The 277169-nt window shown below is 55.4% G+C and overlaps 7 protein-coding genes and 3 long non-coding RNA genes across 34 annotated transcripts in view; 6 read left to right on the top strand and 4 right to left on the bottom strand.

Annotated features, from left to right (window-relative positions):
* Positions 1-45258, top strand: part of MARK2 (microtubule affinity regulating kinase 2) — a 60484-nt gene extending 15226 nt beyond the window's left edge. The window contains exons 1-19 of one of the 14 annotated variants that reach the window (XM_025446463.3): positions 21256-21392; positions 28956-29135; positions 29358-29411; positions 32196-32244; positions 32559-32624; positions 32712-32782; positions 33003-33059; positions 33783-34019; positions 34715-34834; positions 34939-35038; positions 35116-35228; positions 36185-36317; positions 36621-36802; positions 37090-37187; positions 38194-38355; positions 39006-39263; positions 40293-40319; positions 42353-42397; positions 43040-45258. In XM_025446463.3, the coding sequence (XP_025302248.1) occupies positions 21285-21392; positions 28956-29135; positions 29358-29411; positions 32196-32244; positions 32559-32624; positions 32712-32782; positions 33003-33059; positions 33783-34019; positions 34715-34834; positions 34939-35038; positions 35116-35228; positions 36185-36317; positions 36621-36802; positions 37090-37187; positions 38194-38355; positions 39006-39263; positions 40293-40319; positions 42353-42397; positions 43040-43400 (2421 nt within the window). In that variant the 5' untranslated portion in view covers positions 21256-21284 and the 3' untranslated portion in view covers positions 43401-45258. Of the gene's footprint in view, positions 1-21255; positions 21393-23173; positions 23568-28955; positions 29136-29357; positions 29412-32195; positions 32245-32558; positions 32625-32711; positions 32783-33002; positions 33060-33782; positions 34020-34714; positions 34835-34938; positions 35039-35115; positions 35229-36184; positions 36318-36620; positions 36803-37089; positions 37188-38193; positions 38356-39005; positions 39264-40292; positions 40320-42352; positions 42398-43039 lie in introns of those variants that run through there. The other 13 variants (XM_025446464.3, XM_025446470.3, XM_025446468.3 and 10 more) reach the window with 13 other exon arrangements.
* Positions 7074-21239, bottom strand: LOC112659534 (uncharacterized). 2 transcript variants are annotated; one of them, XR_007403405.1, is made up of 4 exons: positions 19740-21231; positions 12183-12754; positions 10909-10998; positions 7074-10801 (listed from the first exon to the last, which is right to left on the bottom strand). It is a non-coding gene; the product is annotated as an uncharacterized LOC112659534 (long non-coding RNA). The 2 variants fall into 2 exon arrangements; XR_007403406.1 differs by having other exon boundaries at positions 7074-9870; positions 10660-12754; positions 19740-21239.
* Positions 45259-45465: 207 nt separating the features above from the next.
* RCOR2 (REST corepressor 2) lies at positions 45466-50355 on the bottom strand. Of its 3 annotated transcripts, XM_025446476.3 has the most exons (13): positions 49921-50332; positions 49754-49816; positions 49102-49158; positions 48714-48794; positions 48426-48478; positions 48178-48339; positions 47940-48064; positions 47778-47847; positions 47486-47701; positions 47063-47140; positions 46870-46927; positions 46501-46730; positions 45466-46399 (listed from the first exon to the last, which is right to left on the bottom strand). In XM_025446476.3, the coding sequence occupies exons 1-13, from the start codon at positions 50045-50047 to the stop codon at positions 46085-46087; spliced, it is 1635 nt and encodes a 544-aa protein (XP_025302261.1). In that variant the 5' UTR covers positions 50048-50332; the 3' UTR covers positions 45466-46084. The 3 variants fall into 3 exon arrangements, with proteins under 3 accessions (XP_025302261.1, XP_025302262.1, XP_025302263.3); XM_025446477.3 differs by lacking the exon at positions 49754-49816 and having other exon boundaries at positions 49921-50323; XM_025446478.3 differs by lacking the exons at positions 46501-46730; positions 49754-49816 and having other exon boundaries at positions 49921-50355.
* A 19227-nt stretch (positions 50356-69582) lies between these two features.
* On the top strand, positions 69583-91617 carry NAA40 (N-alpha-acetyltransferase 40, NatD catalytic subunit). 5 transcript variants are annotated; one of them, XM_049096419.1, is made up of 10 exons: positions 69583-69722; positions 77220-77315; positions 78625-78677; positions 82081-82176; positions 82257-82415; positions 82588-82671; positions 83129-83206; positions 83490-83602; positions 88346-88439; positions 90061-90278. In XM_049096419.1, exons 2-10 carry the CDS (start codon positions 77277-77279, stop codon positions 90224-90226), a joined length of 882 nt encoding a protein of 293 aa, XP_048952376.1. In that variant the 5' UTR covers positions 69583-69722; positions 77220-77276; the 3' UTR covers positions 90227-90278. The 5 variants fall into 5 exon arrangements, with proteins under 5 accessions (XP_048952376.1, XP_048952377.1, XP_025301842.1 ...); XM_025446057.3 differs by lacking the exons at positions 69583-69722; positions 90061-90278 and adding exons at positions 70208-70366; positions 91596-91617; XM_025446056.3 differs by lacking the exon at positions 69583-69722 and adding an exon at positions 70208-70366 and having other exon boundaries at positions 90061-90276.
* Positions 91618-95719: 4102 nt separating this feature from the next.
* On the top strand, positions 95720-97394 carry LOC112659430 (cytochrome c oxidase subunit 8A, mitochondrial). Its single transcript, XM_025446218.3, has 2 exons — positions 95720-95969; positions 97065-97394. Exons 1-2 carry the CDS (start codon positions 95856-95858, stop codon positions 97158-97160), a joined length of 210 nt encoding a protein of 69 aa, XP_025302003.1. The 5' UTR covers positions 95720-95855; the 3' UTR covers positions 97161-97394.
* A 7132-nt stretch (positions 97395-104526) lies between these two features.
* Positions 104527-112660, top strand: OTUB1 (OTU deubiquitinase, ubiquitin aldehyde binding 1). Of its 2 annotated transcripts, none has more exons than XM_025446102.3 (7): positions 104527-104680; positions 106335-106396; positions 106860-106958; positions 110722-110840; positions 111052-111136; positions 111253-111447; positions 111537-112660. In XM_025446102.3, exons 1-7 carry the CDS (start codon positions 104623-104625, stop codon positions 111732-111734), a joined length of 816 nt encoding a protein of 271 aa, XP_025301887.1. In that variant the 5' UTR covers positions 104527-104622; the 3' UTR covers positions 111735-112660. The 2 variants fall into 2 exon arrangements, with proteins under 2 accessions (XP_025301887.1, XP_025301889.1); XM_025446104.3 differs by lacking the exon at positions 104527-104680 and adding an exon at positions 105366-105565.
* A 132-nt stretch (positions 112661-112792) lies between these two features.
* On the bottom strand, positions 112793-262506 carry MACROD1 (mono-ADP ribosylhydrolase 1). Its single transcript, XM_035701724.2, is given in 12 exon segments — positions 112793-112930; positions 113196-113277; positions 113573-113646; positions 113826-113856; positions 113964-114085; positions 114480-114596; positions 126424-126453; positions 247590-247706; positions 248308-248409; positions 262047-262137; positions 262140-262220; positions 262222-262506. Coding segments are annotated over 12 exon segments (1014 nt in total). The 5' UTR covers positions 262351-262506; the 3' UTR covers positions 112793-112892.
* LOC118351374 (uncharacterized) lies at positions 140328-143288 on the top strand. Its single transcript, XR_004806732.2, has 2 exons — positions 140328-141126; positions 142441-143288. It is a non-coding gene; the product is annotated as an uncharacterized LOC118351374 (long non-coding RNA).
* Positions 145053-226336, top strand: FLRT1 (fibronectin leucine rich transmembrane protein 1). 4 transcript variants are annotated; one of them, XM_049096695.1, is made up of 4 exons: positions 145053-145211; positions 187753-187864; positions 206327-207250; positions 216163-226336. In XM_049096695.1, the coding sequence occupies exon 4, from the start codon at positions 216213-216215 to the stop codon at positions 218235-218237; it is 2025 nt and encodes a 674-aa protein (XP_048952652.1). In that variant the 5' UTR covers positions 145053-145211; positions 187753-187864; positions 206327-207250; positions 216163-216212; the 3' UTR covers positions 218238-226336. The 4 variants fall into 4 exon arrangements, with proteins under 4 accessions (XP_048952652.1, XP_048952654.1, XP_048952653.1 ...); XM_049096697.1 differs by lacking the exon at positions 206327-207250; XM_049096696.1 differs by lacking the exon at positions 187753-187864 and having other exon boundaries at positions 145058-145211.
* LOC118351375 (uncharacterized) lies at positions 167434-172603 on the bottom strand. The gene is made up of 2 exons (XR_004806734.2): positions 168743-172603; positions 167434-167737 (listed from the first exon to the last, which is right to left on the bottom strand). It is a non-coding gene; the product is annotated as an uncharacterized LOC118351375 (long non-coding RNA).
* Positions 262507-277169: the final 14663 nt, after the last annotated feature.

The following is a 277169-nucleotide window of genomic DNA, read 5'->3' as shown; positions in this document are numbered from 1 at the left end:
CACTCAGCCGGGAGTCTCCTTGAGATTCTCTCCTCCCTCTGCCCCCACCCAGGTGTGTGTGTGTGTGTGTGTGTGTGTGTACACACTCTCAAATAAATACGTCAGTCTTTTAAAAAAAAGTTAACACAGGTTTTAGTCTGATGCTATGTATTGAGTTAATGTTAGAAAATGTAATTATTAAAATGTGTAGTTGTAATGGCTTAGTAATATTTTAAATAAATTAATAGTTGAACATTTTCTCAGTTTTAATTATAATACAGTTGTTATAACCCACATAAACAAAAGCTATTTGAGGTCCTTAATAATTGGGTCGCCTGGGTGGCTCAGTGGTTGCGCGTCTCTGCCTTTGGCTCAGGGTGTGATCCTGGGATCTGGGATCAAGTCCCATATTGGGCTCCTTGCATGGAGCCTGCTTTTCCCTCTGCCAATGTCTCTGCCTCTCTCTCTGTGTCTCTCATGAATAAATAAATAAGATCTTTAAAAAAAGGCCCTTAATAATTAAGAGTGTAAAGGGTTTCCAGACAGAAGTGTGAGAATATCTTTTGTAGACAAGCTTGGGGTTGATCATCCCTGTCCTTGATTGGTTGGTTACTTGATATGACCTCATACTGAGCCTTTGTTTTGCAATTCCCAGGGTGCTGCCCAAGCTGCAGGAAGGTACTTGCTGCCTCCGTTTGCAGTCATTCTAGCTGAGGAAGCTGGTTCTCGGTGACCTGAGGGACTTTGACCAAAGTTGGCTTTTCTCCTCCTTCTAATACAAAGCATTGGCCTCCCCACCCCCCCGCCATTAAAAAGATCATTTGGCTTACTTGGATTTCATTATGACAGATTTTTTTTTAAGCTTATGTGTTGGCTATTGGTCAATTCCAAATTTGAAAACTGCAAAGCTTGCTTAGCCTCTATCCTTGAAGAACCTTGGTGCCTATAATAGCTGAAGGCCAGTCAGCTCCAGTCGCTTACTACGGCCAGAACACGCCAGAACACCCGACAGTCTGTTCCCTGGGTGGCTGCAGAGCTCACACATTTTGTTCCTATTTCTTCTGTGTTTAACTCTTTGTTGGCTCTGTTTCCTAATGAAACATGCCTGCCAAATCCCACACTTAACGGAGGTACGCTTTATTTTCTCCTGTAAGAGGTAAGCAGATTTGGTGTGTAACAGCGTGTGAATTTTATTTGCTTGATGAGTCTTTTTTTTCCTTAAGATTTTATTTATTTATTCACAAGAGACACAGGGAGGGAGGCAGAAACAAAGGCAGAGGGAAGAGAAGCAGACTCCGTGCAGGGAGCCCAATGTGGGACTTGATCCCAGGACTCCGGGATCATGCCCTGAGCCAAAGGCAGATGCTCAACCACTGAGCCACCCAGGCATCCCTGCTTTAAGGGACAGGTAAAATAGCCATAGATAACACTGTTTTTAAAGTGTTTTAGGATTCTCAGCCTCCTTCTTTTGTTTTTACTTATCTTCTAGTCTCTGTGGCCCCTCTGACTTTGGAAGGCTTCCCTTGGGGCAGCTAGTGGTAGACCTTGGGCCCCCCCCAGCAATAGTCACTTGTACCAGCTTGAAGCAGATCTTTTTAAAATTCATCTCATTTGCTCAGAATCACTTCTCATAGGGTCATTAAAAAACACTGTTTAATCAAGTGCTTAACTTATATCAATTTGAGTCTACATATAGACTTGGCGGGATTATAGCTCCATTTCCCATCACTCAGCAGTCCCATAATCCTCTGCTTTTTACACAAAGCTTATTTCTTTTCAGATTCACATGTGGCTTTCATTTCAATTCCAGAATTGAACTTGATGTGCTTTTCTCTCTCTCTTCTGCTGCTGGTCTCTATGGAAGATAGACTTTTGCTTTCAAAGGAGATTTGTTCACTCTATTAGCTAAGGCAATGACTCAGTAACGGTGCCTCCTGGATGGCCCTCTAGTACATTACTCTCCCAAGTGGTTGGGGAACTCTTGAAGAGAATGGACTGAGTACTTGAAGGGTCGATGACCCCTGCCCGTTCTCACTCCCAGGGCATCATTTGCACTGAAGCTATAGACATAATAATAGCCAATATGTATTGAACACTTAGTTTGTGCCAGACACTTGTTTAGCTGTCTTATATTGACTCATTTAATCTTTGTGAGATGGTAGATCTTACTCTTTTACAGATGAGGAAATAGAGATCCAGAAATGTTGAGTAACTTGAAGGTTACAAACCCAAGTGGTCCAGAGTGTTTGTCTGTGTCCGAACAAAATTTTCTTGACTGTTGGTGAACCCTTTGGTTCTGCTTCAGTTGTGTCTGGGCAGTGGGAGGTGAATCCCTTAGAATTCACTCCTAAACACTGTGGGGTAAAACCCATCTCCCAGGTTAGCTTTTTTGTTGTACATGGCCTCCTCTGCCCCAGATGGTTTCTTTCCACCCTTTGTGGCCCGAGGGTGCAGATGCAGCTCTCTGGGCTTACTTCCCTGGTCTTGACAGCTCCATCTAAGCTATGGGAAACTTTTTTTTAAACTTTACCTTTTTTTTTTTTTTTTTAAGATTTTATTTATTTATGAGAGATGCAGAGAGAGAGAGGCAGACACACAGGCAGAAGGAGAAGCAGGCTCCGTGCAAGGAGCTTGATGTGGAACTTGATGCTGGGACTCCAGGATCACACCCTGAGCCGAAGGCAGACGCTCAACCTCTGAGCCACCCAGGCGTCCCTTTTAGACTTTACTTAATCCTGGCTTCTGATTGTCCTCTCTCTATCTTCTCATCTTCTGGCATTTCAAAAACCTTTTGAGAAAAGTCAGTCCTGAGACCCAAAATCTGTAACCAGCAAGTAAGTACCTCATAGTATGAGACAGCTTAAATTCCTGGATTTGACTGTCCTCTGTAGCACCCACGAATTGCTGGGATTCTAGAACTCTCTTTGTATGCACTCTCCCACATTCCCACCCACCCATCCCCCACAAAGAAAAGAAAAAAGCTTTTTTTTTTTTTAAAAGAAAAAAAGCTTTTGTGTGTGGATCTTAACGTGTACATTTTATCATGAAAATAATGTTTTCCCTTTACAGCCCTCTACCTGCTACTTCCACAGAGGGCCAGAGCTGCTTGCTTTCAGCCTTACTGCCAAGGGCGCTGAGCACTGTAGCTGGTAGTGCCAGGCCGCTGTGTGCATTTGCGCCTTGCCAGTTCAGTCCTGGGAGCTGAGTTCTGGCTTCCTGCTGTGCCTCTTTTATCCCATTGCTTGTTTTATATGCCACTACTTCCTATTTGCTTTTGTCCGGTCTTTCTTTTGGTTCCTTCTCCTGACGCTCGGCCCTATAGCTATGCTTCTGGTTCTCCCAGACCTCTGCATTTGTGTCTTAGAGTCATTGTTCTGTGCCCCCAATGGAATTTTAATTAACTTGAGTTTATGATTTGATTTACTTGGTTGTCTCACCTGGGCAGTAGTGCCTTTTCTTTTATTAAAAGTTCTGAAATTTTTTTTTAAAGCTTTTATTTATTTATTAGAGGCAGAGACACAGGCAGAGGGAGAAGCAGGCTCCATGCGGGGAGCTCGACGCTGGACTCGACACCGGGTCTCCAGGATCACGCCCTGGGCTGAAGGCAGTGCTACACTGCTAAGCCACCAGGGCTGCCCGAAAAGTTCTGACTTTTTTTTTTTTTTTTTTTTTTTTTATGATAGTCACAGAGAGAGAGAGAGAGAGAGGCAGAGACACAGGCAGAGGGAGAAGCAGGCTCCATGCACCGGGAGCCTGACGTGGGATTCGATCCCGGGTCTCCAGGATCGTGCCCTGGGCCAAAGGCAGGCGCCAAACCGCTGCGCCACCCAGGGATCCCCAAGTTCTGACATTTTAAGGCTATTTTTAAGACACCAGCCTGGAGTGAGAGTAAACCGGTGATCTGTTGGCCTTAATGCAAGCATCATTGACCCACCCATGCCCCTCTTGCTGCCTTTACAGAGCAAAGAGAGGGAGTCCAACTAGAAGATTCAGATTTGTGTTTCAAATCTGATTTGGTTCTCCATGATAATGGTTATGTGCCATTTCTAAATTACTATAGAACCCATCTTTTTTGTTACAAGGGTAAAACCAAGGTCCACGTAAATTACGTGGAGAAGCACAGTCTTTAGGCCTGTTTATGAGTGATCTCCCCTCCCCACACCCACCTCCAACATATTTTTATCTCTTAGCAGAGGTAGCCACTGTTCACACACAGGTGTTCTCTAGTGATGCGGGCTACCGCTTCCTTGGAGAGTGCATGGCAGTGTTTTCTTGCTAATAAAAAGACTGCCATAATGGGTTAGGCCCATAGGGGCTCGGCCCTTCTGTACTTGTATTCCCAGGGAGAAAAATCTCTACCTTAATTACCACATCACACTGGCAGAGAGGTGTGGCTGCTAATTGATTAGATGACAGTCCTTTGCATTGATGCACAACTGTTGGGTGGTTTTGTTTCGTTTCATTTTTAAATAAACAAATAGATTTGAGCCAGGTAAATTTATGCTGAAGAGCTGAGTAGGGATTAATCTTCTGTTTTTAGGGGTTTTTCTGTGTTCTTATTTTCTACCGTGGTAGCAAGCACGAAGTTGGCTTTTCTTGCCATTTTGGTGCACATGGTGAATATGTCTTTTTCTTCCCTGCCCCCTCTGTGCTCCCTCTCTATTTGATAGAACCAAATTCCTTTATTTGGTTTGCTGTTCATTCCCTCCTATCTTGGAATGGTTGAACTCTATTCTGAAATATATTTCTAAGATAGTATTTAAAAGCAAACACTGCCTTTCTTGAAACCACAGAAACTGCTTGTGAAACAGCCGCCAGGGCAAGCTGCCAAACCTGCACTGTTAACCCACCCCAATGACAAATGTCAGACACTGACGGCACACTGTAGTCATGATTGTGGTGTGAGGATTTTCTCAGTAATGCATGTGTAGGTGCTGAGCTCCCGGTTTCACCACCAGAATGTCCACATTACAACATTCTTCATGGTAAACCATTCCTGAAGGGTCTTGTATAGCTAATCTGCTCTCTACTATGCAGGAAAGGTTTTAAACAAATCCAATTCCCATTCCCCCTCCCCTGCTTTTTTAATTTTAATTTTTAAATTTTTATTTATTTATTTAATTTCAGGAAGTGATTTTCTTTTGAGGTGAGTTAGACCAACTCTCTTACCAGCTTTTCCCATTTTTAAGTTAGAACTGGTTTGAAAAAAAAAAAAAAAAAAAGAACTGGTTTCAAAATTGTTTTTCCTCATGGTGGAGGAGGACTTGGGCCTTGATCTTTATCCTCAGGCCCTGGAATGACTTTATTTATTTATTTAGTAAGTAATGGCACAGAATTTTGTTTGTCTAGGGAATTTTATTTCTTCTCAGGTACTTTCAGGAGTGAGTATTTGTTCCTTTCTACTATCTTCTAAAAGAGCTCTGGCACTGCTGGTAGCCTGATAGGTAAAGCTACTATTTAAAAACTGGTATCGGGGGATCCCTGGGTGGTGCAGTGGTTTGGCGCTTGCCTTTGGCCCAGGGTGCGATCCTGGAGACCCAGGATCGAATCCCACATCAGGTTCCCTGCATGGAGCCTGCTTCTCCCTCTGCCTATGTCTCTGCCTCTCTCTCTCTGTGATGACTATCATAAATAAATAAAATTTAAAAAATAAAAAAAAAATAAAAACTGGTATCGGGATCCCTGGGTGGCTCAGCGGTTTGGCGCCTGCCTTTGGCCCAGGGCGTGATCCTGGAGACCCGGGATCGAATCCCACGTCGGGCTCCCGGCATGGAGCCTGCTTCTCCCTCTGCCTGTGTCTCTGCCTCTCTCTCTCTGTGGGACTATCATAAATAAATAAAAATTTAAAAAAAATAAAATAAAAATAAAAAAACTGGTATCAGTGTGCACTTAGCTATGGGACTGATTGAGTGGGAGTTAAGGAGGGAGACCAGGCTTGACAACCAACACTTGGGAAATAAAAGGAAAAACCTATAAAAGCCTCCCTATTCGTAGTCAACACTGTGATGGAGGTTGTAGATGCAGAGCTTTAGGAGTCCCTTCCAAATCTTCCCCAAGAGCACCGTCTTTTGTTCTCTTGCTAGGGGTTTATTCTGACTTCGTTTCCATGATCTGAGTCCTGAACAACTTTTTTGACTTTGTGTTTAAGCTCTTCCCATATCATCTTTGCTTGTCTGTTAGGCCTGTCCCTAGTTACCAGATGGGGAGGAGACCGGGAAGGCTAAATGATTGATTCTTTGGTGACCCTCCCTGGGTTGACTTCCCCTTATGCCAGCATCACATGACTCACCATGGTTGACCCAGTGGGTGGGCATCCCATTCACAGAAACCCCAGGGTTTAGATAGATCCCGGCAGAACTCAGAACTGTGGTCCTAGCTAGAAGTGAGACCTGCGACCTTCAGATCTCTGCCCATGGTACTTACAAAACCATAGACTTCTAGTAAACTGGGGGAATAGGCAGGCTGTGAATTTTATTTAATACCTGGATTTGGTCCCACATTGGACTGTATGATTTGTACTTATTTATCTCTCTTACTAAGTAATCAGCTCTTTTGACGTCTGGGCTGTTTTATCTTTTTCTGTATTCCTTCCTCCCCCAGAGTCTTTTGGAGTGCTTTATGCATGGTCATCTCTCAATTATTTGTAAAATAAAGAGCCAGAAAAATTATAAAATAGGCATTCTTTACTTACAGCCACTCTTGAGGGAGTGTGGCCATATTGATTTGTAAATCAGACACCTCTTTATCCAGTTTTTGGACATATAAGTCTTAATTTGTGTCTTAATAGGTGTAATAATGACTAAAGAGAACAACTTTTTCAGGATGAGAGGTTAAGGAGAAAAGTTAATGCTGTTACTGGGTTGTGTTAAGAACCCAGAGAGGAAACCATATGGGGAGAACACACTGCTGAGGAAGCCCTGTCTGGCTTCCTGAAGCAGGGACTAGAGCCAGAAAGCAAGCCCTCCTAATTTTGCTGAGTTCTTTTCTTGCCTTTGACATCTCTGGCTACATTGTTGCTTCTGGTTCAGTTGTCCTCATCCTTCTCTCTTTTGGATGGGTGAACAGAGGTACACACTGAGTGTTGGGGATTTTTTTTTTTTTTTAAGATTTATTTATTTATTCATGAGATACAGAGAGAGGCAGAGACATAGGCAGAGGGAGAAGCAGGCTCCATGTGGGGAGCCCGATGTGGGAATCAATCCTGGGACTCAGGCAGGCTCTAAACTGCCGAGCCACCCAGGGATCCCAAGTGTTGGGAATTTTGTCCAGAGTTGGAGAGATCATGTGGTCAGAAGGCTGGAGTTATTTATAGTGGGAGAAAAGCTCAGGAGCGTGGCACAGGAAGAACTGATTTCACACCACCTCAGTGCCTGATGATGACGAGAACCCAGATTTTTCTTTGAGCATCTTGGGGGGAGATCAGTTGCTTTTTGTGAATTGACCAAGAACTGTGAAATCAGGGACCATGTTCTCCAGGACCATTGTGTATAAGGCAAGAATGAGAAAGATGACCATTTTTTTTTCTTTCTTCTCAATTCGCTGATTTTTGTGACTCAGGGTGTGAAAGCTCTGACTTTTGAATCTCCTGTTTTGGAACTGGTGCTGAAGGCACTAGCTGTATAGGGTGGTAGCAAAAGGACCTGTTGGACTAGTCTGCTTGGACCCACTTCCCCCTCCCCTTACTCAGGGCAGGGAGACTGAAACTGCTGCTTGGGGCTCTGCCAAGCCAGTCTCTCCTCGTGGGTCACCTCCCCAGGGCAGTCAGGTGGGCAGCTCCCCACCCAGGAGCTCTCAGAGGAGCCAGGCTGCTGGAGAATCCTGCTGCGGATGGGCATAGGCACTAGGTGTGCCACGTACCCTACGAGGGGTGTGCCTCTTCAGCACTGCTCATGCTCAACATGCAGAGCCCTGGGGCCTGCTGGAAATAGACTCTGTCATGGTGCCTTTCCCTTGTGCCTTATAGCCACTCTCATAGTAGGCAGAGAAGCTGGGAGGGTTGAGGAGCTTATAAATTGTGGGTAAATGAAGTCTGGGGAGGGAGAGGATCTTTCCCTAGAGCACACTGAGTTCAATGTTATAATGTTTCTAAGTCTGGAGTAGTCACCTGGGTTAACTTTAATTTTTTTTCAGCCCTGGGCAGAGAAGATTTTCCAGTATATGAGCCCATTGTCCAAGGCATATTAGATGAGGTTTATATAGGCCAGACTTTTAGGCAGGTTGACCTGATGTAAACCAAGGTCAGGATGTGGTCTTCAGGATGTGCATACCATGCCCACTTCCTGCTATAGTCTCAGGGACAGGGCTGGAAGGCTTAAAAGTACAGAGGCACTGAAAACCCTCACACCCACACAAGACAGACCCTCATTTTGCAAGTGGGGAAACACAGGTCCCAAGAGGGTGAATGACTTGCTTAAGGTAATATGACTTGTTTGAATGGGGTTGGGTCTTGGGACGCCTGGGTGGCTCAGTAGTTGAGTGCCTTCAGCTCAGGGCGTGATCCTGGGTCTGGGAATCCAGTACCACATTGGGCTCCCCATGAGAGCCTGCTTCTCCCTCTGCGCATGTCTCTGCCTCTCTGTGTCCCTCATGAATAAATAAATAAAATCTTTTTTAAAAAATGGGGTGGGCCTAGAATCTCTTGGGGACCTTACCTTGGCACTATACCCCCATTGCTTCCATTTCAGAGGCAGTCCTGCTGCTGAGAAGGCCTGTAGGGGCTGACCTGCAGACCTCATGGCAGAAGAGAGGCTGGAAAAGGATAGGTAGAAAGGCAGCAGTCCCCCAGCTTCACATACCAGATGAGTTCTGAAATCCTGCCAGACACTCCATCCATAGCGGTGCCACAAGGCCTTAGGGAATGGATTGAAAGCAACGAGTACCAACATTCTAGCCCTGACCTAGGTTGGAGGGCTCACGTGGAGAAGGGTTGTGTGACAACTCTCAGGTGAGGAGACTCCGGAAAAAGCAGGAAGACCCTGACCCTGACTTTCCCTTGTGAATTAAGAAGGCATTTATGGAGAGCCTGTTAGGTGCCAGGTACTACACCTAGGCACTGAGGACAGAGGTGACCTGAGTCCTGGAAATTGCCCTCAGGCTGCTCTCAGTCTTGTGTAACTGTGAACAAGGCAGCCACCAAGAGTTGTGAAGTAGGTCCTTCAGCAAGCCACGAAGTCTTTGTACAGGAGACTTGAAGTGATTTGTGTCTGGTACCTTGTGAAGTCAGAGGGATGGAGCAGGGAAAAGCTTCCTGGAAGCCATGTCTGAGCAGAAGCTAACCAGGAAGAAGAATGGGAATGGATGATGGAGGAGAAATACTTGGGGCAGTGAGAGACTGTAGCAAAGGCCTTGAGGTCTGAGAGAACATTCTACATTTGAAGACAGTTGGCTGGAGCCCAGTGAGACTTGAGGAAGGGGCAGGGGCCAGGCTGGAGCTGCAGACAGGGAAAGGGAGCCAGCCAGCTCATTATGCAGCTGAAGGAAAAATCCAGAAGCCATGTGGGTCTAGTCTGAAAATCAGTTATACACACACACACACACCCTTACACACATGTATATACACATTTATATGAATCAGTCATGTGTGTTGAAGGGATACTTTGACTCTGAAGCCATTACTTCCTCTTGCCAGTGCTGAGTGCCCTGCTGTCATGACTGTTGGTGCCCTGACTCCATGTTGTAGGGTGACCGGGCTGGTTTTTTCCATGCTGGTTTGGGTGGAGAGGAAACAGAGGCCACAGTCCTGGTGGGGCAACTCTTTTGGAGCAGGCTGGCTAAAGACACTCTGGAGCTTCTTCAGACCCAGGGGTCAGGACCAATTTCCCTTTTCTCATGGAAGAGTGACTCACAGGCCATTGCTGCCACCTGAGCTTCTGCCAACTTTTCAGAGGCAGCCTGTGGAGGCCAGTAGTAGCATTTGGTGAGAAAGAGGAAGTACCTGGTGACTGTCCCTCCTGCCACTCCTGACAGACGTTTCTGTCGCTAAACAGCACCTCTCTGTGGCAGCCTTGGGATCTGCTCTGGCAAAGGTTCTGCCCTCCCCATGGGAGGGGCCATTACCTGTGGCATCTGCTCCACCCTTGGTCACAGATTGATTAGCTCGGACTACACAGCCAGTGAGAGTCTCCCTTCCCGCCCATCATCAAGTGCTGGAGTGGCAGATCTTAACTTACAAGGTTGTAGAAACGACTGTGCTCCAAACTGCAAGGTTCAGGGCAACCCGGGTGGCTCAGCCGTTTAGCGCCTGCCTTCAGCCCAGGGGTTGATCCTGGGGTCCCTGGATTGAGTCCCTCATCGGGCTCCCTGCATAGAGCCTGCTTCTCCCTCTGCCTATGTCTTTGCCTCTCTCTCTGTGTCTCTCATGAATAAATAAATAAAATCTTTAAAAAGAAAAAGAAAAAACAAAAAACAAACTGCAAGGTTCAGAGCAAAGCTGGCAAAGCGTGTAAAAATTGACCTAAGGTTAGAGCGTGGACTGTCCGCCTCAGCAAGGTGTATGGGACAGTCTTTCACTTCTGACCACATATGGATACTGTCCAGCAAACAGCTGGGTTGCCCCCTCTCCTGCCAGGGAGTGAGTTTTGTTCCCATGCTAGCCTGGCTTTTACGGTTTCCCTTTCTGCCTTTCCCCAGGGACCATAAACCTGCCCACCTCCTGTTATGTTCTAGTTCTGATAGGAGTACCATTCAGAGTTCTTGGCAGGAGACCAATTCACTTCTTCCTGGGTTGGCTTCCCCTCCTTTTCCCAGGGTGTTTGATGTGCATGTTCTCCAGAATTCCTTACACAGCTGGTTGGCTCTGTAGTGCCCAGAGATTGGAGCTCTCCTGCAATGGGGTACTCAGCTGCTTCCCTCCCTGGTTTTAGAGGCTGGGCTTGAAAATAGAGAATCATAATCTCCCTTCCTCCCCCTCTTCCCCCCACCTTGACCCACCTCCGAAACTGCCAAGCAAACTGGAGTGACCATCTCAGAAGCTCCCAGAGGGACTCAGCCTGCCTCACTGCCCTGCATGACAGCAGCTATCTGTAGGAAGATTAATGCCCACATGAGTATGTGAACTCCAGAGCACATTATTGTCTTGGGCTAGTTGTCTGTGGCAGATATGGACTCATTCTGATGTTAGGGAGACCAGGGCTCCTTAAAGGAGATGGTGACCCAGCCAGATGTGTGTCTGCCCAAGGCCACCCTCTTCTCTGATGCATGGGGAAATGGAAAGTGCTTCTAAACACCCCACTCTTCAGAAGAGCTTGGTGGGTGGTTTGGGGAGGTTATTCTTGGAATCCCTTGCAGCACAATATCCCTCTTTTTCCTAAGCCAGGTTCTTTAGTTCCTAAGCCAGACTGCTACCTTCTGTTTTTAAAGTGTAGGGGTTTATCTTCCCTGGCCTCAGCTAGACTGTGAGTAGAAGGTCAGGAAAATGGCAACTGCCCCCCCCCCCCCCTTTGCTAGAAGGGGGATATTGGGGAAGGGAGCACAGGTTGCCAGCAGATGTTTCACATTTCCCCTCTGGCTGGCCAGAGAAGGGGCACCACCCTAGCCCTCTTCTGCCCACCTCTCCAGCCAGCCAAGGGAACACCCAAATGGAAACATCATCTTGCTCCTAGGGCTCGAGTGCCTGATGCAGACACCTGACCAGAGTAGCTCAAGCTTGCTGAGAGAGGAGGATTGATTATTTAGGGGCTGTGACAAATGGCTTTGCAGAGGAGCAAAGTTTGAGAAAGAACCTCCTTTTGCAGAGCCAGGGGCCAGCTTCTCTGCAGCATCGCCATCAAGAGTTTAGACTGCCTGAAGCCACGGGCTCTGGTGCTAAACAGTCTCCCTCCTCCTTTCTGTGTCTTGTGGCTAGTGCTATCACTGTCAGGTTGACCCTCTGGTTAGAGAAGATGATCCTGATCTGGTCCCCAGACTCCTTGCTGCCTGAGCCCTTCTGCCGTGGAGGTATATCTAATTTGCCTCCCAATTCTGACTTTGAGTAGGGCAAGAAATGATTGTAGGAAGTTCTGTTTGGGTAGTTTGAGCCTATAGGCATCTGAGAATCAAGTACTTGCTTTATCCAAATATCCCCATGGAACGTCCCTTTTTGTATAAACCTTATACCTCAGACATTTCTTGGTGGGCCAGAGAGGCTGTTCTTGAGTATGAACTTAGATTCGGGCTCTTCAAGGAGTCCTATGTTGCCCATCCCTCCACCCCCAAAAGAAACTAACCTTTCATAAGAAGAACGTCAAAGGAATTGACGTGTCTCAAGGTCAGTGTCTCAAGGTCGCCGGATCATAAGTGCATTTGGCATGGTTAGCTGCTTTGGCGTTTGGTGAGAGATTTCAGCTTTATATTTGAGCAAAAGATTTCTTGGCGGGAGGCCTCTGTGCTGTGTTGCCAGTGTTTGCCCTGTGTACAGGGTTTGCCCCCTCCCTCCCCTGACAGGTTGTTTTAATCCTCTGGCCTATAAACAAGTGCAGCAGAACGTGTCAGGCCAGCTCATATGACCTCTCTTCATGGGGTAACCAGTATCAGCTTTAGATACCGCAGTCACTTGACGTGGCAGAGCTGTCAGGGGTAGAGAGGTGGAGATGCCAGGAGGAAGCCTGCATCTGCCAAGGTAGGTAGAGTGGTCCCCCCTTAGCCAGTTACGCTTTCCACAGCTTCAGTTGCCCATGGCCACCCAAGGTCCAGAAGCAGATGGTCCTGTTTCTGACACATTATCCAAAGGTCAGTCTGCAATGCCCACATCACTCATATCACTTCATCTCACAACATAGGCACGGTGTCATCTCACGTCCTGACAAGAAGAGGGAATACAGGACAGGAAGGTATTTTGAGAGAGAGAACACATTCACAAAACTTTTATTACAGTATACTGTTAAAATTGTTCCATTTTGGGAAGCCTGGGTGGCTCAGTGGTTAAGTGTCTGTCTGCCTTTGGCTCAGGGCGTGATCCTGTGGTCCCAAGATCGAGTCCCTCATCAGTTCCTGCATGGAGCCTGCTTCTCCCTCTGCCTATGTCTCTGCCCCCCTCCACCCCCGCTCTCATGAATGAATAAATAAAATCTTTTTAAAAAGTAAAATTGTTCCATTTTATTATTAGTTATTATTGTCAGCCTCTTCCTGTGCCTAATTTATAAATTAAACTTCATCATTGGTATGTATCTATCAGAAAACACAAGTTATATATAGTTGACCATTGAACAAGGGATTCGGAATGCTGACCCCCACACAGTTGAAAATCTGTGTATGACCTTTGACTCCCTCAAGACTTAACTACCCATAGCCTACTGTTGACCTTACTGATCATATGAACAGTTGATTAGCCCATATTTTGTATGTTATATGCATTAAATACTGTATTCTTAGAATAAGCTGGAGAAAAGAAAATGTTACTAAGAAAGTCCTAAGGAAGAGAAAATACATCTATAGTATTGTATCGAAAAAAACCCGTGTATATATGGACCCGCACAGTTCAAACTCGCATCATTCAAGGGTCAGGTGTATATAGGATTTGGTGCCATCTCTGGCTTCAGGCGTCCACCGGGGAGTACTGTGGAATATCTCCCATGGATAAGCAGGGACTGCTGTAAGGGGCGGTAGGGATGTGACTCCTTAATGGAGACCAGGTAGGGAAAGTCAGCACCCATGGGACAGGGGTGAGAAGAAGGCAGTTTCATTTCATCTTGCTTTCACTCTTCCCGAATTCCTACTTCTGGTGTCTCATTTCTCTTTCTCCTATATCTCAAATCCTGGCTGCAGGGGCCCAGGACATGCAGCTGTTTCGGGAAACTGCCCCTGAGACAGATGCATGCTAATTCATGGATATAAAACCCAACACCCAAAATCCTGTCTTCCCAAACAGTGATCTTGTGTTGTGTGAAGAACAGCTGGTGGTGGGAGCCTGGCTGCCGCTGAAGGCTGCTGAGTCTCTGAGCCAGAACCACCCCGGAGCTGGGAGTGCAGCTAAATTTCCACCACCACTCTCACCCCCTCCCCTCACACAGGCTTCCCTGTCTCACAGCTGAAGAGGCAGCACTCTTCAGGACACGCCAGAGACTCCAGCCACACTGTGTATGAGCTATGTGTGTCCATTTCTTAAATGCTAGTTACATGTTGCATTTCGACTACTGATTTGCAAGATTCCAGATCTGTATATCTAGGAAATATTGGCAATATTGCTGACAATTGTCTATCGTGGGAGCTGGGGGGATGTACTCCGGATTTTCCTAGGGTGGGATGTATGGGTTTAATGTGCTTTTTATCAAGGCACAGTAGAGTGGCCTTTTATGGAAGGTATAAAACAGTTGAGCTGCTGAAGCCTTTGCTGGCTCTGCCAGAAACCCAAGTCCAGGTCCCAGTCGTGCCAACAGATGAGCAGCACTTGATCTTCATCTCAATTGCTCTGCCAGGCCAGTTCAGAAAGATCCATCTCTTTCTGGAGATAGCATTTGTGATGAGCATTAGGTAAAGAAGTTAAAGCCAAAAATCCTGTCTTTTTTGGTAACCTACAGAAGAAGTTGGGAAAGCATATGGAATTATAGTAATAATAGCCAGCATGTCGTGAGCATTTAGGATGTGCCAGGCATTGTTCTAAGTATTTTGGACGGGGTTTGATATTTGGTAAATTCTGACTTGATACCTTTTGTATTCTCTTGGTAGGAACCCCTCTATGCCTGTGGGGTCTTTGTGGTGGTTGCATGGACTAGATAGAACAACAGAATGGGTAGCAGTGACTTCCTGCTGCCCAGCTAGAAGATCAGATCTTCTTCTGATCAGAAGCATCCGGGGTGGGTTTTTTTGTCTCAGTCTTCAGATCCTTATTTAAGCCACCATGCCTATTAGCAATTAGAGCTGCCCTTTGGGATTTGGTAGGAAGGGTCTGTTTGCCTCTGTAGGCACCCTTTCTTTCCTGCCCTCTCTAGGTGAATTTGAAGGTGATGAGCTAGAGACTTGGCTGCCTGCTTCCTTCAAAATACCCAGCATTCTCTTGTCTGCAGTCTGTTTAATAGTGCATTTAACAATACCCAACAGTAGCCTCTTTCTTCCCCAGCACCACCTGTGAATTGATGGTTCTAGTTCCAGATGGCTTCCACCACACTGAACTCTTTACTTATTACTCTTACTCTTTTGGTAATCCACACCAAAGATCCCTGCTCCCAGGTTCATATCAGAGGACAGAGGGCTCAGACCCTCAGGGACGCCTGTGGCTCAGTTGGTGGAGCATCCGACTCTTGGTTTCAGCTCATGTTGAGGTCTCAGGATCCTGAAATCGAGCTCCGAGTAGGCTCTGTGCTTTGTGTGTAGAGTCTGCTTGAGATTCTCTCTTCCTCCTCCTCCTCTGCTTGTGCGCTCTCTCTCTCAAATAAATAAACAAATCTTTAAAAAAGAAAAAAAGCTCAGACTCTCTTCCTAGGACTCTGTCTGAAAAGATGAATTAACTATAAAAAGTACTTGTTAAGAAGTCACTTAAAATGGATAATGGCTGTCTTCTCATTCTCCATATACTCTCTGCTCCCTAGGGCAGCTGCATGAACAACTAGTGTGCCCTGAGTAGAGCTGCCATTGCCACCAGTAAGTGAGCAATATTTGGCTTTAGGGGATACCAGGCCTACAAGCAGAAGCTGACATATATACAGTCTCACTGAGAAGCTTTCCAGTCTTCTCAACCTAACTTCTGACCATTGAGCCCTTTTCCAAATATCTGGCCAGCTAGCTGAGGCATCCGCCCAGTTCGTGGCCACTTAGTAACAGGGTCCAGTGGTCTCCGCCCTAAGTCCAGGGTTGAGGCCACAGTGATCCCAGTGAGGTAAATGGGAAGTACATCCCTGGCTTTAGGTGCCGAGTTGGGAGACCATTCTAAGGAGCATTTGCTCCTGATAGGTCAGGGGACTGTCCCAGGCTCCCTTTTCTTCTCTAGCTGGAAGAGAGAGCTCAAAAGGTGTTCCCTAATTAGCCTTTCTCTCCTGTAAGACAGTACCTACTCAAAATTCCTTTACAAACTCCAGCCTCATTTTTCAACTCAGCCTTGGTTCATTTCTCCTCAGACCCTCCCTCCCACCTGACCACCCCAAATGCTTTGAAGCCCCCTCCCCCAGCTCAAGAGCTCCTCACCCAAGGTTTGAAGGTTACAGAGCCTCAGTTACTGCTGTCCGTGCTGCTTAGGGAGCAAAGAGATGTTCCTAGGTCCGAAGGCAGAACTCTTGAGTTAATTTTCCCATTCTGGACTGTTTCTTAATCTTAAGTATGGGGGTGCCTGGGTGGCTCAGTCCATTAAGCGTCTGCCTTCGGCTCAGGTCATGATCCCAGATACCTGGGATCAAGCCCCACATTGAGCTCCTTGCTCAATGGGGAGCCTGCTTCTCCCTCTGCCCCTCCCCCCGCTTGTGCTGTCAAATAAATCAATTAAATCTTTTTTTTTTTGGGATCCCTGGGTGGCGCAGCGGTTTAGCACCTGCCTTAGGCCCAGGGCGCGATCCTGGAGACCTGGGATCGAATCCCACGTCGGGCTCCCGGTGCATGGAGCCTGCTTCTCCCTCTGCCTGTGTCTCTGCCTCTCTCTCTCTCTCTCTCTCTCACTGTGTGACTATCATAAAAAAAAAAAAAAAAAAAAAGTTTTTAATTTTTTTTTTTTAATTTTTATTTATTTATGATAGTCACACAGTGAGAGAGAGAGAGAGAGAGAGAGAGGCAGAGACACAGGCAGAGGGAGAAGCAGGCTCCATGCACCGGGAGCCCGACGTGGGATTCGATCCCAGGTCTCCAGGATCGCGCCCTGGGCCAAAGGCAGGCGCTAAACTGCTGCGCCACCCAGGGATCCCCCAATAAAATCTTTACAAAATCCTTAAGTATGGTTAACATACTACTCCAGATACAATGGTGGGCCCTCATGAGTTGGTCTAAGATACATTTGTTCCTTGTCCTAATTGAACTTTTGGTAAGTTGGAGATTTCTTGACCAGTGTGTCGCAGTATATTTGCATATGCTTTGTGGAAGTGTTCTTACTAGTTTGTAGTCATAGCATCTCTTACAAAAAATAAGTTGTCCTTCTAGATACCAAATGACAAAGACAAAAAGAAACACAAGCACTGCTTCCACCCCCCAGAAAGCTTGTCTGTGAGCTACACTCACTCCCTTGATCGCTCTAAGGGTTGAGTGAGACCAAATTCTCAATTTTAGCTGATTGGACTCCTTGTCAGGAGGTGCTAGAAACAGTCCCCCGACCCCTACCCCAGTGCCACTGCTCAGGTGCTGTCACCTGCTTGGGTTCCTATCAATCTGTTGTAGAAGGAAGATGACACCTCCACCTGTGAGTAAGGACAGCCTTGTGGGAGTTTGCTCCTGCACAGAGTGGCCAGTTGGATTTTTAATGGTCACATAAGTAGAGCAGCCACATTGCAGCCTGACCAGGTGGGGACCGTTCCAAGGCAAGAGTGGCAGGGATAACCTTAGGTGGTTTCCTTTACTTATTTCCTTGCTTGAGCTCTGACCTCTGGCCAGGGTGACTTTTGGGGCAGCAAGCACTGTCCCAGTGTTTTTTCTTATATTTACTCCTCCTCCTTCAACACCCTCTTTGAAGCTGGAGGAGTAAGGAGGCAGTCTTTTTTCCACTTCCAGAGGAAGATACAGTGGCAAGAGGCACATGTCTTATTCGGCACCTTCCAGTGTGGAGCTGGAACTGGGTAAGACCCAGAAGGCTGTTTCCCAGCCTGGAGCTGGGTCTGCTTCTCCAAGTGAAGGTGTTCTAAGGGAAACCATGTTGGAAGGGCAAATACAAAGGGTTAAACCTGCACTCAGGTGGAAAGGCTGTTGCATAAACGCTGAGAGAAGTTTTGTGTATGTGTGTGTATATTTTAGTATCTCGTGCTTCTTTTTTACTTTGTGTTGGCAAAAACCCCAGGAGAAGATGGGAGATTCTGGGAGGAGATGATTATGCTGGGTGAGTCAACTGAGCTCCCCAGCTGCCGTTTTTAGTTCCTTTGCTTTTCTGTAACAGGAGGCAGCTTGGGGAGGGGTCGGGGGCAGGGTGGGAATGCCGATTTGTGCAGCAGGACAGGAGGCAGGTGTGTATGGATGAAGTTTTTTGGCATTCTAAGGTTGACAGGGCTTTACAGTCATTACATTGGTTCCAGGAGGAAATATTAAAGCAGAGCTCATTGTGATTTACTGTGATCTCACAGTAAATGTCTCCTCCAAGTCACTCACTTCTCCAAATCAGTAGCTCTTAGAATGGCTCGAGCTGTATTGCATTGTTACAGCAAGACAGTGGTTTTGATAGCAGAGCAGTTGTGAGGTTGAAGGAATGTGGAGAGGCAGAGAGCGGTCTTGGGTGGGAGGGCTCAGTGGCATGAGAAAGTTCAGAGGAGGGCAGCCCGGGTGGCTCAGCGGTGTAGCACCGCCTTCAGCCCAGGGCCTGATCCTACAGACCCAGGATCAAGTCCCACATCAGGCTCCCTGCATGGAACCTGCTTCTCCCTCTGCCTGGGTCTCTGCCCCTCTCTGTGTGTCTCTCATGAATAAATAAAATCTTAAAAAAAAAAAAAAAGTTCAGAGGAGAGCCCCCCCCCACCCCGTGACAAAAGGAGGGGGCTCAGGTTTGAGGGGTGTCAGGGATGAGAGAGTGTGTTGGGGGGGTAGGCCTTCCTATCCCTTAGCTCTGCCTGTATTCCGTCTCCAGTCTACCTTGGGGACCACTTTCACCTCCAGCATTGTGTCAGGAGAGAGCACCAAAGGCCTTGTCATCACCTGCTCATGGAACTAATGCTCCATAGATGCCCTCCATTCTTGGGAGAGGGGGGATCTTGTGGTTCCCACCAGCTTGGATGTTGTCTTTGGAGGACCCAGACGTGGGTTATTGGTATGGGTCCCCGAGACCATCATGAAGATACCCCCACACCTTTTCTTATTTATTGCTTCATACACATTTATTCATCCAGTACCTACTGCATGCTTACACACTGTGCTAGAGGCATCTTTGTGGGGGCCATGAATAAGATGGACCCGGGTCCCTCTCTAAAGCACTGCCTAGTGGGAAGGCCATACAGGAACCAATGACTCCAAAGGGCAGCAGCTGTCTAGAAAGAGGAGAAATGGGTCTTGTGGCAAGAGGTTTCAATCTCTCCTCTGCCCTTGTCTTCCCTTCCAGGAGGGTGAGGTGACTGTAAGGATCAAAAACTTGTACCATTTTTATTCCTCAAGTATTTCAACATGGGCCAACTAGATGCGGGTAGTAAGCTTTAGGCACTAAAAGGCATAAAAAGGTGAGCCCAACACCGTCTCTGATTTTTCAGAGTTCCAGGAGGGGAAGGTGTGGTGACAACTGAGTCCAAAGAGATGAATGGATAGAGACAGGATCTCCTGTGAGATCCAGAGAAAGGAGAGATCACTCTATGCTAAGAAGATGTTTGGTAATTCCTTGAACAAAAGGATTTGTGATAAACTGGGGCTACGAGTGTTTACTGACCTGGATCCCTTAAAAGATGTTATGTGATGGCTGGAGACTCACTCTCAGGGGGTTTGTGTGCATCTGTGTATAACTCTCATACCACAGTTCTGAGCCATTCCCTACCTGGCAGGCAGAGTGGTGGAGCTAGGGTCCAGCTGCTGATCTGTGACCCCAGAGTGATGCGCTTTGCTACTGCACCATAGACAGCCAGACTGTGTGCTAAATAAAAACACAAACTAGAGGCATAGAAAAGGAAGGAAGAGGGAGGCCCAGGCACCTCAGCTGCACTGGTTAGTCTTCATCAATATCCCACAATCCTCTGTAAAGTGAGCCAAACCTTTTTGCTGCAGGCTGCCTTCTGCCTCCCCCAGAGCCCTGGGCTGCTGGCAGCCTCTCTCCTGTGATATGGAGGAACTTGTTGGTCTCCATGGTTACAGTAACCCACTGGTACGGGGCGGCGCCGAATGGAGTGTGAGGCTGGCAATGTGAGCTTCCCCCAGCCCTTGGCACCATGTGGTACTGGTATGTCGGCTATTTCTTAGACCTTTTCTGGGAGGAAGGAGTTAAGGAGCCCACGAGGAAGAGAAAAAGCAGGCACACCTTCCTCTTCCTCTGGGCTAAGAGGCCAGAGGCATGGCTGGTTTTAGGTTAGGGAAGAGGGTCCTTTTTGCCTGACAGCCCAGCCATGGTAGAAATTTGACTTTTCCCTGTACTAGCTTCACTCCACTGATGCTTTGAGTCAAGTTCTTAGAGATAATAGCTCTTCTCTGGGCTCAGAGGACCCCTTAATGGGAAGCAGGTTCCTATCTGAAAGAGAAGCAAGATCTTAGGAAACACTGTTGAGACCTTACTGCACGCCGGACACTGCGGTCCACACTGGGGTGCGTTTCTTCCTTTCGTCTTCATGCCGATCTTGTGAAGTGGGTACAGCTGGTGTCCACATATCCCAAATAACGAAACAGGCGCTAAAGAAGTCAAAGAATCTTGGTCGTGCTCAGTGAACTAGTAAGGAGCAAAGGCAAGGCTCTCACCCCAGGGCCGTCTGCTTCCAGAGCTCTGTCGTGCTATCCTGCCTCCCTTACTAAGTAAGCAGAGGTAACTGTGATGCGTCTAATATAATATACAGTTTCCTCCTCTGAGTTTCTAGAAGGCAGAAACCAGATCTCTCTGAACTTTGCAAACTGGCCCTGGCTCCAGAGGTAGGCCCTCAACAAAGGTTTGCTGAATTGGCAACAGTAATTGGGAATTGAGATAGAGACCAGACCCCAGTGAGCAGATTCTTAGGGATGAAATGGTACTAGAAGCTGGTAAAGCTCTGCTTGCTCAGTAGAATCTGTCCTGTTTGAGGAAGAGCCCAGCATTTCAAGTAGCTGCACAGGCCGGAGCTTTGAGAAGTACTTATTGCATTGTGGCTTCCATGCATGAAGGGGAGTGAGCTGGAGGTGCTGGATCGGTTCTGGTCTCACTCCAGGTCAGGTCTTGTCTGCTGGTCCCCCCAGACACATGCTGGCTTCTGCCTTCAGGTGAGGCTTGCAGCTCAAAGAGCTAGCGGGCAGTGAACTACCACTCTTGGGGCTTCAGTTGCCAGCTCTGCAGTTCTCCTCTGTCGGGGAGGAGCACCTGCCCCGGCTACAAAGAGAGAGCAGCGCTCTGACACTTTGACACAGTCCCACCTCCCTTCTGCACCAGGGTATTAAGGGAAGGTGGGTGGGGGGTCCCCCAGGCAGAGCCACCATGGCTAATTTTGAGTGCAGGGAGGTTGCACCCAAGCTCTCTACCAGTTAGTGCTTCCCACAGCCTTACAAGATCTCTCCTACCCACAATGCTCCTCTGGTTTGTTGACTCTTGGCAGTTGAGAGTGACAGTTGCTCAGGATTAAAGGATGCAAAAAGGTCTCCTGGATGCAGTGAAGGAGGAAGGGTTAAAGAACTTGCCACAGCCACATGACTTGTCAGCTCAGCCATACCCATTTCTCCCCAGCCTCTCGGAGGTCAGTGCTTAGTACTTCCTCAGTTTACAAAACCCCTTACTGATTCCCACAAACAGGATTGAGGAAACAATCCTTCTGTTACATTGCAAAACTCTAGGGACTGGAAAAATGAAGCCATTTGATCCTATTCTGGCCTCTGAGCGAAGGGGAAGGTGATCACAGACAGTCCTGAGCCCAGGGTCTGGAATAAGCTTTCAGCTCTTGCACTGAGATGGGGGCCCACTTTGGAGAGAGATAGAGGAGCAGGACGTGCTGTGGGACCTCCCGGTTATGTCCTCACAACAGCCCTACATGTAGGCCTGAGCCAGACACCAGGCATTCCTGTTGCCCTAGGCATCTCCCCACTCCCCCACCCTGCTCCCCTCTCCACTTCCTTATCTTCTTTGGGAGGGTGGGTACCAGCAAAGGAGGCCTCAAGGAACAGCAGAGTGCTGACCTGGACTTGAAAGCCCTGGGCTCCGATCCCAGTTCTGTGATTCAGTTTCTTATGTGTAATATTAGGGTGCTCCCTGCAGGTGTGGAGAACATAGGAAATACGGGGCTGCAGAAGGTAGTGTCAGGAACGTCCAATCTGTTGATCAGGGCTCCTGTGTAAGATGAATACTGAGTAGCATGGTCTCCCTAGTATCCGTGCTCAGGTGGTGGGAGGGCACACAGGACGTTTTGCCCTTCCCTAGATGGGTTGATGGCCTACCAACGTGAGACCTTTCAGGAGTTGCTTAGTGGTGGGACGCCTGGGTGGCTCAGCGGTTGAGCATCTGCCTTTGGCTCAGGGTGTGATCCCGGGGTTTGGGATTGAGTCCTGCATCAGGCTCCTTGCATGAGAGCCTGCTTCTGCCTATGTCTCTGCGTCTCTCTGTGTGTGTGTCTCATGAATAAGTGAATAAAATCTTAAAAAAAAAAAAAAAAAAAGGAGTTGCTTAGTGGGAAACATCGTAGCCTGGAGAAATAGGATGAAGTCAAAGTAAATCTGGGAGCCAGAAGAAAGGCATGACCGGCACACAGAACTCAGACGAGGGAGGGCTCCAGTAGCCCCAAATTAGCAGATGCCCAGACAAGAAAGCTTTGCAGGAGGAAGGCATGAGGACCAGCATCCCTGCTGGCCCCGGCCCTCAGAGTTCTTAAAGCAGTGATGTGGGAGGGGGAGTGATGGAGACTGCTTGGAGGTTGGACAAGAACCAAGGGTTGGCCTCCCAGAATCAGGACCGGAAGGGACTTAGAGGGACATTTGTTTGGTTTCCCATCTTTAGGGTGAGTTTTAGGATTAAATGTCTCATTCTGTGGTGACCAGAGTTTTTAGTCTAGAACCCATTGACCTCTAAAGGGTTCCTGACTTCCCTGAAGTTATGTCCCCAATATTTTGTGTATAAGTGGAATGTGCGTTTTTCTAAGTTAAACACTGCTTTTTGTGAGGCAGGAGGTCCATCTGCCACTGTTGGATTGCTGGTTTCTGTTTAACCCCTGCCTTGTTCTCAGGTGGTTTGCTGGTCTTTGGCAAGGGTTAGCAGGCCTGATTCACACATACTCCTCCCAGCCAATTGGAGCCCCTACCCAGGTCCCACCTGCTGCAGGTGAGATAAGGACTTTATGACAGCCCTGTCTCCTCACCCTCTCCCAGCTGTTACCCAGCAAAGCACCTTTGGGAGGGTGGGGCAGCCCACTTCCGGAGAGGGGGAGGGAAAAGGAAGTTGATCTAAACCCGCCTCTCTCTTTCTTTCTCTCTCTCCCTCTCTCTCTCCCTCTCCTTCTCCCTCTCCCCCCCTCCCCATTGCCTCCTGTCCCTTTCCTCCCACCTCACTCCTGTAGTGTCCTGGGACCGCATGCACTTTCTGGCCACCAGGCCCTGGCCTGTGGGAAGCCGTGGGGCTTTTTTGTCCCTGTCGGTCTCCTTGCCAAGCCTGGTCTCTCTCTGCTAGTGGTGGTTTCGGTTGCGACACAGTCCAGGTTCCCAGGCAGGAGCCTCTCGGGCCTGGCTGCTTCACTGTTTTTCACTGAGGAGGTGGTGGAAGGTGTCGCCTGCTTCGGCTGAGTAAGGGTGGCTGGCAGAGCCGGCAGCCCCCGCCCTGGGCCTGGCTCTTCCTGGCCTCTGTACTTTGCCCTCGCTGCCTGACAGGTTCTGCTGTGGGCTCTGCTGAATGGAAGTTGCTGGTAGTCCTTGCCCCTTTCTCCAGCCGGGTATGTTTTCCCCTTTTCTGCTGTGAGATTGCCCCTTCCTCTTAACCACCCAAACACAGGATCTTTAAAGAAGTGCTAAATGGAGCCAGGCGCTAGCACAGGTAGTAAAATTCATGGAAAGAGGCACTGGCTGGGAAAGAAAGAGGGGGCAAATACCGGAAGAAGAGTCTCCATAGGTTGAATCAGCAGTCACACCCAGAGTGGGGGCGGGGGGGACAAATGGAGGCCCAGGGAGGGCGTGCCAGTGCTCCAGTAAGGGGAGACTCGGATCTGGGGTGGCCGCCCGGAGCCAGCACCCGAGGGACCCTGTTCTTCCCACAGTGCCTGGGCTTACTGTGCCTCTGGCTGGGGAGTACCTGCCTGACTCCTCCCAACCCTGGGGAAGTCTCAGGACACTTAAGTCCAGGCCTGAATGCGGAGCCCCACCACACAAGCTTTTCTAGGGGAGAACTGTTAGTAGGAGCCCCCAGCGTTAGGGAAGGAGCCCTACCTACCTGAGTCAGCACTGGGCCTCTGGGGTGGAGGCTGTCTTCCAGGCAAACCTGGCAACACGCCTGAGGCTGAGTTTAGAGATCCTAGGTTGAAGGGCCTGCTGGATAGAAGGCTCTTTCTCTTCTCCCCGGGTCCTATGTTCCATCTCTCTGTTGAGCCTCCAAAGCTGTTCAGGTCCTGCTTCTGAGTCAGGCTTGCTAAGTCACCTGTGTAGTCTGCTGTTGGTTCCAAATACTGCCTCACAAGGCGACCCCCTGTTCTTTCTGAAGGCTGCCTGAGAGTCGGGCTGTCAACTTGCAACAGACTTCCTCAGGTTTTTAGGGCTAGCTTGTGGTGTGCTGTGGGCTTTGAGAATGTTTGGTGTTCCTGTCTTACTGTGAGCAGGGAGGACAGAGGTAGAGGGAAGAGTGTGACTACCCAGATCCTGTTTTGTTGGCCTCGAAGGGCAGCCAGTCCTCAGCCCCCCCAACTGGTGGTAAGATCTGGATTCAGGCTGAGTGGGCCTAGTCAGGACCACAGAAGAGACTGTCTCCATACCCTTGCCTCCACTTCAGCCTTCAGGGCAGCGACCTCGTGTGGGGCCATGGTCCAAGAAACATTTTCTACTGGACACTTTTTCCTTTCTCCACTCCCTCTCTCGGCTTCCTTCCCTGGGCTTTCCTCACCTTGGCCCACATCCTTGCTGTGGGAAATGTCTCAGAGAAGAGGTGAAGGGGAAGGAGAGGAGGGCTGTAGTCTTTGGTCTTTGAGTCCGGACAGTTGGGTGATTTTGGTCCTGAAAGGGGTATGGGGTGAATTTGGGAGCATGGACCAGTGTTCTCTGCTTCCCTGGGTCCTGGACAAGTGGAACCTTCTCTCTTTCTGTACCGGATGCCCTGCTTGGGACCAACCCTTCACAGCTACCCTGTCTGGTCACCTTCCACGAAGGCTAGGAGGGCTGGTGCAGGCTACCAACGTGGGTCAAATGGGACAGCATCCACAGCTCAGCCTAGACCCCTCTCCAGTGGGGAGGACCAGAGCATCTCTTGTGGCCTTGGTCTCTGCTGGGCAACTGCTGGCTTTAGAGGGCTCCACTCAGACGTGGAAGTCTCGTTGACAAAGAGACCTTTGACTTTGCAGTCGTATTTGGGAACTAAAAATAATAGCAAAAGTGGTTGTTCTTCACTGAGCACTGGATAGAGCATTTTACGTGTGTTCTCTCATCTAATGTGAAGTAGGGAATATTTTATCACCACTTTACAGATAAGGAAACTAATGCCAGTAAGCAGGGGAGCCAGGATGCGAACCTGGTTCTGCTTGACAGTGCTCCTTGGCACCCACTGGACCATCTCCTGACAACAAGTATGTGAAATCATCCTGCGCTGGTCCTCTTTTGGATGGTTTTCTTCCCCGTTTGTAATAATCTCCTCTCCCACTTAAGTTTAGTGTTAGTAATAATAAAGTTATCATGTGTTGAGTAATTGGCAGATTTAGGATTTGAATGCTGGCCGTTTGTCTCTGGCATTTACACTCTAACCACACCTCTCTCTGTGTGTGAGGGGGGAGGTGGATGGCAGAGCCCCTCTTGTGGTTATGGATGTGCTGAGGTCTGGTGTGCAGCAGAGCCTGGTGGGGAATGCTGTCCTGCTGCATGCACTGCATGGATGAGCCCCGAGGGCCAGAAACACCAGGAGGGAGGAGCAGAGCAGAGGTTAGGAAGCCCAGTAGGATTCCCAGGTTTGGCTTCAGAGGGGCGACGGGCCCAGATCTTCAAGTCAACACTAAATTTCTGTTACCAGTTTTGAAGACTTGGAGACGGCCAAGCTTCTGCCGCCTTTGGCTCATATCCTCAGAAAAGAGGGGAGTGACAAAAAACCTAGGGGGGGTGAATTGGAGGTTGCCAAGGACACTTTGCCCCCCATCTTCCTCTCATGAGAGCCGGGCAGAAGAAGGCTTTCCTTGTTCATGGAAACCCTGAGGTTGGCCAGGTAGGGTGGTAGGCAGTCTAGCAGCACTTGCCGGGAAGATGGGGCTGAGAAGAGGGAGGCCGTGGAGGCCAGGCTGTCAGGACCCTGATGGAGGGGGCTCAGGGTAACTGGTAGACTGTGCTGAAGGCAGGTACCAGCAGGGCCTAGGAATGCCCTCCTTTCAAGGGGTGTGACCCCAAGGGTTGCTTTGGAAAGGTAAAAAATGGGTGTTTGAAAATATACTGGTCTAGCAAACACTGTTTCAGGACCAACCAGACATAGGTAAGCAACAGGGTGTCTGAAACACTGAGGGCAAGAGAGTTGTGTGGGCTGCAGTGGGCAGACAGCAAAGACCCCAGGGACTTGGTGGAGATGGGAAGGTTGGTGAGGGCTCGCAGGAGAAAGAGAACACTCCCTAAAGGGTGTAAGAGGTTGAAAAGGACTCTGCTGAGATGTCAGGAAGCTCTCCCTTCAAAATCGACCATATGCATGGGATCTCTTCTTTTTTTTCCTCGAACGCCTAAATTCATGAGCTTTTGGGATCTGAGTCAGACAGTTTACCCCAAACCAGCCAGCAGCTACTATGCAAAGAGAAAGAAAGGCCCTCAGTTGACACAAGGAGGAAGGGGGGGGGAACGGCAGTGGCAGGGTATTTGTTTTCTGTTCTTGTTTTTCTGCCTGGAAGCATCTGGTTAGGGAAACAAGCTTCTTGCAAAGAACCCTGGACAGTTCCTTAGGTGGTGTAGCAAGTCCTTCTTGTTCCTGTGGTTGTGGAGGGCTTCGTGACAGCCCAAAGGGGCCATGAAAGGAAGACTTGGACTTATACTCTTCTGGTCACCCTGCTTTCCTCCACACGGTCTCCTTGAAGTTTCCAAGGTAGCTGTGGATGGTTCTGGGACGAGGCTCTGGCAGCACTCTGTTCCCAGTATGTGAGAGCAATGGCATTAGGTGCTCTTTGAGTGGTAAGTCAGGTCCCCAAACAAGACTTAGACCAGACTCTTATTCAAATATAATTCACATGCCACACAATTCATCTGTTTATTTTTTTTAAGATTTATTTATTTATTTATTCATGAGAAACACAGAGAGAGAGAGAGAGAGATAGGCAGAGACACAGGCAGATGGAGAAGCAGGCTCCATGCAAGGAGCCCAACGTGGGACTCAATCCCGGGTCTCTAGGATCACACCCTGGGCTGCAGGTGGCACTAAACCGCTCCGCCACCGGGGCTGCCCCAATTCCTCTGTTTAAAATGTACAGTTAGGGGCACCTGGGTGGCTCAGTTGGTTGGGCATCAGCCTTCGGCTCAGGTCATGGTCCTGGGGTCCTGGGATCCAGCCCCGCATTGTGTTCCCTGCTCAGTGGGAAGTCTGCTTTTTCCTCTGTGGCTCCCCCACTGTGTGTGCGCTTGCTCTCTCTCTCTCTCTCTCTCTCTCTCTCTCTCCCTCAAATAAATAAATAAAATCTTAAAATGTACAATTTTTTTTTTTAGGATTTTATTTATTTATTCATGGGAGACAGAGACACAGGCAGAGGGAGAACAGGCTCCCTGCAAGGAGCCCAATATGGGACTCGATCCCAGGACCCCCGGATCACAGCCTGAGCCAAAGGTAGATGCTCTACCACTGAGCCACCCAGATGTCCCAATAAAATGTACAATTAAGTGGCTTTGAGTAAGTTCACAGAGCCATGTAGCCATCACCACTGTCAGCACTTCATTAGAACACATGCGTCATCACAGAAACCCTACACCCCTTACTTGTCCCCCCTAAGTCCCCACCCTCAGCCAGCCCTAGATTAATCTTTCTCCGTGGATTTGCTCATTCTGAACATTTCAGATAAATGGAAACCATATAATGTGTGGTGCTTTGTGACCAGCTTTGTTCACTCAACGTCCTGCCTTCAAGGCTCCTCATGTGGTAGCAGGTGTCAGTACTCGCTGCTTTTCATTGCCGACCAGCATCCCGCTATGTGGCTTTCTCCACAGTGTGTTCTCCATCTGTCACTTAATGGCCATTCATGGTGTTTCCCTTCCGGGGCTCCCGTGAGCATAGGATGTTATGAACACACATTGGTATGGCTGTCCGTCACCTTCCTCTTAGATACTCACCAAGGGGCATAGCAGCTCTGTGTTTAGCCACCTGAGGAGCACACAGATTTTTTAGTAAATGGATGTTTTCCTCTGGGCCGTGCAGCTTTGGGGTTATGTGTATGTAGCTGTTCGGTGCCCTGGCCATCACTTCTGCTTTGTCACACCCTTTTTCGAGCAACAGGATATCTGAGGAGGGCAGACAGTCGCCTTGCTCCGACCCTGTCATTCAGTTTGTTCACAGCACAAGTTTCATTGAGCATGTACCATAACTCAGATTGTGTAGGTACTGGGATGTGTCAGGGAATAAATGAGGTATGCCTGCCTTCATGAGCTTCCATTCTCGTCGGGATTGACAACAAATGAATGTAAAGTGATAGATAATAAAAGTAAAGGTGAAGCATTGGGTGGTGATGAGTGCTTTGACGAAATTCTGACTGTTCGGCTCCTGGGGCTTTGGGGCTTTGCCGTGTAGCCTTGTCACAGTGTGAACAGGCAGCAGGACGGCCAGCAGGAGGCACTCGCCCACAGGGGGGAGGTGCGGAGATGCTGGTGGCTTATTGAGGGTGGAGCCAGCAGTGGCACAGCGGTGGGACAATGCCAGTCCTGAGCTCCCATGCCCATAGGTCCCACAGGTCCCACAGGATGTTGGCACTGGACCATATGCTCTACTCCCTTGGAGTGAAGACTGGCTCATTTCTCTTCCCCCTCCTGCGTTTGGATCCTTTCCCTGCCTGCCAGCCCCCTGCAGTCCATCCTGATTCCTCCAGCCTCTTAGGTTTTTTGCCGAGAGCTAAGGAAGGGCAAGGGTCTGGGGAACTGAGGGCAGCCTACGGAAAGGTGTGCATGTCTCCACCCTGCAGCCCACCTTGGGACACCTCGACCCCAAGCCCACCAGTAAGTCCAACATGCTGCGGGGCCGCAACTCAGCCGCCTCTGCTGACGAGCAGCCCCATATCGGCAACTACCGACTCCTTAAGACCATCGGCAAGGGCAACTTCGCCAAGGTGAAGCTGGCCCGGCACATCCTGACTGGGAAAGAGGTGAGCTCCGGGGGCGGGGCCGGCCGCACCTCCCAGCTGTTGGCACCCAGCAGGAAGCGGTGGCACCACTGCCGCAGCCACCTTCTGGTTTGTCAGGTGGAAGTGCTGAGAGGGATGGGGCACAGAAGAGGTGGAAATATAGAGGAAGAGGGAGAGGAGAGTTGAGTCCTGGGTTAAGCCTGCTCTAAAGAGGGAATCTGGGGCTTTTTGTCTCATGTGCAGGTAGCTGTGAAGATCATTGACAAGACTCAACTGAACTCCTCCAGTCTCCAGAAAGTAAGCATACAGCATTTCCTGTTGCTTTCTAAACCTCTCTTTAGGGGTCAGTGATCTACTGATCTCATGTGGGCCTCCCTTTGAATCCCCAATTTTAAAAATCTCTAGTCATTCACTGTCCTCACTGCTCCATGGCTCTGCTATCTCTGGGGCTCTGATTGGATCCATCACGTTAACCCCTCCTGGATAGGCTTCCTGACCACAGGCACTGGCTCCTTAGAAGTCTTTCTGCCCTTCCCTGCCATTTGGCCTATCTAGGTGACCTACTTCCTACATCTTGTTATCTTCTGGCCTGTGGCCAGCTCTATGCAAAAACACACTTTCGTAGCCATTACTAGAAACATGCCTTTGGGTAACTGCAAGATCGGGAATGATCCAGAGGAGTGGCTCTAGACATACAGGGACCCTGCCACCAGATTCTATGCCTGCTACATTTTAGGGGATGAGAATATGGAAGACTGGCACTGGGGTTTTTAGAAGCTAAACTCCAGGTCAAGCCTGTGACAGTTTGCAAGTGGAGGACAGGTACTCCCAGTTTGCCTCTTCACTCCTAAGTTCCTCTTGGCTAAAAGTCATGACATCATTTGCATGTAGTGTTCACTAGGTGAGGTTGAATTTTTCCTTCCCTCCTTAACTCAGGGTGGGAAACTGAGGTCTATGTTAGCTAGCTGGTCAGGGGACTCCTTTAGGTAGGAACACCTACCCCCTGGTTGGGAAACTGTGAAGAGTTCGTGGGGACATGAAAAGGAGGCTTTTATTTGCAGTATGGGACAGCTTGCTGGTGGTGACAGGTTGATGTAGAACTGGAGACTCTCTGCCCTCTCCCCTCATCTTGTGCTCCAAGCAGTTAGGGGGAAGGAGGAAATAGCCCATCTGGCTCCCCAAAAGCTGCCCCTGGTCAGTTGGGTCAGATTTCCTTGTGCCCTCACACTCCCCTGACCCTGGCTCAAATGTGCTAACCTTGATTCACCTTAGTTCTTTCTATCATGAGATAGACTGAATTTTTTTTTCATTAGCACATGTGTTATTTGAGTTAGGAGAGGTCATAACTTCATGCAGCAGTCAACTACAGTGAGGTTGGGAAGCTTAGGGCAGGGTTTAGGGGCTGGTGTTGAGAGAGGCACTAGCATCATGGAGGTTGAGGTGCCTTGACTCGCTGGCATCCAAAACCAAGGTGTTTCCTATTTTTTTGTTAGCCCTGGGATCCCCTCAAGGTTCTTTGGTTCAGAGGAAACACTGCTGTCATCACTAGGGCTTTCCTGCTTAGAGCTTTCCGGAAGGAAGGGAAAGAGGGCTACTCTTGATGTTTTGGCCCAGACCCTACAGGGTGGAAGCCAGTTTGGTGTGGGCCGTTTGGTCTTTGGTGCAGTCCAGCCTGCCATATGGTAATAGCCACAGTCAGTCAAGCCATCTTATCTCCCTTTTTTTCTCCTTGCCTCTTCCTGACTGGCTGGAAGGCAGCAATGCCAGACAAATGTAGCCATTTGAAAAGCCTATTAACACACTCTTACCAAGGCCAATCTGATTCTGGCCAAATCACTGTTTAAATTTGATCCCAGCAGTGATCCGTAAAAAGGACAATAGTGAAGAATCTGTCCCCCCTCAGGGTTCTCAGCTAAGCATAGAAAACTCCACATTATCCTAGGAGAATGCCCCTTCCAGGCCAGTGGGTGCTCTCAGGAAGAGAGCCCTGGCCCCCACCTCCGACCCCATCTCAGTGTTGCTTCCCACCCCTGTGGTAGTATCCGGGATTTTTTGCCTCCTTATCCAAGACAATTGCTGGACCAGGGAAGAAGGCACGAGAAACCTGGGCTCTAACAAGAAAAGGGAGCCAAATTCAGAATCAGACTCCTGAAGATTGGAAAGCTTGTCTCTTCTTTTCCTTTCCAGATTACAAAAGCTCTCAGACCTCATTAAGAGGAAAAACCATGTTCACTTGATTCCATAAACTATCCTGAATTAGGTCTCCAGACCTCACCTCCCCCCAGAAAAACCAAAACAAAATATAAACAACTAGTTCTGCTCTCTGTGCAAATGGTGAGGCCTGGGAGTTACCAAAACCCCACCTCCAGTTCTCTGGCCCCCGCAGAAAGAATGGAGTTCGTTTCTGTCATCTTTCTTTATGGAAATACATGGTTTGGAGTCCCTGATTTTGTTTCACAAAGAGAGCGTGAGTGTGTGGAGGTGGGTTTGATTAAAATTGGCATCAGCTATATATAGGAGCGGCTTCTTCTGTCACCGCCCCAGAGGCCCAGCAGAGGAGGGCCTGCTCACTAGTGCAGAGTCCTCTGACTTCTGTAAACCAGATGATGGGGACCCCCTTCCGACCACCCCCCAACATACACACACACACACACACACACACACACAGACCAAATGAGTCTGTTTTGTCACTGAACTTTAGCGGCAGCCCTGGTTCTGAATATTCATGTACATGGGCTCACACTCCCTCCTTCAGAGGCACCCAGCCAAACCTGTCTGCTGTTTGGGGGTTGGATTTGAGAAGACTGCAACAGAGGGCACGTGGTTGGTTTATCCAGATGCTGAACTCGAGGGTACAAGTCACTAGAGCCCGGCTTTCCTCTTGCTGACACTTCTGCTCTTGTTCCCCTTCACCTACTTCTCAGCCACTGGGGACAGGCCTGGCTGACCTGGACAGCTGTCCTATTTCTTTTCTCTGCCCCTTTTCTCTTTTGGGAGAAAAATCCTAGCAATGGCTCTGTTTGGAAGGGACCTGAAGGGAGCAAGTAAAGCAATCATGACCCTTGATGTTTTATTTTCCAGCTATTCCGCGAAGTAAGAATAATGAAGGTTTTGAATCATCCCAACATAGGTGAGAACCACCTGTCGTCGTCCTTCCTTCTTCCCCCACAGCACAACTCCACTCCCCAGCCTGTATTCTTCCTGAAGGCCCGCTGCTTTCTGAAGTTTGGAGTCCTTGAGGATGCCTCTGGGGAAGCCTAGCTCAAAATCCAGCTCTGCCTCTGGCACACCAGGCCATCCCTAGTAGTGTGGCTGCCATGCAAGGAACTTGCCCTCATGGCGGAAGGGAGGGCTTTCATCCCCAGGATGCCTCTGTTCACATTGGGGCTCAGAATGTGGCTCCTACTACTTCTCTGACTTGTGGCTTGCGATTTTCTTTTGTAGTTAAGTTATTTGAAGTGATTGAGACTGAGAAAACTCTATACCTTGTCATGGAGTATGCCAGTGGAGGTAGGTGTGGAACTGCCTCTTCCTGGGTTTCCCTGTGTCCCCCAGCCCCAGTAAGTTCCGACCTAGCCCCCACCCCGTGTCTTGCAGGAGAGGTGTTTGACTACCTGGTGGCTCATGGCAGGATGAAAGAAAAAGAGGCTCGAGCCAAATTCCGCCAGGTGGGTGTGGCTCCTTTTGCACGGAATGGGCCTGATCTCTGCCTTTTGGGGTTTGGCATACAAGAAGGAGCTGCCTCTCTCTCTGAGTGGCCTGTAGAGGGTCCTTTAGGCTTTGCCTATCCCTATCACAGAATAAGGCTGAGTCTTAGGATCACAGATTGGCCAGCCCCATGGCCCCCCCTCAGGTGCTACTGGACTAACCCTTCTTCCTTCCTTTCAGATAGTGTCTGCTGTGCAGTACTGCCACCAGAAGTTCATTGTTCATAGAGACTTAAAGGTAAGGCATGCTCCTGTCCCCTGTGTCCCTTGAGTCGGGGCTGGGTTGTTTACCCTCTGTCATTAATGACATAACCATTAGGCCCTGAGTGTTCAGAGAAACTCCAGCTTTTAAATTTTTGGAGATGATGAGAAAGCACCTAGGGCTGCTTCTGACACAAGCCTTATAATTGGACTTAGATCTCATCTCAACCAGTGAACAGAGAAGTTCTCTGTTGTCCCCTCGCTGGGCATGTCACCTTCCAGGGTTTACAGGGTGTGGTGGGAAACGATGTAGGCTCTGCCCGCTGTTCCGGCAGCCCAGCCGCTGACTGAGGACAGAGCATTGGCTGTCCCACAGCTGCCTCACAGCGGCTTTGCAGCAAAGCCGGCTTTGCTGTGACTAGCATTCACTCACCTCTTTCCCTGAGATGTTAGAGTGTGAACCACCTCGGAGGCTCCTGGCCCCGCGGTCCTGGCAGATATGACTGCAGTTAACCCGAGTGTGATGTGGTGCAGCCCCTAGACCCCCCACACTCCTGCCGCTGCCTATGTGAGGGGTGGCCTGCGCTGCCCTTCTCCAGCCCAGCCTCTGCACAGACTGAAGGCCTGCCCTGGAGTTGGTAGAGAAAGTTTGGAGACTGAGGATGGCTACCTGTTTGTGCTCCTGTTCCCCTCAGCTCCTTCCTGTTTGGTGCCTTACCATGGTCTGCTGGGTCCTGATATTTTCCATCTTACCTCCCAGGCAGAAAACCTGCTCTTGGATGCTGATATGAACATCAAGATAGCAGACTTTGGCTTCAGCAACGAATTCACCTTTGGGAACAAGCTGGATACCTTCTGTGGCAGTCCCCCTTATGCTGCCCCAGAGCTCTTCCAGGGCAAAAAATATGATGGACCTGAGGTAGATGTGTGGAGCCTGGGAGTTATCCTGTATACACTGGTCAGTGGATCCCTGCCTTTTGATGGACAGAACCTCAAGGTGGAGTGAAGCACAGGCTTTGATGTTTGTTTGTGGGGTTTTTTTTAAGATTTTATTTTTAAGTAATCTCTACACCGAACATGGGGCTCAAACTTACAACCCCAAGATGAAGAGTTGCATACTCCGCCGACTGAGGCAGCCAGGCCCCTGAGGCTAAGATCATTTTTATTGCTTCTTTCCAGTCTTGGCCTCTGGTCTTACCCCTGACCTCTCTCACCTTTGCCACCTCTACATTTTCCCCAAGCCAGAGCTTCAGAGAACTTGCTAAATTTTAGCAGCAGACACAGGGTCTTCTGTGCCCAGTGTAATGACCCATGTTCTTTCCTCAAGGGATGGGATAGATTATGTGTCCGTTCACCCCTCCAAGGCACTTGGGATGGCAGGCCTTGGGCTGGTCAAGCTAATGGGCATAGGGTATTTGATCTCAAGGCTTCTCTGGTGAGGTGCCTTGTCTGAGGCTCTCTGCTCCTACCATGTTTCATGTATGTCTGCCTGGTCGGTCTTTCTCAGGAGCCTGGATATTAGGTTTCTTCCCTTGGCCTTGGAGTGATTTAAATTTCCCTCCTATTGGGGCGCCTGGCTGGCTCAGTTGATAAAGCAGGCAAATCTTGATCTCGGAGTTGTGAGTTCAGGCCCATGTTGGGTGTAGAACTTACTTTTAAAAAGTAATAAAATAAATTTCTCTCCTACTACAGGAGCTACGGGAGCGGGTCCTGAGGGGCAAATACCGCATTCCGTTCTACATGTCCACGGACTGTGAAAACCTGCTTAAGAAATTTCTCATTCTCAACCCCAGCAAGAGAGGCACTTTAGAGGTGAGTATCCTGGAGCCTGGTGGGCTGGAAAGTTTAGGATTCTCAGGGACCCCTCCAAGCTGAATCTCCTTCCTCCCTGCCATACCCTTCCCTTTGCTCCCCAGCAAATCATGAAAGATCGATGGATGAATGTGGGTCATGAAGATGATGAATTAAAGCCTTATGTGGAGCCACTCCCTGACTACAAGGACCCCCGGCGGACAGGTGAGGGTCCGCTGAGCTATGAGGTTAAACTCCCTAGGACTTTGGACCAGCCTTAACTGTATGTCCCTCCTGTGCAGAATTGATGGTCTCCATGGGTTACACACGGGAAGAGATCCAAGACTCACTGGTGGGCCAGAGGTACAACGAGGTGATGGCTACTTACCTGCTCCTGGGCTACAAGAGCTCTGAGGTGTGTGCCCCCTGCTCTGTTCTTGCCAGCCAGCCAGCTTTGCTGTCATAGCACCCCTGTGCTTCCAGCAGAAGCTCTTTGAGTAGGTGTGCTCTCTCTCTGCTGACAAATGTTAAGCCTTAGCTCTAGTGGATAAGGATTTCTGGCCCTTGCTTTCACTGGTCTCCATCAGCGAATGAATAGGAAAGCTAGTGGTGTCTAGGCCTGGGTCTGGGTCTCCATGTGGGTGAGTAGCTCTGGCTCGGTCTGTGTTGGCTGGGCTGGGTCTAGGTCAGTCTGGCTGGATCAGCTCTTTCTTGATCTGGAAATCTTGGTGTCTGTTTCCATGTGTTTGTGTTCCTCTGCATCTGGAAGTGTCCATCTCTGGGTGTGTGGGTCTCCGTGCCTTTCTTGTAGGAGTCCTGAGTCTTTGTACTGCTTCTGCCAAGTGCTTCTGTCTGGCTCTGTGTCTGTGTGCATGTATATCCATCCTCCCGTCTATTCATCTGGAGGCTCCATGTTTGTTCTCCCCATCTGGGTAGCCATGGCTGTGTGTGAGTCTGTGGGTTTGTGTGGGAGTGGGGTCTTGTGTCCCCCCGTGCACTCCTGGCCTCCCTGTGCTCCCTCTGGTAGTGTTGGGCTCCTTCTCTTAGTTCTCACCTTAGGCTGCTCAGGAGGTATCTAGTTGGGGGCAAGAGGGCATACTCTCTGAGTCTGAATGTGTGTTCCTAGGGACATGTGTATCCCTTCTGGGGGCTGGAGGTCTTTTGTGTGCCAGGGGCAGGGGGCTCTTTGGCTCTGTTTGTCAGGACCTGTGTAGGGGCATATGTGTCTCCAGGAGTGTTTAGGAACACCTAGATCTTGCAGGGGTATATTTCATGTGAGTCTGGAGTGGCTTTGTGTCAGGCAGGGTGGTGTGTCAGTGGGTCCATCTGTACATATCTCCGATGACTTTTGGCCCCCTTCTCTGCTTGCAGTTGGAAGGCGACACCATCACCTTGAAGCCCCGGCCTTCAGCTGATCTGACCAATAGCAGTGCCCCTTCCCCCTCCCACAAGGTACAGCGTAGTGTCTCAGCCAACCCCAAGCAACGACGCTTCAGTGACCAGGGTGAGTGCTTTGGGGAGTTGCAGGTGGGGACTCAAACCTCTCCTGAAGGACACAGGTTCTGGGGGCTTGGGATGACACCGCTGAGTTTCAGCCCCAGTTCAGCCACTTGCTAGTAGCGTGGCCTTAGGCAAGCCACTTAACTTCCATCACCCTCTGTGACAAGGGGTTTGCCAAGTTGCTGGCAAGACTGTAGGAGAGCACTGTGTTTATGTATGTGTGGGGAGGGAGGGGTAGGTGGGTGTGGGTGGCAGGCACTCAGAGGGCCCCTCACCCTTACCCATTCCCATCATCCCTCTGGCCCAGCAGCTGGTCCTGCCATTCCCACATCTAATTCCTACTCTAAGAAGACGCAGAGTAACAACGCAGAAAATAAGCGGCCTGAGGAAGACCGGGAGTCAGGGCGGAAGGCCAGTAGCACAGCCAAAGTGCCTGCCAGCCCGCTGCCCGGCCTGGAGAGGAAGAAGACCACCCCTACCCCCTCCACGGTAAGTGTCCCTCCTGGTCCCCCACCAGCCGGCCCCCACTCCCTTCCCTGCAGCCCTCCTGCAGTGGGGCCTGGCCTCTCCCAGCAGCTCCCTCTGGCTGCCTACCTGATCTTGCCTCCCAGGCCACTTTTGCTTACTATAGAAAGCCTACCCCCAAGAGGAAGAGCAGAATTCTTTCTTTTCCCCACCCCTATCTGTGCCTGCTGGAAGGCAGAGGGAAGCCAGTCCTGTGAACAGAAGAAAATTTTAGTTTTCTGTGATACAGCTCTGCCCTTTATTCCCCACAGAACAGCGTCCTCTCCACCAGCACAAATCGAAGCAGGAATTCCCCACTTTTGGAGAGGGCCAGCCTTGGCCAGGCCTCCATCCAGAATGGCAAAGACAGGTGAGCAGACCCAGGCCCTGCCCACCATGCTGCCCCAGAGCCATCTCTCACAGCAGTGACGTCTGTCAACAGCCCCACCTCCCCTCCCTGCTCCTTGGAGCTCTGTCCTGGCTCTGTCCAGTCTAGCTTGTCCACACACCAGCACCTCCTCCCTGCTCTCACCTCCCCCCACCCAGTCTCCTCTCCCCTGTGCTTCCTGGGACTGCTCCTTGCAGCGGGCGTACCAAATAGGACTCCATGGTCATCTCGACTGCCTTCTTGCTTCCTTTTTTTTTTTTTTTTTTTTTAAGTTTAACGTATTTATTTATTTAAGCAATGTCTATACCCAGTGTGGGGCTCAAATCCACAACCCCGAGATCAAGAGTCACACCTCTTCTGACTGAGCCGGCCAGGAGCCCCTGCCTTCTTGCCTCCCTGACTGCAACCAGGGCATGGCAACCCTGTTCCCCTTGGCATCAGTGCCTGAGGCTTTGTTTTGGGGGCTCCAGCTCAGGGCAGAACCAAGAGATGCCCATCTGAGAGGTGTATATGTTGAGGGTGACCCCCCTGTGCCTATGAGAACATTCACTCCGCCGCCACCACCCCACAAGCTTTGACCATCAGCATCTCTTGCTGTGTTGCATCTCTGGCTCCTCCTCTTCTGAGCTTAATGAAAATTCCCCTAGCAACACCCTGCTCTTTCTATCGACAGAACATCCTTGTTCTTAGAATTCCTAGGAGACCAGCACAACCTGGAGGCAGTTAGTCACCTCCTGTTGGCTTTCCTGCACTTTTGGTTTCCTCCCCCAGGTTTTGGCCTGCTTGGCTTTCCTCACCCTGCCCCCTCCCCTTCCCAGCCCCACCTTCCACGTCTCTGACTGGAGTCCCATTGCTGCTCCCCGGACCTGATCTGCATCCTGCTGAGGCTCCCCAGCTCTGGTGCTTCTGCCCTGCCCTTGCTTCCTAACCTAGCCTCCTGCCCCCACCCACCCCTAACCCAGGCCTCTTCGCTGCTTTTGTCTCCTAGCCTAACCATGCCAGGGTCCCGGGCCTCCACGGCTTCTGCTTCTGCCGCAGTCTCTGCGGCCCGGCCCCGCCAGCACCAGAAATCCATGTCGGCCTCCGTGCACCCCAACAAGGCCACTGGGCTGCCCCCCACGGACAGTAACTGTGAGGTGCCGCGGCCCAGGCAAGTGTGCTGAGGCAGCTGGTGCACCTGGTGCCCTCAGCCTGCCCTACCCCCCACCCTCCACAAATTCTGCCCCCACCCCTGGGGGGGTCCTGCTCTATTCTTGGCATCTTAGCCACAAGAAATGGCTCTGTCCCCTGCAGTCAGGAAGTAGAGAGAACAAAAAAAAAATAGCTTAATGCCCCTCTTTCCCTCCAGTTCTCCCTCTCAGAACAGATATGCAAGAAGCCATCCTGAGGCTCCAGAAGGAAGCCTTTTTGTTCTGAACCTTCCTGGACTTCCTTAGGACCCCAAGGACAGTCAGCATCAAAGGGACTCAGTCCTTGAGGATTGGTCAACATTGTCCCCTTGAGGTGCCAGTGTCCCTAGCTCCCAAGGAGCCACTTCTCCGGCCTGTACAGCTCTCCACACACGTTACCTCCCTCGCCTCCCTCCCTCCCCCAAACCATCTACGTCCACCTCCACCCAGATGTCCTCCTCTCCGGTGTCCTCAGTGGTCACACCCCTTCCTTCTGTGTCCTCTGTGATGGCTGCCTCTGCCCTAGCATTCCCCCTTCCCTGTCCCCACCCCGGGGCACTTCAGGTGCTCGGTGGTGACAGTGAACCTGTGCCCTGATGCATTTCCTTCAACCCCACCTCTTCTCCCACAGCACAGCCCCTCAACGTGTCCCTGTCGCCTCCCCCTCCGCCCACAACATCAGCAGCAGCGGTGGAGCCCCCGACCGAACTAATTTCCCCCGGGGTGTGTCCAGTCGAAGCACCTTCCATGCTGGGCAGCTCCGGCAGGTGCGGGACCAGCAGAATTTGCCCTATGGTGTGACCCCAGCCTCTCCCTCTGGCAACAGCCAGGGCCGGCGGGGGGCCTCAGGGAGCATCTTCAGCAAATTTACTTCCAAGTTTGTACGCAGGTGAGTAGAGGGCTAAGAGTGGTAGAGAAAATGAGGCCAGGTCTTCCTACCTGCCTGGGAGTGGGATGAGGACTAGGCTTGGGTCCTGGGGTTAGAAGAGGCCTGGGGAAGCCTAAAGAATCCGGTCCTTGCTTCTCCTCATGATCCCAGACCTGTCCATCCCTCCCTGTCTCTCCCCAGCTCCTGTACATACCCCTCGTTCTCTGGCCCCAAGAGCAGATGGCCATTGCCGCCTCCTCTCTAGGAGAGTGTGAACTCAGATGCTAAAATAAAAGCCCCCCTCTTCTCTCCTGGGTTCCCATGGAAACTTATATTTGGTGACGCAGCTGCAAAGTCATAAGGCCTGAGACAGGCTGGGCCGGCAAAGAGAGTTTTTCCTGGTCCTCTGTCTCGCCCCCTCTGACCTCCTTTCCCCCACCTAGTTGGTTGGGTCCAGCTGTAGCCACTGTCTCTGCCTCAGCGCGTCCTCCTACCCTGGGCTTCTACCCGGGGCTCGTCAGGATGAAGGCTGTACATGAAATAGCTGGTGGGGGCGGGGTGGGGGGCGCCTCCCTCATAGCCCAGTGGGTTAATGCTCTCTGAAGTGGCAAGCAGGGTGGGGATTCTCTTCATGAGGTTTCTCACACCTGACCCCAGCCACCCCAAAGAGACAGCTTTGATTCTTAAGGTGCATCCAGCAAACCAGCCTGGTGGGATGCTCCCTGTCCCCATCCCACCGTTTCCTCTCCAACCTTGGCGTAGCTCAGGAAACAGCAGCGGGCTTGAGGAGAGCAGGCATGCTGCCCTTCCTGCTGCACTTCACTCAGCTGGAGTAGCCAAAAGCCATGCCCCTTTCCAGCCCTGGAATGCAGGGGTGGCGGCAGGTCACGATGTCTAGGACTCTAGTCTAGTCTCGCTGAGCGGCTCTTCCACAAATAGGGTGACCCTTGAACCTGTAAAGCCCACTCCCCACCTGCTTATCCACATACTGTCTTGTTGGGTTTTTTTTATTTCTTTTTTTATTTTGTCTTTTTTTGTTTGTTTTTTTAGAAATCTGTCTTTCAGGTTTGCCAGAAGGTAGGCGTTCAGCCCGCTGTGTGTGTGTGTGTTTGTGTGTGTGTCTGTGTGTCTGTGTCCTGTGTCCTGTGTCCTGTGTCCTGCCTCCATCATTAACTCCCCTTTTCTGGCTCTTGCTCCTGCCTCCATCTGCTAACCACGTCTGTGTGGCCCTCTCTCTGCCATCTTAAAGGGATGAAGACTGCCTCTGACTGGGCAGCCACTCAGGGCAGATGGCTTTGAAAATGAGGGGCCTGTCCCCAGGCATGGGGGACTTTCTCAGGGAGTTCTCCCTTTAAGATTGTCTCCTCACGCCCCCCTTCCCTGGGTTTGGGTGTTGGTCTCAAGCCCTGGATTCCTTCCCTGGCCCTTTCCCCTGTCTGTGCATGCGCTGTGAAGAAGCTCCATGGGGATTGCAAGAGCATCTGGGATGGGATCTCATTCTGGGTCTCTGGGTCTTTCCCTTTGCTGGTACCCTGGACACTTCAGAGCCTGTGTGACCTCTTGCCCCTGTCCTGTGGATAGCAGGACTTTGGAGGTACTACAGGGATGCCCGGGTCCCCAGGCTTCAGTATGATGCAGGGGAGCCTTTGCCTCATGAGTGGGCACAGCACCCCCTTCTGGCAGCTCCTGCAGAACTAGGCCCACCCCCACCCCCACCCCCACCCAGCACATCTCCTGCCTCCAGCGGTACCTGGAAGAATCAAGCCAAGTCTCTCCTCTGGGCCCTATTCTCTGGATAGGGTCTGTGGCTTCCAGAGAGCCAGGGGCCATCTACTCCTTAGCTCTGACAAAACAGTGGGGGATTCCACCCCTCCCCCCAGGCATCTCCCTTCCTGGGCTGAATCCTGGCTCTGCCACCCACTGGCCTTGTCCTCATTCTCTCGGAGGCCTCGGTGGGCCAAATACCAAGCTGAAGACCAAGGGCTGGGTTGGGAGCACCAGTTCCCCAAGGTTGGCAGCCCGGGCCCAGTGCTGGGGCTAGGACACCTGGCAGACACGTTGGTGACGCAGCTGACTAATGGCCAGGGTCTCTAGGCTTGCCCCTTTCGAACCACTGCTCCCCACCCAGCTCTTCACTGCATGGCTGGCTGTGGATTCACAGGCCCTGGTGGGGGCTTGCCCGGCAGGGCGCCTCCCCCAAGAGGGCAGGGACCAGGTGGGGCTGGGAGAGCAGCAGGCTCCTTCCCTGCTTGCCCTGCGCCTGTGTGCCTTCGTGTGTCTGTCGTGTCCTTGTGTTCCTTTTCCATGTGCTGCTGCTGCTCTATCTCATCCTCCTCTGCAGTCCCCAATTTCCCGGCTCCAGGCACCCATCTTCCAGCCAGGAGCTGGAGAAGCCGCTCAGCGGGGCCAGACCTCTTCCCCACCCACCCTCCCAAGGTGCTGGCCCTGCCCTGCCCTCTGTCCTCCCTTCTGTCCAAGCAGATGGCCTGGCAGCCTGGCAGGCAAGGGAGCTCTAAAAGAATGAGGGAGACAGGCTTGTCCATGGATGGCCTCAGGGCCAGGCACCCATCCCCAGGCCCACTCACAGTTCCAGCTCTTGGCCCTCTGAGCCTCCTGAGAGAGGCTTCTGTCCAGCTCCCCCAGCATGTCCCCCAGTGCAGCCCCTTCCCTTCAAAAGGACTGTACCTTCAGGACCCAGGTACACTGGCGTCGAAGACCCATTCACAGCGTGAGACCCTGGCTGTGGGCTGGTAGGGGAGCTGCCTCACGCTGTGGCTGCGTGCTCGATGCGTGTGCCTGTACATCCCTCCTCCTCCTCCTCCTCCCCCAGAGCAGAGGCTCCTTCTCCCCAGCACAGATGTCTGGGAGCGTGGGGAGGGACAGGCCCCACGTGCTGGGCTCCCTGCTGGAAAGGGACAGTTGAGCTGCCCGTGTGAGGTGCTGCAGAGCCATATAGGCCTGCCAGGCCAGGTGATGGGCAGGTGACCTTGGAGCTTGGGTCCTGCTCACCGTCCAGTGGCACCTCACCAGACCCACCCTCACCTGGGTCTGCGGCGGTGGAAGGAGCGAGAGGTCCCAGCACTAAACTCTCCCTCGCTCTGTTTTTTGAGGAACCTGAATGAACCTGAAAGCAAAGACCGAGTGGAGACGCTCAGGTGAGAGGGCTGGAGCCAGCACCAGCCCTGCCCAGGCCACCGGGCTTGCCACAAGCCTCCTGCTCCTCTCTTCCTTCTGCCACCTGGCTCTTCCTCCGGTGGTTCTGCCCTGTGCCCGCCCTCTTGGGGCCTCCCTTTCCTCAGAGAAACCCCAGCCCAGCTGCCGAAGGCATGGGTCCTTCTCCCATCTGGTGCATTCTGGAAGCAGGAGCCCTAGGCTGGGCGGTTGGGGCTACAGATTCCTACCGACCAACCAGCTCACCTTTCTGTACCTCAGCTGCTGCTTTCTGCCCGTCTGTGAACCGCTCAGGGCTGTTGAGCACGTGCTCCCTGTTTCTCTCTGACCCTCCCCTCGTCAAAGACAAGCATGGAACTGTTGCGCCCTCCCATTCCCGCAGGGGCCTGGCTTTTCCTCCCCTTCTCTGCCCTCCCTGAGAGATGGAAGTCACAGAACAGCCCACCCCTCTCACCCTCCCTCTGCTTCCCCCAACCAGGTCTGATGCTCCCTCCTCTGGCACTGTCGCCTCCCGGGCACCCTCCCGCTCTCCTCTCTGGTCTCGGGGGCTGTCTGCCCGGGTGGCTCTCCCGTGGGTGGGGTGCCTCAGCCCCCCACCCTGACCCCCACCTCTGCCCTCTCCGCAGACCTCACGTGGTGGGCGGTGGAGGCAACGACAAAGAAAAGGAAGAGTTTCGGGAGGCCAAACCGCGCTCACTACGCTTCACGTGGAGTATGAAGACCACCAGCTCCATGGAGCCCAATGAGATGATGCGGGAGATCCGCAAGGTGCTGGACGCGAACAGCTGCCAGAGTGAGCTGCACGAGAAGTACATGCTGCTGTGCATGCACGGCACGCCTGGCCACGAGAACTTCGTGCAGTGGGAGATGGAGGTGTGCAAACTGCCGCGGCTGTCTCTCAACGGTGTCCGATTTAAGCGGATATCGGGCACCTCCATGGCCTTCAAAAACATTGCCTCCAAAATAGCCAACGAGCTCAAGCTTTAACAGGCTGCCGGGAGTGGGGGGCGACGGAGGCGGGCCAGCTGGACTTAGCTGCTGGGGCCGGGCTCCAACCCACCTGGGCGAGACTGTGGAGATGGATCGGTGTGTCTCCCCCTGCTGGCACTTCTTCCCTTCCGCCCTTCTCGGTTCTTTCTTCCATGTTTGTTGGGTGGGGGGGGGACGGGAGATGGTTCTTCCCCTCCCCCAACATTTACCCCTGCCCAGAAAGTCCCCCTTCCCCCCTCTCCCCAACAGGAGGCAAAGGAAGGGGAGGGAGGTGGGGGGGCAGGGCTCCCCCTCGGTACTGCGGTTGCACAGAGTATTTCGCCTAAACCAAGAAATTTTTTATTACCAAAAAGAAAAAAGAAAAAAAAAAAAATCCCAGCGGCCACCTTTCCTCCCTGCCCCATTGGGACAGTTGAGACTGGATCTGTGGGGTTTCCCGGGAGGGTGGCTCAGGGCTGGAACACTCTCAGGCAAGAGTGGTGGAGTTCCCTGTCAGGCCCTCCGCCAGGCCCACTTTGGGCTTCTCCCCTCTCCTTCCCCCCTTCCCCTGCAAGCAAACCACCAGAGGTGGCCTTCCCCTGACCTCAGGCCACGGGGCTGGAGGCCTACCGGGCCGGGCTGGGGGCGGGGCGCTGCGCTGGGTGGGGGTGGGGGTGGGGGGCTGGCAGCTGCCCTGGGCTGACTGGTGAGGCCCGGGCCCTGGCCCCCTCCCTACTGTATCCTCTGCCCCTCCTTCCCCAGAGCTGGGCATTTCCTTCCACAAGCTGCTGTGGGGACTTTTGTTCCCCTCCTCAAAACTCTGTGCCATCTTCTCCCACCCCTCCTGGGTAGAAGGCGGGGCTGACCCCTGGGCCGGAGAGGGAGGGGACGGATGCAGGGCAGATTGGCTCCTCGGCCCCCAGGGGGCCGCCTGGGCTGCTAGTCTCTGAACAGGGATGCCAGGCACTCTCCGTTATGGGAGAGCCTTTGTCTGAAAGCACAGCCCCGTGCTGTTCCTCTCCCCTGCCCCCTTCATTGGCATTAATCTGGGCACCAGCTCGTTCCATAGCAGTGACTCCCCTCACCACTCATCTCCCGGCCTTGCCTTTTCTTCCTGACATTGTCGCCCCTCCTCTCAGGAGACACTGCCCAGGGCCTCCATGGCCACCTGGCAGGAGGCTGGACAGGGCAGCGGGGCCGGGAGCATCTGCCCTCCCAGGGGGTGGGGGGACAGATAGGCCCAGCGACTCCCAGCTTGCTAACCTCCTTGGCCAGTGTGGGAGTGGCTGGTTATGGGCGCTTGGCTGGTGGCGGCCGCTGCATCCCTTAATTTATTTCTTTGCTGTTTCTGTTCCTGAGAAATTGGGGGAGGGAGGTCCTGCACAGAGGCTGCCCCTGCCCTCACCTGAGTTGTACATTTTTTTGTGATGGGTTTTATTTTTTATTTTATTATTTTATTTTTTCTTTTTTTGATTTATGATGACTCCACCCCTACTCATCACCCCCCACTCCCAGCCCAGGCTCTGAGGCAAGTCGAGCCCTTGGGTTCCAGGAAGGGGCCTAGCCAACCTCAGCCCTCCTGCCCCAAGCCCCAACTGTGGACTCTGAGCTGAGCTCAGGCTCAGACCAAGGGCTCCTCCTCCCTCCCTCCTTCTCTCCCTTCCTCCCTCCCAACCCCTCCTGCCCAGTGGAACAGCCCGGGTGCTCTGAGGGGGCCAGGGGGCCAGGAGGGCATGGCTTGGCTCTCAGAGGGGGGTGGTGGCCCATGGGGGGGGGCTCCCAGGCAAGGTGGCCCCTCCCCACCAGCCCACCCCCCACCCGCACTTAGTTTCTCCTCTGGATCAAACACGTAATAAAGAGAATGTTTGGAATCTGAGCTGCCTCCTCCTGTTTCTTCTCCCAGCCAGGCAGGGACCCAGTCCCTGTGGGCAAGATGTGGCTCAGCCCGCCAGCCTTGCAGGAGAGAATGGATTCCAGTCTGGGGCCTGGGGGAGGCCGGTGCTGGGTGGCTGCTCCCTCCCATCCTCAGGGCAGACAGGAAGCAAAGCCCAGGGCCCTCAACACCAAAAGAGAGAGCACTCCGTGAGCGTGGAAGATTTTATTTTTTAAAAACATTGAAAAATAAACCCATGTCTGCATATGTTCCCAGCCCTCCTTTCTCTAAGCGTTTGGGCTGTGGGTATAGTGGGCACCCTCAGAGCTCCTCAGCACTTCTCAGCAGGCTCCAGAAGACAGGAGAGCTGCCCATCCAGTTCTGCCACACTTGGGCCCCAAAGGAACCTGTGCCCACCTCCCCCCTCCAGCCCCCTCCCCACCTCCTCCCAACTTATTGCTAAAAGAAAGAGAGCAGCCAAGGCTGTCCTCTCCCCCATGCCCCAAGCTAAGGTCACTAGCCCCTCTACACAAAGGGCCAGGCCCAAAGGCCAAGCCCCAGCAGACTAGGAGGCAGCCATTCCAGCCCCAGCCAGGAAGAGAAAGTACCCTCAGGTCAGCTCTGAAGGCTCCTGAGCCCCAGCTCCTGGCCAGGTGGGGGCAGAGAGGCTCAGCTGCCAGAAATTTGTGCAGAGCCCACAGGTCCAGACTGTGCCCACTGGCAGCTCTGGATCTTTGAAAAGGCCTGGCCAAAAGCTCTGTAGTCCCTTCTGTCCTTAGTGAAGCCAGCAACAGGGTTCTGGAGCTTGGTGGGTGGAGGGCCTCAGGGCTCACAGTGAGGGTGCTGGAGGCTCCAGAGGGGCTCCAATCAGGGTGGGTGGAGGCTGTGGGCCGGGGCGGGCACTGTGGCGGGAGGCAGCCAGAGCAGGGCGGATGAGAGGTGGGGGGGGCTGGTTGGGGGCCAGCCGGGGCTGGAGGAAACGACCCTGCTGGAGCGGGGGTGGCTGGCGGAGCAGGGTGGGAGCAGTAGGCAAAGGTGGCCTCAGCAGTGGGGGCGGCTGGGACAGGGAGGTGGGAGGTGGAGGGGGGGCAGGCACGGGGGGTAGCGATCGGGGCACAGAGGTCGAGACGGAGGTGATCTGCACCTGAGAAAAGGGAAACCAGACTCACACCCTCACCCCCATCTCAGGATGGAGGTGGTCCTCTCCCCACTTCCCCCAAAAGGCTTCCCCTCACCCCTTCTCACCTCATCATCTTCCTCTAGGGCCGAGGCTGGCAAGGAGGCCCCTCTCCTAGACTCCTCCATGGGGACTGGGGCTCCTGGGGCCCCATCCTGCTCAGCCTCCCACTCCTGCAGCACCTCCTCCAGATTGAAGCGGCGCCGGTAGCTCACAAAGAAGGTCTTCACTTGGGTCAGAGTTTTGTTCCCAATCACCTCTGCGATAGCCCCAAAGTCTTTGCCATACCTACGGATGGCTGCAAGGGTCAAAAGGGCAGCGAGGTGTGAATACCCCTTAGAAAACCATTTCCTTCCCTGATCCTTCCCCTCCGCCCAAGCTCCTTGGAAGGTGGGAAAAGCTACCAGAGGCTCTCCATGCTCCCCAGTCCAACCCACCTTGGACAGCCAAAAGCTGCTCATCCGTGGTCCAGCGGGAGTTGAACTTGGTGTTGGCCTGGACAGCAGTTAATTCATCCTTTAGACTCAAAAGTACGGAAACGGGAGGCCCTGCCCTCTGAGCAGAACTGCCCTTTCCGCTCCACTGTGGGAGGGGGTGCCCCTCCCGCACCCATACCTTAAGTCACCTTACCTCAGGAGGGCGCAATGGATCGATGCCACCCTCCAGCGCTTGGCGGAGGCTGCTGTTGGTCTGCTTCATGCTTTGCACCTGCAAAGGCCAAGCAATGACACATCAAACTCTCCTGCCAGAGCAGCCACCAATACCAACTCTCATCAGGGCTCTACTTCCCAACACAGCTCGTGGCCACCCACCATCCAGCTAGCTCCCACCTCACAACGGGCTTCTCCCCCTCTCATCACAGATCAGACCAGTTTCCTTAAAGGGCCCAGCAAAGAAGACCAAGTTACCCAGAAGCCTCAAGGATAGGGCAGAGGCAGTCCTAGCGCCTGCAACATCCTCTCCCCTTAACACCTCAACCGTCCCCAAAACGTAGCTCCCAGCTGCCCATTGTCCCCCCACCCCCACATGGCCCTTTCTTTTCTCAGGCCCCACCTGGCGCTTCAGGGAGATAAGCTGGGAATCAAGGCCTCGAAGCGTGAGGTTGGCGAGGTCTGGGCTTCCTGACACAGCCGTGAGGCCCTCGGGGCTCAGGTACATGCCCTTGGGTGGGCGACGCCGGGTTCGCAGCGGATGGTGGCGGTACTGAGAACCCTGGGCCTCCTTTTTCCCGGGGCCTGGGCGGGTATTCAGGGGCCGAGAGGGCAGAGGCTGCCAGGGAAAGGAGAGGAGTGGGTGGTATGGAGCCCAGGGACAAGGCAGGCGGGGAGGCAGAGCCAGACCTCACCTCTCTCTTGGGGTCTCCAGCATCTGGCTCTCCCTCACTCACAGCTCCTCGGCCCTCTTCTAGCTCATCACTGTGGACACAGGCACCAGGAAGGGCGTGACGCAGAGGCCAGGGCCCCCAGAGCTCAGTCTGCCCTGCCCCTGGACACCCTGGGCCCCCCACCTGTCTTCTTTGTCCTTCCGGCCCCCCAGTCGCCGAGCCTGTCTGTCCATCACACTGGTCCGACTGCGGGTCTTCTTCCATGAGTAGTAATACTTCACCAAGCTGGGGATCAGCTTGTCAGGCAGCTGAAAGGGCAAGGCCAGAGGCTGGGGCCCCCCCAAGACCCAGTGCCCCGGGGCAGGCACATCACAACGGGAGGAGCTAAGGAACGTTGGCAGGGGTAAGGAAGGGGCTTTACCATCTGCTGGATCCGCTGGAAGCATTTGCCATGGAAGCCAAAGGCCTGTTCAAACAGCACCTTGTCCTCCACGGTCCACTCATCTGGGAATGGGGTGAAGTTGGCCAAGTCGGCCAGTGACTTCTCCACATCGTGCTTATGCCACAAGAGCATGCCCAGTGCCTGGCCCAGAAGAGGAAAGAACTCGGGTTCAGCTGCCCCAGCACTGACCTGCACCCCCCCAAAATAGATGCGGGGCCAAGGCTCACCTGCTCAATGTTGTAGCCATGCTTCTCCTTGGCCATCGCAATGTACTTGTCAACTGTAGGGATGGGAGGGATCCGGTATGGAGAAGGGGTTACAACTCCCTGACCCAAGCCTGCCCAGACAGAGGTAGGCCCCTCGGAGGCTAAGCCTGAACCTGAGCCCCAGGGCAGGGGCTGACCTTGTACCCCTCAGCCTCTGCCCACTTCTGAGAAGAGATGGTCACCAACTGGCATGAACCCCAACCCCCAGCTCCCAGGGCTGTGAGTGAACCGGGATCCTGCCCCACTCACGCTTGGCATCAGACACACAGTGGTTGGGTGACCACACCAGCATCCCCTTCAGCTCCTTGTTACTGTAGCGTGCAGGGCTCTCTGAAAGACAGGAGCAGGAAGGGGAAGACATTCAGATCAACCTGGTGGCACCAGCCTGGACCCATGGCCAGAGGGTGGCAGAGAAGTGGGGCCTGTGAGGTGAGGCCCAGGAGGGAAGGAGGGGCAGAGTCCCAGACAGGAAGGCAGAGCAGGAAAACTAACCATGCCATGGGCCACCCACCCCCGCCTGCCTGCTCGCTGGCTTGTCCTTCTAGTGGGTGCCAGCCAAAGGCTCCCCCAGGTGGGGCTCAGGGCCAAGCCATGGGCCCTCCACTCCCCTCCCTTTGCAGCCTGTCCTGCCACTCACCAGGCTTGCACTCCGGAATTACGGCCTGGTAATTGGTTCCAACGCGGATCATGCTGTCTGTGGAGCCAGGGGAGGCAGTCAGGACTCCAGGGACGGAGGGAGGGAGGACAGGAAGATGTGGTGGTTGGGGGGGGGGGGAGGTGCCTGGCCTGGGGTTCTCCTTCCCGAACACCCGGGGCCCTCACCTTCCCAGAAAGCTCACTTTTCCCTGATCTCCCCTCTCAGTTACCCTCAGCCACAGAAGAAACTGGAAGATGAGAGACCCTGCCTAGTCATGGCCCATGGGGGGGGGGGGGGGGGGGCGGGCAGGGTGGTGGTGAGGACAACGGGGCCAGTTTAAAGCCCAGGCCAAGCAGAGCCCTTTGTTCTGGCTTGGGGGGGGGGAGGGTTGCTGCCCCTAGACCTGGACCATAGCCCTGCAGGGAATCCAAGGCTCCTCCCCACCACATGAGCCTCACAGCTCCGTGTGTAAGTGTCTCTCCAGCCCCTACCCCAGCCAGACCTCAGTCCCCTGCAAGGTGGCAAGGTATGTGGGGCCCCAACTGTGGAAAAGAGGGCCGCCCGAGTCCCTCCGAGACGCAGGGCAGGGCAGGGCGGCGCAGGGCAGGGCGGGGGTGGGTAGGACCGTCTCCTCCGCAGCCAGGGGCCCAACCTCCAGACTCCCTGTGTCGGCAGCCCCCAGGCCCGGGGAAGAAGCAAGCCGGAGGCTCCGGTCCTAGGAGGCAGGAACCACCAAGTCCAAAAGGCCCGCGGTCCGCAACTCTTCCCCCCGCCCCACTGGCGGCCGGTGCACCTTTAACCCTAGGCCGCCGGGCTCACCGTGCGAGTGCTCCTCCTCGCTGCTGTCATCCTCCGAGTGGGGCTGTCCACCGTTGGGCGCCGTCTTGGCCCGGCTGCGGGACAGGATCCCGGAGCCCGCGCTCGGCTTCTCCATCACCGAGGGCATTACCCCGCCCAGCTGCCCCGGGGGGCGCGGGAGCCTTCGGGGAGCCGCGGTGCTTGCCGCGCTCGCCTCGAGTGCCGTGCCCGGCCCGGCCTGGAGAGGTCGCCACTGAGGCTACGAGAGGCAGGAGGTCAGCGTGGCCAGGGTCCCGCGGGGCGGGAACCCTGCGGACGGCTCAGTGCTCTCCGCGACCCCCACGGGCGAGAGCGTCAGAAAAGTTTGTGCAGAAGTGGGGTACGCGGGGGACGAGCGCAAGGTCCGGTGCGGCTGGGGCGCGCTCGCTCCGAGCGCTCCACGGGATTGGGGCTCCCCGGAGCGGTCGGGGCACCCTGCCTTCGGGGCGCCCCGGAGCCCCACCACCCTCCCGGCCCACGCAGTTGAGAGAGCGGGCGCTGCGGCGCAAGTGGCGCCCCCCGCGGGCTGCACGCCCCTCGGTTGCACCGGGATGCCCCGGTCCCCGGGCGGGGACCCCTGTCCCGACCGGACCCCTGCCTGCGACGGCAGGCGGCGGGGCCCCGGCGGTAGCGGTGGCGGCGGCGGCGGCGGCGGGACGGCGCGCACGGCGCGGCGCGCCGAGCAGAGTTGCCGGGAGGCGGGCGGAGCGCAGCCGCGGGCGCCGCCTCGCACCCTCCCCGGCGCGCTCGCTCTCCCCGCCGCGCTCGGGCTGCTGCTCGCCCGCCCGCTCTCCGCCGCCGCTCGCTCCTCGCGCACACAATGAAGCTGCTGGCAGGGAAGTAGTGCCGGCTGCGGCCTCAGCACCCCTCCCCCAGCCGATGCCTCCGCCAGCTGAACATCTGGCCCTGGGGTGGGAGGGAGGGCCCGGGGGGCGGGGCCTGGGGCCGGGGCTAGACCTCCAGGGGGTGGGGTCAGGGCCCGGGCGGAGAGCGCGTCCCTCGGCGGGCCCCCGGGGGCTCCCTGACTTGCCCCCGGGAGACCCCTGAGGCCCCCCAGGAGGACCCTGGGGTCAGCTCCACCCACGCGCCCCCCAGCCCCGCACACCAGTGGGCTCGGGTTACCGCCGCCTGCCCCGGGGGCCCTGGGGCCGCCTGCCCGCCCGCCCGGGTGGAGCCCAGCTTTTCCTTCCATTTCCCTTCCTGCCAAGGAACTCCCCGCCCCCCCTTCCGCAAGGGGGACCCCCTCCCTCTTGCGCCCTTGGGGGCCGGAGCGGATGGGAGGCCGGACAGGCAAGGGATGAATTCCTCCAAGAGCTACTGGGCCCAAGCCTGGCTTCTGGTCCATCTGTGGGCTTCCAGGGGTCACCTCAATTCCCTTTGCTGCAGCATGCACCCCCAAAGCAGTGGCATAAGGGGCTGAGGGTTGGGGAGTGGGAGGTGTAGAGGAAGGTCTGGACCGCTGGGAGGGAGTGGGAGGAGCCGGGTCTCCTCCCCCCTGGGTTCACTGTCACCCCAGCTGGGAGCAGCATCCCCCTCCCCCAGGACGGGCGCGGGCAGAGTGACAGACCGGGAAGCGGGTAGAGCGGCACAGACGGAGATGGGGGAGGGGGTGGGCAGAGACTTTCAAAGCCAGACCCAGCCACCCTGCCAGGCACACAAAGAGCCAGCGCACACCCCGGCGGCGGCGGCTCTGAGCCTGCGAGCTGCGCCCGTGCCGGTCCCCGCCGCCCAGGGCACGTGCTGCGGCGCACACAGGCCGGAGCCCCCGCCTGCCGCCCCTCCCACCCGAGCCCCAGATTCCTAGACACACCTCCGCCCGGGCACACCCCGCTGTGCCCAGACCGAGCCGAGCCTGCGCTCGCACCCTCCTCTCCCTTCCCTTCCTCGGCCGCTCTGTAATCAGATTCCTAAATTTAGAAGCAACCCGGGACCCAGCCAGGGATCCCCGCCCCCACCCGCTGCCTGCGGCCAGCCGGCCGGGGTCCTGCGGTCGGGCCACGACCCGGCTGGGGCCCGCCTGGTCCTGGGGGCTCCTGGGGGCTCCTGGGGGCTCCTGTGGGCTCCTGTGGGCTCCTGTGGGCGGCCGGGCAAGTCGGCCACGACCCCACCCGGCTGCGGTGCTGTCGGGCCACATGGGGCCACCCAGCCCGCGGCCACGTTGCCCGCCACACCTCGGGCCAGACCTATGGAGCCTTTTTCCTTCTCTTAAATCATGGATTGGGCACCAAGCCCCAGGGTGGGGAGCTCTGGACAAAGGAGGAAAATAAATGGGCCCAGGGCAGGTCTGACCTAAGGGGTCGGCCTGGAGATGAAAAGAGAGTCTCCCGGCCTGACCCCTCCTGAGTGGCAAGGTGCCACCTCGTGGTGCCCAGCACATCCAATCCCCTCCTGGCTGGCAGGCAGCCATCACTGTGCACAGCCCTCTCATATGATGGAGTCTTCTTCCACCTTGCCCACGCGGCGCCCCCAGTCAGGCAGGCCCTCTTTTGCCGCCCCCCCACCACCACCTTTGCCTTCTTTCTGTCCTAATACCTCAGGTACAGGGCCCTGACCCTCACCCCTAGGCCTCAGCATCATACTTATTTGTGGCTCTTTCCTCTAGGGCTACCCCAGGTACCCCCAGCCACTGGAGTCCGTCCTTCTCAAGCCCTCCTTCTCTGCCCCCCACCCCCAGCCCTATAACAATCTATTTCTGCTCCCTGGAGCCTGGAGCTCGTAGCCAGAGAAAGATTCTGCTCTGAAGGTAGGAGCAAGGAGGGGAGGTTTATTCCTTGGAGTTGGGGGGGGGCATCCTCTGGCCCCTGGTGTGATGATGCTTCTTCCTAGGAGATGGGACATGACAAGGGAGGGGTATCCGAGGAGTTTGGGGGCAACTATGAGGACCAAAGTGTCGCGGAAGGAGGCGTATTCCTAGTGAGCAACCCCCTCCCCAAGGGGCAATGGTGCAGGGTTAGGAGGGGGAGGGGCCAGGCCCCACCCTCCCACCTGCTGCCTCTGCCCCCTCCCCAGCTGGCCCCCTCTTTTGTGCAAAGCCACACAAAGGACAAGGGGCCCTGGCCGGCCTGGCCATCTGCTCCCAGCAGCCTGAAGGCTCTTAAAGAGACAGCACCCCCTCCCTGCCGCCCCGGGGGCGGTGGGGCGGGGTAGAGCCTTGCTCCACAGGACCTGATCTCGGTAGAACCCCAAATCCCACCCACTTCCCCCTGCCCCCTGCCTCCAGGTCGGGAATCACACACCCTTCCCCAGGCCCAGGGCGCAGAGGTGCCACGTGGCCAGGAACATGGGGGTGTGGGAGGGGAGAGACAGAGAGGCAGCCCAGGGAGCAGCCCCTCCTCTCCTCCAGGCTTAGAATGGTGGGGCCTGCAAAGCTCCGAAGCACGGCACTAGGACTGGGGTCCCTGAACTCCCCAGGCCACCTCTGAGCTTTGTGAGAGCCTCTGGGCTCTGGGAATCACCTCCCCGCCATCTTCACTGCTGAGCTCCCACTCGCCCTTCCTCAGGGAGGCTGAGAGGCCCTTCCTTTTGAGGACCGGGGGCCAGGATGCAGCCCAGTGCCATGCAGCAACCCTGTGATCAGGGCACCTTTATTTTCTGCATTTCCCGGTTGAGAAAACCGAAGCTTTGCTGGGCCCTGGCCCCCCCACCCCACCCCACCCCACCCCACCCACGGGCCTCAGAAAAGACATCTGCCTGTCTGAAGCCTGCCTCTTCTCCTAGGCCAGATAAGAGTCGTCACTCCTGAGATCCCGGGAGAAGCCAGACTGAATCCCAGCTTGGTGCTTCTGCCACACAGCTTAGGAACACAAGTTTACATTATTTGTGTGATCGTTTATTTCCTGTCTGTCTCCCTGCTGGGCTGTGGGCAGGGGCTGTGTCCACCGTATTCTCAGTGCCTGGCATACAGCAGGCACTCAATATTTGCTGAGTGAGTAAATGCCAGGAGCCCCCCAAAAGCTTCCTCTTCCCTAGACTCCTCTGTCCCCTCTGTCTGCTGGGCATCTGGCCTCTCTCCTCCTCAATGGGAGGCAGAGGGGACAAAGGTTAAACAGGGATGCTGGGAGGAAAAAGAAGGGTGACCTTGAGAGAGCTACCGGCCTCCCCTCGCATCTCCCTCCTCCCAAAGGCGGGGGCAGCTCCAGCCAATCCTGAACCCGCAGCCCTGCCAGACAGACTGGGACTGTCCCGAGCCCTGGCCCAGCGAGGCTGGCCGCTGCGGTGTGGTGCCTGGGACCCTGGCCAGGCCCTCGGTGGCCACGGCCAAGGGGCGAAGCTCGGGGAAGGAGGAAGGCAGGCGGGCGGGCCCTGGGGTGAGGGAGGGAGGCTGGCAGAGTCTAAGCCCGCAACCTGGCTGAGCAGCTGGGGAGCTGGGGGGAGGTGCTCCCCTGGCCTGGAGGCCTCGGGGGAGATGCAGTGGGGGAGGTGGAAAAGATGCCCTTACCGTGTGGAAGGAGCCCAGGGAGCTCCCTCCGGGGCCCCCACCCCTCCATCCTGCCCAGACAGGAATCCAGTGCCCTGGCCCCAGGGGCTCACTGGAAGGCTGCGGGGTGGGGGGGGGGGTCCCAGTTCTGAGTTCCCTGCACTGGCCCACACCCCACCCAGGTGGTGAAGAGCTGAGAAGGTGACAGAGGTGCAGTCTGGTGCTTGGCACCGCCTCTGCCCTGCGGGCGGCGAGAGGAGGGAGCCGCGGGAGGCGAGGCTGGAGGCGAGGCTGGAGGCGAGGCGGCGCGTCTGTGAGCTGGGGCAGGGCGCAGCAGACGCCGGCAGCTCACCCGGGGGCCCCGGGCTTCCTCACAGCGACGCCGAGGAAATCGGACCCCCCAGGAAAGCAGGACCTGAGCAGGAAGGGTCAGCAAGCCCTTCATTGAGAGACTTGAGAAGGCAACACGGGCTCCCTGGACCCTCCAGGCGCAGCTTCCAGACCCAGGAGCCTGCTCCGTCGCTCCCGAGGCCCGGAAGGGGGCCCCCCCTTGCCCTCACCTGGGCAACAGCGGGCGCCCTCTGGCGGCAACAGTGTGGACGGGGCGCGGGGTGGGGAGCGGCTGGGGGTGGGGTCCCACCTCACACTGGCCACAAGTGTCCACCCAGGGAGGCTGAGCCTGAACCCTGAGGAACCCGTTCTTCTGGGGTAATGGGATCAAGGCTGCCACCCGCTCCCCACCCCTGGGCTTCCTGGAGTTCCAGAGCTTTAGACCCAATCTCCAGCAAGCCTCCTTGGCCTGGAGCCACCCAGAACCTCCCAGCACAAAGTCAGAGAGAGCGGAAACCCTCAGAGAAACGGCAGAGGAGAGAGCAGAGCAGGGAGGGTGCAGGAGTGTAGGAGAGTGTAGGCCGCCGAGCTCCGAGCTCCGATGCGCAGTGAGCTCCGGCTCTGCTCTCGCCGCTGTGTGGCCTGAGGGGAGATACTTGGCCTCTCTGAGCCTCAGCCAGTCCCTCTCTGTAAGAGGCCAATAATTCTGACGTCTGATTATTGGGAGGATCCAACATCATCTCACAGGGACTGTAACTAGGGCCTCCATTGATGCTGGTTTCCCTCCAAAGCAAGGGTTCTCTCGAGCACCTCCCACGGGACTGGAGATCCCCTCTCTGCTCTCTGAAGCAGCCCCTGCTCTGTGGACTGCCTGAGGTCATTGCCCCCTAGGGCCCTGGGTCTGACCTCTAGAGCCAGAGACTCTTCCCCTGTCACCTTTGCCACCTGACATCCTCCCTCCAGACTCATCCACCAACCACTCCAGATTCCTTCTTTGAGTCTGATTTAATTTATTATGCGTGCACAGCTAGATACAGATATTTTTTTAAGATTTTTATTTTTTGAAAGATTTTATTTATGTATTAATGACACACACACACACAGAGGCAGAGACACAGGCAGAGGGGGGAGTAAGCTCCATGCAGGGAGCCTGATGTGGGACTCGATCCTGGGTCTCCAGGATCACGCCCTCGGCTGAAGGTGGCGCTAAACCGCTGAGCCGCTGGGCTGCCCTAAGATTTTTATTTTTTTATTTTTTATTTTTTTAAAGATTTTATTTATGTATTCATGAGAGACACACAGAGAGAGGCAGAGACACAGGCAGAGGGAGAAGCAGGCTCCATGCAGGAGCCTGATGTGGGACTCGATCCTGGGTCCTCGGGATCACGCCCTGGGCCAAAGGCAGGCGCTAAACCGCTGAGCCACCCAGGGATCCCAAGATTTTTAAATTTAGAGAGTCCCTGGGTAGCTCAGTCAGTGAAGCCTCTGCCTTTGGCTCAGGTCAGAATATCAAGGTCCTGGGATGGAGCCACGTTTCAGCTCTCTGCTCAGTGGGGAGTCCCTCTGTGTTCTTTCTCTCAAATAAATAAAATCTTAAAAAAATATTTTTTTTAATTTTACTTTTATTTTTTTTTTGAGGAGGGGGAGAGAATCCTAAGCAGGCTCCATGCCCAGAGTGGAGCCTGATTTGGGGCTCCATCTCACAACCCCAAGATGATGACCCGAGCCAAAATCAAGAGTTGGATGCTTAACTGACTGAACCACCCATATGCCCCAAGATTTTCTTAAGATTTTATTTATTCCTGAGAGACACAGAGAGAGAGAGAGAGGCAGAGACACAGGCAGAGGGAGAAGCAGGCTCCATGTGGGGAACCTGATACAGGATTCAATCCCAGACCCCAGGATCACGCCCTGAGCTGAAGGAAAATGCTCACCCGCTGAGCCACCCAGGCATCTCAATTTTTTTTTTTTAAGTGATCTCTACATCCAACATGGAGGCTCGAACCTACAACCCCAAGATCAAGAGTCCCATGCTCTTCTTTATTTCTTGTTCTTTTTTTTTTTTTTTTTTTAAGATTTTATTATTCATGAGAGAGAGAGAGAAAGAGAAGGAGAGAGACAGGGAGGCAGACTCCATGCAGGAAGCCCAATGTGGGACTCGATCCCAGGACTCCAGGATTGTGCCCTGGGCCAAAGGCAGGCGCTCAACAGCTGAGCCACCCAGGCATCCCATGCTCTTCTAACTGAGCCATCCAGGCACCCCTCTAGACACAGATTCTTTTTTTTTTTTTTTTTTAAGATTTTATTTATTCATGAGAAACACAGAGACAGAGGCAGGCTCCATGCAGGGAGCTTGACGTGGGACTGGATTCCAGGACTCGACTCCAGGATCATGCCCTGAGCTGAAGGCAGGCGCTCAACCACTGAGCCACCCCGGCATCCCTGGATACAGATTCTTAAATACTCCTTGTATCATGGCCCATTCCTGCTCAATAACCTTTCATGGTTCCCTGTTGCCTTCCAGGCAAAGTTGGAACTTCTCTCCCAACCCAGGACCCAAGGGCCTTCTAACTTGTTTCTGATCCAGCCAAGCAGGTCTGCTCACCATCTGCTGAGCCCTACCTGGTGCCCCAGGTGCCCCATCTGCAAATGCTGGCCCAACCCACCTATTTGCATGCCCTATGCCCAGCCCCTCCCTTGAGACTGCTGGCTCCAGCAAGCAGCGCTGCTCCGACAGGGCTCCTGACCTGGTAGCCAGCACCCTGCTTGCCCTCATGCTCTTCCTCCACCACACCACCCGCTGCACCACTCTTAGCACATGCATGACCCTGCCTCCTACTTCCAGAAAGAATTGAGGCCACTTGGGAGGAACCCCCACACCCAGAGATTCAGCTCTTTCTGGCTCCCTTCCAATCGTACCTACAGCTTCTCTTTTCAAGGCCAACTCGGTCCCTGGCTCCCATGTACCCCTTTCCACTAATGTGCTTCCACACACTCCTGGGTCCTTGGTCCCCATGTACCTGTCCGCCCTCACTCCTAGGTCTGAACATCAATTTACTTGAGTCCCTCGTTCCTAAAACCTCCCACCCCCCACCTACATCCAGCACACGATCACACACGCACCCCTCCATCCCATGTTCACCTTCAGCTGTCCCTTTCAGTTAAGCTACTGCTGCCTTCCCTCCCTCCCTCTCTCTTTCTCTCTCTGAAAGCTGGACATCTTCAAAGAGTTGTTCACACCCTTTATCCTTGTCTTCACCTCCCACTCACTCCTCAGCCCAGTGCAGTGCCGAGTCTCTCTGCCACTCGGCAGAGACTGTCCTTGCCAAGGTCACCAGTGGCTTTTATCTCTAAACCTAAAGGACACTTGGTGGGTATGGTCTCCCTCGGTGTCTGAGCAGGACTGGACAGAGAGGCCATCCTGCTCTGGATGTGAGCTCCCTGCAGGCTCACCTCCCACCTGCTTCTTAACCCTCACTGTTGATACTTCATTCTCAGTCCCCGTCCTTAAGCCCTGGGCAATGGACTCTCCAGCCTCCATCCCTAGCCCAGACCCCCTTCCAGGCTCTAGACCCCTATATCCAACCAACTGCCTTTGGACATCTGCCCTCCGTTATCTCAGGCACCTTGTCCTCATCTTGTCCAAAACAGATCTCAGCCTCTTGACCACTCATTTGCATTGCCTGTCCCCCTCCCACCCCTACCCAAAGTAGAAACCCTGAAGTTGCCCTGCACACTTCTCTCTGCTTCACTTCCAAGTCCATTAGGCTCCCATTTCTGGCAATCCCCTCCCCCGCCCACTCCGTCACTGAACCAGCCTCACCAGCGGGTCTCCCTGCCTCCTTTCCTGCTCCCTTCTGATCTACTCTTTATTCATTTTTTTAAAAGATTGTATTCATTTATTCATGAGAGATACAGAGAGAGGTGTAGAGACATAGGCAGAGGGAGAAGCAGGCTCCCTGCAGGAAGCCGGATGTGTGGGATCAGATCCCTAGACTCCAGGATCATGCCCTGAGCCGAAGGCAGATGCTCAACCACTGATCCACCAGGCATCCCTCTACTCTTTATTCAGCAGCCAAGGTGATCTTTCTCAAATCCAATCTGATCAAGTCAGTCTTCTGCTTCTCATTACCCTTGGCTTAACTTCAAGCTCCTGGAACACCTGGGTGACTCAGTGGTTGAGCCTCTGCCTTTGGCCCAGGGCGTGATCCTGGAATCCTGGAATTGGGTCCCACATCGGGCTCCCTGCATGGAGCCTGCTTCTCCCTCTGCCTCTCTCTCTGTGTCTCTCATGAATAAGTAAATAAAATCTTAAAAAAAAAAAATCAAGCTCCTGAGCATGATGTATGTCCTTCAAAATCTGACTTCCTGGGGTAGCCTAGCTGGCTCAGTCGGTAGAGCATGCAACTCTTGATCTCCGGGTTATAGGTTCAAGTCCCATGTTGGGTGTAGAGATTACTTAAAAAGAAAACTTTTTTTTTTTAAGATTTATTTATTTATTTATTTATTTGTTTATTTATTTATAATAGACATAGAGAGAGAGAGAGGCAGAGACACAGGAGGAGGGAGAAGCAGGCTCCATGCCGGGAGCCCAAAGTGGGACTCGATCCCAGGACCCCAGGATCGTGCCCCAGGCCAAAAGCAGGCACTAAACTGCTGAGCCACCCAGGGATCCTTTTAAAAAGAAACCTTAAAGGGATGCCTGTGTGGCTCAGCGGTTGGCTGTCTGCCTTTGGATCAGGGCCTGATCCCAGAGTTCCGGGATCGAGTCCCACATCGGGCTCTCTGGATGGAGCCTCCTTCTCCCTCTGCCTGTGTCTCTGCCTCTCTGTGTCTCTCATTTAATAAGTAAAATCTGGGGATCCCTGGGTGGTGCAGCGGTTTAGTGCCTGCCTTTGGCCCAGGGCACGATCCTGGAGACCCGGGATCGAATCCCACATCAGGCTCCTGGTGCATGGAGCCTGCTTCTCCCTCTGCCTGTGTCTCTGCCTCTCTCTCTCTCTCTCTGTAACTATCATAAATAAAAAAATTTTAAATAAGTAAAATCTTAAAAAACGAAAAAAAATCTGACCTGCTGACATCCATTTGCCCTTTGACTTTCTCTTTTCAGGGTCCATATGGTGCTGTTGATCCCCAATGTTAGCCTTTCCTGAAGTCCTGGACACCATCATTGATTGAGAAAAGGGGACCAGCAGCCCAATAGCATGTTACAAATATGGGACAAAGGCCAGGAAGCTGAGCCAGGAGTGTTGGCTACCATCTTTGATCACCAAGGAAAGCTAACACTGTGGAGGGCACCACAGAGAGATGGAAAAAAACTGGTCTCTCGGTGACATGGTTGAGCTGCTCGATCAAGTCACCAGAAGCCACTGAACCTGTGAAGTTTGACTCATCCGAGTCAATACATTCCCGTGATTATTTGAGCCTGGTTGATTTTAGTGTTCTGTCACTTGCAACCAAGCCTCTGACACAGTACATCTCTCAACACTACCCCACTTGAACTATGCTTTAGTCACATTCAGCAACCTGCAATTCTTTTAGTCTTCATATGTGTGGTTCCTCATATCTGGAATGCTGCTCCTTTTCCTTGTTGACCAATTGTCATATGAGCAAAGTGAAGCTCAGATATCACCTTGTCTAGGATGCCTGCATCCTCCCCATCTCAATACTGATAGCTCGCTAAGGTAACCACCTACCTGTTTACCTGTCTGTCCTTTCCCTGAGGCTGTGAGCTCAGAGAGGACAGGCATCCCCAGTTCCTTGAACAGCTCCATGCCAGCCTGCATTCTGCAAACAGCTGTCCGGTGACCCAGCTCAGATCTCCCAAGCACTGCTTCCTCAGGGAGCCCTCCCGACTCCCCCAGCCCCTCGCACTCCACAGGTATCTACACTACCAGGTCCTGGGAAATCACTTCCACCAAATCTCCCCTGATTTTCTTTTTATTTTTTCTTTTTAAACTTTTATTTATTTATGATAGGCACACAGTGAGAGAGAGAAAGGCAGAGACACAGGCAGAGGGAGAAGCAGGCTCCATGCACCAGGAGCCCGACGTGGGATTCGATCCCAGATATCCAGGACCGTGCCCTGGGCCAAAGGCAGGCACCAAACCACTGCGCCACCCAGGGATCCCAATCTCCCCTGATTTTAACTGCTGTATCGGAAGCTCCCTGTAGGCAAAGACTTACAAAACAATAGGAAAAGCCCACTTCTTATAATAATAGGACAGCCAACTTACTTGAGCACCCGTTATTTGTTCACAGCTTTGTGCTCAGGCCCTAGATTAATGCAAGTTCACAGTAAATGCTCAATAACTCTTGAATAAACTAGTAAACGAATAAACAAATGAGTGCTTATAGGTACCAGCCACTGTGTGCAAAATGCCTCACCTAATTTCTCCCACGTTCCTCCACAGTAGCCCCAAGGGGTAGGTATTCTAGTAATCTTCACTTTACAGGTGAGGGACTGAGGCTTCAGAAGACACCCTGACTCAAATCCCACAACTCCAAAGTGCCAGAGCTGAGACCACCCTCAAATCAGAGGATGCCAGAGCCCTGTTTTCATATATATATGTCCACATCCCTTCCGTAATGATGCATTTGCCTGTTTCTCCTGTAAAGAAGGAATAGCCTTTTGATAGTGCTGTGGAGGTCAGTGGTCACCACTAACAGAGCTTCGTGTCACCAATGCCCCATATGCTTCTCATCTCTCAGCTCCACCTCTTCCATGCATCCAGTTTCCCCTCCTGATCACTAGGCAGCTGCAGTTGCTCTGAGAAGCCCACCCTTGGGGGACTATTTCCAGAGTAGGAGGGGAGGGTCATAGGGCCAGGGGTCTCTCCTTGGCATTTTGCAGGGAGAAAAACCTTTTCCAGGGATCCCTGAGCAGGCCCATGCTGCTGCTGCTGCTGCTTCTTTTGGATTTATTTATTTATTTATTTATTTATTTATTTATTTATTTATGCATTCATTCATTCATTCATTCATTCATTTATGAGGGAGAGAGAGAGAAAGAGAGAGCATAAAAAAAAGGGAGAGCATGAGCAGGGGGAAGGGCAGAGGGAGAAACAGACTCCTTGCTGAGCCAGGAGCCCCACACAGGGACTCAATTCCAGGACCTCAAGATCATACCTGAGCTGAAGGCAGCCACTTAACCAACTGAGCCACCCTGGTGCCCAGGTGCATGCTTCTTAAACCACTCCCTGGCAAAGGATTCCAACAAGTGCTCCAGCACACTTGTTATGACATTCAGGGGTCTCCACCCATTACCTGGGCAGAGCTGGGGCTCTGTTAGCCAGGAAGAAGGAGACATGACTATTGAGTAGAGAGGCAATTTCCACCCCATCCAATGCCTTCTGCCTACCCATCCTTCTAACGCAGCACCCTCTCTATTGCAGCATTCAGAAATACATTGGCTGAACTCTAAACAAAAGGAAGTGGGGGTGTGGAGTTTCTTTCCTGGCAGACATGGACTCTGGCCCCCAGGTACCCACCTTTCCTAATATGAGGACCACCAAAAAGGGCTGGGATCCTGATGGAAAATAGGCTCCTGGGGCCCAATGGTGATTCTGCAGGGACAGAGAACCTGGAAAGGTAAATGAACAGTGGCTTATGAACTGTTGTAGTTAGATGTACCCAGTCATTCATTCAACCAGTGTTTATTAGCCATTGTCTCCTCCTCCACGAAGTCTGTACTGGTGGGCAGGCCACCTGCAGATTGCTGATAAGGGGACTCTGAGTCTGCACTTTGCTTCAGCAGAAAGGATGCCAAGAGGGATTAGTAATGTCTGCTTTGAGCACAAAGTGGGTGGGGGGAGGCAAAGAGAAGGAAAGATGCCAGGAAACAGAGTGAATTATGAGCAGAAAGACCTTGGCCCTAAATACAGGGTCCTGGGGTGTTATAGGCTGAATTGTGCCTTCCCAAAAATTCATATGTTGAAGTCCTAACCCTTAGAAACTCAGAAAGGGATCTTATTTAGAAGATAGGGTCTTTCCAGAGGCAACCAAAGTAAAGTGCAATCATCAGGGTAGGTCTTAGTTCAATATGACTGATGTCCTTTGAAAAAAAAGGGGGGGACATTTGGGGCCCCTGGGTGGCTCAGTTGGTGAACTACCTGCCTTTGGCCCAGGTCATGATCCCAAGGTCCTGGGATGGAGCTCCACATCAGGTTCCCGGCTCAGTGGGGAGTCTGCTTCTCCCTCTGCCTGCAGCTACTCCTGCTTGTGCACATGTGCTCTCTCTCTCTCTCTCTCTCTCTCTGTCAAATAAATAAATAAAATCTTAAAAAGATAATAAGAAGGGTACATTAGGACACAAAAAGCCATATGAGGAGAATGCCGTGTAAACATAAAGAACACCAAAGCTCCTGTGAGTCAGAATCTCAGGAGTGATTTCATTGGGTGATTCTGCCTTGGGGTCTTCCATGGGGTTACCATCAAGATGTTGGCTGGAGCTTCAGTCATCTGAAGTCTTGACTAATGTGGGACAATCATCTTCCAAAGTGGCTCACTCACTTGGTTAGCAAGTTGGGGCCAACTGTTGGTGAAAAACCTCAGTTCTTCAGCAAAGGGACATGAACATGGTCCTGTTTGTGCATTCTGAAAGCATGGCAGCTGGCTTCCCACCCCCATCACCCTCTCCCACCCCTCCACCTCCATCCCTGGCCCGAGGGAGAAACCCCAGAGACTCAGGCAGAAGTTTGGTCTCAAGTTTTATCACCTAGTCTTGGGAATCCCACACCCTCACTCCTACAGTATTTTATCATCACATAAGTCAGCACTAGTCAGTGTGGGAGAGGACTGGATAAAGCATGAAGGCCAGGAGGTAAGGGTCACTGGGGCCATTTTGCTAGCTGGCTGCCATAGGCTGGACAAGAGCCCGATACTGTAGAGGGTTCTGGGGGCAAGAGTCATGAAAAGTCTGACAGATGAAGCTTGGGAAGGATGGAGCCTAAGGAGCATATTAGTTTTCCAGGACTGTTCTAACAAATACCCCAAACTGGATGGCTTAAAACAATAGCAATTAATTTTCTCACTGTTCTGGAGGCCAGAAGTCCAAAAACAAAGGTGTTGGCAGGGTTGATTCCTTTTAGAGGTTCTGTGAGAGAATCCTTTCCATGATGGCTCCTGGAAATCCTGGCCAGTCCTCCTTGGCTTGTAGCTGCTCATCACTCTGATCTCTGCCTAACTGTCTTCATATGGCCACCTTCCTTGTGTGTGTCTCAAAGCTCTCTCCTTTCTCATAGAAGGATACCAGTCATTGGATTTAGAGCGAACCCTAAATCCAGGATGACCTCATTCTGAGGTCCCTGACCTAATTACATCTGCAAAGACCCTATTTCCAAATAAGGTCATATGCACAGGTACCAGGGGTGGGAATTAAACATATCTTTGGGGGCACAGACACTACTCAACCCATTAAAGGAAGCATCTTTGTGGAGGGGCTGGTTAATGCCATGACCCTACTGTGTCCATCCGCTTTTGCTCAAGCATCAGCTCTAGGGAGCCTGCTACCTTCTCTTTGTACCCCTAAGCACCTGCGTCCACCACCATCACTGCTACCATATTCCTTCAGCTAACATTTATGGAGTACTTACTCCATGTCAGGCACCAAGCTGGGCTCCAGGGGTACAGCAGCTAGGGTTGCCAAATTGTAGTATACAAAAATACGGGAGTGGGGGACACCTGGGTGGCTCAGTGGTTAAGTGTCTGCCTTTGGCTCAGGGTGTGATCCTGGAGTCCCAGGATCGAGTCCCGCATCGGGCTCCCTGCATGAAGCCTGCTTCTCCCTCTGCCTGCGTCTCTGCCTCTCTCCCTCTCTGTGTGTCTCTCATGAATAAATAAATAAAGCCTTAAAAAAAAAGGGAGGGGAATGGGGAGTGGGATGAAGACAGAACATATAGGACACCTGGGGTACCTGGTGGCTCAGTTGGTTGGGCATTTGCCTTCAGCTCAGGTCATGATCCCAGAGTCCTGGGATCAAGCCCTGCATCGGGCTCCCGGCTCAGTGGGGAGTCTGCTTCTCCCTCTCCCTCTGCCTTTGCTTCTGGTCTCTCTCTTGCTAATGTACTCTCCCTCTCTCAAATAAAAATAATAAAAATCTTTAAAAACAATATATGGGACACCGAGGGAAATCTGAATTTCAGATAGTGAGTTTAAGTGTATCCCACATATTGTGTTTGGCCACCATAATGGCAGTGGAAGAGAGAACCACAGCTTCCAGCTACAGAAGGCCCCCGGTCTCATGGGAGACATGGTTATAGTGAGTAGGCTAGAAGCTATGCGAAGAACAGGCATGGGGAGCCCCCCAAGGAAGTGTACCCAGGCTGTGTCAGTGAGAGTGAAAGAAGGCTTCTACTATCTAAGCTGCGACCCCAGTGAGGAAGACCAAAGAGGATTTCTGGTGAAGAGAACAGCAGGGCCAAATTCTTGGCATGGAGAAAGAGCCCTGGCCAGGTGGGCAGGGGCCAAACATGTAGCCCCCAACCCCTAATGCAGGCTGGGACCTCAGTGCTTCACTGGCCTGACCAGATGTCATTTTAGGGAAAGGGGGACGCATGGTACCACCAAGGCCAAGGAAAGAACCGTGTTTCAAGGAAGAAGGAGTGAATAGCAGGCCAGATGTTGTAGAGAGGTCCAGAAAGATGAGGACCAAGTCCTGTCCATTGGAAAACTGCTGGAAACATCAGGGAGAAGCTTCTCTGGGGTGGCAGGAATAGAAGCCTGCCTTCTAATGAATAGCCTTGAGTGAGCAGCATAAGAAGCAAGAAGGTGGAGATAAGGTAGGCCACTTTTCCCAAAAGTTTTTGAGTAGGAAGAGAGGCCTGAAAGCAGGACAGAGCTGGGTTGAGGAAGGCCAGGGGAGAGAGGGAGGAGTGAAGGGAGGGTCTTTGAGAGGATGAGGCCCAGAGAGGTCTGGCCCTGGAGGAGGCTCAGCTCCCCAGGTGGCAGGAAGGGGAAGGTGGGGGCACAGTCCAATTCTTTTTTTTTTTTTTTTTAAGATTTTATGTATTTATTCATGAGACACAGAGTGAGAGGCAGAGATATAGGCAGAGGAAGAAGCAAGCTCCCCACAGGGATACCAAGACTCCAGAATCACACCCTGAGCTGAAGGGAGACGCTCAACCGCTGAGCCACCCAGGTGTGCACACATTCAGATTGTTGGGAAATCCAGGGACTCTCCTCTGCCAGGTGATGACACTATATCAATTCTACCTCTCACCAGCTGTGCTGTGACACTCCTATCTCCCAAGACTCTTCCCCGGTACAGAAGACAACACAGAACACCTGCAGCCTCCATGACTCCACTGGGCAGATGAATGAATGACTAGCTGGGAGCAGTTGAGGGCTGTAGAGCCAGGGGAGGACAAAGCACAGTGTTTAGGGGAGTGGGAGTCTTGGGAGGAGCTGGAGGAGGGAGGGTCCAGGAAGCAGGCTGGAGGGGTACAAGGCCTGGGAGAGAGGAGCAGACAGTGTCCCTGTCCAGAAGGGTGTGAGAGGAGAGCAGGAAAGTTGCCTGGGAGTGGCTAATGAGGCAGTGTAGACATCCTGGTCTAAACGGGCAGAGATTTGGCAGGGAGAGATGGGGTGGGGCGGGGTGATGAACTTTTGTACTTGGGAGGGAATTCCTTTCCTGCCCCAGGCCATGCCAGGTGCCTGCCTGCATCCCAGATCATTTTATCTCAAGTAATTCTCCCAACCTGTCTGGGAGAAGATGATGCCTTGAGGAAAATAATTGCTGTGGGTAGTCTCACTATAGAAATACGGAAACTGAGTCTCTGAAACTTGAGGCGCTTTGCCTAAGTCACAAATCTCCTAAGTAGTCAAGAGAGAGTTTGGGGACACCTGTGTGGCTCAGTGGTTGAGCCTGTGGCTTAGGCTCAGGCTCAGGGCTTGATCCTGAGAGACGTCTGCATAGGCCTCCCTGGAGGTGCCTGCTTCTCCCTCTGCCTATCTCTGCCTCTCTCTGTGTCTCTAATGAATAAATTTAAAAATCTTAAAAAAAAAAAAAAAAAAAAAGAGAGAGAGAGAGAGAGTTTAAACCCAAGCTGGGGATCCCTGGGTGGCGCAGTGGTTTAGCGCCTGCCTTTGGCCCAGGGCGCGATCCTGGAGACCCGGGATCAAATCCCACGTCGGGCTCCCGGTGCATGGAGCCTGCTTCTCCCTCTGCCTGTGTCTCTGCCTCTCTCTCTCTCTCTCTGTGACTATCATAAATAAATAAAAATTTAAAAAATAAATAAATAAACCCAAGCTGGTCTGACTCCAAAGTAGGCTCCTCCATCACCACAGGAGGCCAAGGAAGCCCAGAGCAGAGAAGAGCCCATCATGGGGGGAAGGATACTGATGTAGGGCAGGAACAGAGCACTGGACCTTCTCCGGCCTCTCAGGGGCCCAGATGTCACCTCCCCACTCCTGGGCTCACTTCCAGGGTTTGTCAGGTGTCCCGCAAATTCCAGCAGCCTGGGGGAAGGTGGACCCAAGAGGGAGGAGTAGCAGAAGAGAGACAGGGCACGAGGCAATCATGATGGCAGGTATCTGTTCTCCCAAACAGCTGACCTTGAAGTTCTAAGTGGGTGAGGAGACAAGGGAAGCCCAAACAGTGGGGACTGCTCTACGGTTTGAGCCAGATTCCCGCCTTGCCCCTCCTCCCTCTGTAAACAGCCTTGCCCACTCCTTCATGCTTCCCTGGCTCTGCAAATACTGTCCCCTCCCCCTGGAATCTCCTTGCCTCTTCCTCCTTCAAGGGCAAGTTCACACGTCCCCTCTTCCCACCTCGGCCACCCTCCTACCACCCTTAGCTCCCTCTTCTGGTCCCCAGAGTGCTAGCAAGCTTTTCTTCCCTCCCTCCCACCCTCTCTGTCCTTTCCTTCTTTCTTCCTTCTTTCCTTTCTTTTCTTTCTTGTTTTATTTTTAGTAATCTCACACCCGATGTGGGGCTGGAACTCATGACCCTGAGATCAAGAGTCACATGCTTTTCCGAGAGCCAGCGAGGTGCCCCTAGCAAGCCAATTTTTTGACGGCAGAATAGGGTGCAGGCTGAAAGATTCATTCATTCCAGTCTACCTACATTCCTCTGCAGTCCGTCCAGCTTGAAATACCATCACACGCTGGCTGTGCTGAAGTTTGTGTCTTCTGCCTGGACCTCTCCCCCTAGGTTCCAGACTCTGATCACTCCACATCTTCATGTGAACGTATATAAAAGACATCTCCAACCCGACATGGTCAAAACTGAATTCCTGATCTTCCCCAGGCCCGCCCTCATCTTGCTTCCTCCAGAGCTGCCGGCATCTCCATTGAAGCCGCTCCACTTTTCCAGTAGCACAAGCTAAAAACCTTGAAAGGTATCTTACTCTTCTCTTTCTCTCACACCCCACCACATTTGGTCTACTGGCAAGGACTGTTGGTTCTACCGGCAAGGCCTGTTGGTTCTACCTTCATACACACCAGACCCTGACTTCTTGCCCTACCTCCACTGCTGTCCAGCTGGTACAAGCATTGCTCTTGCCTTTATTGGAGCAGTGGCCTGTGCATAGGCCCTCCTGTGACCTTGTCCCTACACTCTCTTCCCAACCCCAGCAGCCAGGTGGTCCTATGAGAACAAAAGTCACTGCATGGCTCCTCCACTCAGACTCTCCAGTGGTGTCCCAGCCCCCTCTAGTCCCCAAGTATTTCAAAACCTACAAGCCCTAGGGCGCCTGGCTGGCAGAGTCAGCAGAGCATGTGACTCTTGATCTCAGGGTCCTGAGTTCAAGCTCCAAGCTGGGGGCAGAGCTTACTTAAAAAAACAAAACAAGGGGATCCCTGGTGCCCCTTTGGCCCAGGGCGCAATCCTGGAGTCCCGGGATCAAGTCCCGCGTCGGGCTCCTGGCATGGAGCCTGCTTCTCTCTCTGCCTCTCTCTCTCTATCATGAATAAATAAAAAACAAACAAAATGTACAAGCCCTATGAATGATCCTCTGCCTGTCTGTCTGATTTTACCCACTGGCCCACTCTGTTTCAGGCACACTGCACTTCTTGCAGCTCCTCAAACATTCCAGTCTTGTTCCTGCTTGGTGCTTTGTCACTAGCTGTACCCCATCCCCCAGCCTAGAATGCCCTCAGGGATCCATGACTTGTTCCTGTAGCTCCTTCAGATCTTGACACGAGGGTTACCTCATGTTGCCTTCCTTGAGTATCCTAGTGAAAATACTAAATCCTGACCTTTCCTATCCCCTTTCCCTGCTTTATTTTCCTCCACAGAATGGATATCATCTACCTTAGTATACATTTTACCTAGTTATTTAGTTTCTTTTTTTTTTAAGATTTTGTTTATTCATGAGACACAGAGAGAGAGAGAGAGAGAGAGAGAGAGAGAGAGGCACAGGCAGAGGGAGAGGGAGAAGCAGGCTCCATGCCAGGAGCCTGATGCAGGACTTGATCCCGGGTCTCCAGAGTCATGCCCTGGGCTGAAGGCGGCGCCAAACCACTGAGCCACCGGGGCTGCCCAGTTATTTAGCTTCTTATTTGCCTCCTTTTAGCATACCGGGTCTGTGTGGGCAGGACCTTTTCTGTTCCTTGCGGCTGTTCGCTGTGGGGAGGCAGTGCCTAGCCTATGGTGGGCACTCGCTGTTGCTTGAGCGCACGTGCACTGAGCACTGAAGATGGGATAATGAGCAAAACCTGACGAGGTCTATGAAGCTTAAGGCTTGGGCAGCGGTTGCCTCATTTTTACAAGCCTGACCCTACGTGGGAGGCCCTCAGGAGACCGGCCCCACCTCTGGGGATCCGGGGTAGGGCGCAGGGGCGTCCAGCGCACACAGCTCCCGCGGGGATGGGTGCACGGGGTCACACTGGTCTGCCGGGGCCGACTGCAGTGAGGACCGTGCAGGCCACCAGAGGGCTCAGGTCCGCAGCGCTGCCCACCCTCCGGTAAACAGAGGTTGCACGCCGATCTCTTTTTTTTTTTTTTTTTTAATTTTTTTTTTTGCACGCCGATCTCTAAACGGTGAAGTTTTGGCCGCTCCCGTCTGCGGCCCCCGGGCTCAGCGCGGCGTAGACGCTGGTGAGTGTTTACTTGGAGAGCGAGTGAATGGACGGTGAGTGAATAGTTGCGAGACGATGAATGAATAACGGGCTCTTATTAGAAAAGGAATTTCAAGGGTTCGAGGCCGAGAAGGTGGGAACGTTTCCAAGAAGTGCCCCCGTCCCCGGGGGTTGCCGGAAGGGCTGGGGCTTCTGAGGTCACGACGCGTTTTGTTCTCCGCGAAAGTGGCCTCGGAGGCCGAGCGCGCGAGCGGCGCCGCCACCCACCCGGCCGCCAGGCAGCGCGCTCCTCCCGGCCAGGCGCGGCCGTTGCCATAGCTACAGACACCGCGGGGCGAGGAGGAGGCGGGCCGGGCGTGACGTCATTCCCGGCGCGACGCTGCCCCGCGCCTCCCGCCTCTGCCGGGTGCGGGACCCTCGGCCCGCCCCCGCCCCCCCCCCGCTCTCCACCTGCGCGCTTCCCCCGTCGCGCCCTCCCCCGCTCTGCGCCGGCGCGGTGCCCGCCAGGGCGCGCAGGGGAGCCCGCGAGGCGCATGCGCGGTGCGGGACCCGCCGCCGCCGCTCTGGGGTTGCCGCCGCCGCCGTCCCTGCCGTTGCCGCCTCCCTGCCGGCGAGTGTGGGAAGGAGGAGCTGAGGGCCGCCGCCGCCGTTGCCGCCATGGGGGTGAGTGAGGCAGAAGGAGGAGACGCGAGGGTCGGGGGCGCTCCCTGGTCCCCGCGCCCCCCGCGCCCCCATTGTTCCTTGAACCCCCTCTCACGTGACCCTGACCCCCTCCGGCCTCACGTGACCTCCACCCCCCACATGACCCGACTCCCCCGCCCCCACTCCGAGCGTTCCCACCCTGGGCGCAGCTCGGGGATCCCGGGGAGCCCTCTTCTCCGGCCCTCACCCCCTTGGGTGTCCCCCGCCCCTCGCGTCGCGCCCGTGCTGTCTTCCCGGCTGACGACTTCTTATCTTCTTGGCCTCCCTCTAACCCCTGCGCGGGCCCTGGGGTACCCCGCGCCCCCAGGGGTCACCCATCACCTGGCTGTCACCGGCTCTGCGGCTTCCCACGTCCTAGGCGGCCTCTGGCTTGCAGGGAACCGAGGCCCAGAGAGGAGGCACGCAGCCAAGGTCACAGGCAGGGAGCGGGGCCAGACCCTAACTCGGACCCCCTCGACCGCCGGCTGCACTTCCCGCTGGCGAGATTCCCGGTGAAGTCGGTTTCCCTGCACTCTTTGCAGACCTGTCCTCCAGGTTCCTCCTGCTCCTGAAACGTTCTCTCCCCTTCCAGCGGAGGGGAGGGCCTGCTCGCGAGGCCTCCCAGACACAGGGTGGTTTTTAATCATTACTTGGGTGGTTGAGTGCTGCAGGTGGCTTTGCCTGGGGAAGCGGTCCGGAGATGAGCAGGGAGGGGACTGATGGGGGCGCCACTGATGGATGGCTCCAGCCGCGCAAGCTTAGTGACCACCTGTTCTGTGTGAGGCAGCCTGGAGGTGCGCCCTTCCCTGGCATGTGCCCACAGAGAGCTGGGCAGAAGTTATTAAACTATTTCTGTGAGTTCACCTCCCTAAGTTCCAGTTAGAATAGTATCAGTCACTCTCCTGAAAAAAAAAAAAAAAAATGGAACTGGTCCTCCCTGGTACGGTGTAGATTAGTTTTTCTTTTTTCCGTTTTCTTTTTTTTCTTTTTTTCAAAATCTGTACTTTTAAAAAAATTTTTATTTATTTATGATAGTCACACAGAGAGAGAGAGAGAGAGGCAGAGACATAGGCAGAGGGAGAAGCAGGCTCCATGCACCGGGAGCCCGACGTGGGATTCGATCCCGGGTCTCCAGGATCGCGCCCTGGGCCAAAGGCAGGCGCTAAACCGCTGCGCCACCCAGGGATCCCTGTACTTTTTTTTTTTTTTTTTAAAGGTTTTATTTACTTATTCATGAGAGACACAGAGAGAGAGAGGCACAGACATAGAGGGAGAAGCGGGCTTCATGCAGGGAGCCCGATGTGGGACTCGATCCTGGGTCTGCAGGATCACACCCCGGGCTGCAGGCGGCGCTAAACCGCTGCGCCACCGGGGCTGCCCTGTAGATTAGTTTCTACGTGGAGTTTTCACTGCCTTTAGGGAGCCCTGACTTTGGAGCCTGGGATATCTCAGTTCCAGTTCTATCTCCACTGGCTCGCAGCATGATACTGTACCAGTGAGGTGGCCTTTCTGAATTTGAATTTCCTCCTCTGTGTAATGTGGATGATGGTCCCCCCACCCCACCCAGTAGATTGGAGGATTAAACGAGATAGTAGATGCAAATAGCCACATGAAATCCTGGCTGTTGTTTTTGTTTGTATTCACCTTTTACTTTAGTTATCCAAAATAGATTTGTGCTACTTTTAACTCATTGGGCTTGTCCCTCCTGTTGTTAACCTAGATTTTTCTCTCAAGTTATTATTGACTGAACAAATCAACTTGTTGGACAAAAATAGTCATCTCACCCATGTCAAGCATTTTATGTAATCCACGTCAGAACACATTCATCTTGTTTCAGCAAGGAATTTGGGGTACTATGTACTTTTTTTTTTTTTTTTAAGATTTTATTTATTCATTCATGAGAACAGAGAGAGAGGCAGAGACAGAGGCAGAAGCAGGCTCCACGCAGGGAGCCCGACGTGGGACTCGATCCTGGGAACTACAGGATCACGCCCTGGGCCGAAGGCAGGCGCTAAACGGCTGAGCCACCCAGGGATCCCCCTGTACTTTGTATATAGGAAATCAAGTCTGGAGTCCTTAGGCAGAGTTAACCCAGATTTTGGTGAAAGGTCCCAGACCCCAGCTTTTGTTGGAATGAAGTAAAATCTGTGCCGTTGGTATCTCTCAGTGTCTACTCGGCATCAGCCACTACGGACTGAGTAGCAAACAAGGAACATAACATGCCCTTTGGGTTCAACACTTCCTCACTGGTTGAGTTGAAAGAGCAAGAGTCAGAGATACTGTGACCCTTGCTTCCTTTAGGGCCACTACATTATTACTCATACTTTACAGATGTGTTTCTCAGAATGTCCCCTGCCTAGTCTCTTCTGGCCTAAAAGTCACTGCAAAAAGAGAGACTTGAATCTTCCTTCTTGAAACAGAACTGGAACCCTCTTATTATCCTCAATTCTTCCCTGATAGGGGCTGTGGACTCCCCACCTCAGTGTCAGGAAGGTCGGTGTTTGTGGCGAGCACTGCCTCTTAGGGAGCCTTGCTCCATTTGACAGCCTGACCTTAGGCTGAGAGAGAATAGTATCAGATGGAACACCCTTCTCTTCAAAGTTCTTTCACCCTTGCTGCCCAAATGTGTTGTCTTTTAGACATTAGAATTCAATCTCTAGCTCCCTTCACCAAAAACGGAGGTTTTTTTCTGGATGGGGTGGGGTAAAGGTATTGACACTAAAAATCTATGAGATGCCAAATCTCTTTTCTGAAAGGTGCCTCCTGCCCCCATCTGTGTGCTTTTTGTTTTTTAATTTCTCCCTGTGACTCCTGGCAGTCTTAGAACTGCATGTGGAGATACTACTTCAATAGGAACAGTGAGGGATGCCTGGGTGGCTCAGTGGTTGAGCCTCTGCCTTTGGCTCAGGGCGTGATCCCAGGGTCCTGGGATCGAGTCCCAAATCGGGTTCCCCGCAGGGAGTCTGCTTCTCCCTCTGCCTATGTGCCTCTCTCTGTGTGTCTCTCATGAATAAATAAATAAAATCTTTAAAAAATAAAAATAGCAAGGGGAGGAGTTTCACGGCTGCATGTGAAAACACTTACATCACGCTTTATAACAAGTCCTGTATAAATGTAGTTGATGTTGTGAAAGAAGCATGGATTTTAGGGTTCAGACTTGGATTTGAATCTCGGATGATTCACTAGTACTTGCTGTCTGCTGAGCACTGGGTATACACTGACTAATAAAAGCCAGTGTGACCTCTACCTAATGGAGTGTACAGTCTGGTGTGAATGGAGGGAGAGGGTGATAGAGAGAGCTCTGAAAATTCTGTTCACCCTGAAAGCTCACAAACCTCTCTGTGCCTCAATTTTCTCATCAAAGAAGTTGGCACACATAACTTGTTATCATAAAGACTAAACTAAGTCCTCTTTATTTTTTTAAGATTTATTATTTATTCATGAGAATACACAGAGAGGAGAGAGAGGCTGGGGGAGAAGCAGGCTCCATGCAGGGAGCCCAACATGGGACTCTTTTTTTTTTTTAATTAATTTATTTATGATAGTCACAGAGAGAGGGAGAGAGAGAGAGAGAGAGAGAGAGAGGCAGAGACACAGGCAGAGGGAGAAGCAGGCTCCATGCACTGGGAGCCCGATGTGGGACTCGATCCCAGGTCTCCAGGATCACGCCCTGGGCTGAAGGTGGCGCTAAACCGCTGAGCCACCAGGGCTGCCCCTAAGTCCTCTTTATTAAAGCATTAGGAGAGTAGTGTGTGACACAAGTGGATCCCTGTAAACAGAATTCCTTATTTTTAAAAATTTAATACATTGTATCATTTTGTCCTCACAATAGTCCTGTGAGGTGTAGGCATTGTTAGCCCCTTTTTCACTGATGAGGAAATTGAGATCCAGAGAAACTAAGTAACTTGCTGAAAAGAGATTAAATAACTTGCCCAAAGTTACACAGCTATTATTTGGAAGAGCTGAGGATCAAATCCAAGTCTCTTGACTCAAAATCCCACACTCTTTTTATATAAAGCTCCCTTGGGAAAGACACTTAACCGCAATGAGCTTTACTGTTCACTGTGCTTATTTCCCATTTTAATTAGGAGAATTTTCCTGTGTCCCTGCAGGATAGCCTTACCTCCAAGAGGCAGGGCAAAGCTAATTGGAACAGTAGGGGACCATTTTTCCTAGTGTGTGTTAGGTTTGAGGGAGAGACCCTGCCTGTCCTGGCCTGCTGCAGCCTGCCATACCCTGTGTGCAGGCAGTGAAGCACTTAGGGGTCTTGGGCCATGGCAGCCCTGAGCTGCACTCAGGATTGTCTGGCTGGCCTGTTCCCTTGCATGAATGAGCCCATAAATCTCCTGGAGGCTTGGGGTTGGCCCCCTGCTGCTTGTGCTTAGGAATTACTTAGCGTGCTTAGAAATTAGATGCTGTGGAGGGAACCCACGTTTCAGTGCTTTCTGGGTCCTGAGAGTCACACTTTCCTTCCAGCACCTTTGATCTTTCAGCTCTGTGTCGTGCGAAGAGAGAACTAGTGTGCAGGGTGGAGGAGGGGAACTTCACTTGCTTCTACTGTAAAGGGGACTTCTGACCTGTCCTTTCAGCTTTTTGGTGAGGCCAGCATTCGTGTCCCCATTTTTCTGGAGATGGACTTGTTTTTACGGGTCATGCGGGGGTGGCAGAAGGAGAACCAGCGTGGCCTGAGTGATGCCAGAGCTCATGTTCTTTCCTGGAGGCCGACTGTCTCAGTTTTCCCTGTTCCTTACCCCTCCCTCGGTGTAGAGGTAGGGCCTAAGGCAGCACTTGTGCTGGTATGGTGTGTCAGCCATCACCAAGCCAGAAAGGTGATGAGAAATGAATTGCTGAGTAGCTACCTTAACAGTTCCTAAAGTCTGGGCTTTCTTTTGGCAGGACTGAGAAGGAAGGTCTTTTGACATTGGAATAGGCCTTCCCATTGCGAGACAGCGTGGCTGGTGGAATAAACACTGGATCTAGGGCCCAACCCCTGGGATTAAGTCCCCCTCTGCCACTTACTCTTGGGGTAACATAATCACACCATCCCTCTGAGCCTCACTCAGTTTCCTCACGTGTGAATGGAGATGCTGGGTTTTCCCTAAGAATCGAAGCAGGTGTTTGTGAAAGTACTTTGTGAGCCGAGTGTCTCTCAATGTTGTTTTGAAATTCAAATTCCCAGGGAAAAAGATGGATGCCCTGAAACCCGTGTGCAGTAGAAAGGAGCTGGTTTGCCCCTCCAGTCCTAGCATTATGAAGACAGTCTGTTCTCTTCTGTTCCTTCCTTTAGGGAAGTAGGAAATGGGATCTAGCCGAGCTTCCAGCATAAAATAGCTGTTGGGTGAGTTTACACCCAGAAGAGCAATCCCTGTGATTTCTTTGTATCAGAACTCTTGCCTGCTGGACCCTTGACATAAGAGTTAGGCAGTGTCATTCCTTGGAGAGCTGAGGGTAGAATTTATCCTGAGAAACTTTCCTAGTATCTGCTTTTTCAACTTCCCCTTTGCTGGTGCCAGTGTCAAGGCTAAGGTGCCATTGGAGGTAGTAAAGCGTCTCTGTGGTGGTGAGCCCGGGAAACCAAGAGGTTGGAGTCAGAAGAGGTAGTGAGGTTGGTAGAAAAGCAGAGCCATCCCACCAGTGTCTTTGGGTGCCTTTGGCATTTGGGCTGGGTGAGTGAGCAACTTTGGATGCAGGTGCTGCTCTGGTCTTCCTTGGGAATGAGAATGAGAGCCCTCGTTTGTTGAGCACGTGCCATATTAAGTCTCACTGGCCTTCTACCGCAGAGGAGGTCTCATGAGCCTCACTCACCCCATTCATCAAATGAGGGGAGGAGGTGCAGAGAAGGACTGGATGTTGCCCAAACACTACTCTGAAGAGCAGGAAGAGGCTTTGGGTAAGGTCTGTCAGACTCCAGGTGTGAGCTCTTTTTCCTGTGTTACTAGCTTTTTACAGGATGGTAAATAAGAGGATCTATGTAGGCCTGAGAGAACCCCATGTGAGCCATACAATAGGATTTGCTCTGTATGCAGTTATGGGTGATTTGCGCATTGGTGACTCTGTGCAAGGCCACTCTCCCTTTGCTCCCCCCACCCCCCTGCTGCCTGTGTGTCCTGCAACATGGCCTTGCTGACCATGTATCAGCATGGCCTCTGTCCCCAGGTGAACACCTTGAGGCCCTTCACTCTGCCCTTATTCATACTAGGTGTGCAGTGGGTGCCTGCTGCTCATTGGCCTTAGCTGAGCAGTGTTTCTGTGGAACAGTTCGGTCTTATTAAGCCAGAGTGCCCTGATCTTGCTTAAAAGGGGACCCCCCAAAAAGGAAAGGGGATCCAGCGCTCAGAAGGGCTCCCCCAGACCAGATCTTTGTCTTCTGAAGCTGAGAAGGCTTTGACTAAACTCATGTTTAGGAATAGGTGTCATTGGCTACCTCAGATACCATCTCCTCCCTGAAACCTGCCCTGAATATGTCTAAAATTAGTTGTTCCCTCCTTAGGAGGGAATGGATGAGTACATATTTATTAGGCACCTGCTGGGGGCCAGGCTCTACTGCAGGCATGGTCATGTGCTCTCACTGGGTTCTCACAGTGATCCAGCAGTCCTGATGGTCAGTACTTTTTCTGACAAGGAAGCTGAGAAGTCTAGTGATGCTCCCGAGCTCTCATGACTAGAAAACGCTTGCATCTTTCCCATCCCACTGAGTGTGCAGCAGCCAGGATTGGAAGTTCCCGCTGCTGAGGCCAGGCCTGTGGGCCCAGGGATTGACTGAAACGGTTCCTGAAACGGAAAGTCTCTGGTCGGCCACAGCCCTTCCAGCCAACTTTGCTTTTCTGTGTTGCAGAGGAAGTCAAGCAAAGCAAAGGAGAAGAAGCAGAAGCGGTTGGAGGAGCGAGCTGCCATGGATGCTGTCTGTGCCAAAGTGGACGCTGCCAACAGGGTGACTCCTCTTTCCTAAGTCCCTTCCTCCTAGAACTTCAGCTGGGTTTTCATTTGACTTCTTTTGGCGCCACCCTGTGGCAGAATTTTGTTATTTGCTAGCTGAGGAAAATGAGCCCAGCAGGGGAGTTGCCAGGAGGGCCAGAGGTTGGCCCAGGTGTGTAGGGACATGTGGACTCAAATGGAAATGGCTGCGGGTGCCTGGCTGACTTAGTGAAGCATGCATCGACTCAGTCTCAGGGTTGTGAGTTCCAGCCCCACACTGGGCATGCAGCCTACTTAAGAAAACAAATGGAAGTGGCTACTTCTCTCTGTGGGTCTTCTTCCGTACCAATAGAAGAGGGTCTGGAGAAATTTAGGATCTTGCATTTTGGAGAGGAAACCTCCCTGGTAAAATGTGTTATAGTTTCCTCACTCATTCCTTCAAAGTTTATTGACTGACCATGAAGTACCAAAGGTTGTGCTGACACCAGGAGCAGGAGGCAGCAGTCTGGTTCAGGGGGCACAGGCAAGGAAGGAGTAGCTGTGACGCTGAACACTCAGGTAGCCCCACTAGAAGCCATCTTGGCTTACAAATGGAACTGGAGAGATTCTGGTCATCTGTCTTGCAACCATTTCATATCCCATTTTTTGTTATTCTTTTAGCCCACCCAATAAACAGTCCACATTTATAAGGAGGTGGTTTAGGGACATGATTGCTCCGTTTTGGGTTTTGACTTGGGGTTAGTTGGGGGCCTCTTAGAAGTATGCAGGTGAGGAGCACCTGGATGGCTCAGTCCATTAAGCATCTGACTCTTGGTTTGGGCTCAGGTCATGATTTCAGGGTCCTGTGATCTAGCAAGGAGTCTGCTTGAGGTTCTTCCTCCACCCCACCTCCTGTGCATATGTGCACTTTTCTATCTCAAATAAATAAAATATTAAAAAAAAGAAAGATGCAGTTAAGTGGAGCACCTGGCTGGTCCAATTGGTAGAGCAGGCAACTCTTGATCTCAAGGCCGTGAGTTCAAGCCCCACACTGGGTATGGAGCCTACTTAAAATAAAAAGAAAAATAAAGAAGTATGCAGGTGGATCAAGTGGCCTCTCTTTTGGGTCAGGTGACCTATAGGCCAGTATTAATTAGTATTAGTCTAGTAGCGTCTCTTCTTTGTGAAGTGAAGCTGACTTAACTCTGTTGGGCCTCCTTACTAGAAGGGCTGCTCCTGGGCCAGGAACAGTCTCCTCATGTGGGTCTGTACACTGTCATATTTGAGGGCAGAGCCTGCAGCTGTGCCATGTATGTGTGCTACTTCTCATTTTTTTCCCTCCACAGCTTGGAGACCCTCTAGAGGCTTTCCCTGTGTTCAAGAAATATGATCGAAATGGGTAAGTGGGTTTTTTTGTTTGTTTGTTTGTTATATTTTATTTATTTATTTATTCATGAGAGAGAGAGAGAGAGAGAGGCAGAGACACAGGCAGAGGGAGAAGCAGGCTCCATGCAGGGAGCCTGATGTTGGACTCAATCCTGGGTCTCCAAGATCACACCCTTGGCTGAAGGTGGCGCTAAACCACTGAGCCACCCGGGCTGCCTGAAATGGGTAAGTGTTTAGCACTCCTGACTGTTATCACCTTGAGTGTCTGAAGGAATTCACCTTCCCACAGTATGCTTCCTCCCACCCAAATTCTCTCATTCTCTGTTATGAAAAAGGAGAAGCTATGGAGAGTGTCTTATTGATATAAAAGCCCCTGGTTAGAGCAACAGAGGAATCCATAAATGGACAAAGATTGTATAATCTAATTTTTATTTAAGATGTATTTATTTATTAATGAGAGAGAGACCGCTGAGCCACCTAGGCATCCCAAGATTGCATAATCTTAGACTGACATTTCTTTAGGATTTGATATTCTCTCTGGGTGAAGAATCATAGAACTGAAACAAACTTGAAACATTACCTAGGCTGACTTCTTCCTTTTATGCACGGGCGAATCAAGGCTAAGAAAAGCTAAATAAGATTTCTTTCTTTTTTTTTTTTTTTTTTAGATTTATTTATTTATTTATGATAGACATAGAGAGAGAGAGAGAGACGCAGAGACACAGGAGGAGGGAGAAGCAAGCTCCATGCAGGAGCCTGACGTGGAACTCGATCCCAGATCTCTAGGATCATGCCCTGGGCTGCAGGTGGCACTAAACCGCTGCGCCACCAGGGCTGTCCCTGAATAAGATTTCTGAGCCACAGGGTTTCTCCCTGGTTGCTGAGGGGGCTTTAATTCCCAATGTAGGGGTGCCTGGGTGGCTCAGTGGTTGAGCGTCTGCCTTTGGCTCAGGTCATGATCCTGGGGTCCTGGGATCTAGTCTTGCATCAGGCTCCCCACAGGAAGCCTGCTTCTCTCTTTGTCTGTGTCTCTACCTTTTTGTGTGTCTCATGAATAGATAAAGAAATTTAAAAATCTTAAAAAAAAACATTCCCAATCTAGGGCTCTTTCCTTGAGTGTATGATGTAATTAATTGTTAAAAGCCACTTATTAGCTGTGTGACCTTGGACCCTGGGCTTAACCTCTCTGTGCTATTTTCTTTTTTTTTTCTTTAATTTTTATTTATTTATGATAGTCACACAGAGAGAGAGAGGCAGAGACATAGGCAGAGGGAGAAGCAGGGTCCATGCACCGGGAGCCCGATGTGGGATTCGATCCCGGGTCTCCAGGATCGTGCCCTGGGCCAAAGGCAGGCATCAAACCGCTGCGCCACCCAGGGATCCCTGTGCTTCTATTTTCTAATCAGCAATGGGCCTAATAATAAAATGATTTCAGGATACCTGGGTGACTCAGCGGTTGAGCCTCTGCCTTTGGCTCAGGGCATGATCCCGGAGTCCAGGGATCGAGTCCCACGTCGGGCTCCCTGCATGGAACCTGCTTCTCCCTCTGCCTATGCCTCTGCCTCTCTCTCTGTGTGTCTCTCATGAATAAATAAATACATAAAATCTTTAATATATAAATAAAATGGTTTTGTCAGAAAGATTAGGTATAAAGTGCTAGTGCCTGGAGCGTACCAAAACCTAGATCAGTGTTAGCTGTTATTGTTACTAATCGAGTTTACTGCTGTGGAATCTGGGTTAAAGCCCCCTTCCCCTTTCTGTCTTTTTAGTTTATAAAACAGGAAGTATAATCTGTCCTATAAGAGCTGTTGTTAGCTTAAGGAAAAACAGGGATTATGGCTTTAGAGAATCACAACTGTGGGTTTGAATCAAAACTACACCTCTGATTAACTGTATTCGGAGAAGCCACACTCCTTAAGCTTCATTTTTTTGTCTGTTAAACTGAGTGATGATGCCAAACTTGCAAGGTTGTTTTAAGGAGGAAAGAGAATTATATCCAGTCCTGTAAGTAGCAGCTGGTATGAGTATTTTATTTTATTTTATTTTTTTTGGTATGACTATTTTAGTGAACAAGATAGACAGATGTAAATATGTGAATTATGAAGCAAACACTTTAGCAGGTAACACTATATCTGCTTTTTCTAGGTATGTCTGAATTTCATAGTATCACATTAACTTGTTCTTCCTGTCTGTGACCAGACATAATACAGTTCTTCCCATAGCCTTGCCATTCAATGTCTGGGAAGCCCTCTGATACAGTTTAGAGATCCCTTACTGTGATGTCTTCTCATGGTCCTTATTCCCCCTTCCCCTGAGTTTGAGAAAGACCAGAACAGTCCTGAATCAGGCATTGCCAGCTGACTCTGGGCTCCTTTGGTGCCTGAATTTTGTGTGATTTGTGTGGCTGTGATCCTGCTTTAACATACTTAACTCAAAAGAAGAAAACTCAGATTAGTGGAGAATTCATACCTGCAGACTGCCCTTCAGAAAGTATATGGCTGAGCCAGATGTAAGGCCGTGTTTGGGCATTTCTGACTACGACATGGTCAGTCAGTACTTACAAAGAAAGGCTCTTCAGAACCAAGAAGTTCCGAATTTATAAGGCTGAGTGCACGTGTAGCTCATATGGCAGACCAGATAGCAGAGGTGGTAGTGGCCTCCAGTGGGCACATCCTCTGTGGGGTCGTGTCACAGAACACTGGAAGGTCCTGACCCGGGGCCTCTCTAATAAGGACCTTAGTGTTGCTGACTTCAGTCCTGTCAGAATGCAGTACTGCCTGAGATTGAGGTTCCACAGTTTGGTCAAGGAACTGAACTGTGATTTACTAACATTCCACATAGAAGTAAATATAGTCCAAGACCTTAACATCTACAGCATTTGTTAATTTAGGAAAATAGCATGGGGTTGGACATTGCTCCACCCTGTTTGCTCAGCCAAGAACACCCACTGTGTCCTCAAAGGAAATGGCAGGCAGGACCCATCAGGAGGGTGATGGACCGTGGTCTTAAAGGCCCTAAGGTGCCATAGCGGCCCAATGAAGAGTCCGTTTAGAGACTGAATATCTAAGGGCAGGAACTAAAGGGACCAAGAAGACTGGGGCTTATAGCAAAGTATAGAAGAGAGGCTGGAGAAAGCAAAGAGGTCCCGAGAGCGACAGGAGTTCACAGAGTGCCCAGGCCGATAAGGGCCTCTCAGGGCAGTCAGGAAATGGGACTGTGGTCGGGGAGGTGGGCTTGTGATAACAGTTGTTCTTCTTGGCCAGAACGGCTTTGTTCCTTCAGTGGCACCTTCCATGGTCACGTCTTGGAAGGCAGGTGAGCCCAGACCAAGCATGCTGCACTGTGAGGCCATCAGGGCAGCAGGCAGTGCTTGGGCCTACCTCAGGCCCCACACGCTGCCTTTCCCTCTGCTTCAGGTTAAACGTCTCCATCGAGTGTAAGCGAGTGTCTGGACTGGAGCCAGCCACCGTGGCCTGGGCCTTCGACTTGACCAAAACCAACATGCAGACCATGTAAGCAAGCCCTGACAGGAGGGGAGCCTTGCTCCTCCCTTTGTGGGGTTCCCCACCCTGACTGCCCCCACATTTCCCAGGTACGAGCAAAGTGAGTGGGGCTGGAAGGACCGAGAGAAACGAGAGGAAATGACGGATGACCGAGCCTGGTACCTCATTGCTTGGGAAAGCAGTTCGGTCCCTGTTGCCTTTTCTCACTTCCGGTTTGACGTGGAGTGCGGGGATGAAGTCCTATACTGGTAGGAGCCCAGCTTGGGGTAGGGCGTGGGGAGGACACACTGGTGCTGCTCTGGGCACTCAGCTGGGTGGCAGAGTCCACTGTGCCGGTCTGGGACCAAGGGCTGCCAGGGCCCCAGGCTCCTCTGATGGTCCCTGCCTCTCCATGCTCACTTGGCTGCTTTCTTCACCCAGCTATGAGGTGCAGTTGGAAAGCAAGGTGCGGCGGAAAGGTCTGGGGAAGTTCCTCATACAGATTCTGCAGCTCATGGCCAATAGGTAAGGGCCCCTGTCCCCCAAACCCCATGTGTCACCCCTTTGGGCCATCCACTCTTCTTTGAGCCTTGTGGAGGACAAGACTCCTAGGAATGTCTTGGAAGAAAGGCATCTAGAACCCTCTCAGTAAAAGACTCCCTGCCTTACTGTGACCCCAGATTTTGTACACGCAGCTCTATGCAACAAGTGCTGCTGAGTGCCTGCTGTGCCTGAATAGTAGGGTGCAGAGAGGAAGTGGAGAAGAAGCCAGTCAGGTGGAGGCCTGATACCCGTGTAGTCTGGTCAGCCCTGGAACAGAGGACAGCACTGAGTGCTACGGGTGCCCAGCAGGGAGGCTAGAGTTGGGGCTCAGGGGAGTGCTTCTTGGGAGCAAATGGGCGACAATAGGAAGAGACACAAAAGAGGCGTGAGTTAGCATTGTTTCTCTTTCTGGAAGGTGTTTGCTCTGCTTTCTTTTCAGCACACAGATGAAGAAGGTTATGTTAACTGTATTTAAGCACAATCATGGCGCCTACCAGTTCTTCAGAGAAGCACTGCAGTAAGGAGCTGGGCCCTGGTGTGGGACGCTCTGGGTGGTAGGAGGTGCCTGCCCCAGGGCCTTTACCCTGGTCCTGGCCCTCATTCATCCTGAAGGCTGAACTCCCGGTCTAGTGATCCATGGGAATAACCTGGGCACTGATGAGATGGTGTGGGCATGCCCTCAGGCTGTGCCCTCACTCCTAGGGGTTTCATAAGTGTGGCTGGTGGAAAAGTTCCCAGGCTAGGGGGAGGAAGGCAGTCAGCTACCTGTAGTCAAGCCTTTCCTCTTGCCTGCCTTGCAGATTTGAAATCGATGACTCTTCCCCCAGCATGTCTGGTTGCTGTGGAGAGGATTGCTCCTACGAGATCCTGAGCCGGAGGACCAAGTTTGGGGACAGCCAGCACTCCCATGCGGGTGGGCACTGTGGTGGCTGCTGCCACTGAGCTCCCAAGCTAGAATGCTCTCTTCCAAGGTCTGTCCTCTCCCTGAGCTCACACCGCTGGCCAAGTGCCCTCAGAGCTGTGGCCTCCTCAGCCCTGCGTGTGCCAGGCTACAGCCTGAGAGCACAGAACCCCTGGGGTAGAGCAGTCCGAGCTGCCTGTCCTCTCTCCTAGAAGAACAGAGTGCTCTGAAGGAGCAGAGAGGAGAGGGTGCTAAGGGAAGAGCTGGCGGAGCCCGGGCATGACATGGACCCTCTCACAGCAACTGCCTTCTCGCTTGGCCCTTGTGCCCTTGTGCCCTTGTGCCCTTGAGCATGAGGTTCCCTGACTTCTCTGCAGATGGATTCCTGACAAGCCTTCCCCCTCCCCCCCGCCACACACACACTTGGACAAATGGAGTGTTTATAGCTACCTTTATAAAATCCTGGAACCATGGGTCAGGGTCTGGCTGGTCCCCAATGAGGAATGGACTGAGTGCAAGATCTGGACATAGAGATAGGCTTCAGAGAGAATCCTGTTTCATAGACAAATGCTCTGATGGAGACTGCGGGAAGGTCTTTCGTGCCACTACACTGGGAAGCAAGAGAGCTCTTTCTAGCTGTGCTTTGATGGGCCCACGGGTAGTGTGGAGGCATCCCAGGGGACCAGCCCGTTGGGAGGAAGGCTCCGTACCTCTCTGCATTGTTGTTGAGAGGATGAGAGGACCAGGAACAAGGTGTGGACAGGGGCCCCCTGGGAAGAGAGTTGCTTCTCTGGGCTTTTGTACTTTGCTGCATTCTAGCATAACCTCTTGATCTCCTGGCAGCAACTCACCTCGAGCTTTCCATTCACGGAAACGAGCCAGAGGTCCTGCCAGTTGTTCTCCACCGCCCCTCACCACTTCTCCCCTAACTCACCCTCACCTGATACCTCTGTTCTCACTCTCAAGGGGAAGAATTACATTAGGGAGCCCCTGATCTTCCCCCAGAAGGACCCCTTGTTCCTGGCATCTTCAGTGCTGTTGCCTCTCATATCTTGGTGCTGATCGCTCTCTGCAGGTAGAGCCTCCCTCCCTTTTCAGAGAGCCCCCAGCCAGCAGCAGGCCCTACTGCCTGCACTCCCCAGCCTTGACCCTTGCTGCCTCAGTGAGGCCTTGGTGCCACTGCCCTGGCTGACAGCTCTGGCTGCGGCAGGAATGCCTCTCAGTGGCCCAAACCGCTGCTTTTCTCTCTCTCCACTGTCACCCTGTGGCAGTGGACTGGAGCTGGGGGAGAAGGCCTTCCTCTTCTCTCACAAGATAGAGAGGCTGTGGTCAGAGCTTATATTTGCTCTGATCTCTGGGCTTTGGGCCCCTTCCAGGGACGAATATGACCAAATCCTCATCCAGGAAAAAGCACCTGCCGCCTCCCTTGGGCATCCTTGAACTCTGCTTCAGGAAGTGTCTTCAAGGTTCTAGCCTTTGTGAAGTTGCTCTCTTGGAGGTCTGTCTGTCCTGACCTCAGAGGCTGCTCACCCCCACCCTCTACCCTGACTCAGGTGGTCTCTGCTGGCGGGTCTCTTCTCTCCTTTCCTGCTGGTGCAGGGGCCTGTGCACATGGCCTCCTTCAGCTAGCCTGGCCCTCCTCGGAGTGCTTTGTGGCTCCTGACCCCGCCAGCAGTGGATGTGGCACTCCCTTGGAGAGGGCCTTGCAGCTTTACACTGGAGTAAGCCCATCTCTGCCTCTACCTCCTGGCTCCCAGGGGATTCTCTGGGGGAGTGGGAGGGAACATTGGTGGGCTCCTTCTAAGAATCATGGAATGACAGAAGCATGCTTAGGAATTTTTTCCTCTGATCCCTGTCTGTCGACACAGAACAGATATTTATTGTCTCATCGTGGATTTCTGATACCTCCCACTCAAGGGGATCAAAAGGAACCCCACTGTAAATTCCTCATAAGGTGAGTTTGGTGTATGTTGTCTCTTTCCACTCATTGAACACCTGCCACTGAAGCCCACTGGTAGATGAGGTGCTCGGTGCTGCACCCTGCTCTTGTGGCCCCTGCCGCCGCCGTCTCCTGGAGGGCTGCTCGGGGCCAGGGCTGGGGTAAGAGAGGCGCCACCTAGGACTAGCAGGTTCCTCTCTTTCGGTGTTGAGCCCATTCACTTCTCAAACATGAGTCTCTCCTTCCCCAGGTCTTGGTTTTGAGAAACAGCAGGTCTTTTGTTCCCAGCTTTTTTGTGTTTGTTTGGGGCATGTTAAAATATTTTAAGATTTTTTTTAATTGTATCCACCCTATTTCAGGTTAGTTTTGTTGATGTCAGATGTGTATATGACATGTATATGGTTGTTTTTAACCCTTTCTGGGTTTTTTTTAGAGGAAACAAGATAAACTCCTTGATACTTTTTTTTTTTTCTTTAGCAACTTGTTATCACTGGAATCAAAGGGAAAAGTGATCTCTTTTTGCATTGGTTGTATTTGTATGTCACAAATAAAAGACACTTTGTTCAGCTGCTGGGATTGTGTCCTAATGCTGGGGTACCATGGGCAGTGTGGTCTCACAGATACCTCTGACCTTCACACTGTCTTCAGTGTTTGCCCTGAGCCCTGGGAGGCACGAAGCTGTGAGGCTCCACACACCTTGCTGTGAAAGAAGCCTTGGCTTGAGAAAACTTTAGGGTGTCTGGGACAAGCAGCCAGCGGTGGGAACTGAGACAGAGTATGTGTGTTTGTGTCCCCTGGGGAGAGGTAAAAGGTCTTTCAAGGGATGCCTGCTTTGCATCTTGGACAGACTCCTAAGCCAGGCAGCATGATGTTTGACATCTTTGGCTAAACGTAAACTCCAATGTACTTGTGTGCGAGGAGTGGATTGAGAGTGTTGATACTTCTTTCTTCCCTTTTACTTTATTGGGTTAGTCAGAATATTCTTTGTCTCTTAAAAAGAGTCCAAAGCCCTCTTTTCTCCACACAAAAGACAAAGGCTCAAAGGAATGTAACTCATGTCAAGCCTGACAGGACAGGAAAGTTACAAGCTGGGAGAGACTCAGCCCCTGGTTTGTGACAGATGGAGCTATGCAGTTTCTCTTCCAGGCGGGGACTCCTGCCAGTCTCTGGCCCAGGGTAAGCTAGGAGGAGAGGCAGGAAGTGGGCTAGGAGCTGGGGTTCAAAAGCACTTCCTGTGGGTGCTGGAGGGGCTAGCCTCGCTGTGCTCCTGCCTGGGAATCACCTTTTCCTGAAAGGTGGAAAGGGAGGAGGCTAGGAGGAGCCCCAAGTCACAGGGAACATTTGTGTTCTGGTAGGGCAGCAAGCTGGGGAAGGAGAGGCAGGGTTCATAGCTGTTCAGTGGGTGTCATCCCACCTGGAGATGGTTTGTGCCATTGCCTTATCTTGGAGGCACGAAGAAAGGCATCATGATCCTTGGGAAGAGAGAGAGCTGATCATACAGTCATTTCCCATGCGACAAAATTCTGCCCCCCCTCTCAAGTTCTTTGTTCCTTGCAGGTTGTTTTAATCCCAGGTAGGAACTTCTTGGAATGACCATCCCCTTGTCACAGGGGAAATGGGGAGAGTTGGAAGGCTGTGGGGCCCTTCCTTGGTCCCTGCTATGAGGGGGCCGTGTGCTCGCCTCCTCTTCCACCTCCCCAAAGGACTTGGATGCCTCTTGGGTCCTCCAGTAGCTGCCTCTACCCCTCCCTGCAGCTGCCACTGAACCTTTTTCACTCAAGTGGTACTTGTTGAAGTGCCTTCAGTGAGCAGATGGAGCAAGAGGCACCATTTCTGCATGAGAAATATCCATTTCATTCAGAACATGAGCTGGTTTGAAAAGGACTATGCTTTGCCAGTGGAGACAACTTGGTCACCAGGTGGTTTCTGCTGCCAGGTTTTGAAGATGGTCATTTTGGGGTACCTGGGTGGCTCAGCGGTTGAGCACCTGCCTTTGGCCCAGGGCGTGATCCCAGAGTCCAGGGGTTGAGTCCTACATCAGGCTCCCTGTGTGGAGCCTACTTCTCCCTCTGCCTATGTCTCTGCCTCTCAAAAAAAAAAAAAAAAAAAAAAATAGGTGGTCAGTTCAACAGCCTTGATCTTCACGGTGCGGGGTACTGGGGCAGTGATGTTCCGCATCTGATCTGCAATGCCCAGGTACATAGTGGTGCCCAGGCAGGCTGTTGTTGGCACACAGGTCTCTGGATGTCAGCGTCACACTTGATGAGGGAGTTCTAGGTCGCCCTGGTGATCCTGGCAGATTCCGTGCCTGGTAAGGCAGACACCTGTCGGTCTCAAGACCCTGTCTTCCCTCCCAGGGCTTGGCCTAGAGAAACAAAGTAGACTTTTCCTGTGGCCAACCTGTTTGTTGAAGGGGCAGTGTCTCCTGAGGGGTTCCTTCTGTCCCATGCGGGGGATGGGGACTGTTGAGAAAAATGGGGACTGGAGTTGAGAAGGCCAAGGTTGAAGGCCTGGCTTGCCCACCAGGATGGCCTGAAGGAGCGTGTTGAGACAGCAGCAGTGTCTGTTGCGTAGTGATGACTTGTCTATCAGGTGGCTTGTGGCTCTTCTCCAGAGGAAGAGGCAGCCACAGCCATCTGGTGCTCCGAGTATGGCTCCCGACCTGAGCTTTTCCTTCACATCCTGTGTGATCTCCCCGTCAACCGGGTGGGGAAGAAGGAATTGTGCCAGAGCTCTGCCAGATGCCCTGGCTTCCAAAGCTGCAGCCCACTTGATCCCCTCTGACTTGGGCCCTCTGTGTCCCATTGCTTACCCAGGGTTGGAGAAGCACCTGTGCGAACCCTCCTACTGCACCTGCGTGCACACATGGTCTCATGTTCCCTGGAGGTTGGCTGTGCAGAAGTGGACAAGGTGAACCTGTGAACCTATATTGTTGCTTTAGGAGTCCCTGCGGTGAGATCTTGAAGATGAGTGCTTGCTATGGGCTGGCAGGGAAAGACTGCCCATGCTGGGGCTGAAGTCAGACCACACTGCCCCATGCTTAGTGTAAACCAACCCAAGGTTAGAGGGATAAGGCCCTCAAGGAAGGCAACCAGGCTGGTCAGGACCTGGAGCCTCCAACAGAGTGGGGCTGTTTACCTTGGAGAATGGTTTTGGGGATCACCGCGTGAGCCAAGGTGAGCAAGCAAAACTGGAGCCAGCTGCTGCCCTGGGGGATGGGGTCCAGCTGTCCTCCATGGACTGTTCACTCCAGGGCCCTGGCGTGGAAGAAGGCTTGGTGCACCAGGTCCTACATCACTGTGTGGTCTTGCCCTGGTACAGCAGCAGAGAGTTGCAGGGAGTAGGCCTAGGAGGTAGCCTCAGCCACTCCTCCCCTTGTACCAGTTGTGACAAGGAAGTAGCCGTGTTACTTCTTCATGAGCAAGGATCTTTATGAGCTAGCAAGGCCCCAGCCAGCCAGGTCCAGGTGCTGGATGGTGAGGGGCAGAGTACAGCCCTCGTAGAGGCACATTGTGCGTGCTGTCATCCCTGGAATCCAGTATGATGTCTGGGGAGTAGATTGAGGGGGAGCAAAGCGGTGGCCTGCACTCCTGGGGCAGCCCTGTCCAAATGTTGGTTACAGGGAGCGAGAAGGGACAGGGACATTGACTGGAGGGGTGTGGGGGGCTAGGGATGGAACTGTCAGGGGCAGGGACTTAGGGCCTTCCGGGGGCCTAAGAGATGGGGGTATTGAGAACAATGAGAAAGAATGGGGAACTCTCCTTGGGCTACAGATGGAGAAGAGGTCAGGGGTTCTGTGACTGAGAGAAGCTCAAGGTTAGGAGTTGTGGGTCCAGCCAGGGGTCTGGAAGGCAGAGAGGTCTGGATGCAGGGTCACAGCAGGATAGGGGTGAGGCTGGTCCTCCCTGGTACAGCCAGAGGCATATGGCCACAGCTTAGGCTTGAATGGTCACATACCTGGCAGGAATGTTAGTCTCTACCACGACCTCGGGCATCTTTTCCCTCTTGACCTTAGGGAGATGGGGCAGGGAGGCCTTGGGCATGCTTGGGGAGTGGTCCAGCCCGGCAGCTCCACCCCCTCTTCTGGTCTCAGTGTACCCATCTACACCATGGAGTTGGGAGCAGCACCCAGGCTTGCTGATCTAACAGCTAGGAGTTCTGCTGAGAGTCTTGGTGGTCTGTTAGCTGTGGGGTTGGGCAGACCTTGTCACACCAGTGTCGCTGGACATCCCTAAACCTCAGCATGTGTAGCACAAAGCACATGAGCCGGGTGATCTTACCCTCATCACACATGGTTGCTGGCTGTGGGCCAGAAGGGGTTAACTGCCACCTGGCTCCAGGAGGATGGTTGAGGGGGAGTGGCTGGAATTTTCCAACCAGGTGCCACACCCCTGGGGGTGCTGGGTAGGACAGCTACATTCCACTGGGGGGAGAGCACCCCTGCCTCTGCACCCCCTTGTCACTCTATAACTCCCTGCCTCCCTCATCAAGCCGTGTCTCCCCCCTCTAAACATCTGGTGCCTGCTGACAGCTGTGCCCCAGGAAGAGCAGATGCCCCTCTGGGACCCTGCCCACAACCCGCTCTGGTGACTCCTTGCTCTGCCTGGACCAGCACCAGCTTAGGTTTCCCCAGTCAGCCTTTTCCTTCTGGTGAGACCAGCCCCTCCTGCCTCTTTCTCCTGCTGGATTTTGCATGAAAGCCACCATTTTGCAGATGGGGAAGCAAAGACCCAGGTAGGAAAAGGGTAGTTCTCTAGGTAACCCAGCAAATTAGTTTAGGATCTACACCCCCATCTCGAACCCTACTCCTTTGGATACTGGACCCTTCCTAAGCCTCCACTAGGGCCTCTGCTGCTCCCCCCACTCCAGGGAGACAGTACCTCCAGGTCTATGGAGAGACTGCAGCTGCCCACAGTGAGAACCCTGGAGTGGGCTCCTTCACCCTGTAGCCCTCCCTCTACCAGCCCCTGGTTTCAGTGCCCAGCACCCACTCCACATGCCAGGAGGAGAGTCTAGGCCAGGTGGGAGAACTGGCAACCCCTCGCTTAGGTTCTTACCAACTCCAGGTTAGGTGCTCTGGGAGGTGGTGAACTCCAGAAGGTGTGTATGTTGGGTATCTGGGGGATTTATACCTTATGGCATCAAACCGCTGACATGCAGCCCCCTCCCCAGGCTTCACAAGCTCCGTATTTGGGCAGAACAGCTATTGGGCCTGCACTTTTCCTCAGGGACCTAGGGTGGGGGATACCTAGTGTTTCTCTAACCCATGTATGGTCAGGGGGCACCTTTGAGTTGGGGCAGCTGGTATCTTTGCAGCCCATATATGACCATCAGGCCTTGGGGGCCTGGATTGTGAAGCTGGTCTCAGGAGTAGGGACCAGTTCCCCTACCATCCCCAAGGCTTGGGATCTATTCCTGCAGCCCCATTCAGGGAAGAGAGGGGTGGGGGGAACAGTCTGAGGCCCTGGGATCAGGACCCAGGCTGGGACCTCTAGGCCTCACCCCCATAGAGAGACTTCCAACAACTTGAGTGTGTGTGTGTGTGTGTGTGTGTGTGTGTGTGTGTGTGTGTGAATGTGTGTGTGTGTCCTTCCAGGCTTTTATCTATGTCTGTCTACTTCTCTCTCTCTCTCTCTTTTTTTTTTTTTTTTTTAAGATTTTATTTATTCATGAGAGACACAGAGAGAGAAAGGCAGAGACATGTGCAGGGAGCCCGATGCGGAACTCGATCCCAGGACTCCAGGATTATGCACTGGGCTGAAGGCGACGCTAAACCGCTGAGCCACCCAGGCTGCCCCCTATCTACTTCTCTAGATATTTCTTCTTCTTCTTTTTTAAGATTTTATTCATTTATTCATGAGACACACACACACACACAGGCAGAGACACAGGCAGAGGGAGAAGCAGGCTCCAAGTAGGGAGCCTGACGTGGGACTCGATCCTGGGTCTCTAGGATCATGTCCTGGGCTGAAGGAGGTGCTAAACCGGCTGCCCTCTTCTTTGTTTTCTAAAAACAAGATCATATCACACATTTGTTTTTCTTGCTTTTTTCATGCTGTTTTGAAGTTTTTAAACTGAAGTGTAGGAGACATACAGAAATGTGCATAAGTCGTGAATGAACAGTCACCCGTGATGGCATCATCTGGGAGTCAACACATGTTTGTCACCAACACCCAGAAGCCCCAGCCTCTCTGGATCCCGTGCCCTCCCACTTCCCCTCCATGATTCCCACTACCTGACACCTACTCCTCTCATTGGTGGCTTTTGTCCTGCCTGCTGTTGCCCTTTGTTTTAACAAGACCACACAGCCTCTGTGCCTCTAGGTCTGGTCTCTTCTACTCCACATTACGTTTGCGGGAGCCATCCATGCTATGGCAGTCGTTTGTTAAGTGTTTTGGTGTAAAGATGCACCACTCGGGTTTGCTGCTCTCTTGGTGAAGGACTGTCCCTGGCTTGAGGGAGGGGCGCCTGGAGGGTGGGGGCAGAAGCAGAGCTGCTGGTATTAATCCCAAAGGCAGCCCTGGGTGCAAACGCTGCCCAGGGATTTGTAGACTCAGTTGCAGTATTTAAGCCCCACCGTGGAACAGAGCACAGATGGACCTGCTCCACAAACCTCCGCTCCTTTCCCTCTGGCCGATGGTGAAGAAGATGAATGTGTGCTTCCCCAGGGAGTAACCCAGAGAACCACAGAAAGGCCCATTCTAAAGTATCTCTGGACCTCCTGCCTGGCTGTGCTCTAACCTGGGCATTATCACTTTGTTCATAAGACAAAGCCAGTAGGGCAGCAGGAAGGTCCCTGCCCCTTCTTTCAGTGGCAGGCCACTACTAGTGTCTAATGCCCCTAGGCTGTGCCTTTTGGGATAGAGGTGGGAGGGGGAAGTTTAGAAGCATCTGTCCTGGGCTGTTTGTCATGGCCCTAGGCAGAGTGAGGGAAAGGGGCCTGGTAGCTGGGGGGTGGGGCTGGGCTGAGACTCCTGGACATTAACAATTGTCATCTAGCAGGGGAGGAGATGGGGAGGAGTGAGGAAGAGTGTGGGTAGCTAAGGGACTGGGAGCCCATCCCTCCAGAATTTCAGGCACAGTCTGCCCTTTGGGGCACTCTGGGTGCCTTGCTACCTTTCTATGACCCCCACTCCCTGCCCCCATGGAGCTGAGGTTTCTCTTTTACAGCCCCTGTTCTCCCAGTCTCTTTGATGCCAGCAGGCTGGGTCCGAGGACCCAGGGCGGGGGTCCCACATAACCAGCCGAGAGGGTCCTTGGCTTCACACAGGACAGAAATAAAAAATGAGCCAGAGGAATTGGAAACAGTTTATTGAATAGTGTAAGTGACAGGTAGAGACTAGCAGATGGGGTGTCTGGGAGACTCGGAAAGGAAAGGAGAGTAAGTCTCAGCATTGCTGGGGTGAGAGATTTATCTTGGAAAGGGGTCTAGGGTATGTATGCCTTCAGGAATCCAAGGTAGAGTCAGATCAAAGGCTAGTGTCAGGCGAACAATAGGTGCTATTCCATAAATTACTGAAGATAGGGGTGTCAATTGCCAGGGTCAGCTGGGGTTTGTTTGAAGCTAATGTCCTGGAACATTTTTGGGATCTGGCTCTTAGGTGTTACCAGGTGTTGGGACCTAGGACACAACTCAGGATGATTAACTTTCTGGCTTCCATCTTGAAGTGGGTACATAGCTTCTTTGGCTTATTCAGAAATGGGGCCTAGCACAAAAAGAAAAAGCACAGACAGAGCCATTCTTTTTTTTTTTTTTTTTTTTTTTTTAAAGATTTATTTGACAAAGAGTGAGAGAAAGCAAGAGAGCACAAGCAGGGGAAATGGGAGAGGGAGAAGCAGGCTCACCACGGAGCAGGAATCCCAATGTGGGACTCGATCCCAGAACGCTGGGATCATGACCTGAGATGCTTAACTGACTGAGCCACCCAGGCACCCTTGTTTTTTTATATATATGTAATATGTATTTTTATTTACTTTTTAAAAAGATTTATTCATGAGAGACACAGAGAGAGAGAGAGAGAGAGAGAGAGAGAGAGAGGCAGGCTCTTCGCAGGAGCCTGATGCAGGACTTGATCCAGAATCCTGGGATCTCAACCTGAGCTGAAGTCAGTTACCCAACCGCTGAACCACCCAGGTGTCCCTGTAATATGTATTAAATTAATATTAAATAAATAAATATTTTAATTTTTTTTAAATGTGGTCCTCTTCTGAGGTACTTTTTTTTTTAATTTTTTATTTATTTATGATAGTCACACACAGAGAGAGAGAGAGGCAGAGACACAGGCGGAGGGAGAAGCAGGCTCCATGCATCGGGAGCCTGACGTGGGATTCGATCCCGGGTCTCCAGGATCGTGCCCTGGGCCAAAGGCAGGCGCTAACCTGCTGTGCCACCCAGAGATCCCTATTTTAATATTTATATTATGATATAAAATATATATATTAAGTAAATTCTTTTTTTTTTATATTAAGTAAATTCTACACCCAATGTGGGGCTTAAACTCAAAACCCTGAAATCAAGAGTTGCATGCTCTGCTGACTGAGCCAACCAGGCACCCAAGACGGAGCTGTTCTAAAATGAAATCCCTTGCATTAATTAATTAATTAAGTTTTAAAAAGGACCCCTACCCTCTGCTACAGTCTATGATGCTATTGACCACAATGTCCAAACTGGAACTTCTGGAAATTCTCTCTGCAGTAGCTTGTATGACATTTAAAAGCATGGGTTTGAGAGCAGATAGACTTGCCCTGGAATCCTGGCTAGGCAGCCTTTTTTTTTTTTATGATAGAGAGAGAGAGAGGCAGAGACATAGGCAGAGGGAGAAGCAGGCTCCATGCACCGGGAGCCCGACATGGGATTTGATCCTGGGTCTCCAGGATCACGCCCTGGGCCAAGGGCAGGCGCTAAACCGCTGCGCCACCCAGGGATCCCCTGGCTAGGCAGTCTTGTAGCTGTGTTACCTCCAAATTTCTAGGTTGATTTCCTCGTTTGTAAAAAAAAATTTAAATAATAGCAATCCCCTTGTGATATTGTTGTGAAGATGGAATGAGATTGTTGCAGGTAAGGCCTGGCTCACTGGCTGGCCCCTCACCCCCTTTCTGTTTGAATACTGTTCAGTGTCCTGCAATGACTAAACATTTTCAGAGCGATATGTGGCAGGCTCTTTGAGGACAGTGGTGAAGCAGACACATGCTCTGCCCTCCACTGGGCCCCAGTCTAGGGATGGAGACCAACCTTGTGGGTAGTGCTAGACAGGGGCTGCTGGACACAAAGGTGGCACAAGCTTCCTGATGCAGTGCTACCCTGTCACCTCCTATTGTAGCCCTGGATAGCTTCTTGTTAGATGCTTGTTTATTGTGGAGGCTCCCTCGCAGAATGTCGGTTCTGTGATAAAGGAGTCCTTGTCCACCTTGTCCGGAACAGTCCCTGGCATACAGTAGGGCTAGTAAATATTTGTGGAATAAAGCAAACTACCAGTAAGCCGAGGCCTGGAAGTTGGAGTTGATGTGGTTGAAAGAGGAAGGCGAGGTTAAGAGTTGAAAAGTGTTCAAGGTAGAACGTAAGATACAAAGAAGCAGAAGGCTTGGGGGTTGGGGAGGCTCAGAGGACAGGAAGGAAGGCGCGGAGTAAGCAGAGATGAGGCTGGAGGTGGCTATCCAGGAATTGGGATTTTGCCTAGTAAGCAGTGAGGAGCCCCTGGCGAGTTTTCCAGTAGGTGCACAACTTGATTAGATTTAAAGAGGAAGGGAGCCAGGAAGGAAGGAAGGAAGGGAGGGAGGGAGGGAGGGAGGGAAGGAAGGAAGGATGGATGGATGGATGGATGGATGGATGGATGAGAGGCCGGCGGCCACTGTATGGTGACTGGAGTTGGAGACGGTAATAGTAATGAGAGTGCAACGACGAGGTTACTGTCTGGTGCTCCGGCCAGAAATGACGGAGGTCTAGTGAAGAAGGATTCTGCAGAGATTCAAGACTATGAATGGGGGGAGGAGCCAAGAATGCCTCCTTGTTTCTGGCTTATGTGATTGGTTGTCTCTAGATGTCACTCAAGAAGATAGGCGGTACGGAAGGCGGGGCATCGCTGTAAGACACGTCCCCTCCGTGCCCCCGCCCCTCGGCGGTGGGATGGCGTCGATTGGCTCTTTCGAGGAACGCGCCAAAAACTGACACGGTCGGGAGGGAGGCGTGTCCTTGCGTCATTTCCGGGAGACTTCCGGGTCGCCCTTTCCCGGCCTCCCCCGGCACCGGAACTTCCGGCGGGCGCCGCCATTTTGACTTCCCGACCTTGGGCTGTTGCTGGCGGCGGTCCGCAGTCGTTCTGTGCGGTCATGTCTGTGCTGGTGCCGCAGCTGCTGAGGGGCCTAACAGGCCTCACCCGGCGGCTCCCGGTGCATCGTGCCCAGATCCATTCCAAGCCGCCGCGGGAGCAGCTCGGGACCATGGTGAGGAGTGGGGCGGGAAGGGCATGGGAGGTGCAGCACACAGGGGAGGGGATCCTGCGGCGAGGTCGGGGCTGCCTAATCTGGCTTGCTGGACCTTGGCGGCCCCGAGAGTGCCCTGCATGTCGCGGTCCGCAGCCTGGAGGGCAGCGGTAGTGCTGGTTTGGGCATGTCTGGAGGGCGCGACCGAGAGGGACAGTGCCCGGGTGACAGTCGGGGCTCTCAGTTCCAGGATCTCGGGTCAGATCCAGCCGGTCACATTCCTGTCGCTTATCTGCCGTGCAGTCTCGGGCCCGGAGCTCCCTCTCTAAGCCTGTTTACTTATCGGCTCACTGGGGGGTGCCTAACGCGAATGGTTGTTGCCGCTACGTTGTTGCCGCTGTTCGTTATTAGGGAAGGTGGGTCTCGGTAATTTCCAGAAATGTGAGAGAGTTAACCCTTAATGACTTGCACCTGTTTGGCGCTTTTATGCATTTGCCTCAGCGACAGAATTTCGCCTTGAATGAAAGTCTTCAGAATCCAGGTTAGCGGGTCGCATCTAGGAGAAGAGCCTCAAGAGCGCTGGGATTGAGGAAATGGTAGTGATCCTAATTGCATCTGGCATCTGCCGAGTGCCCGCTCTGTGCAGGTCACTGCCAAGACTGCTGTGCTGATCCCTGTGACCCCGAGAACAAATGGCCATCAGCTCTAGTTTGTGGCTGAGGGAACCGAAATCTAGGAGCACCGTATTTACTTGTCAAAAGTCAAACCTTTGGTGGCAAAGAAGGGCAGGTGCATTTTAGCCTTAACCAGCTTATGCAAGACTCATGGGTCTCAAAAGACGGAACAAGTTCAAATCCTTGTTCTTGTCCCTTTACTTTATCATGTCATCTTGTAGTGGATTTATCTGTGAATCCTAACCCAGGCTGGTCCCGACCCCCATACCTGACCCTTTACCTCAAGGCCTAGAGTGGGCCTTGGATCTGCTGTGTCCCTTCTCTGGAGCCTGAATCCTGACTTCCTGAAAGGGGCTCTCTGCTGCTTGGGAAGACTACTCAGACTATGGGAAGCCTGGGGGAATCCTTATTCTGCGGGTTCCTTCTTTCTTGTGCTCTGTAGGATGTTGCCGTTGGGCTCACCTCCTGCTTCCTGTGTTTCCTCCTGCCATCGGGCTGGGTCCTGTCACACCTGGAGAGCTACAAGAAGCGGGAGTGAAGGGGGCTGTCCTGTCCCTCACCCTGTGACCTGACCACCCCTGGCCTGTCCTGATCATGTCTGCTGCATTCCTGGCCGGCCTTCCATGGATCATGTCCTTCAATTACAGTGACCTCTTCTACAGTCATGACCTCTTGATTTCTCCATGGTGACATCCTGGGACCAAACATATTGGTTTATAAGGCCCCATTCAGTAGGGCCCTCCTTGTCACAATAAAGTCTATTTAAACCTTGCTTCAGAAATTCATCGTGTCTTCGACTTGGGCTCCTGCCTCCATACCTGAGCTGAGGATAGTGTTGGGTGGGGGTGTGGAGAAGAGGGCCTGGCCAGCCGCATGTCACTGCTGGATGACTGTCCCATGGTAGGTCATGCATGCTCAGCTGTTCTTGCTGCCTGAGAGTGGTGCTTCCTTTGCATGCTTTCCTGTGTTTAAATGTTTTCCGGCTTCTTGGGAGAAGAAATCTTGTTGTCATAGGGCAGCCTTTCTTTCTCATCCCATCTGGCTTCCTTGGTTGTGCCAAGTTCAGGGTTGTGCTGTGTCTGTGTGTCTGACTTTCTCACTGGGGCCAGCACTGCAGGTGGAAGCCCTCTCTGGGGCCAGCCTCCCTTTTTTGCTCCTTGGCTGTGGACTCCAGCCATTTCTCAGGAGCTTCTTGTCCTTCCTAGTTGGAGGGTAGGATACTTTATAATATCTTGCCAACCCTGTCAGCCCCAGGGCCCCTTTTAGTACTATATGCACAGATGCCTATGGACTGACTAGCTTCCTCATTTCCCCTGTCTGCTTCCCTGGCTCCTCTGTTCCTTGGCTTGGGGAATTTGCTGCTCTTCCATTCCCAGGGCCCTTCCTCAGTGATTCTTCCTGGGGTGGCTGTGGGTATCCATGGCTGAGATGGTGCATGGAAGTGCTCCACACCGAGCTGGAATTTTTATTCTGTATGTCTGGAATGAATGCTCTGACCTGTGGCCCCACCTTTGCAGGAGGAGGCAGCTTCGCTGGGGTGATATGAGGGATTTCTGAGTAGATGCAGGTTCAGTCACCCCTGTGGAGCTGAAGTGCATGGGTGTGGCTGGCTATAGGCCCAGGGTGTTAACCCACATCCCCCAACCCCTCTTTGGCAGGGCTTTGATTTCCTGGCTTTTGGTGACAGAAGCTGAAGGTGGATCCTGCCCTCCCTCCCTCTGTCTGGTCCTTCCTGGCCTTTTTGTGTTGTCTAGTGATCTCTGTGAACCCAAGTATCACCCGTGGGACATGCCCAACTCACGCCAATGGCTGCTTCCCTGAGTGGTAGGGACTTGGTGACCTGCCTCCTAAAAAGCTTTCCTTCCACACAAAGGAGCCTTTGTGTCTGGGCCGAAAGGGACAGGGCCTAGACTGCTGGGAGATTGTGCAGGTTGGGCTCTTGGCCAGAGGAGGGGGAGAGTCCATGCATGATCTGAAGGGCCAGGCTGGGTTGGCTGAGCAAGGGGCATCCACTGGTCACCTGCAGGCACCTCAAGAGCCCTTGTCCTGGGTGTGTGTGTAGGGGAACTCTTGGCTGTATCCTCCCAAACAACAGGGTGGCTTCTGTCTTATGCTTCAGTCTAGGAGGCATTCCTAGTCACACCTCCTGAGCAGAGGGCTCTCAGCTACTTGGCTCTGGGTTGGCTCAGGTTTGCTATGGGTAAGATTAGGTCATGGAGCTGCCATGAAATAAGAATGTGGCTCCAAAAAAAAAAAAAAAGAATGTGGCTCCAGAAGTGAGTTTCTATGGTAACTACGCTGACCCTCCAACGTTTCTTATTGGGTATATCCATTTTTGTGCTCCTGGAACCCAGAGGGACAACTCCAGCCCAAAGCTGTGCATCTCGAGCCATTGCTCGGGTTGGTTGGAAGCCAGTGGTTATGGGCAAGTCCTTCAGGGTCCTGGGCTGAGAAAGCCCTTAGCAAGCCCATCAGCAACTCTGCTTCTAGCTCTCCCACAACTTGCTAGGTCCTGCAGCATGGGGGGTGGGGGGGTGGTGAATGAGAAAGTATAGGGTGCAAATCACCTGTCATTCTTTTTTTTTTTTTTTTTTTTCAAAGATTTATTTATTCATGAGACACACACAGAGACAGAGGCAAAGACACAGGCAGAGGGAGAAGCAGGCTCCATGCAAGGAACCTAACATGGGACTTGATCCCGGATTCCGGGATCATGCCCCGAGCTGAAGGCAGACACTCAACCGCTGAGCCACCCAGGCGTCCCTCACCTGTCATTCTTGAACCCTCTCCTCCCCTTGGTCCCAAATGTGGCCACTAGGTCTGAAATCCGGCCACCTTTCAGTGTCCTCTCATTCGTAACCAACTGGGACCCTGGGTCCATTCCCTACAGAGAAAACAAGGCTCCTTATATCCCAAATAGTATTTTAGCAGTCCTTTAAAAAAGTGTGGTTTTTTTTTTTTTTTTAAGATTTTATTTATTTATTCATGAAAGAGAGAGAGAGGCAGAGACACAGGCAGAGGGAGAAGCAGACTCCATGCAGGGAGCCCATTCCCAGGACCCAGGGATCACGCCCTGAGCCAAAGGGAGACACTCAACCACTGAGCCACTCAGGCATCCCATTTTATCAGTCCTTGCTGTGGGTGTCTGTTAGGTCCTGAGTCTGGAGGCGTAGGTGTCTTTGCCCAGGAGTGCACATGGGGCCAAGAGAGGCTGCAGTCATAGTAGATTCTAGAATGTCAAAAGTGTACTGAGAGTCAGGAGGCCTGGCTTGGCCATTTCTTGTATGAACTTGAGCAAGTCATTTAGCCTCTCTGAGCCTGTTTTTATGATTGTAAAGTGACAGTGATGTGGCAGGCAGAAGAGCATCCCCTCAGAGAGATCCATGCTCTCATCCCTGGACTTTGCAGATGTGATTCAAGTTAAGCATGTTGACATGTTGGAGATTATCCGGTAGGCCCAGTGGATTCATGGGAGTCCTTAAGGTGGACAAGGAAAGCAGATGATGTGTATCTCAGATGCCACCTGAGAAGGACTCTGCCCACTATTGTTGGCTTTGAAGATAGTGAAAGTGGGTCATGAATTAAGAGATGCAGTGGCCTCTGGAAGCTGGGGACCGCCCTCAGTCTATAGCTAGCAAGAATATGGACTCTAATCCCACAGCTGCAAGGAACTGAATTTATCAACAACGTGCATAAGTAGAAGCAGGTTCTCAGAGCTTCCACAAAGGAACACAGCCTGCAGATGGCTTGATTTTAGCCTGGTACAACCCACACCAGAACTCTGACCTCAAGAACCATAAAACCATACATTTGTGTGGTTTTAAGCTACTAGATTGGTGGTGATTTGTTATGGCAGCAACAAGGAAACTAATGCATCATTTTCCTTGTGAGGTTCTCAGAGGAGGGGCTGGCCCCAGTGGGTTGGATCCTTAGCAGACAGGTAAACTGGAATGTGAGGCATTTACCGAAGTACAGTGCCCCAATGAGGAGTGAGGGTACTCTGGGTCTGGGTGGAGGGCAGCGGGGAGAGGGGATTTCCCTTTGTCCTTTCTACCCCTCCTCTGCTTGCTTTCTGCCTTAGGTGGTCTGGACCGTGCAGACGAGTATCGACCCAGCCATCAGCTTCAAAGTACAGGCCCTGCTCAGCTTCACCTGCCTGGCCTCTGCACCAACAAAGCCTCTTTAGACACGATTTTGTAGCTGGCTGCCTGTGGACCATCACAGGTTTCTGTGGCAGTAGCTTCAGAGGTTCACTTGGGGGTGGCATGCCCCAACTCTTCCCATCTGGGCAGATGCCTGACCACCAAGCCTACCTTGGGAAGGACTGCCAAGCCCTCATTTTTGGCCCACCTTGAAGGCTTGGAAAGCTATGGCCATGGCCTCCAGGAGGAGGGGTGGGGGGTAGGGGGAGTGAGAACTGTGACTGTCCCAGGGCCCATGCTATGTCCTTGTTGCCTGGCCTCCTCCCCTGAGAGGTGGGAGAGGTTTGATGGGCCTGGGGGCCATTTGACTCCCTATAGCTACTCTGTACTATTCATAAACTCTTCCTCTGGGGCTGAGCTTTTAGTCTGAGGCCTGGAATGGAGTCTCTTCTCCCTCCACATGACAGAATCCGTCAGACATGGACGTGGTGTGCCCCCAGGGCTATGAGGAGGCATCTATCTACCCTGTCAGTACAATGGAAAATAAGGTCCTCTGCCGCTTATCACCTTTGTGACCATCCTCAACAGCAGTCTGAACACAAGTGCCAGTGCTACCTGTTTCATTGCAAGACTCAGTGCAGTCAGGGCCAAGAGCACTGGACCATTTCTGTGTTGGTACATTGGGAGACAGAGATAGACTCCTGTAGCTCTGCCAGTTGGATTTTAGATGCTTCAGGATAGAGAAGCAAAACCCTAAAATGGTAAAACTAATAGAAGAGATAGGATGAGGGTAAGAGACAGTTATTAACTGCCAAATAAATCAGCATACAGAAGACCGGGGCAAAAATCAACTATCCTGGGCTGGATTATAAGCCAAAGCCTTGGGCCACGTGGGTGGCTCAGTGGTTGAGTGTCTGCCTTTGGGTTAGGTCATGATCCTGGGGTCCTGGGATAAAGTCCTGCATTGGGCTCCCCACGGGGAACCTGCTTCCCCCTCTACCTGTGTCTGTGTGTGTGTTTCTCACGAATAAATGAATAAAATCTTAAAAAAAAAAAAAAGAGCCAAAGCCTTCCTCTGGCCATCTCCTTCCCATTTTTAAAAAAGATTTTGTATTTATTTTAATTTTTAAACTTTTATTTATTCATAAGAGACAGGGAGAGAGGGAGGCAGAAGAAGCAGGCTCCTTGCAGAGAAAGGAGCCCAATGCAACACTTGATTCCAGGACCCTGGGATCACAACCTGAGTCAAAGACAGATGCTTAACTGATGAAGCCATCCAGGCATCCTGAAGATTTTGTTTTTAAACAATCTCTACACCCAAGGTGGGGCACAAATGACCCCAAGATCAAGAGTTGCATGCACCCTCCACCAACTGAACCAGCCAGGTGCCCCTTCTTCCATTCTGCCTAAGAGGGGGAAGGGCCGGGGAGCAGGGAGGAGAAAGGACCCTTATTTACAGATCCTTTTACATATTGAAGGGACAGGTCTGTTTTTAAAGCTCAAGACCCCTGGGAGGGAGGTATTTACTTGGTGTGGGCAGCCTGGCTGTGGTCCAGCCCTGGGTCACACCTGGGATTCCTTCTCACTCGTCAGAGCAGCTGTGTTTCCTGTCCTGACCTTTAGTCCCAACCCCAGATTTCTGTGTCCCTGTATGCCCTATGGACTCCCTAGTTGAAATATGGGGGAGTAGAGGCAGAGTGGTCTTATAGCAGTTTTCAAGATTTTGGAAACCCAAATAGAAATCCTGTTGCTGTCATCAAATATCTTAGCTTTTCTTTTGGGAATAGCTGTTCTTCTGAAGATCTCATTGGCAGTTACAGATTTTGATGTTAAAATTGGGAAAAGGAATGAACAATTTATTGGTAAGCCCAGGTCCAAACAAGGTAGATGCTTTGCATTCTTGAGCTTAGAAGCAACCCCAAAGCTCAATGATCCAATAAACAGTAATTTTGCAGTGTTGCTGGGATACAGATTTGGCATTTGTAGTGTTGCTGTGAGAAGGCCATTGTGGGCTGTGTGGTGAGCCCAGACACCAACTGTGCCCTACTCCAGGACTGGATGTAGCTCATGACTCATGAACATACTTAGTCATATTGCATTCTTTTTTTTTTAAGATTTATTTATTTTTATTTATTTATTGATAGAGAGAGAGAGAGAGAGAGAGAGGCAGAGACACAGGAGGAGGGAGAAGCAGGCTTCATGCCGGGAGCCCGAAGCGGAACTCGATCCCAGGACTCCAGGATCGCGCCCTGGGCCAAAGGCAGGCACTAAACCGCTGAACCACCCACGGATCCCCTCATACTGCATTCCTATACTGTCGCAAACTGAGGTGTCTCATTGGGACTGTGCCTCCTACAGGTGCTAAAACACTGCTGTCTTGTCATGAAGAAGTTGGGAAACTGAGCTGCAAATCTTAACTTCTCTAAACAGCAGCATCTTTAGCATCTAAGGCTTGTTCCTTTTTTTTTTTTTTTTTTTTTTTTTTTATAAATAAACTCCCCAATGTAGGGATCGAACCCATGACTCCAAAATCAAGAGTCCCATTATTCTATGGACTGAGCCAGTCAGGCACCCCGGCCTTGCTGCTTTTTAAACTTTTTGTTTTTTGATATTTCAGAGGCAATTTTAATAAATCCTGTGTACCCTTTATCCAGTTTTCCCCATTGGCAAATCCTGCAAAACTACAATACAGCACCTACCGGAGTATTCATACACAGTCAAGATGTAGAATATTTTGAGCAGCCCTAGTAGCTCAGCGGTTTAACGCCCCCTTCAGCCTAGGGCGGGATCCTGGAGACCCGGGATTGAGTCCCGAGTTGGGCTCCCTATGGGGAGCCTGCTTCTCCCTCTACCTGTGTCTCTGCCTCTCATGAATAAATAATAAAATCTAAAAAAAAAAAAAAAAAAAAGATATAGAACATTTAAGGGGCGCTCAACTGGCTCAGTCGTGGATCGTGCAACTCGACCTTCATTCAGGTCTGTCTGCAGCTCCATCCTCACCTTGGGGGTAGAGTTTAGTTTACTTGAAAAAAAAAAAAAAAGTGGGATGGGCAGCCCGCGGGTGGAGCAAGTGACTCTGGGTCTCCAGGTTGTGAGTTGGAGTCCCATATTGAATGTAATTACTTGAAAATAAAAATCTTAAAAATAAAATCTAGAACATCTCCATCTGCACGAGGATCCCTCCCTCAACCTTTTTACAAGCACATCCACTTCCTCCAGCCACCTCTGGTAACCCTAGTGTTTTACATTTTCATCAACTCCTTTAAAAAAGAGGGAACCCATAAAAAAAGGGTTATGCTTTTCTCATAACCAGAACGGCACGGAGCCCAAAGTTAGGTCCCAAGACTTTGGTCTGGGCCCCCAGGGCATGCTCTCCCCGCCGAAACGGGACCCCAAAGTCCGCTCAGAAGCGCGGCCCGCGGTCCCAGGCCGTGACGTCCCGGGGCTCTGAAGTCAGCACGATTCCGCCTCCACCGCCAGTTCTCCTCACTGCAGTCGCTCCCCGACTTCTGGGGTCCGCAACCGCGACGCTGCCTCCCTCCGTGATTTGCCCTCGCGCTCCCAATCTCGTCAGCCGCACCAACCGCGCTTCAAACTCCAGGGGCAAGGAGTCTGAATCGGCTCCGGGAGGCTCCGCTCACCAGGGATTTTGGGAATAGGGAAGGTGGGGCCCAGCAGGAGCCAGCGGGGCAGTGGGCGGGGCGGCAGCCACACCTGACTGCGAGCCCGGCAGGTGACGCCGCCCGCGGGAGCCCGTCGCTAGGGCGTTGCCAAGGAGGGGCCGCGAGGAGGGGCTCCCTTCCGGGCGGAGGGCAGCGGCTAACCCGGAAGCGGTCGGCGGTGCGGTGCTGTTTAAAGATGGCGGCGGAGGAGCCTCAGCAGCAGAAGCAGGAGCCGCTCGGCAGCGACTCCGAAGGTACTGGCCGGGGAGGGCCGTCCGGCCCGGGCTGGCGGGGGCGATGCCGGGCCGCCGGCTCCCGGGGAGGCTGGGGGCGGGGCCGCGGGCGGCCAGGGCCGAGAGGCACGGACGGCCCCTTCTTCCGCCGCCGCCTCCCCTCCCCCTCACAATGGACGGAGCTGCCGCCGCCGCCGCCGCCGCGACCCCCGGCCCGTGGGGCGGACGGGCGAGCGGGCGGGGCGGGCCCGGGCCCGTGGCTCTTCCCTTTCGCGCGCGCCGGGGCGGGGCCTGGGCCGCCCCGCCCCCCGCCCAGCCCCTCCGCGCCGGCCGCGGGGCTCCCGGGTCCCCAGCCCTCCCAGCCCCAATCCTCGCAGTCAGGCCGGGCCTAAGCCGGGGCCTGGCCGCCCGCCGTCTCCAGAGCAGCCCGCGCCCGAGAGGGCGTCGAGTTACGCCGAGCCGCGGAGCACAAAGGACTGGGCGGGCCGCTCGGGATGCTGAGGGCGGCCGGGGGCTGTGAGCGGCTGTGGTGTGTGCCCCTGAGGACTGCAGCCTTCGTTTCCCGTAGAGCCCCCTCTTCTGGCTTCGCAGCCCCTTTCCGCCTTCCTGGGCATTGTTTTGTTAGACTCCGGAGGTGGACCTTTCAAAACGTTGCTGCCTTCTCCCTTTTCACCCGCGTTTAGGCGGTTAGGCCGCAGGGACCGAGTAGGTCATTCGGGTGGGAGGGACAGCCCCGTTGCAGGGGAGTGTAAGGGACGGGTCAGGGCCCAGATGAGGATCCGGGACGCTGAGACTGAAAAGGATTGACCTTAAAAGTCATTCAGCGCACACACACCCCTCTTAACTGCACACTTGAGACTGAACGCTGGGAGTCGGAGGCCCCCAGAAGAGGCTTCCTAAGTTCACGTAAGAAAGAGCGAGAACCAGAATTCAGTTTGGGCCCAACAGTGGCTGCTGAGGGTGGGGCCCACAGGTGGACCTGCCAAGTCACTGATGAACACTTAATCCAGTGCCTCGTAGGTACCACCTCTTCCTCTTGACATTTCAATGAGGGGAGAAAGGTGGTCCTCTTACAGCTGGGGAAAGTTCTCTGCCACATGGGAGCAGAGGAGAGGTATTGTGGTAAAAAGCTCAGACTTTAGAATTAGGCACACCTGGATTTGAGCACAGGTCTTTGTTAGTTATGACCTTGGGCAGGTTACTTCACCTGTTTGCATTTGTTTTGTTATCTGTAAAATGGGTATTAACAATACCCAGCACAGCAGAAGGAGGAAGGGTGTGATCAAATAAAGTGCAGGCTACGGGAAGCTCTCCTCCAGCCCGGAACTCTACCTCCTCCTCTTACTTTCACCAAGAGACCCTGCCTGGCCCCAGAGCATTCTCAGGCTGCTGGGAATTGATATTAGAAAGCGGGGGTGGGGGTGGTGTTAGAGCTGAATGAGTACATGTTGGGGCAGGACATACCTTTACCCCCTCATTTTAAAGATGGGAAAACCAAGGCCTGGAAGGGAAAGGACTTTGTCAAGATCACACCGTTGGGGTAAAGCAGGGTGTTAAGATACATACTTCAGATTCCATACCTGGTCTCCTGGCCTAGGCTGCTCTTGTCATCGGCCTAGCTGCCTGGCACGGAGACAGCTAGGGCTCACTGTAATCTTTGGCTTCCTTCTTCCAGGTGTTAACTGTCTTGCTTATGATGAAGCCATCATGGCTCAGCAGGACCGAATTCAGCAAGAGGTGAGGGGCTGTTCCCCTTGGCCCTATTATGGGGAACCTATATAGCCTGGTCCTGGGGCCTATTTATCTCTCGTTTGAAAGGTTCATCCTGGGCAGCCCCGGTGACTCGGCAGTTTAGCGCCACCTTCAGCTAAGGGTGTGATCCTGGAGACCAAGGATCGAGTCCCACATCGGACTCCCTGCATGGAGCCTGCTTCTCCCTCTGCCTGTGTCTCTGCCTCTCTCTCTGTGTCTCTCGTGAATAAATAAATAAAATCTTAAAAAAAAAAAAAAAAAAAGAAAGAAAGAAATGAAAGGCTCATCCTCTCCAAGCTATGCTAGGTATTGGGTGTCTTGGGATAGGCAGGGGGATCACTGTGCCACTGGGTGATTGCTCCAGCTCTCCTCCTTTAGGTGTTCTGGCTGTTAGGTGTGAGTACTCCACCAGCATGCCAGACCGTGATGGGTTTCCTCCCCTCTGCAGATTGCTGTGCAGAACCCTCTGGTCTCAGAGCGGCTGGAGCTTTCGGTCCTGTACAAGGAGTATGCTGAGGATGACAACATCTATCAACAGAAGATCAAGGTGGGAGCCTGGCTGAGGGGGCAGGAAAAGCCCTGGGGGTAGGGGCAGGAGTGTGCCTGCTTAAGACCTGCTCCTTGCTGGCCTGACCTCAGAGAGGGTAGCATGTTGGGGTAGCCCTCTGGTTGCTGCTTCAAATGTGCACACTCAGGAATCAAAAAGACCTTGATTCATATCCTGACTGTGCCATACAGAGCTGTATCCTTGACAGGTCCTTCCACGTCTCTGAGCTGTGGGGTTCTTCGCTGTGAAATCAGAATAAAGAAAGTAGCTGTACGCAGGGCTGTTGTTGATGGAGATGGTGCCTGTGGGGCCTGGTGCAGGCTGAGTAGTAGCTGAGGTCTGCTGCTCACCATGGTGCTGGGCGGCTGGGAGAGGCTGGTTCTGGCAGGGGCACATCCTGCTGTCTGCCTCTGGGATGTTTGTAGAGGGGTAGGCAGCAGTGGGGCAAAGGGACCTGTGGACCTGTGCAAGGCCCAGCAGTATCACTTATAACTTGAGGTGAGATCCCTAACCACTCCCTGTCCGCGGGGGCTGGGACAGTGGGTGTGTGTAAATAGTATCCAATAGGCACAGCCTGAGAGCTTAGTAAATGTTACCCTGCACCCCAAGATGAGAGATGCTTAGAGCCTTCCACCAGAAAGGAAGGGCTTTTGGGGTTATTCATATCCTCCCTCGGGCCAGGGAGGTAGGCAGTGGAAGGTGGCCAGATTAGATGGTAAACCGGAGGGGGGAGTAGGAGGTGGGGGGTGGGCACCACGCTTCCACATCAGCCAACTGCAGGGAGTGGAAGCCTGCAGGGCAAATAGTGGTTGTCCATGCCTCTCACTCCATTGTTTCCCTGACCTGTTTTGTTTTTCCAAAACAAGCCAGAAATGATTTTGATGTGAATCTCCTGACTTCTAACAGGCAGCGAATTCAGATTTAAAATGTGTGATTCAAACAGCACACCTACAGGCCAGATCCAGCTGTGTGTGGCCTGTGGTCTACTCGGACCCCTTGCTCAGTGTTTGCAGTTTACCCAAGAGGACTGTGGAGAGATAGATGAAGGCACTGGCTGTAGGGCCTGACAGACCTGGATTCCAGTTCTGGCTGCACTGAATTAGGCAACGCACTGAATTTCTTGGAGCTTCTGTTCTTCGTGTTGAGTCCTCCAGCACACATTCGAGTGCCTGCTGTGTGCACAGGTCTACTTACTGCCCTCTGCCACCCCTGCTGTGTGCGGTGCCTTAGCACACCTCCGCCCTTGGAGTGTCCTGCCTAGACGGCAGAGCCCACTCAGACTTGGGTGACTTTTCTCCTCTGTGCATTGGGCCCCGGTGAGGTTTAGAATAGTGGGCACCAGCCCTCTAGGGCCTGGCACGGGCCTGGCACGGGATAAGTGCTCAGAATGATTCTAGTAGCTTTTCCAATAGCTGCAGTGATTTGGGCTCTTTGTACGCATTGTGTGCTGTGATTGACCATCTGTGAGCACTCGCGGTGAGCCAGGCACTGTTTGTGGTCCCAGAGGCAGAGTGAGGAGTGCAGCCGAGGAGCTCCCACCCTCATGAAGCTTATGTGTCACAGTGGGAAGACAGGCAGGTATCTCAGGCGTCTGTGTCAGAAGGCGGTAAGTGCTCTGGAGAAGTGTCAAGCAGGGAAGGGGGAGAGGGAGGGCAGGTGGAAGGCCTTGCCAAGAGGGTGGTGTTGGAGTGACAGACTGAAGGTAGCAGGAGAGCAGGTTGTAGGCATGGGCAGAGTGGGGCAGGTTGGGACCACTGTGAGGTGTGGTGGGGTTTGAGGAGGCCAGTGTGGCTGGAGTGGCACGGAGAGGAGCAGGGGAGGGCCAGGAGGCCGCCTGAACGTAGCCTGGGAGAGGAGGTGAATTAGCAGGTTTCTCTGGTTCTTCTGGCTGCTGGAGCCGGGAGGCCTGGGACGTGGTCTGGAGGAGGGAGTGACTGGGACCAGAGTGCCCTAGGGTAGTGAGCAGCCGCAGAGAGGAGACTTGGGGGATAGATTGGCTGGGGCCAGGGGGTGACAGAGGCTTTTTGGCTTGAATGGCTGAGGGGCCGTGGGGTCAGGACATGCTCAGAATGGACAAGTATTTGGATGTATGGGTCAGATGGAGAAGAGGGCGGAGATTGGCAGGCAAAGAGTTACATTTGGGGCTGTTCAAATCCCAAGACCAGCGGCGGTAAGGGAGTGAGTATAGTTGACCAGCAGAAGCTGTCCTGGGCCTGAGCTGGGTGGTGCCCTGCACACAGCAGGTACCATGGGTGGATACGTGGTGTGTGAACAGCACGTGGTGTCTTGAGAAAGGGTGCTCTATGGTTCCAGGGTGGCCCTGATCTTCATAGGTTGAGAGGAGGAGGAGGGTGCCATAAGGCTGGGGCCTGCAGTCTCCATGAAGGACAGGACGGACTAGGAGGGGGTGGTACGAATTGGCTGGGGTCACCAGGTTGCGGGGTGCCCCCCTTCATGGTGAATGCTGCTCTAGGAGCCTATCCAGAGAGGTGTGGCCTTGGCTCAGGTGGAGGTAGTAGAAGAGAGGTGGAGCTGGGAGTGCAGACAAGTTCCCAGAGCAGTTTCTCTACAGAAGAGAGCAGAGAACTTGGGCGGTGGCTGGAAAGGGATTCATGGGAAGCAGAGGAGTTGTTTCTCTTTAAGCAAGAACTAGCGTTGAGTTTGTGTGCTGATGAGTCTCAACCTGTAGGGAGAAAAACACTGATGATGCTGGAGGGAGGGGGAGGCTTCCTGGAACAATGTCCTTGAGCCTAAGGGAGGGGATAGGCTCTGGGGCTCTGATGGGGACCAGAGGGGTGGCTCTGGGAGCAGCCTCAGACCCTCCGGGGGTCAGGAGAAGAGGGCTGTGCACTGCTATGCTGGCTGGGGCGAAGGGGTGCTGGGTGACAGTCCTCAGAAAGGCAGTGAGAGGGCAGCCCCGTTGGCACAGCGGTTTAGCGCCACCTGTGGCCCAGGGCGTGATCCTGGAGACCCAGGATCGAGTCCCGCATCGGGCTCCTTGCATGGAGCCTGCTTCTCCCTCTGCCTGTGTCTCTCTCTGTGTGTCTCTCATGAATAAATAAATAAAATCTTAAAAAAAAAAGAAGAAAGAAAGAAAGGAAGAAAGGAAAGAAAGAAAGGCAGTGAGATCATTGGGAAGGTGGGCAGGGGGTTAGAGAGAATGGAGATGGTGCAAGATAGTCCCGGGGCGGGAGGCCCCGCTGTGAGCAGTGGCCCCACATGTGTGGGGAGGTTCGACAGAAGAAATACCCTTGCATTTAGGGAGGAAAGCAGCTGGAGCAGAGAAAAGACCCGTGAGAGTGAGGGGCAGGGTGGGGTGTGGAAGGCGAGTGCGGATGCTGTTTCCTGAGCCCCGCACTGGACGCCCATCCTCATTTGTCTGCCCTGGACTCAAGTGGTTTGAAACGCTGCTCTCTGGAGAAGCTATGTAGAACCAGGACTGATTCATTTGTCCGTATTGTTTTGTTTTGTTTTGTTTTGTTTTGTTGAAGAAATGGCCCCCACGCTCCACAGCATGGTAGGCCTGTGGGCTGGTGATGACTCTGATGCCCCAAGCAGCCAGTGTGTACCGAAGAAGTTCTAGTTTCCTGAGGCTGTTGAGGCTCTGGCCAGTGGGTCACTAAGTGACTCCCGTCACTGGAGTCAGCAGCCAAGGAGGGCAGTGACTTCTTTCGGGATGGGGGAAAGGTTTCCTTGGCCCATCCTGGTTCCCGCCTGATGTTGACCCGCATGGGGGCGGGCGGGTGGGGCTGCCTCTCTGCAGGACCTCCACAAAAAGTACTCCTACATCCGCAAGACCAGGCCTGATGGAAACTGTTTCTACCGAGCTTTCGGATTCTCCCACTTGGAGGCGCTGCTGGATGACAGCAAGGAATTGCAGCGGTGAGGCTGGTGGGCACTTGGGAACTGCCAGGAGGTTCCCTCCCCATCTCTCTGGGGGACTAGGAGATGCATTTCCACCCAAGGCCTGACAATGGCGGGGCTCCCGCTTTGGGGTTCCGTTCTGAGTGGGGGGTAGGGGCCCCCAGTCCTGGGCCGGCCTCTTTGCTGGCTGAGGAGCCCATGCTGGCACCCCTTGCCCTCCCCCCCGCAGGTTTAAGGCTGTGTCTGCCAAGAGCAAAGAGGACCTGGTGTCCCAGGGCTTCACTGAATTCACAATCGAGGATTTCCACAACACGGTGAGCCCAGCTGCCCCTGGTGCCCCCACAGCCAGGGTGGAGGTTGGGTCGCCTGGCCATGGCAGGGTTGACCCATCTCCTTCTCCATTGTGCCCTCTGTCCCCTGTGGGTGGCAGTTCATGGACCTGATCGAGCAGGTGGAGAAGCAGACCTCTGTAGCTGACCTGCTGGCCTCCTTCAACGACCAGAGTACCTCGGACTACCTGGTGGTGTACCTGCGGCTGCTCACCTCCGGCTACCTGCAGCGCGAGAGCAAGTTCTTCGAGCACTTCATCGAGGGCGGGCGGACAGTCAAGGAGTTCTGCCAGCAGGTGCCGCCTCTTTCTCTCTCACCTCGGGGTGGGGAGCACAGTGGGGGGGGGGGCTGGGGGAGGGGCGCTGACCCCCACCTGTGCTGCAGGAGGTGGAGCCCATGTGCAAGGAGAGCGACCACATTCACATCATCGCACTGGCCCAGGCTCTGAGCGTCTCCATCCAGGTGGAGTACATGGACCGCGGCGAGGGCGGCACCACCAACCCGCACATCTTCCCCGAGGGCTCTGAGCCCAAGGTGTACCTTCTCTACCGGCCTGGACACTACGATATCCTCTACAAATAGGGCTGGCCCCGGCCTCCTGCTGCCCTGTCTGCCCTCCCCTCTGCCGGGCGCTAGACATGTACAGAAGTTTTTTGTGGTTGTAAATGGTCATATTTCACTCCCTCCTCCACTTTCCCTGTCACGCAACCTTCCACATTTTATTAAAGGGGATGCTGGTGGTGAGCCGCGTTGTGTGCGTGTCCCTGCTCTGCTGCTGCCTGGCTGCTATGTGTCTGGCTGTCCCTCTACCCCCTCCCATGGGTTCTTCTCTGCCTTCTGCCTGTCCACACCCAAGCTTTCCCACCAGGAGTGGTTTTGAGGGGGCCTCTTGGGGACCCCTCCTGGGTACCAGGGTTCTGCTTCCTTCCCCTCAGGCACCTATCCCTTCCCTCCCTAGCTGGCCCAGGGGCTTCCATGAGAACCTTGGAAGTTCCTTGGGGGCCTTGCCCAGGGACCTAGGACTGCCCAGGCTTCAAGCTGTTCCCTTACAGGCCTGGACTCCACCTTGCTCCCCCAAACCTGAGTTGCCTGCCCTTTTCCTGTCAGGGGTCAGCATGGTCCAGTCCTGGGTGGAGAAGGCTGACGCTGTGGGGGCCTGGCTCAGGGCAGGCGTAGGAGCCGGGGCACCCCAGTGCCACCCCCATGCCACCCCCACCCAGGTGGTACCAACCTGGTTGGGGAGGGGCAGCCTTGAGTCCTGTGCTTGGTCCGTGATCCTGAGGTCTAGGCAGGACTTGCAGGGCCGCCATTCCCCCCTGCTCCTCACCCCCCACCCCCGCCTGTGCCTGCTTTGCAACCCCTTTGCTTGGGCCACGGTGTCTCTGCATTGCTTGCCTCTTTGCCTTTACCTCTTTTTTTCCTCCACCCCAGCACATGTGGGGTCTTGGCCCCCAGGCTGTGAGCTCCTTGGGGGCAGGCCCTCAATAAATGTGAAGTGCTGCTGCCCACCTCTGCCGTCTGGCCCATGCCTCCACCTGCCCAGCTCGCCAAGTGCTCTCTCGCCAGTCCCTTTAAGCCAAAGGCACTTGTCCACACCCCTGGGCTGCCACGTCCTTCCCCAGCCAGCACTTAGACGGTAGTCGCTGCAACAAGGGTGGTCTTTATTAGGAGGCTCCTGAGGGCAGGGGGCTGAGGGAAGGAACAGGGTGCCCAGGCCCAGATGCAGGCTTCGGGGACCTCTTAGAGCTGAGAGCGAGGTCCTGTAGGCCCAGGGGAGTCTGTGGGCAGAGGGGAAGAGTCAGGGAGTGTGGCTGGTGGGTTTCCCCCAGCCTCCCCTCTTGGCTTTCCTGCGTGGGGGTGAGCCGGTGTGTTAGTGGGCAGGTTAGTGGGCAGCCATGTGGCAGGTCAGGCCCTGCTTACCAGTCCTGGGCAGGGTGGGCAGCGGTGCCGTCAGGCTGGAAGGCAGAGGACAGTGAGAGCCTGCCCTTGGGTGGGTGGGGGAGGGGCAGGGCTGACCCAGCGCGGGCACCGCGGGGTGCTTACCCACTGGGAAGTACTGGGGGAGCCGCTGCAGGTAGATGCTTTCGTCCTTCTCCAGGAACACGCAGATGATGAGCCGGTCCACCTGCGCCGGGGCCTGCTTAGCCTGGGCAGGGCTCACCCACAACCTGGCTGCCTCATCTTACCGCTACCCCCACCTGGGCAGGTTTTCACCTGACTGGGGGGGGGGAGGGGCCATAGACCCTTCACAGAAGGGGTTCATGGTGTGCACTCCACCGCCCTGGCTGGACACGCTGGGCTCAGACAAGTAAACGGGTCCCAAGGGAAGGAAAGGTGCGGCCAGAGACCGGCTGGTCAGCGGAACCTGCATGCGCCCTACCCCCACCCCTGTCTGATCTCCTTGACGGCCCAGGACTCACCTTGTCCTTGTGTTGCTCCAGCCACTCGCGCAGCGCGGCCAACACTACCTCCGCCGCCGCCTCACTGGGGTAGCCTGGAGACCCAGCGGAGCGGGACTGAGCCCCCGGAGCCCGGCCTCTGGCCCCCCAGCCTCGCCGCCCGGGACCGCCCAACTCCACCTGCCCGGTGCAGCCCCACCTCCTGCCCCACCGCCCGGCCCCTCCCTGCACCCGGGCTCACCCGCTTCCTAGTCCGGCCCCGCCCGCAACTCACCAAACACGCCGGTGGAGATGCAGGGGAAAGCCTGGGGCGGGGGCGGAAGGCGGGGAGCATTGAGGACCGAGTCGCTCCGGGCCCCCCGCCCCCCGGGAGCCTTCCTCCCCGCTCCGGCCGCCCCACCCGGCCCCTCACCGCGGAGCGGAGCCGGTGCTCCAGCAGCAGGTCGAGGCTGCTCAGGTAGCAGCTGCGGAGCTCGGCAGCCTGGCTGGCGCTGGGCTCTCCGTGGGCGATGGGCCCCACCGTGTGGATGACATCTGCGGAGGCGACGGGGTCAGGCCGGCCGGGGGCTCCAGGGGCTGAGGTTTTCTCCCCTTGCCGGCCTGGGCCCTCCCCAAGTCGGGAGTCCCCGGGGAGGACCCCCATCCATGTGGGACACAGGTGTGCCCTCGAGCTCAGGCAGGCCCGCGGGGCCCGCTCCCCACACCCCCCACACCCGGAGGACCCCGCTGAGAGCGGGGCGGAGCGGGTGAGCGGAGGCACTGCCCTGCGGCCGCCGGCTTCGGGCCATGCGTGGAGCGGCCGGCTCCCGGCACGAGGTTAGGAGGTGACCCCTGACAGGCCTCCAGCAGCTCAGGGCGGCTGCTCCCCTGCCCCCGCAGTCGCAAGGTGCCCTGCCTGCGCGCCGCCGGGGGGGCGGGCGGGACTCACGCTTGGCGGGCAGCCGGTAGCCGCCGGTGATCTTGGCCTTGCCGGTCTCGCAGCTCTGCAGGGTCCGGCACTCGTCGGTGAGCAGGGGTCCGGCGGCCCGGTGGATGCAGCCGTCCACTGCAGGGCAGGGGGCAGGGGGCAGTGAGCTGGGGCTCCCCACGCCTCGCCTGAGCCCATTCTACGGAAGGGAAGGCGGAGGCCCAGGCACGGAGTGCTCCCAAGCCCCGAGGCCGGGCCCCCACTCGCGGGTACCGGTGCCCGCCCTACCGGCTCCGCGTCTGCAGAAGCCCAGGCGCGGGGCGGCCGCAGCGGGCCGGGAGGGAGGCGGCGCGGGGCAGCCGGCAGGGGGCGCGCGCGGGGCGGGGGCCGGGGTGGCTCCGCCAGGCCGAGTCCGCCGCCCCAGCCCGGCCCGGGGGAAGGTCTCCCTCCGGCTCCCGCCCAGACGCGCCGCGGGACTGGCACCGCGCACCCCCCAAGGCAAGGCCGCTCCCCGCCGCCGCTAACTCTAGGACCCACTTTACAGATGGGGAACCTGGGGTCACCCGATTACAAGCGGCAGACGCGGCCGGGCCCGGCGCCCGGGTCTTCCAGCCGCTTCCGCGCTCCCCGCGGGCAGGTAGATCCGGCCACGCAGGTGGAGCAGGGCGCGCCCCGCTCGTTAGCTGCCTCGTTAGCGCCTCCGGCTTAATTGCGGCGGCCCCGGGCTTGTTTACCCGAGAGCGGCTCGGCCTCGGCGGCAACCCTGGGGAGCGGCCCCAGAAACACCTCGGAGGAGATGCGCCTCCGGCCGAAAGGCGGGGCTCGGCTCTGGTCCCCCCCCAGGGGCTACGGCCTCGTCTGGAAATAGCGACAGGGACCCCTCCTCAGGGGAGTCCGCCCTGGCGGGGAGGAAGTGACCGCCTCGGGCAGCTCCGCAGCCCCGATGGCACCGCAGCCTGCGCCGGAGCTCCTGGGGCACCAGCAACGACCCGTGTTCCCAATGCCCAGCGGCACGAGAAAAACCCCATTTCTCCACTTTGCAGATGCGCAAACCAAGGCCCTTCCTCTTCAATCCCAGCCCCAGCCCCAGCCCCAGTGTCTTGGCACAGGTCCAGGGACACCAGCTGGACCACCCCCTCTTCTCTTTTCTCTTGTGCCCCGTGGGGCCCAATTAAACCTAATTTTGTGACTTCACTTGGAGCTGGCACCAGGCGATTTCCTAGAGCATCCCAGGGGTGGGATGGATGGGGTGGAGGAACTAGGGGAGCCCTGGGAGGACTCTGGGGCTGGTCCTACCCTCCTCTCCTATGCAGGGAAGGGTAAGGGCAGCTGTGGCCGGTGGGGAGGGGGCGAGACTGGGACCCAAGGCAGGGCCACTGAGCTACCTGTCAGGTGCCACTCATGGGTGTGCAGCCTGGAGCAAGCGTGCAGTGTCCATGTGCAGCGAGCGTGTCTATTCCAGGCACGCTGTGTGACAGCGGGGGCTGGGGAGCTGGCAGCCTGGACCCAAGTCCCAGCTGTGCCAGTCACAGATGTGTGACCTAGAGCATATCACCTAACCTCTCTGGGTCTCAACTGCCCCATCTATAAAATGGGCTAATAGTAGACATTCATCTCGTAGGGCTTTTGGAAGGATTGAGTTAATTTCTGTAACGTGCTTAAGCCAGTGCCTGGTGTGGGTGAAAGCGACGTGCCATAGGCTGTTAGGACGGCGCGATAGTGGGAGGATGTGCTCCACGTGCACACCTGGGACTGTGAGGGGAGGCGGGTATCCAGGCATGTGCGGGAATGGGTGTGAGCTGGCTCTCCCGGGGTCTCTGGGCCCTGCCCCAGTGCTGTCAGCCACTTGGACCCAGCTGCCTGCCATCTCCGGTGCCGTCCACCCTGCAGACAACCTTGGCCTGCCGTGGATGCTGTGCGGAAGTGGAGCTCAGCAAGATCTGTGTTTCCGGGACTTAATGTTTCCTGCAGAGGTGGACAGGCCTGCGGCCAGGCCTTTGGGGCTGACCCAGGGGCATGAGGGGGAGGAGGGGATCCAAGCCAGCAGAAGCCGGAGCACCCCCGCCAGCATCCAGGCCAGGGCCAGGGCTCGGCACTGCCATGCAAGTGCCTGGGGGACCTGGGGGATCTGTTCTGCGGAGGCAGAGATGAGGGGCAGGCCCTGGGCCCCACCCCTGCCTCACCCCTCTCCCCATCAAGACCAAGTACGGCCTGGCCCCCTCCCTCTCCACACACCGGCCTTGTCGCTCTAACATCTCAGTGCCAGAAGGGCCCCTCAGCCTGCTGTCCTTAGCCACACGTCAAAGGGCTACCACAGGTCAAGGGGCTACCTGTCTGCCCGGAGGAACGGCAGCTCTCCTGGCTCGGCTCCCTTGGCTATGTCCTGCCTCTAAGGTGGGGGTAAGCTGAACCCTGGAACCCACAGGAGGAGGCTGCCTGGGGTCTCATCCGCATGACCCTGGGGCTGCCTGGTGCGATGGTGGTGACCTCAGTTCCTACCAGTTTACCCTCGATCCCCTCCCTGGGACCTTTAGCCATATCCAAACAAACCTCAAGCCTCCAACTCAACCCCTGCCCCCTGGAGTCCCTCCCGGGGAGGCTGATCCCCGTTGGTGGGGCGGTGGCACCTTCTTCAGATGTCTCTCTGATGGGGCCGAAGGAACCCTTCCCTGGAAGCCTGCCCTAAGGGCCGCTCTGCGTCCTTCCTCAGCCCCTGCCCGGTCCCCTTCAGGCTCCCAGCTGGGCTGGGGCTCAGGAGTTCCAGCCTGTGCAGCCTCTTGTGGGGCCCTGCTGGGCGCTAAGCGGGTCACACTCCCCCTTGTCGGTCCTCCCAGCCACCCTGGGGGGTGCTACAAATTTCCCTGCTTTATAGAAAAAGACATCGAGCCACAGAGAAGATGAAAGACTCGCCCAGGGTCACACAGCTGGACTGCTCTACTTCCTCTAGGACCATAGAAGGCTTTCTCTCCCCACAACCTCCCTTCGCCCTGGCTGGCTTCCCCTCCCTCCTTGCCCAAGCTCCCAAACCTGTCCTGCTGTCTGCACACCCCTCCTCCTTGCAGCAGGGCTCATGTCCCCCTCTCTGCCTCAACTCATTGGACTCTGGTTGCCCAGGGGGCTGGGGTCCCTCATCCCATGTGACTGTTCAGCAGCTCCCACGCAGAGACCACCAGCCACCTCTGTCCTGTCCAGCAAGGCTGCCTGGGAGACTGTCTGTCTGCCTCCTTGACCTCTTCTGTCACGGCCTGAGTGTGTCAGATGCTGCTCCTGCCTGGAGACCCTGTCTGTCCTCCGCCCTGGGGCCCCTGTCTGTCCTCTGTCCTGGTCTAGGCTCTCCCCTAAATAAGGTCAGGCACCCTGCTGCAGAGCCCCCTGCGGCCCCCCTTCTCCTGCTGCAGCCTCTACACTTCACAGGGGTTTGGGGGGCCTCAGCTCACAGCCCACCCCTTCCTAGGAGCTTGGGGGGTCAGGAGGACACCCAGACAGGGCAGGGGCTGGAGTCAGGCCCTCTCAGCGCTGGCAAAGGCGGGCGGCAGGCAGGCTCCTATGGGGGCCATTTGCCAAGGCGCTGAGGATATGTTGGCCGCTATTAGGGTGCTGTAATATTCATGAAGGGAAGATTAGATATTTAAATTTATTCAGCAATAAATGCGTCTCAGTAGGGGAGCATTCCTCATGCTAAACAAACAAGCAAGCAGGGACTAATTAATTATTTACAGGAACAAGAGGATGCCCGTGGCCTGGGGGAGAGGGGGGCTGCTGTGTCTCTGCCAGGGGGCAAGAGACCCTAAGGGGCGCTGGGCCTGGACCCCATCCTCCCACTTCCCCATCCCCCTCTGCCACCCTGGGGGTCTCATCCCCCCCAACCCCGTGTGCCCCCTCTGGGATTTCTTTCCCTGGAAACCCCGACTATAAGCCTGCAGGTGGCTTTGGGCAACTCCCCCTCCCTGTCCCCACCTCTACAGAGTAATGGCACCTCCCTCCCCATTTGGCGTGAACACTCAGTGAGACACTGCACTTTATCATACTGTCCTCCATGTCACCTGTTTTCGATGGGGAGACTAAGGCACAGTCACCGCCTCTGTAGGCAGATGGCAGCTCAGCCATCAGGTTCTGGGGGGCCTCCTTTGCCTGAGGGACAGAAATGCTGCCGCCACCCGGTGGAGATGTCACTGAGAAAGCCCTGGGCAGACAGGGCTGGGGCGGCAGGGGGTGAGCTTGAAGCCTGAGGGGGCTGGGAAAAGGGTGCACCTCCTGAGCGCAGGAAGGCTCCTGGGTGTGGGCCCCAGAGACCACTCTCTGCCCAGACCTCTCCCCCAGTCCAGCCTGGCGAGAGGCCCCCACCCCAGCCACCCTGGTGTTGCCTGCAGCTGTTGCCTGGGCCTCAGCCCCCCTGCAGAGAGACCCCAAATGCCAGGGATGAGAGGGGCCTGGCCCCACTAGTAGGATGGGGAAACTGAGTCCCCAAGAGGGTACCAGCTAGGTCGGGGCAGATGCCTAAGCCACTGGGAAGCCTCCAAGCCCTGAATCCTGTAGAAGACAAGCCCGGTCATGAAGCCCAGATAGGATGACCCACCCCAGGGACCTCGTGCCCCCTCCTCCCTCTGTCCACTCTACACTCCCACCTCTGCTCTCCGGTCTCCTCCCTGGCCCCAGTTGAGCCTTGGGAGGCTCAACCTCACGGGGTGCCCCTTTGCCAGGACCACCTTTGACCTCTGCCCACACCCTCCCAGTCACTTGCGCAATCACCAAACTGGTGCTAGCCCCAGCTCTGTGAGGCTCACCCTACTGGGGGAGACAGCCCACCCTCGCAGTGCCAAGGCAGGTGGGCACCCCAGGGAGGAGATGGATGGACAACAACTCCACGATGTGATGTGAAATTCATTACGGGGTGAGATCAACTCCTTAAATGGGGATTTGAAAACATTAGGGCTTCATTATGTACACAATGGCAGCGCCTCATTCATCATGCAAAAATCACTCCCGTTATTAAAAATCCCCATGGCAGCTGCAGGCAGGGGCCTGGCGGCATCTTGCCTGCCGTGGGTGGGGTGCGGGCCCGGGGGCCCTAGGCTGGAGCCCCTCCAGAGGCCCGAGACCCTTGTCCCTCCCAGGGCCTGTGCGGGGTAGGGGTGGGGAGCACAGTTCCCTCCAGGGGCTTGGTGCCTCAGTTTTGTAATCTGCAAAATGGAAATGTTGATGGTACACCCCAGGGTGCTGTGGTGACGGTACCCAGGATCCTGCAGGAGAGGCTCCAGGACGCCTGGCTCCGAGGCCCGGGTGCTCAGGACAGCTGCTCGCACCGCCATCACCAGCTGAGCGAGGGCAGGAAGGTCAGGGCCTTTCCTCAGGGGAGGAAGCCTCATTCCCTTGCTCTTAAAACCTCCCATGACTCCCACGAGTCCATGAAATAGAATCTTCCAGCCCAAGCAAGGCTGGGGTTCCCTCCAGTTCCCACCTTAGATGCCAGGCCTCTGCATCTCTCCCACCTGCGCAGTTGGCGGGGAGGGGGGTGCTGCAGGGTGGTGGGGCTCTGCCTCGGTGCTGCAAGCCATGAGTTGGGAGAAAACATAGCTGGACGCCAGGGAAGGGAGGTGGGAGTCAGTGGGCCTTGTTTCGCAGCTGGGAAGGCTCCCCTGAGGAGGTGGCATCGGAACAGAGCCTGAGCGGGCCCTGAGAAAACGCTGTGGCTTCAGGAAGCTGGGGGAGGAGGGCTCAGGCCAGGACTGGGGGGCCACAGGGATAGTTGGGGTGGGCAGAGGGCAAGGAGGGGGAAGGGAAGGGGAGGCTGCATCTGCAGAAGCGGTGGAGGAAGCTAGAGATGCTGCTGCTGCTGCCGGGGGAGATTTGAGCAGGGATGCTGTGGCCTGGGACCTGGGTGTGCAGGGGCTGGCGGGGGGCTTTGCTCTTCCCCACCAGATGCTCCTGCCCCGTCTGCTCAGCTCAGGCTAGAGGGCCCCCTCCCCTGCACAGCCTACCCTGCTCCTCCACCCCTTGGCACACAGTGGGGCTCCAGACTAGCTTGGGGACTGGGTGCTCGGCCCTGGGGCCGCTGCTTCCCCCGAGCCCAGCCCAGGCTGCCCGCTGAGCCCAGCCTTGGCTGTGGCCACCAGCAGCCACTGGGCACAAGAGGAGGCCTGGATGTTTCCGTGGCTTTGCTGATGCCCCAGACCTGCCGGGCTCTGAGCAGAGGAGGGTCCGGAGAGCAGGAGAGAGCAGGGAGGGGGAAGAGACAATGGGAGGAGGGGAAACAAAGAGTGGGTACCTGAGTGAGAGAATTGGGGAGCAGCCCAGAGATGCTGTGCAGGTGGGAGAGACAGAGCAGAGGCAGAGAGAGACAGAGACGGACAGAGACAGAAAGGAAAAGTGAGAGACAGAAGGAGAAAGGAAAGGGGGTGGTGCCACAGCCCCCACCAGGGCCTTGGATCTGTGTGGGGGGGGGGAGGGAGGGAGGGGGGGTGGGCCAAGCGCCACGGGGTCTGCTCCAGCCGAGGGGCCACACACACACACAGGTGCTCGGGCCAGGGGAACAAGGGCCCTGGGCAGAGCTGGCCCACAAACAGGTTCCATGAGCACCTGTGACCAGGGGATGGACAGACAGACACCCTGTGCGTGACTGGCGGGAGGGTAGTCTGGTGGGGGAGGCGGCTGGTACTTAGATAACCTCACAGACGGGAGTGTGGCTATCATGGTGACAGAATGCCAGCCCAGGAGGGGCAGGGCCCGCCGGGTGCCAGCACCCAGGACAGTGGCAGAACATGGCGAGTCCTCAGCTAACACAGCAGGAGGGTGACGGTTGGGGGGCTGCCCTGCCAGGGAGGGAACTAGGCGGGGCGGTGGCGGGGGGAGGGCAGGGGAGCCTTGGGCCCAGGAGCAGCACGTGCAAAGGCCCTGTGCCAGGTGAGGGCTGTGGCAGAAGCCGCACCACCCTGGCCTCTCTCAGGTAGGAGAGACCCCGGGCCTGGGCGGGGGAGCCGGGGCGCGGGGTGGGCTGTGGGCCTGGGGCAGGGCGCGGAGAGGACCTGGCTGGGCCCTGCCTGACCCCAGCCCGCCCAGCCCTCGGGACAGGCCCTTGGGGAGCCGGCCGTGCGGGCGGGATGGTGGCCGCGTGAGCCGAAGGCGGCCCTGAATTAATCTGTCACTAAAGCTTGGCCATGGCAGGCGCAGTCATGATTTAGATGAATAATTGAAACGCTCCGATACATTTATTATCCCTTTAGTGCAAAAGTGGCAGAGAAAGACGAGGGGTAATTGAAAAAGAGCGCACAAAGCTCCGCGAGAAAGCTGACTCCTTATCGCCGAGTAAACATTTCAGTCCTAATAAACAGGAGAGACACGAGTCAGGGCCCTGTCGATCCCCATCCTGATTTAGGGCCCGCCTCCCTTCTTACCATATAATGGGAGCAGGGCCTGCCTTTAAAAAAATGTCTATGGAGCCAGTGAAAGTCTCTCCAGCAGGTAGGAGGGAGGCAGATGAGCAGGGTGCCCCCCATCTCTGGATCTGGGGGTCTAGCGGGGAGGCAGTTCCAGCCCATCGGGTCCCCACCCCATCTCCCCCAGCACCCTCCACCTGCCAGGCCTCTCTATCCCTCTATCCCTCTGCACCCGTTGAACTCCTATTCATCCTTCAGGGCTGGAGTCAGATGTCCCTTTTGCTGGGAAGCCTCCTACCAGACTGGGTCTCTTTGAGGGCAGAGCCCGTCCTGGGTCCCCACCATTGCCCACGCTCAGAGAGAGCCCTGGGGAGGGATGAAGGGGAGGGGGAGGAGGGGGGCTTCCCAGAGACTCACTGTGTGGCCAGAACCACCTACCCTGGCCCCGGGGCCCAGTGGGGACCCAGCCCTACAGTGAGACTGGCCCAAGAGTCCTGGACTCGTTGGATTAAGTGTTTTGGCCCCAGTAGCCCATGGGGCTCTCACTGAGGGCAGGGTTGCCACAGACTGACTCCCTCTCCTGCTCCTGAGGGGTCGCAATCCCCCTGCACCTGGAACCACCACACACACACTCATCTAACAACTAACTGGGCTGCTTCACCAATGCCCTGCAGGTTGGGCCCCAGGCCTCCTCCTTCTTTTTTTTTTTTTTTTTTTAAGATTTTATTTATTTACTCATGAGAGACACAGAGAGAGAGAGGCAGAGACACAGGCAGAGGGAGAAGCAGGCTCCCTGCAAGGAGCCAGATGTGGGACTCGATCCTGGATCCCAGAATCATGCCCTGGGCCAAAGGCAGATGCTCAACCGCTGAGCCACCCAGGCGTCCCCCCAGGCCTCCTTCTGAGCCATAGCTGCCCTCCCCGCAACCCTGCCCCCCATTACTGCCTGCGGTCCCTCCCCCACCCCCAGTGCAGGGCTGTTGGACCTGGGTGCCAGATCTCCAGGCAGTGCCCCGCATACAGAGGGTGCAACGATCCACCCACCCCATAAACCGGCTTGGAAAGCCCTAGAACCGGTCCCTGAGGAGAGTGCATTCTAGTGCACTCTAGTGGGGAGACAAGCAACAGGAATAAACAGAATACAAGTCCACGAAAAGGGGATCAGTGCTATGGAAAAAGCTATAGAGCAGGTAAGGGTCAGCACAGCTTACAGTGGCTGGGGCAGGCCACTCCTGGCTGATGCATGGTGGGTAGGTGATAGGTGGGTGAGGGGGAGATGGATGGATGGGTGGGTGGGAGGTACATTGTTGGATGGGGAAGGAAGGAGGATGGGTAAAGGAGTAGATGGATGGGTGTGGGAGGAGTATATGGGTGGAGGGGGAGAGAGTATATGGGTAGGGGTTAGATAGATGAATGGAGGGCAGATGGATGAGTAGAGGGGATAGGTGGAGAGGTGGGGGGTAGGTGGATGGGTGGAGGGGGGGTGGAGGGGGGCAGGTGGATGGGTGGTGATAGGAGGGTAGGGAGTGGGTAGAGGCCTGAACCCCTGTGGGGTTGGACTCAGGAAAAGAGAGAGAAACCTCAGGTGACCCCATGGGAAGACAGAGCTCAGTCAGAGTAGACCCGGATGGGGACCTGGGCCACCGAGTCTCAGGCTGCTCCTGCCTGTGGCTCCCACCCAGGCAGCTGGCAGGGAATGGGAGTGGTAAGGCTGGAGGGACCAACAGGTGGTAGGGGGCACAGGTGGCAGACATGAGGGCAGAGGACATCTCAGAGGTCTGGGGCCATCTCTATTCCAGCCCTAGGCAGGCAGCAGACAGCCCCAGCCTCACTGCTACCACTGTCCCCTCCCTGCCACCTCCACCTTGTTCCAATGACATTAGCAGAGTGACAGCCCCAGTGAGCACTCGCAGTTGCTCCATAAATCTTGGGCGGCGTTAAAAGGCTAGACTCCAGGCCCACTTCCTCCTGGGTCCTTGCCTGCCCCATCCATCTCTGTATCAGACAGGTAGCCCTTGGGACCTGCTCCAGTCTCCTCTCCCCACCGCAGTGCTGCCGGAAGGGGGGCTGGAGGACCCCTCTCTAGACCTCCCTACTCAGTCTGGCAAGAGCAGGTGCCCTTTGACCTCCCAGAGCGAGGTCCTGCCTAAAACCTCAGAGGCTCCCACTGCCCTCCCCAGCAAGTCCTTCACGGAACACATAAGGCCACCCTGCCTTTCTGTAGTTTTTTCATTCATTCAACAAACGTTTTTTTAAAATATTTTATTTATTTATTCATGAGAGACATGGAGTGAAAGGCAGAGACACAGGCAGAGGGAGAAGCAGGCTCCATGCAGGGAGCCCGATGTGGGACTCGATCCCAGGTCTCCAGGATCACACCTGGAGCCGAAGGCAGATGTTCAACCGCTGAGCCACCCAGGCATCCCTCATTCAACAACCATTTAATTGAGCACCTAGTATAGGAGCCAGACCCAGTTCCAGCTGCTGGAGATCCAGTATGGCCCTGTGGGCCTTTGCTCTCAGTGGGAACTCAGAGGATCCACAGTGACCATAATGGGTGAGTTACACAGCACGTGCAGCTCTGAGAGACAGAGGCACTAGGGCAGGCTGGGGAGGAGGGTTCTGGGCTGAGGGAGCAGCCTGTGCCCAGGCCTGAGAAGGAGAGGCAGGGTGGCTGGTGCTCAGTGAGGGAGTCTGGCAGGTGGCCGGGCTCCTGGTGGGCCTCAGTAGGCCCCAGTAGGAACCTGGCCTTGGCTCTGAGCGAGGGGAGAGCCCTGGCAGAGCTCTGAGCAGGAGAGGGTGATGGCCTGACTTAAGGTTTGTTTTTTATTATTATTATTATTTTTTTTTTTTGACTTTAGGTTTAAAAGGCCAGTGCCACGCCTGGGTGGTGCAGGGGTTGAGCGTCTGCCTTCAGCTCAGGGCGTGATTCCAGGGTCTGGGGATCGAGTCCCACATTGGGTTTCCCCGCAGGGAGCCTGCTTCTTCCTCTGCCTGTGTCTCTGCCTCTTTGTGTGTCTCTCGTGAATAAATAAATAAAATCTTAAAAAAAAAAAAAAAAACATAACAAAAGGCCCACACCTTTTTGTGGTCCTTTGTCTCCCAGAACTGAACGGCTAACAATCCAGCTCCCTATGGGGTCTGGGAGGCTCCCGCCTCATCTCCTGCCTCCTTTCCCGTGACTGGGCTGCCGCTCCCATTTCCCTCGTCTCCCCAGATGCCCCACGTTCTCCCTCACTTCCAGCCGTCACCTGTGCTGTCCCCATCCCTGGACCCCTGCCCACTGCTCTGCCGCTGTCCACCCATCCCTCAGGTCCCAGCATAGGCACCCCTTCCTTCCAGGAGCACTGGGCCCCCACCGCGCAGAGCACCCTGGATGGTCTCATCTGGACCCCTGGACCGTGAGCCCGGGGAGGGCAGGGACCAGGCCCCTGTGGTCCAGCACCCAGCTCAGGGCCCTGCACGCAGGATGGGGCTCAGTCCCTGGGGGTGAATGAACAGGAGGCTGGGCCGCGTCAGATCAGCTGCGGCTGCGGAGGCCTCCCGCAGGGACAGGCTTCAGAAGGTTCTAGCTGGGCCCCAGCCCCGGCCAAGCCCCGCATTCTGTGAGGCCTCCCGGACAGCTCTGACCTCCACAGGGACAGGGAGGAGAATCTCACCAGCCACAGACCCCCGCCCCCCACGCGTCCTGCATCCCGCTGGTCACCGACAGCTCTTAGCGCTGCTTTTATTTATTCCTGACCTTAATGCTCCTTTTATTTTTCCCCCTTTTAAAACCTGGCCTGGGCCCCGCCACTGCCACTGTAAACACGGCCCCCGGGATTTATCCGACGGCGCATTAACCCCTGGCCCGCGGCTCACCAATCACGTTGCTGCCTGTGCAGACAGCGGGCAGCCCAGCCAGCGGGGACGGGGACCAGGCCGGGCCGCCGAGCCTGCCCGGGGGGGACTGGCCAGCGGAGGCCCCCACTGGGGACATGGCGCTGCCCCCACCCTGCCCCTGCCGACCATATGGGCGGTATCCCTGGAGGCCCGGCGCACCCTAACCTCCCACCTCTGTTCCCCTGGTCCTGCCGGAATCCCTGCCTCGGGGGGGTCACGGACAGGGAGCTCACGCCTGCTCAGAGCCCTCCGGGCCTTTGTGAGGCCTTGTCCCGGCAGTGCAGTGGCCCTCCGAGGCTGGGGAGCAGATTGTCCTCCCCTTCCAGGTGGGAACACTGGCGCCAGAGGGCCCAGCTTTTCCTACCACACCTGCAGCCCCCAGTCCTGGGCCCAGTCCCTTTTAACCCTCAAGTGTCCCCCCGCTTCCGCCCAGTTGCAGGCCAGGAGGCCTCTCTTCAGAGGGTGGGGCCCTGCAGGTGGCCCAGCAGCCAGGGAGTCAAGTCTGCCACCATGGGCTCCAGCTTGTCCCCAGTGATGGCAGGCCAGGCCAGGCTGAGCGGTGGGTGCACGGTGGGGGCCACGGGCAAGGCTGCAGAGGTGGGGGGGGGTGCACAAGGAGGCCCAGAGGGGAGAAGCAGCCGTGGCTGGAGAGACTTCAGGAACCTACCCCCCTGAGCCCGAGTCCCGCACCACGGACAGGGTCCACTTACCACCGCCACCTCCGAGCAGGGAGCTGTTGGCTGCAAGAGAGAGAGAGAGAGAGAGAGAGAGGCTAGTCAGCTGGGTGGGCCAGCAGCATGTGGGGAGGGGAGGTGGGGGTGCTGGCAGCTGGGCCAGAGCACAGGGGTACCCGGGTCTTCAGACTCTGGGCACAGGGTCTTCTGTGAGGCAGGTGCAGATAAAGGGGGGTGGGGGAGGCCGGGACTTCCTCTCCTGCCGAGGCTCCTGATGGGCCTGGGGTTTGCAGGGTGGCAGGGGCCCAGCTGCCCACCCCAGAAACAGCTGAGGGCAGGGGCTGGGGGGGCAGAAGACCTGTAGCCACGTGCATCCCCTCATTCATTCATTCTGATGACCCGATGTTTCCCGAGGCCCATCTGTGTCAGGCCTGTCCCTGCCCTAGGAGCTCATGGGCTGTGGAGCGGCACAACCAGAAGCCGCTAGAAAACAATCTGTGCACCTGTGCTGAGTACTGTCCAGGGAATGAGTGTGTATGAGGGTGCATGAGCCTGTGAACCGGGGCGGGGGGCACCCAACAGATGACAGGGACCATGTGTGACATAGGGGCCACATTCTGGGGCAGAACGGTGAGGGCATGCAGCCCTGGGACAGGACCAAACGTGGTTCAAGAGACGGGTGACCTGAACCACGTTGCTCTGTGCCTCAGTTTCCCCCGGAGAGAACAGAGCATCTCTTGGTGTGAAAGTCGAGGGAGAGAGGGAGGGATCCTCGGCTCCTCCAGCCCCCCGCCCCCTCTCTGGACTGGAGCAGGACTGCTGGCTGCTGGGGCCAACCTGTCCGTCTCACTCTGCCTGGCCGGCTGCCTCCCCTGCTTCCGCACGGGGCTCATGTGAGGGCAAAGTGAAGCTGGCAGCCTCTCCGCCGGCCTGTCAGGGCCGTGCAGGTCAGTGCCCCTCACCAGCCAGGGCTGCAGCTTCTGGCCACGCAGTCGCATCTGTGTTAACTGCTGGTGCTCATCAGGGTAAGCGATGGGCGAGATGGGGCAGGTGCTGCCCAGGTGGGGAGACCAGCTGTGCCTCGGCCCCCTCTAGCCCCAGGAGTCCCGGCTCCGGGGCAGGGCCTGCCACTCCTCCATTGCTCCCGCACCCCACCTACCTCAGGGGTCTGGAGGAGGGACACGGAGCAGAGCCCAGGCCAGGAGTGGGGCCCCTTCCGGGCTGGCTAGGCTGCCCACCTAGGGTGCTGCGCAGACGTGGACCTGCTAAGTGGTGTCGGGCGGCTCCGAGTGGCTGGTCTCCCAGAGCTGACAGCTCTTCGCTTGGGGAATAATTAATTCCACAGCCTGAAAACCCAGGGCTGCAAGTTGCCACGTTACTTGCAAGATTAATACAAGCAGCTAATTAAGATGGAGAGGCGAGGAGCGGCTGGGCGCTCCCAGAGCAGAGCTGGGGGCTGCAGGGAATGTGGGAGGAGGGAGAGCTGAGCAGGCGGCAAGGCAGCCGGGCACTGGGGCCCAAGCATGAGAAGAACCAGCGAGACACCCAGGCAGATGCAGGCATGCCCAAAGGAGCCGGCTCCCAGACGGCTCTGGGTGAGGCCGCTGCCCCAGGAAAGCATGCTTCCACGTCTGTGGACTGCCTGCTTTGCACCAAGGATGCCACTTCCTATCATAACAAAGCCACAGGGGAGGTGCTATGGCTCCCACTTTATAGACAAGGAACCTGAGGCTGGAGGTTGAGTTGCATAGTGACAGTGGCAGGATCAGAACAGGGTCTGACTCTAGTCAAGCCACAGAGCGGGCTGACCTTAAGGCACGGAGGCTGCTCTCCCCCTGGCAAGGGCTGGGGCCTGACTCTTCCACACAGTAGGCCCTTCCAATGCAGTCTGGACCCAACCCCTAGCCCAAGGGTTGGGCTGCAGAGAGGAGGGGCTGGACACGTGGACGACCCTGTCCTGGAGCCAACAGGGGAGGCCTGGGCACCTTGGGTTGGCCCAGAGCAGTCCTGGCAGCTGTCGGAAGCTGCCCTCCGTGGCCTGTCCCCCCCACCCCCCACCTCTCTCTTAATTAACACCAGCCACAAACGAGCTGGCTCCTGCTCACAGAAGGCTCGGTGCCAAACGTGCTGGCAGTGAGCCTTGAAGGGGCGGGAGGGGAAGGGGCGCTGACCTGCTGTTCTGTAGGCCCCTGTTGGTAAGGGACCAACCCCCACCTGCCTGGCATCCCTTGGACCCCACCGTGTGCAGATCCGCCTAGGTCAAGGGACTGGGGTGAACGGCTCCGATGTCCACCAGGCCGGGAACATCCAGGGGCTGACAAGGAAGGTGGCCCCTGGGCAGAAAGGACTCGCCAGGCTGAGCCAGGGGAAGGGTGGGCCGGGTGGCCAGCCGGTGTTACCTGCCCCAGGCGGGAAGAGGTGGGCAGGGCTGGCACTCGGGCTGTCTTGGGCTGCCCCGAAGATCTGGTCACTGGCTTGTCTCCAAGCTCAGCGAGTGTCCTAGGAGGCTGGTCTGCAGTGTCTGCTTCCTGTAGCCCATGGGGTTGACAGTCTCAAGGGAAGCGTCACAAGCCAGCAGTCTGCACCCAGCTCTACCCTCCTCTTTCTCCTGAGCCCCTGTGTGGCCCCTTCCCCTGGGAGCCTGGCCATAGAGTACCCCCCTTAAAGCTGCCCAAGACACTCGCAGCTGGGCCAGGCTGCTCGAGGGAATGGCCTGGAGACTTGGGGAGAAAGGGAAGCACAAAGGGGAGCAACCCATCTGCCCATCCAGAGCAGGGTGGTTCCAGGCCTGCCTGTTCCCCAGGCCAGGGCCGGCTCTCCCCCACCCCAGACGCCTGCTCGAGTCTCCAGCTCCTTCCCCTTCTGCTGTTCCCACCAGGCTCCCTTCAGTTTGGCTTAAGCTCTAAATCACACTGGTCATTAGCCCATTTTTCAGAGGAGGAGATAGGCTCACAGAGGGATGGGGGAGGGGAGGCACTGGACCCACGATGGCTGCGGCTGGTTGTCCGTGTGCTCCTCCTCCTCCTTCTTTTTTTTTTTTTTTTTTTTTTTTTTGCTCCTCCTCTTTCTTCTTCAATATTTTATTTTTCTAAGTAATCTCTACACGCACCATGGAGCTCGAACTCACAACCCCGAGATCAAGAGTCGCACATTCCACTGACTGAGCCAACCAGGCGCCCCAGTCAGCATCCTCCTTCAACCCTACACGCTCCCTGTGTCTGAAAATGTTTGTGATGTGCGTGGTGATGGGCAAGGAGCTGCAGGCCGTGGAGGCAGGCACTGGGCTTCCAAGGAAGCCCCTGTTTGTGACCTGGCCCCACCCAAGGGACCCCCCCATGGCCCAGCAAAGCAGGGGTCTCTGAGCTCCTGAGGGGCTGAGTGAGCTGAGCTTAGACCTCGTTTGCCCTGGGACCGAGGGAAGGGGCCTGGGCCTGTTCTGGCTTGGGTGGGGGTGAGGGTGGGTGTGGGGGCACGCAGGTTCCTCGGCCAGAGCATGCATACACCCTGGGAGCCATGGGGGTCTGTTCCCAATCTTTTCACCCTGTGGGCTTGCTGGTCCCCAGGCAGGTGAGGTGGTCCCATCCTGCCCCATCCCCCAGTCGCAGACATGCCTGCACCATGCTCTACTGGACATGATTAACTGGCTCTGAGCCTCAGTGCCGGGCCTGTGACCTCAGGGTGGAAATGAGGTCCATACCCCTCAATGCCAGTCATTGTCAAATCCTCTGTCCCCTGACAGGGCCCTCTGGGCCTCTGGGGACATTGCTCCCTTCCTCCACACATTCTGCCTCCCTTCCCTGCCCCTCTGCATGGCCCCCATGCCACCTTCCCCTGCTTCACACCTTCTCAGGTCTGGAGTACCTCCTCTGGGGGAACCCCCTTCGCCACCCCCGCCCCACAGTAGCATCCTGCGGGCAGCGGGGGGTGGGGGGTGGCTCCCCAGTTAATGCCCCAGCATCCATAGCCTGGGGCTTCAGGGGCTGGCGTGAAGTCACTGCGGAGGGAAGGGGAGATGACCAGACCCCTGGTGCTTGGCCACTGTCATTATAGGTCAGAGGAGGCCCCAGGCAACAGCTGCTGGACCTGGCTGGCCCCTCTTCACTCTCCACACAGAACACTTTAATCATGTGCCAGCCACTTGCCACGTGCCACCAAGTATGTAGAGACACAGTCCCTGGGCCTCAGGAGCTCCTGGCCCTAAACGGGGTAGGTGAGGGAGGTACGAGATCCGGTAAAGCCCGGAGACTGGGAGGGCTTCACAGAGGAGGTGGCATTTGAGCTGAGGCTTGTGGGAGGCAGTAGCCCACCTTTGGAGGACAACAAGGCACGCAGGGCGGGGAGAGGCAGGGCAGGCAGTGTGTGAGGGCCTCCGGAGTCTGAGCATCTCCTTGGGCAGGAGGAGGAGCTGCAGGGGTCAGAGGAGCACTCTGCAGGGGAAGGAAGGCTGAGGTTGGCTCTGCCTGCTGCTCAGCAGGCTGGAGGGAGGGGGCGGTGGGGGGCAGCTCGGAGGCTCTGGGCACACAGGTGCCTCTTCCTCTTCTACCTGCCCCCACTACCCACCCCTCCTGTCCCTGCCAGGCAGCACCTCGTTAAAAGAATGGCCCCGGCTTTGAGGGTTGAGCAGGGCAGAGTGGGCCTGTGCCTGGGGCCCATAATGTTTTTAGTAACCCACTAAAGCATAATTTTTTTTTTTTAGATTTTATTTATTTATTTATTTAAATATTTTATTTATTTATTCATGAGAGACACAGAGAAAGAGGCAGAGACACAGGCAGAGGGAGAAGCAGGCTCCATGCAGGGAGCCCGACGTGGGACTTGATCCCCAGACCCCAGGATCACGCCCCGGGCCGAAGGCGGGTGCTCAACCATGGAGCCACCCAGGGATCCCAACATAATTTCTTTTAAAATCAGAAATGGAGGGGTGCTTGGGTGGCTCAGGTCGGTTGAATGCCCAGTTCTTGGTTTCGGCTCAGGTCATGATCTCAGGGTCATGGGATGGAGGCCCGCCTCTGCGGAGTGAGACATGGGGTGATTGAAAGTCTCTCCCTCTGCCCCTCCTCCCCCTCGGGCATGTGCAAGTGTGCGTTCCCTCTCTCTCAAATTAATAATCTTTAAAAAAATTAGAAATAAAATCAGAAGAGTAAATGAAGTTTTAGTTTGAAATTATTTTTAGTATATAACGTTAATACTTTTTGTGTTTATGCCAACAAAGTCATGAAATCAGCTTCTAACATACATTTTTTTGTTTGTTATTAATTGTTCTATGTATTTAAGTGATCCTCTGTCTAACATATTTTGATAGAGAAAGGGCCCATGGTGGCAGAAGCGCCCGGGCCGAGGCTGGGTAAGCTCCAACTCACGCTGACTTCCTTAACCCTCACCCTGTGTGGAAGGCATGTCACCAACCCATTTTACAGCCGAGAGCTGAGCCATAGAGAACAATCTTCTCATAAGGCAAATTTGAGCATATTCTGTTTTACCCTCAGTTTCCTGACGAAACCCTCCCAAAGCTCTCCTTTGCTCCCAGGATAAAGAACTGGCCCCTATGGGTGCCTGGTTAGCTCAGTCAGTAGACGTGTGACTCTCAATCTATGGGTTGTGAGTTCAAGCCCTACGTTGGGGATAGAGTTTACTTAAAAAAAAACTGGCCACTAGCGTGGAGCATCCTGACTCCTCCCCTCCACCTCTTCCTTCATCTCCCCCTCAGCCACACTCCAGGTCCTCAAACTCCATGTCCTCCAGCCCCAGGGCCTTTGCGTGGGCTGGTACCTCTGCCTGGAGGAGACCCTTACATCCCCCACCCCTAGAGCCAGCCTTCAGGCGTGCACCCAGCTATCTGTGGGCTCCTGGGGGCAGTAAATCACTGTCTCCAGCATCACTGCCTGGGTCAGTGCTTGCTACTTGGCCTCCCAATGCTGTGTCTGTCATTCCTACTTGTCCCCAGCTCCCAGCACAGGGCCCCGTACGCAGCAGGTGACCACCAACAATTTACTGAATGAACCACCAGGTTAGGGGCTATGCCCAGAGTCACTTGGTGAGGCCATCCAGGGGTCTGCCCGGCTCTGCAGCCCAGGCTCTCACCCACCAAGACCTGCAGAAGAGCCTACCCTAGGGGCCCTCGGGAGGCAGGACCTGGCTTGGGGTGTGTGTGTATGCTGGGGATGCGGCGGGTCCAAGGACAGTGGCAGGAGGCCATGCAGGAGCTGCCCAGGCTCTTCCCTGACAAATCTGCCAGGCCAGGATGTGGGAGGAGAGGGGGCATTGTGTGGGGGCTGGGTGCTGGAGAGGAGACCCAGTGACCTGAGGAAAGCGCTGAGCAGGTTACTGGGCCGGGGAGAGGCTGGGTGAACAGGCGCAGCGGTGACTTTGAGCCCGTCACAGCCCCTCTGCGTGCTGAGGCTGCTGCTATCGCTGCCATGTGCCCTGCCCGCTGCTCCCAACACCTTGTCCTGGCCTCCTCCAATGCCTGAGAGACCTCCAGCCAGTCTCAGGGAGGTGGGGGCTGCTCCCCTCAATCCCCCAGCCCCTGGGCCGGGCCTATTCCCTTCCACCCCTCCTCAGGAGGCTGGATCTCAGCCTTCTATCATTTGGCAAATACACGTCCAGCCCTTACTATGTGCCAGGCTCTGGGGCACAGCTGGGCAAGGCGCTGCTGGCACAGAGCTCATTATCCAGGAGGCAGACAGTAGAAACAACAGAACAAGAATAAACTTGAACAAGGATTACCACTTGTGTCTGCGGTTGTGAAGGGAGGAGGGAGTGGCTGACCAGCAGCAGGGCTGCAGGGGTGGGGCGATCTGGAAGGAGTCAAGGATCTGCTGAACAGAAGGATCCAGCTGTGAGGGACACACCCCAAGGCTGGGGATGGCCCATGAAAAGGTCCTGAGGCAGAGTGAGGAGGCCACTTTGGTTGAAGCGGAGTGAGTGGGGGAAGGAAGTAGGAGAGAAGGTCAGAGGCGATGAGGGAAGAGCAGCTCCTGGCAGACAAGATTGGTGGGGGGACCTGCTGGCTACTGCATTGCCGGGTGACCCCTCCCAGGCCTGGAGAGGGAGCAGGAACCTCCCCCAATGCCTGCACATCTTCCAACACCCCGGTTCCACTGCAGCTACCCCTGTCCTGGCTGAGACCCTGCTGCCCCTTGCCCGCACCCCAGTCTGGCAGGGCACCTGGTGCCTCCAAGCTGATGGGTTGACTGACCGGTAGCCCCAGCCCTGCCAAGAGGTTTAGGGGAGTGGGCTGCATTCTTGGGACATCAGCCCCATGGCCTGCCCGCACTTCTTACGGCCTGAGGTGGGTATCGTGTTACTTGAGGGTGACTTGTTTAAAATATGCTTTAGATTAGAAACGTCCCACAGATGGAATAAAATGTGACATGTGCTCAATTTCTGAAGATAAAACAAGAGACTTCAAAGGCATCTCAAGCTGTGAAAGCAGTTGCTGTGTTTGATAGACTCTGTCCCCCAGGCCAAGGTCACTGTCCTGTGAGGTGGGGCTGCCTGGGGGTGGGGGATGTGAGGCTCCCTGGACATTCCCCAGGCTGGGGGGCAGGGCCTTATGGGGCTGGGGCCTCACATCAGCACCACCTGCAGGAGACCTCTGCTGATCACCTCAACATATATGGACATATGGACACCCACTGCTTCCCGCCCTATTTACAGATGGGGAAACTGAGGCACAGATTTGTGCAAGGCTGCCTCCCTTAGCAGGGGGAGCTACCATCCTTCTGCTTTGCAACTCCTGGTCCTGAAACCCCTAGCTGTGATTTTGCGCTACCCACTGGGGCCTCGGGGTTCCTCATCTATGGGTTAGAGAGGTCAGGTAATCGAGGCCCTTGTGGGGCATAGATTATATAGTTTAAAATGGCCATAAAACTGGGCGCCTGGCTGGCTCAGTGGGAAAAGCATGATTCTTGATCTCAGGGTTTTTAAGGTCGAGTCCCACATCAGGTGGAGAGATTATTTAAAAATAAAATCTAAAAAAAATGCCTGTCAAACTGTTATGTCCTCAGGGCCTCACAGTGGCAGCAGGTACGGGGTCCCGGGTCAGCCAGGGAGAAGGGGGTCAGCCTGCTGACGGGCTGGATTAATAATTTCAACAGCAGCGTCTTCCCATCAAGTGCTTCCTAGGGAGAGCCACAGAGACCTTGCAGCATGCGCAGCTCCCTTCTCCACATGGGGAAACTGAGGCTCAGATAAGTGTGTGGCCCAAGGCCACACAGGTTAGGGCAGTGGAGAGGGGGTTTCAATCCTGTTGGTCCGACTGGAGCCTGGGCCACTAAGTACCCCACTCAGCCAGATCTGGTCTGTTTGCTGAGGACTGAGCCCCCACTCCATCTTCTCTGAGAGGAACCCTGAGATCCTCTAAATCTGTTGAGAGCTGTACGCAGCCACGCCCCCACTTCTAGGGTCTCCCTCTCCCCTGTGTCAGGCCCCCTTCACCGCAGAGCCTCTGGAACCTTGGCCAGGCCCCCCTCAGCCCTGCCCCACCCACACCATCCTACTCGGTGGCCCTCCCCCAGGCCTCTGCCTACAAAACCCACCCAGTTGGTCATTTAAACTCAAAGCAGGTGCCCTGGCTGTGGTTCTCCAGGGCTTGGGCCTCTCCTTTGTCCCCCTTCTGCCTGGGTTTCTTGGCCCTGCCCCTGGAGACCCAACCTCCCAGTCATCCGCCCCCCTAGCAGCACCCCAAACCCTTGGAGCCTCAATGTCCCTCAACAGTCTCCAAGTCCCATCCCCAGGCGACTTCCACTTATTGGTGTTTTGTTATACAAGAAATTCATGTTGATTGCTCAAAATTGGATAATATACATAAACAAAAAGCAAAAGAAAGTGAATCACCCATTAGCTCATCACACAGATGATGCTAGCCCCTGTCCGTATTTGCCTGTAGGACCTCTTTAAAGAAAAACAAAAATTAGTTACTAATGCATTTATTGAGCAAATTCTCTATGCCAGGCACTGGGCCAAGTGTTTCCAGTGGATCCTTTCATCTTTCCCTCCCCTGAGAGCCCATGAGAGGGTACTATTATTTTTCCCACTTTACAGATGAGGAAAGGGAGTCTGTGCAAGGCTGCATGACTTGCCCAAGGCCACGCAGCTGGTAGGCGGGGGAGCCGGGGTTTGAATGAAGCGGGAGTTATTTTCCAGGGGATGCAGCGCTGGGACCCAGCTGCCTGCCGGGCCTCCCCTCCCCCAGGAGCCAGGGGGCCAGAGCTCACAGAGCGCCATTAGCATAACCATGAGCATCCCTGAAACCCAATTACCAGGAGATGGCTTGGGCCCCAGCCAGCCGGGTGCAGGCTCCGTCTCAGCAGGAATGAGGGGCTGGGGCCCAGGGGAGTGCTGGCTGGCGGGTGGGAGAGTGGAGAGCAGGCAAAATGTCCCGGGTGGGGGAGGAGCGGGGGGCCCTAACTTCGCTGCTGGGATCCGCGGGAGTATGTCCCCAAGACAGCCCTGACCCCTCTGCTCAGCCTCAGCTGGACAGGCCTCAGGGTCACAGGTTCCTCCTCCACCCTCAGCTTGCTGGGTGACCCCAGGCAGCCTCTTGCTCTCTCTGAGCTTCACTTTTCTCTTCTAGAGAAAAACTAGGTTTACTGGAGCAGAACACAAACCATGGGCCCGGCGGAGAGGAGAAAAGAGTGTCGGCGCTCAGCAGCCAGGCAGACTGGTTCTATTTCTTTCTTTTTTTTATTAAAGGATACTTTTTAGAGATTTTATTTATTTACTCATGAGAGATACAGAGTGAGAGAGAGGCAGATACACAGGCAGAGGGAGAAGCAGGCTCCATGCAGGGAGCCTGATGTGGGACTCGATCCCGGGTCTCCAGGATCACGCCCTGGGCTGACACTAAACCGCTGAGCCACCCGGGCTGCCCTATTTCTAACATTGCTGGTACGCCTGGCCACCATCTGCACCCTGCTGGCTGCGCCTCTCCCGCCCCACCCCTCCTGTCCACCCTTTTCAGCAACTGATCCTTTTTTTCTTTTTTTAAGATTTTTATTTATTTATTCATGAGAGACACTCAGAGAGAGAGAGAGAGAGGCAGAGACACAGGCAGAGGGAGAAGCAGGCTCCATCAGGGAGCCCGATGTGGGACTCGATCTGGGAACTCCAGGATCAGGCCCTGGGCTGAAGGCAGACACTCAACCGCTGAGGTACTCAGGCGTCCCTGTGTCTTAGTTTTATATAAAAAGGGGAGCTTCTGGGATTGGCTGCTATGGTTCCCTGGGACGCTGGGGGGGTTAATCCAGGCAGGCCCGCGCTGCTCTAGCTGGTCCCTTTCGGCTGCTGTGTAATAGGCTGGGCGGGGGCTGGCCGACCTCAGCCACCCGTCCTCCTACTGACCAACAGTCAAGAACACCCAGTTCTCTCTATAGTAGCATCTTGCACACTCCCTGCATGCACGTGTGCTGCAAGTTCACGTGCCTCGGAGTGGGACTGTGGGGCTGTGGTATATGCACATCTTTAACTTTACTAGTTATTGCCAAATTGCTCTCCAAAGTGGTTGTTCAGATGATCGTTTTAAAATATAAATTAGATCATGTCATTTTCCTCCTTAAAACTCTCAAATAGCTTCCTATTACACCTAGAATAAAATCCATATTCCTCTCCATGAATACATGGCTGCATACCACACTCTGCACACCACCTGCCACCGTGTCCTGACCTTTTATCTCTTCCTTGAATAGTCTGGTTCTTCTATGCTCCAGGGCCTTTGCATATACCGCTCCCTCTGCCTGGCACGGTCTTTCAGCTCTTTCCAGACTGGCTTCTTATCTTTCAAGTCTCAATGAAAGTGTCACCTCCGCTAAGAGGCCTCCTCTGACCACCCAGCCAAATCACCTTTGTTTATTTTGGAGACTACACCTTGGTCCCATAAATGATCTTGTCTTTAAATCTGTTTACTGGTTTTGTTACCAGCATGGCAGCCTATGGGAGATGACCTAGTCTGCCTTGTTCATTCCTGTACCCCAGAAGCCAGCACAGACCTGTCACCAAAGAGCTTCTCTTAGTATCATTCATTCACTCAACAGAGATTGATTTGACCCCTGGTCATAAAGTCTGGAAGGATGAATGAGCTCCGTGTGTTAGGGAGGGTGAGTTGTGGGTGAGGCAGTTCTGCAGAGGGCAGTGGGGTCAAGTTGAGGGCAGAGGGTCAGCCAGACCCAGGGGTCTGTGATCCATCTCCCATGGTGGGGAGCCATGCAGGTGCTGGAGCTTGGAGCAGTGGGGTCAGGATGGCACTTGAGAAAGACCCTCCTCAGAGCTGAGGTAGGGAAGATTGGAGGGTAGACCTGGAGGGAGGAGCGGGAAAGGGTTGGGGGAGGATGGGGGTGGCTGAGGATGAGTTGATAGAGGGCCAGGAGAGGTAATACTGAACCCACAGGGACCAATTAGAGGACCATGGGAAACAGGACTGGATTGGGCACAGGATCAGCTTCCAAATGTGGTGCAATCTGGTCAATGGAAGGAGCACTTGTGTGTGAGGAAATGGTGGGGGGCTGGGGCCCCCACCCTCCTGACCCCTCCACCCTCCACCATTGCAGGAAGCCAGGAGGCAGTTCTCCCCATGATTTCAGAGAGGGTGCAGACATCCAGAGGCTCCTCCTTGGATCCCGGCAAGGCACCCTCAGTCTAGCCCAGCTCCTCCATGCACAGAATGGAAAAATGAGGCCCTTAAAGGAAGGGAATGAGAAGAAGACCACACGGCTGACTCCTTACCCTCGGTGCTTTCTGGAATATTAGATTCTGTACTGGGGCCAAACAAACATTCCCTTCTCAGAAGAGAGGCAGCCACCACTTGCTCCACAGAGAATTTAAGTTAGACACTAGGAGGGGCTTCCCCAGAAATTTTACCCACCGGACACAGCTGGTCCGGCTGCTTCCTTTGCTGTCTGTGCCTCTCAGGACCCAGGCTGGGGAGGGAGCTTCTTCAAGGCCCTTAGCAACGAGGAGGCAGTTCTGTGTGGCTCTAAAACAAGTGTTCCTGGGATGCCTAGGTGAGCATCTGCCGTAAGCTCAGGTTGTGATCCCAGGGTCCTGGGATTGAGTCCTGCATCAGGCTCCCCACAGGGAACCTGCTTCTCCCTCTGCCTATGTCTCTGCCTCTCTCTGTGTGTCCCTCATGAATGAATAAATAAAATCTAAAATCTAAATCAATCAATCAATCAATCAATCAATCAATCAATCGAGTGCTCCTTTGGCAGGGGTGCCAGGAGGCCCACGGGCAGGGTCGAGTGGGGTAGGGGTGAGGAGTCCTAGGTCTTAACCCATCCCAGACCCTGAGGGTTGGGGAGCTGGGGGCGCCCTCTGCCCTGTAGGCCTCAGGGTGGCCATCTCCCTGCCCCACCCCAGGGCCTCGTCCTCTGGGGATAAGATAGGACCCCAGCCTGGCTCCTGCCCTGGCAAGCCTCAGATCCCTGGGGCTGAGCACCCCTCCTCCCTGACCTCCTGCTCTCCCAGCTGGGGCTCCACTCCTAGGAGGGAAGAGAGGAGGAGGGAATGGGAGCAGCCTAGCTGTAGCAGCCATTGGTATGCGAGGCCGTGCCTCAGCCCCTCCAAAGCCCAGCCTTTCTGCTCAGCTCTTTAAGAATCCCTCCTCGCAGCTTGGTGGTTGCTGGGCAACGCCCCCTCCCTCCCCCAAAGCCCGAGGCTGGCACCCTCCCCCTTTCCTCTCTCCCCCTGCTCGAGCTTCTTCTAGCACCCCATCCCAGCAGTGTACTTAGCTTGGAACCTGCCAGGCTCCGCTGCACCTGTGCGTGGCAGGTGAGGGAGCCCTGGACCACCAGGACTCGGGGAGGGAGACCCTGAGCTTAGGACATCCCATCTGCACACTCTCCCTGGCACCTACCCACATTATTTTCAGTGTCTTGAGTTGCCCAGAGGTGTTGGAGCCTGTTGGAAAGACAGAGAGGACCCAAGAGGAAGGAGCCAGAAGCTGTCTGAGTCCCCAAGGAGGTGGCCTGCTGGGGCATCAGGCCCCAGGAGCCTCTGTGTGGTGTAGACAGAAGCAGTAAACTTGGACTGGCAGGGATGGGGGTGGGGGTGAGGGGTGGATGGGGAGGAAGAAGGAGGTGAAGAGGAGGACAGAGTTTGGAGCCCCTGCAGGGTGTCAGGAGAGGTACAGTGGTCGTGAGGGGCGTCACTGGAGGCAAGGGCCCTAGCAGGAGTGTCTGAGGCTCCAAACTCCAAATCCTAGGTGAGAGTTCTCCCACCCATTCATCTTCCACCTGCCATCCCCTTCTCCTCCTCAGGCCCTCAGGCTCCCCTGAATCTTGCCAAGATGCCTTCCTAATCAAGCCTGCATTTCTAGCCTCACCTCTGCTTCCCCTCTTCACGACCCTCTGTGCCCAGCACCATCCGCCCCACCACACCTTGGCACATATCATTCCCTCCACCTGGACTGTCCTTCAGGACACAATTCACTTCTCCCTTCCTGAACTTGAGATGTGTGTAACAGGTGAATGATAGCCAGAGTCCAGAAATGCTCAAATCACCATAAAAAGCATTACCTCTGCTGGGAATAATGGCTGGGGAGGGAGGGAGTGAGGGAGAAGCAGCCCCGCATGTCTGGCAGAGATGAGGGGTGGGGGGGCGGTGATGTCATTTGTGGGGAGAAGACGAGGCTCCCAAGGGAGAGCAGGGTCATGAGAGACAGGCCTGCTCAGTGGTCCTGCCAGGGCTGGGCAGGGTGGGCTGGCTCGCCACCCTCAGCCCCTCTGCCCAGTTGGCTGGAAGCGTGTCTGGCCCCCTCCGAACCCCCTGGAACCATCATCTTGGGGCAGTCGCCAGTTTGACAAATGACAGTTGGCCTTGGGCAGCTCTGTCACCCTTGCCTTGCCGGGCTGTTTTCAGTTAGCCTGAGGCTTATTTCACGTGGTATTCATTCACTTGTGCAGCAACACCTGACTGCTCTCCAGACAGCGACAGCGACAGGGACCGCGGCAGGGCAGGTGCTGGGGACACAGAGGGACTCGGGTGGGCCCAGGCGGTGCCCTCAAGCTGCTCACAGTCTGCTGCGGGAGGCGGACGCTGACAAAACCCACATCGTGGAAAGATCTCCCACTGTCTTATGTACCACGTACCATGAAGGAAGCAAACCGGCGGCCACACGGGCTGCAGAGACGCTAGGGTCCCCGTGGATGAAAAAGCCAGGCCCACAGATCGCAGGTGATCACCGACTGGGCTAAAGCGCACACGTGGAGAAGCTGGAGAAGTTGAACGAACGGGGCCGCCTCATTAGGCAAGAGGCCGGGGGAGGCCACTCCCAGGGCAGGACTGGCAAGGCCTGGATAGAGACGTGAGCGGCACGGAAGAGCGCAGGCCAGGCGAGGAGGAAGGGAACCAGGGAACCGTGAGCTCCGCCGGGCCCCGGCTTCCCCCCGCCAGCTGCCCCGCAGGCCTTTCCTTGGCCCCTCGGGCTCCCCTTGCTGCCCACGCCACTTGTCGGCTTTGTCCTGCTTGCCTTGGCCTCCGCTCTGCCCACTCCCTGGAGCGCCCTCTCGGGGACTTCCTCCAGGCCGAGGCCTCGCCCTTGCTCCGCCCGAGCTCTGTCCGGGGCCCTGGGGCGCCCGCATCCCTCCTATGCATGGGGAGAAGCCCCGACCTCCCGACCTTCCGTGCTGTGCGGGATGGGGAGGTGAGAGCACCGCGGTGACGCTGACGGTGACTGGGGATCAGCGGCATCAGGACAGGGATTGGAGAAGTGAGAGAAGCTGAGGGGACTTTCTGGCGAGGCAGGTATGTATGTCGGGCCAGGTGTGCACAGGCAGCCGATCCGCAGGTTGGTGCCTGTGATGCAGGGAGACCTCGCAGGGCACGCTGGGCCATCACGAGGAGGGGCACACATACGGAAGACAGGCGGGACAGGTTTCCAGTGACTGTGACTCTGCTCCACCCCATTCAGGGGCCCCCAGACCCAGAGGACCATGGGGATCTTGGAGGGCAGTGATCTCTAAGACCAAGAATCCAGAGATGGGACAGAAAGTCCATTAGGAGGCCCTCCTGTTCCGGCTGGGGGCTGGAGGTCTGCCCCTCCCTGAAGATGCTGCCCAAGCAGTGGCCAGTGGGGGAAGCTGAGTCTGTCTTTCAGGAGGCTGGCTGACTCCCAAGGTCATGTCCTCTGAACATCTGCTCTCTGCCCTCTCAGCAGCGCTGACCCCCAACCACTAGCCCGTGGGCCTTCATTCCTGGGCACCCAGGACAAAGCCTGGGGCTGAAGGGTTCCTAGTAACGTTCACGGCCCGCCAATGGGGCCACTCTGTTCCCCACAAGAATCAGGCCAACCCTTCCCCTAGCTTCAGCCCAGAACAGGCCCAAACAGGACCAAGGCTGGTTCATCCTGGGGTGACAACAGTCTAACCATGGTGAGTCCCACTGCCGCGGCTTCAAGCTATACAAAGCACTCTCCTCTTGTCACCTCATTGGACCATCACCATAGCCCTCCAAGGTCTGTGATGACCCCACGAAGATAAGAAAACTGAGGAACAGAGATAATGTCCAGGGTCACCAGTGGGTAAGTGGTGAGGCAGGGAGCAGATTCCAGGTCTAGGGACTCCTGAGAGGACAGGCAGGAGGCAGGAGGCAGGGGTGCTTCTGGCAGGGCCAGGGTGACCTTGACTGTCCAGTGTAGGGCCCGCCACACCTGGCTGCAGATGCTGCCCGGGTTATTGCCGCCCTGGGAGTACAGGAGCCCGGGCTTGGCGAGCCCAAGGTTGAAGCCACAAATCGTCCCTGGGTGACTCGTGCTGCCTTCTACTGAGGGCATGTCTGAGAGCGCGGTTCCAAGCAAATTCAGCCCTTGGGGATCGGGGCCCCATCCCCCTGCACCACTGGAGCCCCACAACACATGGTTGGGGGGGCTTAGGAAACTTCTGTTGAGTGAACAAGTGATCCTGCTGAATCTCATAACTGATGGTGCCCCTGCTGCATTTACACTCCCTCCCTGGCACCCTACTCCTCTGAAGATAAAGGCCAGACCCCCCCCCCCCCAGGCTTGTTCAAAGCCCTGCACTCCCAGGGCTGGCTGATGTCTCACTTCATCTTCCACCACAGCCCCTTGCCTCCTCCTCCCAGCTCCAGCCAACACCTCTTGATCTCCAAGCCCCAGGCTCTTTCATGTCATAGGCCCTGGGAGCAAAGGTAGACGGAGCTTCTGGTATCTGCCCAGAACATTCCTCTGGACCCTCCAAGACCTCGCTCAGGAGCCACCTCTTCTGGAAAGCCGTCCTTGGATGAGCCGGTGTTATGGGCTCATGTGGTGACTGAGTCTGTTTCCACAAGATCCTGCTAAGCCGTCACTGTCTAGGTGACCATCCCTCCTGCTGGATTTCCAGCTCGGCCAGGGCAAGGTCCAGCACGGCGATTCACCTTTGGTCTCTGGTGCCTCAAAAGTGACCAGCGCACAGTGGATCTCCATCAATATTCCCTGAACTCTGTGCAGCCACCAGGCACGGCTGAGCAAGTTACGGTACATCAGCTCGGTGGAATATCATGCAACCATTAGAACCGCAATTATGAAGATGATATTTGGAGATCTAACTGCAACATATACAGCTATAGCCATCCCATCCAGTCCACTCTGAGGCAGTGAGTGGAAGGGGTCCCTCCTCCAAATGATTCGGTTTAGAAGAGGGGTGCATAATTCCTGAGCAACATGCTCAGTGCCCTGATGGAGGGACGACAGAGCCCCAGGGCTCCCCATCCATCTGGGGGTCTGGGGTGGTGGAACAGAAACCACAGCTCTGTAAAAATTACAGCCGACCGTGCACGGACAAGCCTGGAAGGGAGCAGAGGAACGGGGGCTGTTGACGCCACAGGGTGGTGGCATTGTGGATGATTTTTCTTCCCCTTATTGTTGGTTTAATGTTGTTTGGGCAATAAATAAAAATTGGGAGAAAAAATAGCTGTTTGGTGAATTGAGTAGAAAGCAATAGAAGGAAGAGAGGGAGTTAAGGGAAAAGAAATGAGAAGGGAGAGAGAGGTGAGGGGGAGAGGCCAGAAGGGCAAAGGCAGGGGTGCTCACCTGAAGACAGAAGGGAAGGCCTCACTCTGCTCCCCGGCTGAGAGTGAGAGGGATGGGGGATGGGAGAGCACCGGAGAAGGGGAGACAGGGGAGAGAGGGGCTGCATCCCTCATCCCATCCCTCATGCCTTGAAGAGACCTTCCCCCAGGGAGAATCTGGGAGGGCATCCCAGACTAGGGGGGGCCTGGCTAAGCCTGCAAGGACAGCAAAGAAAGGAGAGTGATGGGCTCCTGGAGGCATCCAACACAGGCTTGGATTTGGGACAGTGGGTGGGAGACATGGTGATGGGTCTTGGGGGAGGGATCCCAGCCAGATTGTGGGGAGTCTGGGCCCGGACCTGAGAGCAGTGGGGCCTCGTCTGGGCAGAGGCAGGGATCCGCTCAGAGCAATCCTCCAGGGACATGGATGGCAGAACGGGATAGCTAGGCTGGGTGACAAGGTCTGGCCAGGCCTGAGGCTGGGCAGGCAGGGTTCCTTAGCATCCTACAGAATGCCAAGAGCACTTGGACTTTTCCAGGCTAAGAGGAGGGAGGCCTGGTCCACCACCCCACAGCCACACACCAGACCCCACACACAACAGGTGCAGACATTTCCTGAGTCCCTGAAGAGTGCCAGGCACTGCCTTCACTTTGCCATTCCAGGTCTCCTTCAAGCCTGGCAGGTACTCTTGGAGGTAGATTGCTAATGCTCCCATTTTACAGCAGAGGACACTGAGGTTGAGAGAGGTTAAGTAACCCGCTCAAGGTGACAATGGGCCAGGGAGGGGGAGGCAGGCTGGGGATCAGACTGGGGCAGTGCCCCACTAGGGCAGCTGGGTGGAGCCCCGCAGGGAGTAAGGATTGGGTGTTTAGAGGAAGGCGGGTGGGGGGGTCTCCGTGGGGAAGGGGCATGGGGGAAGCGGATACCTTGGCACAGAGTAGGCGGTGGCCTCCCGTTTGTGAATGAAAGCACCGGTGGACAGATGAATGAATGAATGAATGAACGAACGACTGGAACGGCGGATGAATGAGTGGGTGCAGGGAGGAGAGGTGCAGGGGGAGGCGGCACGCGAGGGAGAACCCCTTTCTCTGTCCCCCTCCCCGGAGCCGGAGGTTGGTTTTGGAAACCCCCTTCTCGCCCCGGGCGCGCTAGTGCCCCCACCTCCTCCCGCCAAGCCCCCTCCCCGCCCCCAGCCGTTTTAGCCGCGGGCAGGGGAGGAGGACGCGGAGGCCGTTTGTCCCCGGCTGGGCCCGAGTCCCCGCGCGGCGGCGTAGCCTCCCGCGCCGGGTCCCGCCGGCCAGTGCGCAGCGCGGCGCCCCCGCCCCCGCCCCGCGCCCGCCCCGCGCCCGCCCCGCCCTCTCCCCCACCCGGCCTGCCCCCTCCCCTCCCCTCCCTCCCCTCCCTCCCCCTCCCGCTCCGCGCCTGCACGCACTGCCCCCGCCGCCGCCGCCGCCGCGAGGGAAGAGGCGGCCGCGCAGCCTGGTTCCCCGCGCCCTGCTCGCCGCCGCCGCTCGCCCAAGCCCCGCTGCCGGCCCTCGCCTCGCCTCGCCGAGCGCACCCACGGGCACACGCACCCCGGCCCCGGGCGCACCTCGCGCACGCCCCACGGCCCCGCCGGGCACCCGAGCCGGGCAGATGCGCCGCCGCGCGCCCCCCGCCCCGGGCCCGCCACCGCGCTCCGCCGCGCGCCGGGGGCTCCTGCCGCGGGCCCCCCTGGGCGCCCTCCGGCCCCGGTTCCCGCCCGCTCCTTGGAATAACCCCTGAGGCTGCAGCCGTCGCCGCAAAGTTTCCCGAGGAGACCCGCCTCCCCGGCCCCGCGCAGGTGAGGAGGGTGCGGGCCCGGGCGCCGGGGCGGCGGGCTGGGGCCGGGAGTGCGCGAGGCGCCGCGGGGGCCGCGCAGCCTTGGGGACTTGGGGGGGCCAGGCCAGGTCGGCAGCCGAGCGCCCGCGGCGCCACTCGCCCGAGCGGGGGCAGGAAAGGGCGGGGGCTCCCTCGGAGCCCCGGTCCGGGTCCTGGCTGCGCCCGCAAGGGAGGCGGCCCGGCTGGCGGGGTCCGGAGGGTTCGGGGCGCGCGGGGAGAGGCAGCCGCCGGCCCCGGAGCCTCGCTCCCGGCCCCAGCAGCCGCGTGAGTCACGGCTGGAGCGAGGTTTTATTTTTAAAACGACTTCAGGGGGGGCACGAGCAGCCTCCAACTTCCCTCCCTCTGCGGGCTGTGGACTGTCAACCCCGTGTGGGGTCGGGGGCCTGGGCGCTGCACCCGGGCGTGCAACGGGGTGGGGTGGCCAGGCTAGAGGCGGGGGCGGCGGGGCCCCTCCAAAGCTGGTTGCCGGCGCGGGCACAGCTCCTCCTCTCCGGGGCTGGAGACCCAGGGGCAGAAGGCTGGGGAGTGGTGTTGCCCAGCTGCAGGGAGCCTCGCTGATCAGAGCTCTCCGAGGTGGAGAAAGTTGTGGAGCAGGGATATCAGGGGGCTGCCCCAGGCTTCCCAAGCCTCGGGGCTGCCAGGCTCTCTGGGGTGTGTGGTTTTAAGAGACTACAGCCCAGCTGAGGTATGCCAGGCCCCTGCGGCCGAAGGCAGAGCCCTGATGGGAATAAATAAAGCTGGGGCTGGGGGCGGCGGGTGGGGATGGCTGGGTCCTTCCCTGCCCGGCCCCACCCCGGCCCCTGCATCCTCAGGAAGCACAGAGGCCAGCCCCCCTGCCCCCAGGTGGCTTAGGAACTGGGGAGAAGGCTGCCTGTGTGGGTGCACAGAGCCTCGCGGGAGGCAGGGTGCCCCTGGCAGAGGGATGTGGGCTGGGGCATACCCCTGTCTGCCCAGCAGCCGTGGACAGGGTGGCTACACTCAGAGCTCCAGGCTCAGGTTTCTGGAGTGAAAGCCAACTGCATCTCTTCCTGCCAGCCCCTGGAGGAGAGGCGCAAACATCACCTGTCAGCTGGTGCCGACTCCGTGGGCGACTGTTCAGGGCTTCCTCGGAGGTTTAAAATGGAAATGGCCTGAGCTGCCAGGGCCAGTGCCCAGGAGGGGATGCTGCCCAGCTGGGCAGGCAGCGAGGCAGCCCTGGTAGGTTTGAGGGGCAGGAGGAGCCAAGGGGCTGTCACGTCCCAGCTGAAGGGCCATGCATGGGCAGCTTTGGGAGTAGGGCAGGCAGGCCGACTGGAGTGTGTGTATGTGGGGGCAATACGTGAACACGCTGGCCCCATGATCCCACAGAGACACAGAGACCGGACATTTGCACACAAAGCCTCCCCAGAGCGAGTTCAAGGCAGGCACGCCCAGGGGCAGCCTCTTCCTCTAGACCATGCTCACAGCTCGCACCGTCCGTGTGCCCTTGCTTTACTACCTACGGCTTGCAGGTCCCTTCACCTCTCTGAGACTCAGTTTCCCCTGTTGGTGAATGAGGTCGACTGTCCTCTCCACCTGAGGCTGAGCTTGGCGGGGGATGGGACTACATTATAAAACGAAGGGAGTGGGACAGATGTCCTGCTCCTGAGCCGAAGAGGTCCCTGAGAACTGAGTGCACATGCAGAGGCTTCGGAGGGGTTGGGGGTCAGATTCCCCCCTGCCAGGGGGCTGTGGGTGGATTGCAGCCTGACGCTGATGGTCAGCGGCAATGGCACCCTCCCTGTGGCTTCTTCTCTAACATCCCTGGGAGGTGCACCTAGTTTGTTTTTAAGGAGGTGATAGGGAGGGGTGCCGCCACACTATCACATCACCTGCCACCAGGGCTCGAGGGGAGCACAACTCAGCTCTGTAGACTGGGGCCTGGTGGCTGTGTTGCCTGCTGGTGACCCCAGGCCTGTAGCCTCTGGGGACCCTGCTTTCTTGTCTGCATAGGAGGATACAGTGGTTGTCCCACTTCATGAGAATGGGGGGCACCCTAAGTACAGGAGCAAGGCACACAAGATGGGCAGGTTGTGTCTATACTAGCTTCCAAATTAGCAGAGAGATAGATGCGAGGTCCAGGTGGACCTGAAATGGTGGGTGTCAAGGGACGAAGAGGCAGGCCTGGAACCAGCTGACTGCCCATAGAGGCCTTGCGCAATGGCAGTTGTCAAGAAGCAGGTGCCCTGGTGCAGGGGAGGATGAGGCCCTTGGGGTTCACTGGGCACAGCCCTCTCTGCCCACTCAGCTGGGATAGAGGCATCGGGCAGAGGCGGGGAGGTAGAGAGTTTGGTGCCAGGTGGGGCATGCTTGGCAGGCTCTGGGCTAGGGGAAGAGACAGGTGGCTCAGGAGCGGCGGCAAGCAAGTAGGTGCCCTGCTCTGCAGTGTGGATGGCCCCACTCTGGGAGCTGGGACCCGTGGACAGCTACCTCCCTGATTGGCTAGGCTGCCCTGGAGTCAGGGCCCAGAAATGGGAGTCTGGCTGGTCGGCCCTTCCACCCAAGGGTCCTTGTGACTTGTGGTTCCTGGGAGGGTTTCTCTGCCTGGCCTGCTGACCTAGAGCAAGTGACTGGATCTTGTTGGGCTTCAAATATCCTCCTCTGGAAGGTCGAGTCACCTTGGGAGCCCCACTACGGGCTGCTGCATGTGAAGCTCCTAGCCCAGAGTTTATCTTAGCAATGTGGGGCTCTGGGGATCTCTACCCCTCATTTGTGAAGGGTTTCTTCTAGCCTTGGGGTAACAGGAGAGACTGACTTGGCCCCCACCCCCGCCACCAAAGCCCACTTCAGGTGGGATGTCCCCCATTTGCTGCCAGGGATGCCAGCTCCAGTGCCTGGCCCCAAGCAGCGGTGAGAATGTTCTAGGAGGGACGGGGTAAGGCTCAGGGGTTTTTGCCTTGAGGCCCTCACAGGATGAGGTGTGTGGGCTGTGAGCAGATGTATGGACCAGGAGGGTGGTGAGGGGTGTGGATGTGGCTGGAGGTCTTAAACACTTGCAGGCTGCCAGACTGGCTGGTGGGTGCTCACCATTAGGGGAGACTGCCGGGCCTATGGAACGGCGGGCCCAGCTGAGGCCTCTCGCCTGCTCATGCCCCGGATGCACAGCCCTCTGTGGATTTGGGGGGGGGGGGTTCCTCCCCCAGAACCACCTGGGTTGTTTTCCCCGAGACAAAGTTCAGGCCTCCCCTGGCTTGTGCATTCTGTCCTCTGCGGTGGGGCAGTCACCCTGGGAAGGCTGGGGTGGTGGGGAGCAGGCCGGATGGCCAGAGGGGAGAGGGGAAGGACAGTGTGACCCCAGGGTGCCCCTGCCAGGCTCTGCTTACCCCCAGCAGCCAGTTTGACATTCCCTGGCAGCAGCTGGAGCAGAGAGGGTTCCACAGAGAGGGGCTGCATTGTGCAGGCCTTGTTTGCCTGCGCAGCCGGTGGATGCCTGTTTACTGCCGCCTATGGGCCCCCAGAGCCCAGCTGCTCCCTGGGGTCAGCGGCTCTGCAGATGACGTCAGCATTTGGGGGCCTCAAGTCGCCTGTGGAAGTTGTTTGCTGGATTCGACACAGCCCTGGGTTTTAAACTCTCACCATTCACTTGCCTCCTGTCCTTGGAGCTGGGGAGCTGGAGAGCTGAGGAGCTGGGGAGCTGGGGCTGGCGGGAGGGGATGGAGGGGGCAGGCCGTGGGCATTACTGTGGCAGGTGGGGGCAAGGAGGTAACACCTCTGGCTCTTCTGTCTTTCCCTCTCTCCCTCCTTCCTTGCTTGTTCATTTGCTTGTTCGTTTGTTCATTCATTCATTTATTCGTGAGCTAGGTGTTGAGCACTGGTTACGGGCCAGGCACAGTGCTGGACTCTGGGGAAAAAAGAGGGAAACAAAACAACCCTGAGTCTTGCCCTCAGGCACCCTAGAGTTGGGAATAGGGGTCAGCCAGTAATCGGGAACTTTCCCTCCCACAGAGTAGGGGAGCCTGGATGCAGAGCGGGTGTTGGCCCCACGAGGCTGGGTGTCAGAGAAGCCCGTGGGGGACTGGGGGTCGCAGAAGGAGGCGCCTGAGCCAATATGTGAAGTGGGGGAGAAGTCAATGAGGAAGAGCACAAGAACGATGGGCCTAGCAGACAGAGCGAAAAGGGGGGCTGTGTGTGTGCAGACCCCTTGGCAGGTGTGGGGAGCGTGGGGGGTATATGCAGCAGCCTCAGGCGTCTGGACCGTGGTCTGTCTCCCGGGGTCTCTGCTGGCCTGTCCACCTTTATCTCTCAGGACTCCTGGGTCTTCCTTGCAGACTGTCTGCCCAGTCCTGCTGCGCGGGTCCCTGTTTCCGAGAGCTGAGTATCCACCTGCGTGGGCAGGCTGACCCAGCATTTGGTGGGCTGGGAGGGAGAATATTTGGGCTTGTTTGTGATGGGACAGTGGCCCCTATGTAGACGGAGGGCTGCTAGTGCCAAAGGGGGTTCTTTAGAAACCGTCTCCTGGCTCTGAATGGGGCACCGGGCAGAGCAGGGGCGGGCTGGAGGAAGCTGGGACGGAGGCACCAGGACCCGGCTGTATGGGGCTCAGCTAACCACTAGGGGACACTGCCTCCCAGGCAGAATGCAGGACCCAGGCATCCAACAGCGGGGTGGGGGTGGGGGCGCCAGGGGGACCTGGCTGGCAGGGAGGCAGCGGCTGGGCTGCTGGGGGGGGGGGGGCATGGCTTTGTACTTAATAATAAGCAAGATTAAAACTAGGGTTGCTGAGGCACTCGCCCTGGCTGTTCCCGTCTGTGTTCCTCCCAAGAAGCAGCTCTGTGGCCGTGTTTTTTTCACTCCCCTTTCCCTCCTTCTGCCTGAATTACTCGTTGGCACCAGATTACAACAGATTTAGCAAACTGTAAAAAAAAAAGAAAAAAGAAAGAAAGAGAGAGAGCGAGTGAGCGAGTGTGCTAGCTAGGAAGGGAGGAAAGAAAGGGGGGACTGGCTTCGGAGAGGAGCCGGCATTTATCTACAGAAGCAAATTACTCGTGTCTCGCCTGCCCCCCATTGCCCCTTCGATCACCATCCCTGGTGACGCCTGGGAAATGCTGCCCGGGAACATGTCCTTAAAAATGCCACTGGGTGCTGGTGCCAGGATGGGCTTTTCCTGGGGGTGGTCTTGCCTAGGGCTGCCTGGTGGAGGCATGGGAGCAGAGAGAAGAGCTGCGTTTTTAGGGGGCTGTAGGGGACACCTAGGGCTTCTTGGTGGAGGGGGCCCCAGGCCTGTTGGTCCCAAATGGTGGAATGGCTGGGGAGGAGGGGTCGGGGGCTGGATGCACAGCCAGGATGGCAGAGGGCAGGGATTGCGAGACTGTCTGGTTCACTGGTGCACCCCAGTGCCTGGCAGGGGGCCTTGGCACCTAGTATGTGCTAAGCGTAGTGTGGGGTCAATGACCAGGTGCATGAATGGTGAACCAGGACTGAGTGCCCCCATCAGGAGCTGGCATGGGTGGCAGCAGAGGGCCCGAGCTGGCAGCTGGGCCTCCCGAGATGAAAGCCACTGGACTGGGCTGGCCTCAAGGGACACACCCTCCTAGGTCCTGGCTCAGATGCTGACCAAGGTTCCCTGCAGACCCTGCCCAGCAGTTGCCTGCTGGCTTTCCTGGGATGACCTTGATTTCAATATACTCCTCTGTGGTCAGACTTGAGGGGCCCGATTCTGCTCAGGGAATCTGGCTGCTGGCGAGTCCCAGGATCCTGGGAGTTGGCAATGGGCCCGAGGATGCCTGTCCCAGTTAAGGCACAGGGTGGGCTTCAGTCAGCCACTGGGCTCCTGGACTGGGCTGGGCTGCCCCTGCCCTGAGTGGGGGACTTAGGCTCAGTGGGGTGCAGGCGGGTCTCACTCTCTCAGAGAAGCTGCTTGTGGTGGGCCAGGCCTGGAGCTGGCCAGAATGAGTTGTCCATGTCCCCGTCCTCCCAGGGCCACATCAGGACGGGAGAGAAATGTGCGCTGTGCTCACACCTCTCGATCACTCGAGCTTCCACACAGACTCTTGCACACACAGGCTCACACCTAAGCCTCCTAACCCACCTTCCCTTAACCAGGCAGAGCCAGGCCGTGAGGTGAATGAACTGCACATCCTACCCCTACGCCCAGGACATCTCTGCTAGAAGGCACGAGTGGCTGCGCCACCTGACCCAGGGCCCCTTCCTCTGCAGCCCCTGCCCCTCCTGCCCTCCAGACAGGGCTGTCTGTTGCCTTTGGTTTTTTCCCAGGCCCCTGTTAGGGCAGAGGCTGAGTGCAAAGGAACAAAACGCCGGAGTGACAGCCCCCTCCCAAGCTCTGTTCCACCTGAGGAGACTTGGAGAGCGTCATCGCTGTGACCTAACTTGCGGCCCCAGGGAGGGAGCCGAGTAATCAGGTGGGCGTTCGGCAGGGCCACTTGCTTGGAAGCAGCGGCGGAGCGAGTAGGGGGCTGGTCCAGTGCTGAGCACTGACCAGTGGGTACAGAGGGCTCCTCAGAGGGCAGTGGGCCTCGGAAGCCCTCCCCCCCTCCCAGAGGCTGCACCCCCTGTCGACTGCCCACCTGTCCAGGGAGACAGACCACACGTCCGCCCCTGTCCTGCCAGTCACAGTAGGGTTGTATGTGCTTCAGTGTCCCCACTACTGCTGGCCAAGGGGTTGGACCACAAGGCCCTGAAGGGCCCAGTCACACTGCGCTCGCGCTATGGAGACGGCCGGGCACCACCGGGCTGCAGCTTCTGGGCACTTCTGCCTGACCAGGTCTGCCTGACTCGTCTTCTTCCCACTGTGAGAGTAGGGAGACTGAGGCACAGAGTGGAGAAATGCCTTGCCCAGGGCCATGCAGAAGTCAGGACCCACCACGAGGCAGCTGGGCTGCGTGGAATCAAAGTGTGCGGTTCTGGAGTCTGGTGGACCTGGGTTTGAATCCAACCTCTGACACCAGCTGGGGGCCCCTGGATACCGCTTCCCTTGCTGTGCCTCAGTCTCCACCCCTGTGAAATTGGATGATGGAGTGCCCTTCAGGGTCTGTGTGAAGATGGCATGTGACAGTGTCCATGGAAGGGCTTCACAGGAACCTAGAGTGACCACACTGGGGCAGATGAGACAGGCCCCGTCAGGTCTAGGGCTCTGCCCCTGGGCTCTGTGCACCTCCAGGAGGGGCTGCACACACTAGCCTCCCACACTCGGGCCCCCCCATCTGGCAGGCAGGCTCTCAAGGCATTTGCTCAGCCTCTGACCGGCCCCTTACCGGGCAAAGGTCGGGTCTCATATGTCACCTTCTGCCCAGGCTGGGTCCTCTAGGGTGGGTGGGGTCAGGCAGGACCCCCTTGGGGATTTCTGGGTACCTCCTGTGTGCCAGGCCTCAGGGTGGAAGCCAGGCTTGGGACCAGTGGGATTCAATGCATCCCATGAGGGCAGCAGAGAGGCCATCATGGCTGCTTTTACCGAGCGTTTACTGTCTAGGCCACCTGTCACGGAGCCATGCTAAGGACTCTACCTGTGCAGGATCTCCCGAAGGCTTCACAATTCTTGTTTTACAGAAGGGAAAACAGGCACAGACAGATAAAGGGATGGACCAAGGTCGCATAGCTAGGACATAGCCTCTTATCCTGTTAGCCCCCCAACACATGACTGTGTGGGAGAGGGCGGTCATTGTCGTCCTAGCAGTAGGTGACACAGATTGCACTTGCTACGTGCCGTCGGTATTCACTGGATTAATCCCCACAGCAGGCCTCTGAGGTAGGCTCTATAATTATCCTGATTGTTCCCTAGGAAACTGAGACACAGGTGAAGTGACTTGGCCTAGGTCACACCGAGGAAGGGCAGCCATTGAGTCAGATGTGGCCCAGTCCCATCTGGGTCTTTTTGCACGCTCTCACAGATGGAAAACTGAGGCGCAGAGGTGGTGGGTAACCCCAAGGCCTCCGGGGCCTGAGCTTTGTCTCTGAAGCTTCTCTGTCAACTGGGCCCCTCCCAGAGCTGGGGACCTGCCCAAGTCCGCCAGCTGTCACCTCCGGCCTCAGAGCCTAGGCCTCCTGGAGTGCCCTGCCCTGCCCTTCTGCCTGGCCTGCGTTCCCGGGCACCTGTGTGGGCACCTGCAGGCTGCCAACACATGACGTCATGCAGCACGCGTGGGGTGGGAGGAGCTAGGCAAGGGCTCTGAGAAGAGGGGCCTTCCGAGCCCTGGAGGAAGGTGGGTGGGGGCTTCCTGGAGGGGTCAGCCCCAGGCAGGGCAGGTGCGATGAGCCTGGCCTACATGGGCACTTCGTCCCTCCGCCACCCCCACCGCTTCTCTCCAGGCCCAGTGGTCGTGACGTTGGCAGGTGGCCCAGCTGGGCCTCGTGGCCCCGGTGCTCCCAGGAGGAGCCAGGCTGTGCGGGGGCCCAGGAGGGCGCGAGCGGCCCGTGGTCACGGAGCAATCTCCATTAGGCCCGTGAGCGAGTGGCTGCAGCTCCTGGAATCCTATTAAAAGCTTTTTCATTGTTCCCTGCGATATGCTCCGCTCCGCCGGGACCTGGGCATGTTGATAATTTATTTGTGGAAGGGAAAGGGGGCGAAGAGCACAGGAGAGAGGAGGAAATGTCATTATTTACTCAGCCGCTTTCTGCGGCGTGGGCTCTTCCGTGGGGCAGCTTGGGTGGGGGTGCACCCTCCCTCCCCAGTTCAGGGCGGGGGAGGTGGGTAAAGGCCTGTGAGGGTGCGACTGGGGTGGCTGGGCCCGGGGCCGGGGGAGGGCTTGGGGAGGTGAAGGCTGCGTCCTCCGGGGACTGGTAGAGGTTCTGAGAATCCAAGACCCTAGACCCAGACCTGCCACGGAGGGGGTACCCCCCAAGCTTTGTTGATTGCCAGACTCTGGTGTGGATGGTGTGCATGTGGCTGAAGCCTCCTGCAGCTGACTTTGGCCCAGGTGGGAGGCAGTGGCAACTTTGCTGGCTCCTGAGGGGGCAGAGTTGAGAGATGGCCTCTGGGGTCTGCAGACTGGGAGGGGGGGCGGGTCGCCAGAAAGGAGCAGCTGAGAGACCCCACGTCACCCATGTGGGCCAGCTGTGTGGCTGCACAAGTCCCAGCACCCCTGGATGCCATGAAACAGGAAGTGGCCTTGGCCTCCTAAGGCGCTGGGGAGCAACGATGGCAGCTCCTGAGGACCATGAGCGCATGCTTTATGTTGAATGCTTCCTGGACGGCGTCCCAATCCTCACCTCATAAGGAAACTGAGGCACAGAGGATCCCAGTCACACAGCCCAGCCTCTCTTAGCAGTGTTACTGCCTCTAGGCAGGCCCCACGGAGACCTGGCTTCCCGGCTTCCCAGTGGCCCCCTTCCAAGGTGAGGAAGGCCAGAGAAGTCTTCCTCAGGGGTCCCCTCTCTGCATTGTCCAACTTAATCATCACAGCAGCACTGTGGGGCTCAGGCGTCCTTAACTGCCCCCCCTTTTACAGATGAGGAGATAGGCTCAGAGAGGTGACTTCATTTGCACAAAGGTGGGGCAGAGTGGGATTTGAACCCAGGCTGGCTCTGGGCTCTCAAAGGTTCTCCTGTGCTGGGTGCCAGTCTGCCCGGGGGTGGGCAGCCCCTCCATGCCTCAGGATCCCCAGGCAGGGCTGGCTTTGGGACTAGGACCCCACAGAGGGTCAGGTCCTGGGTGGCTGTGCTTGGCCCGAGTCCCTGTCATGCACCCTCCTGGCTGGCTGGCTCTCTAACCTGCAGTGATGGGAAAGATGGGCTGCTGGGCCTCCCCCATCCCGGCCTGTCTAGCACACATACTGCCAGATGTTTAAAGAGCTCATACTTAATCAAACCTCTAGCTTGGAGATCATCATTGGCTTTTTCTTTCCTGAGAAATGGAGTCTAAAGCCCTTGGCTGGGCATTTCAGGCTTTCTCAGCTTGGTCCCAGTTGGCCTACCCGCCTTTCTTCCAGTCTCTCCCCCATTAGGCCCGTGGATGATGTGGCTCACCCCTTTGCTGTTCTTGTGTGGGTAAGGCCACCCTCACTCCCCACATTGGACGAATGCTGCCTGCCTCATCAAGCCCTCCCTGACTGGCCTGAGGAACCAGCTCTTCCTGCCTCCCATCCCCCCAGCACTTGGCAGGCCTCCTTTGTGATGGTTTACACGTCTGCCCCACCTCCACCCACTTTTATTCCTCCTCCTTTCCTTCCCCAGACCCTAGGAGGTGCTGCTTCTGGTATTCATTCATTTATCCAACCAAGGCTTCCCAAACCAGAGGCAAGTTGATAAATGGCTTTCTCTTTATAGCAACCCTGAAAAGGGGCATTAGCCCACTTTATTAAGGAGAAACCCAAGACTTGGGGAGGTTCGGCCACCAGGCTGAGGTGCCCCCCTAGGTCAGGGGCTGAGCAGCGATGGGATAGTAGTCTGGCTGGCACCCCCTGAGCCCTCACCACCCTTCTGGCACCGAGTAGAGCATTAAACATCAGTCCTGTTTGATTCACATTCACACAGATGCTGGGGGTCAAGGGTCGGGGGTCGGGATGGTGGATGTGCTTGGAGGCTCCGTTTTTACAGACAAGTAGACTGAGGCCAAGAGAGGGCACAGGGAGGCATAGCCCCAGCCCTGCAGTGGTGGGTGTTGGGGATCCCTGGGTCGGGGAGATGGGGGCTTTCCCGTGTTCCACATGCAAGGCCTGGACTATCCCTTTGGAGCAGGGAGCGGGGCAGCCCTGTACCCCAAAACCCCACCTGGCTCTCTGGCCTGCAGCCTGCTCTGGCCAGAGACCTCCCCATGAGAGGCTGGGGAGGCTGTGTGCCCACAGCAGGGAGTGGGGTGAGGGCCCTGCCCCCACAGCAGCTGCCGGCCTGGCAGGGTGGCCTCACAGACAGAGCTTATGAGAGCCAGGCCTTCAAGGAGAGCTCAGCTCCCCGCCGGCAGCTGCTCAAAGGCCTCATTGTGGCAGGAGGGCCCTTCACGGGCAGCTGCCCCCGCTGTGGGCACAGACAGAGCCCAGCCTTTGTGCCAGCGGGCTGCCCCTGCTCTGACCCGGGGTCATCAGGACAGAGGCTCTTGTCTGCAGGAGGCTGGGGACCTCCCTGGGGTGAGGGCTGCCCTGGACCCATGGAGGGCCTAGGATGGGTGTGGTCTGTCCCCAGAAGCCCCCCTCCCAGCTCAGAGATCTGATCATGGAGGGGGCCCGCCCCTGGCCTGAGTCAGGCTTGTTTGGGGAGGGGGTGTGGAAGCTGGACAGTTAGCAATAAACACAGTGCCCACAAGGACTGCTGTCATTCGTGGAGCTCCTCATGTGTCTGCTGGTAGGCACTTGCATGTGTTGCCTCATCGATTCCTCAAGGCAGCCCTACAGGTTTTGCACAATTATTTGTCCCATTTCACAGATGACAAAACTGAGGCTCTAGGGGGTTAAGACACCATTTCATGTCACATAACTCAAAGGGGAGCACAGGGTCCCACTCTGGAGCCTGTTTGTAAGCCTCAGGTACCGCCATCCCCACCGGGTACCTGAATAACTATCTGCCCTGGCCCCGCAGGGCTCCAACTGCCTTGCTTGATCTGCACTGAAGTCCAGTATGAGGGAGGCCCTGTCACCCCAGTTTGGAGCCAAGGAAACTGATGCCCTGAGAGATGGTGAGGGGGCCTGGCCAGGGTAGTATTGGGCAGACTGTGTCTCACATACAGCTTCCCTGCCTGGTCCTTACCTTTCAGGACAGCTGAGATGGTTGCCTGCACTTTGTAGATGAGGCACAAAAACCCCAGCAGGGGTGGTGGTGGGGGACCTTGGAGGAAGTGATGGACTCCCAGGAAGAGGGGCTGAGCCTCTCTGGTAGTCACCGGTAGGTGACTGAGCCCTCTGGTAGTCGGTACCTACCGGTAGGTAGCTGAGCCCTCTGGTAGTCACCGGTAGAAGGAGCCTCAGAGACCACTGGGCTATACTCCCATTGTGCAGTCAGGGAGTCTGAGGCACAGAATAGGGAAGGGGGTCTGGCCCAAGCCCCACAACCTTGGGGACTGAACACAGGCCTGCCAGCTATGCTGTTCACCGGGGTACCACCCACTCATCCTGGATGGGGAGGGGGAACACCAGCAAAGTGAGTGCTTGCCGTGTGCCAGGCCCAGTACGAAGCATTTCCCTGCATTAGTGGCTGATGCCTGTAACGACCCTATAAAGGGGGCACCATTATTATCTCTGTGATACTAAAGAAACTGAGGCATCTGTCCCCAGGCAAACTCCTGAGGTCAGAATCCCTGAGCAGTTGGGTCTCCTAGCTCAGCTGCTTTAACCAGCCCTTCCCTCCTCCGCAGGATCCTGACCCCTGGTACAGACATCCTTATGGCTCAGGGTTGGAGGTGCTTGCTCTGAGGGAGGGATGGGGGCTTGGGCTGGGGCCAGGAAGCAGCTCAGTGACCTTCTGCAGGGCAGGTGCAAACCAGCTGCTGAGCTTGCCTTCTCATTCCGAGCTGGAGCCATTTCTCCATCTGTGAAATGGGTGCCCATTCTGTCCAGCGCCTTCCTAGGAGAACCACAGGTGAAGCCCTATCTGCAGATCCCTGTATTGCTGGGGCAGGGCTGGGCTGGACCCCCGCCCTCCCAGCCCGGCCCTTTGGTTCTCCCCCAAATATTCTATTTATTTATTTTACAGAGAGAGCAAGAGAGCACATGCGAGGAGGGGGAGGGGAAGAGGCAGAGGGAGGAGAGACAGAGAACCCCAGGTGGACTCCATGCTGATCCGATGACCCCGAGATCACGACCTGACCCGAAACTGAGAGGTGGATGCTCAATCCACTGAGCCACCCAGGCGCCCCTCCCAGCTCTGCCCTTGAAAGGATATGTCTCAGATCCAAACCCCACAGCCCCAGGGAGGTCAGTCCTCCCTCAGAGCCTGATGGCCTGGGGATCGCTCACGGCCAGCCCAGGCCTGGATGCTGGATTAGAAATAATTAATGCTATTAATATTCATAACAAGCGGTCTGGTGAAATGATGAGGGTGATGATCTGCTCTTCCCCTGGGCTCTCTCCCGTGGACAGGAAATCAGGCCCTCCCTTAGGCCCTCGGGCCACAGTGCCTCCTGTCCAGGGCGGAGGTGACCCCTGCAGGGAAGGCAGGTGTCAGGCTCCCGGCCTCTCCTCAACATCGACAGTTCCCTCCCTGGACCCTCACAGCAGCTTGGGGTATGGGCGGGAGCTGCTTGCTTCGTATCAGCAGGATGCATCGGAGGCCTGGAGATATTAAACGGCTCTCCAAAGGCTCGGTCCCAGGGCCTGACCCCGAGTCCAGGGCTGTCCCTACTTGCCCTTCTGGAAATGTGCAGTCTGCCCCAGGGCGTCTGGGCAAGGCCAGCGATGCGGCCTGCCGGCTACCCCCGGGGTGTCCGCTGGCCCTGTGGGCAGAGCCTGGTGCAGCCGTTGGTAGGACACAGTGCAGATCTAGCCTGATGGCCTGGACTCCAGTCCTGGCTCCACTGCCTCCTGACCTCATGGCTGTGGCCGCGTCCCTGGCTGCACTGCGCCCCTCCGTGCCTCAGCTCCCACAGGTTACCCTCCCCAGGGCTGCGTGCAGGCCTGGTGCAGGGAGAGCCACGCAGCAGCCGGTCAGCATCTCCTAGCCAACACGCACTGTCGGAGCACAGTCCTTCCTGAGCCGCACGGTCAAGCCCGCACGCACACCCGAGGATTCTGATGCGGGAAGGACAGACGGGTTTGCGTGGCCCAGGATAGAGTGGGGCTGAGCTGTGGCTCGGTGTGCAGACGGCCTACTGGCTCTGGGCCAGGTCCCAGGCAGGGTTCTGATGCGTCAGAGGACCCCAAGGGCCCTGAGAGCCCACACCAGCACAGACGGGGCACCTAAGGGGGCGATGGTGTGGGGCCGTGGGTCTGTGAGCCCGGGAGGAGTTGGGCTGGTGGGGTGGGGGCCCCTGGTGGCTTGGCCTGACACCGTAGGTGGTAACAGCCATGCAGCAACCCCTCCCTCCCCAGGGCCTGGTGCTGATTGAGTCTCATGATGACAGGGCGGGGGCACCCTCACTGGAACCTCACTCCTGGCTCCCAGGCGGCAGCAGAGCTGTCGGCGAGCAGGCTAACAGCTGTTTGTGTGGAGACTAAATCTGTCTGGTCTGACAGCCGCCACCACTGCAGTTTCCAGCGTGGGAGAGGGCCATGAGTTGACAGCAGCTGTGTCCACCAGCCCTGGGCTGGCCCCTCACGTGGGCTGGGCTAGGGCTCTGGGATTCCCCCCACTCCTCACTCCTCCCAACACCTCTGTATTCCCGTGGCATCTGGTCTCACCCCCCTGCCTGCCTGCCCGCTAAGGACACCAGGGCCTGACTGAGCTCCTCTGGATCCCAGAGGCCACCCTCAGTCTGTCTGGGGTCCTGTCTTTCTTCTCTTGGGGTTTTGAGGGGCCGTGAGCGAATGCTCTGAGGCTACTTGGTCCCTGGGCCCTGTGTCACGGGTTTATGACATTCCCGCTCAGGTGGGAGGTTGTCAAGGTCAAAGGTGTGGGCTGCTCATGAACTTGGTTGGTGTCCTGGGGAGTGTGTGGGGTAGAGGAGGGCCGGGTCCCCCATACCACAACAAATTCCTTCCTTGAAAGATGCCTCAGAACAAGCCACCCAGAGCTTCAGTTCTAAAGTAGGGATGCTCGGTTCCAAATGAAGGGTGACAGGAAGCTCAAATGAATATTGTCTGGAAGAACACCTTCGCGAGCTGTGAGGAGTTGTGAGAATTATTTTCCTGTCGCTGTGGGGAAGGTTTGAAGCATTGACAGGGGCTGGCAGGATGGGCGGGACCAGAGTGGCACACAAGCCTATACTCCAAACACTCCAGGGACTGCCCTGGACAGACATGGCTAATCAATCCCAGCACTCTCTCCTGCTAAGCCGAAACCTGGGGAAGGCCTGCCTGGGAGGGGAAGCTGCCAGGCCCCCCCGGCAGGTGTTCTGCATATGAGGACAAGGGCTCAGAAGGGCAAAGCACCTTGCCACGGCCACCTAGCCTCCAGAGGTGGAAGTGGGATTCTTTTTTTGAAGATTTTTAATTTGAGAGAGAGAGACCACAAGAATGGGGGGAGGCGGAGGGAGAATCTGAAGCACGCTCCATGAGTAGAGCCTGAGATGAGACTTGACCCCGTGACCCTGAGATCATGACCTGATCTGGAATCAAGAGTGGATGGACGCTTAACCAGCTGAGCCACCCAGGTGCCTCATAGAGGTGGAGGTGGGATTTAAACTCTCTTCTGAATCTAGTGCTTTGGGATCGCGGAAGCTTGCGGTTCAGGGGGCTCCTTGCCTGGGTGGTGCACTGCCGCAGAGCCAGTAGTGCCCCCTGCTGGGGCCCTCCCGGTTCCCCACGGGACAGGCGCAGCGTGGCCAGGCTCGGCCTCCTTACCATGCCATTCCTCCCTCCTGGCCTGTTAACCTTTATCAGTGGCAACCTGCCTATGCCTGGTTTAATTATGGCTGCTGTATTCTAGGCTTTTAACTGTAGCCAAGCGGTGCACCTGACTGAGGGGCATGTGGGCTGGGGAGAGGGTCTGCAGTCACCAGCATGGGCTGGGCTGGGCTGGGCTGAGGGCCCTTGGATGGGCATGCTGATGGCAGGTGGGCGGGGGGAGGTGTGGGGCTCCCCTCTTTGGCTCCAGGGCTGCCTCCACATAGCCTCGTGCCTCTTTAGGAGGTAGTTCTGCTGGCTTCCAGGTTACCCTTTTAATTAAGCCAATTAATTAGTGCCTTTAATGAAGCAGATTAACCAGGCCGGGCTCTGCAAACGGAGCTGCCGCAGCCCACGGGTTTCCTGCAGGTTGGGATTTGGAGATGGCTGTCCAAGGGGGCTGGGCCAGGATGTCTGCATCTCCCATGGGAGGAGGACCCCAGGACTCCTTGGCTCTGCACAGCCACCTGCCCCGGGGGCAAATGTGGACCGAGACTTAGAGAAGGGAAGTAGTCTACTACTCAGGGCCACCCAGAGCTAGTGGCAGGGCTCAACGGTGAGGCTGCATCCCCGGTTCCCTCCACGCCATCCTGCCTGCCACCTCTGTGACCTGGCGTTGGTTTCTTTACCAGGTGTTTCCTATGTGCTAGGCACCGTGCTGAACGCTATGCTGGATGATGCCACTGGCTTGTCTTCCAGCCCAGTTCAGGAAGGCAGGCCCGGCCTTGGGTGGCAGGAGGCATCCCAGGCTGCTCCCACCAGGCAGGAAGAGAGGTGTGCTAACCAGAGCCAGAAGGAAAGACTCAGAGAGGACCTACGAAAAGAGGCCAAGGAGGCTCCCAGCTCCCTGGAGACGTCTTTATGAGACAGGGACCCACGGAGGTCCCGGAGAGGGTGAGGCTGCCTTAAACACACTTCTGCCCTCGGTGTGCCTAGCAGAGCGCGCAGGAGTGAGGAGGGTCTCCCTGGGGCCAGAGGACAGACGGCAGCCTTCTCCAGGATGGCTGGGCCTCGCAGAGATAGTTGGCTTGGCCTCAACAGGATAGAGCAAGGACTGTCCGACAGTGGGGAATGTTAACAAGTTTCCAAAGGCGGGCAGTCGCTGCCTCCCCAGGAGACCTGAGCGGAGTGCCTGCCAGACACCACTCTGTGAGCCATGGTGGCTCCGCCAGCAGATCTCAACACAGTGGGTGCTCTCCTCAGGATGCCCTCACCCTTTATCTCTCATCTTAGGCACTTTCCTGCACCCTTGCCTCCTCCTCTTCCAAATGGGTGAGATCCACCCTGTCTCTCACTTCTCAGACCACAGAAATCCCCCTCCATCTGGCTGTCTAACCCATAAACTTTCTTGCCCTGGGCCTCCGTGTCCCCCCTCCTGTCGAGGAATCCTTCCTTTGTCACTCATCCTGTCTTCTGGAGGTGCTTTCCCAACAGCTCTTAAGGACATTCTAGCTTTTCTTTCTAGCTTTTCTTTCAAAAGCCACCCCCCAGGGCCTCTCCTTTCCCCTCCACTGTCTTCCACTCCTCCCCTTCACATTTATTTTTTTTAATTTTTATTTTTTATTTATCTATGATAGTCACACACACACACACACAGAGGCAGAGACATAGGCAGAGGGAGAAGCAGGCTCCATGCACCGGGAGCCCGACGTGGGAGCCCTATGTGGGATTTGATCCTGGGTCTCCAGGATCGCGCCTGCCTTTAGCGCCACCCAGGGATCCCTCCCCTTCACATTTAAATTTCTCTCACCTGTCATTGCCCAACCCACTGCAGACTGGCCCCCACCCACCTTTGCCTTCCTTTTCTTTGCTGACACACTGCCTCCTCCAGGAAGCCTTCACTGCTTCCCCAGCCTGAGCCAGAAGCTGACCCTCATCACAGCCAACCAATGTGTCCTGAGAGCAGTCCTGGACCTTAGTGGGTCTCTGAATCCACTGTGCCCGCCACAGGGCCTGGCACAAAGCCCAGGCTGGACGAGGCGCTCCCCTGGGGCCAGAGCGGGGGCGGGGGTGGTGAGGAGCAGCTGGTTGCTTTGCTTCTGTTTTACCTTGAGGGGGGCACTGTAGGGTAGGCGGAAGATAGGAATGGGAACAACAAACGCCACTGTCAAACTCAGAGACACTTCTTTAAATACCAGCTGGAAGCAAACCAGTTTCTGGGTGGGTGGAGCTACCCTTCATTAGCAGGAACCGTGGGAGACAGGCGCTTCACAGGGGCCAAGGGGGGATGGCACAGGGAGTCTGGGGGTGGGAGCAGGCCGCTTGGGGTCTTCTTGTCCCCCTCCTAGATGGCTCCCCTCCCCCTCCCATAGCGCCAGGGAGGAGCGGGGAGCATCTCACCTGTGTCCTCTCCCCGCACAGAGCACGATGTGACATTCTCTACATAGTGCGGCTCCTGAGCAGTGTGCTCTGGGGAGGCAGGAACCTCATCTCCCTTCTGTTCCCCCGGGCCTGGCACATTAGATAAGCAAGAAATATCTATGGATGGCTGGATGGCTGATGGGCTGTGGGGTGGAATGCCAGGTGTATGCCCCACTCCTCTGCACTGCCTTGGTTTCTCCTCTGTACAGAAGGCACTGTATCCCTCTGGATACAGTTCTTCTGACTAGGCCTGGCTTGTGATTGTGGGTGTGCCCTTGTCCCTCTGGACTGCTGGGACAGCCAGAGTCTCCTGATGACAGCCACGTGGGGAGGGCACTCAGGGAACTCACGTGAGTGACAGGCCCCCGAGATACCTTGTCAGTCCTCTGGGCCTCAGGCTTCCCATCCACAAAATGGGAGCAGCTTATCCTTGCTGGCAGGAGGGTATATTAAGGCAGGAAGGAGAGGAAAGGGGGCTCGGGAGGTTACTATGATCTTCCCTTTCCCCCCATACGGAGCCAAGGCAGTTGGGACCAGAGCCCACTTTGCTATCAGTCTTCCGGGCCATCTAGGCCTGGCCGCCTTCCCGGAGGAGCGGTGGCAAGGCACAGCCACTCCCACACTCCCAACCCTCCCCCAGCCCCCCCCAGGCTCTGCTTCAGTGCCAGAAGGAACAGGCCCTCCCTCCTGGTGGAAATTCACACCCACAGCCTAGCCAAGCCGTCTGCAGGGAGGAGGGGTGAGGAAAGGGGAGCAGCTGTGGGAACAGGAGGCTTCACCAGAGTGGACAGAGATGGGGCCCATCTGTAAGTGACAGCCGACAGACAGCTGGCGGTGGGGGGGTGGCGCTCAGGTGGGCCACCAGCCCCACCGCAGCCCAGCCAGTCTGTAAGGGCTGGGGGGCTGGGGTAGTGAGCACTGGGTCTGGGTGGCGGCGGGCCGGGCTGCTTGTCGCACAAGTGCAGAGCTCACGGGTTGGGAGGGTAAGGCTCCCCAGGGGCCCTGCCCACCAGTAGTGCCCGCTAGGGATAGCTGAGAACCCAGGGCGGGTGCTAAGCCAGTCTTGGGGTCTCCATGATGTGGGCAGGGGTGGTATGAACCCCCAGCTGAGGCCTGAGGCACAGGTGAGGGGCCTGTCCCACCACCCTGGGAAGAACACTGGCCTGTCTTAGAAATCACATCTGTACTCCCCAAGGCTCTAGGCCTGGGGCTGGTCTACACCCCAAGCTCACTGCCACAAAGACAGCCCCCTCTCTTCCTCCCTGGTATCCCTGGCCAGCCCAAGGCCTGCTCTGGCCTTCCTTTTGGCCTCTGTTTCCCCAAGAAGCCTCTCCTTGCAGGCCAGTCCTCTGTACACCTGTTACCACTACACATGGCTTTCAGGAGGCTCATCTGGTTCCTTAGCACCTGGTGGCCCTGGTGGCTGGATTTAGAGGAGGGGACAGCCCACTGCTGGCTCTTCCCAGTTTCCCCCCACCTGTGGACCGAGAGCAGGTGGGTTCCTGTATTTAAACCAGAGAAATGGCAGGATTCCTTCTCTGCCTTGTCCACGTAAGCAGTATCACCCGCTGAGGGTGGAGTGAGAACCTCATGGGCAGTGACCACTCAGGGCCAGCCTCGAGGACAGAGAGGAGTCAGAGAGACCTAGTCCTGGCCTTCAGGAAGCTCCCAGTTAGCAAGGAGACCTGATGCAGAGCCAAGCCAGTGTTCGCCAGGGCCAAACAGGCCATTATGGCCCTTTTTCAGATGAAGAGGGGGCAGATGGGCTGACATCTTCAGGCTATCTGACTGGACCTTAAGATGGGGCCTTGACTCCAGGGCATCCTCTCTGCCTGCTGGAAGGGGGTCTCCAAACAGGAAGACTGTGGCTGCCATAAGGGTGTGCTGGGGGAGGGACAGTCACTCCACAGCACCTGTCACCGCTCCTGCCACAGTAGAGGGCCAGGTCAGGAGAGGGGGCTGTGTGCAGGGACCCCTCAACATGTCTGCAGAGCAGAGGGAGACCTTCCCAGAAAGCGGGGCCTGACAAGACCTGAATGCTGGAGACTTGTGGAAGGAGGAAGAAGGGAGAGGAAGGGAATGGGCATTTACTGAGCACGAGGTTCATGAGCCCATTGAATTCCCATGACCCTTGAGCAGACGGCTGTACCTCTGCTTTATAGATGGGGAAATGGAGGCATGGATTTGAACTCAGGTGGGTTCAATCCCAAAGCCAGTTATTCTTGCCCGGTGCCACTCCTGGGCTGTGGCTGCCCAGACAGCTCTGCCCCATGCATCCCAGTCTCTGGTCCCGAAGGGCAGCCCAGCCCCACCCTGGGCTCAGCCCTTCTGGGATGGCCTTCCTCTCTTGGGTCTCTGAGCCACAGCTCAGAGATCTGCTAATATCTGGCTGTGTTATGTACAATTGCAAACCCATTATAGTCCTATTTCCCTAATCTATGACACCTTATCACGGCCCCCAGTGGCACTGTGTTTCTGAGCATTGTCCACCCACAGAATTATTAATCCTCTCATTTGGTGGCTGGTAGAGGGGGTGGAGCAGCAGACCAGGGTGACCTGTACCTCTCGCCCTGAGGGAGCCGTGGGACGGGGCAGCTGGAGACCCCTGCCAGCCTGTGTGCTCCTCACTGCTCATCTCAGCTCCCTGAAGGGATACTTAGAACAGACAGCCCTGCCCAGGGCTCGGCCTGGACAGTCGTCTTTGGGAGAGGAGGACCTAGCAGCTACTCCTGTGTGTGCTGGGCCTGGCTGGGGGGGCGCCTGCAACTGCACACCTGAATTCGGGAGTATCGGGGTAGGCCTCTCTCTGGGTAGCCACCTCCTGCCTTCTGGAAGGGGCAGCAGATGCCCCAGGCCCAGAGATGCTCTGAGGACACTGGGGAGGGGGCAGCAGTAGAGCCGGCAGCTGCTGAGTGCAGCGGGCACGGCCCCATAATTGGGCAGCCTGTTCCCAGATAAGACTGATGACACTGAACAGCTTCCCGCTCCACATGGGCTGCGGCCGCTCATTTCCTGCTCCCTCGGCCAGCAATGCCAATTACCTCGCCTCCTGCTTGCCAACGGCGGCTTCTGGGGTGGCCAGACGATTCCTCTGTCATCGGTGGGGCCTGGATCCTCTCTGGAGGGTGGGAGGGTGTGGACAGGGCAGCGGCAGGGTGAGTGAGCCCAGTGATGGGCACCTCCCCACTTCGCACTGGGCATGGCTGGAGGTAGGGGTGTGACACAAGGACCCAAGCCACCTTGGGAAGGCCACATGTTCTTTCCTGTCCCCAACCTCAGAACAGATTCCTGCTGCCGGGCTGATGAACTGGCAAGTGGGTGTATGAACAGTACAGACACCCCTGATTTGCCAGCTGCCTTTCTCAGCCTTGTCCTCTGCTACCCCATATGACACCCTGGACAAGTCTCGGAGCCCTCAGGGACCCCCTGCCTCATCTGTAAACCGGGGTGGTGGGGCTGTGCCCTCGTGGCAGGGATAGGAGGACCGGCTGGGACCTCAGAGTGAGCAGTTGGCCCAGCGTAGAGGACGCACTCCTCCTTTTGTGCCAGCACTCAAATTCTGCTCATTGGATGAGGACAGGCACCCATTTAGCACTAGGGAAACTGAGGCTCACACAGGGGTTTGGCTAGTGCTGGAAGGAAGAAACAGCCCCTGGCTCTAATTCATTGCAACCGCAGAGGACAGACTTGGGAGAAGGGGCCGGCTGCCTGAAGGGCAGATGTTGGCTCCAGAGTCCCATCACCCCGTGGGGGAGGGGGAGAAGCACGTTTGAGATGGGGAAGAGGGAGGAGGGAAGGTGCAGGTTCCTGCTCCACTAAGGTGGCTCTGTCCAGCCCCTGACCTGGAAGAGGGAGCACCTATCTCAACAGGAGTGCAGCAGGGCAGCAGCTACCTCGCTCTCTGCAGGGTGGTGGGAGGAGGTGCCCTCCAAGGTGTTAAGTCCGACAAGGAAGGTGGGTTCGGCCGCTCTGAGCGGGCGTTCTCAGGCCCTGTGGTGGGCGGACCATGATCAGGGGTCTGCGGGGTCAGCCCTGCGGTGGTGCAGAGAGGGAAATGGAGGCCCCGGCCAGAAAAGTACATCATCCGCCACTCCAAGCCCACTGGAAGCCCCCCGCGTCCAAGCCTCGCTGGGCCTCAGGTTCGGAGGTGGGGCCTCCTGACCTCGAGAGGCCGCCCTCGGGTTCTGATTGGTTGCAACTCTCACCCTGACCCAGCAGGAGAGGAACCTCGACGGCCCTGGGGGCGGGGCTCAAGCTCGCACACCCGGAGCTGGGCTGGGGGCTGCGGGCGGAGCGCCCACGTGCTCCGCGGGCGGGGAAGGGCGACGCAGGGACAGCTCGGGGCCCTGTGCCACTCGGCGCGAGAGGGTGGGGGGCGGACGAACAACTCCCTAAGGGGCAACTAACAGACCAATTAAGCTGACAATAAAAAATTTAATCAAGTAATAATGCACCTTACTTTGTTTAATTAGTGTTCTGTCAAGTGAATGAATATTTAAGGCGCGGGTGGCGGTGCCAGCATCTGCCCAGCGGGCAGAGAGGCCGAGCCCACATTTCAATCGGCCTGACAGCTCCCCACGCGGGCACTGATCGCCGCCACCGCGGTCCAGGAGGCCGGGAGGGGAGGGCGCGGCGGGGAGCTCCCCACCGTGAGCGAGCGGACCGCGCTTGCCTCTGCCCCTGCCCCTGGCTGGGACTCAGTAGCTTCATCTGTAAAATGGGAGCAGGAGTCCCGCCAGCTGTGTCTGTGCTAAAAAAAAAAAAAAAAAAAAAATGGCAACAAAGATCGATTTTGTTCCTGGAGCCCCAGAGCCCCTGGCGGGTGCGGGAGCCCAGTCTGCACCCTGGGCGCTCCCCAAGTCTACGCCCCCAGAATGCCCATCGTTCGTCAGTTGTGTGTGCCCGTGAGGCCGGCGATACCCGGGGAAGGGGACCCTCCATGCCCCAGCCTGAGGGCCCAAGAGTGGGTCCTGCTCCGGCCCGGGGCAAGGTCTGTCTGGGAGATGCTTCCGTTCACGGGTCCTTTCATTCATTCGGCCACCGGGGAGCCTGTGCTCCATGCCAGCGTTTCTTTCCCTGGAAAATGCGGGACTAGTGCCACCTCTCAAAAGCCCCGTTTTGGAAGCCTCGGGCCCCAGGTCGCGTTCGTTTCCCTTTGCTTCCGCGCGCGCCGCAGGGGGTGGGCGGCGGCCGCGGCCCGCGGGCACCCGAGGGTTAGCCCCGCCCCGCCCGCAGGACTCGTTTGCATATTCATGAGCCTGGCGGGCATGCGCACCGCGGCGGCCGGGCTGCACCCTCACCCTCGGCCTCTTCCTCCCTTTTCCCGGTGGGAAGGGCCAGGCGCCGCCCCCAGCCCCGCGCCCCAACCACCTGAGAGCCTCGCGCTGGAAGGACTTTGGTAATTATTTGTTTCAGTTGAGTTGTTTTCCGTCTAGGCTAGGCTGAGTCTTGTAATGAGTATGGATTTGCCAGTAAATAAGTCCCCCGCTTCTAACCCCTGTAATAAATGCATTTGGAGTAATCTGGCGATCACGCGGTGTAATTGCCGGCTGTCAGGGCAGATGGATGCGCCCGCTCACTCCCCGCCGTCCGCCCTTCCTTCACCCGCGCCTCCGTCCCCGCCCCAGCTGGAGGGGAGGGTCCTTCTGCCCGGGGAGAAGGATGCGCCAGGCCTGCGGACACCCCCCCGCCCCCCGGCCAGCCCCCGGAGCCCTCGGGTCCCTCTTGAGCCGGACAGCGTGAGCCCCAGACTCACCTGCCTCAGACCCCAGTGTCCGTCCGTCTGTCCATCCTCCACCCGTCCGCGCGCACCGAACGCCCGCCGGGCCTTGCTCAAAATGCAGGGCCCTGGGTGCCACCCGCCACCGTCTTGCTCCACTGAATTATCTGCATGTGAAAAGGCCTCCTTCTGGCCCCAAGTTAGGCAGTCATCCTAGGACCTCCCTCTGTGGAACATCAGGTTCCAATCTTACTGGTACTTGTGGCCCTTGCCGCTCCAACCATCTCCACTTGCCTCTCTCTGCTACTTTTCCCAACAAATATCACCTTGTTCCCACCTCTCAGACATTGTCCACGCCTCTGCCTGACATGCCGTGGCCCCTTCTCTGCTAGGGGATGTCCACCCAGCCTTGCTCAAATGCCCGCTCCTCTGTGAAGCCCTCCGGAATTTCCCCAGACAGGAAGTCCCTCCTCTTCACTTCTCTGGCTGGACCTACAGTTCTCGTTTTGCACAGGAGTCTGGTCCTACCACTCCATGAGGACCGCACCTCCCCTGCTCTTCTTTGGGCAGCCTTCTGTGCCTAGCACAGTGCCTGGCACATAGTAGATGCTCAAGGAACATGAGGGCCATGAATCAGTGTGCAAGTGATGAGCCCTGAATGCCTCCCCACCCGAGGGATCCCCAAGTTTGTGGGCTGACCTGGGCTGGGCTTAGGTAGAGGTCTTCCCAAATCCTGGGGTACTATATCTGCCAAGTCAGATGTGGCATTCTGGATGTGGAGGGGGGCTGAAAGAAGCATCAGAGATTGCAGCCAGTTTAGCCCAGTGATTTTTTTTTTAAGATTTTATTTATTTATTCATGAGAGACAATGAGAGAGAGACAGAGACACAGGCAGAGGGAGAAGCAGGCTCATGCAGGGAGCCCAGTGTGGGACTCGATCCTGGATTCCGAGATCACGCCCTGAGCCAAAGGCAGACGCTCAACTGCTGAGCCCCCCAGGTGTCCCTAGCCCAGTGATTCTTGTACGCTGGCACCCAGACTGGGGTGAGTGTGAGGTTTTTGTAACAACTCCATCAGCATTTACTGAATACCTACCCCGTGCAGGCACTGTTCTAGGCTCTGGGGCTGGAGCCACATTGACAGATGCTGACATTTGACAAGAATGTCAAATCCCAGCTGGGCAGGGAAGGAGCCCTGCTCTGTGTCATCTGTAGTGAAGCTTCTGAGGGGAGGCTCTCAAAGCACTTGCCCTGCTTCTGGGGCCTCAGACCCAGCCTGAGGCCCCAGTTGCCACCCTAAAACCAGGCCTACAGAGGACTGGTGTGCCTGGAGGTCCCATGTAGCAGGGGCTGGTGGGGAAGGCAGGAGGGGCCCTCCGCTCTGACACCAACTCCCAGGCTAGCCTTCCCAGCACACACGTAGGCTCTGAGCCACTTCTGTGCTTTGGCCCAGCCTGGGGCTGGAACCCCACAGCTGCATGGGGACAGATTCCTGCCCCACCTCCCTGTGGGGGTTTAAATGAGGGATTAAATGAGATAACTTGGAGGGAAAGCCACCTGGCCTGATGACAGTATGGTGTGAGGGTTTAATCGCTCCAGTGCAGTCTCCAGAGGAATGAGCTTTCCACCAGACCTGCCAGTGGAAGGCCACGACAGAGCAGTCAAGGGCATAGATGCAGGAAGCAGTGAACTTGGGCTCCATGTGCCCTCAGACTGACTGCTTAACCTCTCTGCCTCGGGTTCCTCATCTGAACAACAGAGAGACTGGTACTGGTGTGTCCTCGGGAGGGTTACCAAGGGCTACAGGAATTGACGCTGTAAATAGAGCTTATGCTTATCACTATCAGGGAAACCCAGGGCATGAAAGAGGGAGAGGAGAGGGACTTTGGAGAAGGTGATGTGGGGCTTTTCTTGAAGGATGAACAGGAGTTTATGGAGGGGCAGCCTTGGGGGCCCTAAAAAGTCTCCACTGCTGGCCAGTAACCCTCTGCAGCTTCTCCCCCTCTGCTCATCAAAGCTTAAAATGGCCTTTAGGGTCCTGAGCTCTGGCTGACATGGAGGGTGTGCCGGAAGAGGCAAGAAGTGGGGGCAGAGACCAGTACGGGGGGAGCGGGGGACACACCCCAGTGTGTGGGGATCTGAGACGCAGCTCCCCCGCCCTGCACAGCAGCCACGGCTGGTTCCTGGCCGGCTGTCAGCCAGCAATCATGTTTAATAAAGGCCCCAAATTAGACAGCAAGCCTAAGTAAGAACCTTTGGTCTAACAGTACAATTAACACAGACAAAGGCTCCCCTTCCTCCTTGGCCCCCAAGACAGTGGGGAGGGGTGGGCAGAGTTGGGGGCGGGCCCTCCCCACTGAGCTGTGGAGAGTTCTGACAAGGACCCAGTGATAGACTTAGAGGTAGCAATGAATCGCATCTGAACGACGGCTCCTCTTGTTGTCAGGCAGCCATGGGGAGAGGGCATCTTCCGCGGATCTTTCTAGGTTATCTGGCTTTGAACGGCAACACCCATACATATGTGAGGTCTCCTCCTCTCTGAGCTCCTCTATCTCTCCTCCTCTCTCCTGCATCTTCTCTCCCGTTTTCTGAGGACAGATGCAGGCTGGGTTTACATGAATAAAACATCAGGAAGGGGGAAAAAATTCCAAACTGCACAGCCCAGGCTTGGGGACAGACAGCAAGCAAGCCATGTTGCCAGCTCCATGGGCAGCCCTGTTCATGTTGGAGTGGTTGTCCCACCTGGAAAAGGCTCTGCTGGTTACAAGTGGAGCCCATCTGATACCTCTGGTTTCCCAGACTGGGGGCCATAGGGTCTGAGAGGCTGAGCACCATCAATGCTTGAACTGGGATCCCGGAATCCTGACTCCCCAGCATCTTCTTCCCGGCACTGGGACAGACAGTCTCTATTTGCTCTTGGCCAAAGAATGGGAGGCCTTAGGCCTCAGCCTGGCTGGACATTCGAGGCCAGGTATGTGTGTGTGTGCCTGACACATGACCTTCTCCTGAGACCTGCCTGCTGGCTGCTGGGAATCTGGCTTCTTTCTGGCCCTGTTCAAACCCAGAGCAGGCCCTGACACAAGAGCAGGATGCAGAGGGTGGGGCATCTGGCCAGACATTAAACAGCACTGAGTAGGGGGGGCTTTCTCTGAGCTGCCCCCATCCCTGGCCCCACAAAAGCAGCCAGGCCTGGCACCTACCACCCAGCGAAGGCTGGCAGGAAGGGGGCTACCAGCTAATACCTCGGGCACCCCGTGGCCAGGAGCCCAGAGTTTCACGAGGACCTTAATCATCCATTTGTTTATTCATTCATTTCCTGAGTGCCTCCAGAGCCTACTTAGGACAGGCAGGAGGGACACCAGGGTCACTGAGACAGACTCAGGTCCAGCCCCTCCACCATGAGCGCAGTCTAGTGGGGTGGACAGGCTAGACATGTAGCGGTGACAGTGCTGGGGACATGAGTTATGATGGAGGAGCCTGGGACAGGCACCTGACTCAGGCTTTGAGGCCTCAGAAGACTCCCATAGGAGAAGTGGGCCGAGGTGAGGTAGTAGTTCCCAAGGAAGGGGTGTGGGCAGGCCAGTGTTTCAGGAGGAGGGCTGGGGTGGGCGAGGCGGGGGAGTAAGGTGCCAAGGGGAAGAGCAGGGGCAAAGGGAGCACTAGAGAGGTGAGGCAGAGAGCAGCAGGTTCAGGAGGCCACACACAGGAGGTGGTGCTTTGTTCAGGGGTGCCTGGGGCCTTGGAGGGTTTTAAGCCAGGGCCTCACAAAGAGTTCTCTCCCTCTCTCCATCTTCCCCTCCCAAACCAAAGGTTCACTAAAGCTGCAGTGAGCGTGGCAGGGTGTATGTTCGTCCTAGGCTAGAAAATGTTTACAAGATGAAAAGGGGAGCACCCCCCCCCTCCCGCCCTGATGCACAGCCAGCCGGGTAGGAAGAAGGTGCAGCAAGGTTTATCCCAGCACTAAGTGGGCTGGGGGAATGCAGAGGAGAACACAACTAATCCTGACTCAGGAAGGCTTCCCAGAGGAGGGGGCCTTTGGGAAGGCATCACTGGGTGAATAGGAGCTTGTCAAATGACTACAAAGGTATATTTAAAAGTTCCTCTCCTTAGGAGATCTCTGCCTCTGAGGTGGGACACGATGAGGCTTATTACCTTCCTGGTGCTTCTGAGCACTCGGGACCTATGTCATCCCCAAAGTGCTCCTCTGAGGACCCCATTGTATAGAAATGGCCTAAGTTCACACAACTAGAAAGTCACAGAGCCAAGACTCAGACCCAGGCACCCAGCTCCAGCTCCAGTGCCTACATTGGTAACCAGCTTGCCACGCTGCCCCTGGGACACAGGAGAGGTCTATCCTGCACTCGTGCTGTGTGCCAGGCCCTGTCAGATGCTGCAGAGGAGGCGCCAAAGCACCCTCAGCATCCCAGCCCTCCTCTCGCATGCTGGGCAGTCCCAGGGGAGACTGCATGAGGTGGTTAGTGACTCCCAGTTGACTGTGCACCCCTGGTCCATTTACCAGGGGCTGGCAGCTTCCCAGGGGATGTGAGGTTTGAAGGGCAGAATGGAAGTTTGGGGCTGGCTTGGTGAGTGCTGCTGGGGGCCAGGAGGCCCACCTGTGGGACTGTGCAGCTCTAGGAGGCGGGTGGGGAGAGGTCTTGGCTCGGGGTACCCACTCCACCAGGGAGCACAGCAGTGGCAGGAGCAGGACGCCTGGCTCCCTCCCCACTGCCTCAGTCCATTATCAGGCAGACAGCAGCTGCTGATGTGAACGTGAAACATAGATTCGATACCTGAGCCTTTCACAAATCATGCCCCCCACCCCCGACCTGGCCCAGGTGACAGCCAGCACGGACGCCAGCTCAGATAACAGATGAAGGGGGGACAGATCTCACCCCTTGCTCCCCAGCAATTCTCCCTGGGGCACAGGGGCCCAAAGCAGAGACCAGGTTCTGCCCCTCTGCTGTCCCTCAGAAGGGCGACAGCCCAGACATGCCATGGCTCACACACACCACCCGGGGCCTCCAGAGCAGGTGGCAGAAGGATTGGGGTGCCCAGGTAAGGAACTGCCCCCGCCTGTGGCCAGCTAGAACCTGCCCTGCAGGGGTCGAGGGCTGGTGGGCAGAGCCCAGCTTGGGAACCCAGGGTGGCTCCAGAGATGGTTGCTTTTCTGACTGCAGGTGGTTCTGCTAGGCCTGCGCTCCCCAAACTGGCACCGAGGGGGTCTGGGAGGAGCCGGGCGACCCACTTCTTGCTCCCGTCCATTTAGCCAGCGGTTTGCACTTTTATGAGTGGGCTGGCAGTGAACTCATCCCCGTTACAATGCACTCAGGGACCCTGACAACTAATTTAATTTAAAACAGCCTTGCAATAAAAGCTCAGAACGGAAAACCGCCGAGTCTTGGGGGTTATTTAACAAATTGCCTCACAGATAAATACATTAAAATGATTCTCAAACTGGAGTCGTGCGAAGTTGAAGTAAAATTAAGAAAGTCGAATCAAAATGTAAATTAATGGCGTTGAGATACAGCGTTTGAATTGGCAAGAGTCACGCTCGGGGAGCACTGGCAAGGGCTCTGCCTTCTGTTCAGGTGACGTGGCACCTCCAGGCAGTGCCAGAAACCCCTTCGGTACCAGGCATTGGGGCTGGCAGGGGAAGGCTGTGCCAACCCCACCCAGGACCCACCCGGCCCCCCACCCTTCCATCCCGCCTTCTGGGACCCTGGTTGGTTCATTCCCTGCCTCCAGCCCAGCTTCTGACAAGGCCCCAGCAGTTGTAAGATAAAGGCGCCCACTGCACTTGCCTTCCCAGGGGGCAGCAAGAAATAAAGGAGCTTGGGCATGTTAGGGCCTGGTTGGGATTGGAGCCCACTGTAAGTGTGAAGTCCTAGGGTAATGGCTATCACACATATTTACTGCTAAATGGATCTTCCAGCTGCCCTGCAAAGCTGGCTGGGTCAGCATTCCCATTTGATTGACAAATATATGGAGGCCAGACCAGGTCAGGCAGGGTGACAGGGGCTCCACTGGCAGAGGGGCTTTTGCCTCTAACTCCTCCACACGGCATGGTGAGGCCGATTTCACTTTTCTGTCTAAGTCTCTGTTTCTCTTCCCACTGAGGGCAGAGAAGCCAGGGCTGGGCTGGCTGCCAGGCTAGTGCCCAGATAATGGGCTTGGAATCCAGCTCTACCCTTACAGGGATCCCCCGCCCCTGCTGCATGTACCCTGGGGCTAGGCTACCTAGCAGCCCTCCCACCCGGGCAGGGCCAGCGTCTGGGGGAAGGTGCTCAGAAGTGGAGGGGGCTTGGCAGGAGGTAGGTACCCATGTGACACCGCCCGCCCTTCTTCTGGGCTGGAGCGACCCAGGTGCCGACAGACAGCATTGGGAACATTATCCGGAGCTGCCTTTCTTGATAGTACCATGTGCTAATCAGTCTGGGAAAGAAAAGAAGAGGGAATCCCCAGGGAGCAGTGGCAGGGAGGGGTGAAGAAGGAGGGGGCAGGAGATGCAGCTGAGGAGACTGGGGGTGGAGGTAGGGGGTGGGGGAAAGAGGAGTATGAAGGTGCAGGCGGCCGCCCCTCCCCCAGCCTTGGAATGCACCGTGATAGAGCAGAAAGGCACTGTGTGCATGTGTGTGCATGTGTGTGCATGCGTGTGTGTGTGTGTGTGTGTGTGTGTGGCAGGGGGCATGGTGGATGTCTTCACCTGGAACCACAAGCCATCTGACACCCGAGACAGCTCTGAATGGGGAAGGGAAGGCATTGCCAGGGCTGGCTAAGGTGTGGGCTGTCAGCTGTGGGCATCTGGTGGGGCGGGGGGCCTCCCTGGATTCAGCAGGGCTGCTGGAGGAGGGGATGGCTATTAGGGGGAGCACAACCCCTGGAGGCCCAAGCAGCATCCCCAGATATCTGGGGGTGGCCAGTTGTAGGGGGGGGCCAGGGCTGCTGCCCCTGTCCCACAATGGTCTGGCCCCATTTTGGGCACGGGGTGGGCAGTCCCCTCCCTGCAGTGACCCGGCGGAGCTTGGTGTTGGCATGGGAGGGGGTGCAGTGACACCCCTGGGCCAGGCCTGGGCAGCTGCCTCACTTAAATGCCTTGCTGGGGAACCTCCTCAAGCTGGCGGCACTGTGGACGCAACAGGCTTCTTATTGACAGTCATTAAGTCTTTAGCAAATGGTTTAGAGAGAAAAAATAGCCATGATGTGGATTTATGTTGACCTCAGCTGTGAAGGCTGGCCGCTACCCCAACCCTCCCCTCCACCCCCCAGGGGCCAGATCGCAGGGGAGCAGGGCGTGAGTGGGGGGATCCAGGAGAGAGGCTGGAAGCTGGGGGCCTTGGGGAGGGTGGCGGCAAGCTCCCTGCTGAGCATCCTCCCAGGACTGAGATGCAGTGATCACGGTATCCCTTCTGCAGAGGCGGCAGTTCAGGCCCTCAGAAGCCGGGTTGTGTGCTGGGGGTGCGGGTGGGGGTGGGGGTGTCACAGAGCTGGTGGGTGGCAGAGACAGGCTACGCAGTGGGGTGACCGAGATGGGTGATCAGAGCAACTCCACCCACCAGCAGGCAGGCCCGGGCCCAATTCCCTGCCCTGGGGTGGAGGGAGGCTTCTCCTGGCCTCCGGCAAGTCCCCAAGCCTTCCAGAGCTTGAGCTTCCTCTCCTGTGAAGGGGAGCCGCAGCCAACCGCAGGGATGGGCCCAGGGAAGCATGTGCAGGAAGTGTTTGGGAGACTCTAAATGCCAGACAAGCAGGAGGCTGGCAGGAAGTTTCGCGCACCCTCCCTGCAGGCAGCTGGAGGCCCACCCGAGGCAGCCAGGCGGCAGGTGGGCCGCTCCAGCCAGGCTGCGGCCACTCCCGGGGAGGAGCCGCCACCGCCAGAGCCAGAGCCCGAGCTGGAGCCGGAGCTGGGAGCTGGGAGCTGGGAGCTGGGAACCCGCTTCTAACCTGGGCGGGCCTGTTGGGGCCCAGGGGGCCGCCCAGCTGATAGGGGGCAGGTTTAACAGGACTTTGAAAAATAAAAAAGGTAAAACAGCAAACGGCTGCCCGCTCCTCCTGCTGCAATAAAAATGGATTTATTTGTTCGTGGAATGAAATTTAATAACTTTGGTGGGAGATGAGGCGTGAACAATAATAGTTTTTTTGCTCTTTCTCATTTTGGAGCTGGGTAGGGGGCAGGGGGGAGAGGAGAAAGGAGGAGCAAGGCGGAGACCGTCTGGGACACTGTTGAAGGGGGGAAGCCGGTGCTCGGGGCTTCCTGTCCTCAGCTTGGTTAAGTAAACCCCAGAGGGCTGACTGTATTCATTGCTCCAAAGGCACAGTCCATACAGTTCCTTGAACCTTCACGTTTCCCATGCTGGCCATACTCGTGTCTTTATGTCCCCTGTGCACCTGTCAGCGACACCAGGCCTTTGTCCCTGCTGGATCCTCCACCGACCCTCCGCAGAGGTGCCTTTCTGCCCTCTTCATAATTCTGTTTGTTCTTTGGAAGTAGCCTTCCGGCCCCCGCCCCGAGATCCTCATCGGCACCATTTCTCTCAGGGAGTCCCCCCCACCTTGTACCCAGTGCAGGGCTGTGAGGTGCTCCCAGACACTGGGATTCCTGGGGCCTGGCACAGAGCAGCTCTCTGGCAATAGGTGTTGAATGAACAAATGAGTGAAAGTCAAGGACGGAGACTACCTTTCTCCATAACCTGGGGCTGGGGCTGGGACCAGGGCAGGTGCTGGGCTGAGGCCAAGGAAAGAGTCCCTTCTCCTGGGGGCACCAGGGTGGCTCAGTGGTTGAGTGTCTGCCTTTGGGTCAGGTCGTGATCCTGGGGTCTGGGATCGAGTCCCACATCGGGCTCCCCGCAGGGAGCCTGCTTTTTTTCCCTGTCCCTGTGTCTCTGCCTCTCTCTGTGTATCTCTCATGAATAAATAATCTTAAAAAAAAGGGGTCCCCTCGCCCGTATCCCAGGTGGCCACTGCTTCTGGACTGGACTGGGGCCAGCCTGGGGCCTCTCCCAGGCCAGGGAGTCTGCTCCTGGAAACCACTGCTCTTCCAGCTACAGCTTGTGCCACTTCACCTCTCCGGGCCTCAGTTTCTCCATTTGTGAAGTAGTTGTGGTGATGCCATGAGACCAGGGCCCTCTGTCAAGTGGGTGGCCCTCTGTCAAGCTGGGCCACTTGCTCTGTCCTCCCCAGGGCAGGTGGGACCTAAGATTATGGGGACACAGATCTTCAGGGGGGACCTGAATAGGGACTCACTCAGGCCAGGCTGTGTGAAGGGGCTGGGAATGGCAGGAGGCCAGGGGTCAAGGAGCTCCCCAACATGCCCAGTGGCACTTCCAGGCTGAGGCTCCGAGGCCTGGAGAGGCCTGAGCAGCCGAGGGGGATGGGCCGGCTCCTGAGCTGCCCTGGCAGGTCAATAACAAAACAAACGCACTATTGACCAACTGCCTCGTACTAAATCCTCCCGGCAGACAAGATGATGTGAGCCCCAACCGACTGCTGAACTCATAACCCGCTCAGCCCTGCCCAGCCGGCAGCCAGAGGAGGCAGGGGTGGGGGGCAAGGCCTCCCCTCATCCCAGGATGGAGGGGCTGCACCTACACCCCTTGCACAGATCGGGTCCCTGGGAGTCAGGCACAGGGACAGTAGCCCGTTGGGTGCATTTGGGCAGCACCCTCAGGGAGCGGGGGTTTTGGAAGCAAAGCGCAGAAACCCCAGATGCTCAAATTAGGAGGTCAGCTGATCCAGCTCTTTTGTTTTTAAGAATTACATCACTTCAGATAAATATGCAAACATACACGTGGCGCCCCTGTAAGTTGCGGAGCGTATGATAAACCACACTCTGAACCCACCGTGCGAATTAAGCCCAGCAGTTAAATGCCCTGACTGCTGGGTTAAAATACCAGCCGCACCACTTCCTGTTGTGTGGCCCTGGGCATGTCACTTTACCTCTCTGTGCCCAGGTCTCCACAACCATAAAATGGGGGTAATAAAGAGCACCCCACCCTGCCGCGGGTACAGGGTTGTTCTGAGGATGAAATAAGATTCTGAAGCACCAGGACCACAGGAAGAGGTGACTGTTCTCAGAATTGGGGGTTTATTTCTTCCTTGTTTTCTGTCGCAGCCTTATCCCATGTGTGGTTCAGGGCTCTCTCACCTGGTCGTCTGAGGGTCTGTGAATCCCCAGACTCCTGTGTAAACCCCAAGACTCCTGTGTAAATATCTGGTAGGGTTCATATTTTCCAGGAAGCGGATCAGGTTCTCAAGATGAGCGTTGCTAAAGTGGAGGCCCCTGATCCGTCCCAACTGCCCCACTGGATGAAGGGTTCTAGGGCCCAGAAGGGGGTAGAGCCCCGCCCACAGTCAGCTGGCAGCAGAGCCAGGAGGCAAAGCTGCTGGTGGCTCAGAGCCACATGTAGGGAGCCGAGGAGGGGGCCAGAGACTTCACACTGCAGGTTTCTGGGGACCATGGGCCCCTCGCACAGGCCCCTGGTTGTGTGTCGATGGCGTCTGGGTGGGACCAATGGGCCATCTCCCGCCACCGCCACCGCCACCGGCTTATGGTCTCTGCAGATGCCCCTTGCCCCTCCACTCTCCTCTCTTTCAGAGGCAGCACAGGCCAGGGTTCCCAGAGATCTGCCTTTGAACCCTACTTGCCATCTTCTGGCTTTTGCTCTGGCCAGGTTAGTCCGCCCCCGAGGGCCTCAGTGGGCATTGGACAGATGGACAGAACAAAACTAGGAGGCTTGGGGAGGATTAACCCAGGTCATATGTGGTGCTTATTAACTTCTTCTCAATTAGCACTAGTTGCCACCCAGCCCGGGGACAGGAGGCAGCCCCAAGACGGCCCCAGTGCACATCTGCGGCTGGGCTGTGAGCCTGTATGGTCTGGCGCATCAGATGGAGTGTGAGTGCGTGTGTGTGCGTGGGTTCTCGCCTCCTAAACACAATCCTCGGGGAGTAAAAGCAGGGCCTTGGCAAGGTAAACACTGCAGCTTCCTGTGGGGAAGCCCAGGAGACTCAGGAGGGGAGCTGTGGGGGACCCCGAACCTTGCAGGAGCCAGAGCCATGGCTGGGACCTGGGTCTGGCCAGGCTATCTCTGGCCTCTGGGGTTGGAGGGCTGGTGGGGCTGAGAATCAGGGGAGTGCCTTCGAGGTCCAGGCACCGTAAAGGGGAGGCCCACATTCCCATCCCGACTACACCTGGGGTGACCTGACCTATCTGCCTAGCCAGTCAGCGCAATGTTGGAGGGAATACCTCCTCCCACTCTAGTCCTGCCTCATCCTAAGGAAGAGTCATCTAGAATGTCACAAGTAGAGTGAAGCCAGCACAGGGCAACTGTCTCCTTTTATGATGGAGAAACTGAGGCACGGAGAAAAGTAGGACTTTCCTAAGGCCCCAGAACCAAGTTTGTGAGGGTGAGTCCTTCACCTTTTCTACCTCCTGAATTCCTTTTTTTTTTTTTTTTTTTAAGATTTTATTTATTTATTCATGAGAGACAGAGAGAGAGAGGCAGAGACAGAGGCAGAGGGAGAAGCAGGCTCCATGCAGGGAGCCCGACGTGGGACTCGATACGGGGTCTCCAGGATCACACCCTGGGCTGCAGGCGGCGCTAAACCGCTGTGCCATAGGGGCTACCCTACCTCCTGAATTCCTATGCGTCCTTCAACGCCCCAGCTCTGGGAGAACTTTTCCTGATCCCTGTGCTCTCACCTTCAAGGTCTGCAATGGCAGCTTTCTTTCATTTTTTAAAAATATTTTATTTATTTATTTGAGAGAGAGAGAGAGCAAGCACGAGCAGGGAAAGAAGCAGAGAGAGAAGGAGAAGCAAACTCCTCACTGAGCAGGGAGCCCAACTGGGGACTTGATCCCAGGGCCCCGAGATCATGACCTGGCTTACGGCAGACACCCAACCGACCGAGCCACTCAGGCACCCCATGGAATGGCAGCTTTCTGTGCCAAGCCCTTGCTGTGTCCCCTCCATGCCTGTGGGATCCCACGTGACTCTCAGAACAACTGTGGGAGAGAGGACCTGACCCTGTGTTGTAAAGGAGGAAACGAGCTCAGAGAAGTTCAGTTTCTGACCGAGGTCACACAGCAAATAGGGATGGACAAGCGACTCTGACGTCACCTCTGCCCTCAGCCTCCCCCTCTGCATGCACTCCACTGCAAGCCTTCTCACTTCCCCGAGCCGGGCTGTCCTCAAGGGAGGACCCACAGCCTTTCAGTTCATCCAGATGGTCAGACTCCCTCTCTCCCAGAAGCCAGACATTGTTAAACTGCCTTGTAGGTATTGAATCAGATCACTCCCAGGATCCCGGAGCTTGGGGTGGGGAAGGCTATAGTTGCCACAGTGATCTCTGGCCTCACTCTGGGATCCCGAACACCTCCCCCTTTCCATCTTGGGAACCTCCTGCATGGTCAGAGGGGATGCCATGCTGGGGCCCAGGGGTTACTGCCCCATCAGATCAGTCGGGTTCTTGAATTCCCTGGGGCTGAAAAGGGAGGTGTGGGATCCCAGCCATCTGCCAGGTTGAGAAGGGGTGTGAGGACCTGAGAGTTGAGGCCTTGAGGAGGCCTGGTCTCCCACGATGGCCCCAGAAAGCACTTCACCTTGGGCTTCTGCTACTCAGAGAAAATGGGAGGCAAGGCTGGCCCACGGGGGGCTTAGAGGGGGCCCGCCCAGGAATCCGGCACTCTGCACAGGCTGGGCCTCGCCCTCCCGATGAGCTCCTGTCACCGGGTCTTAACAGAACCCACCCTGGCCCTGGTGGCCCTCCTGGGTCTGAACCATTCCCAGGCTACCATCTAAAGGCTGACACTTGGAGCACCTCATTTGAGTGGGCCCCAGTCACAATCCACTATCGTGTTCATTCCCTAGATGGTGAAACTGAGGCTCAGGGAGGCTGAGTGAGTCACCCAACCCGGGCTGGTCGGTGGCAGAGCCCCGGGCAGGCTCAAACAGAGGCTCTGGCAGAGGTTGGATGGATCATCGGGCCCTGCTGCTCCCACCCTAGGGGGCTGGATTCTTGTCCCATTCCATCCTGATTTGAAAGGGCAATCTTGTGCTCCCGAGAGGCAGGGGGACAGCAAGGTCCCGAACCCGGCCCTGGGCTGTGGGAGGCTGGAGGGCCCACCCAGAGGTCCTGTTGCTCCCTGTTCTCACTGCTTTCACTGCCTCCTCGCTGGTGCCCCCCACCCACACACAGGCATCTCCCTGAAGCACTGACCCTGCCAGTGGCCTCCTGGCCCTGGGGCCCTGGTGAGACTACAGAGGGCCTCCACCCCTGACCCCAGTGACCTTCTAGCTCCTGACCCAGTCTCCTGTACCCCACTCTCCCTGTGCCCCTTGCTCTTTCCAACCAACCCTGCAGATCTCTTCCTCATCAAGTCTCCACGATCCCACTGCAAGGGCCTCCCCCCACTGAGGTGTCCCCAGACCCTCCATCTCCGGGCACCAAAGACACCCCTCCCTGCATGCTGGTGTAGCAGCTCCAGGGGTGGGACAGCTTAGGACAGGACTGGAGGCCCCCCAGGTCCCCAGAGCAGCCTAGCACTCTGATCCCTGATCTGTCTCCAGGACCCAGAGCAGTGCCTGGCAGGTCACAGGCTGGCCATATGCTCTGGGTGAAGGAATGAATGAACGTTTCGTCTGTGCTGGGCCCTGGGCTGGCGCTGAGGATTGAGAGAGAGCTGACTTTGAGATTTTATTTATTTATTTGAGAGGGAGAGAGAGCGAGAGAGTGAGAGAGCGAGAAAGAGCATCCAGGCAGGGGGACGGGTAGAGGGAGAAGCAGACTCCCCCCTGAGCAGGGAGCCCCACATGGAGCTCAAACCCAGGACCCCGGGATCATGACCTGAGCTGAAGGCAGAGGCTTAACCGACTGAGCCTCCCAGGCGCCGTAGGGAGAGCTGACTTTGGTGTTACTGCTCTAAGCTTTCAGACAGTATCAGCTCATTTAATTCCCACACAGCCTTTGGTAGCAAGCACGACTGTCATCCCCATTTTCCAGAGGAGGCAGCTGAGGGTCAAGTGAAATTGCCCAAGGTCCCACAGCTGGGAAGAGGCAGGCCCTTCCTGTCTGCTGCAGGCAAACCCGGGGACCAGGGGTGGTGGGTACCAGAGCAGAGGCTGTGAAGGTGCGGCCAGGAGGGAGCAAACACTTGCTGGCCCCTCCCGCGTTAGCAGATACACTAGGCAACCCAGGGAGGGGGAGAGAGACATGCTCCGAGGAAACAGAGTGGCCAGACTGAACAAATAAAAAGACCAGATGTCCAATTAAATTGGGGTTTTAGATAGAAATAACCAGTAATTCTTACAGCATAAGTATATCTCATGTGATCTTTAGGACTTACTTATACCAAGAAAAAGTGTCTGAAATATACATTTAAGGGAGCTCCTATATTTTATCTGCCAGCCCTGTGACGAGGTAGAAAGGACCTTAGGGGTTGAGCGCTGGGCTGTTGTGTGAGATTCAGCCCACGTTGAAGCGAGAGAAACTGAGATCCAGAGCAGGCTGAGGCTTGCTAATCGACAGAGCTAAGGCGGGAGCCAAGACCTGGACTCCCATCCCTCTTACTCAGTGGGCTGCCCTGGGAGGCCAGGCCTGGTGTCGCCCCCACCCCACAGCTCAGCAGAGCTGCCCTGGCCCCTCTGCCAGGTGCCTGCTGCAAGCCACAAATCACAGGGCGCGAGGGGCTCCTCCTGCTTGGCCTCCCCTCCACCATCCCTCTCCTGCTGCTCTGCCCATGCTCATCTCCTCGGCTTGGGGCTAAGACTTCCTCACACAGGAGGATCTGCACGGAGTGAATTTTCACAGTTGGGTTATCACCTCCTAAAAATAGGGCTGAATGATGGATGGGAGCTGTCGCCAGGCCCTTGAGCTACGGGGCATGGGAGTGAGGGAGGGGGATGGGCCAGGGTGAAGGGTCCATAGACCCCCTGGCCTGGGCCGTTAACCCACCTTCCCTGGCAGTGGGGAAGCTGCTGTGTGCTTGAGGTCTTCAGAGCTGAGTCTGAGCCTCTGGGAGGAGCCACCTGGACAGCACCAGGCCAAGCGATTCATCTGCACAACTGGTGCCCCTGCCGAGCAGCCGAGCAGCCGAGCAGCCGGGAGGGTCTGAATTCAGGTAGGGGTGCGGCCATGCCTGGGAATCAAGGACCTTGTCATGAGGCTGCCCGGCCTGCTCCCTTCCCCGGCTGTGTCCTGTTCTTCATTGTTTTAGCTTCTTGGCTTTCTCTCTCTCTCTCTCTCTCTTTTTTTTTTTTTTAACATTTTATTTATTCATGAGAGACAGAGACACAGAAAGAGAGAAGCAGAGACACAGGCAGAGGGAGAAGCAGGCTCCATGCAGAGAGCCCGATGTGGGACTCGATCCTGGGTCCCCAGGATCACACCCCGGGCCAAAGGCAGGCGCCAAACCGCTTAGCCATCCAGGGATCCCCTAGCTTCTTGGCTCTTAAAGACTCATCAGTTTGGCTTCAGGATTCAGGTTGAGAATCTGTAGAGACGTGGCTGGGCTTCAGGCTGCAGATGGGAAGGTGGGGGGCACAGGGGCTCCTTGCCTTCCACACACATACATACACACTCAGCCCAGGCAGTGATGGACACACAGACACACACAGACAGACACACAGGCACACACACACCCACCTCTCTCCCTTGGTCTGTGGAGACACTAATATTTAAGCATGGGTCTGGGTGTCAGGACTCCAGGTGGTGTCCCTGTTTGTCACTGCAGTCACCTAGCACTGGGCCTGCCTTCCTGAGGAAGGACCCAACACCCCATAGCAGGCTTGGGCCTCTGGCTGCCCAGGAGCCCAAGAAGGCTGCTGCTCAGCCAGTTGAGCCAAGAGCTTCCGGAGGCAGTGGATGAGCTACAAGAGACCATTCTGGCTCCGAAGGTGGCAACAGCATGTATGTTTAGACCCTCAGCACTTCTGAGGATTGTGGCTAAAGCTGGCTGAGCCTCTGTGGGCCTGTGCCTGGCCTCCTTCTCCCAGGTTCTTCTCAGCTGGGGTCCCAGGGACTCCCTCCACACCCCAGGCCTGGGAGGTCCCCTGTTGTCTCTGGGAGGGGCCTGTCCCACAGTCATGCCTGCAAGTCCTCAGGTTAGCACAGAGCACCCTCCAGGTGTGCCCAGTGACAATCCTCCCCTTGCCTCCTCATGCTCTGTGCACTGCCCACCCACAGATGCCAAAAGGACACCGCCCCCCAGGGGATAGGCATACTGCTCTGCACAGGTCCGAGATGTGTGACCCTTGGCCTTGGTCCCTTCTCCAGCCCAAAGCCCGCCCCACCCTGTCCCATCTGCATCTGTTGGCCGATACTCTCTGGGGGTGAGGCGTCCTCGGAATTACGATATTAAATGCAGCTGCACCGAAACATGGCCTCAATCCAATTATGCCAGGAAACAAGAGGAGCCGCTTAGGCTAATCTGGTTATTCCGCCCCGGCTTCCCTTGGCAGCCCCGTAGGGATGCCCAGGAGGAGCAGCCGTCTGGGTGGGCAGCAGCAGGACCAAACGCCTGTCCCACTGCGATCTGCCAGGTGCACACAGCTCCTGCTGGCAGGGAAGCCATGGGGCCGTGGAGATGCTTCTTGGCTCCCAGCCGGGTGGGAGAATCCATCGATCATCCTACAAATGCTTCCTGAGCTCGGAGCTTCCAAGTGCCCTGGCCTCATCTGGACAGGGGAACCTGGCACTGAGGGGAGAGCCGAGGCTCTGCCCTCAGGGAGGGTACCTGGAGCCGGGGAGACAGGCCAAGAGTAAAGCCGAAGGTGGTTTCAGGGAGGGAGAACCCCAAGAGCGGGTGACACGGAAGCCAAAGCCCAGGCCAGCCATGGGGGGCTGTCTGGCAGAGAGAAAAGCAAGAGCCCAGGGTGGGGAGGGATCCGGCAGGCTGCGAACCGATGGGGGACCGAGAGATAGAGAGATCGAGTGCAGGCTGGGAGGGAGCGCAGCTCTGCTCTCGGGAGGTGGATGGGTCTGGGCTGTGGCATGGGGGTGGCACGGCTAGCCCCAAGCAGGGGAGGGTCAGGGCAGGGTGGGAGCTGCAGGTGGACAGGACAGAAGTTGTACCGAAAGGATTTATTTGCTGGTGACCGTGTTGGGGATGAGGGTGTGGGAGGCCCCACAGCCTCTCCTTGCTCCCACCAAAAAAGCCTGGCAGTCCTTGCAGTGCTTTGTGATCACGGGGGCTCGCCCACCACTGGTGGGTACCTCGGAGCACTGCGGAGGCCTGGGGCTAACAGACTGGCTCTGCCCTCTGGAGGCTGCACTTCAGGGAGGAGACAGATCTGGAGCAAGAGCTTACCCATCTGCAGGAAGGGGAGAACTATGGGGAGGTTGTGCAGGGGCAAAATCCCGCCAGGCTGGGGGTCGGGGGGTCAGGCATAAGAAGAGGGCGGGGGGCAGTACATTCAAAGGCGGGGAGGGGCTAGAGTGTGGCTGTCCCACCCAGACCACTGAGGACCACTGAGACCCCGGAACAGGCAAGCAGGAAGCAGGAGCTGAGAGCTGGGGCTCCAGGTGGGTGTTAGGGCTGCTCATAAGCCGGGTGTGGGTGGCCCGGGTCAGAGCAACTGCAGGACTCCCAGAGGAGGGCAGAACAGGAGCATGGTGTGCTCATCAGCCCGGTCACAGCACACAGCCTGTGGGGGCCACCCCACGGGGCTCCCCAACTCTCCCCAAGTCCCCACACCAACATTACCACAGTCTGCTTAAGGTCTACACTTAATGATTCTTCTCCACTCAGTTGCCATGAATCTGTTGATCCCAGGGTGTCCTGCCTGTTGGGGACTCAGGGACATCACAACACAGGGGTCCTGGAGTCTGAGCTGTTACGGGTGTGGACTGTGTCTGGTGTTCACCGGGGCCTCATGCTTCTCTCCTTGAGCCCAGCAGGAGGGGGGTGGCCCAAGCCTGTTCCTGGGTGGAAGTTGGCAGCTCAGCACCCCTGACCTCAAGGTCCCAAGCCAGTTGGACAGGCCTGTGCTTCTCCCCATCTGCCTCCTCAAGCAGCTGAGAAGCCAGAAAGAGGCACAGGGTCCGTTCTCCCCAACTCACAGATGGGAAGACTTGAGGCCACGGTCCCAGGGGCTACTTGAGGAGGAGCTGGGGTCCGCAGTGGGGAGTTGCACATCTCACTGGACTCCAGGCCCTCTCCTGGGCACCACTCTCCACGTGGTGTGTTAATGGCTGTGTGGTCCCCATAGCTGTGTCAACAAATCAGCCATCCACAGAGTCGGCACCACCTCCCAGAAACAGATTATAAAGTGGGAGCTCCTTGGGGTCCCGGGCTGGAGCCGAGGGGCGGGGGGCAGGAATGGGTGGGGATCTCTGCCTGCCATGTGCCCCCCCAGAGGGGTCTGGCCAGCCTGTGTATCAGAGGAGCTGTGCTCATCTCCCCAGGCCCCTCCTGGCTGTCAGACCTGGAGCCCCCCTGGGAGGAAGATGATTTGGGAAGACAGCACAGAGGGCTGGGAACAGGTGATGGTGGGAGGAAGCCAGGCCCTGCTCAGTGTAGGCTGAAGTGATAATTGGGGCTTGGGGGCAATGGGGAGCTGGGCCAAGTGACTAAAACGCTGGGCTGGGGCCGAGAGCCAGTCTTGGGGAGTGAAAGAAGGCCAGGAAAATCAGAGCTCAAGGCCAAAGTGGGGTTCAGGTTCAGGTGAGATGCAGGGGCCAAGGGCTGAAGTGTGCCCTCTGGGTGTGGGCACTAGGTGGGAGGGGAAGGGTCCCTGGCCTGGAACCCCAGACCTTAGCTCTTCTCCACCCTGTAGGCTCTGGACACCCCATGCAGGGCAGGTGGGGGCTTAGGGCATCCCAGGGGCTAGCTGCCCCTTTGAGAGGAGTCCAGGGGGTTCCTGGACCTGGGCATCTGAGAAGGTTGAAGACCCCCCACCTCGCCCAGGCCTTCTTCCCTCAGCTCGGATTCTACCAGGACCCAGAAAGCACCAGCACTCAGAGAGGGGCCATGCTGCACCCTCCACCAGGCACTGCCTTCCTCCCCTACCCCATCTGTCCTCAGCCCGACTTCTCTCCCTTTATCTTCTCTCCTAGATGCGATAGCTCCATGTGCTATTTGCACCTCCAAGCACTGAGTGCCGGCTCCACCTCCCTGGCATCTTCCCATTCACAAGCCTCTGGACAGCATCAGTATCCTGGCTGACAGGTGAGGAAGCCGAGGCTGAGAGCTGAAGTGACCCGACATCAAAAATCAGTAAAAAGTAGAATTTGAACCCAAGCCTGCCGGCTTCTGAGCCTGGCCTATTCCACCCTACCAAATCCCCTTCTCTTGATCCTCTCTTATGAGGTTGTATTTCTGTAAGCTGCCGCAAATCCTTTAGGACGAGATGGGAATAAATAAATAAATACATAAGTAAATAATGAGAGGTTGCAGCCAGATGCCCACACCCGGTCACAGCCCGGAGCGGGAGTCAGTGAGGATGGGACTGTTTTCAGGTCCTGCTGCTAGTGTGTGTGTGTTCAGGGGTGAGTTGGGAGTGAGGGGGGTGGCACCTGCCAGGGTGGAGGGAGGGCGGGAGTGTGGCCAGCACTGGCCTGGCTGGGATGTGTGCATAGTATGTGTGGTTTGGGAGGACAGCCTGGCTCCTCTGGGGCTACTCACTTCTCAAAGCCCAGACCCTGTTATCATGCAAATATGTTGACACATTAATCCTTCCACCCCTGTGAGCCTTCCACACTCGGAGGATTAGCTCAGCACTTGCAAGGGACAGAACTGAATCCCCAAGCAAGAGGACATGGGTAGGCCAGCACAGACTGGAGCAGAGGGTGGGAATGGCTGGTGCACTTGGAGGGAGGCCAGATTCAGGCTCCCCAATCCCTGGGGGTCTGAAGAAAGGACTCAGATTCCTGGTGGGGGGTCACTAAAGTATAAAAGAGGCCCCCAAGGGTAGGCTGCCCCCTCCAACACCTTGGTTTTAGCTCTGTGCCAGAGCACGGGGCAGCCTCAGCTAAGGCAGGAGTTGGCGACAACCCGCTCTTCAGGGCAGAGTGGCCCCAAGTGCAGAGCTGTGGGGAATCTTATTACATAGCTGAAGGAGAGAGGTGCTGTGTTCAGGCCCAGCTTTTACTGGTCCCTCAGGAGGTGGGCCGGAGGTGAGGCAGGATGGTGGCATCTGCTAGTATCTGAAGCTTGTCTCTCCCCATTCTGCGTGTAGCTGTTTGAGTTCGTGCCTATGTGAGCATGTGCATGTGGGAGGATGTGTGCATCGTGCACAGGTACGTGTGTGCACGAGCACACTCACCTTCCACAATCCGAGATTATTGCAGCCTCCCTGCCCCTCCTCCAGCCTCCACTTCAGGCCAAAGGGACTCAGCCTCGGAAGGTGACACGGCTATTTCCGCGCCTGGATGCCTGCCAGTGGCAGCATGGGGGGTGTGTGGGTGTGTGTGCGTGTGTGCGTGCTAGGGAAGGATGCTAGGAAGGGATGCTTCTGTCCCCCAGTGGAACAAAGGGGTCTCTAGGTCCTCCCCTGCTTCTTTGTTGCCTGAGCCAGCCCAGCTCCCCCTTCCCTCTCTGTGACACTCCCTCCCACCTTAGACAGGACCTGGAAGGTGGCCGAAGTTGCAGGGGACAGTGGGAGGAGTGACCTAGGCAGCTCTGGGTCAAAGGGCCTGTGCTTGGGTCATCCCTGCTGACTTCTAGAGAGCCCCCGGGCAGTTTCTTTACCTCTCTGAGCCTCATTTTCACATCTGTAAAATGGGCGCACATTGCTAACTCAGGAGAATGCCTAGGAGGGACCCAGCATGTAGTGGTGGGAACCGCGAGAACAGTGACAGTGACAAGGCCACTTAGGAGGGAATCAGCCAGGAGGAAACAGGGTTGTGCACAGGGGCTGCTCTGTCCACGTGCTTCTGCCACCATGTCCCATGCCTTGGGGGCCCCGGCAGTGTTCCTTATCCAGCCAGACTGAGCAAACCCAAAGCAGAGTGAAGGGGGGACCCCCCCAGGTCCAAAGAGGTGAAGGGGGGGACCCTATGTAGGTACCATGTTAACCCTTTACATTATCATGTCAGCTCACAGCAGTGGGTCCCATTTTATAGACTGTCCCATTTTACAGATGAGAAGACAGGCTCTGAGAGGTTTAGTTGCTTGCACAAGACCCCCCAGCATATCTGGGATTCAAGCCCAGCAGCTGTGCCCCAGTGTGGGCTGGCCAGGGCCTGAGTGCACACGCAGGGTGCCCAGGGCTGCTCCCGTGGCAGTGGGGGCTGGTGGGCATGATGAGGCTCTTCTGGAGGCAGTGCTGTCCCTGGGGACACACGGAGGCCCTGCGGAGGCAGTTCCTGCCCGAAGCCAATTCTGTCCTGTTTAATTTTGAGCTGAAGTGCAAACAAGCTCAGTGCCCCGCTGCTCCCACCCCAAATCAAATTCAGTGCTATGATTTCTCTGCGGGCGGCGGCCTGCCTTCCGGGGAGGGAGAGTTAGGGGAAGGATGGCACCAGGGCTAGTGGGCGGGAGCCGGCAGGGATCAGACCGTTTGTCTGGGGGCAGCTGGCTTGGATGGCCGGGATCTTCCACCCAGATTAAATTTTAACCCAGCTCATAAATCTTCCAAGTCTGTCCCCTGCCACCCACCCACCGGGTCTACCACTAGCTGTAGCCTGGGCAGGCCCTGGGACTGCCTGGTCCGGTGTTCTGGGGCCACTAGTGCGCAGACCAGCCAGGGGTCCCACTGGCCATCGGCCACTCGGGCTGGCTCTGTTCCAGGCTGAAGCTTGTCATCAGCCCACGGCCCTGAAGGCCAAGGCTAGGGTTCCAGTGGGGCCTTCAGTGGGCTCCACTGTTGGACCCACCCAGGTTCAAATCACAGCTCCACCTTCCGCCAGGCAGGACCAGCTTAGGTCCCTTGTACATAGGGATGTGCGAAGGAGTAAGGGAGGTGATGTGATAAAGCCCTGGGGCCAAGGAAAGGGGGCTCCTCAGGGGCCACCACCAACCCGGGCCCATCAGAGAGGCAGCCTGGGTGCACCTGCCAGTCCGCACAGCCCCTGCTCCCACCAGATGGCGAAGTGGCCTTGTCTGCAGCAGAGGGCTGGGAAGCCCACAGACCTCCCTCCTTTGGTCCCCTCCCCCAGAGCACTGGGGGGCAGGCATTTTGGGTGTGACTGGAGATGGGTCTGGCTGGGAGCCTGCATGGACAGTGTGAGCCCCCAGGGCTGGGCTGGGGAATGAAGGGCTGGTCTCCCTATCCCAGACCCCCAGGTCCCCAGGAAGGGTTGGCAGGAAGCTTCCCTTATTTATCTGCTGTTTTATGGAAATAGAAGGTACACAATCAGCCACACCAACCGAGGCGTACAGCTTGGGAAATTTTACACATCATGTGCCCTGTGACCATCTCCCGCTCAGAGGATAGAACATTCCTGTGTGGCCCCATATCTCCCCTCCCCCAGCTTTCTACTCTACAGTACAACCCGTGCCTCCTCTCCATGCTCCCCTGTGGCACCCCACTTCCCCTCGGGATGAAGTCCAGACCCCACACCCCAGCTAAGGGCACCCCCCGCGCCCACCACCCTCCCCTACGTGGGCTTCTCTCCATAGCTGCATGAGGCCAGCCTTCTCCTGCCTGCTGACTCCTGCTCAGGCTCCAGGAATCACACTGTACACGCTCCATCCACGTTTAGGGAAGAAAGGGGAGGAGGTCATGCCCACAGTGCAGGGGACAGCACCGAGGGCTCTGTGGCATGCCCAGGTCCCCAGGCAGCACGAGAGCAGTGGTAGGACTTGCAGCCTCACCCTCTGCCCGCCCTATGACATCTGCAGCCCATGGGAGAGACCTGCCAACTCTTCCTGGCCCTGCAGGGGCTGACATCATCCACTGCCCACCATGAAAGGGGTGCGCGGAGGCAGCCAGGGAAGCCTTTGCCATGTGAGGCCCCCTCTCCGGCCCCACCCCCATCTGCTGGCTGTCACCTCCCTGGAACATGTCCCGTCCTCATGTGGGGTGCTTGGCTCACCCCAGTCCCATTCCTCACCTTTCCCGAACCCCGGTCCACCTCCCTGTGCTGCTTTTAACCCCACCTGGTGGTGGCGGCCACAACATTACCTCCTGGGGCGGCTGCCATGATGATCTACACCCCCCCAAATGCATATTTGTCCTCTGCCAACGGCGCACAATTAACATTCCCACCAGTAAACGATGCGGGCCATATTTCACCCGCACCCAAGTGTGGACCACAAAGGCATTAACATAAATGATGGTGCAGTTAAGTGGGGCCTGGATTTGCATGTCTGGCAGCAGCGCACCTGCACGGGGCTTGCAGGCCAGGAAAGCCGCACAGCCTTGGAGCCCCCGCCCCAACTCGGTGCCCAGAGCTGAGCCCTCTGCCAGGACCCCAGGGACACAAGGAAAATAAGCCCGCTGCGATCCTCTCCCGGATGGAGGTGGATGCTGCTTCTGCTGCCTGGGGAGGGAATATGGGTGCGGACTAGGGTATTGGGGTCACACTTCACGGCGCTCCCCACCCAACTTCCCTGCTCCCCTTCCACACACTGCCTGACCTTCCCAGATGAGGTCAGCCCCCGACAGCCTGGGCTCTGTTCTCCCCAGGGCTCCCACTTAGGGGCAACAGGGAGGGGTCCCTGGGGGTGTCTGACTCCCACCCAGCAAGCTGTGTTCTTGGGAGCCAGGACAGGCTGGGTCAAGCTGGGCATGCCCCCCACCATCACCACCCCTTGCTAGAGCTTAGGCTGGGAGGCAGGGACCCAGGTCCCAGGCCACAGATGCCCCAAGGTGACAGCAGCCAGCAGAATGGGGACAGCGTCAAGCCAACCTGGATGGGGATGGCTGGAGGCTGGAGGGGAGGCTAGACTCCTGGCCCAGCAGGGCCTTCTCCCTATGGTGATCCAATGACCACTTCCCTTGGGTTGTTTTGGAAGTGAAGAGGGGGCAGGCTAGGACAGACGAAGGCTTAGCTCCTCACTTCTGGGGCAAGGGAGAGAGCCAGGTCCTGTTGGGTGGCGAATCCGGGTCTCTTCAGCTGCTAGTGGGGTGTCCCAGGAGGGCTCTGTCTGAAGTCACCCCACCCAGCGTGACTGCACAGAGAGGTCTGACCTTCACTGTGTCCCCATCAGCCCCTGCCTCTCCCGGCCTCCTCCTCTGCTCCTCCTGTGTGCACCTGGGTCCCCTAGTGAATCTTCTGCCCCCACCCCAGGGCCCCAGGGACTCTGTTACTCAGAAAGTGCTCGGCAAAAATAAAGTTGAGCCACTTGGGGGACCTCCTCCAAGGTGAGTTGATAAAAGTTGCTGCCTCCTCTGGAGAGGGCCCAGGCCAGTGCCCTGGGGAGCTGTAGCCAAGAGACAAAGTGGGTGCATCAAGAGGCTCAGCTGGCAGGCAGAGCTGGGGAGGGGCAGCAGGAACACCACCCTGCCCCTCCAAGGCAGAGAGGCCTCGGACATGGCTGCTCTGGGAGCTTCAGATTCCTCACCTGTGAGAGAGGCTCCTGGTAGGGCTGCCGTGGGTGAAAGTGAGCCTGAGCAGAGAAGCCAGCCTCTCCTTCCCCGTTGGCCCAGGACAGCAGAAGGCTAACCCCACTCTGACCTGCAGGTGGCAGCTGGGACGATGGCCATCAGCTGTGGGGCTGTGTGATGCCTCAGTCCCGAAGCTCCCTTGGGCAGAGCTGCCCAGGTCAGGGGCTCTTCAGGAAGTATCCACATGTCCCCTCCTCCCCACTCTGGATAGCTCCGTGCAGCCTCCACGCCAGCCCCGTGGCTTCTGTACCTATCTGTCTGGCAGGTACCCGCAGAGCCACATGCCCTGGGACGCCATTTGCCTCTTGCCCCTGTGGCTCCAGGGCATCTAGCCCTTTACGATTTGTCTCTCCTGGTCTGGAGCAGGTCCCTCCTCCTCTCTGGGTTTTAGCTCTCCCATCAGCACAGACTCAGAGCCAGGTTGCCTGTATCAGCTGTGTGATCCAGGGCCAGTCACTGAAACTTTCTGGGTCTCAGTTGCCTTGTCTATGTAATGGGGACATTATGCTTCCTCGGAGGGTCATTCAGAGTATGAAGCGAGTCTGTGTGGAGAGTAAAAGACTTTGAACATGCGTGCATGGCACGCAGTAGGCTCTCAGTGGGTGAAGTAACTATTCTGTTATTACAGGGGATCAGAGCATATTCACAAAGTCACGGGTATTGGTGTCAGGAAAACCAGCAAAGGAGAGTGAGGCAGGCCCCACCAGCTGTCCCAGAGACAGATGCTGAAGCTGTCGAGAGGATCACCCAAAAAGAGAGGGGATGCGGCCGGAGCACCCCAGCTCCACCAGGCTCTCCTCCCTCCCTCTGAGCCGCCGGGGCTCCCCATGGCTGAACACAGCCAGAACCCATGGGTGTGGGAGTCCGCCGGTGACCAGCATCCTCCTGGTCCCAGAGCAAGAGGGGACTGAGCTGAAGGGAGAGCCTTCACAGCCCTTTGAAGTCCCACCGGCCTCAGAACAAGATGATGGTGTGTGGGTGACGGTGAAGGGTGTGGCCTTTCATGTCGGTTGAGAACACCCATGGGCTCTAGGTCAGAAAGAGCAGGGTGCAGCCTTGACTCTGCTGTTCACCAGCTGTGAGACTGGGGTGAGGTGATAACTGTCCCAGGTGCCCGAGGCCTGTGCTGAATGCAGGAAGGTCCCAGGAAAACCAGGGCCTCAGACTCCTCATCTGTAACACGGACTAGGAGCCCTCTGGCTGGTGGAGTGGGACCAGGACTCAACACAGGAGAGGTCCTGGGAAAATCAGATCACACCCAGCAGGGCCCGTGGGGTGAGTGGGCGGGTCTCTAGCTCCTGCTCGCCCTCAGGAAATGGATCCGATGGTGTTTTTCCATCCAGGAGCCTAATAGTCAGCAATAATTCACCATCGCGTTTCCCAGTGGGTAGGAAAGCCACAAATAAGTAAATTCAGGCAGCAGGGCACAATTACTGAGCCCAGTGCTTTATTTCCCCATCTCGTCTCCAGCCCCAGCTGGCATCGGGTCGATAATAATTTATGTTGCAGCCCCCGCAGCAGAGGGGAGGTGGCCAAAATGTGGTTACGTGTGTTGGAGTCCCCCTCTCTGTACCAGCTGTGTGCTCACAGGTGGCTGTGGGAGCTGGGGTGGGTGGGGGGTGTGACCAGGGAGGAGGGAGAAAGAAAGTCAAGGCGAGGGCAGGGCCAGCTACCTGCAGGTGTCACTGGAGGGGAGGTGCAGGCAGCTTGAGGGCTCTGCAGCCCCAGGCCTGCCTGATCCCTGACCACCCATCAAGGCCCACGTTCTGTGGCAGAGGCATCGTAAGATTAAAATGGGGCCCGGACTGAAAAAAAAAAAAATAATAATGAAATAAAATAGGGCCCAGAGAAGCGGTGGGTCTCTCCCCGCAGGCGGTTCTGGGTTTGTGCTGTGCCCAAGCTCCCAGGGAAAAACCTAAGGGGCAATGTGCATGGGGAAGAGACCCGTCCAGCAGTGGCCTTGGCCGGAGTCTCATCCACGGGAGCCTTAGAGTAGAAAGTGAAACAGAGTAGTATCTCCTGGGGTGTGGGGGCAGGACCTGGCCTCTGACCCCTCCTGGCGTGGGGAGGGGGAGTGAAGGGGGGACAGCTGAAGCCCTGCGCTGCCAGCGCTCGCAGTGCCCAGTGGAGGGCTGCGGGGTGCCCTGCGGTCTCCACAGTCTCCAGCCTGCAGGGCATCTGCCAGCGTTTACCCTGCTACGGAAGGAGCGGGCTATGATTTGGATGGAGTTCATAATTTACGTAGCAGATTTCATCATGTTTCATGTTCTGTCATGTTTTCTGCCATTACAATTTTATTCTACCCTCCGGGGACGTTAGAACGTGACAGTGGGATGCTGCAGGGGAGGAGTCCCAGGGCCAGGCCGGGATGATGGCTGCGGGCCTGGGGGCAGGCGGGGGCCGAAGCTTTCCCGAGTGCGTTGGTCTCAAGGGTGACAGTAATGACAGCTGACTTATATTTGTGCCTGGAGTGCCAGGCTGGCCCTTCATGCTGCCTGTATTCCAGCATGGCACTTCCCTCACCACCCCACCTACTGGATGTGCCAACTGATCGATGCCCGGAGGTGTAACACCTGGGCCCCAGGTAACACAGGGGTTGGAGCTGCATGAGGGGCTCAACTCCTGACCCCTGACTCCGGGCTGCTGCCACCTTCGGGTAACAGCCCTCCTAACCCAAAGAGCAGCTGCACCCCAGGGTGGCAGAGGGCTCATCCAAGGTCATCCGGCCCTGAAGCGCTGTCCCTGTGCCTGCTGTCCAGCCCCTCTTCCCTGTCCCGCCTGGCCTCTGGCCTCTCTCTCAGACTGAGCCCACTCTGGGGACTCCCACGCTGCTCCCGCCTCTCCAGCCCTCTCTCTGTCCCCAGCTGACCCTAGCCACACCTGGGGAGGCCTCAGGCTCCATCTTCTGCCAGGAGCTGGCTAGAAACCTGCAGACAATGGACAGGGGAGAGGTTTCCTGGAGCCCACTCTTAATTAAAGGGGCTCCCTCCTGGGCAGCCCTGGTGGCTCAGGGGTTTAGCACTGCCTCCAGCCCAGGGCATGATCCTGGAGACCTGGGATCGAGTCCCACATCAGGCTCCCTGCATGGAGCCTGCTTCTCTCTCTGCCTGTGTCTCTGCCTCTCTCTCTCTCTCTCTGTCTCTCATGAATAAATAAATAAAATCTTTAAAAAGGGTTGGGGGGGTGCCCTCCGTCCTGAAGGCCTCTCAAGCCAGGGCCTATAGCATGCCCTGGTGTATTCAAAAGGCCTGCCTGGGTCCTTCCTCTGCTCCCCACCCACCAGAACATGGGACTACCCCACTCCTTGGCCTGTGTTAGGGGCAGGGCATGGCCCGGGGGTGGCTGGTGTCACTGAGCAGGGCCAGCCCCCTCCTGGCCCTCGTCAGAGGCAGTGTGACCATCCAGGGTGGCTGGTGACACTGCACATCCTCAAGACCAGCCGCCTAGAGAAGCTCTGAATAGAACTCTAAGGAGGGCTCCAACTTCCACCCACCGATGCCTCCCCTTTTCTTGTCTTGTCTTTCCGCCTGGCTTTTAAAAAAAATTAAACACGGATGGTTTCATCTTGGGAGAATTAGTATTCCAGGCAGGGCTGGGGGATGTGATTAGAATGTCAAGGCTGGAGCCTCAGAGCTGGCAGGGAAGGGAAGAGGTGCTGTGCCTGGCGGGGGCCCTGGGTGGGGGCAGAGGGCTCTGACCTGCCTGTGAGGCATGGTGGGCCTTCCAGGAGTGGCTGCTTCTAGCCCCTCGATGCCCTTCTCATGGGGAAGGCTGAGGCTGACATGGCCGGTGGGACTGGCAGCAGGTCCAGGCCCGGAGGAGGAGGAGGAAATTCGAGGGCGGCTTGGGGCAGAGATTGGCCAAGACATGTGGCCCTGGCCCAGCTCATCTACCCCATCCAACCCCTTTCTCATTCGGCTCTCATTTGCTGAATGTGTGTGCTTACTCTGTGTCAGGCACTGAGCTAGGTGCTGGGCGCTGCAAATGGCAGGGACGCACTTGTCCTCAACCACTGCATGTCACTGGCACAGACCACTACCTGGTACACAGCAGACACCCACCAAAGACCGGTTAAATGGACATGTGAAGCATTTCCCAAAGCGTGCTTTGAAGAATACCTGAGTCTTGGGAGGTTACCAGGTAGCTGCTGGAGCAGACGGTTAAATTGCTACCTTTGCAGCAGGACTTCTCAGAGCCTTTAACATGCTCATGGGGGTGTCTGAGTGGCTCAGGCAGTTGAGTGAGGTTTTGGCTCAGGTCATGATTTCAGGTGAGGGATTGAGCCCTGAGGTGCATTCCACATTCAGCAGGGAGTCTGCTTCTTCCTTCTTCCTCTCTCTGCCCATCCCCCAACTCATACCTGTGCATGTGCTCATATGCTCTCTCTCTCTCAGAAAAATAAATATATATATAAATACAATGCTTATGGCCCTGTGAACCTGGGGGGAGGGAGCTCCATCCAGCCTACAGCCTCCACCTGTTTGAGCACAACCCACTAGTCCCTGGCCACACAGGAAAGGCTCGTGTGGGCATGGTGTATGGGCACAGAGCCGAGACAAGAGTGGGTGTGCACTCGGGTTCCATGGTGGACTCACTGTGTGACTTGGCCAGGCTCCAGAATATCTGTTTCCTCAGGTGGAGAATCGAGATGGTCATAACGGCTGGTGGGTTCAGCAAGGTGACATGTGAATGCTGCCTGCCTGGGACTTAATACAGGCTCTGTATCATTCACGCAGAGCACTTCACTCAGTGAGCCCAGGGCTGTCTGCAGAATTCCATCAGGTTAGCCATGTCACTGCTGCTGACACCCTCTGTGCCCTTAAGAGCTCACAGCCGAAGGGGGGAGGAATACACTTGGAATCCAAGGTGGACAGTGCAAGGACCAGGGTCGGGGGAGCCCCGAGGAGGGTGGATGCTGAGCAGGGGTGAATCGGAGGAGTGGCAGCGCGGCCTCAGGAGGAGGCCACAGGGGAAGGAAGCCTGTGTGTTTGCCTTCAGCCCCTTTGCCCAGGGGTCCTCCAGCCTGGTGGTCTGGGCCATCTTTGGGCATCTCTGTCTAACACCAATGTCTTCCTTGATGGAATCCCTGTCAGTACATCCGTCCTGGTCCTTCTAGATCCCCAGTCCTCCCAGAACAGGCTAGTCTTACTTCTTTGGGTCAACTGTCCAGAAAGCCAAGGACAGGAGAGTGCTGTCTTCCATCTGCCCCTTGGTCCCTGCCCAGCCCATTCTACCTGCCCCCTGCCCCTGCTCCCACTCCCCGGGCCTCCTGGCCCTGCAGCAGAGTTGTGCCTGCTGTGGGGTCCTGCACCGAACAGGGCTCCCGTTTGGTCTGATCAGCTGGGGGGCAGAAGCAGGGAAGGATCAGGGCGGAGACGACTCCCTTCAGGGCACAGCACAGACGCTGGGCCCCTCTGTGTCTGCTGCAGAGAGCCACCTTGTTCTGCAGACACAGAGAAGGCCAGCTGATAGCGAGCGGGGTGCCAGGAGAGCCCGAGAGGCCAGGGACTTCCTGAAGGAGGGGACTTGTCAGCCTGAATTGAAAGGTAGGCTCCGGGAGTGAAAACTCTTGAGTCACCCGGTCTGCCCCCATCTGACCGCAGGGAGCCTGGCACAGCTGTTTGGTCACTAACATTCCCAGATGCTGAGCAAGGGGACCCGAGTGCTTCCCCAGGGTACACCCAATGCCCCCACCCCCCGCTGCCCCCGGGCCTGCTTCCCGGGAAGTGAGTGCCTGTGCTTTGGTGGCCGTGGGTCAGGGCAGCTCCCAGGCCTGCAGCTCCCAGGCGAGGCCAGGCCCTGAGTGCTCCAGGAGCAAAGGTGCCAGAGGCCTCATTAGCCACAGCTTCCAAGAGCCTCGTTATTAACGAAAACGCGCCGCACATCCTTTCTCTTCCTCCTTCTCTCCTTAAGGCAGAGGCTCCCACATGAAAAGGAAAGTATACAATGAGCAGCAACGAGGAAGCCTCGGAGGACAGGCAGGCGTCCGCGCCGGAGGGAACGCGGGTCTACCTCGCGGGGCGCGCACGGGTGGGCTCCCTTTCTTCCTTTATTTTAAATAGTCTCTCTTTTTTCCCTTCCTCCTCATTCAGCTGGTCGCTCAGACTGCGCTTTAAGTCCTTTTGAAGTGTTACAACCATTTTCTCCTCTTTCAATTAACAAGAAAAGGAAGCTAATAGCTTTCTGAGCCACTCGCTGTAAATATTAACAAAGTCTGGCCGCGTGGCCGGGGCCCATGCAGCGCTGCTGGGCCGGAGAGTGTTTACGGGAAGGAGGGGAGGGTGGGTGACTTCCAACACGGAGATGAAAATCCCTTGGCATGGGCTTCCATGGTTCAGGGAAACTGGAAAGCTGGGGGAGCCAGGCGAAAGGGCGCCTGTCCCTAGGGGCCAGAGGATGGCATAGCTGGCAGGAGGGAGGTAGACATTTCTGGAAGAAAAGGCAGCTTCTGTCAGCTGCACACCCAGGTGACTTGGATGGCCCAATGCATGGCCTGGAATCCCTGGCTTGTGGCTTTCAGTGTGGTCAGTGGTAGAGGTCTTCACAGGACTGGCTTTTTTGTTTTTAAAGATTTTACTTATTCATTTGAGAGAGAGTGAGAGAGAGCACGCATGCGCACAAGCAGGGATGGGGGCCGAGGGAGAGGGAGGAGCAGACTCCCTGTTTAGCAGAGAAGCTGACTTGGGGCTCAATCCTAGGACCCTGACATCATGACCCAAGCTGAAGGTGGACACCCAACAGACTAAGCCACTCAGGTCCCTGGAGGACTTGCATTTGAACACAGCGGCTGGAGGGTGGGTACTGATGATCCACCAGACCATGGCACCTTCCTCTGTATGGTGTAGAGCTCCTGATGGACTCTGAGACTGAGGAGTGGGCTGAGGGAAGGAGTGGGCAGAGGAGGGAGCCAACAACTCCTTGAGCAGAGCCTGGGTTCTGAAAGGTCCTTGGCCTTCTCCCTAGAGGGCCTGCGGCTGTGACCCCCCTCACACATACACACACACACACCCCATGCCTGCCAGACACACCAACAAAGTGCTGCTTCATACAGGGGCTCCAGAGCTACCCCATGTAGGCCCTGTAGGGCCCGTTTCACAGCCAGGGTGGCCAGGGACCCCGTGTGAGAGCACAGAGGCACTGCTGGCCAGGTCAGAGCCAGTCTCTTCTCCTCCAGACTCAGCCGAGGGCCCAGGTGTGGGGAATTCACAGCCACTGTTCTGCTAGCAAAAGGGGGCCAATTTCCTGATAAAGATCTGGCCTTTGCTGGCAGCACCATGCTCCTCGCTCCCAGGGATCCCCCAGGGCTAGGCATAGACCCTTGTGTGTAGGAGCTGAGTTACAACAAGGCCTGCTAGCCAGGGCCAGGCCAGTGAGCAGCTTCCCTCCCGGGAGCCAGCAGGCAGGGGGCCTCAAGCAGGCCTGGGCCACCATTCTTGTCCTGTCATGTGTGGGCAGGCTCCGGCCACTATGCCTCTCCCTGTGGGCAGAGGGGCAGGCCCGTGGAGGGCTGTGTGCTCCCACTCCTCTCTGCCCCGCCTAAGCCTTCCCCTCCAGAGGCTGAGAGCAGCCATCAGGAGCCCAGCTGAGCCTAGCTGCCTGAGGCTGGCCCTGCCCCCTCTCCCACTCTTGCAGCTCTCCTGGGCACAGGGGGGTCCTCCTGCCACCTCCCTCTGCTAAGGGGAGACTTCCAAGGCACGCAAGGACTCCAGGTACCAGAGGTTCCTTCAGATGCCTGCCTGCTCTTCTGTCTCGTTGCTGCCCAGGGACGATAATACCCACATGGTGGACTTTCCAGGCCCCCACGGCTCGGCTACACTGTTGGGGCAGCACCCTGAAAGTGTAGACCAGGCCTTGAGAGCCCCCGAGACGGTGCGGGGGACAGGCTGCCAGGCCCAGGGGCAGGCAGGCAGGCAGGCAGTAGGTGCCAACAGTCTAGGCCGGTTGGGTCCCTGGGCTGCTCTGCCAGGCCACCACCAGGAGATGGGAGTGAATTCTAGACCACCTCTGGCCACAGCTGCCCTTGCTCCCCAGGTCCTGGCTTCAGCCCACTCATGGAGAGGGAGAGAGGGAGGGAAGGACCTCCCAAGGAAGAAATCCTTTCTCCAAGAAGCTGTCCTAGAAGAGCAGCCCCCTGGGACTCTGTAGCTGTTGGCCTCTCTGCTCTGGGCCCTGCCCGCCCTCAACACCCCCTCACTCACCTTCCCCAGGGGTCTGTCTCTGAGGGTGGGTGCTGGCAGGGGTCCGGGCCTGCTGGTCAGGCAGCAAGGGCTCCTGTAGTTGCCCACAGACTGGCTCCCACACCCACTCCCACACCCAACTGACAAAGTCTGGGTTTTGTCGGGAAGTGGTTTAATTAGCGGAGTGGAGGCTTGGGGGTTCGCACTGTATATGCAGGCTCTCTCGCCTCCACCTCTTCTCACCTGCTCTGGGGTGCCGTGCTGTAGTGCCAAGCCTGGGGGCCAGAGTGAGTGAGAAGAGGGCAGGAACAGGGCAGAGGGAGGAGCTGGAGCCTCCAAACATGCCCTCCTGCAGAGGCCTGCTGCGGCCCCCGCCCCAGGCACCCAGAAACACCCCCACTCAGCCAGGCTCCAAGCCCCACGGCAGGCTGGCTGTGCATGGTGCTGCTTCAGGCCACCACCCTCTAGCAAGGAGAAAGGGGCGGGAACGCACTCAGCCTCCAGGCCTGTCTTCAGGTAGCCTGCCTAGCCATCCCCTTCCCCTGAGCCCCCCAGTATTCCCTACCCCCATCCCAGGCCCCCACCCCTTCCTGCTGCTGAGGACAAGTCCCAGCTTCTCACTGGGTCCCTCTCATGTACCCCACGCCCTCCGAATCTCCACGAAGGTCTGGTCATGCTTCCTCCTGCCTGAGTACATTCCCTGACTCCCCACTGCCCTCAGTGTGAAGACCAGGCCCCTCAGCAGAACATTCAAAACTCCCCCCAAGGCCAAAATCCCATCTCCCACTTCTGCTCAGATCACTGTCTCCACCAACTCCGAGCTTTGGGACACCAGCCTTCTCACCACCAAGCCCTCCCACTCTGAGCCACTGCATATGCTGTTCCTTTACCCGAAGTGCCCTTCCTGCCCCACCACTACTGTGCTGGCTCTGATCCAGGAGCAGTCTGTACTCCCAAATGGAAAAGCTCCCCCTGCCCTGTGGCCCCAGCCCCCAGCCCTCTGCCCCTGGAGAGAGGGATGTGGCCGTGACAGCTCCCAGGTCCGTGCTGCCACAAGAGAGGAGTGACCCACACGCCGTGGTCACTGTAGGGAAAGAGGAACAGGCCCTGTGGATGGCCGTCCTGGCGGGAGGAAGTCAGCAGCCACAGAACAAACTCTAGGTTTGAGTCACAAAGAGCCTTTTCATCTATACAGGTCGGATACAGATGCTGACCTCAGCCTGGAAGTCCTGCATAAAAGAAAACCCTGGGTCTCCTAGCTTGCACCAGCTTTGACCTGCTTGCGATGATCTAAACTCTGCCCTCTTTGCCACAGGGCAGCTCTGCCCTGGGAGCGGGGGGCAGGTGTGTTGTTCATTCAAAATGCCACTCGACCTAAGTTACCAGCCATAAAGCCCACCTGGGTTTCCAGCAGCACATACCAGCCATCTGATTAATGACACACACACATAATAATCCATCCCTAAGAGCCATAGGTTGAAATGAAGCAGGAGGGCTAATTGCTAATATAGGAATTAATATCAGCGAGTACGGATCATCAGGGCAGCTAGAAACTGCAAAGCCGGAGAGTGTTTCCAGTTCGGGGGGAAGCCCTGAGGTCGAAAGGTAGGACAGGGGCCCTAGAAGACGGACAGGCTAGGCTGGTGGTTGGGAGAGACCCAGCCTCACCCACCTGCCCCTAGCTTGCCACTGAGTTCACATGTAACTATCATGATGTGGGAGTCTGGGGAACCCCAGAACCCCAGCACAGTGTTACCTTCACCATCAGGCCCCCAGTGATGGGGCTGGGCAAGGCGGGTTTTTGCCACCATTGGGCCCTGTGTGGGTCACCTACTGTGGCCCTCCACCAATCAATGGCCTTCCCACTAGACTTCGAGCTCCTGGGATTCTCTGGATCCCAGCATCTTGCATGGTGCCGCTGGGAGCATGACTGGATGCAGTACACGTTTATACATGTTTACTGGATGGATGGAGTGGGGGAGAGAGATGGACAGACATGTAGATGGATGGAGGGATGGGGAGAGAGAGGGAGGGATTGATGCATGGATGGATAGATGGACAGATGCATGATGGGTGAATGGAGAGAAGGATGGATGAATGGAGAGACCTGGATGGATGGACAGATGACTGCCCAGGAGGGCCACAGGAAAACCCATGTTCCCTCAGTACAGTGGGCCCAGGGGCCACCATGTGTTTGGTTAATGGCGGGTTTCTGTTGCACTGAGCCTCAGTGTCATGCAGAGAGAGGTGCACTGGCCCAGAGTTCCAGGCCATGGATGTCTGTCATGCAGGTTGTGCGATCTTAGACAAGTGGCCCCTTCTCAGGGTCATGGTCTGCCCTGCCTGGCCAGCTATACTGGGTTGTCCCAAGGCTTAAGAGAGACAGCAAAGCAGAAATGACCTGGAAAAGGATAAGGCGCATGCACTATCCCCTTGCAGACAGTGTATGTGTACGGGCTGATCCAGCCAAAGTGGAGCAGCGTAGACATGTGGGATTGTGCACTTGGCTTTCTATCCCCCTTTCAAATTTCTTTTAGTATGGTTATGGTGTTATTATTTATAACACAGAGTAAAATTGTAAGCATCTCAAGTGCATACAAATGGAAGCTTTTATTATGTTCACCCAAAAAATGGTCCATTTGGCAGAGCAGAGACCTGGGGCTTGTGGGAACAGGGAAGCCGAGGCGAGGGGTGGTGGGCAGAGAATGCCCTGAAGGGGGAAGGGCCTACATGGCCAAAGTGGCCTGGGGCCCAGGAGGAGCTCCCATGGCTGAACCCTTGGGATTCCATGGATTCAGTTTGTCCTATTGACCACCCGCTCAATTTGACCACATAGAATGTCCGCATGGAGCATTCATTCTGCATTGTGTGGCCTTGGCCTGCCTACACGATCCAATAGTGCACCTGCTGGGGTAGGTAGATGTTCTCCAGGAGGGCACATATTTTACATATTTATTCCTGGGCCTGGTTTGGCTCAATGAGCGCAGGTGGCTACTAACTATCATCACTACGCACCCACAATGAGCAGAGCTCACACCTCCCAAGCACCGCCAGCCAGGCCGACCCAGGACAGACAAAGTCGGACAGGCCCAGCAAGAGCCTTGTTTAGACCCCAGTTTTTTAAATGAGAAAGGAGAGAGGGGAGTTCACAGGGTACACTTATGAAGCGCCTACTGTGTGCAAGGCACTGAGCCAGGTACTGGGGGATATGCCTCAGACAAGCAGACACAGTCCTTCCTTTCAGGACACTATGGTTTGTGTGACCACGTACCCCAAGAAGAAGGGGGCTGCAGGAGGTGAGGGTGATGCTGGGTGGACCCCTGAAGGAGCGGGGACTGCTTGGGGGGAGGGCCTGGGGAGAGCGGGCTTGGGGCATTCCAGGGACTCCAATGTACAGGTGGGGCTGTGCCATGTGGGGCTCCAGAGGCTGCGTAGGAGCCTTGCCTTTTTATCCCAAGGGCTGTGAAAAGGGCCTGGTGCCGGCAGGATAAAGCTGCCCTCCTGGTTCCTAACTTCAAAAGTAGAACTTAGGCCGTTTCTCTCTGTCGTGGGGGATCAGCAGCCATGGCCGGCTGGAGCCTCTGGGCTCCGAGGACACTGCCAACATCCTCTCTCCATACAGTGGCCCAGCCACCTCCCCTCCCACCCCTCAGGGGTACAAAACAATTTGCTCGTCCTGGCCAGGGAGTCAGATGACCTCATTGGACTGTTTCCATTTCTCACTTTCATAGAGAAATTACAATTTATAATCCGATGAAATCACGCGGGGCTAATAGCAATAAGAACCCACGCCATAGCCATCAGTCACCCCTCACGCAGGGACTATCCTGTCCCTCCCTCCTGCCCAGCCCCCTTACCCCCCCCCAGGGGCCACACCCTATCTGCCCACTGGCACCTCAGGGCCTGGCCACACAGGATCCGTGGGGTTTGCTGGTTCTTGTACCTCTTTCCTCCTGGGGAGGCTTGTCCCAAGATTCCCCCACTTATCCTGTCAGCCAGGTGAGCCTCAGCCTGCACTCCACCCCTAGTCCCATGTGCACCCCTGCCAGGCTGGACATCCAGGGGGGCAGTGCACTCCGCCCCTGCACCCCTAAATATCCTTGGTTTTATTTGTAACAGCCCCAGACAACAAGCATTTCTCAAATCAGCCACCTTCAGCCCAACAAAGGAGAGTGCCCAGATGCAGCGGAGCCCATCTGGATCCGATTTCAAACCAGAGCTCACACTCTCAGATGTGTAATAAAAGCTCTTTTGCAAAGAGGGGCTCCCGCAGGGGGAATGCGGACACTGGGGCACTGCAGGGCTTCAGCACGCCACGCTAATGAGAGGTGATCGGAGGGCTTGGGTTTTGTTTTGGATTCTGAGGAGCAGCCAGCCCTGCCTCCGGGCCTCTGTGGAAGGGGAGGATGGCCTCTGAGGGCACTGGGGGCGTGGAGCCCTGACCCTGGCCTAGGAAGTGGGGCAGCTGCAGGATGGAGGCCAGGGACTCTGAGACCTAACTTCTCCGCTTCCCTGCTGCTCCCGCTTCCCATGGTGAGGAAGGCAGTGCTGCTTCTGGAAGCCGAGACCGAGGTGGCCCAGTTGGATCCTTTGAATGACATTTTAGCAAGAGGAGCAGGTGCTGGGGGAAGTGGAGCCAGCTCTGGGCCGGGCAGGCAGCCCCTGCACAGCCAGGAGCCCTCAGAACTTCATGTCTCTTTCCGATCCTTCCTCCCCAGCGAAAGGAAACTGGGGAGCTTTGAGGAGGGTGCTCTGCATGGCCCCCTGTTTGTTCTCTGAATTTGAGAGGAGAAGGGAGATGATGGAGAATCATGCCAGCCCCCTCCGGCTCACTGGAGAGTGGTGTTCAAGAAAGCGGGTTCCAGAGGGATGGCAGGAGAGGGGGCCGTGCAGCCCCAGCCGCCTGTCCCTGCGTGGCTCCTCATTTTCCCGGCCTTAATCGCTTGTATTGTTTTTTGGCAGGTGAGGAGGCAGGGAGTGGGTGAGCAGAACTCTTTTTTGGACAGACAAGACCAGGGGGTGAAGCGGGACTAACTTGTCCCTCCCCAACCCGCCTCCCCAGCAAGAAAACCTTCTCAACAAACAGGAGAAGCCAAGCAGGACTGAGCACGCCCCCCCACCCCCCCACCCCCGAACATCTTTCCAAAGAGAGGCCTGACAGCTCAGTGGTGCATGTCAGCGGCTCCAGCCCCCCGTGAACGTCTGAACTCCTCAGCGGGGTAATGGACCCCCTCCCTCCCCCCCACCGGAGACACAGCCTGAGTGGCAGGAATACAGATTCTTTGGAGAGTGGCTCCCCCTCAGCTCTGTCACGCAAGAATGCTCTCTGCACCGGAGCCCATTCTGCCAAGTGACTTCAAGGGATAAAAAAAAAAAACTTGGTGAAGAAAAGAGGGTAAAAGCCACGCAGAAGCCTTTCAGAGGAGGTGGCCAACAGACAAAAGGGCAAAAGTTGAAAGAGGACAGTGAGAGGCCACCTGGGCAGGATGGACCCCAGGCTCTAGGGCATGCCTGGGGAGCAGGGGCCCAGAACCCCTTCAGGCTGCACGCGGGAGGCCCTGGCCTGCAGGGAGTGCCTCTACAGGCCCCTCGCGCCCACCCCTCACTCCAGGGGCAGAGGCCAGCTGTGCCTGAAGCCTACCGGACAGAGCATGCGACGCCAGCCCTGCAGCCACGTGTGAGCTCCAGGAGCCCGGCAGAGCAGAGCACAGCGGGGGTCTTCCCCCGCTCCCGGGGGAGCCCCTAGCTCCACCCAATACTCCAGCTCTGCAGCCTGCCCCCGAGTGCCGGGGCCACAGGGTCGGAATGTGAGTGTGTTCAGGTCCACCTCAAGTGGAAGCATCCAGAACAGAGACCCCAGCAGGCTCCGGGGCTGCAGCTCAGGAGGTAAGGCAGATGTGGATGGGCTCTGGGTGGCCCAGGAAGGCCCAGCAGCTCCTAATGCCCAGAGACAGTGTGGCGCATGAGGCGGCTGGGGCCTGCTCTCTTTCCAGCTGGGTTGCACTGGGTATCACAGACCTCCCCAGGTCTGCAGCTCCAGCCCACCCAGCCCACCCACAGTCAGGCAACTGACAGTTTCTGCTTGCTAGGGGATGGGTCTTTTGCTACCCAGTGGCCATGCTTTACCCCGGGGTGGGTGGGCCCAGGGTATATGGGAGTACCCTTTTCTCAAGTAACCTGCTGCCCTACCAGACCCTGTTGCTCCAGAGGAGAGGTCTCACTTTGAGCCCCTCTGAGTTCTGCCCAAAGGGGGCAGTAGTGAGGCCTCGGGGGAGGCGGGACCTTTGGTGACCTAGGTCACTAGCCATGGCACCTGCTGCCCTCCAACTGGAGGTAGTCCCTCCATCCAGACTGCCCCTGCCCTGCTCTGGAGGACCAAGGGTGGGGTTGAGCCAAAGCCACCACCAAAGGCCTTGTGCCCGCTGGCCTTGGGCAACAGTGATCTGGCTTGCAGTGCAGCCCCTCTGTTGGTGAGAGTGGCAGGCTGGGGTCCCAAGATCACACAGCAGGCCAGAGGGCCCCTCCTCCTCACTGGAGCTGTGGGCTGCTGGCGAGCTGCCGAACTGCCAGGGCCGGTCAGGTGGGGAGCTGGGTCCTGCCTGGGGGGGGCGGTGCCCACTCTTTTGGGCTCCCCCGAGGCCAGGAGGGAGGGCTCATGCTTCTCCAAACACAAATCCCTGGCAACTTCTAGCGGCAGCACCCAGGGCAGGGTAGGGAAGCCCCAATTCATTACCAAGATGGAAAATGACACTTCTTTGCACGCTTCCCCAGGAGAGGGGCTGATTTATGACTGCGCCAGGGCCCGGGACATTCGTCAGCCCGGCGCGACACGCACGCCGTCTGCGGGGGCATTAATAGCCGTGTTATTAGCCACCGGCGTGAAAGATGCCCTGCGGAACGGCTATTTGCTGTTATTTATTATAAAGGCGTGCCAGCCCGGCAGCAGGGCCGACAGGCGTCAGGATCGCAGGGAGCCCGAGCTTAGCCCCTGCCCACCTGGCCTCCCCTTGCTCACTCCTACCATGCGTCCCCCACTATCCAATCATTTGTCCCTATTTACCTCCCAGACCCCAAGAGGGGCTGGGGAGCAATTCCTAGGGCCCGCTCCTGCTCCCTAGGCCTGCACCCCTAATATTTATGGAGAATCTGCTCAGTGTGGGCCTCTGCCTCTGGTGAGCTGTGGAGCTTCCTTCCATCCCAGGGCAGAAAAGCAAAGAGAAACAAACCGGGGGCCAAGCAGATATGGGTTTGTGCCCTCTCCCTCCTGTTGTACGCAGTGTGACCTTGGGCATATCCCTTCCTCTCCCTGAATGTGCTCCCTGTTTTTGCACACTGGGCATGCAAGCCCTGCAGGGCAGCGGCCAGCTGGAGGGGAGAGGAGGTCACGAAGAACTGAACATGCAGCAGGGGCTCCCCTGGCCAGCCACTGCCACTAATGGGCCCCACTCCATGGGGCTAGAGGGGTCTGCAGACCTGCTGGCAGGGGAGGCAGCCCCAGGAGTCCCTGTGTGAGCTGGATACTGTGCATCATCATCCCCTCTGTGCCAAACCTCTGGGAAAGGCTTTGAGGGTTCAGTGCCGGGAGGAGGAGGGTCCTGGGCTGCTGGATCAATCCCTTCTGCTCTCTGGGCCTAGTTTTTCCTTCCCTGTGAAAAAGGCAGATAATCTCCAAGGTCCTGCGCCTCCCCCATTCCAGGGTCCTGAGGACAGGGTCCACCCTTGTGCATATCTGTGGGGTGGGAGGGGAGGGGCCTTCTCTAAGAAAGTGAGGTTGGCCTCTAATGCCTGGAAGTAGATCTGCAGTTGGGCAATGCCAGGTCAGTCTCTCCATGTCAGACGAGATGAGCAGCGGGGCAGGCAGGAGTCTTCCTCAGGTGTCTCCCTCTGGGGTGGGGCACGGCCCCCTAGGCAACTGAAAGGGCAGGAGAGAGCACTGGACAGCGAGTCCAGGCCTGGGGCTGTGTCTGGCTCCTCTACCACTGGCTGTACAATTCAGACCAGTCAGTCCCTCTCCTTTCCTGGGCTGCCGTGGTAAGGGCACCTGGCTGGCTACCACTTCCTGGGGTGGGGCTGAAGGGGTGCCAGCCTCCCTCTTCTCTCCCTCTCCCTGTTTCTAGGTTTCTAGAAACCTAGATTGGCAGGGGCCTTCCTTGGCATCTTTATTCACTCACTCATTCATTCATTCACCAGATGCTTATGAGCACTCCTGTGCCAGGCTCTGCTGGGCTGGTGAACGGGACAGAACAGATCCTGGCTTAGAGGAGTTTACATTCTAGTGTGAATGGTTGGAGAATCCACTCATGATACATGATTGGGGGAGGGCCTCTCCAGGAACAGGGCAGTGGGGGGTGCACAGAGCCCCAGGGGGCCCCACCCCCAGCCTGCTCCCAGTCTGCTCCCTGCCTCTGCTTCATTATCAACAAACATCACCCTCCCCAGCCTCTCCTGGTCACCCTGCTCCTCTCTCTCTGCCCCTGGCTGCCAGGATCCTGCTGGCTGCTCAGAGGCCCAGCAGCCCTGACCCTACAAACCCCTGGGGTTCCCTCCCGGCTGCCCTATTTCTTCCTTCCCTCTGCCCCCACCCCAAATAAAGGCCCTCCAGCCCTACTTCTACCTTCTGAAACTCCCCTGCCCTTTCCTTTTTCCTTCCCCAAAGAAAGGAAGCCACAGTCTAGGCAGCTTTACTAAAAAATGCACGCAGACAGACAGAAATATCAGGTGCGGGAATATCTTATTCAATAATGTGGGGAGAGAGAGAAACAAAATTACACGTGTCTCCTTTCATCCCCCCACCCCCTCCTGGCCCCGAATAGTTTAATATCGAACCCTGTTATCAATATAATTAACCTCCTAAGACACAATTTTAAAGTCTTATTTTTGAAAGGGATTTGCATTCTCTGAAGTTCAGGACATCCTGCCGCCCGGCACCGCCCAGACGGCCTACGCCGTGAGGTGAACTCGAGGTACATTTTTAGTGGATTTGCATACCTGTCTGCAATTACTGCTAGTGATAACAGCTGATGCATAATGCATGCAGCATGAAATTAGAAAAATAATTAACTTTAGGTTTTAAAAGAATCCTCTACCACCACCACCCTAGCCCTCTCCCCCTTCTACTATAAGTTTTCAGTGGCACCAGGGGATGAGAGCAGGGGCACTGTTGTGCAGGGCAGGCTTGGAAGGGGCTCCAGGGTCATGGCAGCTGGCTCCCTGCCAGAAGCAGGTGGCTTCAGTGGGCTTCGGCTGGCCTGGGCCCGAACTAGGGCTAGGAAAAAGTGCGCTCACACAAAAATGCCAGGGTCTCCCCCTGGCCCTTGGTTCCATCTGGACCTGCCCAGAAGTGCTGCCTGCTGCTAAGACGAACATAGCTTATCCTCACGAAACCCAAGGAAGTGGATCATTTATGGTCCCATCTTACAGAGGAAGGCCTGAGACCTGAGGCTACCCTCAGGAGGGGGAGCCGCTGTACTGAGCCCAGGCAGGCCCCCTTGGCTGTTGGCCTTACAGGAGTGGGGGTGGAGGGCTCGCTGGAGGTGGCAGCAGGGGAGCTTTTCCCAGCCCCCCTGCCTTATGGCCCTCCTCCTGTGCTGCTTGTAGCTAAGCTGGGAAGGTAGTGCTGGCTGGTGGGGAAGAAAGTGTGGGACCCCTCGTTAATTTAGACAGAGGTATGGAGGTGAAGCTCCCTGCCTGCTGGGGGGAGACCATGGCTCCTTTCACTCCAGTTTGCCCCGTACGCTTTGCTCCTGCCTCGGGCCCCGCTCTTCCAGGAAGGACCTGAGGACCTGGCAAGGTTTAGGGAAAATACAGTGAATTCTTGTTGCTGAAGAGGGCCGGCAGCAGGGACACAGGAAAGGGGAAGGCAAGGGGCTCCCTGGCTCAGTTGTTTCTGAAGCTCCACCAAGACAGGTGGGCAGCTGTGCTGAGTGGGCCATAGAAGCACCTCGGGGTCCCTCCCCGGGACAGAGTGAAGCAGCCTTTCTTTCTAAAACCACTCAGTCCTGTGCTGGGCACTCCACACAGCCCCTCTCCTGTTGTCCTCCCCAGAGAGTGGGGTTCCCGGCAGCTCGTTACAGATGAGGAGGCCAAGGCCCAGAGAGGCATCGCCACAGGCCACTCAGCCGAGAACTGGTGAGGCCAGGTTCGAACTTAGCTTTGTTGTCTCCTCCCTGATTCTAGTCCACATGCCTCCATCTCGGGGTCAGCACCACCTGGAATTCTCTGATTCCTAAAGTGGGGGCTGAGACTGCCCCCCCCTTCAGGGGACCAACCCAGCATCAGGACATCCCTTCATTGATGAACATGAGGCAGCTGGGGGCTTGGGGGTATGAGGAGGCCTGCCCTGCTTTCCCTCTCCTGCCTGGGACCTCTAGCTCCTTCCAAAAACACGCTCAGCCCCCTGGTGTGCTCATGTCTAAGGGTGCGCCAAGAACCTGAAGCAGTAGACATCATGCCTACCCAGCATGCCAGGGCTTGTGCTGGGCCTTGTGTGCTGGGTCTTGTGTCCTCTAACTACCCTCACTCCAACCCCCGCTCCCAAGTGGATCCCCCAGCAGTCCCTGGGCCTCTGGCAGCCTCCAGCTTGATGGGATTTGGGGAAGACACCAGGCCAGGGGGTCTCCAACAGGGAAGCACTTCCATCCAGCTGGCAGATAAATATCTCCCACCAGTGAAGTGGTTGTAAGCAAAGCCAGCATGGGGTCAGCTTCGCAGAGGATCAGAGAAAGCTTGGGGGTGGGGGGCTCTAAGCTGAGGTCTTGGGGAGGAGTAGAAGCTGGCAAGGTGTGAGCAAGGGAGGGTGTACTGGTGTCCTGTGATCATGAACAAAGGCCCAGAGGCAGCACGAGGATGGTCAGGGCCTTCAGGAACCGGGGTAGGCTGCCTCTCAGACTTCCAAGGGGACCGAGGCAAGAGCTGAGCTGTGGGCTGCATCCATTCACACCCCTCCCTGGGCCTGGAGAGTTAGTTCCTCATGAGAGAGAGATGCTGGAGAGCAGCCCAGGGTCACACAGAGTGGTCCTGGTGTTGAAGGGCCAGCTCTGTGTGCCCCAGCTGTAGATCAGTGCTTCTACCGTGGCTTGGGGTATGGGGCTGAAGATACACAATTAGAAGGAGTGGGGACCCAGCATCACAGCCATTGACAAGGAGTCCCTATCAGAAGCCTGGAAGTGGCAGAGGCAGGACTCAAACCCAGGTTTCTCTGTCCTAAGGACAGCAGGAGCCAGTGACTGATGGAGAATGCCAAGAATGATGCCCCAGGTCCCCCCTTGGCAAATGGCCACCCTGAGCCCCCTCTCTGCTCCCTTCCCCTGCCCCAGAGGGCAGGATCGTACTGTCAATCACGGAGCTGGCAGGTCAGAACTCCATCATGCTGAAGTCTGTGGAATCCACAAAACAATTAAGTGACCCCGTAAAAGACGGGCGATTTACCAGGTTTAATGTGATGGCCACATAAACCATCAAACACACAACAAAGGAATAAAAAGGCCACCTGGCCCCCGGGCAATTAAAGGTTCTTCCAGAAGGTATGCTCTCTTCCTCCCCACCCCCCCCCTCAAGCTGTGCCCTGCTCTGCAGCCTTGGGGAAGGGGCGGTGGAGGGAGCTTCAGCCAAGATGGATGAGGCCTGCAGACAGGGGAAGGGAAAGGCCTTGGGTCCCTGCTTCCCACCTGCTTCTTGGTTATCCATCAGGCATCTCTGAAAGGTGCAATTTAGACTCTATTATGATGCCAGGGCTTCTGGAGGCTGAGGGCTGCGGCCCTGAGCTGAGCGGGCACCAGGAACTAATGTGTGTGCCAGAGAATGTGGTGGCTGGCCTTGGCTTTGGCCTTAACAAGTCTGCGCCATGCTCAGGACACTGCCCCCACACGGCCAAGCCCAGGCCCACACGTACCCCATGTGCCAGGTCTCAGCAACTGACAGGTCAGAGAAGGCGTGTGTCCTCTGACCAGATGCTGGGGCCCTTGCTGGAGGAATTCAGACTGGACCTCTGAGACAGAGGCAAGGTGGCCTTTGAGCAGACCTGAGCCTTCCTGTCCCCAGCACCTGCCCCAGCCCCACCTCTTTGCTCCTGAGCATCTTGAGACGGGATAGCCAGGCTCCATAACCTTCATGTGTACATGATAAGCCCGCACAAGTACAAACATGCCTCTGTGAAGGGGGCTGGGTGAGACCCGGCTGGCTGGTCCCCCGTGTGCCTGGGTTTAACCTGTCCTCTGAAGGCTGGCATGTCCAGGTCTACGCAGCAGCCCCATTTTGAGCCTGTCCTCTTGGGTAGTTTGGGCCAGTGCCCTTCTCAGTCCTAAATGTAAAAAGAGATGAGGGGATCAGTGGTCAGATAAAGGCCAGGCAGCCTGGGATGCCCATGTTCCAGCCAGATTTTATAGGATGACTCTTGCTAACACAGAGGAAGGAGGGCAGACCAGCGTGCAACAGGGCTCTGGAGGCAGATGAGAGGACAGGAGTGGGCCAGGGCCACCAGGTCAGGGAAACAAAGCTGACAGCTAAATCCCCCGAGAGCAAGCTCAAGTGCAGGAAGCAAAGATCCTCTCCAAGTCCCACGAGGCAGAGCTGTGAGTGGGCTCAGGATCCAGAGCCTGGGCCAGGAGATGAGTTAAAGGAGCAGTCAGAAATAAGCAGGCAGTGTCCTCAGCCCCTCCAGCCAGCGGATGCTCAGAAAAGGGTGCCTAAGCTGGCTTCAGGAGCCCAGAGTGTTGGGCAAGGTCTCATCAGGCCCCCTTTCTCTCGGCTTTCCACGAGGCCTTGTCCCCTCTGGCTCTGTGCACAGACCCCATGCACCCTTCCCATTTGCCCTCACTTGCTTCTAGCCAGCTGTCCTCTGCCCACCTCATGGATGAAGCTTCCTGCCTGACAGGCCCTGAGCGCAGCTAGTGTGTTAACCATGGGCAAAGCCTGAGCTTACTCCAGGAGGCCTTGGGGCTGGCTGTCCAGAGGCCGCAGTAAATGCAAATGGTGCATGAGTATGTAGGGGGCAGTGCCTGGAGGCATTCCTGCCTTGCTCAGCACCTCGGGTGGTTGCTGATGCCAAGCCACACGGCCTACATAAGCCCATCTTGAGTACCTAAAATTTCATCAGGGACATTAAAACACTAACTACCCACCAGTGCAACCAACACCCCACAGAGAAGGGCATGAGATGTGGCGCCACGAGCCTAGTGGCCAAGGTTCTGGCCTGGGCTCCTCCCCACCACTCAAGTGGTCTTGAGTGCATGAATGCCTCTGAGCCTCAGTTTTCTCACCTGTTAAGTGGGAAGAGGAGCATTGACGTCAGGTTTGCTGGAAGGGTTAAATGACATAAATGCTCATAAAGCCCTAGGAGCAGTCTTTATCATAGTGCGAGCTACTGTCCTGGCAGAATGGGATCCCAAGGGGCTAGAACCCAGGCTGGCTCATGAAGGGTGTTCCACAAAGATCTGCTGGATGGCTAAGATGGATAGCTGCATGGATAGACAAGTGGTGGATGGGTGGACCGATGGATGGATGGAGATAGAGAGGCTCTATCTCCACTATCTAGGAAGACCTGGCAGAGGAGGGGACATGTGAGCATGGTCCTGAAGGATGAAGAACAGTTTGCTAGGTGGAGAGGAGCAGTTCTGCAATAGAGAGAGACAGACGAGGGAGAGGTTTGACGTTGGATGAGAAATGGAGGTAGGTGTTCAGTTCCCCGGGTGGGCCAGCTCAGGCTAAGGGAGGCAATGGTTATGTCCCACCGTTGCAAAGCCTTCGTGAACCTAGAGTTACATGGCAGACCTTTGCCGGTTGCACAAAGACACCTTCTCAACTGAGGTTGAAAGATCATTTCTCTTTGATTGGTTTTTTTACCATTATGAACAGCAAAATAATATGAGAAAAATCTATGCAGCAATTTTTCCATTTCCAAAAACCGAAACGACACCTTGCAGCCGATTCCCTTGGCATGGACCCCTCCCTCCTTTTATTTGCATCATTTCTTTAAATGCAAGAATACAGATAATTTTCTTTTCCAAAATAGCCGAAAGCTTCACGATTGGGGAAGGGGGCAAGTGTGGATTAATTTCCCACACGACACAGAATGCAGAGCTAGGGAGGGCACCTCAGATAAAAAGAGTTTTCTGTAAATACACAAGAAAGTGATCCCGTTGACACCTCATTCTTCTGTCTGTAAAATGCATGAGTGACAAACGGGACATGTTTTAACACCAGACAATGAAGCTCCTTGCTCTCCACTGCTCACCAGTGGCAATGCCAGGCTTCTTTTTTGCAGGTTCTACTGACACCCCCCCCCCCTTCTTTTGAACCCACGGGCCTCTCACAGAAACGAGCTTCTCCCTCAGACCCTGGGTACAAGCCAGATAGGGATGCGAGTTTCTGTTCCAGTGAGAAATGGTGGCTTTGAATCCATAAAACACGCCTTAAATCCATCCCATCAACACTGACCAGCCACTTTTTAGCATTAGCCATAAAGACTGGCTTAGTGTGAAGTCTCAAAAAGAAGAAACAGAAACCACGGCGTGGCTCTCACTAAATTAACCTCACCCGAGGCTTGAAATCACCATCCGGGAGCCGACACTGCAGCCGCCTAATTCACAGACATCTTTGCTCCTGATGAGATTTCGCATTAGCCAGATGTCGTTAGAGGCTGACCTCAGCCCAAGGATCGCCTGCAATGTAAGCCTGGCACAGAAAGGGCTGCGGGGTGTGCACCCCAAGGCTTGGCCTCTGCCCTGCGGCGACCCCTTGGCGGCAGGCGGGTGGGCGCCGAGACTCGCTCTCTCACCCTACGTGTCTTATGCTCCTTGCAGGTGTTGAGGCTCCAGATCAGGCGGGGCCCGGCTCCCCCCAGCCATCCACCATGGTGGTGGCACACCCGGCCACCACCGCCACTACCACACCCACTGCCACTGTCACAGCCACTGTCATGATGACCACGGCCACCATGGACCTGCGGGACTGGCTTTTCCTCTGCTACGGGCTCATCGCCTTCCTGACGGAGGTCATCGACAGCACCACCTGCCCCTCAGTGTGCCGCTGTGACAATGGCTTCATCTACTGCAACGACCGGGGACTTACCTCCATCCCTGCTGACATCCCCGACGACGCCACCACCCTCTACCTGCAGAACAACCAGATCAACAATGCTGGCATCCCCCAGGACCTCAAGACCAAGGTCAATGTGCAGGTCATCTACCTGTACGAGAATGACCTGGACGAGTTCCCGGTCAACCTGCCCCGCTCCCTGCGGGAGCTGCACCTACAGGACAACAACGTGCGCACAATTGCCAGGGACTCACTGGCCCGCATCCCACTGCTAGAGAAGCTGCATCTGGATGACAACTCTGTGTCCACCGTCAGCATCGAAGAGGATGCCTTTGCCGACAGCAAGCAGCTCAAACTGCTCTTCCTGAGCCGGAACCACCTGAGCAGCATCCCCTCGGGACTGCCCCGCACGCTGGAGGAGCTGCGGCTGGATGACAACCGCATCTCCACCATCCCGCTTCACGCCTTCAAGGGCCTCAACAGCCTCCGGCGCCTGGTGCTCGATGGCAACCTGCTGGCCAACCAGCGCATTGCCGACGACACATTCAGCCGCCTGCAAAACCTCACCGAGCTGTCACTGGTGCGCAACTCACTGGCCGCCCCACCCCTGAACCTGCCCAGCGCCCACCTGCAGAAGCTGTACCTGCAGGACAACGCCATCAGCCACATCCCCTACAACACGCTAGCCAAGATGCGCGAGCTGGAACGCCTGGACCTGTCCAACAACAACCTCACCACGTTGCCCCGCGGCCTGTTCGACGACCTGGAGAACCTGGCGCAGCTGCTACTGAGGAACAACCCCTGGTTCTGCGGCTGTAACCTCATGTGGCTGCGGGACTGGGTGCAGGCGCGGGCGGCCGTGGTCAATGTGCGCGGCCTCATGTGCCAGGGCCCCGAGAAGGTCCGCGGCATGGCCATCAGGGACATCACCAGCGAGATGGATGAGTGCTTCGAGACGGGCTCCCAGGGGGGCGCAGCCAACGCGGCTGCCAAGACCACGGCCAGCAACCATGCCTCTGCCACCACACCCCAGGGCTCGCTCTTCACCCTCAAGGCCAAGAGGCCGGGGCTACGCCTCCCTGACTCCAGCCTCGACTACCCCATGGCCACAGGCGAGGGCGCCAAGACCCTGGCCATCCACGTGAAGCCGCTGACGGCAGACTCCATCCGCATCACATGGAAGGCCACACTGCCGGCCTCCTCCTTCCGGCTCAGCTGGCTCCGCCTGGGCCACAGCCCTGCTGTGGGCTCCATCACGGAGACACTGGTGCAGGGGGATAAGACAGAGTACCTGTTGACAGCGCTGGAGCCCAAGTCCACCTACATCATCTGCATGGTCACCATGGAGACCGGCAACGCCTACGTGGCCGACGAGACGCCCGTGTGTGCCAAGGCGGAGACGGCAGACAGCCACGGCCCCACTACTACCCTTAACCAGGAGCAGAATGCGGATGCCATGGCGGGCCTGCCCCTGGCAGGCATCATTGGTGGCGCTGTGGCCCTCGTATTCCTCTTCCTGGTCCTGGGGGCCATCTGCTGGTACGTGCACCGGGCCGGCGAGCTGCTGACCCGAGATCGGGCCTACAATCGGGGCAGCCGGAAAAAGGATGACTATATGGAGTCAGGAACCAAGAAGGATAATTCCATCCTGGAAATCCGGGGCCCCGGGCTGCAGATGCTGCCCATCAACCCTTACCGCGCCAAAGAGGAGTACGTGGTCCACACCATCTTCCCCTCCAATGGCAGCAGCCTCTGTAAGGGCACACACACCATCGGCTACGGCACCACGCGGGGCTACCGGGATGGGGGCATCCCTGACATAGACTACACCTACACATGATGCCAGCCACGAGGGCCACCTCTGCCCCAGCTCCCGCCGCCTCCTCCCAGCCTGGCGACGCCGTGGCTTTGCCCAGCCCGCTGCCATCCCATAGAGCAAGGAAGAGAAATTCCATGATGACTTTCTCAGCAGAAAGCAAAGTTTGGGAAGGGTTGATGATTTTATAGAACACGACAGTGAAAAAAAAAAAATTTTTTTTTAAGAATAGAAGGTAGGAGGGGGATTTGACGTTGCTGAAGACATAATTTATACCAAATTATGCCAGTTGGGGAGGGAAGAACTAAAAATAATATGGCAGGAAGGGTTGGGTCAGGTTTTTTTTTTCCCCTGAACTGGAAAGATACTACCTGTACAGCATCTGTGTACGCCTCATGCTCTGTTTAGGGCCGTCACAAAAGAGCCGTCAGAGAGAACAGCCACCACTCGAAGCCCCCACGCAGCTCTCGCTCGCTGCCAGCTTCTCGTTGGCGACAACCGACAACGACATGACATGATGGAAGGTTTTCAGGCTCCTCACAAAGGAGAAAGGGAAGAAAAGATCTTTTGCTATGGAGATAGTGTCCTGAAACCTCTTCCCCGTTCTTTCCATAGCATTTCCCTTACAGATTTGCAGAAAGAGCACGCCTTTCACTGCATTCTTTGAACAATGGTGTAGTCAATTAAAAAAGCGAACTTTCTTTTTCCTATACCAAAACCCTCGTCAGTCCCATGCACCGCACTCAGCACTCGGTGGAAGCCCCAGGGGAGCTGCGGTTTCCCAGCCACTCGGAGGTGCATCTACCTCCCTGTTGATCTCTATGTCGTGTCTCTCAATACAGATGGGTAGATAGAGCCACATATACGGTCCTTTCTACTTCTTGGGTCAGTTCGTACAATTTCCTGAGAAAATAGAGTCATGAAAATGTTGCTTTCTCCTAGAAATCACTGAGTAAGTAGACAAAGCGTGTTGGGGGAGGGTTTGGGATGGGGGACAATGCTGTTTGTAAAGGCACAGGTGTCTCTGTCCCAGTCGGGTGGCCAGGGAGACCCCGGGAAGGGGGTGCTCTCAGCTCAACCCTATCTCAGGTTGGCCAGAGCTGGGCCAGAATCCTTTCTGATACAGAGAAAAGCTTTCTTTGACTGCCGATGTCCTTGTGTCTCTCCCCGCCACCCTCCAACTCCCAACACACAGATGCAGTCACCTCAGCAGTGACTTTCTGTTTCCTCTTGCTGTATGCTTCCTCCCGGGACAGGTAATTGGCACAGGGACTTTTTTTTTTTTTTTTTAATCAGCTGATTAGACCTAATGGTTTCCATGGCTGCTTAAACAAAGCCCAGAAAAAGACATGAAAATTCTCAGAAGAGCCCTGGGAGACAGCAGCAGCCCCCCAAACGCAGAGCACTCGGCCGCACCCGCCCCTGGCACTCTGCTCTGGAGAGGGAAGACCAGACCTCCAGAGATGCCAGCTCCAAAAGGGTACTGACCGGTGCCCTCGGGAGAATCCTGGTTTTACTTCCTCCCCCTGGAACCCGTGTGGCCATCATTTATCAGCTGGCAGTGTGGTGTGGTGGGCCATGAGATTAAAACAATAATGAAAGGATGACAGCAAAGCTGGAAGGAAGGGAGGAGTGGCGCCTGGGGTTCCGTGGTCTCCTGCATCCCTGGCCCTCGGGGAGCTTGGGCCACCACCCATCAACGTGCCACCAGTGTGGCACCAGGGAAGAGCCATGTCAGAGACACTGGCCCGAGGGCAGGGGAGGTCAAGAAGGTGGCTGGCTTCTGGTGGTGGTTTCAAAGGCCTCAAAGGCTTTGCCAAAAGCCAAAGTCAGGAAGCATATGCTGGCCGGAGGTCACAGGGCTGCCAGGACGGGCTGCGGGAGGCCGGCCACTCACAGGCCATGAAAAGATGTGACGGCCCCTTCAGGGAATGGCGGGGTCGAAAGGAATAGCCACAGGGCTGTGCAAGTAGGGTGGAGAAGAGGCACCCCCATCCTCCAACGGGAACCCGGCTCCCCCAAGCCTTCGGTGGAGGCGCGAGGCATGGACACACTTCGCTCCAAACTAAGCCTTCCCCCGACTTGGCCCACTTGAATCATTTTCTCGTTCAATGAGATCAGGAGAGAGATTTTTCCAAGCCTTAAATTTACGTCTCTGTGGAGGTTGCCTCACTTTGGCCTCAGGCACCCCTGATACAAGCCGTTAGGGCAGCTTGGAGAAGAGCAGAGGATGTGAGAGGATGTGGGGCAGTGGCTCAGGAAGAGGGGGGAGGGAAAGAAGCCCGAGGTCCCCTCCCTCACGGCACCACCCATGCCTTCTGCTGGTGTCCCCGTCACCACAGCCCCCAAGTTCCCACTGCCTACAAGCTTGGTGCCCCCTGATCTTAATCTGTCCTCCTTTCTTCTCCTGACACCAGGAGGGGGTCAAATCATCCCCTTAGAGGTCAGGAAGGCATCTGGGGAACATGAGGTGGCCCTGGAGTCAGTGAAGGGTAGAAAGGCCTCAGGCCTCCGTGATCCCCACAGCACAGGGCAGGCCAGGCCCACCTGGGCCTGAGGACATAGGGGTCTCCTGCTCCCCTGGGGGGCTCAGGCAGGAGCTCACGGTGGGTGGGCTCTCTGCAGGCATCCTCCTGCCCTGTGAGAGCTGAGGATAGTGGGTCTGCTCTCACCTTTCCTGCCCTCAGCATCAGACATCCCCCCTGGAGTCCTTTCTGAGCACGAGCTCCCGAACGTCTGTCACCTCACAGCTCCCCAAGCCAAGGAGGGGACCTGAAGCCAGGTCTCCTCTGCAGCCCTGTCCTCTCCTGGTCCAAGTCCTCTGAGTGTCCTCATAACACAAGAATAGAGATGCAGCAGGATGCCTAGCCTCCCCCAGCCCCTGATGCACAAAGTGAGGACAGGGCCCTGGAAGACAAGCCCGGCACCCAGGCCACCACTTCTGTCTGGCATCTCCCTTCTCCGGGCAGCCGACCTGACCCCGGCAGCCTCTAACTAGCCAGAACAACCTTGTTGGCCTCAGTGTTGATGAGTGTATTTTGTGGCATTTATAGCAGGTCTTAAGTTTTTAAAAAAAAAAAAAAAAAAAAAGAGCCCATGACACTTCTTTGGTTAAGTGGTTTACCCTTCGTAATTAGATGTGGTGATTAGAATCTCTTTTCTATTACATGGCAATTTTGCTTTAAATTTCCCCTAAAGAGAGAGAGAGAGAGAGAGAGAGAGAGAGAAGGGGGAGAAAAGGCAAGGCAGGAGGGGAGGCAGCAGGGCCAGGCGAGTCATTTGCATTTTGCGAATGAGGCCTCTTGTAAGCTCAGCTCAGGCGTGGGGCCCAATGTATGGAATGCTTAAGAGATTACTAAGAATAAAATCTATTAATTAGTCATACTCAATTCCGCAGACATGATGTGCATCAAAAGCTTCTTTTCTTCCTCTTTCGCCTTCCCTTTTCCTGAGGCCTCCCCGAGGAAGGCTCCATCTTCTGTAAATTGGCTCCAGCTTCCTGGGCCGCCTCCACAGGAACATAGCGGTCACATGGCTGACTTGAGGGCCTCCCCACCCAGAGTGGGGTGCCAGGTCTGGGGGCAGGAGCGGGGGCACTGGCCCTTTCTGGCTCCAAGTGACGCTGGCAGGGGAGGGACCCCGGCTAGGAAGACGGCCTGGCTGGGGCTGGTGGAGAGGCCAGGCTTCCCCAACCAGAGCCCAGAGCCCATGTCTGCCTTGTGCCTCATCTCCTTCCCTCCTCCTCCTTCCCTTAGGGGCCCAGGGAGGCCCACCAGGAGCAGCACTTGAGGAGGGATCAGGAAGGGTTTCCAGAGAGGCAGAGGGAAAGCATGTTTTGTAAATCCACAGCCTCTGTTACCCCTTCTGCAAAGTGGAGGCTGGGCTGAGGCAGGAGTCTGGCTTCAGAGAAGCCAGAAAAGCTGGAGGCTCCAAAGACCACTGATTCTGGAAGGTGCTCGCTGATCCACAGCAGGTGATGGAGGCCCAGGTTGGGAGGGACAGGCCAGGTGAGGATCCCTGTGGGGTCTGAGGTGGCTGACGGGGCCTGGAGAAGCACCGGGCAGCATGCCCAGGATGCACCTGAGCCTCCCTCCTTCACTTTCTTGGAGCCGAGGCAGGAGGAGAGGGCACCTCCCCCAGCCCGCCAGTGGCAGCTCAAGTCCCAACGCCAGCCCTCTCTACTCCAGAAATCTGCTTCTTGCAGAACACACCAGGGAGGAGGACGGGGCTTCTGAGCCTCAAGCTTATGAAAAATACAACAAGGAAAATTGGATGCGGCAGACAGGGAGCAACGGGGCTGGGGAGACAACCAGGAGAGAGCTGGGGTGTTTGCTGGAAGGAGGGGTCCTGGGGTGCCCAGTGGCCTGCATCCCCAAGGACGGGACCTTGCTTTCAGGGCCAGGAGCACAGCCAGCGTCAGCTGTGGGGGACCTGCATGCCCACGTCCCTTCCCTGAGCTCGATCAGTAGCAGGTGACGGGCGGAGGCCTGGCGCTGGATCAGTGCCAGGGTGAGTGCTAACAAGCAATTCACAGCCCTGCACAGGCCTTCCAGAAGGCAGACAGAGGAGGCATCTTTTTTCTTAAAGAGGCATAAAAAGGCTCAAAAATGCAAATCATTACCGTTTACAACCAAGCGAGTCTGCTAAATTGATTAGAAGAGATTAAACTCCTTGGAGGTGAAAGGAAAGGGGGATTTTTTGCATTTTACAAACCTGCCCCCAGTGGCAGTGTGCAAAGCAGGGATTTTCCAGCCTGGCTCGAAGGCTGCCCCTGCACAGCCCCCAGGAGGAGCCGGGGGTCTGCGAGGCTGACACCGCACAGGCCAGAGCACTCAGAAACAGGCTGGGCTGGACGGAGCCTGGACTCCAGCACTGTTCTCAGGGAAGGCAGTCCTGCCTCAATCACGTGCCTTGTGCTCAGACCTTGGGGACAGGGAGGGTTCCAGGGCCCACACAGGTCATTCAGGAGCTGTCCCAGCCCCCAGCAGGGACTCCCCCACCCCCCTCCAGATTCTGTCTCCCTTCAGGGGTGAAGAGCAAGGTGAAGTAGCTGATCTAGTCACTTAGTAAGACTCTAGATGTGCTTTTCTGCTTCCTTTCTGTCCCGGGGTAGGTCTGTGATTCATTCCCTATGGCCAGTGAAGGGGAGCAGGGCCAACTGGAAAGGGAAAACTGAAGGTCAGGGAAGAGAAACTCAGCCAGCAAAGGAATCAGACAGTGAGCTCTCTGTCACCAGGAGCATTCAAGTACTTGATGGGGATATGGCAGATCTTTCCCACCCTTAGCCAAGGCCTGGTTCTTTGACTAAAAGATCCTGGTTCCTACCCTTACTGTATCATCCCCCAGGACCCTGTAAGGAGCATATCAAGAGATGTTTACCGCGCTGCTCAGAATGACCAGTATCCCCTGAAAATCCTGGGTCAGGGCCATCCCACAGCTTGTGCCACCAGAGATGCTGCAAAATGCCCATCCTCGGTGTCCAAGAGGCAGCGGGAGAGGAAGCACAGACACGCTCATTCCATCCTAGAGTCTGGTCAGAGGGTCCACCACCCACTGTACTGGTCCCAGGCTGCCCCCCCCCCACCTGCTGCGTGCCCCCGGCTACCCGCCCCCACGCCCTGCCGCACTCCACACTCGGCGCTGCTGCCGGCTCTATCCATCCTTCCCAGCCAGGTTGACGGCTGCCTGGGGCATTTTTCACTCTGTTTTCAAGCATTTACCATTTCTTTTGAAATGGTCCAAGTACTTGCCTGAAATACCCACACTTGCTTCTCTAAAAACACTCAGAAAAAGATCCCCTTGGCTCTTGAGTCCCCTCCCACCTCCCCTCACTCTGCATTTTAAATATATTGTTTCTCTAGATTCGGAAGTTCTATTGTCACTGGGGTCAGGCCCGCTTCTCACCACCAAGTGGGTGTGCAGGTGTGCCCCGAGAGCCCGAATCTGTGGGGCAAGGCCAGCCCTTTCTTCACGTCACCCCTGAAGACACTGTGCACAGGCCAGACCTTCAGTCTCCCTGCTGGAGACCACTGTCACTGCCCCCTCCCATGTCTCTCCTAAAAATGTCCGGCTTCTGCTAGGAGAGCAGTGTGGGCATGATGAGGGCACACGGCTGCCTGTGGAGGGCTGACCGGGCCCCCACTTCCTAGCAAAGCTAGCCCCTAAGGCCCCTGTGGCCACCACAGTGCCCTGGCCCCTGTCTTTCCCACACCGCCCCCATTTCCACCTGAAAACCCAAAAGCTGGAGTTTTGGAGAGTCCTTGTGGGAAGGTCCTTGCTGTCACCACCCCTAAATCTCTTTTATGGCCATCAGGGTGAGCAGCCACCCTGGCAAGATGCCAGGTCCCTGTGCTCCTCTGTGCTGGGTCACACAGAGGAGTTCTAGCTTCTCTCTTCTGAGTCTCCCTTCACTTCTTGTCCTCCTCATTTGCTGTCTGCCCCCTTGGGCTCGTGCAAAGAGCCTAGGCAGATCTGTTGGCAATGGCCTTCCTCCTATCCTGCACCTGCCTCGCCGGCAGCCAGCCCAGAGAGGGGCTCCTCTCAGTGGCTTTTCCTCCCAGAAGCATCTCACTCTGCTGTCCTTTGGACCCACTGATCACCAGCTGTGAGCCTGAGGGGCAAATCCAGCCATTGGGCAAGATCTAACAGCAAGCTTGGGTGACTCAGTTTCCTCTCTCCGAGCTGAGCCTCACGCGGGTAACGAGAAGGGCAGAGAACTGGGTGTCTCACCTTGTCTGACACTCCCATCCAAAATCCTTGCTCTCAGAGCCACTCACCTGGAAGAACTAACCAGGCTTTCTCCTCAAGACAGAAAACCAATGCAACTGGAACCTGACAATCAAAGCAGAAGCAGACATGCTCACCTCCCTTGAGCCAGACCATCTGGGGCACCTGTCACCTGCCCCATGCAGGGCACATGTTCAGAGCGTGGCTGGTCCAGTTTTCGAAAGGTTCTGGATACCCAGGAGGAAGGCACAAACCTCTGAAACTGGCCTTAGGGTTTTTTGTGGGTTTTTGTTGTTGTTGTTGTTTGTTTTTGTTTTACTCAACCCAGCTGAGAAACCCACCCTGGCGTCCAGGGCCACCCACCAGGCTGCAGCATGGGGGGATTCTTTGGATGGAGGGCCCTGGTGCCTTCCAGCTCATAAAGAGATGCTGAGAGTGGTGGGGAGGAAGCCAAATAGCCCAGCATTGGAGGTTTGTCATCTGACAGGGAGAGAGATGGCAGGTTGGGGGAGGCTGTGGGGTTGCGAATGCAGGTAAGCCAGAGAGATGGCTCGGGTGCCTGGTTCAGCTACAGGAGTGGACACCTGCTAATTATGAATGTCACCAGGCAGGTGTGAACAGGGAGGTAAAGGAAAAAAGTAAAGAAACTCCACGCATAAGCACTGCAGAGTGAACATTTTTTTTAAGAGCCACGGACAGCAATTCCCACTCGGGATGTTAAAAGGTTGTTTGTATCTCATTTGGTATTGTAAAGATTTCTGGAGCCACTCAGGCTTCGCTCAGTGGGATCTATTTCCAGCAGTCTAAGGAGGCGGCGGCCCAGGAGAGATCCTTGGCGGACCCTGGAGAATGAAGTGGGGCTCCCTGTGCTGCAGAAGGCAGGGTTCCCGGCCAAACAATAGCTAGGGGAGGGGGAGGGGAGGCCGGCCCCAGGACCAAGGCCCCTTCTGTCTTCCTGGGCTCCCCTGAGCCCCGGCCTTCCTCGCCTGCTGAATCAGCCCTGTGAGGCCACTCGGCCGCCCGTTCCTTGTCTTTTTTTCCTTTTTCTCTGAAAGGTAAAGCAATCTCTCGGGGGTCTGAGTGATGGGACGACTCCCACTGCTGCCTGCTGCCATCTGAAACCCGGGCCTGCCTGCCTCACTCCCCACCTCACCACCAGACAGGGGTTTTCAGAAAACCAAGACCCACAAACACCCACCACGACGACAACACAAACCAAAGTGCACTGCGAACCGCCCTTTGGCCTCCTTGTAGGTGCCTTGAAACTTCAATGTTGAGATGAATGTGATTAACTACTTGGTCCTTTTTTTCTGTTTGTCTGTTTTCATATAAAATGTCCAAGTCCACTTTCCTTGTCCTTTCTTGAAATAAATAGAAAGATTTAACTTTTACAGTCATCTTGGCTACTGACTCGGCTTGGGGTCTGGTGTGCCAGGGGCCAGGTGTCTGCAGCACATGTGGTCTCCACTGCCTGTACCCCTCCCCCAGCCCCACCCCCTCTCTCCGAGGTCAGCTCTGCTGTTGGGGCCCACCAGCGGAGTGGCTGCCAGGCGGGATAGACACTCTGGGCTAAGTTCCCTGGAGCACCATCGAGGATCAAAATAAAGAATCCACAGCCGTCTAGGGGGACCTCTGACCCCACCCCATAGGCCCTGGGAAGGTGGACTGCTGGCTGAAGGCCAAATCCAACCGAGACGGTCTCCACGTAGCTGGTATTCATGGGAGCTGCAGGTTGTCCCGAGAGCTCTAGCAATCACGTGCACACCTAGGTAGGGCTGGAACTGTATGGGCGCTGGGGACACGTGCCATTCCTCCACCTGCTGAACACTTGGCCTGGGTCCTTCCCCACCCACCCGGACACCCCTTGTCCCCTAGAGGCACCCTAACATTCACAGCTCCCTAAGCCTTATGTGGTATCTCATACCATTGAGGGGAAAGGAAAAAATGATGATTTTCCATGAAAACAATGGCAGTTTCTGCTAAATTTAACATAAAATAACTCATTACTTCTGCCTTAAATCCGAATGTGTGTCTGGATATGGGTTAATGAGTTTTTCCTCATATTCCAAGGAAGCAGTTATTTCTCGACATGCCTTGGTGGCGGGTGGCTCTGCGGAGGTGACACAGGCCCCTCTTTCTCCTCAACTCCTAGTCCTCACCTCTCACCTTGGTAGGAGCCAGACAAGAGAGAACACGCCAAAGAGCAGCACCTGATGTGGCCTCTGGGAAAGGGCCAAGTCTGTTCCCCAACCCCTGCCTAGGCGCCAGCACACAGTGAACGCTCAGGAGGCCACTCAACCCTTTCCTACATGAGACCCATTCTCCAGGGCTGCCAAGCAATCTGAGAGCACAGTCAGCCGGGCAGTCGGTAAATACATACAAAGGGCCTGCTGGGTGCTAGGGCTGAGATGGGGCATCCTTCTTGCCTCATGGAGGAAGAGGAGATGGGGGCCCAGCCCCAGCCCACCGGTGGGGAGGTTCTCCGTGGAGCCATGTTTCCACTGATGATGTTTCCTCAGATGAGGAGGGAGAGCAAGAGAGAAGGCCCGAAGCAGGGAACAGGAAGATAAGTCCAATTCTGGACCTCCGTCTGCAAAGGCTCAGCCTCCTCCGTATCCCTAAGCACGGTAGCCGTCCGCTAGCCCAGCCTCTGGCCACACTGAGCACCAGTAATTCCCCAGGCAGGCCTGCCCTGACTCAGGCTCCCAGTCTGGGCCTTGTGATCTCTGGGCTCAGGGTGCCCATGAAGGCCCTGCCTGGAAGCCTCCACTGGGGGACTGTGTCTGGAAAGGCTGTCCCCTCCGGCTCCACCCCGGGCCCCACACTGCACAGGTGACCAGTTTCCATCCCTCCCTCACTGGGGGCCCCTAGCTGGCACCCCTTCCAGTCCCCAGAGGGCACTTGCCTGGTACACAGGAGGCACCCGTAAACGTGAAGTGAAGGGTGAGTCAATAAACACCAGTAAATCAATCCGCCAACTGATCAACTGATCGATGCTGAGTCCCAGGAGGGGCAGCCCTTGGCAGCCCCAGCGTCCCAGTAATCTGACAGTTTTACTTCTCCCCTGCACCCCTCTTCCCACGAGGAGGGCAGGGGGAGTGGGGAGCAGAGGACGAGGCACAGATGGGCCTGTCCCTAGCTCATCGTACTCCATACACAGTGGTAGCTCCAAAACCAGTGCACCCACGGGGTTCTCTTCAAGCTGGGGCAGGAGAAACTGTTCCTCAGCTCCTAGAACTACTGAACTTTCTGCCCGGGGAGGGTTCAGAGTCACATGCACTTGGGATCAACTGGATTAATGTCATTGCTGTTTTGGGGGGCTCCTCAGAGAGGGCCTTGGAGTCCCTCAGAAGTGGGCTATGCCTCTTACTCCTGTGCTTCAGTGTTACCCTCTGTAAAATGTGTGCATGATAAGAGCTCACTGCTCTTACTTTCACAATCATGGCAGCATTGACCCTGCTAATGTGTGCTGGAGCCTCCTTGGAGGGTACAGAATGCTGGGGGCCCCTCCGCTTGTCCAGGGAGTGCAGGCCCCCCAACACTGGCATGCCCGCCCCCGGGGTTTACTCAGCATCCCTGGCCCACCAGCACTGAGCTCGCTGGCATTTCTTGCAAGGAGGCTCAGGTATCTCAGCAACACAGAGGAGAAGCATCCAAATGGGGCTGGGGGCGCCTGTTCCACAGACCCCTCGAACCACAGACAGCCAAAGTCTGCAGCTGCTCTTTGAAACCCGCTAGGGGCAATGTCTAGCTGATCCAAGCTTTCAGCTTCAAGAGGACAGGGCAAGGGGCTGGGGCACCTCAGGCTTTAATAAATGCCCTCAGGGGCTGGAAACCCAGATGAGGTTGGGTCATAGGAGGGACCCATCAGGACCTGTCGGGGAGGCTCCAGGATCTGTACTTTGGGTCTATAGAAAAAAAGATCTTCCAGACATAACTAACCCTTTCTGACGAGGAGTAAGTGGTCTGAGAGAAAGTGAGCCCCGTCCTCCCAGGAGAGCAAGCAAAGCTGGCATGAGTTCTGGGTGGTAGAGGGGACCCACTGACCCTGAGGACCCCTGTCTCTTACCATATCTCCAAATGGACACTGGGAGATGGGGACTGACCCCCCTGCCCCATCTGCTTCAGCACCTGCCTTGCCCTGCAGCCAAGCAGCTTCTGGACCTCTTCTCCCCAAAGACATCTCAGGATTCACAGACACTGGGGTTACAGGCAGGTATGGGGTGAGACCCCAAATGGCTGCCCTGTGGCCAAGGGATAACCCCAGGGCCCTGGCTTTATACATCCAACTCCACCTGTTTGGTCAGATCCAGGACTAAAAGTTCTAGTTCAAATGGGACAAAGAAAGAGTAGCCACGACCCCTGGACCTGGACCCTGCCTTTACCTGGCCACCACCAGGCTCCAGAAACTTCCCCCTTCCTGTGCCTCCACTTCCCGGGCGGTGGGGGTCAGAGCGACCCTGGCCTCACCAAGCATCCTGAAAGAGAAGCAATCAAACCCAGGAAGGAATTCAAGCCCCAAACTGCACCCCTCACACCTAAGCTCTTTGGCCAGTTCTTAGTACCCTTAGGAGGTTCCACAGATGGAGCAGAGGACACCCAGTCAACCCCAAAACACTCCATCAGTAGATCTGGGTGCAGCTTGCTCACCTATTTCTGGGCGTCCAAAACAAAGTATGCTCCCAGGCCGGCCCTGACGCTGGCTGCCTTTCCCTCCTCACCACCATGCCCCAGGCCCGCTTCAGCACCTGCCTCCCCACGGGCCCGCCACCACCCAGCACCTGGCACCTCCGAAGGACCCTCTCCTCCCACGGCAGAGTAAATAGGCTCTCTCAAGCCACTAACTGACAGCACAAATGAAATCCTGGCGCTCCCCCTCAGAGATTTACAGGGGAAGTGAAATCTTATTTGCACTGCTGCCAAACCTGGACCGCGATGAAATTATGCCTCCAAGAAGAGACCTGGCCGGCTCCTCGCGGAAGCGGCTGCATCAGAGATGGGCTTATTAAAAGCCACAGTGGCCACATTTCAACCTGTTTCAGGTGTTAAGTAATTTACTGCCACCCAGAATTCACTGGCAGGTTTTTGTCATTTTTTTTTCTGTGATCCAAGCAAGTGCCCCCCGAGGTCCCTACATAGGGAATTGCGGGTCTAAATGCTGCCTGCCCCCCGGCCCTGCAGAGGGAAATGGGGGAGCAGAAGCCAGCCGGGGTGGTAGCAGACAGCCCCAACTCTCCCCAGGGTTATACCAGGCCTGGCCAAAGCTCAGAGTGACAGGGAGACAGGCTCTAAGATCCCACACCCCATTTGGGGAGCCCAGTGATCCCCTAAAGACCCCGCAGGCATCTTGCAAAGGCAGCAATGGTATAAGCTCTGTGAGAGCAGAAACTACCTCTGTCTCAGGACCTGGTGGCCAACCCCACAATCAAGTGTTTATTGAGCACCTACTATGCGCCAGGCCCTGCCCAAATGGAGGACACTGCAATGAGTGGGACCCCAAAGGTCCCTGCCTTGTGGAGCTCTCGTTCTACTGGTAATATTTGTGGTTGGTTGATTAAAATCTCTGAGAGGCAAACAAGCTCTTGAGAGGAAAGACATGGGCAGGCAGGGCACCAGAGGGAAGGGGCAGGAAGGAGGGAGCCTGTGCTACTGAGCTACATGAAAGCTGCTGCCACAGCCTTGGGTTGGGACCTGTGCCCTTCACTGCCCTGGAGCACATGCAGCAAGGGGTTCATGTCCTGCCTTTCCCCTCTCCTGGCCCCCCAAAACTTCGGGGAATACACAGCCTGGCATTCACGGGAAGCTAGGACAGGGAGCCCTCTGCAGTCTGGGGCTCACGAGGTCACCAAGTCCTCCTCCTCCGAGTCCCTTCTCTGCAGTGGGGGGTGAAGGACTATTTGATGCCTGCTGGCTTTGGGGGGATTAAGCCTATTACGGAGACTACCGGGGGCTTATCCGATGCCCTTTCTGACACCCCTCTTCTCCACCTGTTTTCAGATACTCAGGAAGACCAAGGGGAATCTTCAAAGTCCAGGCTGAGCCAAGAGCAAAAATTCTTTAATTAGCTTTCTCTTGGAACGGGGCCCTGGCAAACGGATTAGTTGTGGTGGGGTGGGAGAAAGGGACTAGAATCCTCCTTAAAGCTGAGATTACAAGCCTGGGGTGAAAGGCTTGCGGGAGAGCCCATCATCAGGGACGGCAGGTCCCTGAGCAGGCCCTCCCCGATCAGCGACTCCTCAGGGGCTGGCAGATGGAACCTGTCACCAGGAAGGCGAGGGAGATGCACTCTCAGCGAGGCCGTGGTCCTCGGGAGCTGGCTCAGGAAGCTGCTTGGCATGGCCGGGCTGTATGCCTGGGTTTCCTAATGAATGTGCTTCCTTCCCGGGTGGCCGCCCAGATCTGGAACTTCATAATTAAGGGGGATTTCCTAAAGGGGCGCCCATCTGTGAGGGGTAAGGCAGCACATGTGGACAGTGCCAGGCACCAGACATATGTCACCATGTTCCATCTTCACTTACTCCTATTTTCATGCAAGTAAACTGAGGCCTAGATCTAAGGAGCTTGCCCGAGGCCACGGTGGCAGAGGTTACAGTTGGAACCAGGTCTGTCCAGGTTCGTCCCACTGCCCCAAATCCTGGCCCACAAGGCCCCTTGAGGAGGCCTGAATGGAGGTCCGTGAGCCCGGAAGAAAAGGTATAGGTGGGGATCCCTGGGTGGCTCAGCAGTTTAGCGCCTGCCTTTGGCCCAGGGCACAATCCTGGAGTCCCGGGGTCGAGTCCCACGTCGGGCTCCCGGCATGGAGCCTGTTTCTCTCTCTGCCTGTGTCTCTGCCTCTCTCTCTCTATGTCTATCATGAATAAATAAATAAAATCTTTGGAAGAAAAAAAAGAAAAGAAAGAAAAGAAAAGAAAAGAAAAGAAAAGAAAAGAAAAGAAAGAAGAAAAGAAAAGAAAGAAAAGAAAAGAAAAGAAAAGAAAAGAAAAGAAAAGAAAAGAAAAGAAAAGAAAAGGCACAGGTGAGCCCCCACCCCACCAGAAAATGCTGCAGGGAAGTAGGCCTCCCCATGCAGGCCTCTTCCAGGAAGACTTCCCTGACCAGCCCACAGCCCTTTGGATTCCCCATCAAGGCACTTACAGCCTGTGTTGTATCCCTGTTGCCCCCACTATACACTGAGCCCCTTTTAGAGGCAGGAACTGGGTCTTCATCACCCATATTCTCTGAATGAAGGAAGGAGGGGTGTACCCGCCTCAGTCTGGAGACCAGAACAAGAAGCCTGGTAGGAGGCTGGGCCTCAGGAGCAGGAGGAAGGGAAGGATCCTGGGAGCTCCAGGCTGGTGTCTCTCCTAGGCCCGGGTTCTCCTGCTGGCTGGCTTTGCCCAAGGAGGTGCACAAGGGGTGGGTGGGTGGGTGCGAGGATGATTCAAGGACTCAGAGACCTAGATTCCCCAGACCAACGCTGTTTGAAGTACAACTCATGCTCTCCCCCTTGAGCTCTGCATCAAAGGCAGCTCTGCTGTGGTCCGGCTACACTGTGCTCTACAGATAAGAGCCACCCTCAAGGGGCAGGCTGAGAAAGGGCATCTGGGCCACCCCCAGCTTTGTTCGGCCTCTCTGCTCCTAGTGCAGCAAGCTGAGCCACCCCAATTCTAGTCTAGGGTGTTCCTGTTGGTTCCCCTTCCTGACCCTCTGGACAGGTCTGCCCCAGAGTCAGGTCACCATAGGTATCCCAGCTCCCTGGGGCATCTCAGCCATCTAAGCCACATCTCCCTTGCAGCCCCAGCACCTCACACCTGCTGAATGAACGAACACAAAGCTAAATGAACCACCATCTATGGAGCAGATGGAAGGGAGGTCTAACCCAGGAAAGCCCTGGAGGAGGTGACATCTAAGCTGGGACTGGGAGAATGACCAGTGTCAGCCCAGTGGAAGAAAGGGGCAGGGGGAAGAGCCTGTGCAAAGGCCAGGAGGTATAAGAGCACATACATGCTGCTATGAGACCCCAAATCATGGATCTGGGCTGGAATGGAGAGGGTAGGAGAGAAAATCAGAAAAGGCAAGAGAGGTTCCAGGGCCAGATGATGTAGGTATATCAGCTAGGATGCCCAAGGTCACTACTAGGACAAGAGCTAACCCAAATTTAGGATCCCAAGGATGTTGGAAGAAGCCATGATAACAGCCAAGGCTGCCCACTCTGGGGGTCCCCACTTCCATCCAGTCTCTATGCATACCCCTCACCGTGTGGTGCCTGGCACCAGCCGAGCTCCAGGTGCAGGGAGTGCTGAAACCAGAGGCTCTGCTGAGCAGCAGAAAGTGGCATCATCCCACGAGGGGCCAGGCCCAGAAAGACCCAGGATGAGGGAGTTGGAGGGTGAGGGTAAGGGGGGGAGCCAACCCCCCCAGGAACATCTCCAGTGGCAAGCAGGGTGAGCCAGCGACACAAGGGCAGTGGCAGTGACCCCACTGAGACTTAATGGGAGCAGAGAGTTCTATGTGTTTTCTGGCTTAAAGCAAGTATTTCCAAGCTCCTACTATGTGCTGGGTTGGTGCAAGCCACCAGGGGTGAGCCTGAGGGAGGGCTGGCCCCCTGCCACCGCTGCACCACAAGTGCAAGTATCAATACTTGCAGGCACTGCACTCCCCGGCAGTGAAGAATGATGTGTCTCATTTCAATTAGCCTTTTCCTGATTACTAGCGAAGTTCTGCATCTTTTCGCTTGTTTACCGGCCATTTGTTTTTCTCCTACCGGGAATTGCTTGTCCACATATTTTGCCCATTTTTCTTAGTGATTTGTAGGAGCTCTTCACATATTGAGAAGCAGAGAAGTACCCTTCTCCTGGGGAAGACTCCCAGAGCCTCCCTCCTGGGTCCTTGGCCCCAGGACAGGGAAGATTTGCATGGGTTTCTGGATGCTCCCACTGATTCTCTGTACACTCATACACTCATCCAGCTCCCAAATGGCCAACTTTGTCAGAAGATGAAGCACCTTCTACAGGTGGGACTCCCTACCAGGCCTGCATCTCAGCTGGCAAAACCCAAAGGGCTTATATTTCACTTACACTGAGAAGAATACACTGTCAGTGGCTGGCAGGGTGCTCCTAATGACGTCCAAGGGGAGCCAGCAGGTGTAGCCAGGCATCTAGGAGGAAGGGGGACTTTTGCCATTCCAGGCCAGTTCAGTGGGGGCCATCCAACGAAAGGGGCAGGTTCCCAAAGCCTCAGGCTGACCCTCCCACCAGAATTCCAGGGTCCCCTCTGGCACACACCATCCCCGCACCCCTTCCAGCTATGACAGCTCCTAAAGAGTGACCTGGGCCTGAGAGGACACTTCTGAGCCCTGCCCCCTCACCCTCTGCCACCTGACCTGCAACCCCATGGCTTCTTTTTTTTTTTTTTTTTTTTAAGATTTTATTTATTTATTCATAAGAGACACAGAGAGAGAGGCAGAGAGGCAGAGACACAGGCAGAGGGAGAAGCAGGCTCCATGCAGGGAGCCTGATGTGGGACTCGATCCCGGGACTCCAGGATCATTCCCTGGGCCGAAGGCAGATGCTCAACTGCTGAGCCACCCAGGCGTCCCCCCATGGCTTCTTTTGTCTCCGATGCTTTCCATGTCTCAGCGGACAAACAACGCAGCCTATAAAACTGATTTCCAAAGCCTATAAAGGCAATAACATTTAGGGAGCTAGGAAAAATAAGGCCCCTCCTTTCCTGGAGTAATGGGCTGCCAGGAGTCCTCCTGGGGCCCTTTCTACAGCTGGGGCCAGCACAGCACAAGACCAGCTCACACACTTTCTCGAACCAGGTGGTAAATGGCCCTTCTGCACATGTTCCAAAGGGCCCATGGCAGCCAGGGAGGCTGCAACCTGACAGCTTACCTCTTCTCTGATGCCTCAGCCATGGAGTCTGGGAAGACTCAGTGGCACCCCACACTACCCCCTTGCTTGTCCTCCACCAAGCACCTGGCAGAAGAGCCAGACTGCAGATTGCAGGTCACTGTCTAGAGCCGGCTAAGGTCACCCCACTGTAGTCAGAACGGGAGCGAAGGCCCACCCTAAGGGTGGCCTGGTATACATCCTGAGCAGTCAAGCCCCATCATCCTGCTCTGTACCACGCATGGGTGTGCCCTTCAGGAGGGCAAACGATACCTCCATAAAGGCAGCCACCATGACCCCTGGATAACAAAGGGGATGAGGTCCCAATGGGGACCTGGAAAGCTCAGTTCTCCACCTCCAAAGCTCTCCAAACACTTTCCATGTTGGTGTTTGCCCACCAACCGACATGCCCACCAACTGGAATGACACCCAGAATTCTAATTGGCTACCATGTGCCCACTCCCTTTCATTCATTCACTTACTCATTCATTCATGCCAGGGTGATGTGACATAGTGGAAAGTACCAGGATACAAAGTGAGCCCTGGTTTGAGCTTCCTGAGGAGCCTGGGGACAAGTCGCTCAACAGCCCTGCACTGCAGGTTGAACACCTGGAAAGAGGGCATACCAAAGCCACCACCCCCAGCTCACCGTTATGAGGATCATCCTGGGCTCAGAGAGTTGCTGGATGAGGGTGATACCACTCCCTGATGCTGGGGGGCAGTGCAGGAGGCTGGGCCAGGGATGAGGGCAAAGCACAGAGGCAGACACCAAGGAGAGGGCCCACCTGGAGGCACCAGGAAGGACCAAATGACCCCGGCAGTCATTCCAGGCAAGGATGAAGCAAGTTTGGGAGACAGGGCATTCAAGCATTAAAGATCTACCTTCGGGGAAGATCTGCTGTGCGACCCACAGATCCACAGACAGGGGGAAACGAGGGATTCCTCGCCCAGGGCCTGTGGGGGCCCCCTCTCAGAAGCCACTCATCCTCTTTCTCCTCCAGGATCAAAAACATATCATGACATGGAATTAGCTCAGCCTCCAGCTTAACCACAGGATGTGGGGAGAAGCAAGGATCTTCTAACCAGGGACAACCCCTGCAAAGGGGCCGCAGGGTTTCTGTGGGGCACCAGAGGGATGGGGAAGTGGGGCAGCAGCCCATGGGAGCATGCAGGCAGCCTCGGAGGAGCTGTGAAGCTGGCTGTGGGGCTGAGAGGCAGCATTTGCATGGAGAGCGCTTGGTGGCTCTGGAATTTATGCAGCTGCCCTGTGATTCTGGAAGCGAGAATCTCTGGCCGCTTTTCTCAGCGGGAACAAGTCTTTTCTTCAAATCGATGGTGACACATTTTTAAACTCTGATATTAAGGAGGGAAAGATTCTTTTCTGGCCCCCTGGGGGCAACGCTTATTAGTCACTGGCTCATCTGAGAGAAATCGCAGAGGTAGACCCAGTGGGCCTGGGCCAGGCAAGAGGCCCAGAGGCCAGCAGGGAATGGACAGCAACAAATAAGAGGGCAGAGGGGCCTCCCAAGTCAGAAGCAAAGCTGCATCAGAGAGACTTGAACAGCAAGGCTGGGGGAGATCTATAGCAGGGTATGCAGTATCCGTGGGGAAATAAAGAACCACTGGTAAGGGTGATAGGGAGGGAGAATGAAGAGAAAGGAAGAGTAGGAAGAGGCATTAAGCTAAAGTACAAATTGATTTCCGACTACGAGGTTCTAGAAACTGAAATCTTATTCCCCATCTTGCTCTGGCTGTCAGGAAGCTCAAAGCCGCATTTTACATTCAGTAGCAATAGACTTGTTCAGCCTAGGTTTGAGGTGTCATCTGGGCAGGGCCAGGGCAGGTGCCAGGAGCCAGGCTGCCCCAAACAGCCCCCAAAGAGCATACAGCAGAAGGGTGGGCAGAATTGTGGTCTCTCAGTAGACCAGGCACCAACATTGAAGGGCAGGTGCCAAGGGGCCCCAACCAGGCACCCCAACCTGCCTCTGGCCAGCAGGGTAGAAAGCACATGCCCAGGGCGTCCAGGCCAAAGGCTTCCAGGTATGGCCAAAAGCCCAGGGCTCAGTGGCCTCCCAAGTCCCTTCTGTTTATCCCTGTTTTAACGGTTCCCTAGTTTTATTGTACCTATTTTTCAGTAGAAATAGGTGGGTTAAACATTTTTAAAAAATCAATCCCAGCTCAAACGCCCACTTCCTTGGTGATAACAGCCACCATTTATTGAGTTCCAAAGACTTGTCGCATTTGCATGGGCCTGCTCTATCCTCTCCATCACCTTCGGTAGGGACGTGACTCTCCTGGGTTTACAGATGAGGACACGCAGCTCAGAAGGCAGGTGTATCCTGGTCAAGGTCACAAGAGCTCATAAGTGGCCATGGCAGCCCTGTCCAGTAAATCCCCTGGCACATCCCCATTCCTATTCCTGGAGGAAGGCCAGCCCCAGAGCCCCGGAGCCCAGCACTCTGCTCTGTGCACCTGGCGGGGAGTGGGGGCTTTTGCCTGCCTTGTTAGCAGGAAGAAGAGGCTGAGTCAAGGTCAAGGCCTGGAAGGCACGAAAGACAGTCAGGTATCCCACAGAACTCCATCACCCCCTGACTCCGCCCACGACACCAGGGTCCCCTTTCTGCCAAGCCCCAAGGCTTCAGCCACAGCCCACCCCACCTTCCTGTGACCCTCACCAGGAAAGTTCCCCGAGGCTGCCAGACAGGATTTAGCTCCTTTGACAGTCAAAGCTGCAAAGCTCCCGTCGCAAATGTCAATTCTGGGCCATTTGCTTCGTAGATTTTAATGTTCCTGTTTCTCCTCAACATCCTCAGCAAGGTAGCTCTTGCTTTTCAAAAGGGATGTGGTGTTTGATGATGTTTAAACCGTACGTGAAATACAGCCAGGCGGCAATAATAAAACAGACGCGAGCCCTGCTGGCAGGGGAATGGCTGACAGCCGGGCCTCTCTCTTCCCACATGCTACTCCACAGCTAAGCTCCTATTTTTATGGCAATTACAATGTCCGAAGAGGGGGAGGAAGCAGCGATGGAGAGGAAGAGAGTGGGTATAAGGACCACTTGTTGCTGTTGGGAGCGGGGTGCAGCTGATGGGGTTTTAATGAAGCAGAGCGGGCGATGCCAGCTGGGTGCCCTGGCGGAGGGGGCCCCCCCGCACCCAGCACTGGCCTCCACCCCCCCCCCGGAGCACCGTCAGATCTGGCTCCACACCCCAGGACCGTCTTCTCCTGGACCCGAGTCCTTTCCTGGACCTGAGTTCTCATTGGCTTCTGTCTCCTGACACCCCACGAGGACACCCCTGGGGGGGTTCAGGGAGCAGGGTCCCTGCCCGAGTCCCCATGCCGGGCAGCTTGCCTCCAGGGGGACCTCAGCCATCAGAGAGCTAACGGGCTGGCATCCTGGGGCCACCCCCACCACAGGTGGGCCCTGTCCGGGGATGGAGACGTGGGGCCAGGGGACACTTGCTCCAGTCTAGTGGTGAAGTGAGGTATCCCACCCAGCCCCTACAGCATGCCAGGCACTCATCCGGTTTCCTCCCTCCTCCCACAGGGCATACCGTGGGAACCAAGGCTGGGAGAAGCGGTCCATGGATTTTACCCTGGTCCATTTTGTAAGCAGCCACAGAACTGGCCTCGAGGGGCTGCCCATGCCACACACCTAGGGGCCCTCCGGCCCCAGCCTGGCCTCCCTCCCCAAGGGCAGCTGCACTCTCTCGACGGGTGATCACTCAAGACAGCAGGGAGAGGGAGTCTGGGATGGGGCCACACACAGGCAGCTACCAGCAGGGCCTGAGGAAGCATCCAAACAGCAACTTGCAAAATAAATAAATAAGCCCAAAAGGTGAGCTTCTGAAGCACACAAAGACTCTGAGGAGGGAGAGGAAGAGAAGGCCAGAGGCTGCAGGGGCCCTCGGGTGGCTTTGGCTCTGTTAGCTCCGACCGGGAGGGTGCCTCAGTCACCAGCTTCCTTGAGGTGGAGAATAGCCCCAAGCCTGACCCACCTCCTGGCTCTGCACAGGCTGTTCCCATGGAACCACACACCCTTCCCCACTGATGGCCCTGTACCCTACAGTTAAGAAACCCCAAATCAGGAAGGGCCCCTGCCTCAGCCACCTCAGGCCCCAAAAGGGCTCAGTTTACCACAAGAAGGACAAGAAGGAGGAACGCTCAACCATCCCATCCCCAGCTCCTGCAAACACTATACACAGCAGGCCCCATCCTGCAGGTCAGAGCAGCCCTCCCAGAGTAGCCACAGCAATGAACACAGGAGCTGCATTTCTTCAGGGTTTACTCTTATAAATCTTGGACATTGTACTATCTCCTCCCAAACTCACAGCAACCCTAGGAGGCGGGTCCTAGTGGACTCTTATTCCCATTATACAGACAAGAAAACTGAGGCCTAGAGGGTAAGTGACTGGCTTAAGGTCCCACAGCCTGCACCCTATGGAACAGAGACCCATAGCCAGGCCAGCACCTCCCGCCACAGTGCCCTGAGATGGGGCCGTCTGGGAAGTGGGGGGTGAGGAGGCAGAGTTAAGCTTTGGACCCTCTTTCAGGCCATGTTACATCCTACAGACCACCCCACACTGGGGCCAGGCCAGGCCTCAACCAGGAGTCAGGTCTGGGAGAAGGTATGAGCCCACCTGGGGGTCTGGAGAGAACAGATTTAACCCAACACCCCTATGAACAGCATTGGCTGCACAGAGCTGGGTGTGGAGAGGAAGGAAGGGGCCCTAGTGCCTGGGAAGGGTCCATGGTGTCCATGTGCTACATCCAGACCCCTTCATCTTGTAGGGACACAGGGTACCATCCATTTCATGGGCAGGCAAGCCACAGCCTCTGGAGAGGCCTGAAGCTGGCTGGGCACCCCCTTGCCAAGGCGCTGGCAGATTATTCTGGTAGAGCAAGCCAAGGGCTGCAGATACAGCCCTTTTCATGCTTGGCCAATTTAATGGTCTCCATTAATTTCAAAACACACACATTCCCACAAGCTCCAGCCTCGTCAGCTCAGTGCTCAGGGTGGAGAGCGGACAGGCAGGCGCGCAGGTGCAGGTGCTTAGGCCAGTCGGACTCAAGGACAGGGAGGAGCTGCTCGGCAGGGGGCGGGTGAGCAGCAGAGGCCTAACTCCTGCCTCCTGACCTTGGGTCTGTCGTGACGGGGAGAAGAAAGACAAGGAGAAAGGGCCCAGTTCTGGGAATCAGGAAGGTCTGCTTTGCCACCTTCCTGCTGTGTGACCCTGAGCAGGTCACTGTCCCCTTCTGGCTTCAGACACTCTCCCTGTCCAAGCTGGGAAATGCCTTGAGGGCATGTACCGGGCCCTATGGAGCCTTGTATCCCCAGAGCCTCACAATGAGCCAGGAACCTCACAAGCAGCCCGCACTGGGTACCACTATTCTCACCTGTAAAATGCATCAGCCTCCTTTGGGCCCCGGCATCTATGACCAATCATGAGGGGCAGAGTGGGGTCTTGGCTGGGACAGGAGGAGGAGACCCAGATGGGGTCACTGGCACATCCAGTCCCTCCTTCTGTCTGACTCGCTCTCAGAGGCATTCAAACAATCATTTATTCAACAAACTTTCATTGAAACCCAGGCCATAGGGTCACTGGGTCCAGGTCCATGGCCCACCTTCGTGTTCCCTGTGGAAGGATGGGAAGGATCCAGCTAATACACAGGAAACTTGGGAGAAGACCTTGGGGTAGAGGGACCTTTCCAGGGTCCCTGAGTCCTGCCCACAGCCAAGCTCAGCTTGCTGGACCAGGCCCTGTGAGCCCTCAAGGGAATCTCAATAATTCAGGAGGGATCCATCATTTATGAATTTATGTAACCGCTTCTCGACCTTGTGGAAACGAGCCGCCCTCCTCCTACAGCGGTGGAAATTAGGCCTTAGCACCATCCCGGGTGTTCTGGGGAGGGTGTCAACTGGACCCCAGGCCTCCCAGCTGGCCTTCCAATCCTCTCTGCCCCTCACCCCCAGACTAGAAGCAGAGGGAGCTTCTAAGGAAGGAGGAGCTTCTAAGCATCCCCCTTAAATTCCAAGTCTGAAAGGTGAGGGTTTGATTCCTGGCTCAGCCGTTTCCCAGCATTAGGGCCCCATGTGGGCCTCAATCTCTTCATCTGTAAAATGGGGGAAATACTAGTATCTACTTCAGAAGTGAGGCAAAGTTGGGGGCAGCCCTTGGCCCAGAGGCAGCACTGAATAACAAGCTGCCCCCGCTTCAGAGCAGGTGCTCCATTGGGTGAGCCGAGGGCAGGGGCTGAGCAACAGGTCCACCAGGCAAGCCACAGGGGCTCGAGCCCATCACGGGGCTTCATGGGGCCAAGAAACCCAGACTGAGATGTCAGGACCATCTTTTCTGCACTGACCACCCCCTGCACCAAACACCCAACCCTCCTATAGGCAGGGCAGAAGACAACATACCTATTCTTCGACCAGAAAAGAAAAGGAACAAAGACAAGGTTATTTCCATCCACCCTCAAAAATACAAGGATTTCCTGGAAGCTCTAGGGTCTGGCAAATCTCCCCTCCCAGCAGCACTACCAGTTAGCTGTGTGGCCTTAAGCAAGTTGCTTCACATCTCTGAACCTCAATTTCACATTGACACCGTGGGCTAATATAGTAACACCAAGAGGCCAGGGGAGGTGTCATGGGATGTGCATATAGCCCAGATCTGGAGGGAGACGCTCGCTCAGGACTGGCCATGGCTCATTCCAAGCCCCTCAGAGCTTCCCCCAAGTAGCGTCCCCCTCCACAGCCTGCCCTGCTTCACCCTTTCCTGCCAGGGCTCTCCGTCTCTGCCCCTAGAACGCCACCTCCCAGCTTCTGATTCAGCACCCCCGTTTTTAATTTGAGATTTATTTATTTTAGAGAGAGAGTGCATGTGAGGGGGGGCAGAGGGAGAGAAAGAGAGAGAATCTCAAGCTGACTCCCCACTAAGTGCAAAGCCTAATGCAGGGCCCCCCCAAGATCATGACCTGAGCTGAAATCGAGTTGGCTCCCCAACCAACCATACTACCCAGGCACCCCTACACACACACACACACACACACACACGCCTTTTTAAAAAAGATTTATTTATTTATTGGAGAAAGAGAGAGAGAGAGAGATACAGAGACAGCACTCCCTTCTCAGCACAAGCACTGCCTCTACTTTGCCTCCTCCAGGCAGCCTTCCAGATTACCTCCCACCCCTGCAGCCAGGACTCCCAGCCCTCACAAACTTTCTTATCCCTTTCTATTCATGGGTCTCACCTCACATTTGGGATTATAGAGTGTGTTTTTTGTAGCCCAGGGCCTATACCAATGCCTGGTGCAACAACAGGCCTGCTGCATAGTCTGCAGAATGAAGGAAAGGCCGTGCGTGAGTTCAAATTCCAACTGTCACCTGCCAAGACTGGCGGTCTGATCACGGAAAATGGGGATCACAGCCTTGCCTGCCTCAAGGATGCCTCGAGGCCAGTGCCACAGGGTGGGCGCTGAGTGGTGGTGGGTCCTCACCGTGTGCCCCCAGGGGCCCTGGGCCCAGCAAGGGCCCAGCCGCCCGCAGGCTGCCCCACACTCGCCCTCCCTGCTCACTGCGGAGAAGTGGCTGCCGTCGGAGGCAGCCGGCAAGCCTCAGCAAACACATTTAAATCTGAAGTGACAGATAAAGCGATTTACGGCGACAGTTTAGCGTCAGATCACTTCCCACAAGGCAGCCGGCGTCCCTCAGCCCCTCCTGCCTGCTAGTCCATCAAGGCGGTCTCTAAATCACTGACTCTGAGCAGTGGCCCAGGGCCTGCTGGGGCTGGGCTCCTTGGAGCCCCTGGCAGTGGAAGGGATGAAGGACGACGGGGCTGGCTCGAGAGGAGGAGGGGGCGCTTAACAGCTGGCAGATTTTCACAAATCAAAAACCCAAGACTTAAGGAAACAGAGCGCCACTTCATGCCTTATTTTAAATAAATAAGCAGCTGAAAAGCACCCAGCGAGGCCAGCTTGTGGCTGTGACACAGCTTCCCACCCGCTCTGCGCATCCTGGCCCGCGGGCCTAGGCCCCTCAAAGGCCTCACTGACCTGCGTTGCCTCCTGCCACCTCCTGGCAGAATTAATTGGTCCCTGTGGTGTCGCATGGCACTTTGTTCAGACCTTGCTTCCAGGGCTTTGTCACATTATATTCTACTTAGCTGCTCTCGCTCTTGACTTCCTGATAACAATTTACTCAGGGCTCGTTTTGTGCCAGGCCCTGGGCCCAGCACTGGATGGGCCTGAACTCATGTCATCCTCACGCCCACCCTGGGTGGGGCCAGGGATGGTCCATTTTTCAGATGAGTAAACAGAGGCTTGGAGCCTCCTAGCCAGAGGACCCTGGGCTACCAGCAGGAAGACTAGGATTCCAATCAGCTCCTGGCTTCTGTGCCCACAGCCCTGACTTGCCGACCTGGGACGGCTGTGAAGTGGAAGATTCCTTCTGTCTGCACAAAACATCACATTCATCCCTGCTCTGTCCCATTATGCCCTGAAGGCCAAAGCTGGCAGCTGGGCCCCGGGGCTGGCCAAGAATCGGGGTGTTTCTTTCTACCGGGACATTTCCTGCCCGGGACTCGGCTGTCTGCCGAAAACTAGGGACCTGCAGGCACAGGCCTGGTGAGCTGGGAGCTTCAAGGGCAAGAAAGTGACCCAGTCAAGGTCACCCCTCTCTATGGCAATGAGATGATATGGCAATGCCTCTATGGCATTCCACAGCTGAAGCACCTCCCCCAATACCACCCCTGTAAAGACTCCCAGACCTGAGCTTTCTCTGGAGGAAATGCTAGGCACAGTGTTCCCAGACACAGCCTGGGTAATCGGAGGCCAACCTGCAGCAGCAGGCACTGCCCCTAGGAATCTTCTGCTCCAGAATGGGGGCCTGCAGGGGCTCCCTGGTTTATCTTGCCAGCATGGCAGCCCAATTTAATTAAGATGGATGCAGCATGCCCCCGTGGGTAGGAGCCATGGCTGGCTACCAGATGGTGGGAGCCTGAGACTCCCTGGGTACTGCCAGAGCAAGCAGCCTCAGCAGCAGCCTGTGAACACAGAACCAAGGAAGGCCTAAGGCTGCCTGCATGGCACCTAGGTGCCTGGGGGGTCTGATCCTGGCCCTGTGACCTCTAGCCCTGCCACCCACCTGCCAGGCATTCCCCCACTGGACTCCGTGCCCCAGCATACTCCGTGCCCTCCACATACTATACAACACACTTCCTTTTTTTTTTTTTAAAGATTTTATTTATTTATTCATGAGAGACACAGAGAGAGAGAGAGAGGCAGAGACACAGGCAGAGGGAGAAGCAGGTTCCATGCAGGGAGCCCGACGTGGGACTCAAACCGGGACTCCAGGATCATGCTCTGGGCCGAAGGCGGCGCTAAACCACTGAGCCACCCAGGCTGCCCAACACACCTCCCATCACAACACATACACATCCCACATACATCAACCATCACAGACACCACACACAGTACACACGTGCTCCAATCACATCTCAAATACCAACACAGTGGGATCAAAGCAGGCCTGGCCTTCAAAAGCCAGAGGACCGGTTGGCAAACAGTCTGATTGCCCAAAGTCTTGAGAAAGGCCACGGGCAGGAGGGAGGGAAGGGATGTTGGGGAGGGAAGGAGGCGGGCAGGCATGGAGGGCACCTGGCCCCTGCCATCCCCAAGGATCCCCCGGGTCCTCTGAGGGGGGTGGGAAGGGAGCCTGCAGCCAGACTGGAGACACCCCTACCTCCCAGCTCTTCGCATGGTGGGAGTTGTAAGGATTCCAACCCCTTTCCCTCACAGGTCCCTCCCAGCTCCCCTGCCATGGTTCCTGCAGCTGGAGCAAGGCCCAGCCAGCAATGGCACCTTCCCTGCCCCCGCCGCCATCTGGCCATAGGGACAAAATGAGACACCCACACAAACAAAATCCAGAAAGTCTAAAGTTGACCTTAAGTCCCCAGCCCAGTCCTACCACACCACTCCCCACGGGACCAACACTGCCCTAAGCTTCAAAAATGAAAATTTAAAAATCCCCACCCTGCTATAATTGCTCGCTCCTCTTCCCCATTGTGGTGGCTCCACGGTCGGCACTGAGAAGCAATTATTCATGGCTAATGATTATAATCAAGTCAAATAGAATTTAATGGACACGTATTCTCTTCCTGCTTGAAACTTTACATATGAATTAAGCACATATGGGTTTCACGAGGCACAGACCAGACTAATGCAGCCCAAAAAGCCCCACGTTGCCTCGACTTTTATTCTGCTAATAAACAGGCTGATTGACGGCGTCACCAGGCTTGGAAACAGCGAACTCTGCTGCCCCCTGGTGGGCGGCCGGCAGGTGCTGAGCCAAGGCTGTTGGGGGTGGGGGTCCCCAGGGAGGAGGCCCAAGGATCCGGGCTGTGGGGCTCCAGGCCAAGGCCACCAAGGACCCCTGAGGTCTGACCAGTGGCAATGCCGCCAGAACACTGGTAACAGGAAAACGCAGGGAGGGAGGCCCTGGAGGGGAAGCCAGCTCTGTGTGGGACCCCCATGTCCGGGGCCTCCCTCAGCCATTCCCTAGGCTTCCACACAGGTTCTCAGTCCTCCCTGCTGTGAGACTCTAGAAAAAGGAGATATCCCAGGAAAACCCACCAAGAGGGTTTGGGTAAACTGAGGCAAGCAGGGAGAGCTGAAAGCTGCTCCTCTGCAGGAGGCACCCAGCATCCCTTGGCATTCCTGGGACAGGGTTGATACCCAGAGAGATGACAGTGACATCAGTTCTAGCATCCACAACAGAGGCAGGTGATGAGGACTTGGTTCATGCCAGGTGCTGCGTGAGCATCACTGTTCATGAGCTTAGGTCCCTAATGCCCCCAACAACCCAGCAGGTGGGTTTTCTATCACCCCCACCAGGTGGAAGATGAGACAGGAGCCAGGGCACGTACATGCAGAACAGGAGTCCCCAGAGAGATGCAGCAAGCTCCCACCCCCAACCTCATGCCGTTGAACGCAGCCAGGACCAAAGTGCTCTTCTGAGAGTGAGAGGGGCTGACAGCCGCTGTACTCAGGAATCTGGCCAGGTGCGGAGACACTTCAGAAAAGCCATGGATCACACCCACAGCCCCACACGCAGCCTCCTGAGCCCCCGCCCTGCTCCTGCTGCATCCCACCAACACCCTACCTTAGTCTCCGCACCTCCCTCCTCGCCTGTCAGCTACCAATCCAGCTGGGAAGCAGCTGATAAGATGCCCCACTTTTCCCTCGGGCCACTTTGTAGCTCATCAAGGAAAGTATGTCAGGGATCCTCTCATACCGTTGCCCATGACTGACCACAGGCCACAGGCACGCAGCAGAGCAGCCCCACAGACATGCAGGACAGAACCCTCAGCCATGGCTCCAAGGCTTAGTCCTTCCACCCAGACCAGCCCCTCCTGGGCTCAGGCAGCAAGAAGGCTCTTCTATTCCAGGCCACCATGACATCTGCCAACCCAGCATGACTTGTCTTAACCCCATATCTCCCCAGATGGACTCACAGGTCTGCTGGCACCCCCTGTCCTAGTGGCCCCGAGAGAAACACAGCAGACACACCAGCAGAAACCCAAAGGGGACCAAGCTCCCTCTGCCCTCAGTTGGAACTCCTGTCTTTGTGTCACTGGTCACCTGTGCACTGAGACAGACAATGTAGGGGAACAGGGACTCCTGTGTGACTACAAAAACAGGCAGAGAGACACGTAGAGCAATGCCACGGCCAGAAACGCAACCCAAACCCCAACAAGCAGGCCTGGGGCAAGCCGAGTGGCTACATCTTCCCAGGTCCCAAGAGTCCAGCCCCTTATCAATAAGAGTATCAGCAGCCACATCCCAGGGGCACTCAGGGACACCACTCCCTGGCCAGAAAGTGGGGTCAGACATGATGGCCGCAAGCCCAAGGGCAAGGTGGAGGAGATCTGAGATGTTCCAGGGTGGGGTGGGTGCCTGAGACTGCTGTGGTGAGGAGGTGGCAGTGCACTGAGGTTTCCTAGGACCCAGGAAAAGAGGCTCTGCCCGTGTGTCCAAACCTTTCTGTAAGGAAGCTCCTCCCAGTGAAGCTTGGTAAACAGGCGAATCCAGGCTGGGATTCTGCCCCGCCATGGGTTCTTGTCCCATGAACCACCTGAGACCACCTGTGTACCAGGCAGACTTGAGTGTCCCTTGACACCCCCCTCCTGACCTCCGCCAGACAACCATAGCCCAGGAGGACACCAACCACCCTCCTGCCTCCTACCCCCAGGAGGGGAGAGAACCAGGAGGCTCCTCCACTCATCACAATAACCTGCCAAGCCAGCTAGAGCCACAGCAGGAAGCTGAGCACGCGGCACAAGGGCCTCTGCCCCCACCTTTCCCCTGACAAGCTTCCATCACCTGCTGCAGGTAGGAAGGGGGCTCAGCAGGCAGGAAAGCCATGGTCGGGCGTCTGCAGCCCCTGAGGTCAGACCACCCTGTTCTGGCCTCCGCCTTCCTGGCAGGGCAGCCCGGCGCAATTCCAGCCAAGCCCTCTCCCTTCCCAGCTGCTAATGGGTCTCAGAGCTGCAAGGCAGCTCGGCCAAGGTGCCCCCGACACAGCAGGTCAGGGTTTCAAGGGAAAGGAGTCCGGGCCGCAGACACACTGGGTTCCCGTGGCGCCAGCAAGCCATCCTCATCCAGCCACCCGAGTCTCACTGGAGCCAGATGGCATCCACCCATGCCTGCCACAGCAGACTGGAGCAAAGGTGACGAGGCGGCCACCCAGGTCCCTGGCTCGGGCCAGCCAGAAGCCCCCACTCACCAGCATTGACAATGGCGTCCACCTCCAGCTTAGTGATGTCGCCTCGAAACAGGGAGATCTTCTCGTTGAGCTGCTTATCCTTCTTGTACTTTGGCTCCTCCACCTTTGCAGTCGCCCCTGGATAAGCAGAGGCCGAGGGGCCGAGGTCAGAGAGAGGCCCTCACTCAGGTGACCCACCAGTGCCTCCAGCACCCCCCACCACCTCCAGAGGCAGGTGACTGATGAACTGTACCGGCCATCCACAATGATCAAGCACCTCTCCTGCGAAGCATACACATGGTCCCCTTGAATCTTCTCGAGGTTAAACACAGGTACAGCATTAATGTCATCCATTCCCATTTTACAGATGTGGAAACTGAGGCCTAGGCAGGTTGAGTGACTTGCCCTGCATGATGGGTTGCCAGGCCTGCAGTTCGCAGGGCCTGGACATTCACTGACCGCCCCACTGCAGGCCACTGGACCACGGCTTCAAATCCCAGCTCCCGGCAACTGTGTGGTCGTGACTCCGGAGCTCAGTCTCCCCATAGTACAATGGTGATAAAAACTGAACCCTTTTCAGACCACGTTCATAATTAAAGCCCCCCTCCCCCCAGCAAGCACCCAGTGGGTGCTGCTGCCATTCTCGGCACAGCCGGTACGATGCCGCCAAGACACGGGTCGGGGTTTGAAGAGGCCACCCGCCACATCGCCAGCTGCACCTGCCTGGTGCGGGGCTTACCTTTCGCCATCTCCTTCCACGTTGGGATCTTCTTCAGCCTGATGAAGTCCCTGCAGAAGTAATGTTCCTCCCGTTGCTTGTCAGTCAGGCCCTTCAGAAAGGCTACAGGGGCAGGATGGGGCAGGCAGGTAGGACCGTCAAGGCAGGCAGGGAGAAGAGCGGTCCAGGGGCTTCCCCCACCCTCTGTTCCTCTCCCCTCCTCACCACAACGCTCACCTCATCCAAGGATGCAAACCAGCCCTATTCATCCACCCTTCCCGCAGGCACACGAGGAGGTGAGAACCAGGAGGTCCCTAGACCATCCTGTCCATCCTGCCCTGCCCTTTTTGTTCCGGAGGGGACCTGAGGCCCAGGGAGAGAGAGGGCCTCTCCCAGCTACCGCAGACCTGAGTTCAGAATCCCGCTCTGCCACATTCCGGCTGTGTCCACACCTCTGGCTCCCTGATTTCTTCATGTATAGAATGAGGATTAATTAAGAGGCCCCTTGCAGAATAATTTCAAGCATATTGGATGCACGTAAGGAGAGCAGGTTGGTGGCACTGGACGAGCTATATTCTCAGTTACATCCTCAATAGGGTATATTATCACCATGGTTATTTGTAGGCAGCAGGACACAGGGTACAAGGCAAACATCCTCAAAGAGCCAAGGAACCAACTAGATCCCTGTTCACAGCACCTCCACCCCCAGCACGGCAGAGAGCTCCCCACAGACGATGTCCACTGGCTTCTTCCAGTGTGCACCGAGGGAGCAACCCCTAGGATTGTCCCCATCCTACAGATGAGGAAATGGAGATCCCTGGGAGGCTAGGAAGCCACACCTGGTCACACAGCTGGTGAGTGGGGAGCCAGGCCCCCTTCTGCTCACAGGCTCTGGGTCCACCCAGCCTGGTTTCCCTGCTCTGGCTCTGCTCCCTGGGCCTGGTTTTCCCTTTGGGTGGAACCAGGCCCAGGAGGAGCGCAGAACCCCCTCTCAAGGCTTCCCAGGAGCACAGTGGTCCAGGTTCCTGGCTCGTGGGCTCCCTCTGCCGGCCCGAGGCCACCAGGCGCCCAGGCTCCCAGCCGGGCCTTGCTCCCCTGGACTACATGCTCCCCAGATGGAGCGGCCCTCACTGACCACTTATTGAGGGGTGGGCAACAAACAGCAAAGGTCACACTCAAGGAACTCAAAAAGCACCAGAAAATGTGCAGAGGTGGGGGGGGGCAATTAGGGAAGGTGAGAGGAGAGGCAGGGCTTGCCTCCTGGAGCCTTCTATGGAAAAGGCCTCAAAGAGCAGGTGTTCAAGAGACAGGTGGGTTGTCCACACATGCCTTTTGCCCTGCAGAAGTCAACCATCCAAAGCCTCTGTCCCTCAAGGATGTATGAGGAGCAGGGAAAGGGCCCAGCTCATGGTCCAGCTCAGTATTATGGCTGGGATGATCATAAAAGGCTGCTAGCGCCCCCCAAATCTGCTTCAACTGTGGCTTGAGCCAGAACTACACTTTCTGGCAGCCACTTCCCACTCTTTCCCACACACGCCCACAATGTGCAAGTCCTGCATATGGTACAAGGACGTAGGGGCCCTTGGGAACCTACAATCCACCACAGGAGACACTGCCTGAGCAGGTGTTCCACAACCAAGCCAGCCATCCAAGCTCCGAGGACGTTCAGGGGGTGGGAGAGGAGGCAGCAGGAACGCCCATCCAGGGGCTTAAGAGAGAAATGGGAGGTAGGCAGCATAGGCAAGGGCGGTTCACCACATGAACAGTATGTTAGAGGTCCTGGGTGGGTGAAATTCAGGGTGTGGGGTGGAAGGCAGGCACAGGGGGAGAGACACTGTGAGGAGATGGGGCCATCGTGGAGCCACCAAGTCTGTTAAGAACTCACGTCATCCCAGGGGCACCTGAAGCAGATTAAAAATGCTTTCACGGGGGCACCTGGGTGACTCAGTCAGTTAAGCATCTGCTTTTGGCTTAGATCATGATCTTGGGGGGTCCTGGGATGAAGCCCCAAGTCAGGCTTCCTGCTGAGTGGGGAGTCTGCTTTTCCCTCTCCCTCTATGCTCTCTCTCAAATAAATAAATAAATAAATAAAATATTTTTAAAATAAAAATAAATGGGGCACCTGGGTGGCTCAGTTGGTTAAATGTCTGCCTTCAGCTCAGGTCATGGTTTCAGGGTCCTGGAATCCAGCCCCACATCAGGCTCCCTGCTCAGTGGGGAGTCTGCTTCTCCTCCCTCTGCCCTTCCTCCCCACTTGTGCACTCACTCACTCTTTCTCAAATGATTTTTTTTAAATCTTTTTATTTTTATTTTTTTAAGATTTATTCATGAGAGACACACACAGAGAGAGAGAGAGAGAGAGAGGCAGAGACACAGGCAGAGGGAGAAGCAGGCTCCATGCAGGAAGCCCGAAACGGGACTCGATCCCGGGTCTCCATCACACCCTGGGCTGAAGGCGGCACCAAACTGCTGAGCCACCTGGGCTGCCCTAAAAATCTTTTTAAAAAGAAGAGTTAGCTCTTCTACAAGAATAAAAATTTTTAAAAAGTAATGCTTTCACCAAATTCATACAACTCAATACCAACAAAACAAACAAACCAATTAAAAACTGGGCGGGGTGGGGGGGCACACCTGGGTGGCTTAGTAGTTGAGCGTTCGCCTTTGGCTCAGGTCGTGATCCTGGGGTCCTGGGATCCAGTCCCACATCAGGCTCCCTGCAAGGAGCCTGCTTCTCCCTCTGCCTATGTCTCTGCCTCTCACTTTCTGTGTCCTTCATGAATAAATAAATAAAATCTTTAAAAAATGGGTGAGGATCTGAATAGACAATTTTCAAAGAAGATGGCCAACAGGCACATGAAAAGATACTCGACAGCACTCATCATGAGGGAAATGCAAATCAAAGCCACAATGAGCTACCACTCACACCTGTCAGAGTGGCTAAAATAAAAAAAGACAAGAAATAGGATGTGGAGAAAAGGGAACTTTGTGCACTGCTGGTGGGGATGTACATAGGTGCTGCCCCTGTGGAAAACAATACGGCAGGTCCTCAAAAAGTTAAAAATAGAAATACCAGGGGCACCTGGCTGGCTCAGTGAGTGGAGCATTTGACTCTTCATCTCAGGGTTGTGAGTTCAAGCCCCACATTGAGTGTAGAGATGAAAGAGAGAAAGAAAGAGGAAGGAAGGAAGGAAGGAAGGAAGGAAGGAAGGAAGGAAGGAAGGAAAGAAGGAAGGAAGGCCGGCCAGCCATATGATCCAGTAATTCCACTTCTGAGTATTTACCCAAAGAAAATGAAAGCACTAATTCAAAATTCAAAAAGATACTAATACTAATACTAATTTAAAAAGATACATGCACTCCTATGTTCACTAAAGTGTTATTTCCAATCGCTAAGATATGGAAGCAACCAAAGAGGCCATCAATAGATGAATGGATAAAGAAGAGGTGGGAGAGGGGATCCCTGGGTGGCGCAGCGGTTTGGCACCTGCCTTTGGCCCAGGGCGCAATCCTGGAGACCCGGGATCAAACCCCACGTCGGGCTCCCGGTGCATGGAGCCTGCTTCTCCCTCTGCCTATGTCTCTGCCTCTCTCTCTCTCTCTCTGTGACTATCATAAATAAATAAAAATTAAAAAAAAAATTTTAAAAGAAGAGGTGGGAGATACACACGATGAAATATTACTCAGCCATAAAGAAGAATGAAACCTTGCCATTTGCCGCAACGTAGATGAAGCTAGAAAATGCTATGCTAAGTGAAATAAGTCAGATAGAAAATGACAAAAGCCACATGAGCTTACTTACATGTAGAATCTAAAAAACAAAACAAAAACAGCCTGATAAGTTCAGAGAACACATTGGTAGTTGCCAGAGAGCAAAGGGCGGTGGGGATGGGCAAAATAGGTGCAGGGGACTAAGGGACACATCCTTTAATAAGGTATGAGAAGTCACCTAGAAGCATATGTTTACATCAAGCCATTCATTGCATGTAACTATACCCTTAATGTCAATGCCCAAAATAAATAAAATAAATGTAAAAAAATAATAATAATAATAAGGTATGAGAAGTACTGCATAGGGAATACAGTCAATAATACTGTAATACCAACGGGTGGTGACAGATGGTGACTATGCTTGTAACATATACGAATGTCAAATCGCTACATCGTACACCTAAAACGAATATTGTATGCCAGCTATACTTGCATTAAAAATAAATAAATAAATTTTGGGGTGACTCAGTTGGTTAAGTGCCTGCCTTCAGCTCGGGTCATTATTCTGGGGTCCTGGGATTGAGCCCCACATTGGGGCTCCCCGCTCACCAGGGAGTCTTGCTCCTCCCCTCCCCTGTTCATGCTCTTTCTCAAATAAAGAAAATCTTTAAAAATTATAATAAATAAGTAATTTTTAAAAGATTTTATTCATTCATGAGAGACACACAGAGAGGCAGAGAGAGAAACAGCCTCCACACAGGGAGCCAATGTGGGATTCAATCCCAGGACCCCGGGATCACGAACTGAGCCAAAGGCAGACACTCAACGGCTGAGCCACTCAGGTATCCCAAATAAAGAACTTTAAAAAATGTTTTCACCAGATATAGATTAACTATTCCCCCAACTCTCAGCAGTGGCATTTTCATTCTAAGAGGCTAGGATATCACACTGTGGATGGTCCCCAGTGTGGATGGTCCCCTCTGTCACTAGCGTGTCCTGATGCTCACAGCCCATCTCCCTTCTCCCCCCTTCAAAAGCCTACCCTCCCCATTGGACACACGACCCCATGCACAAGCTAAGTAACAGGCCACAGGCTCCCACTTAACCACTCCTTTTTCTGTGTGTTGGGGGAGGGTATTGGTCTTTGGAAAGAGCTGAAGTGCTTCTCCAAGTCTTGGCTACCTATCCTTTTCTGCAAAGTGGGGGTAAAGAAAGCTCCCTCCTGCTCTAAAGGAGAAGCAGAACAAGCTTAGCTGGATACATAGCAAAGCACTCGGCCGCTGGTGGACAGTACCACTGAGCAAAGATCAAACAGGGAGGGGAGGCCAGGCTCCTTCCAGCCTCTGCCTCTCCCCGGCCATCTGAGCGCAGAGCAGTCAGTTCCTAAGTATCTACTGAGCACCCACCAGGCACCAATCCTGGAGGTGGGAGGCAAGGTGAAGTCCTAGGGCCAGAGCAAGCAGACAGGAGGCCAGGACAGCTTCCCTGAGGAGGGACGGTAACTTCTCTCTGGTCTGCCCCAGGGGCTGCAAATGGCTGGAGAAAATCGCATCACCAAACAGAAGGCTCCCTCTACATTCCTGATCTCCTCCAGCTGGGACGCTGCCTCTCCTGCCAGCTGGGAAACTGCCCCCCACCTGCCCACCGCCACCCCCCACCGTCCCCCCCCACCGTCCCCCACTGGCCTTCCATCCCCCACTGGCCTTCCGTCCCTCAGCCCAGGCTGCTGGCTCACCTAGAGGACTCACTCCTACAGCTCCTCCACTGGACTGTCTTATCTGCCCTCAAACACCCTCTGGACTCCCCTCCTGTCTCAAGGTCATAAAGCCTTCCTGAACCATGCACTCCATGCCCTGCAGCTGTGGCCTCATCTTTGTCTTCCTCCTCCACTGCCCCCACTTCCTCCCTCCTGTGCTCCCCTAAGCCCTCCCCAGTCTTGCCCACCTCTGTACAAGGCCAGAGACACCACATGGGCCCCATGACCCCAAGGTGGGCCCTTCTGTCCTCTCTTGTGCACTCAGCACCCCCCACCCCAACTTCCCCCCCAGGACCCAACCTCTCCTGGATCCCACCCCACTCATGGGTGGGATCTCCTATCTCCTTGATGCCTCTTCTTTTCCTTAGTCTATATCCTTACATATTCTAAACCCTCTTTCAGCTCACGGTCTGGTCTGGGGCTATACCTCCAGCTCCTCAGCTCTCTGCTAAGCATCAAGCATCAGATCCCCAAGGTCTGTGGCCTACCCTCATCCTCAAACTCCTCATGTGCAAATCTGAACTTCTGACTCCTTCCTCCCAAACACGGTTTTCTCTCCTTCATGCTTCCCCTTCTCAATGAACAGTCCCAGACTCTGCTAGGACCCCATAAGGTGGGGGAGGGGTCCTTTCTCTTAGTCCCCTGGTCCATCCATCTGCAGGCTGTTAGATTTATCCCCACAATACCCCCAAAGCCAAGCCCTCTGCTCACCCCTGCCAGGGGCCAAGCCACTATCATTGCTCCCTAGCACCACCCAGAAGTCCTCTACTCCTGGTGGACTCCCCAGTCCACCCGATCATCTGTTCCTCACACAGCAACCCAGGAATCTTAGACACAGAATTCTATTTAAAGCTCAGCTCAAAGTCCAAGTCCTTACCAAGGCCCACGTGACAGCCCTGCCTCTCCCCCTAACCTCCTCTACTGCTCCCTGCCCACAACACTACATTCTGCCTCCCACACCTCTGCAGTCCATGCAGATCAATTACCTTTCAGTTCCTCCCACCACCAGACTGTCTCCTGCCTCAGGGCCTTTGTACCTGCGGGCCCTCGGCCTGACCTTCCTTTATAAGCCCCTCCCAGCTGCCTTCCCCACTCCACAGAGCAGCCCCTCCCCTACTGGCTATGCTTTATTCCTGTACTTGACCTTGGCCACTTGGGGATCTGTGGTATTTATGCTGGATTCCCACCATCTGGCACAGTGCATGGCATGTGTAAGCGTCCATGGGCATCTGTGGGAGGAATCGATAAATGAGCCGAGACCTGAATGTTGAGTGCATATTTGCTAAGAGAACAGAGTCGTCCAGGTGGAGAAGACAATATATGAAAAAGCTCTGAGGCAGGAGAGAGCATTTGGGTGAGTGGGTGAGGAAATGGATAGAAATCTAGAAGGGCTGGACCAGAGAGCAAAGGCCAGGCTGTGGCAGTCCCCTCCCCTCAGCTTGTCTCCCATCTGAGGAACAGAGACTCTGGAAGGAATGTGCTGGTCCAGGCCGCTACTATGGTTTTGATTCCTCTTGCTCCTTGGTCCCACTAGGTTTGGGCTTATGAGCTCCTGACATCACGTTCATGGGCAGGTCACTCTGTGCCTCAGTTTCCTCATCTCTAGTTAAGGGACTAGGCAGGCTCACCTGCCTAGGTCCTGGGGTGAAGGGACTGTCAGAATACCCAGACGCTGCCAAGGGCAAGACACACAGCGGATACGCAGTCCTTCCTGCGAGTGAGCGGAGACCCCGAGTGCAAAGTGAAACAAGACCAAGCTGGGGAGAGGGCTTTCTATTCCAAGTTGGAGGCATAAGTAGGTAGAGGAGCTTTTTGAATTGAATACGGGTGCCCATATTTGTCATCTTGCACAGTTGAGACCAGAGGTAGGTCCCCTAAGAGGCCCCGGCACACCCAGGTGTGGGTCCTCCCAGCCAGATGAACCCAGGGCCGGGAAGTGAACATGCCTGCCGAGGTGCTGCGGGGACGTCAGCCAGCACGCAGGCCAATTCTACAGGGCTCCTGTGTACTGAGTTCCTCTGGCTGGGTAAGCCCCAGGCACCCCATGGGATGAGTCTGGGGAGCCTGGAAATGGCTAGAGTCCCCTAGCAGATGCCACCACCTTGCTTTCCAGAAGCAACAGGTATGCTGTGGCCACAGGAAAGCCAGGAGGGGACCCTACCCAAGGCTCTCTCCTGTGCTGTCCTGACCAGCATCCGAGAGCTGGTCTGAGGGACCCACAGCCTGCACAGACCCCTCTCACCAGCAAAGCCCAAAAGACGGCTCCACTTTCCAGAGAAGGAAGATAGCCAGGACTCCTGGCTCTGCCACCAGCCAACTAGGCGCTGACCTTGGAGACATCTGTCAGCCTGTCCCTTCCAGTTCATGGTCCCCGGCCACACACCTCCTGAAGCTAGCATGTGGGGCACCTTGTCCTCGTCTCCAGAGTGAGGCTGCAGCCTGATTGACCCCTGAGGAACTACACACTGCCCGGGCCTCTGATTTATGGGGAAGGAGAAGCCAATTATGATTCTCCCTGGCTCCAAGGAACCAAGGGTCATCCTCATTGCCTTGGCTCCATCTGTCAGCTAGGCCCCATGCATTTATAACATTTTCTACCTCCTTTTGCCAGAAGGACAGATGCAGACTTAAAGCACAAGCGAGTTTTATTTTTCTATAAAAGATGCATAACATACGTTTTAATTTTCTTTCTTTTTTGGAGAGGCAAGAGAATTTCACAGCTCAGTGAGACAGGTGTTGTAAAAAGATGTTTGCAGTAAATTTTGATGGGGAGGCCTGACCCTGGACGAAGCTCTCAGCAGCTCCCAGGCATGAAAACTGAGCTGGAGGAAGCTGGCTGCACCAGAGCCATAAAGTGCAGTGGGTGAATGGGAATTCAATGATGTGTTTTAAGAAGTGTCTTTATGGCACTTTGCTAGATGGTGTTCAGAAAGGTGAGGGCAGGCTGGCACGGAGGGAGGCTCCTCTTCTGGAGAAGGCCACGTGGACAGGGCTGACAACGGCAGGGCCCTGGGAACACAGCGGCATGGGCATTAATCACCGGGGCTCAATGTCCCCTGAGAGCTGGGTCTTGTCAAAGTCTGTGGCACAAGCAATGGGGAGACAGAGCATGGGGCACCTGGGCCCCCTTGCCTCTGCCCATGCTGGGATACCAAGGCTGCTTCCCCAAGAGACCGGTAGGGGAAGACTCCCCAGTTCCCAGGTGAGCCTGCAAATCTCCCCGTTTCGGGAATCCAATCAAAGAAATCATCCGCTCTGCATGAAAGCCCAAGAGGGATGAACTTAGTCCTCATCTCTGCCCAGTGCAAAGGGGAGGCTGGAACACTGGAGCTCTAGCTTGTAGCACCAGGGAGAGGAGACATGGCTCAGAATATGCAGGTCATTAGCTCCAGCATTTGAGACCATGAGGGAGACAAGTTTACACAAGCCCAGTGCTGCTGTGGCCAAACCAGTGCAGAGAGAGGAGATAGACCCAAGCAGTGACAAGAGAGGGGGTCACTGGGGACCCTTTATACGCCGTGGACCCTTTTTATACACCACCGGGTACAAAATGGTTTCTGATGCGATCCTTGCACAACCTACAAATCAGGTCCTGTTGGTCCCATTTCACAGATGTGGAAATTGAGGTCAGGGAGCAGGGAAGCAGCGGTGCTGGGGCTGGCCCATGTCTGATGGCACCAATTGCCCATCCTCTTCTTAGCAGCTCTGCCCCCACTGAAGGTCAGGAGGGTCTGTGGCACCCCTCCTGTGGTGACATAGTCCCTAGATGCCTGCAATGCCCAACTGCCTTTAGGGTATGATTATTTCCACAGTCTTGTGATAAATAGGCACCACCTCTGGGGATAATGAGGCTCCCCATTACTAAGGCAACTAGAGAAATAATCCTCTGGGCGGTAAAATCGGATACCACGGAGATCTCCCCAAAGGACTGACTGTCTTTCTAGCCAGGAAGATCCAGCCTGGTGGTATTTACTTACCCAGAGGGAGAATGGGTCTACAGAGGTGGCCAGTCACCTTAGGAAGGAGAAAGGAAATGCCCAGAGTAAGGCAGAATTTGGCCGTGTGTCCAGAGGACGCACTGGGCCAGGAGCCGAGGCAGCCTGCACCCAGGGCCCGGAGCAGGCAGTCAACAGTGCATAAAGACTGAACAACTGAGCAATCACCCAAGGAAGGGGATTCTTGGTAGGTAGGTCCACCCCTTGCAGGGAAGCTTGTCCAGCCTGCCCAGGGCAGTGAGATCAGCTTCCAAAATCTTTCAACCAGCTCCCTAGCTGAGAACACATGCTGCTGAGTGAACCTAGGACTATGATTTGGCTTCTGTGTGGCTTTTCCACAGGGAGAAGAGGCCCTGCCTAGACACCCTTTCCAGACCCGCTGCTATCATATTTCCCACCGTGAGCTGCACATCAACCTTCTGACCTACATCAGGCTCTTGTGAGTTTGGTTACTGTGCACCAGGCTTTGAGAGAGGATCATCCCAAGCACATACAGGTATTTGGAAAGCACATGTCCATCGAAGACATGTACAGGAATAATCAGAGCAGCTTTATTCCCAACAGCCCCAAAGTGGAGAACTAAATACTCATCAACAGGAGAACGAGTACACAAAATGTGGTACGGCCACACCGTGGAACACTACACAGCCATAAAGAGCAAACTGGGGGCTCCTGGGTGGCTCAGTCAGTCAGGCACCTGCCTAAGGCTCAGGTAATGATCCCAGGGTCCTGGGATGGAGCCCCGCATCAGGCTCCCTGCTCAGTGGGGAGCCTGCTTCTCCTTTTTTTTTTTTTTAAAGAGATTTTATTTATTTATTCATGAGACAGAGAAAGAGAGAGGCAGAGACACAGGCAGAGGGAGAAGCAAGCCCCACGCAAGGGCCGGACATGGGACTCGATCCTGGGACTCCAGGATCATGCCCTGGGCTGAAGGAGGCGCTAAACCTCCGAGCCACCCAGGCTGCCCTCTCCTTCTCCTTCTGCCTGCAGTTCCCCCTGCTTGTGCTCTCTCTCAAATAAATAAAACCTTAAAAAAAAAAAAAAAAAAAAAAAAAGGCAAACTGTATACCCAGTAATGTGCATGAACCACACAACTATAAGTAAACAGAGCTGTATGCCTCTGTTTGTATGAAGTCCGAGGAATAGTAAGAGGTACTGACTGCAAAGGGGCTCAAAGGAACCTTCTGGGGTGATGGCAACCTATTGACCACAGTTGGATATTTACATAAAAATAAAAATATACTGACTGGGGCAGCCCTGGTGGCTCAACGGTTTAGCGCCGCCTTCAGTCCAGGGCATGATCCTGGAGACCAGGGATCAAGTCCCACATCAGGCTCCCTGAATGGAGCCCGCTTCTCCCTCTGCCTGTGTCTCTGCCTCTCTCTCTCTCTCTGTGTCTCTCATGAATAAATAAATAAAATCTTTTATATATATATATATATTATATACTGACTGTACGCCTAAGGTGTGTATGCTTAGCAAACTTCACTGTACACCGTAACTCAGCTCAAAGTGAAAACCAAACATAATGAAGAAAATCATATGGAGGTCTTCAAGGATCAAAGCTTAGTCCCCAATCAGAAGCAGAGTCCAGGGACGCCTGGGTGGCTCAGTGGTTGAGCATCTGCCTTTGGTTCACGGCATGATCCCGAGGTCCTGGAATCGAGTTCCTCAACAGCCTCCCTGCAGGGAACCTGATTCTCCCTCTACCCATGTCTCTGCCTCTCTCTCTCTATGCCTCTCATGAATAAATAAAAAATATTTTTAAAAAATAAAAGAGAAGCAGAGTCCAGCTAAGGTAGCTAGCTCCTCAGTGTGGTGACTTTAAAAATATGCCCCAAATTCTTTGATCCTCTTCCCTTCCAAAGGTAGAGACTAATTTCCCTCCCTTTGAATGTGGACCAGACACCAGGACTCCATTCTAAGCCCCAGAATAAAGCAGAAGAGATGGTGTGGGACTTTAAAAACTAGGTCACAGAAAGGCACTGTGGCTTCTGGCTTGGTCTTTTCATGTTCCCTCTCTTGGGGCACAAGCTCTGGGGGAAACCAGCTGCCATGTTGTAAGGACACTCAAGCAGCCCTGCAGAGAGACCTCCATGGTGGGTCTGAGGCCTTTACCAATAGCCACTTTGCAGGAGTGAGCCACCTGGGAATGGCTCACCCCAGCTCCAACCAAGCCCAACGGAACCACCTTGCTAAGCTACTCTCAGGTTCCTGACCCTCAGAGACAGAGGTAATAAATGTTTGTTGTTTTAAGCCATTGAATTTGGGGGTAATTTGTTATTCAATAATAGATCACTAAAACACACAGATCATCCTGACAAGCCTGCTGGTGTCTTCACACCCAGTGCTGTGGCTCCTAGGGCCTGGCCACCCTCCTCACACTGCCCCCAAGTGGATTCTGGAGCTCAGGCAGCCCCATCTGCCAGGGTTTTTTGTTTTGTTTTGTTTTGTTTTTTTACCAGCATTGGCCTTTGACTGGCACCGCCCCACTGGCTTGATGACATTTTTAACTGTTTCCTTCCCCTAGAGAAGAAGCTCCACTAGGGCAGGGCCCTTGCCTGTCTCACTCATGGCTGAAACCCAGCACCAGAACAGTGCTGACCATATAGAAGATGCTCAGTAAAAATGGATGAACGAGGGGCGCACGGCTGGCTTAGTCTGAAGACTGTGTGACTCTTTTTTTTTTTTTTTTTTAAGATTTTATTTATTTATTCATGAGAAACAGAGAGACCGAGAGGCAGAGACACAGGCAGAGGACTGTGTGACTCTTGATCTCAGGGTCATGAGTCTGAGTCCCACACTGGGTGTACAGATTACTTCAAAATAAGCAAACTTTTTAAAAAAATGGATGAATGGAAATCCTAGCTCCAAGCACACCACAGTAGCCTGGGAATCCCTGGCCTGTCAGCTTCACAAGGCCTAGAAGTATTCAGGGGAACCAAGGAATGGGAGGGGGTGCAGAGCTGGATCCTACAACAGTGACAGATCCAGGAGCAGGTGGCTGGGCCCCTTGCCTCCCTAGTTCTCCTGTCCACCAAGCTGGCTTGCTGCTCCTGACAGAGAAGGGGAGGCAGGCTCCCTGTGGGGACAGTCCCCCTGCCACGCATCTCTGCCAGCCCCCCACTCCGAGCCAGGGCTGAGGGCATGACAGACACCCTGTGTGCGCACTAGCCACGTCAAGTGCTTTCTGCCGGTGCTTGAAGATCCCAGTGAAGGAACACAATTCATGACAGGGGTAAAGATCTTCTTGAACTCTACCTCTAATTCTGAGGGACTCCTTCCCTCTACCCCCACCCTCCCCCACCAGCCAGGGGCCAGCCTTCCCAGACCCATTGGCGGCTGGGAAGCTACCACAGGGGCCCAGCCAATGAGCTGCCTCCTCTGTGCTTTTGAAAGGGATCAAGCCAGGAAGGTTACAAGAGCTCTGGGAGCAGGCTCTGAAGGGCAGGGGCAGCTGGCTGAGCTGCCAGCCAGACTATTTGTGGCTCTGCAGGCTGGATTCTCTCCCTTTCCTGCTCTGTGTGGGGGCCCAGAGTCCAGCCCTGGGACTCACCACCTGTCCCATAGTGGGAGGAAATGGCTTGATACCTGGGGGTGCAGAGTGTCCCTGTTCTCACAGATATAATGCCCCATCTCTGCCCTGTATACCCCAGGAATGGGGCAGAAACTGTTCACAAGTGGCCAGAGGCCAGGGATGAGGGCAAAAGGGCACCAGATGACCAGGCCCAGGGAGACAGGCCTTCAGGGTAGGGGTGGGGTGGAGGCGGGACTGGCCTGCCCAGGGAGGCCGCTCTGTGGGGCTGTCTGACCCTACCAGGTGGGGCACCAGACCCAGAGCTGTCCCCTGAGTCCAGTTCCTGCCACTCTGTCTAAAATGCCACCACCTGAGAAACCATACTATACAAAGCATGGGACTTCAGGAGCCAAACGTCAGCTCAGCCACAAACTCTCCGTGACCTTGGCTTGTCAGCTCAGTTTCCCTCCTGCAGGACGGAGTCAGGTGGCAGGTCCTGGATGATCCCTGGGGGTGTCCTGTGACCCCCGCGGGCGAGGTCAGGTCCCCCCCCTCACACCACCCCCGACAGGGAGCCGGGACCTTCTAGGGAGTGAGGTTGCTTGCGGGGCTGAGCACCCGGGGGGCGTGGCCATGAACGGAGGGGTCCGCATTAGGGCGTCCGAGGCCTTAACTTCCTCAGGTCTCTCGGGTGGAAGAGGCTGCTGGCGGGGTGCCGTCCAGCCGGGGAAGGCCCACGTGGGCCGCCCGCGCCCCCTCGCGCCCCCCTCCTGCTTACACTTACATTTTGCCTCCTTCCAGTCGGTGGAGGTGCTCAGGTCCACCTTCGCCGCCATGGCCAGGGGGGCCCAGGTGCGCACCCCGGCTCTCCTCTCCGCCCCACCGCCGCCGCCCCCCAAGCCCCAACTCCCGCTGGGGTCCGCGCGCCGGGGCCGTCCGCGCCCAGGGTCGCCGGGGGAACCGCACGCGCCGCTGCGGGTCCGCGTGGCACCCGCCGAGGGGCCGGGCCAGGGGCGCGGGACGCGGAGCAGCTGCTCCGCCGCACGCAGCTGTGCCAGGCGGCCGGACACTTGGCTCCGCAGGGACATGAGCGGGCGCGCGGGGAGGTTCCCCGCCCACTTGGACTCTATCTACGGTGCTGGGAGTCTCGCCCCGATCCGCTTGGGACCGAGCGGAGTGTGCTAGCAGCGACCGGCTCCGAGCTGGCGGGCCGCGCGGCCAGAAACCCCGAGCGCGCCGCTGGGCACCCTGGAACTTGTAGTCCGGGCGGTGGACGGGCCCCCGCCCCGCCCCGCCCCGCCCCGCCCCGCCCCGCCCCGCACTCCTACACACACGTGCGCGCCCCGCCTGGGTTCCGCCCGCTCCAGGCGCCCGGGATCGCGCGGCGCGGGAGGCTCCCGCTTCCCGGAGGATCGCGCGGCTGCCTGGCGCCCCCTCTGGGCTCGCCCCCTCGGCCCCCCGCCCCGCCCCGCCCCGCCCCGCCCCCGGCGCTCGGTCCCGGACTTGGAGAGCCCGGCCGCTCCACCCGCCCCCATCCCGGCCCGCCCCGGGGAGGGGACGGCAGCGCGAGCCGGTCCGTCCGGTTTGGCGACTTTCCCCAGGCAGCTGGGCCCGCCCCGGGGGCGGCGGAGACGGGACTGGAAGCGACCAGGCAAACACTGGTATTTGAAGGCAGAAAATTTGAGTTTCAGGAGGCGTTCTCAGGTGGAAGAATTGGCGTGATTTTTTTTTTTCTGATTTTTTAGGGAGACTATGAAGATAGATTTTTTTTTAATTTTTATTTATTTATGATAGAGAGAGAGAGAGAGAGAGAGGCAGAGACACAGGCAGAGGGAGAAGCAGGTTCCATGCACCGGGAGCCCGACGTGGGATTCGATCCTGGGTCTCCAGGACCGCGCCCTGGGCCAAAGGCAGGCGCCAAACCGCTGCGCCACCCAGGGATCCCCCTGAAGATAGATTTTTAAATACGTGTATGTTTTTCTATACTTTTAATATTTGAGAGACATAATAGTGGATATTTTTATGACCTCAGGAGGAGCCCAGGGTCCTAGAGAAGGTTCCAATACCAGTTTGCCACCCTGCGGTCCACAGGCCACTTGAGACTCCCTTCTTGAGCTGTAAATTAAGAATAAGACAGGGGCGCCTGGGTGGCTCAGTTAAGCGTCTGCCTTCAACTCAGGTGGTGATCCCAGGGTCCTGGGATCCAGCCCCTCTTTGGGCTCCCTGCTCATGGGAGGAGCCTGCTTCTTCCCCTCCCTTTTTAGCTCCCCCTGCTTGTGCGTGCGCTCGCTTGCTCGCTCTCATTCTCTCTCAAATAAATAATAAATAAGAATCTTTAAAAAAAGACAGGGCTCAGGTCTGGCTGGTTGCAGACCTGACCCTGTGTTCCAGGCCCCTCTGGCGCTGGGTGTGGCAGTAACCCGTGACAGGGTTGTGGGTAGGATGACACAGCCAGCGGGGTGGAGTGGCTGCAGCTAGCAAAACCAGAATGTCCCATAGAGAACCAGCAAAGACCTGCCCACTGGAAGGAGGGCAGTGATCAGCCTGGGATGAGGGTGGAGAGGGAAGATCAGAAGCCAGGGGCGAGGAAGGAAGAGCCAAGGGTCCCCAACATTCCAGTGAGGCCTGTACCCTCTCCCCAAAATGAGTTCAGGATATGGTAGCCAGGCCCTCAGAATGGAAGTCACGTCACCACTTGCCACTTCTCCTATAACTCAGCAAGGCAAGAAGGGCCTTGCCAGCTACAACCAGCAGCCATTTACAGGACACTAGGTACCAGCTGGTGCTGAACTAAGCACTCTACTTCCATTTGCTATACCTTTGTTACCTCGTGATGAACTCCCAACGGCCGGATGAGGCAGCATTGCCCCGTGGCACAGATGAGCAGCGGGAACTGGCTGGAGGTCAACACAGCCTATGAGGGTCTGAGGGCCTGGTCGTTTGGTTCTTCATCTGGGATCTGGAAGGCAATTGTGCGGATGTCACTGATTCAGGAAATGAAGCATGTGGATGACCCTGTGTATTTTTTATTGCTGCTGTAACAAGTGGCCTACACTACATAAATTTATTAAAGTTCTGTAGGACAGTAGTCTCACTGTGCTAAAATCAAGGTGTCAGCAAGGCTCTGTTTCCTCCTGGAGGCTCTTTCTGGTCTTTGCCAGCTTCCAGAGACACCCACACTCCTTGGCTCATGACATGCTTCTTGATCTTCAAAGCCAATAATGTTGCATCTCCCCAACCAATTTTTCCATAGTGGCTCTTGCCTCTGACTCTCTTCCGCTTTCCTACCCATTTTCAATGACTCGTGATTATACTGGCCCCACCAGCATAAGCCATGACAATCTCCTAATTTAAAGCCTACTGATGAGCAGCATTAATTCCATTTGCAATCTTGATTCCTCTTTGCCATATAATGTAACATATTTGTAGGCTCCAGGGATGAAGGTGTGGACATCTTTGGGGGACCATTATTTTGCCTACTATACCCTTCCTGGCAAGGTCTGGAGACAGGGATATAGGAAGAGGCACGGGCCCCAGCCATAGAAAGTCTTCGTGCCCAATCAGGAGGCTGCCTTTGTGCACCGAGCCTGAAATCCACATCCCCTACAGCCAGGCCTTTGAAGTACCCTGCACACTCTGGACATGTCACATGGCAGCCATTAGAGAGAAGGTTCTAGCTCACAGCCCTCCGCTCTCCAGTCTAAGAAAGGCCTGGGTCCCCCATACATGGCTAGATGTGGGCAGGGAAGCAGGGTTCTGATGGGCAAGGCAAGACCTCCTCATAGAGTCAGAGCTGGATCCTTTGAAAAAGATAAAATGTTGCCAGGCTCCAAAGGTGTGTATGTGGGGATCAGAGACATTCCAGGCAGAAGAACACCCAGAGGCAAAAGCAAGGAAACTTATGGAAGGCGAAATCTTCCAGCAGGGCTATCACGTCATCATCAGAGATTGTCAGTTGAGGATTTCTAATGTTGGAGGGAGGCTATCGTGCAGAAAAAAAGCTATCTACTGCTGCTTGTGTTTAAATACTGTATTTATTAAACTTATAAATTAAAAAAAGAACTATTTTTTCTTAAACACCCAAGTGCAACCTGCAAATCTAGTTTTCTGTTTATAAATCTAATTTTTACATAAAAATAAGAAATTGCTTTCACTTATTCTTTGGTGAATATTTAACTCACAGGTTCAACAGATTAAATTCTAAAAATGAATGCCAATTATAAACTTAAGTAATTAAATTCCCTAATAGATTTCAAACTACATGTTACATTGTTGAGATAGCTGGTCTTCTCAAACACCTCAAACTCAAAACTAAAAGGCACACAGATATATATAGTTCCTTTCTCTTTACCAACAGGGAGGGGGTGAGGGCACTCTTGCCCCCCCCCCCCCCTTACTTGCTCTCCCCTGCTGAGCTTATTTTTTTTTTCCAGTGAAGCAATCCTTATATACTAATAGGTTACACTTGTAAATATGGTAAATCAATTTTCTTAAATGTTCAAATGCTGTTTATAAACTTAGATCCTTTTGCACTATCTCAGTTATGTATTGCTGCAAAATGAACTACTGAAAATTTACTGGATTAAAATACTGACCAGGGCATGAAGTCAGCAGTTTGGTCTGGGATAAGCTTGAAGACTCATCTGCTGGTCTTGCCTAGGTCACTCCTGTGGCTGCAGGCATTTGACCACCTAATGGGCTGGGGGCTCAGGATGGCCTCACTCCCATGACTGGCGGTTGGTGCTGGCTGTCAGCCAGGCCCCTTGGTTTTGCCCCACAGGCCTCTTACCGTCCCATAGACTAGATGAGGGCAGCTTCTTGGCATCCCGATCTCACGGACCTGCTCTAAGAGGGTGACCACAGAGGCCACAATGCCTCTTGGGGGCTGACTGGGAAGTCACAATACATCACTTCCACCACATTCTGTTATTTGAAACAGGTCACAAGGGGGGCAGCCCGGGTGGCTCAGCGGTTTAGAGCCTGCCTTCTGCCCAGGGCCTGATCCTGGAGACCCGGGATCGAGTCCCATGTTGGGCTTTCTGCATGGAGCCTGCTTCTACCTCTGCCTGTGTCTCTGCCTCTCTCTCTCTCTCTGTGTCTCTCATGAATAAATAAATAAAATCTAGAAAGAAAGAAAAGAAGAAAGAAAGAAAGAAAGAAAGAAAGAAAGAAAGAAAGAAAGAAAGAAAGAAAGAAAGAAAAGAAAGAAAGAAAAGGGAAACAGGTCACAAGGCCAGCCCAGAACCAAGGGCATGAAAAAAGAGACTCAACCTCTTAATGAGAGGAACAGCTGAATCCCATTGCAAAGGCAGCATACAGGGGTGGGAGAAATTATTACAGGCTATTTTAATTATAATTAAATATATAATATTAATATAATATATTATATATAATATAAATAATATATTAATATATATATTAAATTATAATTATAATTAAATATACAGGCTATTTTAATTATAATTAAAACGACAAATCAGGGGGCGCCTAGCTGGCTCAGTTGGAAGAGTGTGTGACTTTTGATCTCGGGGTTGTGAGTTGGAGCACCATGTTGGACACGGAGATTACTTTTTTAAAAAACCCACCAATCAAATAGGACAGATTGACTTTAAGTGTCTCAAAGCCTTAAGTAAACAATCTGATAATTAGCATGATGTAACAAAACATATTCCGTTTTTCTTTTTTTTTTAAGATTTTATTTATTTACTCGTGAGAAACAGAGAGAGGCAGAGACACAGGCAGAGGGAGAAGCAGGCATCATACAGAGATCCAGGGTCTCCAGGATCACGCCCTGGGCTGCAGGCGGCGCTAAACCACTACGCCACCAGGGCTGCCCATATTCTTTTTTTTCTTAAAAAAATATTTTATTTATTTATTCTTGAGAGAGAGGGGGAGAGTCAGAGACACAGGCACAGCGAGAAGCAGGCTCCACGCAGGGAACCCAATGTGGGACTCGATCCTGAGTCTCCAGGATCACACCCTGGGCCAAAGATGGTGCTAAACCGCTGGGCCACCCTGGTGCCCTGGCCACCCTGGAATATGTTCCCACAGAACATATTCCTAAACTGGTACCAAGATTCTGGGTTTGCTTTGCTGGCTTCACACCGTTCAGGGTTGCAAAGCCATCCAAAGAGCAGATTCCCTGTCACAGCAGGGCTAAAAATGCAGTGGGATTTGGGACCACAGTACAGAGACGGTTTCCTGCTACTGGTGTGAGATCTAAGAGCAGAGCAGGACCCAGATCCTGCCAGGTCTAAAGGGACCCCCAAGCCCATTCCTCTCTCCAGGAGCTTAGCTACAGAGCCCAGGGCATCCCTGTTTCCTGAGTTCCTCAGGGTTCAACTCGACTCCATTTTTACCAGGTCACCTTCCTTCTTTGTTGTGCTTCAGTGCAGGTGGCCCAGTGCCTCCCAGGTGCCCCCCTAACATCTTCACTGTGTGATTACAACTTTGTGCCTCCCTCCGTCCAGGCCGTGATGCAGTCTTCATATTTTATCACCTGCCTGTGTTCCATTTTGCTGTCTGTATCCTGGGCCAATACTGTGCAGTCATAATGGGAGGCCTGGGGACCCCTGGATGGCTCAGCAGTTGAGTGCCTACCTTCAGCCCAGGGCATGATCCTGGGGTCCTGGAATCGAGTCCCACATCGGGCTCCCTGCATAGAACCTGCTTCTCCCTCTGCCTGTGTCTCTGCCTCTGTCTCTCTCTCATGAATAAATAAATAAAATCTTAAAAAAAAAAAAATAATAGTGGGAGGCCTGAAAGGAAAGAACGGATTACAAGGTACTGTCTGGCATGTGTAATTGTAAACCACAGGTCTGGGCAGCAGAGGGCGCCCCTCCCCCAGCGGGTCTGGGCTGCCTCACCAGGGGAAGGACCCTCCAGGACTCTGGAGCTGATGCCCGCAAGCTTCAGTTGCCCCTCCTCTGACTCCAGAGAAGGCCTGGGAAGGTGGATGCTCTGCAAACCTCGAATAGTAACATTTATTGTAACAAGTTTTCCAGATTTTATTTTTAGTTATTTTTTTTAAAAGATTTTATTTATTTATTTGACAGAGCACAAGCAGGTGGAGCTGCAGGCAGAGGGAGAAGCAGGCTCCCCGCTGAGCAGAGAGCCTGACACCAAGCTCCATCCCAGGACCCTGGGATCATGACCTGAGCTGAAGGCAGATGCTCAACCAACTGAGCCACCCAGGTGCCCCAAGATTTTATTTTTAAGCAATCTACACCCAATGTGGGTCTCAAACCCACAACCCTGAGATTAAGAGTCGCATGTTCCACTGACTGAGCCAACCATGTGCCCTGTGACAAGTTTAAACCACACAATGAAAAATGGAAGCCCTGTTATGAGATGAATTGTGTTCCCCCCAGATTCATACATGGAAGTCCCAACTCTTGGCTCCTTAGCATATGACTGTATTTAGAGACAGGACCTTTGAACGGGTGATTGAGTAAAAAATGAGGCTGTTAGGGTGAGCCCTCCCCCAATCTGAGTAGTGTCCTGTAAGAAGGAAGCTGGACACTCAGAGGCACAAAAAGACCACATGAGGACACAGTGAGAAGGTGACCATCTGCAAGCCAAGGAGAGAGGCCCCAGAGGAAACCAGATCTGCCAAAGCCTTGATCTAGGACTTCCAGAACTGTAAGAAAATAAATTTCTGTTGTTTAAGCCACCAAATCTGTGGGATTTATTTATGGCACCCCTAGCAAGCTAATACAACACCCTCTCCCCATCCCTAATCCACAGAGGTATGTATCAATTTTGGTAGCCAACTGGCATCCTTCTACTCTTTCCATGCATTTATAATCATGTGTGAAGATACACACATACAGTTTCTTTCTTTCTTTTTCTTTCTTTCTCTTTTTTACAAAAATAGGATTTGGCCATATACACTGTTCCACAACTAACTTTCTTCATTTCATAGTACATCATGGGCATGTGTCCCTGTCAGTATCCATCTGAGCCTTTAAAAATTTTTAAATTTTATTTAAATTCAATTAATTAACATATAGTATATAATTAGTTTCAGAGGTAGAGTTCAGTGATTCATCAGTTGCATGTAACACCCAGTGCTCATTATATCACATGCCTTCCTTAATGCTCATCACCCAGTTACCCCATCCCCCTCCCCTCCACCAACCCTTAGTTTGTTTCCTAGAGTTAAGAGTCTCTCTCTTTTTTTTTTTTTAAGAGTCTCTTATGGTTTGTCTCTCTCTCTGATTTCTTTTTTTTTTTTAAGATTTATTTATTTATTCATGAGAGACACAGAGAGAGAGAGGCAGAGACATAGGCCAAGGGAGAAGCAGGCTTCTCGCAGGGAGCCCGATGTGGGACTCGATCCCAGATCCTGGGATCACGCCCTGAGCCCAAGGCAGATGCTCAACCACTGAGCCCCCCAGGTGTCCTATCCCTCTCTGATTTCATCTTATTTTATTTTTCTCTCCCTTCCCCTATGAGCCTCCATTTTATTTCTTAAATTCCACATATAAGTGAAATCATATGATAATTGTCTTTCTCTGATTGACTTATTTTGCTCAGCATAATACCCTCTGGCTCCATCCACATTGTTGCTAATGGCGAGATTTCCATTTTTGATGGCTGAGTAATATTCCATTGCATATATTCACCACATCGTCTTTATCCATTCATCTGTTGATGGACATCTGGGCTCTTTCCATAGTCTGGCTTGTGGACATTGCTACTATAAACACTGGGGTGCAGGTGCCCCTTGTGATCACTATGTTTGATCTTCTGGGTAAATAACAAGTAGTGCAATTGCTGGGTTATAGAGTAGCTCAATTTTTAACTTTTTGAGGAAACTCCTTACTGTTTTCCAGATTTTGAGCCTTCTTTTTAATGCTCGCAAAAATTTCTTTCTATGGAGGCAGCATTCCTGGTTTATCTTCTTTCCTTTTCTTTTCTTTTTGGCTTAAATGGCAGAAGTTTATTTTCTCCCAGTAGTGGAGGCTGACAGTCCAAGATTACGGTACCACCCATGCCCAGATTCTGGTGAGAGCACTTTACCTGCCTTATAGATGGCTGCCTTCTTGCCTGGCTTGCTGGCTTGTCCTTCCATGGCAAAGAGAGAAAACAAGGTCTCTGGTGTTTCGTGTTATAAGGACACTAATCCTACCATGAGAGCCCCACCTTCATGGCCTCATCTCAACCTGAACTCCCAAAGTCTTCACCACCAGTACCATCACATTGAGGGTTGAGGGCTTCAACACAGGAATTTAGGGCACACAATTGAGTCCTGCATTGGGCTCCCCACAGGGAGCCTGCTTCTCCCTCTGCCTATGTGTTTGGCTGTCTCTCTGTGTCTCTCATGAATAAATAAATAAAATCTTAAAAAAAAAAAAAAAGAGGAGAACCCAGGAATAGCTCTTGGGGGTGACTCTAATGCTTGTCTGTTTGTGTAACAAAGTACCTTAGGCTATCTTGTTTTGGTGGCTGAAAACAACAGCTATTTGATTCTATCTCATGATTTGTGGGTCAGGGCTCAGCGCTCAGCCTGGCAATTCTTTGGTTCCATGTGACCTCAACTAGGGTCACTCAGTGGTATTCAGCCAGAGATGAGGCTGCACTGGAGCTGTCCAAGATAGCTTTCCTCCCATACCTTGGCTGGAATGACTCAACAGCTGGGGCTCCCTGTGTGGCTAGCTGGGGGGTCCTCCTCAACCAATCAACCATGGCAGCCTTGAGTCAGATTCCTGACATGGCAGCACAGAGCTCCAAGAGAAAGCATCCCAAAAGACAGGAAGAGGAAGTGCCAGTTGTTTTTTGTTTTTTGTTTTTTTTTTTTTAAGATTTTTATTTATTTATCAATGACAGAGAGTGAGAGGCAGAAACACAGGCAGAGGGAGAAGCAGGCTCCATTCAGGGAGCCCGAAGTGGGACTCGATCCCGGATCTCCAGGATCACACCCCGGGCTGCAGGCTGTGCTAAACCACTAGGCCACCAGGGCTGCCCAAGTGCCAGTTTTCTAAGGCTCAGAAACTGGCAGGGCAACATTTCCAGTGTATTCCATTGGTCAAAGTAATCCCAGAGGCCAAATTTAAGGGGAGGGGACCTAGATTCTCTTTCGATGGGGAGGGGGGCATGTGTCAGTGAATTTCTATTTATCTGTCATCTTCCAGAGTGCCCCGATGGCCTTCTCATAGCCTTGTGTGTCATATTATGGGCTATGATCAATTTCAACCTACTTGTCAGGTAGCAGGTTTTACTCTCAGGCCTCAGCCAAGCTCAGTTGTGCTAGAAACACGACATTTATTTACATGTCCTTAGGTCAAGGTTTCCCAGCCTCGCACAGAATTGCAGGGAGCAGTCCTGGGCATTGTTGGATGTTCAGCAGCAGCCCAGCCTCCAAGCTGTGACCATCAAAGATGTCTCCAGACATGGCCAAATGTCCTCTGGGGGCAAAATCAGCCAGGTGGAGAAACAGAACCTTGAAACCAATTCCTTCTGACTCCAAGCCCCCATCCTACCCAGCTGTGAGGAAATCTTACCCCCAGTGACAGCTAGGATTCTCATCCAGGTGATATCAGACTGGAGGCAGGGGGAGTGTGTGGTGCCCTAAGCATGAGGAAGAGTGCCAATCCACTACCACGGCTGTCGTCAACATCCTCACTGGGCTCACCTCAGTGGTCCCCTGAATACAAAGAAGCTCTTCTCTCACCCCCCACCCCAACCCTGCACCTCTCCTAAGATATGACCTATGAGCACAGCCTCCCAGGGGTCTTCTCATGCATTTTGCAAAGTTGCCCCCTCTGACTCTGGTCGCCACCAACTCAAAGTTTCCCAGCCAAAGCTAGAGATGGCTGGGGAGTCTGTGGGGTATGTGTGTGTGTGTCTGTGTCCAGCTGACAGACTGGACATGGTTGTGAAAGACAGGGGTGAAGGACTTCTCCAAAGTTTTCAGCCTGAACCAGTCCAAGAATAAGGAGGTCATTGATGGGAAAGAAGTCAAGGGAGGAACAATTTGGGGGAGAAACTATAGGGAGCTCCGATGTGAACACATTGGGAAGGTCATTAGCCATCCAAGTAGAGACATCAAGGAAACAGCTGGGTAGATAAGTCTGGAACTCGGGAGCAAGATCTGAGCTGAAGATAAAAATGTGGGAGTCATCTGAGGTGGTATTTATAGCTATGGGACTGACTGAGATTACCCTGGGAGGGAGGAGTATGGGTGGTGCGGTCCCGGGCTGGGCTCTGGGGCTCTCGTATGAATAAATATCAGATAATAATTACCATCATTTTATGCCTTGAAGTATCTGGCACAGTGCCTGGCTCTCCATACAAGTTCTCTGAATGCAACAGAACACTATGGCACTTGATTTACCCTCACGCTTTCCCCGCTCATCAGGATTTAGATTCTACCTTAGCAGGTAGTTAGAACCACTCAGTGAAGTGGGAATGAAAATATCCTTGGGGGCACCTGGGTGGCTCAGTGGTTGAGCATCTGCCTTAGGCTCAAGTGTGATCCCAGGGTCCTAGGATCGAGTCCCACATCAGATTCCCTGTGGGGAGTCTGCTTTTTCCCTCTGCCTATGTCTCTGCCTCTCTCTCTGTGTCTCTCATGAATAAATAAATAAAATCTTAAAAAAGAAAGAAAGAAGAAAACATCCTTTAGGAATTTTCCAGAACCCAGAATGGGACTTTGCTATCACCTGCAGAAGGAAAATCAGGCTGTCTTAAAGTCCCATTCCAAAAATGAATGTTCTTACCAGCACAAAATTCCACATTCCACAGACCCCAGAGTTCTGAGCTGTGACCACCCCCTAATCCATACCCCATACTCTCTATACTCTCACCCTGAGTCTCCTGAGCCCCAGCTGTTTTCCTGTCCCTCATTCAGGGAGAACTTTAAAATCGGGGGTTTGTTCTGCAGACAATTTGTCACACACGTTTACTCCTTCAGTCTCTCATACGCTCCATACGACCTCAGACTGACTCGGAATAGCCCTCACCATCTTGCTCCCTACCCTCAAGGGCAGCAGCACCAAAATAGCAGCATGAATCACTGGGAACTGTCATGTAATGCCTGGGCCAGGGCACCTTCTGTGGTGGCACCTTGGCTTCTCTTCCAGGGATCTGGGGAAGGGGACCTGGCCAGCCATCACCATCTCCGTGCCCCACCTGAGAGGGCTCTGAGTCTACCAAGAGATTTGAAGAAGCCCAAGTTGGTATAAAGTGTAAAAGCTAACATTTCTGAATGTCCAGGAGTGGCTTTACCGTGACCCTGAATAAGCTTAAGCTTTAGGGTCCCCTAGTCCTATCTCTCCTAAAAGTCCAAACCTTTTTTAATTTTTTTTTTCCTCAGAGGGGTCTTTCAAAATTTTATGTTTTGGGTCTGATGAGACTTGAGGATGGATGATTTTGTTCAACTCTGATAGTAACCTTGAGAAGTCATTGGCACCTCATCATCCCCATATATGACACTAGAGTATAGAAGAGCCTTCTTTGGCTTCTGTGAAAATTTCAAATTTGTTTTAACCTTATAGCCTTTACACCTTCTGCTTTCCTGTCTAGAACCCTGTGCCCGGCAGGCTTCTCATCACTTCAGGTCTGGTCTGAGGGTCCTTCACTAGCCACTCACCTCTAGGAGCTCTTTCCTTTCCTGCCTCCCTACTTGCTCTCTAGCCCTTACCTTCCCCCCTTCCTTTTTTTTTTTTATGGCACTCCTCACTCTTTATTTTCAATTCTACATGTTTCTATTTAACAAATGCATATTAATTAATTTAATCCAAACAATTTAATTCTCACAATTACTCTGACATCAAAACTGTTTCACCTACATTTTATGTAAAAAAAAATTTTTTTAACAGGGGGATCCCTGGGTGGCTCAGCAGTTTAGCGCCTGCTTTCGGCCCAGGGCGCAATCCTGGAGTCCTGGGATCGAGTCCCACGTCGGGCTCCCTGGATGGAGCCTGCTTCTCCCTCTGCCTGTGTCTCTGCTTCTCTTTCTGCGTCTCTCATAGATAAATAAATAAATAAAATCTTAAATATATATATTATTTATTTTTTTTTAAATTTTTATTTATTATTTATGATAGTCACAGAGAGAGAGAGAGGCAGAGACACAGGCAGAGGGAGAAGCAGGCTCCATGCACTGGGAGCCCGACGTGGGATTCGATCCCAGGTCTCAAGGATCGCGCCCTGGGCCAAAGGCAGGCGCCAAACCGCTGCGCCACCCAGGGATCCCTTAAATATATATATTAAAAAAACTTTTAAGGAGTTTTATTTATTTATTCATGACAGACACACACACACAGGGAGAGAGACAGAAAGAGAGAGAGAGAGAGAGGGTGGGGGGGCAGAGACAGAAGCAGGCTCCACGCAGGGAGCCCGATATGGGACTGGATCCTGGGCCTCCAGGATCACACCCCGAGCTGCAGGCGGCGCTAAACCGCTGCGCCACCAAGGGCTGCCCTCACTCACATTTTAAAATGGAAATGGAAAAATAAAAAAATAAAAAAAAATAAAAAAATAAAATGGAAATGGAAACACAGAGAGGTTAAGCAGGTTGCCTGAAGTCACACAGCTGATGAGCATCTCTACTATCTATCTCTCCCACTAAAAGACAAGATCCACATGAGCTGCCTCTTTGAGCTGCCTTATTTGCTGTTGAGCCCCTGCATCCGGAGAAGCGTGCCACATGTAGCACTATATAAAAGATGTCAGTGATGCTAAGACCAGGTTACACAGAGGGAGAAACGGGAAAGAAGCCTGGAGAGAAACAGTGGGAAGATGGTGGAAGATACTGGGGGGGCAGCAGTAGGACTGGTAAGAGTGTGGTGGGCTGGAGACAGTGTCAAGGAAAAATGACAGATCCTGTGGACTGGTTTAATTTTAGCAGATTAAGAAGAGAGGCCAAAAGCCTGAAGTTCACCTCCTTCCTTCCTGTTCTGAGTCCAGTGTATCAACAGATACTGTTGGCTCCTCCAAAAGTTGGAACTGTCTCAACCCACAGCATTCTCACAGCTCTCCTGGAACATGGCAAGAGTGTCCTGAGGGGTCACCTACGCTGCAGCCAGAGGAATCCTGATAAAACTACATCAGATCATGTCCCTTATCTGTTCAAAACAGGCTGGCACAAACACAATGGCCTCTTGCCCTGCAGGACCTGGCCCCTGCTTCCTCTTGGCCCCACTCTCACCATTTTGGCCACCTCAGCGCAGCTCCCACCCAGGACCTTGTATGTGTTGTTCCCTTTGAGTGCAAGGTTTGTCCCTAGATTTTCCATTAATCTCACTCTCTTATTTCTTCAGGTCTTTTCTCAAGTATCAGCTTCTCACTGAGGTTTGTCCAGGCCAGCTTATTAAAAATGCAACACCGTCCCCCTCCCCCAACACTCCTTAACCCTTTCTCTGCTTTTTCTCCACTGCACTTGAGCAGATATACCCTACAAGCTTTTTTGGCCTGTCTCCTTCACTACAATGAGCACCAGGTGATTTTTGCCAGGTTTGTTCACTGCATTTTCCCCAGCACCTACAAGCTCATCCGACACATTCAATTATGTGTTAATAAACACCTACTATGTGCCAGATACTGTGCAATACACTTGGAAGACAAGAATAAAGAAATACGGACATGAGGTCCCTGCGGACCGGTTTAGTTTATGATTGGATACATGTAGAACCCACAGTGCAATAAAACCAAGTGACGAGTGGGCAGAAATCAGTGTTCTTGTCGGGGGGTAGACTGTTAAGGAAACTTGACAGCTCATCTCACCCTGAAAGACCGAATTAACCTGGCAGCGTTGGTGGAAGGAGGACCCAGTAGTGAACAGTTTGGAGGCAGGCCCCGAGCGAAGAAGCCCACCTAGTTTAACCAACAGAGACATCAGTGGGCTAGAGTTTGGTGCTGAAGATGGGGGACAAGGAAAGAGGTGGGAAAAGCAGGCCTGCCAGATTAGACAGGCCCTGAGCCCCAATCTAAAGCCTCCAGGAGGGTTTTTTTTTCTTTTAAGATTTTATTTTTATTATTTATTGATGAAAGAGAGGCAGAGACACAGGCAGAGGGAGAAACAGGCTCCATGCAGAAAGCCGGACACGGGACTCGATCCGGGGACCCCAGGATCACACCCTGGACTGAAGGCAGCGCCTAACCGCTGAGCCACCTGGGCTGCCCACCTCCAAGAATTTTTTTTTTAATAATTTTATTTATTTACTCATGAGAGACAGAGAGAGAGAGAGAGAGAGAGAGAGAGAGAGGCAGAGACACAGGACACTGGCAGAGGGAGAAGCAGGCTCCATGCAGGAAGCCTGATGTGGGATTTGATCTCAGGTCTCCAGGATCACACCCTGGCTCAGGCGGCGCTAAACCGCTGCGCCACGGGGGGCTGCCCTTTTTTTTTTTTTTTTTTTTTAACCTCCAAGAGTTTTAAGCAAGGGATGTGGATATGCAGTGACTTGGGTTGCAGCGCTGGGACTGGATCAGGGACAGCTGGCCTGGAAGAGGAAGCCCATGGAGACCAGTGCTTGCCAAGGAGTGGGCACTCACAGCCTGGCACGGGGGTGGCATGACCCAGACGGTAGGACAGAGCAGGACCCCGCGGACCCCGAGACCCTAGTCCAAGCCCTCTCCGGACCTGGCATGCGGCTGCCTTGTTCCAAGAAGCACACACGGGTCCGGGAGGGAACAGCAGCTTCTCTCCTGCGCGCCCTCAGCCGTCCGGCTTCCCAGGGTGCTCTCTCGAGGTCGACCCAGAGTCACCCCCGCCCCCCCACCGGCTGCGACTCGGGGCGGAGTGGGTCGTCGGGGCCACCACGCTCGCGGGCACCGCAGCTACGGCTGCAGAAAGCGACCGCTCTCTCGGACTCCCATAAACCACCGCAGCGGCGAAACTCCACGCTGCCTTTGAAGGATGGCCTTTTAGACCTATCAGCGCGAAGCCGCGGCGACTCTC

This window comes from Canis lupus, chromosome 18 (genome assembly GCF_003254725.2).
Source record: "Canis lupus dingo isolate Sandy chromosome 18, ASM325472v2, whole genome shotgun sequence".
Classification (NCBI taxonomy): domain Eukaryota; kingdom Metazoa; phylum Chordata; class Mammalia; order Carnivora; family Canidae; genus Canis; species Canis lupus.
This window is presented reverse-complemented; position numbering and strand designations above follow the sequence as displayed.

Excerpts from the sequence above, each read along its gene's own strand:
- RCOR2 (XM_025446478.3), bottom strand. The coding sequence starts at position 50,047 with ATGCCCTCGGTGATGGAGAAGCCGAGCGCGGGCTCCGGGATCCTGTCC. Across the intron at positions 49,159-49,920 it reads CGAGGAGGAGCACTCGCACG|ACAGCATGATCCGCGTTGGA; the intron begins GTGAGCCCGGCG and ends CTGGCTCCACAG. Across the intron at positions 46,400-46,869 it reads GCAGCTTTTGGCTGTCCAAG|GTGCAGATCACCTCCGTCTC; the intron begins GTGGGTTGGACT and ends CCCTTTTCTCAG.
- FLRT1 (XM_049096697.1), top strand. The coding sequence starts at position 216,213 with ATGGTGGTGGCACACCCGGCCACCACCGCCACTACCACACCCACTGCC.
- OTUB1 (XM_025446102.3), top strand. The coding sequence starts at position 104,623 with ATGGCGGCGGAGGAGCCTCAGCAGCAGAAGCAGGAGCCGCTCGGCAGC. Across the intron at positions 104,681-106,334 it reads GCTCGGCAGCGACTCCGAAG|GTGTTAACTGTCTTGCTTAT; the intron begins GTACTGGCCGGG and ends TCCTTCTTCCAG. Across the intron at positions 106,959-110,721 it reads TCTATCAACAGAAGATCAAG|GACCTCCACAAAAAGTACTC; the intron begins GTGGGAGCCTGG and ends GCCTCTCTGCAG.
- NAA40 (XM_025446056.3), top strand. Across the intron at positions 78,678-82,080 it reads AAGAAATATGATCGAAATGG|GTTAAACGTCTCCATCGAGT; the intron begins GTAAGTGGGTTT and ends CCTCTGCTTCAG. Across the intron at positions 82,177-82,256 it reads AAAACCAACATGCAGACCAT|GTACGAGCAAAGTGAGTGGG; the intron begins GTAAGCAAGCCC and ends CACATTTCCCAG.
- LOC112659430 (XM_025446218.3), top strand. The coding sequence starts at position 95,856 with ATGTCTGTGCTGGTGCCGCAGCTGCTGAGGGGCCTAACAGGCCTCACC. Across the intron at positions 95,970-97,064 it reads GGGAGCAGCTCGGGACCATG|GATGTTGCCGTTGGGCTCAC; the intron begins GTGAGGAGTGGG and ends TGTGCTCTGTAG.